The sequence below is a fragment of the Centruroides vittatus genome, unplaced genomic scaffold, assembly GCF_030686945.1.
Source record: "Centruroides vittatus isolate TY-2023 unplaced genomic scaffold, ASM3068694v2 contig_502, whole genome shotgun sequence".
Lineage (NCBI taxonomy): Eukaryota > Metazoa > Arthropoda > Arachnida > Scorpiones > Buthidae > Centruroides > Centruroides vittatus.
Genome location: NW_027122289.1, coordinates 197,183 through 471,006, shown reverse-complemented (window position 1 = coordinate 471,006; position 273,824 = coordinate 197,183). Strand labels below are relative to the sequence as shown.

Here is a 273,824-nt window from a genome sequence, read left to right as displayed (position 1 = left end):
GGTAATCTCAATTCCATCAATTAAACACAATTTCAGACATTCGCATCAATAATTGATTTGTAATTTTTCGTTTATGAGTAAGAATTATATTTAATCGCATAGTGTAAAATGTTACGATAAGTGTGCAAGCGACCGGATTGCCACGCGATTAAAGTTACGGTTTACCGCTCTGGGGACCCCAGCTCGAATCTAAACGAGTCGAGAAAGTTTAAGAATTTTCTACGGGAGGTCCGAGCTTGTCCGTTCCATTCTGGGCCTAGCTAAACTCATAAATGGATTTCCAAAAAGACCCTCTTAATGTCCACAAGATGGATCTTAGGGTCAAAAATACCTGTCCAAACCTCTATAAACGTTTTATAAATTCCTATTTATTTTCGAGTCCTGGCATATATATATATATATATTGTGCGAGCATTTCTTTAAAGTTTTTTTATATAAATAATAAAAGTTTAAAAAACTATTCAATGGAGTCGGAAATTTTAATTTTAAAAAATAATCCGTTTCTTGTTATGTGTCCTTTGCATGTGTGAATCACCTCTAAAGCCCGAATAGGCTGAGTGTTTTCCTCGTATTTTTATATATTTTTTAAATTTTTTCTTATAATTTTTATTTTCTATTTTTTAGCTTTATATATGAAACAGTGAATTGACGAAATTCGTCGAGGTTTAGTATTTAATTGGGGAGTGGGTGAAAATTGAATTATACGGTTTTATCTATAAATAAAGCTAAAAAGGAGACATAGTGACATGTAGTGCCGTCTGTTATCAGATTTTATTTACAAAATTTAATTTTTCACTAATTGCTAAAATTGTTTGCGAACGGGAAATAAATATCGATCAAAATGGTTCCTCTTCGTAATCTCCATTATCAAAACAAAATTCGTCACAAAGTCGCTTCCCCGCGATCGCAGTATATTGTATAAGTGTATTGTCATCGCGAATATACATTTATGCAAAGTTTCGACTAGATCGGAAATAGGGAAATGGATGAAAATTGAGCTACTTTATCTGGACAGACAAACAGACAAAGCTAATTAAAAGCAGCATATATACAGTGTGTATATGTATGTATATATATTCTAGATAGATATAAATTATAGGGTCAAAAATAAACTTAAAAGCCTCCGTAAAGGGTTTTTTAAAATTCGCTTGGTTTACAAAGAAAATTGAAACCGTAGTGATAACTTCTCTGTTCTGTTACAAATAACTGATTTCAAAACCATTCATTTACAAAGGTAATGATTACCTACTGAGTAGATTGACTTTATTAGTTTTTATTCGTATGCAACACATGGGCAATCTGCCGAGGGAGAAACGTCTCCCGGAAGATCTTTTATGTGAAACTGCCCCTATTTAGGTATTACTAACGCCAAGAAAACCCGGTAAACTCCTCGTGGCCGAACCCACGACCAACTACAGTACCAGTGTTTGGTGGTTTTATCCACTCTGGCACTAGTGGGCCCAGCGATTCATCAAATCAAGTATGATATAACAATAGAATTCATATAATGCTAGGCCGTTGCAAACGTAAACCAATCTTATCTTTTATAAGTTTATATAATGCAACGAGAAATTATTTAATACCAGGCTGCAATTTTTAATCATAATTTTTAAATATATACTCGCCACCTCAAATTAGTATGTCTTGCCCCCATACATAATACTTTTCCATTAGAAACAAAGTCATGACGTCATCTATAAATTTTTGAATTAAAATGACGTAACTTCCGGTTTGCATCGGAAGTTCGTATAAAGTTAATTGGGACTTTCTGCCCCTAAGTTTTCCATACTGGATTTCATCTAATTCTGTTTGTTTGTTAAGTTATGGCAACGCAACATTTAGGCGATCTGCCTAGGGGGATGCCTTCCGGGAGGTCTTTTAAGGGAAACTGGCGTTACAGACGTGGAGAAAACCCGGAAAACTCCTGTGGCCAGCCTGTCCGAGCGAGGCGCGAACCCACGACCGAACTCCCAGCGTTCAGGGTACGAAGACTGCCTGGCCACTGGTGGGCTTTCATCTAATTCTCTTGAGATTAAAGAAAGACAGATATAAATTCCCGCTGTCGTCCGTCTATGTCTACAATTTTTTTAAATTGCAGCCCGAAAACCATGTTACACGATAATGTTGTACAAGGGCTAGGCTATAGTAAGCCTATTGCTGTCTTTAAGTGATGTATATCAAATATGTTTGTGGGCCGGATAAGGCCTCGAAGGCCTTAGTTTGGGCATCACTGCTATAGATTATGCTACATAGACTTTTATGGTAATTCTGGAAATTTTATTTAAATAATTATTATCAATTAATTCGCGATTTAAAAAAAATTAGTACGGATTCCTTCACTTCCTTCCTTGATAAAATACACTTGAATACAAAAATGAACTTTATTTTTATCTGATATACAAGTAATATAAAAAAAAAATTTTTAAAGTCAATTCCTACTTAGGTCAACAAAGAAAATTTTTATTTTAGTTCACACTCTCTAAATATCTTATATAAGAGAAATTTTTTTCTCCCATATAAAACTAATATTAATTACAGTAGAGCATCGAATATTCGACCCTCGATTAACCGACTTATCGGTTAACCGACCGCGTTCTAGTCGGCAAATTCAATTGTCTGCTAGTGATGTGGCGCTACAATATTTGGCTATGTCTTGGCTACTTTAATATTATTTTTGTTAAAATTTTGCGTGTTTTAGCTGGCAGCACTGGCTTGACCATGAAAGGGAGGCTAGTATTTAAACCAAGCCTAATACACTATACTAATAATGTATTTTTTCATACTTTTCGGTTATCCGACTTTTCAGTTACCCGACCAACCCCAGTCCCCAATTAAGTCGGATAACCGATGCTCTACTGTAATTAATATTTGAAAAAACTGTATTAACATCAAGTGTCATCCACTACAAGTTTAAAAAAAATGTATTTGAACTTGAGTGGATGAATAAAAAGTACTTTATTAACGATTGAAAATTTGAACAAGATATATATATATATATATATATATATATATATAGGGAGAGTGTGAACTAATAGTAGGAATTTAAAAAATAGTTGTAAAGCTCCGAACATAGTTTATACACACGTATATAAATTGTAATTAGAGAAAATTATTTGTCGTGCCCGTTTCTCACCAGCCAGTCTCCCTATTAGGGGCAGACCCTTTTAGTAATCTGCTTTTATGACCTGCTACAGCATCAGGCTTTCAGAAGCCTCAGATAGGAACAGATACATACACTTTGTCCTGTTGGCATACGAAGGTCTTTTTTCGAATTTATCATCGATTTTTAAAAGAATAAGATGAAAAAAATATAGAAAATCATTATAAGATCGTTATCATCATAAGTTATATATAGACATCTTTTTTTTATAAACTGTTATCTATTATTATCTATAATATATATAATTCAGGTGATAAAATGTTCATATTTATAGATGTTTAAATTCATAAATAAAGGTTGAATATTTCAGATATATTTTAAATTTAAATATTAAATTCATTTCCATATTAATATATTCATTTTAGTAGTAGAGACAGGATAGGCGGAAAAAGCTACAACAGTTCCTTCCTTCACAGGAAAGTTATGCAATTATTTCGAACTGATAACGTTATGGCATTTGTTCTCCAACTACTTTTATGTAATTAATTGCTAGTGAAAGGTTGTTTCCTGCTTGTATTGTAATTCAGGAATGGCTACGACGGAACTAGAAGGCTTAATGGTGTCGAACATCTCTAAAAACCTCACCGAAAAGGTAACGTTGTTCCAGACGTATCCGTCGTCTTTGTTACATTTTGCTGCAACTTGTTGCATCACTTATACTGTATTCGGTGTGACTGGTAACTTACTCACTATACTCGCTCTACTGAAATCACCTCGACTTAGAAATGCCACGTCGGTTTTCATCATAAATCTGTGCATTGTGGATGGATTTTACTGTTCTTTCACCTTCCCTCTTGCAGCTTCGACTTTTATACACAAGTCATGGCCGTACAGTGATATATTATGCAAGATTTATCCCATGTTTCGATACTCTAACGTTGGCCTTTCTCTCTTCACAGTCATCGCCATTACTATAAACAGATACGTCATTATTGTACACCCGAATCGATACGATAAGATATACACAAAATACAACATTGCCATCATCATCCTCAGCATCTGGGTAGGTTCTTTTTTACTTTTAACACCCACAGCTTTTGGCGCTTGGGGTAGTTTTGGTTTCAGTTATAAAGTAAGTACGTGCACCATTCTAGAAAGGGGCGGGAAGTCTCCGAAAAACTTCTTGTACGCTATGGCATTCACACTACCCAGCGCCGTGTTTATATACTGTTACACTAGAATATATTTAACTGTTAGAAGGTCGGAAAGGAAATTAAGAAGAAAATACGGCCTGGAACAGGAAAAAAGCAAAAGTTATTGGTCAAAGTTATGCTGTTTCGGAGAAAAGGAGGAAGAAATTCAAATGACAAGCGAAGAGAAAAGGCAAAAGAAGAAAATTACAAAGGATCTTAAGTTATTGAGAATTATTTTAACTATTTTTATTGTTTTTATCATCTGCTATTTTCCGGTTGTTTTCGTGAAAATATTCAAGAAAGAGAAGAGTTTACCCGTTTTAAATATATTTGGTTATCTTTGCATTTACTTCACCGCCATCATCAATCCTGTCATTTATGTTGTAATGAGTAAAGAATACAGGAAAGCTTACAAGGTCTTATTCAATTGTCTGAATAGGAAGAGTGTTAACACTGAAACTAATAGTTCTGAGTTAACTTCAGGTATTTCAAAGTAGATATAAATTGAAGGACTGTTTAGAATAAAAGAAAACGATTTGTCTAAGGTAAAGCTTGTTTTTCAATATAATTTGTAATCAGATTGCTAATTTTGTAATGTTTAATCTTACTGAAATGAAAATTTTGCTTGTTATTTTCCTATGAATATTGAAGTAATAATAAAATATTTAACCATAATTATATAATATCAGGCGAGTACTCTGGAATTTTTATACATTTCATCGTAATTTCGATTTAATGTTGGATGTAAAGTAATCGATAATTTGAAAGTACCAAGAAGGAGCGAGTGAATCATTCTAATTTCCTTCCTCTTGGTTTCCTTTTTTTAACATTAAAACAAAGAAATAAATCGGCAGAAAATTGCAATAATTTTTGTCTACAATGGTAATTTCGTATCAAAAATTACTTTTGCCTCTTAAATATTTATTATCGTCTACAAAGGAAGATTTTATCCCGGTTGAGGTGCAAAACTGAGAAAACGCAACACAAAAGCGATTTTTAACGAGGTGTGTCCCAGGAGGATATAGAAAACTGTCTCTAGATTTTAGACACGTGGAAAAAAATCCGAGATACTTTCACAAGGCTAGCGTGGTGGTCAGGCGTGAATAAGCTATCAACTACCACTGTTCAGTGATTTTATCTATTCGGTTTGTTTGGTTTTATTCCATTACGGCAACGCGACGCATGGGCGATCTGCCGAAAGGTTCTTGTATAGGAAACTGATCCCTATTTAGGTGTTACAAACGTGAAGAAAATCCGGAAAACACGTGGCCAGGCGTGAACCCACGACCAGTGTTCAGTGTTTTTATCCACTCAGCCACTGTGTACGGCATTCGGAACGTTGTTACGAGAGTGTCATAGATACTGGCAACGTCAACCGAATCCCAATGCAAGCATTCTTCTGAAGTTTCGGAGTGAGACAGTCTTTGAAGATATAGGCCTTTTAATTAAGCGTCTTCTGTTACGCTCGGTGTTACGGGTCCCGTACACACTAGTGAGCATGTTATGGGACTCGGCTGGCAGCGCCGTTACATAACAAATGCTCTAGTCTGTACAATGCCTTAAAATAAAAACATTTCGACAATTTAATATTAAAAGAATTTATTTGTTAAGTTACATCAACACAACACTTGGACGATCTAGTGGAATGCCTTCCGGGAAGTCTTTTAAGGGTAACTGGCCCCTATTCAGGCGTTACAGACTTGGAGAAAACCCGAAAAACTTTACGTGGCCAGCCCGTCCTGACCAGGCGTGAACCCATGACCGAACTTCCAATGTTCAGGGAAGGGAATCGCTTGGTGAGTCCGTAAAATTCATACAAGCAAAACATATGAAAATACAATAGAAAACATTATAATTGTATATTTTGGTATTTTTGAATACAGAAAAATATATTTCATACGTATATTTGAAAACATTTAAATAGAATTACGGAAAATAAACAGTAAAAAAAAAAAAAAAAAACCCAACGTGTTGCTTAACTTTTTCGGCAATATTTGGGAGCTCCATCTGTTACGATATTTTATTAAAAATATATTTTTATATTTTTAATTATTATAAAGTAGTAAAAAGGTTAAGTTTGAAAGTATTGTAAGAAATTGTAAATACAGTGGGTGATCGGTTAACGAACATAATCCGTTCCAAAACTTTGTTAGCTATCCGAATTGTTCGTTAACCGATCATCGATTTACCATAGATTTTTATGGGAATTTGATTAAATCGTTCAGGAGACCCTCAAAAATAAAAAAATACATATATACACAGTCTCGCATTTTTATTAGTCATGTTTTTTCCGTTTGTGTGGGTTAAAGAACCTGTCTAATGTCGATTGCTTTTCTCTCTTCTTCAGGATTTTCAGAAGTAATTAATAGCATTGTAATTGTCGAGATCCCCAACCCTGGTTTGGATGCCATTCTAAGACCATCGTTTTGACATCATCCCACTTCTTAAAAAAAAAAATGTTGAATAGCAGATATCAACATTAATTCCTCTTTTTCAGAAGAAAACGTATCTCGCCGAGTTTCTTGGCGTTCTTCTGTCGTCAGATCAGTTTCAGCTTTCATTATGAGCTCTTCAACGTTCTTTACTTCTCAGATGTGATTTTTCTTACTCCTTAAGCTGCTTGAATCTTCTTGATAATACTTCTTTCTTAGGTAAGATTGAACTGCGGCCTACTGTAGACCTGTTCAAGCCATACTGCTCAAACATCAGACATCTTCTGCCTATTCTCTACCTTTGCTATTATACTCTCACCTTTCGAAAATAAAAACCGATGCAAAACTTAACGAGTGCCCGCCCGACAGTCTCACGAATACTATAAAAAATTGTTTCTGTCAGAAAAATAAAAGGCTGGAATTACAAGGGAGAGTTTCAAAGTTTGGATGAATACTATCCGATCAGTATATACCGGGTTGAGCGTCGATGTCGACGTCTTCCGCGCTCCGAAAAGTTTCAAATTGTTGCCTGAAGACCAATTGGTATTCATTATTTTACGTCGTTTCTTCTTGTGTTTGTTCTGTGGGGTGTTCGTTGTCCAATTTGTTCGTTAACTGATCACCCCTGTAATACAAACATTCCTATACGTCATGAATATTCAAATTCTGAATAAAAGTATTTTGTTTCTTTTCTTATTTTTGAAATGTGGTTCTTACCAAAAGCTAAAAAATTAATATTAAATAAAATAGGTACCTCTGGAAAATACTTTTAAAACTCCTTCAAAGCGAGTTTTGTGTTGCATTTGCACAAGATAGAGCCAAATATGAAAGCCACGCATCGTTGATTGGTTTTGTGCGTCAGTTTAATTGTTTCTAAAATTTCCTTCTCATTCTTTGCTATGGTATTTTCTTCTGATCCTTCCTTTGCTAGAAAAGCGTTCGACAGTGAATTAACTCTTCCAGTATAAATCATTTCTCCTTCCCCACAGCATCTGATTATTCCAACAGTGACGTTGGTCGGTGGCACTTCCAAAAGTGACGACTCTGGCTCCGGATCACCGGGTACAAACCGTAACAAGCATTTTATTTTTTCTAGAGGTTTATTCAGAATAATTATCCAGTTTCCCACTCTATTTTTCCTGTTCTTGCGAATTTACCTCGAACAAAACTCGAAACGATGAGCATTAATTCTAGCAAAAATAGAATTACGGCAATGTGTCACTAATGACGAAAGATAATTTTCACTTTTTTGTTCAAAATCTCGAGCTAAAAAACAAAGTTTTTAACAAAGCTTCCAACAGAGAAAAATATATAAAATAGTTGTTACACACTGCGTAATGACATTTTAAATGAAATTGTATATTAGCGAGGTTGAGGCCGAAGTTTTCAACGCGAAAACGTGTACGTCGGACGTTCGGCGCCGCTTTCCTGTAAGCCTAGAAGTTTGACAATGGCGTTTGGAAAGTCAATGGAATTATGCTCGACATTCCAAAGGCCATTGCCAAACTTTTAGGCTTACAGGAAAGCGGCGCCGAACGTCCGATGTACACGTTTTCGCGTTGAAAACTTCGGCCTCAACTTCGCTATTATTGCATGTTTTACATCTTGCGGTTATCAATTCTACTATTTCTGGTATACTGCGCTCCACATTTTTTTTTCATGTGAGGACTCTCTGATGGTCATTAAACATAATCGTACGGCAAATACGATGGAAGTTTCTAATATTGGAAAATTTTCAGATTAAATGTTTACTACTGAAACGGATAATTAAAAAATGTACCTTAATTACTATTATTACTATCTATTCCTGAAGATTTCTACCGCATAGTACTATAAAACATATACAATTTTGCATGTTTTAATATTTGTTAGGTAAACATTTAAGAACATTCTTAACTATGTGATGAACATTCTGAAACACAAAATCCGATTGAAGGTGAAGTAATGATATCGCGCGAGACTCGTCTTAGAATTATTTTTCTTTGCCTTTTCCTTAATGATGACACCAGAAAATTCAATAAATATACTTCATATTCTTAAGAATCCTAAATATAAGTTCGTTTATTGAAAGAATAAAGAATTTTTTTCTTGCTTTACGTTGTCGAGCAATTTCTTATAGTAGAGAAAAACGTTTACTTTCTTTTTGTGTAACAAACATTTTATGTATGACATACTACAGCTCTGTCTATTAAACACATAAAAACGACAATTTCACATATTTATTACATATTTTACAATATAAAATATTACAGCATATTAAAGATTTTGTTGACACTGATGGGCAGGAGAGTTTCTCATTTCCTGGCGTTTTGCTTGTCCCGGTATTCTGGGATAAAAGTAAACTGTTTCCCGGGATCCTGGATATCCCGAGATAGAATTAATTATTTTTAAAATATAAAAAATATCTTAGAATCAAATGATATAATTATTTTTCATTTTTAAAGTAATTTAATACGTTCTGCAACCGCCAGAATCATATTAATAATGCCGTGTAAGATATTTATTAAAAATTACCTTTGAATTACGTAGAAATTTTCACAAATAGAAAAAATTTATTAAAGTTTGCTGGAAACTACATACAACAACAACAACAACAACAAAATTGCTTTGCATTGAGTTAAAAATTAAAAATAAAAAAAAGTGAACTTAGATCAAACTTCTAACTTAGAAGGTGATTTTCGTTTTTTAAATAAAACATATTATAAAAATTTACAATAATAATTTGTAGTAAGATTTTAAAAAGCAAAGATGATCAATACTCCAATCACTCGATCCGGTTCTTATTTTAATAATGAAAAGTCTTGCTACCGAGAATGCCCTATCCGATTCAATTGATGTGATTGAAATCGTCTTTAATGCATTTAAGAGAAGACAGATGTTATGTGTTTTTTCACCCATAGTCTGGAAGATTTCTAGTTCGTTTTCGAGATTGTAGTACAGTACTTCTTTTGCTCTCTAGTATTCTTGATTATACCTCGGTTGCTTTAATAGAAACATCAAGCTTATAGCCCAATAATTCGGCAGTTCGTTTGTCTTTAATAATCAGGTTTATGAAGAAAAACTTCATACTTGCAGAGTTCGTACTCGTTTGTATCCTTGCCCAATTTGCACAACTTGGCGTTACGCAGTTATTGAAGCTACTAGGCATGGTTGAAAATTAAAACAGCGTAAACACAATTATTCCAGATATTACAGGTTCTGAAAAGTAAAGAATTTTGAGAGTCCTGCCACAAATAAGCTACGTATTGATTATTTCCCATTTGTGACATGCCATAACGAGCAAAAATTAAAAAAAAAAAACTAATAAGTAGGTTTAAAATTAATAAATACAAATGTATTCTGAGTTTATGAGTTAATTATGCTTTCTATTTGCAAAATTTTCTCAACTTTAACACAAAATAAGAAATTTGCGGGATTTCCCGGGTTAAAAAAATAACCGGGATCACGGAATCCCGTTTGAGAACCCCTAGGCAGGACCTATCATTCATAACGCTTTATTCATATGATTTATAACTACGCCTATCGATTAAAAAAAAATTGTGAATAGAATTCTTCTGAAAAGTCTCAAAATGGATATAGGGCTACATAATGCCGTCTATTGCCTACCGTACCAGTGGATAAAACCACTAAACACTGGTACAATAGTTGGTCGTGGGTCCGTGCCTGGCCAACGATCCAGGGGTTTCTTCACGTTTGTAACATATAAATAGGAGCCAGTTTCCCATAAAAGACCTCCCAGAAGGTATCTCCCCTCCGCAGATCGCCCACATGTCGCGTTGCCGTATACAAATACAGTAGAGCATCGATTATCCGACCCCCGATTAACCGACCGCGTTCTAGTCGGCAAATTCAAATGTTCGCTAGTGATGTGAAGCTACAATATTTGGTTATGTCTTGGCTACTTTAATATTATTTTTGTTAAATTTTTGCACGTTTTAGCTGGCAGCACTGGCTCGACCATGAAAGGGAGGCTAGTATTTAAACCAGGTCTAATACACTATACTAATAATGTATTTTTTTGTACTTTTCGGTTATCCGACCAACCCCAGTCCCCAATTAAATCGGATAATCGATGCTCTACTGTATTCCACTTTTGTGTTGTTTTAATTTCTAGTAAAGGAAGAAGAAAAAGAATCGACAAGATTAATGCATAGTTGTTATTGACAAGACTATGTCTTGTTTATAAAATCGTTCTGCCTGCTGTCTTATCAGCTTAGAGGTATGAAAGAGTACTGTACATGTCAGGAGTTGAAATTTGGCACAGAGTATTAGGTGCCCAAATCATGCGCGCATAAAAAAAACGGACTTGCAGGTAGTCAGGGGACCGAGAACCGAAACACAATAAAATACAAAAGTGGCGACACTCTCTACAAACAGGCAGTAGTGTGAGATTTGCGCATGCGTTGCTGGTTGGTAAGTTGGCAATACGAATATTGTGAAATCGACTTTTGACTAACACGTGCGTTGGGAAGTTCGAAAAGCGAATGTTGCTATATCGAATTTTGACAAACGAATCTTTGAAAAAAAGCTATTTACCTGTCCCGTGTTATTCCCCACATATCTCCGGTCGCCACGTGCTAACCTCGACCGATTGACCTGAGATATCTCGTTCATCATCGGAACTTTTTGAAACTAGATGGCGCGTCGTTATAATTTTATATTAAAACTAACTTTCGAAATAGAATTATTTTTTCTTTTTACATTTATTAATTAATATATATATATATATATATATTATTAATAAATGTAAAAACGAAATAATATATATATATATATATATATATATATATATTTCGTTTGTGCAAAATATAAAAATAATTGCGAACGATACAATAGCCAACATTATTTTTTTCAAAAACGGAAAATTTTCGCATTGACTAAAATTCAACCCAGGGCGTCACGCAACGGAAAGAAATCTCAACATTCGATAGGTTAATTTCAATGAAAATGCGTTGTGGAAGACCTCGTTGTCGTGGCTGTGGGTGGCGAAGTTTGAATGATCGCGTTCGAAACCAGTGATACCAAAGATGATTGGAGAATGAGAACGATCCCGCTTAGTAGTGAGTCTCGAGACAGTCTTGTCCGAAATAAGGCCTTGTTTTACTTGTTTATGCAAAAAATTTTGACTCATTTATTCAGGTTATAATAATTATCTTGCAAAAATAGACATGTTCTGATAGAGATTGGCCAGATTTACGTTGAACTTTTCTGCATTTTAGGAGTGATCTTGTAACATGAAGAAAAATCGAATGAAAACGACGACTGAAACTTTTCGGAAAATAATTTTCAATGTTACATTGCGTATCTCTCAGTTCATTCTTTTGCATTTTCGTTGTATTGTTCTCTATCTCTCTCGTGTAATTCGGCAATGTAAAGTTCTAATGGATCTTCGGTATTCGGATCACATAGAAGCGAACATATAGAAAGTAGAAAGTAGAAATTTACAAATGGTCGGCGCTGGAGACTATTTGTTTCTTAAGATATCTAAACAGATGCGACCAACTCTACCGATATCTGGATGATAAATTCTGGTTTGAAATTCTATTTCAGGAGGTTTAAATGGGTAATCGTTGGAAAAACGAATCTCGAGGAAGAAGACACCTTCTTCGTAGGGACTATCGGGTGGAGCCATTATGGTAGCTTGTCATCTAAACATGTCGTTGATAGGTCCTGCCGAACATTGATTCTGGTCGATCCTAGTGATGTGAATCAGTTTCTTTTTTGCTTCAAAGCTGTTGTACTCGACATTTTCAAACTTTTGTTACTTGTAATCTGAATAGATGTTAAAACAATGAACAATTATTTAATTGTCGGAACGTAGTGACGACTAATACTTGACTTCGTGCATTCCTTGTCAACAAAATAACTCTGGAATGAGTTGTCCGAAATTTTCTTGGAGGACTCATCATCACTCAAGGATGAACTGATTAAAATTTCAACTTTCAAAAATGATCCGTTTTTGTAGAACTGGAGATAGGGGTTTTTCTTCAGTATGAATCATTTTTGAAAGTTGAAATTTTAACCAGTTCATCCTTGAGTGATGATGAGTCGTCGTAGAAAATTTCATCAAGATCGGACAACTCACTCTAGAGTTATAATGTTGATAAGGAATGCATGAAGTCAAGTGTTAGTCCCTTCCTGCACTCACGTGTAGAAGCGTCATCTAGTGGTCAGAAAATATGACAAGCATTAAAGCGGTAATTTTGAAAGGTAAATGTTATCGCTAACTAGATACACAACAAATATAAAGAATCTTTATAGAATAATAAGTTTAAACAAGTCTTCTTTTTAAAACGTGGAGCAGCAGCGATCAATATTGATGGCTTTACGATCCATTCTCCCCTTCGTCTTCCTATCGTTAGTACGAAATTTCGATCTCTAAATGAAGCTGCACAGAAATTCCAGATTGAGATGAAGTCGCTCAAATTCATCATCATCATGAAATGTCAATGATTGGTGCAAGAATGCTTTGCTTGGTGCTTTACATGATCGATAGAAGATTGAGGGAGATAAACCCCGAGAAAGATGAGCCGTTTGGTAGATTCTTTATCTATTTGTTTGGTGATTTTCGTCAGCTTCCTCCTGTTAAAGATACTCCTCTCTCCTCGAGTGTTTTTTACAATGTAATGTCCCAACAAGGTAGGGACCTGGTTGGGTCATTACATTACATTCGCATTTGATTTTTTTGTGAAGTTCATTGTACTTAGTAATTCTCATAGACAAAATAGCGCAGATAGTTCCTTCACAGACGTCTTACAACATCTAGCCTCGGGTGATTTCTCTGATACAGATCTGAACACCGACGACAAGAAATGGAGCCTATTTATCCAGAGATGAACTTGATCAGTTCCAAACGGCTATATCCAACAAACGAGCAAGTTAAACAAAGCAACGAAGACTACTCGCAGTCAACTAGGTACCCTATTGCTTATATAGCATCCGAAAACACTCCAGATGACTCAGTTCCTGCCTTCGTCCAAAGATGACTCAGCTCTTGGTCTCTGCAAGTATTTGAATCTCTCAGTTAATGCCAGAATCATGCCGAGAGTCAACTTATGAAGTGCAAGGAGGTCTCGTCAGTGGTTCAATAGGAACTATACGCTACATTATATATGCTCTTAATGCTTGCCCTCCAGCTCTTCCTATGTTTATTTTAGTGGAATTCATCTATGGTAATCTGTTTCCAATAATCCCCATAACACGCTCTTTGAACGATGGCAGTATATTGCGATCTCGTAGACAGTTTCCCCTTACCTTAGCATACTCGATGACTATACATAAATCACAGGGATTAACTTTTCCAAAAATCAAAATAGATATAGGGAAAAAGAGACAGCTATCGGTCTTACCTATGTTACATTGAGTCGAGTGAAAAATAACTGACTCAGTATTTTTAAAGCGTTACAATAAAGATCGCTACGAGTCAATCTGTAAGTCCAAGGCCCGTAGTGATAGCCAGAATTTCGTGAAATGTTGGCATAAGAATTAATTAATGGCTTATTCCGACCTTATATTTGTACCTTTAAATGATTTATATAAATCAAATATATTATTGAGAACGAATGATTCTTTGTTTCTTTTTCCCTCATAATCTAGAAAATAAAGGTGCGAGCAGCTTCGTTCCGACTACACGCTGATGCAGCGTTACTTAACTAGTTATTAAACAATCAGTGAATTGTTTCTGTTATTAAAGCAATACTGTAGAAGACCATAAAATGGCGTCATAATATTTAAAATTTCACGCACAGCTCATTTAAATCGTTTTAAAATTTAAAATTTTAATGAAAAAATATTTTAATAAGAATTATTAAAATAAGAGAATGCAATAAACTTAATTTTGTATGCAATTAAACATTATGAATTAAAAAGAAATCGCGACTACTTTTCGTACGTTCCACGATTTAAATTTTTAAACTTTAAATCATCAAATTTCGAACATAAAAAGCCTAAATTGGCTTTAAAATGTGGATAAAAATGAAAGTAAACAAGACCAAAAGTGACAAGATTACGAAGATAGAATGATGTGTTTATTTTCTACACTATTTAATGATAAAAAAAAACAAACAAAAAAAAATTCTAACTCTCCGCCCTGTGGGCACTAAGAGAGCCTCTTTTAGTAGGCACATTATGGGTTCGGCCAAGCCCACAGTGGGGCGACCGGGTGGTAAGGGACAGGGCCCGACATATCCGAACGGACCACCCCCCGAAAAATTCCTGGGGATTTCTCGACCCGTTCGGATTCGGATCCCGGGTCCCCCAGAGCGGTAGGCTGCCGCCTTGACCGCTCGGCTATCCGGCCTAACGATAGAATTAAGTAAGCTAACGACTGGATAATCAACTCAAATAAAAAGTCTCGGACAGTTTATTAAGGTTACAGATTTTGTGGAATTCTAATGTATAAAATTAATTATTTTTTGTATAAAGATACGAATATTCGCTAAATCTGGCGATATTTTGGTAAAATAAGTAACAACATTTATTTCCTTGCATCTCAATTTTATGCAATAGAGAGATAATAAATTCTGGTTGATTTTAAAAAAAATCAAAATACGTTCTTTATCCGTCCAACCTGCGAAATATCGCATATTATAAGGCTAAAATAAAACAATAAATTAGTTTTCTCTGTCCAAAACGGGAAATAAAGCCTAAATTTTAAGTTTTAGCTGTACCGTATTTTACGGCATATAAGACGCATCCCTATTTCGGCACAGAATACACTAGAGTCTCTGTAATCCTACATATATAGGAGCGCGGATGGGAATTATCGCAGATTGTCGGATTACTGGATTTTGTTTGTATCTACGTACTGTAGTGTAAAAACGCACTTGATTCGCAGGTTAGTTTATCGCATTAAACCACGATCGTTCCTGTTTTGCTGTAAGCTAGCGACTGACGATATACACGTATTGTACTGTACAGTACTGTACGCCAGTCACTCTCAGTCACATATATCAAGTGGTAACAAGAAAATTTGACGTGAGCCACTCTACAGCGGACTGTCGGATTACTCCTAATTTTGCATTTGCATGACCTTGGAAATAAGGATCCAGCTCCACAGGAAACTGGTGCTGACCTTGTGTTTCTAGACCAGGCCTGGCCAATCCAAATTTTTCGCGGGCCACTTTGATCACGCGTAACATTACGGTGAGCCACAATTTAGGCAAACATGCTTTTAAAAAGTAAAACAAATGATATAACAATAAAATCTTATTCATTTTGTAAGAGTTCGTACTCGCACTTGCGCATTATAACAATGACACATGCAAATTTTCATTTATTTAATTGTTTTGGTATACACATAACAGGAAACAAAAGTTTTAATAGATATGTAATATCGCTTAGCGGGCCACACAATTTAACGTGACGGGCCGCGAATTGGCCAGGTATGTTCCAGACCGTGAAAATCGAATAATGGATCACGTCATGTATGGAGACAGAGAACAGTTACGTAGTATTAATTATATATATGAAAAAAATTAATACGAAATTAGAAAAAAAAAAGCAGAACTAGGTCCAACTGTATTGGAAGGGTACCGACACGCCGCCTATTCACAGACGCTATCCCACTACTGCACGACGCGAGAGCTTTTGCCTGCTGCGTTTCCGCCCTGGGCCGATTCGCTCCTCCTTAGACAACCTGGTTACCCCCGACTCCCCGAGGGCCACCATATCGACGTCGCTCTTAGTGCGGACATCCGATCGACATAGAACAACGTGAAGGTCTTCTCCCATCCTCAAGCCGTTCTCTAGTTCTGGCCTCCGAGTAGCTGGATTACAGGAACACGCCACCGCTCCCGGCCGACAGTATCGCTTGGAAACTTCTATAAGTACCTAGCTTCCACTTTTTTCTTTCTCCCCTTCCGTTTTCTAGTTGAAAATTAATTTATTCAATTTTCTGGAACGGATGGATCGACGATGCTTCTTGTTTTCTCGTATCCGATTTTTTTAATTAATCGAATTTAGTTACTGCTAGCGATGAGAGATGGCGCTGCGTACTATCTTGTCACGCGCTAACTTTACTTGTTTTCCTCAGATCGATAGATTCCTGTGTCTACAAAGCTTATGACACGAATTTAGCCATTTTTTCTGTATTCTGCCCCATAGCGACGAAATCAAACTTACTTCATACAAAATCAAGTATTTTAAATTTTAGCTCATAGAAAAATTAATAACTTTTAAAGTTTTGTATTTATGTTTTACGTTTGTTTATAAGTTAGCCAATAAATCACGAAAAAATTTGAAATTAATTTATTCAATTAAAGAAATATAATCAAGGTGTCAATGGTAACATCTCATAGCTAATAAACTTTATGATTCAATTTAGATAATTATTATCACTTTAATTTACGCAATCATTTCGCTTTGGTGCTGAAAATAATAAAAATAACATTTAAAAAATTACATAAATGATTCTTATATAGAATTTACGCTAATTTTAGCTGACCTTGTGGTGAGTTTTCGTGAATTCTTTTGACAAAATTCGCCGATTTCGATCAAACTTGCTGTCAAATGTTGGGCAAAACTTTGCAAATCTGTTTTTTCGAATGTATTAAATGATGTCAGAGTGAATATTATTTGATGTTCTTGAAGATTAAAACAGCAACTATAGCCGTCTCTCGTCATAGGTCCGTATCCCACGATTATATTACATTTGGAATTAATCTAAATATAACGAAATTTTAACTTAAAAAAAATAAGCAAATCGCGACTTCTATCATTCATAAATTCACATGCTTAATGCAGAGATGTCTCCTATATATATTTTAACTCTTTCTCCTTCTAAGAGAACCTTTCTAGTAGCAAGCCCTTTATGGATTTTACCACGCCCACGACAAGGTGGACAACAAGGAACAGGACCCAACATATCCAGACAAATTACCCACGAAAAACTCTTGGGATTTTTAGACCAGTTACGATTTGATCGCAGATTCCAGAGTGGCAGGCTGTCACCTTAACCAATTGGCCATCCAACCACGATATTATGGTTAGAAATTGTAAATTTTTAAATGAAATCTTATTGAAAAGTTGAGTTCTTATATTCATTTTCTGGCAAAGAATTCAAATTTTTTGTTTATTTTTTTAAATTGTGTAAGTTTTAAATTCGGTTCCATTAAAAAACACGATATTATAAGATCTTTAGCAGAAAATAAGTATGATTTTAACTTATTTTCAGTTTGAAATATATATATAACAGGGGTGGGCAAGCAAGAGTTCAGTGGGAGCCGAAATGTAGGTTTTGCAAAATGCATGGGAGCCGCAGTTCTGTACTGTCCTGGCGGATAGTATGGTAAGGCGCGCGATTTTATTATATATAATATAAAAACAAATATTGAATTTTTTAATAAACATATTTTCACAAAATTATAAAAATAAAATTGTAAAAATAATAATAAACAGAAATTAACACTTTCAGCAAGAGCCGCATTTGCATGCTCATGCCTGATATATATATTATATGTATTATATTTGTATATTTATGTAAGTAAAATATCTGTTCATAAGATATATTAATTAACAGTCTATTTAAAAATGTATATATATTTTATGTACAGTACATGTGATATATATATACAGTATATAATATATATATATTACAAACTTTAGAAAATAAACACTAAGTATAATTATTCTTCATTAAATTTTGGTTATGTAGCACAAAACAGACCTACAAAAATCTTCCAAAGATGCTGTTTATAATTATTTACCTGTTTTATTTGCAAACAAAAGTTTAGATATTCTTGATATGATTTATCTCTAAATAGTGCCGGATCATACTGTCTTTTGTTGTGAGAAAATTCTTTCAAACAAAAGATGATTATCAGGACCTTCTCCATTAATGCTCTTCACATATACATAAAATATATATACATATTTAAATAGACTGTTAATTAATATATCTTCTGAACAGATATTTTACTTACATAAATATACATTTCAATTTGTTTCTCAATGACTTTAAGGAAAAGTTTTACTTTTTTCTTCCTATAATAAAATATTTCTTAGATTTTTTCTGTTTTTGTTAAAAATGCTATATTTAACATGATATTTGTGTATCGAAATTTAGTTTGATTTCATATGTTTTTCAATACTCTGTTTAAAACCTTACGAATATGTGGTCTAGCTATAACCAGTGACGATTTTAGGATGTGCGAGGCCCTCAACAAGGCCGTAGTTAACTATACCTAGTGAGCGCGGATTGGAGTTGTTTTTGCGGATTTTTTTTTTTACTTTCCGAGTACTTACTGCATATAAAAAAGTGCAGTATATATCTACACGTGTCTGAGGCCATAAAGCTTCAGATCCCCGGCAACATCATTCAAGAAAGAAAATTAATTATGCTTTTTACCTTTTTGACAGTTTCACCATAAAAAATCTTGAAAAAAATTATTAAATCTTCGCTGGAAACACGATTATTAAATCTTCCATATTTAAATTTGCGTAACGAAGCGGCTTGATATGTTGATGTTAACTCAATTTTGGTTAAGACGTAATGTTATATATATTCATATAAATGATGTTTTTCATAAAAATCTATATAATTTAATACAATTATTGTCGTTAACGAGACGTTTTATCATCAGAAAAAAATCCAGCAACGAGTTGCTTAACTTATCCGGCTTTAAAAACTGCTTATGTGAGGTCATCTGTTATAAAAAAGTCTTTATTATTAAAGACTTTTTTATATTTTTAATTACTATAAAATGGCAATAAAGTTAATTTCGAAGGAAGGGGTGGCTTTTATAAAACATTGCAAATGCTAATAACGAGTAAAATCCTCATTAAGTCCGACCCTACTCGAGATACGACACACAACCTCCTCTATCTCTCGAAAACCCTCGACTTAACCACCAAAATTTAATAGCATCATCCTCTAAGGCCAAGAACACACATGCGTAAAACTGTGTGGCAGAAAACTGAATCAGAAATCAGCTTTCGGTTCAGTTTCTGTTTTACGCTAGAACACACATACATAAAAATTCTGACCGAATAGGAAACGGAAATGTAACAACATCGTATGTAGTTTAGTAAAATGGCGCCGTCCGTATCTGATGTTATTTGTTGTTGGTTGCATAATACTCAGCCATCGATGATTTTAAGGAATGATTTTATTAAAAACGCGAAAAGAGACACTAGTGTGTTAGGAAGCTATTTCGAGAGCGTGATTTACGTGGATTTAATAATTTGTTGATTCCGGAACTACAATTTAACGATCGAGAATACCACTGCCAATAAGTACGTTTTATTAACTTTTTTCTCTAATGTAAGGCCGCCGACTTCCAGGGGAAAGCAGTTAATCACGCATCAGGAAAACCTAGGGTCGAAATCGTATGTGGGTGGCGGCGGTAGGAGACAAAGATGACAAGTGTCTTACACAAAACCGTTTATTCTAACTACTAAGTTAACTTACATATTATTGAGGTACAACACAATCTAGATCGTTAGAGTAGTGTTGGTGAGGTGACGTTGGGAATGTTCCGGGCTTCCTAGGTCGATTTCGGAGAGACAGTCTTGTGGCGCTGATGAATGCTGAGATGATGGTCTCGTTGTAGATGAGGAGGAGTTTCGTCGGCCTCTGTAGATGGCAAACTTTGTTTCTCGGGATCTCCGGACCGTTTTGACCCGTGCAGAGTCGACTGGGGAGGAACCGCCTGTCTGGAGGAGAACCGCCGCACTTCTTTTCCGAATGGCCGAAGGAGGATCGAACTGCCTGACCTCGCGACTCGGGAGTTTTATATTTTCCCCTTTGAATCTCACCCTCTTGATTGGTTCTGTTCCTCCTCTCCCTTACCCCGATTGGTCATTTCTTTTGTTTCTATGCAAAACCGGAGACCGATCTGGGTCGGGAGAGTTCCGAGAGGTGTTGACGGAGTCTTTGAAGTTCGTGCTTGTATATTCCGCCGTTATGGCCCTCTCTTTGACGTTTTTGACCTCAAGCGGTCCGCCAGATGCTTCGGTGGCCATTTACCCCCCTTTGTTTCCCGTTTCTGACACTTGTACACGAGCACCTGGACAAAGCTCCCTCTCTCTCAGTTGACATCCCCTCGGTCGTTCATTATCGTGTCGCGTTTGTTCTAAGATAAATTTTGGGAAAGTTTCTTTCGTGTATAGTTTACATCACCAACACTTGCTCCTGACACGATTTGACTCTCAAAATTTCCCGACTTCGGAACTTTATAATTATTCACCATTTTTACGCGTTTTTGCGATCCCTACACGGCTCCCCGCCATTTAAAAATGTCGTTCCAAGGTTAGCGACATTTTACCTGGCGACTTGGGTTGCCAGTCCGATCCCCGCGTTTGCAGAATCGGCGATCCCGTTTTCTGTCTCCTCGGCGAACCGCGCGGGGTTTCCGCTTTGATTCATGACCGATCGGCTATCACATTGACCGTCAAACAAACTAATTAATATAAAAAGTTTAATATGGGTTATACATATGTAAAATTCAAATTGTTACATCTACTATATTTTTGGTACATTATGATTAATATTGATGATTATAAAGCGAAGGGGTATAACTATTATTATAGAGATACAAAGGCCTTGAACAGGGAGTGTCCGTCATTGTGATGGAGTTTCCGCATTCTTCCTCTTCCCCTTTATGATGAAGTTTAAGTTTTTTTTTTTGTTTTTATCATTGGGGGCGCCAACTTCTGGCTCTCCCCGCCGCCAGGAACATTTCTTCTCTTTCTCGTAAAGCCTGTCTTACCCGATCTTGACGCTGAATGATATTTCTTTGCTCCAATATCGCTTGGCCTCTTCCCACCCCGTCGGGGCCGAGAGGGAAAGGTGTCATGGATTCCCGTCTGCGGAGATCCGTCTCTCTTTGGGATGCAATTGGCCTTACTTATGGCAGCAGACACCGCCTTTTCAACTTCCCTCCGCAGGTCGGGATCTATTTCGGCCCGTTGCGGCAAGAGGATAATTTCTGGATTTTCCGGTCGGGGGTTTTGAGTCGCCCGCCGAAGGGCGCCTCTCACGGTGTCGGGGTCACTGTAAATTTGTTCTCTGGCTATACTGAGTGGCCCGTTGCTCCATCGACGCTGCCTTCGTTCACATTCCAGGCTGTATCTGTCATGATTGTCTTTTCTGTTAAATATAAAAGGAAAAAATGGTTAAATGATGAAAGCGCGTTTAGCTTTAATATGTATGCTGGTCTCCTCTTTTCCTACGGAAGAGCGATTTTCGTACGCGATCTCTCCCGAATATGTATGCATATATGTATCGTTATAAGCCCTTTCAGTCCTCGCTATCCGGTTCGGGTTCGCATGCGAGTGGTAGCATTTAAAGCATATCTATATATATAACTTATTGAACGCGTGTCCGTCCGTCCGTGTAACGTTATGCCAAAAACGGCCACTAGAGGCCTCCCTGTCGTGTGTCGTATTTCGCACATTTAAATTCATAATACAAATTATTATTTACATTAACAGTATAAATTGTTATTATTCATTTGGCCAATAGCAAATAACAATATAAATAATTCAGTATATTTGTAATAGGAATTTATTATTGTCACGGAATGCCTGTAACGCGCACTAGGGGACGTCCTTCAACACAGTTGGTCGGCAATCGGCAAAGCAGTTAAGCTACGATGTGGTTCTCTGGTACTATTAGTATCTTGTTTACATGACAATTTGGCTCTTCTCACTTGACATACTGCTGACCCCTGATCTAGGGGATGGAAAGATAAAGATTGCCGTGTGTGTCTCCAGTACGATCGGATTTAATGACGATTTTACGAATTGTTATCAGCATTTACAATTTTTTTATAAAACTCATCCCTACCCACAAAATTAAGCTTTTTATATTTTTAAACTATTATAAAATGGCAATAAGTTTTAAAATAAAATATGATAACAGATGGCGCCGTCAAATGTTGCCGGGTAAGTTAAACAATTCGTTGCTTGATGTTTTAGGCTTTGTATCATATCCTCAAATCTTTCAACTCGAATTTTATCCACTTATAATTAAGACGGAAGACTGTACCTAACCGAAGGAACACATTTTAAGAACCCCGATTAACACCAAAATAGGGAAGTTTTCCATAGAAAGCCATGCAAACTTTTTTGGGCATTACGCAATGGAGTTATGCTTGTATAGACTACTACTTTCAGGCCCATGCATTTAGAGACTCTGAGGTATTATAAAATATTTTATGTAATATTTTATTGTAGCAGGATAAGTTCGGTTTGGTTTATTTGGTTACGGCAATGCGACACATGAGCAATCTGCCGAGGAGGATGCCTCCCAGGAATACTTTTATGGGAAACTGGCCTCTGTTTAGGTGTTACAAACTTTAAGAAAACTCAGAAAATCCCCGCGCCCAGCTCGTTGGCGATGCACGAACCCACGACAAACTACCAATGTTCAGTGGTAATTAGTCGGTTAAGCCCTTGTCACTTGACAGTGACAAGACTGTAACACAGGATTATTGCTGCATTACTGAAAAAAAGTAATCGATTTTAAGAATTGATCTTTTGAATAAGAGAAATTTACCTTAAAGAGAAGATTGCATAATTTCCCAACTTTCAACGCAACATTTTCCTTTTTTTTACCAACCTTTACATAAATGTAAACATCATATTTCCGGTGATAGCAACATTTCATTCAGCAACTTTATTCTGTGTAAACACATCAAACAAACAACATGTCAGTAGTATAGAAATGACAGACTCTGGGATTTGTTAAAAGTTTAATATAAACACAAAAATTGTGTAGTTAATTACTGTATTACAGAACTCACCCCTCGTTGTCTCATAATAATATTTAATATTGGTAAGTAGCACTTATTAAAAATGTTTTCCGATAAATGCTGATTGCTTAAAAACAGAGGCATTTCATTATTTCTTTCCCTTTGTCAAAATCTACACGTCGGTACGTTCTAAACCAGTAAGGTTTTATATTGGGCACGCGGTCTCGATTTTTTAAAAATTTATATTTCTAACATCTTGCGGGGACTAAAACAGAAAAATTCAAATGTCTAAGTGTTTACGTAAGTCGTAAAGGCCCTGCAACTAAAGAACCTTTGTTAGAGCCTATTTTTAAATTACAACAAATTTTCGTTAACGGAATAATATCGAAAACAGCCCGCATCCAATTTACATCTATGTGACTGGCCCATCGCTGAGTTTGAGTTCGATACCCTTGATCTAGGCTAACTGAATTTTCGTTTTTCTTCCGTTTGGTTTATCCGATTACGGCAACAAGACGGGTGAGCGATCCGCCGAGGGAAACGTCTCCTGGGAGAACTTTCTATGGAAAACCGCTCTCCGTTTAGGTGTTACAAACGCCAGAATAACCCTAAAAACTTCCCGTGGCCGGGTGCCAACCCGCCACCGACTACCGGCGTTAGGCAGACGGCCAGATGACCGAGTAGTCAAAGTGGCAGCCTACTGCTCTGGAGGACCCGGGATCGAATCTGGGCGTTGGAAAAATCCCCAGGAATTTTTGTGCAGAGTGGTCCGTCTGGATACGTTGGGCCTCGTCCCTCACCAACCGGCCGCCTTTTTTTGTCGGTTAATGTTACCCGTGGTATTGAAGATGGCGACGGGGAAATTTTTCCCCCTAGATACTAGACGCCGACGGGGAAATTTTTCCCCCTAGATACTAGACGCCGACGGGGAAATTTTTTCCCCCTACGTTCGAGATGGCCGCGTTTCCGGTCGCCGTCTTGTCTGCACGCAAGCTAACGTGCAAACAAGATGGCGACCGTCGACAACAATAAATTATACTTAACTAGATGTTAAAAGATATTTTAAACTATTTTAAACATATATATATATATATATATATAGATGGTATAAATAAACTTACATTAGCGTTGGTCCTTCGCGGTCCTTTGACGCTTTGTTGAAATCGATGTTGAAGACTTGGAAATACTTGATGTCGTCGTCGTTCTTTTCTGTTTCTTTTTAGTAGTACTTTTCTCTGCAATCTTCTTACTTGCCCCCCCGCATTCCTTTTTTTTCCGAACGTTTTTCCACTATAGGGGCTGCTGGGACTGTCGCGGGTTCCTTCCATATTGGTTCCTTTCCACATCCGGAATATATATTCCGTAAATGTCGAACGAAGGTAAAAAAACGATCTCCTAGTTTTTTTGAAGGCCAATTCAGGTATTTTCTATACATAAATGCGTACATGTAAGAATCGGAAAGGTCTTCTGTATAGTGTTTTGGAAGGTTTTTTTTATTTTTCAAATATCCCCACAGTCTTTCGATATTTTGGGTGTGGACTCCCGTTTTTGGATCGACGAAATTTTCAGAGTGATTAATCGTCCTGTGTGATATTTCGATTCCTTCCAATTTGTCGATATTGTAGTAGCCTTTCCATTCGTCAGTCAATACAGTAGTGCCCGAATTAATAAATTTCGATATAATCCAATTGAGAGTATTTTCCGACCTGTCGTTTACTTGGCAAACGAAACAGCTTTTATCTTCTCGGCAAATGCCTCCGACGACCCATTTTGTGCTTTTAAGCTTTCTACCTTTTTCGTATTTTCTTTTACAAATAACGGTCTCGTCTATTTCGACAGTTTTATTTGGTCCTCCTATTTTGAACGATAGAATATTATGTAGTGCTACTAGCATTACAAATCTGATATGGTTCGACCAATCGACTGCAGCTTTGTTAGATATTCCGGCGGCATTAGCAGAAATATTTGTAGAGCAATCGAGCGCGAGGTGATGCCATATAAACGACAAAATCGAATTCCACGGTAAGTTTCCACATTTACCTTTAAACGTACCGTCGAAGGCAGAGCTGAAGTTCCAACATTTGTGGCATCTCATCGCACACGATTTTCTGTCGTTGCGATATACTACTTTGCACGGTTTGGAACATTTCGAACAAATGTCTACAGTGTGCTGTAACCCCAATTTGACAGCTAATTTAAACCCTCTGTCTATTCGCGAGTCAAGTCCAAGTTCAGTATAATCGTGTTCCAACAATTGGAAAAAAGTCTGGGAAGTACATCCCGCCCAAAATTCTTCGGAATTAATATCTATATCACTCATATCTTGAGTTAAAAAAAAAACTACAAATTAAATAACAAAGCTATCGTTAATAATATTAACGCACAAAATGCGAATTATCTCGAAATATACAAACCTAAATCACAAAAAAAAAACTTCCCTTACGAATAAATGTTCGGGTTTCGATAGATGTACTGCACGTCGAAAGTTTCCTCTCGTCGAAAAATTAGTATTAATTTGCATAATGCGACAGATAGTACAAGTACGCCCCCAGTAGAGATTATCACTCGAGAATCTGATTCGAGATTACCGGAAACGCGGCCATCTCGAAAGTAGAGAGGGGAGAAATTTCCCCGTCGCCGACGAGTCGCTAGAAAAAAAAATTTCCCCGTCTCCATCTTCGATACCATAGGTAACATTAACCTTTTTTCTTTTGTAGGCCTGGCCGAACCCATAATGGGCTTTCTAAAATAGGCTTTGTTAGTGCCCACAGGGCAAAAAAAGTTAAAGAAAACTGGTGTTTGGTTTCGTTTCGTTTGCTCGGCCACCAATAGCAATTATTTTCGTCACCTGGATTTACTTTTCGTTTTTTGTAAATAATATCGAATGGAATAAAATCCACTTCCAAATTACGCCGATATTTTTGATGCATGGCAAGTAATATTTTAATTTAATTTAATTCGGGGCATTATTTTTTGTCGTTTCTAAAATGGTCTTGTTAACGTAGAAATTCTGTTTATTTTAGTGTTTTTCGAGACCGTATCCCTTCTTTATTTTGAAGAAACAGAGATGGCAACACTGGCCACGAAATGGAAACAGCGTTCCCGCCACTTGTTTTGGTTTTTAAAACGAGAATGTTCACGTGTCGGCGGCAGCCACAGGCAGACGGTTCAAAGGTGAGTATTGAGTGGAATTTTATCTTTAATCTCCGGCAGCGGTAACCAAGCTGGCGCGACATAGTATCGGTCGACTAACGAACGGACCGTAATGTTTCGAACAGTCGATTCGGTTTTAGTCGGCGGCATTTTCGTAGGTGGAAAAGTCTGGAAGGTTGGAGAAGTGAAAAGGACTGAAGTGTTTTGGTACAGTGTTGCCAGGTAGATCGATCACTTGATACGCCAAAACGCCCTGTTACCAAAGGCGTTTCAGGGGGACTGGTCCGATTTGCACCTTAATAGGGGTGAGGAAATTGAGGTGGAGGGACTAATTGTGCAGTCAAGTGTGCTGCAGGTTGACAAGACTAATCGCTTATCGCTTGCCTAGCACTGGGATCGTGGCATCGGTCGTTAGTTGTTTTTTAATTGTAAATTTCCGTCACTGATCATCAGAAATATGATTTTATCTGTTGTTTTCATACTTTTCTTTCTTTATAACGTTTCATTTACGTTTATTTTTTGTAATTAGAGACGATACAGCTTTAAAATAAACAGATCAGGTCTCACTTGCCAATAGACTATCTCAACTTTCACCGATTGTCGTCGGTTCCTTTGTAATCAGAGAGGACAGACAGACAGACAAAATAAACTTTATTTCTCCCGACACCGCTAGGCACAGTTGGGGTAGAAAGACATGGAATACAGTAGTGTTACATTCTGAGCAATAGAACTGACAATGTAAATGATAATGAAATAAAAATAAAAAAAAACAAAAAAAAACAAAAACGCGAAAATATACATTAACTAAAAAACATATCAGTAAATGAGTCAATGTTTTTGACAATTATAATGACCGTAAAACAGCCTAAACAGAATCCGCGTATAAACAGAGGACCAGGTGACAAACACTGAACAGATCTTATGCAGCAACTTACTCACAGTAAGTATATAGGAGCTCCTGAGCTCAGATAAAACAGATGGAATCGCCCGTAGAACGTAGGCCAGAATGAGGGCACAGCGCAGATTTGTGCAGCAACCAACACAAAAGAACATAGTAGGCTAGTAGAAGATCATGAAAGGTCTTTGGCGATACAATAAAGCTAAAACAGTAAAACAATAATTAGTGTATTAATGTTCTGATGAAGTAAAGTTTAACCATTCTTTGAAAAAGAAAAAAGTACTTTTTGCTTGACACAAGATGTTCTGGCTTACATGGCCAACTCAGGTTGTCTTCTTCTATGTAGATCTTGAGTTCGCGTCTTATATCTTCCAATATCGGGCACGATAACAGATAATGTTTAACCCCGTCACGCACCCCACAGATAGGACAACAGTCAGTGTCACTATGCCGAAACCTATACAGGTAGACGTTAAATTTTCCGTGCTCTGTAAGCAGTTGAGAACTGCGGTGTTCAGGGTGAAGCCACTTCCACTTGAGCCGTCTTTCGACGTCTGGGAAAAATTGTCGAGTGATGTGCGATTCCGGAGTTCGCTCCCATTCTTCTTGCCATCTGGCAACAGTCTGATGCCACAGGAGTTCTTTTAGTCTTGAAACCGGGAGTTGATTGTATGCCGGAATGATGTCCGTGAGCATGGTTGTTGTACGAGCAAGCATGTCTGCACGTTCGTTGCCCGGAGTGCCACAGTGCCCTTTAATCCATTTGATGTAAAATTTGTTACTAGACTGGTTGGCAGAAGACAAAGTCTCTCTTGCAATGGGATGAGTGGTATCCTTATTAGTTAGAACTTGGACAGTAGCCTTGCTATCCGAAAGAATAGAGATATTACAATTATTAAACTTTGTGTTACAGAATTCGATGGCTTTGTAAACAGCAAACACTTCGGCTTGGAACACTGAGCACTCTGGGTGTAAGAGGAAGGTGTCATGGTGAATTTCATTGTTACATACATAAACCACAAATGCACAAGCGGTACCCTGATTGGTCTTAGACCCGTCAGTATAGACTTCAATTGTAGTCGAACAGTCCCGGGATCCAAGGCCTCTTCTGAGAGCAGGATGGGGCAAGTCCGCAAAAGAACTGTTTGTCTCATAGCAGGACGCATCAAATGTGGTATCTGAAATGTTAATGCACTTACCACGGGAGAGAAGAAACCTTCCCATGCAGTATTGGATTTGTTGAAGGATAGGTGGCTTTCCGGCAAGAATAGGTAAGGCGACATTGGAGACTGTACGGTAACACCGTGTCAAGCGCAAGAGCGCAAGGCGCTGAGCTGATCTGAGTCGGCGGTGGTTGTGTGAATGAAAGGCCGCCTCGCCCCAGACAGCCGAAGCATAGCAGATAATAGGAACGAATACACAGTCATAAATTGCATTGACAGCCTCGTATCCCAGTCCCCAACTGTTTCTGGCGACACGAAGAAGATTGTTGAAGATAAGGTTTGTCCGCTTAGTAATATACGCAATGTGCTGTTTCCATGTGAGCTTGTTATCGAAGACCACTCCAAGAAAAGCAAGATGATCCACTATCTTAATCGAGGTGTTTCCAAAGTGAACACAGGGAACCCGCCGGTATAAACTCGTTGATCTAAGGGCTGAAAAAACAATACCCTTCGTTTTGGCAGTGTTAAAGATTAGTTTGTTGTTAACTCCCCACTCATTTACTTTTATAAGAATGTCATTGGCGATAGTCTCAATCATGCGCCTGGATCTGGCCGGAAAAATGAGAAAAGCATCGTCGGCATAAGCAAAAACTCGACACTGATGCCCAAAGTCCAAACGGAGAAAAGTGTCAAAAAGAATTATCCAAAACAGGGGGCCACAGACAGAGCCCTGAGGGCACCCTCGTTGTAGATCTTTGGAAAAGAGGTGTTGACCCACTGTGATCGTGGCCTGCCTGTCTTTGAGGTAATCTTTCACTATGTAAAACAGATTTCTGGGACAGCCATTATCGCTGAGTCTGCGTAAGATCTGTGGCCACCATGCTGAATTAAAAGCATTCTTCAGATCTAAACTTATCCCAAACACATAAGCATTCTCTGCAAGTAGTTGTTTAATGTGGTTCTTTAAATCCATGATGGCATCGATGGTTCCTCTCTGCCGTCTGAACCCGTATTGGGCACAGTGAAAGAGCCTTCTTGACTCCCAGAACCAGTAAATTCTGTTAGATAAGAGCTTATCAAGAACTTTGCCCAAAGAGGACAACAAAGAAATGTTGCGCATGTTATTCAGTGTCAATGGTTCCCCGCGTTTTTTGGGAATGATGATAACTCGTGCGCACTTCCACGGACGAGGAAAGATGCCCTTTTGCAAGCAGATATTGAAGATCTCCAAGAGCAGATCTGGTCGTACTTTCCAGATCTCTTGAACAATATCAGCGCTTAACTGATCTATACCAACAGCCTTCTTCTTTGGCATCTTGGCAATGATGTCATCTACTTCTAGAAATGAAAAAGGTGGATCATCACCTGAGAGGTTCTTGGCATGGTTGTAATCCCTAATATTGGATTGTTCTGGAGTGTCTTCTTCACAGGAATCGCTGGGGCAGAAGGCTTCAAAGAGCCTGCCAACAGTGGCCTGGAGATCATCAGCGGCAGACCCAGAGTCTTCACTGCTAATTGGATTCAATGTCTTAAGTTTGTTTGATGGTTGGTTGGTTGGTTAGTTCTAGTTTTTTGGCACAAGAGCCATACAGGCTATACTGCGCCATGACAAATGGTAAAATTAAACAAAGCTAAATATATATATCACAAAACGTCAATACAACACAAAAACACAAACAAGTGCAAACAAACAGTACAACACAAATATAAATATATACTAAATAAATAAATAAATAAATAGATAGATTAGTTAAATCTCTTTATTAATATTTATAACTTTCAAAAAGTTCAGTATTTTATCAAGATTTGGCCTCTGGCCCAAAATCTCTCTCAAATTTGCATTTCCGAAATACTGTCTGCGACTCTGGTCAAAAGCAACACAGTTGCAAAGTATGTGTTTGACACTTAAAATACAAATGCAATACTGGCATACTGGCTAATCATCACCCTTAAAAGGTATTGATGAGTAAGCCGAGTATGTCCAATCCTCAGACGAGTAAGAATGACTTCAGATCTCCTATCATACTGTTTGTTGTGTGTCCAATTTTCTATTATAGGTTTGATCTCGTAAAGTTTAGTGTGGACTTGTTCGTTCCACACATTTTGCCATCTCTCTGCTACTCGTTTTTTAACGACCAGCTTCAAGTCACCTCCTTCAATAAACATTCTATGCTGAGAAGGACTTGCTGACTTTGCAGCTGCGTCAGCTTCTTCATCCCTCTTATACCTACATGGCCTGGGACCCAACAAAATTTTACAAGAATATTACTCGCAATAAGATGGCAAAACAGTTTGCGAATTTTAATCACTATAGAGTGAGAACTAGGTTCATGTGAGATCAAAGCCTGAAGTGCACTAACTGAGTCAGTGTAAATAACACAGCGACGATGACCTTTACTAATTATATATTTTAAGGCTAGGTAAATAGCCTGCAACTCTGCAGTAAAGATGGAAGAATTCGATGCAATTTGTTCTGCCACGATCTCATCCTGGCAGACAAAGGCTGAGCCAACGTAATCAACCGATTTCGATCCATCAGTATAAATAGGAATTAAATTCCTGTCGTGGTGTTGAATTTCTGCAAAGTGCTGCCTATAGATGTAGTCCAGGGTGGATTCCTTAGGAAACTGCTTTAAGCTAAAGTCAACATTAATCACAGGAGTTGACCAAGGTGATATATTATCGACCTCGACCTGTGAAATGTTGCTTGTGTCCAGGTCAATCGTGCTGCTTACATTCTCCATTCTAATGTCAAATGTAGGGACACAACTTGGGCGAGCTGTAAATAATCTTTTCAGCTGAGTATCTGATACTCTACAATAAACTGAAGGTTTAGCCAGAGATTTCTGTTTAATGTAATAGAACAAAGACAACTGCTCTCTCCTGAGAGATAGTGGAGGCTCATAAGCATCCACGTACAAACTTTGAATAGGAGAAGTTCGAAATGCACCAGTGCACAAACGCAATGCTTGATGGTGGATTGGATCCAGCATCCGAAGAGTAGATTCTCGCGCAGAGCCATAAACAACACATCCATAATCCAGCTTAGAGCAAACAAGGGCTCTATATATCCTGAGCATCGAACATTTGTCTGCTCCCCAGGATGAGCAGCATAATACCTTTAAAAGGTTCAGAGATTTTAAACATCTACTCTTCAAATTGTGCAAGTGTGGTAAGAACGTCAATTTATGGTCAAACACGACACCCAAAAATTTTGCTTCATTGACCATTGGGATTTTAACCCCATTTAGGTGAATTTCAGGGTCCAGGTGCAAACCACGCCTTCGGCAAAAGTGGATGCACGAGGTCTTCTCTGCATTAAAAGTAAAACCATTGATCTTGGACCAATTGTCTATGCGATTTAGGGAGGTTTGCAGTTGTCTTTCAATAAAACTCATGTTAGTAGACTGACAGGAGATCTGAAAGTCATCCACATACAAGGAGTGTTTCACACTGGGAGGAAGACACTTAGCTATGCTATTAATTTTGATTAGGAACAGAGTCACACTCAGAATAGAACCTTGAGGAACACCCTCTTCTTGTGTGAAAGGCCTAGACAAAGTGTTGCCCATCCTGACTTGGAATCTTCGATTCTGCAAGAAGTTTTTTATAAAAATTGGCAGATTACCCCGCAGTCCAAATTCATGAAGATCACGGAGTATTCCATATCGCCAGCAGCGATCATAAGCCTTCTCTATATCGAAAAACACAGACACTAAGTGCTGTCGTCTTACAAACGCTTCGCGTATAGATGTTTCAAGGTTTACTAGATTGTCTGTGGTACTTCTGTTCCTACGAAATCCACTCTGATGTGGTGAAAAGTAGTTCTTTTCCTCTAGGAGGAACATCAGGCGTCTGTTTACCATTCTCTCGAAAAGTTTGCAGAGACAACTAGTCAGAGAAATTGGTCTATAATTAGAGGGATTCTTGCAGTCTTTACCTGGCTTGGGAATGGGAATTATGATAGATAGCCTCCAAGAGTCAGGAAAAGTATGTTCTGTCCATATTCTGTTGAACAGATTTAGAAGGTTACTAAGGGAATTGTCTGACAGATTTTTAATCATGCTGTAATGGATTTTATCCGGACCTACAGCAGTATTCCCCGAGCGAGAGATTGCTGTACATAGTTCTATTCTGCTGAATGGCACATTATATTCCTCATTAGATGGGGAGTGGAAGTTTAGATATTGTTTTTCACTTTGGACTTTATAAGCCTGGAAATTTGTTGTGTACATAATATTGCTGGATGAAGACGAAAATGTTTCACCCAACAAATCAGCAATACCTTTTATGTCACTGATTATTGTGCCATTATTTTCCAGCATGGACAGAGAGTGAGAAGCATATTTCCCATTAATTTTATGGATTTTATCCCAGACTGCTTTTGAGCTGGTGGAAGATGTTATGCTAGAAACATACTTCCTCCAGGAATCCCTTTGGCTTTGCCTCCTTATTTTTCTGGCATTTGCCTTTGCTTTTTTAAAAGCTATCAAATTCTCAGCAGTGGGGTATCTTCTGAAAATCCCCCATGCTTTCTTTTGTTTTTTAAATGCTGCCTCACAATTCTGATCCCACCATGGTTTCGGATGTTTTGGATATCTGGTTGATGTTATCCCCATTGTTTTTTCGGCTGCCTCAATAATACTAGAAGTGACAAATTCAACTGCATCATTGATATCAGCAGCATTGACCATTTCCTCAGTGATGTTAGCCAGAGAGGAAAATGCAGGCCAATCTGCCGTTTCAAATTTCCAGCGTGGTGGACGGGCTGTTTCACAGCTTTCTCTGCCTCGATATTTTAAAAATATTGGGAAGTGGTCACTAGAGAGTGGATTAGATCCAACCTCCCATGTAAACGCTGAAAACAGATTCGGGGTTGCTAATGATAGGTCAATGGCAGTGAATGTTCTTGTTGGGGCATGGAAGTATGTCACTTCTCCAGTATTAAATAAATACAGTTGGTGATTGCCTATAAACCTCTCAATGGCCCTGCCTCGACGGTTTATGTCAAGACTGCCCCACATTGGATTGTGGCCATTGAAATCACCGAGTAAAAGGAATGGAGTCGGCAGTTGTTCAACCAAGGCATCCAATTCATCTTCATCGACTCTGACATCTGGTGGCAAGTATATGGAACAAACTGTGACAGTTACTCCAATAGATATTCTGACTGCCACAGCTTGCAGCTCTGTTGTTATTTGTACCGGTAAGGACGGTATGCAGTTTGAAACCAGTATAGCCACACCTCCACTGGCGCGGTTGTGGCTATCATCATCCTTGCGGTAGAGTCCAAACCCTTTTAAAGATATTTTTTCTCCAGGTTTTAAATGTGTTTCCTGGAGTGCCACGCAGAGAGATGTGGTAGGTGATGTCAAGTGTTTAACGTCAGAGAAGTTGTTGCGGAAACCACGACAGTTCCACTGAATTATTTTATAATCCATTATGTGTTTGATACAGCATTCTTTGCAAAGGTGTCCCTCTTCAATTTAACTGATGATTTTCCTTTTAAAGGCGATGTTGTTTGGGTCACCTCCAGTTTATTCTCTTCGTCAGAGATATCAGAGAACTCACTCATCGACTGAGCCTCCGATTTTTTGGATTTGGAGAGTGCTGCTTTCACTCTCTGTTTGTTTAGTGGGTTCTTACTCGCTTTTTTGGAACCCACATTCCTAGTTGTTATCCCAGTTTTTGGTAGAGGTGTTTTTGCTTTTGTACTTTCCTGTTCTGGTGTTTTCATAGATGAGAGTATTAAACATTTCGCATGGCGTGTAAAAGATTCACTTGGGGATACAGAAATCTCTGTTTGAACCCCACATGTGTTAGTAGATTTCACCACGGCAGCAAATGTCTTTTGTTGCATAGGTGCACTTGGAGTGACCATACGACGAGCCTCTGGATATGAGATGTTTTTCATAGTTTTTACCCGTTGGATCTCTTTTTCTCTTTGCCATGCGGTACACTTTCGTGAGTAGGAAGGATGGGCATCTTTGCAGTTCACACAGTGTGGCGTACTTTTACATTCAGTACTGTTGTGACCTTCAGTTCCACACTGTGCGCACAAGTTTTTGCCTCGACAAGAGGTCTGGGAATGTCCAAATCGCTGGCATTTAAAGCAACGCAGCGGATTTGGAATATACGGACGAACTGCGCAGCGCAGATATCCTGCTGTAACGAAAGATGGCAGTGTCGGGTTGTTGAATGTTATAATTAAATGTTTAGTGGGTATCAACTTGCCGTCTCGACGGATCGAAATGCGTCGGACAGAAGTGACACCTTGGTCCGAGAGGCCGATCTGAATGTCTGATTCGTCTTCAGACATCAAGTCAAACTCAGATATCACACCACGTGATGAGTTCAAACTTCCGTGTGGTGTGACCGATATTCCCATGTCTCCAAGAGTTGTAATTGACAAAAGCTTTGTTGTTTGTTGAGGAGAGGCTGTTTCTACAAGTAAGTCCCCTGACCTCAATTTTTGAATTTTTTTCAAATGCCCAATGGTTGATTCAAACAGCTTTTGAATCAAAAAGGGGGAACACTTAGCAAGGGGTTTTTCTCCAGTTGCATGCACTATTAAGTAAGCAGGTTGGCTGGAGGTCTTTCTTTTGTCTGTGCTTGTTTTTGGTTTTTGGTATCCATATTTAAGAATTTATATTCAGCTCCTAGTGACCCCACCCACCATGGGGCCCAACAGGGGGATGCCGTCACATGGGAGACTCCCATAGACCGTCGCACCAGGGTTTCCCAGGAGCTATACCCTCACAATGCAGTCGAGAAGAGCACACCTTGTCTGACATGTCTGCCCGGTCTGCATCGATCGGTTGACTCCAGGCCGAGGTCAAGAATGACTCAACGACCAGCCGATTGACTCAAACGGAGCCTGATTTGAGCCTCCCGTTTATCCGAAGCAGGGGCCAAAGCAGTGTGTTGGGGACGGTATGTTGCCCCTCAACTACCAGGATCCCCCTTTCCGGCATACGGGTCACCACGCACGGCAAACACGTGGGTGGGCGTTCAGATCCCAGGGATGGTAAAGAAGAGTTACTAAACCATCTCTGGGAGGTCCCCTCACCACGGACAGGAACCCAGCATCAAGGGGTTAAGTTTGTTGACACTGAGCTTGTATACAAAGCTCCAGGGGTTGCCACATGCCCCAGAACAGAAAGCACGCCAGGACTCTATTTTTGCTTTCTTAATCTCTTCCTTGTATTCCTGCTGGAATTGAAGATATCGCCTGCGGAGTTCCTCCCTTTGTATGTCATGACAACGCTGGTATTTCTTTCTCAGTTGGTTGTTGGTCCTGCGCATTGTGGCCAGTTTTACATTCCACCAGGGATTGGCTCTTGCCCTGGTTTTCTTTCTGGGAATGGCAATATTGCATGCATAAGCAATGTTTTCAATAATGGTTTCGATGTACTGCTCTGCCCGTTCCTTTGTGTAGTCATGATTGGAAGAGAGATGACATTCCTCGAGGATATCTCTAAACAGACTCCAATCCGCAGACCTTATGTTAAATGGGCGGGAAGTGGTCAGCTCCTGTACTGAGCGAGGGTCAGTATAAAAGAGATCAAATGTTACATATTCGTGATCCGAGAGACTATCTATGGTGCCAACCTTCCAGTCCTTTATGAAAGGATGAAGTCCTCCTGAGCAGATAGTAATGTCAATCCAGGAAACTCCATTCTCACTTGTAAAGGTAGGCTGCGAGCTAGGATCATTAAGGATTAGTAAATCATGCACTGCCACAAAGTTTTCCAAAGCCTCTCCTCTTCTGTCACTACGCTCACCACCCCATGTAGGGGAGTGCGCGTTGAAGTCCCCAGCTATTAAGAATTGTGCATTTCTGAAGCGTCCCATTGCCTCTGAGAGAGGATGAAGGACATCGGTGATACTGGTATCGCTTGAAGAGTACACGTTAAAGATAATAACTTGAAGCTGTGGCAGAGCAATCTCCATGCAAATCAAGTTGTTGGAGGAGTATCTTGGATGTGGTATAAAGGCAAGATGCTGATTTGTCACAATGTTTGCTGCCCAAGGCTGCCCCTCATTATGTTGCATGATATTGTCCCTAGTTTGAAAGCAGGCCACCCTATTGTTAACACAATAGGGCTCCTGCATTAGGCCTATATCAAAGTTTTTAAGTTCATAGCAGAGCTGTGAATTGGCAGCAATCATTCTCCTTAAGTTTACCTGCACGAATTTTACTTTTGAGATCCGGTAACTAGCATAACAAGGACTATCACAGTCCATAGTCTGTCTTGAAGATTGCTTGCGTTTCTGAGAGCCTGCAGAGATCGCTCGTTCCAGATTACCCTGTACAGTGCATAGTTGAGAGTTTCTATGGCAAAAATCCGTATCTCTGTTAGACGCCATAGTCTATTCTGGCAAGGAGCTGTGTTCTTGATTGAATAAAGGCAGGACAGACTTTATCGAGCGCATTATGGTTTATTTTCTTCTTATTCTCTCTAATGCAGTTCATTCATTTTGGAGTTTCTGTTTTCCTGTTGCAATCTTTGAAGGCATGATTGCCTCCACACTGACTGCATGTACGTTCTTCTGCATCGCAATTCTTGGCAAAATGCCCAAATCTAAGGCATTTGAAACATTGATTCGATGGAAGAAAGTCTACGACACTACACCTAGTCCACTGCAAGTTCACCTTCTCCTCTTTTAGGAGGAAACACCTGAGGTCCGGTGAGACCTCTGCAACCCAAGAAACGAGAGTGGTACTATGCTGTCCAATTGGGAAACGCACCCTAATTTTCTCCAGAAATGTTTCTTTGGAATATAACACGGCAACCCGGCTGTTCTGCTCATAAATGGCATCTAAGAGCTGGTCCCTCTCAATAGATTTAGGTACCGAGATAATCTTGATCATTGGGCGTCTCTTTTTCGGAATAACTGAACGTAAACCGGAAACCTCAGAAACAGCATTACATAAAATTCCCACATCTGCTCTACATCCCAAATCAACAGCAATCCCGCCTTTTTGAATACGGCGTATTCTCTGAACACTTATTTTTAAGCTATGCGGATTGATTCCAGAAGTTAGGACCTTTCTGGTAAGCTCAGAGTCGTTAGACTCGGGGTTACTGTACACCAGTACAGTGTGACAAGATTTGGAAGGCACCGAAACTGAATCTAAGGGTAGAGCAGGAAGCTTAACAGCGTCACTATAAAGCCCGGGTGCACTGGATACCACCGGCCCTGAAGCCGGCACAACCTGCTGCACTCCCCGAACGGTCTCCAGCACCTCAGAGATAACTGCGTCCGTTCTCTCTGCATGTGCAGCAAATGCATCAGTGAGACCACCAACCGCCGACTCCGACGCTGGAACAATCCGCTGCAATCCACGAAGGCCTCTAAGACCTCAGAGAAAACCGCCCCAGTCCTCTCAGCATGTGCAGCAAACGCGCCATCGAGATCACCCTTGGTGATAAGCGAATCCAACCGAGTGTCAATGGAATCAAGAACAGAACAAGTTGACACTGTGGAACTCGCAAGATCAATCAATCGCTGAAACTGAACAGTTATAAACCGCGAATGGGCTCCTGAGCCCAACTTCCTATTTCTATTTCTAGCAAGATAACCCTTAAGCTCATCGAGGAGCTTGAGCGCCTCGTCAAGAAATTTCGATGAGCTGCCCGTCGCCATCAAACACTCACAAAAGTACTAAGCAACGCAAGCTACCCTGATTCCGAACCGAACTGTAGTCTTGCGACGAAAACACGACAACACAAATGAAAACTTAACTAATAAATTACAAAATGAACCCTCAAGTGCAAAACTAGCTTAACATAACTATATAAATAAAAGAAAAAAAAGAAAAGAAAGAAAAATCGGACAAAAGATAAATACGGCAATGCGAATAAAAACGTTAGAAAATCGTTAAGATTTAAAGCGGACCGTTAGAAAGAACGTTAAACGGCTCTAACGATCGTTTTAGATTTGAAAATTTCCCATAAAAGCTTATATAAAAATCTAAAAATCGCTGTAATTCGATATATAATTAATCTATCCTAATCCAACCTTAGGGGATACTAAAGGAAGCACAGCCGAGAAAAACCCCCCGGTGCCACCTCCCAAAAAAAAAAAAAAAAAAAAAAAAAAAAAAAAGTTTCCACAACTTAGAAACGATCGAAAACCAAGGACTTAGAAATTAATCTACTCCCCTTAATTAAGATATTGAGACAAAAAGTATATTGAACGAACCGGGTTGACGTACTGGACGCGATGGTAGTCCACAAGTCCGTGGTAATCCAAAATAATCTGGCAGAACTAACGGTTAAAACGAGAGTTTGCACAGACACAACCTTACTTCCAGGAAGCCATCGAAAAGCTGGCTGCCTACCGATAACAATATGTATTTTATTACCTATCTTTTGTTGAAGTTGATTTTTCTGCTGGATGAGTTTTCTCTGGTGACTTCCTTTTCTACTACCGCTATCTTTGCCGTTGCTGCCTCCGGGGTTGGGTGACTGACTGCTGGTGGCGCCCTGTTGAGGCCTGGCTGTTTTCTTCTTGTTGTTTTCCGGGCTGATTGATTCTGGATTGTTGGTGTCCGGTCTCATTGCTCTTTTGATTTTTTGTTGGTTTTGCTCTGTGTGCTGACTTGTTTGTGCTAGTGGATGTTATTGACTCTGTTGCCTTGTTTTATTCTGCCCATCTGATTTCTGTTTTAAGCCTGGTTGCGTTTTTCCTTCTTCTTGCTCGACTGTTGTGCTATGCTGTTATGCTCTCTGGATTGACTTATCTGCCTTCTTCTTTGTTCTATTTAATTCCCTGAATTGTTATTATTTGCTGTGACTGTTTATTATGCGCACTTGGTGTGGGTGTGGTGTGTGGTCTGTTTGTCTTGTTTTGTTTGTTTGATTGTTTGGCGCTGTCAAAATAGTTTTGTTTTGTTGACTTGCTTTTGTTGTTTTGTGGCTTGCTCTTATGTCTGTTTGTTTGTTGACTTGCTTGTTTGTTGGCTTGTTTGTTTGTCTGTTTGTTTTGGTGTCTGTGTGTCTTTTGTTGCCTTGTGTGATGGTGTTTTGTTCTGTTCGCCCGGTTTGTTGTTCTTTGTTTCGCTGGCTTATGTGTTGGGGTGATGTTTCGTTTTGTTTCGTTGCTTCTGTTTCGGTTGTTAATCTTAGATTTGGATTATGAGCTGCTTTCCTGCTTTTTGTTTTTGTTTTTTTGTTTTTGTTTTGTTTTTTTGTTTTACTGTTTTGTTCTGTTTGAATTTTGTTGTGTTCTATTTATATAACTCTGTTTGGTTTATTTTTCATTTAGTCCTATTCTGTTTTGTCTGATTTCATTTGTTTTGTTCTGTTTAATTGTCCTATTCGTTGGTTGTTTGACTTTGTATGGTTGTATTGGTATCGACTTTTGTTTTCCCTTTCTTTTATTCACTACTGGTCTATTTATGAATGGGATGTCAGAGCTATTAGTTAACTGTACTAGAATTAGAATCTCAAATCTTGAGTATTGAAACTGCTTTAATTTAAAGCTTTTTATTTATTTATTTTTATACATTCAATTCAATTCAAATTGAACTTTAATTCAAACTTAAATTAAAACTACAAACATTAAAACATTAAAATTATAAAATTATAGAGTTATAAAATTATAAATTATAAAATTGTAAACACTAAACTCAATTTAAAATTAAATAAAATAATAGATCTTAAGATTGTAAATTATGATGATTAACTCTTGAAACACAAGCAGTTTTTGGTTCACAGTAGGTGGGTTTTTGCAGAAATATACTTAATCCACCTCACCACCCTCACCCTGATTATCATCCCCCTCAAGTGCTGGCATGTCATTAAAATTCTCAGGTTGGGGATCTGCTGCATGTTCTCTCCTTCTTTGTGCGCCTGGTCTTTCCATGTGTCCGCGTCCATAAATTTCTACTTGCAGCGCGTTGCCCACGATGCCAGCTGCGTATTCATAGGGCGACTTTTTGGTGAGTAGAAGTTGATGCAGCAGGTGGCAACTTCTAAAGATGTTGTTGCCTTCTCCCAGGTTTGCGATCTCTTCCACCATAAAAAGATCAGTCACAATCCGGAGCGTTTCTTCCACCTCCAACCGCATGTTGATGCTATTCCTCCAGCTCGCTGATTGTCTGGTTACTGTGTTCTCATAATTAGTAACACACACACTGCCCAACACTGGCACCATATCATCGAACCTTGAATAGGTGCAAATGAATGTAGTAGTATAGATGTTCGTAACGATGGTTGTAAATTCTGTGAAGCGGCGGATCAATTCACTTCTACTTCTTCTAACAAGCTCTGCTCTCTTCTCAGTGCCGATTGGAGCGAGGCCAAGTTGGTATAAGAATTTGTTTACAACTTTGAATCCGTTGCGGCTGTTTACGCCCAATTTTTTAATCCAATAATATGAGTTAAAGATGATATCAGCAGCCGCTATTTGCTGTTGAAAAAGACTTGCCTCTTGCCCTTCTAAACCGGCAATTAACAGTCTCGCTTCTTCTACTGCGGTCCTTACAATGGGGTCTGGAATATTGGCGGCAACGTCCCCGAAACCTGGGTTTACTTTCTGGGACTGATAGGCAATGGCTGTTGACATTAGTAAAAAGCCCTTATTGTTGAAGTTATCGTCTTCCTCCCCAGGATAACGAATTGCCTGTTGGTAATGAGTAGCCTGTCTCCTGTCAAAAGGCACTCTACCCAAATAGTCCTGGGTGGGATCTTCTATCCATTCGACAAAATCATCGATATAGGCTGGTTTCGGCCTGCGCACATTACCTCCAACAGCGAGACGTTCCGCATGCTGCTCTCTCATCACTGTTAGCATCCTCACTAATGTAGTCAATACAGCTTGCCCAACCCTACTAAGTTAAAATAAATTAAAACAAGTATATTAAATTGGTATAAAATGTTTTAGATATCGAGTTGCGCACTACGCCCCCTGCCTCTATCTATTATTTTCATTAAGCAATTAATTTAAATATAAAAATTATCTAATTTTAACTCTCTTAGTGGCAACTAAGTTGTTTGCGACATTTGGCTGGTGAATAAAATTATTATTGATTAAATTTAAGTTAATTCACGCAAGACAAATTCAGAAATAATTATAACATTCTGCTGTGTTGCACATATAAGTCTTATGATAGGGATTAGAAATAAATTACCGATCTAAAATTATATACAGTGGAAGAAACGAATTAATACACATATATATAAAATTAAACTACCTAGTTAAAATAAATTAAAATAAGTATATTAAATTGGTATAAAATAGTTTTAGATATCGAGTTGCGCACTACGCCCCCTGCCTCTATTATTATTTTCATTAAGCAACTAATTTAAATATAAAACTTATCTAACTTTAACTCTTTTAGTAGCAACTAAAAGAATTATAACATTTGGCTCGTAAATAAAATTCATTATGATAAATTAAGTTAATTCACGCAAGACAAACTCAGAAATAATTATAGAATTCTGCTGGGTTGCGCATACTAGTCTTCATGATAGGGATTAAAAATAAACTACCGATGTAAAATTATACACAGTGGAAAGAAACGAAATAATACACATATATATAAAATTAAACTATCTACGATAAAATAAACTAAAACAAGTATATTAAATTGAGTATAATTAATGTTTCAGATATCGAGTTGCGCACTACGCCCCCTGCCTCTATTTATTATTTTCATTAAGCGATTAATCTTAAATATAAAACTTATCTAACTTTAACTCTTTTAGTGGCAGCTAAAATAGTTATAACATTTGGCTAGTAAATAAAGTTATTACTGATTAAATTTAGGTTAATTCACGCAAGACAAATTCAGAAATAAATAAAACATTCTGCTGTAATGCGCATATTAGTCTTATGATAGGGATGATAAATAAATCACCTATGTAAAATTATATACAGTGTAATGAATCGAAGTAATACACATATTTATAAAAATTAAACTACCTACGTTAAAATAAACTAAAACAAGTATATTAAATTGGTATAATTAATGTTTTAGATATCGAGTTGCGCACTACGCCCCCTGCCTCTATTTATTATTTTCATTAAGCGATTAATTTAAATATAAAACTTATCTAACTTTAACTCTTTTAGTAGCAACTAAAATAATTATAACATTTGGCTGGTAAATAAAATTATTATTGATTAAATTAAGTTAATTCACGCAAGACAAATCCAGAAATAAATTATAGCACAGCCTGTGTTACGCATATAGGTCTTTATGGGAGAGCTTGGGAACACTGTACCGATGTAAAATTTATACAATAAAAGAATCGATTTTAATCACATATATACATATATGGGTGAATATTTAAACAATCTACGTTAAAATAAACTAAAATAAGTATATTAAATTGGTATAATTAATGTTTATATATCGAGTTGCGCACTACGCCCCCTGCCTCTGTGTGTAATTTTCATTAAGCGATTAATTTAAATATAAAACTTATCTAACTTTAACTCTTTTAGTAGCAACTAAAATAATGATAACATTTGGCTGGTAAATAAAATTATTATTGACTAAATTAGGTTAATTCACGTAAGACAAATACAGAAATAATTATAGCACAGCTCGTGAAACGCATATACGTATTTATGGAATAGATTGGGAACAAAATACTGATGTAAAATTTATACAATAAAAGAATTGATTTTGTGCACACATATATACATGCATATGTAAATAATTAAACTATCTACGTTAAAATAAACTAAAATAGGTATATTAATTGGTAAAACTAATGTTTTAGATTCGAGTTGCGTTCCACGCCCCCTTCCTCTATTAACTATTTTCATTGGGCGATTAATTTAAAAACAATTTAAATATAAAACTTATCTAACTTAAACTTTATTAATAGCAACTAAAATAATTAAAACATTTAGTTTGTAAATAAAATTATTACTGATTAAATTTTGGTTAATTCACGCAAGACAAAGACAGATATAATCATAGCATTCTACTGATGCACATATTAATCTTCATGATAGGAATTAGAAATAAACTATCAACGTAAAATTATATACATTGGAATGAAACAAATTAATACACATATATTTAAAATTAAACTATCTACGATAAAATAAATTAAAACAAGTATATAAATTGGTAAAATTAATGTTTTTAGATATCGAGTTGCGCTCTACGCCTCCTGCCTATAATTGTTATTTCCATTAAATGCCTAATTTAAATATGCTTATCTAACTGAACCCTTTTATTGGTAAATAAAAGAATAATAACATCTGGCTTGTAAATAAAATTACCATAGATTAAATTCGAGTAAATCATGTAAGACGAATACAGAAATAAATATAGCACAGCCTATGTTACGCATATAGGTCTTTATGGGTTAGTTTGGGAACAATGTACTGTTGTAAAATTTATACAATAAAAGAATCGATTTTAATCACATATATACATATATGGGTGAATAATTAAACAATCTACGTTAAAATAAACTAAAATAAGTATATTAAATTGGTATAATTAATATTTTACACTTCAGGTTGCGGTCCTCGCCCCCTGCCTCTATATATTTCATTAAGCGACTAATTTAAATATAAAACTTATCTACTTTAACTCTTTTAGCAGCAACTAAAATAATTATAACATTTGGCTTGTAAATAAATTCATTAATGACTAAACTTAAGTAATTTACGCAGAGCAAACCCAAAAATAATTATAACATTTTGCTGTGAAGCGCATATTAGTCTTTATGACGCCCCCTGCCTCTTTTATTATTTTCACTAAACGACTAATTTAAATATAAAACTTAACTAACTGAACTCCTCTATTAGTAACTAAAAGAATTATAACATTTGGCTCGTAAATAAAATTACTACTTGAGATAAATTATATAAGACAAATAGAGCAATAGTTATACCACAGCCTGGGTTACGCATATAGGCCCTTATGAGAAAGATTGGGAACAATTTACCGATATAAACTTTATACAATAAAATGAATCGGTTTGCTATGCATATGTAGGTGTATATGTGTGTAATTGAACGACCTACGTTAACAAACTAAAATAAACATATTAAACTAGTAAAATTAATGTTTGAGAATTCGAGTATGCGAACCACGCCTCCTGCATCTATTTATTATTTTCATTAAGCGACTAACTCAAATATAAAACTTATCCAACTTTAACTCTCTATTAGCAACTAAAATAATTATAACACTTGGCTCATAAACAAAATTATTATTGATTAAATTAAATAATTCACACAGGACAAAATCAGAAATAATTATAGCATTATGCTGTGATGTGCATATTAGTCTTTATGATATCGATTAGAAATAAAGTACCGATGTAAAATTATATACATTGTAATGTAATGAATTAATACACATATATATAAAATTATACTATCTACGTTAAAATAATCTATAACAAATATATCAAATTGGTAAAATTAGTGTTTTGGATATCGAGTTGCGCACTACGCCCTCTGCCCATATTTATTATTTTCATTGAGCGACTATTTTAGATATAAAACTTATCTAACTGTACTATTATATCAGTAACTAATAGAATTATAACATTTGGCTCGTGAATAAAATTATATGCTGATTAATTTTGAGCTAATTCATGTAAGACAAATACAGAAATAATTATACCACAGTTTGTGCTGCACATATAGGTCTTTCTGAGGTAGTTTGGGAACAAATAAACGATATAAAAATCTACACACTATAATGATGCGATTTGATATACATATATATATAATTAAACTACCTACGTTAAAACAAACTAAAATAAGCTTATTAAATCGGTAAAATTACGCTTTAGATTTCGGACTAACCCCACGCCCCTGCCTACATCTATTAATCTCATAACGCGATTATTTTAACTGTGTAACTTATCAAAATAACCCTCTTACTAGTAACTAAAAGAATTATAACATTTGGTTTGTAAATAAAATTATTACTAATTAAACTTAAATGGTTCCAGGTATGTCAAATTCAGAAAGAAATATAACACATTCCTGTGTTACGCATTTGATCTCTCTGAGGTCTCTCGTAAAACAAAACTAATTAACCTAATATTAGCATAACTCCAAAACAGTATCAAATCAAATTACCAAACACCAATGTACTTAAAATCAAAATGGACTAAAACTTAATGAATTTGAACTGCCTGTCCCCTGTCTGGACCTAAATGAACTGTAGAAAATAACATAATAAAAATACCTAATAAATACGTATAATTCCGATCTTTCAACCAAACGAAACAAAAAATAACTTATTAAACAAAACTAAATCAAATCAAACGCCAAATTAATGATTGTGTTGTGCACTACGCCCGCTGCTTATATTGTAACTCATCTAAAATTATCATTAATTGAAACTCAATAAAACTAAAGTCTCTTCTCTACCTACACTGGACTGTAATGTAACTAAAATTGACATCAATAAGATGGCACAATCACAAAACACTATATACTAACGCTCTCTTGTGCCCCCATGCTTGCGGTCGCGCTCCGTCGTCGGTCGGGTGTCCCCGGCCGCCTCTGCTGGCCTTCCGGGTCCGGGTCGTCGGGGGCGGTTGTGATCATTCTTGGTCACGTTCGCCTTCGGCTGTGGCGGTTCCTGGTGGTTGTGGTGGCGGCCGGGGGCGCTCGGGTGGCGGTGGGTCTGCTCTGCGTGGGGGTACTGATTCCGTTTATTTGGCCCTTACAGCTTTGGTAGCTTTGTATAAGTGCAATTTTTTCTCCAGTCTGTCACATCTTCTCTTCGTTGCCACTCTCAAACACACGTCTCCTGCAGGACTACTTCTTCAAATAAAATACCCCTTTTCCTCTTGCCCCTGTATCCTAAAATCCAACAACACTACACTTTTTCTCACTAAAGTTAAAGTCATACATGAACCTTATTCGTATAAACTTCTCTTATTCTTCTCTTTGTCCCTTCTAATAGAAATTAGTGCTATTGTCCTCAATACTATATCAATACCCTTTCTCTTCACGGTGGTCATACCGAACCCTGCTTCAGATTTACTTAATTCTCCATTTTGTCCTCTCGCCCCTTGTGGGCCTTGCTTGATATGTGAAGTTTACTGGGTTTCTTCACATTTTTGCCCAAATGGGGTCAAGCAACCCTTGTCAAGTCCTCCCAGTAGGCACTCCCCTGGCTTCCAGCTCGTGCTCAAGCCAGGCTCCCCTACAAATTTATTTATTCCAAATTGTTCGGTTTGACCATCTGTGGCTTAGCCATTGTCACTTTCTTTTCCTCCGTGGCTCTGGAAAAGTCAAAAATTTTGGTTAGGTTACGTTACGTTATAAAACTTTCCTATCTACCTATTTTTAAATCTTCTTCGTCTGCTCCCTCTCTGCACTGGCCGGTCGGCTCCTCATTAAACCCTTAATAAATATATACTCACTAGCCAGACAAACTGCTTATTTTTTTAAAAAATTAAATTGAGTAAAATCTGATTCCTTCCAAAACAAATAACTAGAATTAAACTTAAATTCCCTTATCAAATTAAATTCAGCAATCTTCTCTCGCCCGGCCAGTGCAGTTTCTGGGAGTGTGGTGCACTATAGCACCTGCAGCCTATCCTGCCTACTAACCATTACTAACAATACTAACATTAATTGCTAATTCCTTACAGACTACAAAAAATACGTACTATTTATGAGCCCTTCCAAGGGACTAGTTCAAAACATTATGAGCCCTTCTGGGACAATTACACCATACATCTTCCTCTGGGTCCTTTAGTGCTCTCTGAGCGGGAAAGGAGACTCCGCATGCATGCTATCCCAACACTGTTAGCATCCTCACTAATGTAGTCAATACAGCTTGCCCAACCCGTAGTTCTGCTGTAGTATGACCAGCGATTGCAAAAAATTCCGCATGATGTAATTCAGGTTGTAGATTGTTCCTAAACATATTGACAGCATTTCTATATATTCGCAATGACTCCTCAGTCCCTGGTTGTCCATGTGTGAAATTTTCATAGACTCTGTTTAGTGGCTCCATAATTTCATTCGTCATTGCACGCAGTGCAGCGTTAAAAAACTCCCTGCTGTGGAGCCACAGCATCCCCGCCATTGGTGCCGCATTTCCAGAGGCATCATTGAAAAATTGGCCCAGGATTGCGGATTTTTCCCTGTAGGTCCGACCCTGCATCCTCTGGACAAAGGGCCCACCTCTAGGAACTGTCATCAATAGCGAAGGGTAGAACGTGATTACATCTGCGGCACCGTTTCTTCGTGCTTCTCTTACGGCCTCCTCATAACTATGGACTGGAATGTTGCGATCTACCATTCTAAAGCTATTAGTGATATACTCGTATAACTTGTAAAATATAATGGTTAGGGTGAGGATTTTGAAAGTCTTGGATTGATTCTAAGATTGATTCTAATGAAATAGGAAATTTGTTAGGAAATTTAGAACTTTTGTTTATCAAAGGTGGCAGCCTGTGTTTCTTCGAGTTTCTTCGAGAATCTCCGTAATCAGAGAGTAAGAGATCGTGTGTCAATGTCCAGTGTTAAGTGTTTATTGCTTTTGCCGTAATCTGAGTAGAGCGGGAAAGGTCACTTAATAAACCGCCAAGTGTTTTATTATCCTTTAAAGAACTCCTCCCCACTTGTTATTCTTAGTAATCACAGAGGGGTAGATCATGTGTCAAGGTCGGTTAAAGTTTATTGCTTTAGCAACAGGGTGTCATATGAGCTACCACCCACTCCCCACCCTTAATGACAACAATGCGCTAAGTGTTTTATTATTATGTAAACAAAAGCTCCCTCCCCTATCAGAAATGGGTCAGATGTCAAGGTTACTGTTTGATTGTGTGAAAAACAATGTTGTTCTTGATATTAAGAATCAGTTTTGTCAGAACTGTTCACTTTTAATATCTTTTTTATAATTTATTTCTGCCTCGGTTATAAAATTGTTTTTATCATGTTTTAAATCCGATGCGTTTTATAATACACTTGTATAAAGTTACGAATTAAAATTGCAATGCACATTTTGTTGTTTCATAAAATATTTATTGATTATGCAGAGTTAAGTTTACCAACCAACCAATCAACGAAACATTTTTGCAAAGGTTTTTTGGCACAAGGGCCACACAGGCCAAGCTGCACCACAACATATTGTATTTATGTATTTATTTACACCATAACAATAATAAATAGAATAAAATAAAAAAACAGAAAGGAACAAAAAACAAAGAACCGATAACGAAAATATATAACAATTAAAATGTATATAGCAACAAGGTGTATATAGATAATAAATAAATAAACAATTAAATTTGTTTATAAATATTTGTGACTTTTAGAAAGTTCAATAATTTATCAACATTTGGCCTCTGGCCCAAAATCTCTTTAAAACTTGCATTTCCAAAATGCTGCCTACGAATCCGTTCAGAGGCGATGCAATTGCTCAGTATGTGCTTAACACTTACATTACAGTTGCAATACTGACATACAGGCTGGTCATCACCCTTCAAAAGGTATTGATGAGTCAGTCGAGTATGTCCAATTCTCAAACGAGTAAGAATGACCTCAGATCTCCTGTCATAAGGTTTCTTCTGTGTCCAATTTTCTATCACAGGTTTGATCTCGTGTAGTTTATTGTGGACTTGTGCGTTCCACACATTTTGCCATCTCTCCTCTAGTCGTTTTTTAACAACTAGCTTCAAGTCACCTCCTTCAATATGCATTGTATGCTGAGAAGGACTTGCTGACTTTGCAGCTGCGTCAGCTTCTTCATTCCCTCTTATACCTACATGGCCTGGGACCCAACAAAATTTTATAGAGAAATTCCTCGCAAAAAGATGGCAAATCAGCTTACGAATTTTAATCACTATGGAGTGAAAACTAGGTTCATACGAGATCAAAGCCTGAAGTGCACTAACTGAGTCAGTGTAAATCACGCAGCAACGATGACCTTTCCTATTTATATACTTTAGGGCTAAATAAATAGCCTGCAACTCCGCAGTAAAAATGGAAGAATTCGGTGCTATTTGTTCTGCCACGATTTCATCCTGGCAAACAAAGGCTAAGCCAACATAGTCATCCGATTTAGATCCATCGGTGTATATAGGAATTAAATTCCTGTCACGATGTTGAATTTCTGCGAAGTGCTGTCTATAAACGTAGTCTGGGGTGGTTTCTTTTAGAAACTGCTTTAAGCTTAAATCAACGTTTATCACAGGAATTGACCAAGGTGATATATTATCGACCTCGACCTGCGAAATGTTGCTTGTGTCCAGGTCAATCGTGCTGCTTACATTCTCCATTCTTATGTCAAATGTAGGGACACTACTTGGGCGAGCTGCAAATAATCTCCTCAGCTGACTATCTGAACAATCAGCTAAAAGTTTATTTTGAGATCTCTGTTTAATGTAATAAAAAAGAGACAACTGTTCTCTCCTAAGAGATAGTGGAGGCTCATGAGCATCCACATACAAACTTTGTACAGGAGAAGTTCGAAATGCACCAGTGCACAAACGCAATGCTTGATGGTGGATTGGATCCAGCATCCGAAGAGTAGATTCACGTGTAGAGCCATACACAACGCATCCATAGTCCAGCTTAGAGCGAACAAGGGCCCTATAAATCCTGAGCATAGAACATTTGTCTGCTCCCCAGGATGAGCAGCACAATACCTTTAACAGGTTTAAAGCTTTTAAACATCTACTCTTCAAATTGCGCAAGTGTGGTAAGAACGTCAATTTATGGTCAAACACGACACCCAAAAATTTTGCTTCGTTGACCATTGGGATTTTAACCCCATTTAGGTGAATTTCAGGATCCAGGTGCAAACCACGCCTTCGGCAAAAGTGGATGCACGAGGTCTTCTCTACGTTAAAACTGAAACCATTGGTCTTGGACCAATTGTCTATTCGATTTAAGGAGGTTTGCAGTTGTCTCTCAATAAAACCCATGTTACTAGACTGACAGGAAATCTGAAAGTCATCCACATACAGAGAGTGTTTCACACTGGGAGGGAGACAGTTAGTTATACTGTTAATTTTTATTAGGAACAGAGTTACACTCAAAATAGAACCTTGAGGGACACCCTCTTCTTGTGTGAAAGGCCTAGACAAAGTGTTGCCCATCCTGACTTGAAATCTTCGATTCTGTAGAAAGTTTTTTATAAAAATTGGCAAATTACCCCGCAATCCGAATTTGTGCAGATCACGGAGTATCCCGTATCGCCAGCAGCGATCATAGGCCTTCTCTATATCAAAAAACACAGACACTAAGTGCTGTCGTCTAACAAACGCTTCGCGAATGGATGTTTCAAGATTTAGTAAATTATCTGTTGTACTTCTGTTCCTACGAAATCCACTCTGATGTAGTGAAAAGTAGTTCTTTTCCTCTAAGAGGAACATCAGGCGTCTGTTTACCATTCTCTCGAAAAGTTTGCACAGACAACTAGTCAAAGAAATTGGTCTGTAATTAGAGGGATTCTTGCGGTCTTTACCTGGTTTGGGTATGGGAATAATAATTGATAGCCTCCAAGAGTCAGGAAAAATATGTTCTGTCCATATTCTGTTAAACAGATTCAGAAGGTTACTAAGGGAATTGTTTGACAGATTTTTAATCATGCTGTAGTGGATTTTATCCGGGCCTACAGCAGTATTCCCCGAGCGAGAGATTGCTGTACATAGTTCTATTCTGCTGAATGGCACATTATATTCCTCATTAGATGGGGAGTGGAAGTTTAGATATTGTTTTTCAGTTTGGACTTTATAAGCCTGAAAATCCCTTGTATACATAATATTGCTGGATGAAGACGAAAATGTTTCACCCAACAAATCAGCAATACCTTTTATGTCACTGATTATTGTGCCATTACTTTCCAGCATGGACAGAGAGTGAGAAGCATATTTTCCATTGATTTTATGGATTTTATCCCAGACTGCTTTTGAGCTGGTGGAAGATGTTATGCTAGAAACATACTTCCTCCAAGAATCCCTTTGGCTTTGCCTTCTTATTTTTCTGGCATTAGCCTTTGCTTTCTTAAAAGCAACCAAATTGTTAGCAGTGGGGTATCTTCTGAAAATCCCCCATGCTTTCTTTTGCTTTTTAAATGCTGCCTCGCAATTCTGATCCCACCATGGTTTCGGATGTTTTGGATATCTGGTTGACGTTTTCCCCATTGTTTTTTCGGCTGCCTGAATAATACTGGAAGTGACAACTTCGACTGCATCATTGATATCAGCAGTATTGACCATTTCCTCAGTGACGTTAGCCAAAGAGGAAAAAGCAGGCCAATCTGCCGTTTCAAGTTTCCAGCGTGGTGGACGGGCTGTTTCACAGCTTTCTCTGCCTTGGTATTTTAGAAATATTGGGAAGTGGTCACTGGAAAGTGGATTAGATCCAACCTCCCATATAAACGCTGAAAACAGATTTGGGGTTGCTAATGATAGATCAATGGCAGTGAATGTTCTTGTTGGGGCGTGGAAGTATGTCACTTCTCCAGTATTAAATAAATATAGTTGGTGATTACCTATGAATCTTTCAATGGCTCTGCCTCGACGGTTGATATCGTGACTGCCCCACATTGGATTGTGGCCATTGAAATCACCAAGTAAAAGGAAAGGAGTTGGCAGCTGTTCAACCAATGCATCCAATTCATCCTCATTGACTCTGACATCTGGTGGCAAGTATATGGAACAAACTGTGACAGTGACGCCCATAGATATTCTGACTGCCACAGCTTGCAGCTCTGTTGTTATTTGTACCGGAAAAGACGGGATGCGGTTTGAAACCAGTACAGCCACACCTCCACTGGCGCGGGTGTGGCTGTCGTCATCTTTACGGTAAAGATCGAATCCTTTTAAAGAAATTCTTTCTCCAGGTTTTAGATGTGTTTCCTGGAGTGCCACGCAGAGAGATGAGGTAGAGTATGTCAGGTGTTTAACGTCAGAGAAGTTGTTGCGGAAACCACGACAGTTCCATTGGATTATTTTATAATCCATTATGTGTTTGAGGTAGCATTCTTTGCGAGGGTATCCCTCTTTAATTTAACAGGGGGTCTCTCTTTTGGAGGTGACTTTGGTTTTGTAACCTCCGAATTAGTCTCTTCATCAGAAAAGTCAGAGAACTCACTCATAGACTGAGTCTCTGATTTTTAGCTGATTTAGAGAGGGCAACTTTTACTTTTTGCTTGTTAAGTGGGTTTTTATTGGCCTTTTTTGAACCCACATTTCTTGTTATTACCCCTGTTTTAGGTAGGGGTGTCTTGGTCTTCTTGCTCTCTTTTTCTGGTGTTTGGGTAGATGGCAGTATTAAACATTTCGCATGGCGAGTAAAGGATTCACTTGGAGAGACAGAGATATCTGTTTGAACTGCACAAGTGTTTGTGGATTTCAAGACAGCAGCATAGGTCTTCTGCTTCAGTGGTGCACTTGAAGTGACCATGCGGCGAGCCTCTGGGTAAGGTACGTTGTTGACTGTTTTCACTCGCTGGATCTCTTTCTCTCTCTGCCATGCAGGGCATTTTCGGGAGTAGGCAGGATGGGCATCCTTGCAGTTCACACAGCATGGGGTAGTTTTACATTCGGTACTCTCGTGACCTTCCGTCCCACACTGTGCGCATACGCTTTTCCCTCGGCAAGATGTTTGTGAATGTCCAAATCGCTGGCATTTAAAGCAACGCAGCGGATTTGGAACATATGGGCGAACTGGGCAGCGTAGATAACCGGCTGTAATAACAGATGGCAAAGTCGGTTTATTAAATGTCAGAATAAGATGTTTTGTAGGAATCAACTTGCCATCCCGACGAATGGAGATGCGTCGGACAGCAGTGACGCCTTGGTCTGAAAGACCGATCTGGATATCTGATTCATCTTCAGACATCAGATCGATCTCAGATATCACACCACGTGATGAATTCAAACTTCCATGTGGTGTGACTGTCACTTCAATTTCTCCTAAATTCTTTGTAGCTAAAAGTTTTGCCGATTGTTGAGGTGAGGCAGTTTCTACAAGTAGGTCCCCTGACCTCAATTTCTGTGTTTTCTTCAGGTGCCCAATGGTTGATTCGAATAACTTCTGGATCAAGAAAGGGGAGCATTTTGACAGAGGTTTTTCTCCAGTAGCATGCACTATCAAGTAGCATGGCTGGCTGGAAATGTTTTCATTTGTATTTTTTGGCATGTCTGGATTTTTTGGGGTTTTAGAATCCATATTTAAGAGTAGATATTCAGCTCCTAGTGACCCCACCCACCATGGGGCCCAACAAGGGGATGCCGTCACATGAGAGGATCCCATAGACCGTCACACCAGGGTTTCCCAGGAGCTATACCCTCACAATGCAGTCGAGAAGAGCACACCTTGTCTGACGTGTCCGCCCGGTCTGCATCGATCGGTTGACTCCAGGCCGAGGTCAAGAATGACTCAACGACCAGCCGATTGACTCAAACGGAGCCTGATTTGAGCCTCCCGTTTATCCGAAGCAGGGGCCAAAGCAGTGTGTTGGGGACGTTATGTTGCCCCTCAACTACCAGGATCCCCTTTTCCGGCATACGGGTCACCACGCACGGCAAACACGTGGGTGGGCGTTCAGATCCCAGGGATGGTAAAGAAAAGTTACTAAACCATCTCTGGGAGGTCCCCTCACCACGGACAGGAACCCACATCGAGGGAAATAGAAGATGTCAGATGTCGGTTCCTAGAATTTCTGACCCTTTGTTCTTCTTTCGAACAATTCTGTACTTTTTCACTCATAGTTCTGCTCTTGAGTTGTGCTGTGGATTACTTTTGTGCTCTTCAGTTTGTGATATTTCTGTGCTCTTGCTTTTGTGTTGCTACTAGTAATCAAGTAATTTACTTATATTATAATAGTTTCGGAGAATAGGTTTCTCGCACGTAATATAAAATAACGGATTTCAGATAATTTATTTTGTTGGCAGAATGTCTTCTGATTCTGATTATGCCCCTGTATCGTCAAGGGGGTCTGAGGAGAGTAGCTGGTCGAGTGGGCCGGGAGATTTGGACGCAAGTGTCCAGGATATGCTGACTACATCAACAAGGAACTGGTCCCCACTAAATGTAGACGATCTGCCTTTGGTTCCTCCGAGTTGTGGGAAACCCTGGCGTGAAGGTGAACGTAGGGAACATGACAGACCCGTTAGAATACTTCCAGTTATTTTTTGATAGATGTTTCGTCCACAATTAAATTTACGAGACTAACAGATTTCAATCCCAATGGCCACAAACTTCAAGGAGTCGGTGGAAACCACTGACTGTAGATGAATTTTTTCTATTTTTATCAATATGCATGTTACAAAATATAATTAGAAAACCCAAGCAGAGGATGTATTGGACGCAAGACACCAAATTACATACCCCATTTTTTGGCAGAGTGCTTTCAAAAAAATAGATTTGCAGACATAAAAAAAATTTACATTTCACGAACAATGACACTTACAACCCAGACACATACCCCAATCCTAAATTACACAAAATTTGGCCGATAATGATATAAAATCATGAAAATTTTGAATTTAGATCTATGCCGGAAAGAGACAGCCATTCATGAGAGTTTGATGTTATACAAGGGTTGTCTCGTGTGGAAACAATACATTCCTCAAAAACGGGCTTGTTTCAAATGTGAAATTTTATAATTTATGAGAGTCCTCATCAGGATACCTTTACAAATTTTTGATTTATACCGGCAAGTCGACTGTGTTATATGAAAAATACAAAAATATGCCAATCAGTTTGCAAATTGTGCTAACTTTAGCCCTTGTCTAACAACGAATCAGCTATTGTCAAACAACAGATAGATTTTACTCTTCCCCACAGTTAGCGGATCACCTCATTATGTGCAATACAGATTTTTACGGAACCGTATGCACGAATAGATGGGAGATTCCGCCAGCAATTCATAGGCAGAAATTGAAAAAAGGGGAGACAATGGCTTATCAGAGAGGTAAACTTATCGTAATGAAATGGCAGTACAAGCGAAGTGTAGCTTTACTGTCTACAGTGCACAATCCTGCCATGGTCACTACAGTAACACATGCTGGTAAGTCTGTTGTAAAGCCACAGGTCATTGTCAACTACAATGACACAATGGGGGTGTTGACCTTTTAGATCAGTGTTCCCAAGCCTTTCTATGTGCTGATGCCCAACCTGAAGCCTTTCTAAAAATTTTTATGCTCCCAACATATATGTTGAACTCTTTTGGAAGGTCTCTCGTTGCCGTGTTCGTTGAAGTTTTTTCTTGGCACTTAATTGTCACACTGTTTTATTGTAACCACGATAAAACACAATCCTTTCATCAAAGTCTCTTGCACTTTCCAGTCATTGCCAAACACGACCTAGAACACCACAAATCACGTCTGCCCACCTCGAGGTCTGGGCAAAGAATGTTTTTTCTCCTCTTTCACCGGCCTCAGGGCCTTGTTCATCTCTTTGTTCTCAGTGGTTCCCAGAATTGTTAATCCCACCCCAAGGGAAAAGGGTTATAAAAGGAAAGTTCTAGAAGGAAAGGGAAACGAAAGAAAATTAAAACTAACTTAAATCAATATTTACAATAAATATGGCGTACAGCAGCTATACAGTTAACTTAAACTCTGGACGAGTTTCGAATTGCCCCCCTTAACAATCAAATTGCCCCCTTGTGGGGCGTGGGCCCACGTTGGGAAACACTGTTTTTAGATCAATATCTCAATGACTATCCAGTGGTGAGAAAAGGTGGAAAGAAGTACAGTCAAACCTGTTTTTTATGCGGGGGATAGGGACCGCATTAAAAAAAAACGCATTAAAAAAAATCTCACGAAACTTCACGAATGGCTGTAAATAATAGTTTTCGCAACACAATTAAAAAAATAATTTTTTTATGCGGTCAACAGGGACCGCATAAAAAAAGTCTCACATAGAAAATAACTCAAAACCGTACGAAATAGAATTTATTGACAACAGATGTCAGCACTTGACTGCATCGTCTGGTCTATCGTCTGTTTTACATATTTTTGTCCAGGTGGTGTTTTGTTGACTTAAAAAGTAAATTATTTCATTTTTCGCATATTCATGCAATAATATTACTATAATAAGTGCATTTATGCTATAATAAGTTTATTTAGCTATAATAAGTCAACGTAAGACATGACGAATCGCACGAGACTAGTCGCCAACTATACCGCACAAATTAAAAATTCGCATTAAAAAAATCGCACAAATAAAAATCGCACATAAAAAGAGCGCATAAAAACAGGTTTGACTGTATTATAAAAAAAATATTTTTTCATTTAGTTGATTTTTGTCTGATAAATGCTTTTGTAATTTATAAAACAAATGGTGGCCAAAAAAGAAACTTATCTTTTAGATTGACTCTTATTGACCGACTGGTAGTACAAGCGTATCACAAGGTAGTACAAGAACATATCACACCAAAACGAAAGTAGCACATCAAGGTCAGCCGAGAACAATAGGTCCGCTAAGACTAATGGAAAGACATTTCCCGGACTTCGTTCCACCGGAGCTGAGAAAAAAGCAGCTCCCACTAGGTACTGCGCTGTATGTTGTAAAAAATGTGATAGTACAGGGCAAAAAAAAGAAAAGAAACAAGGGTTTTCTGCAAGGAATGCAATGTTGCATTATGCGCAGTGCCTTGTTTTAAAATATATCACACACAGCCAAATTTTTATTTTTTATATAATAGTTTTTTCTCTAAGTCTTACATATGAAATTATATATTGCATTTTATTCCATTTATTTTTGATTTATTCATGTATATAGATATAAAAATGTATTGCATTTTATTCAATTTATTTCTCATTTATTCTGATATATACAAAACATTAGGCAAATGAGCCTTTGAATTCACACGAAGGAAACACGAACACTAATAACACACAATAACAACGAGGGAAAAATTTCCGATGAAATAGTGGAAATGTTCAACATATCAGCCTGCTCTGTGCAAAGAATTGTGAAATTGTACCGAGACACTAGTTCCGTGTCCCAGGGTAAGGCGAGAGGCCGAGAAAGACACACTACCGAAGAAGAGGACGCTCAGCTGCAGGCTTGCAGCCAAGCGAACCCATTCAAGTCGGCAGAAACTCTTTTCACAGAGTTGAATTTAGATGTATCTACAACTACAGAAAAAAGAACGTATGTAACATTTGTAGTATAATACTCAAACGTCCTTCAAAATATATTTCTATCGATATAATGAACCGCCAGGAATACAATTTTATTAACTAGTTCTTGCGTATACAGAAATGTAAGAAACAGGATAATATATATATTTCATTAATAGGTTGCAACAATTCAACTTGTTTGGGAGGAGGGCAGCCCAAAAACAATCATTAATGGTAGCCAATCAGTTCGATCGTCTGGGGTTCGCCCAGCAATACAAAAATTGGACAAGAAGGGACTGGTCATCCGTAGTGTTTTCTGATGAAAAAGTGTTCTTGTCAGATTCCTGCGGAAGCAAGTACGCTGACCACAAGGTACACGGCACAACACAGAATACGTGTGGCGAACCCAAAAAAAGTGGTCGCTTCTCGTTAAATGAGTTTTTAAATTTAGTGTTTTTGTGTATTTATGTCATTAACTCTTTGAACATGACAACACATCGGCATGTTCATTTCATAAATCACAACTTTATTCACGTTTTCTGTTTACAGCTGTTTGGGGATGGATGACTGCCGCAGGTCCCGGGGAAGTTGGTTCGTATAGACGGTAACCTCACCGCCGTGCAATATATGGAGATACTTGAAGAGGTATTGTTGCTGATGGTGAGGGCAGTCTATAGAGAACTTCCATTCTATTTCGTCCACAACCACTCCACGGTACACACCACCGGAGTTGTAAAGGACTGGATCCAGGAACATCCAGAAATTATTGACATGGGATGGCCAGGGAAAGGGGCAGATCTAAACCCCATCAAGCATGTTTGGGCTCGGCTCTCTGATGGCCTCATTCAGGCAACAACTCCCAGCGCACTCTGGGAAATTGTCAGAGGTCGCCGAGAGGACCTTTGTGGGGACAAACTATGTGACGAACTTGTGGCAAGTATGCCCTCAAGACAATGAGGTCGTGGACAGAGTCGGCATGTGGACGAGTTACTGACCCTCTCCCCACCATCTGCTATGTTCATTTATTGCAAATGTCAAGAAGACACCCATTTACAATAAATAAAAACTGGTAAGACAGTTTTTATTTTTGTTATTAAAGTTTAGAAATGACTATTTACATTTATTAATCTGTGTTTTTTTCTAAGAAGTCATAAAAACATTGCACAATTAAACGTTATAGTTATTATAACTGTACTTGACATTAATGTACATTGCTGGCAGATTGGTTGCTGAGATATATTTGTTATCTATGATTCACGATTCTGATATAGTTCAGTGATGATTCACAGCCAATAGTTGTATGCAGGGTGTGACCAACAAGAATGCCCAATCAAGCAAGTAGAACAAGGTGTGGCTAACACCTTTTAACAAATCATATTCAAGGAAATTTTCGATTGTTTTATTGGATAATAACAAACCAATATATGTCTTGTTTTGTCTCTGAACTTGCAAAACTTAATCAGTAAGCAATAAAGTGGTGAGATTGCAAAAAGGGGAGGAGAAATCAAATTCAGATGCAATGTATCGCTCTTGGTGATACATTGCATCTCAATTACATGGCAATAATGCGATGTATCATGTTTAATTATACCATGTAAAATATTTATATTTATTTTATTTCAAAACACCATCAGGTTGTTTACAATAGTTTAACCCCTTCATTAGAAGGCTTCTTTTGAAATCATGCCCAGAAAAATGTATAGCTTTTGATTATTGAAATAAATATTCATTAAAAATTTAAAAAAAGTGTGTATATTTATTTTGTTTTAATATGTTGAAAATGGTTCCTGAATGACATCTTTCCCGAATAAACAACTTTACAGAGGCAACGTTATGCCTGCAATGATGGCTTTTCTGTATAAATTCTACATAATGCTAGGAAAGCTGCCATTCGTAGATTAGGTCGCATTAGCTTAAAAAACTAATTAAAAACATATAAAAAGGAAATTAAATGATATAAAAATAGTTTTTACATAAGTAGTATAGAATTAAACAAATAAAGTATAATGTGATATGTGCATATTTATAAATTATAAAAAGGCAAATTCGAATATAATATGAATATAAATACAATACAAAGTTAGAAAATGTCGAGTACAACAGCTTTGAAGCAAAAAAGGAACCGATTCACATCACTAGGATCCACCAGATCAATGTTCGGCAGGACCTATCAACGACGACATGTTTTGATGGCAAGCTACCATAATGGGTCCACCCAATAGTCCCTACGAAGAAGGTGTCTTCTTTCTCGAGATTCGTTTTTCCAACGATTACCCATTTAAACCTCCTGAAATAGAATTTCAAACCAGAATTTATCATCCAAGTATCGGCAGAGTAGGTCGCATCTGTTTGGATATCTTAAGAAACAAATAGTCTCCAGCGCTGACCATTTGTAAATTTCTACTTTCTATATGTTCGCTTCTATGTGATCCGAATACCGAAGATCCATTAGAACTTTACATTGCCGAATTATACGAGAGAGAGATAGAGAACAATACAACGAAAATGCAAAAGAATGGACTGAGATACGCAATATAACATTGAATATTATTTTCCGAAAAGTTTCAGTCGTCGTTTTCATTCGATTTTTCTTCATGTTACAAGATCACTCCTAAAATGCAGAAAAATTCAACGTAAATCTGGCCAATCTCTATCAGAACATGTCTATTTTTGCAAGATAATTATTATAACCTGAATAAATGAGTCAAAATTTTTTGCATAAACAAGTAAAACAGCAAGGCCGTATTTCGGACAAGACTGTGTCTCGAGACTCACTACTAAGCAAGACCATTTCGACGCTCACGGCAGGTTTCGTTCTCATTCTCCAATCATGTTTGGTATCACTGGTTTCGAACGCGATCATTCCAACTTCGCTGGCCACAGCCACGACAACGAGGTCTTCCACGACGCATTTTCATTGAAATTAACCTATCGAATGTTGAGATTTCTTTCCGTCGCGTGACGCCCTGAATTGAATTTTAGTCAATGCGAAAATTTTCCATTTTTGAAAAAAAATAATGTTGGCTATTGTATCGTTCACAATTATTTTTTTATTTTGCACAAACAAAATTTATTAATATATATATATATAAATAAATGTAAAAAGAAAAAATAATTCTATTTCGAAAGTTAGTTTTAATATAAAATTATAACGACGCGCCATCTAGTTTCAAAAAGTTCCAATGATGAAACGAGATATCTCCGGTCAATCGGTCGAGGTTAGCACGTGGCGACCAGAGATATGTGGGGAATAACACGGGACAGGTAAATGGTTTTTTTTTCAAAGATTCGTTTGTCAAAATTCGATTTAGTAACATTTGCTTTTCGAACTTCCCAACGCACGTGTTTGTCAAAAATTAATTTCACAATATTCGTATTGCCAACTTACCAACCAGCTACGCCTGCACAAATCTCACATTATTATTTAATTTCGCATTAAATTTTGTCTTTGCATTAAATTTGCTTAAGAATGCAGACAAAATTTATCTATTTTAACCCTTAATTACAAAATCTTATAATTATTGCAAATCATATCACAAACCATCTTTCTCACTTTTATAGCAAATTTTAATAAATGAACTAATGTTTTCAGCAATCTTAAATAGCCTTCCTCAGGTTTAACATAATTTCAAACGTCAATTAGAACATAAGATTTGAAACTTCGCGTTCCGCTTGTGAGATATGACGACTCTTTTCCTTTGGGAAAATAAAGGGGATAAAGTTAATTCTCCCAACGTCAGGAAAGTCCAGGGACTAATAAATATGTGCAGAACATGGTATAGACGGACAAAAACACCTCTTTACCATTTAACCCATTTATTGTAAAAATATGCTTACAATATAGCTAAAGTTGTCTTTGTTTCTCGTCTTAAGTTCATAGTGGCTGTAGTAAAATCTGGAGCAATGTTCAGTGAACGATCCGGAAAGGAAAGTTCATTTGATTTCTGTTTGATGTCTAGCACTAATGTAAATCACCTGTGTTTTTCCTGAGTTAGAAAAGTCCTCCTTTTGAAAGGCAACTGTTAATTTGTGGAAGGAAAAGGTAGCAGCAGCAGCGAAATAGTGGAGATAAAGTGGGGAGAAAAGGCAAATGACTGGAGGTGATTGGTGGCGATGGCTATGGAAGAGATGACTCTCAACAGCCTCGTGTCTTTGAGACACCAGCTTTTATCACCATCCTGTCCCTCGATTGTTCCCTGGATTGGTTTCGGACCGTCACCCACGTTTTATGATGGGGATCTAATGTGTGAAAGCCCGAATATAATAATAACGAGATTCGATTTAAATTCTTTATTTTTTGCCAACCGATTTTCGAAAGTTAGGGTTAAATCAAACACAGAAACAAAAAACGGAAAAACACCCGACAAATTTTCTCATAAAATTTAATCATAAACCTTCGTTCCCATGGTAATACTTCCTTGTAGAAGATGAGTTAACTGTTGAAAAATAATTATATCATGTAATTCACTATTGGTCAAAAAGGACTTCCACCCTTGACGTGCATCGTGAAATCTCGAACCCAAGATCCCGAAATAAAAGAAAAACGAACGATGACGCAAAGGAGAGAAAAAGTTTCGACAACTGTCAAGTGAGTGTGTGTGTGTGTGCCGTGGATTATCGTCTCCCACCATTGAAGCCGTCCATCCCATCCATCCAAATCCTTCGATTTGAACTTCAGTCAATTTGACTCTTATGTTCAAACGAACTCTCATTTTTTTGGACTTTGTCAACAAATCTCAGGATTACTAAGGTATTTATCCTACTCGCAATGTTTTGTAAACTTTCTCTCTCCAATCAATCGAGACGCGGTTTAATAATTTGATTCAATGACATAAATAATACTTCCAATTATGTTAATTGATGTATTTCATATCGATCCCAAAATAAACGGGTACTTTTATTTAACTATAGAAGAGTGTGCGTTTCTTCCTCCATTATCATCATCCGGCATTCCACGATTCTGAAAATAACGCGTATCTATCCGCGAGAAATTTGATAGATTGGTGTCAGTTCCTGACGTAAACAGGATCCTACGATCCTCATCCGTAAATAAACATTGACCGCTCGATCCCTAGTCATCCTTACAACAAACGAGGTCGGACCTCAAGGTCTTGTACTGTTAAGAGGTAGAGAAGATAAAAATCATCTTCCATCTCCTACCCTCGGTTAACCTCACATAATGGATTCTCCAATTTACTTACGTCAATCAAATAATCGGAGTCACAGAAGTATTCATTGTCTTTTCATTTTCAAACAATGGAAAATCCAACTCCAATCCAAATGATCGATCTTGAGAGCTGAACTGTCTTGACTATTTCTCAAGTTTCTATAAAAAGAATTTTGTTCATTCCTTTTTTCATCTAATAATTTAATTATTTTACGTTTTTCTATTTTAGTGAGACTTGTATTCCTATGACATCGTAGTATTACGAAAATTAAAATTCTTAAAATGTATAGAATTTAAATAAAATAAATACACTCAAACCTGTTTTTGTGCAGTGGATAGGGACCGCATAAAAGAAAACGCATAAAAAAATGCACGAAATAAAAAACAGTTTTCACAACACAAAAAGTTTTTTTTATGCGGTGAATAGAGACTGCATAAAAAAAGTCTCACGTAGAAAATAACTCTGAATTGCTTTTTTAACTCCTTGGGCCTTTTTCTGCAATCCCTAATGGGAAAAAATCCTGTAAGAATTTTATTTTTTATATTAATTAATTATTTCCACTTAAATACAAATCTAACATTTAAAAAATTTGCCGGGAAATAATTCCCGCGAAATAAACACCCTCCCAAAAAGTGGTTTTACAGAAAATCTATATAAAAAGTTAAAAGTAACCCTTAAAAAGATTTTATTTTATAAACATAGCTGCAGGAAGAATTATTCTTTCATTCAACAAGGCATGAAATTTCACACCTACAGTCTACATTTAACACAATATTTCTGATTTTTATGATATTAAAATATGAGGGGACCAAAAAAAGGTAAGAGAAAAAAATTTTACTGAATAAAAAATAAAAAAAACTTGCTGATGTCATAGAAAACATCTAATAGAGTTTTAAAAAATTTTACAGAAGTCAATTATGTTCCAATTTGATTGAAATTTTCATATACCGCACAAAAACAGGTTTGAGTGTACAGAAATAATCATCAAACGAAATTACAATTATATGTTAATAAAATATAGAGGTTCAGGGGATAGAATCGTAACTACAAATCTCTTTCTTTTGCAACATAACTATAAAAACTGTTTTGTTGTTTCGCACAAAAGATAATCAAATCTATTTTAATTTTTTAGTAATTTAATTAATTTTTTAAAAATTTACCAGCTTTTTAAATTTATAATTAATTATAAGCAAGTTAACATTGGTTAAACTATCGGATTACCTAGTTGATTTTCAAAACGATAACTACAGTATATCTATTACAAGTATGACGACTAAATTTGCCAAAATCAGTGGATATTTGTTACCCAACATCATTTCTGTTAAACTAATTATTAAACTATGTATCAAAGTTGCAGAAATTAACGGGAGAGGGGGGAAAAATACGCTTGCAGTACAGTTTTTTCAAGGAAAGTTGTAACAACAACATATGTAAAAAACTACTAGTCGGCACCAGCGTTTTACTGTAAATGTCAGATAGCTATTTATAATTTTTTACGTTGTATAGTAATGTTTTAAACGTAAAAAACAATTAAATTACGAATTTTTACTGATCTATTTAACTATTTTGAAGTGAACAATCTAATAAATTACGATTTCAAGTTTCAAAAGTTTGTAAACTAATTTTTAATTAGTTATTTTTTATTCTAATTAACAAATTCATTTTTTTTTATAAATCGCTGAATAATTAAAATTTAAACTTAATTAAACACTATTACATAATAGTAGTTTATCCTGTTATTAATCCACAACTGTAAAATTATATGGCTTCAGAATGGTGAAAAGAGCCATTTCAGATTCAAAACGGATTCTGGTCTATTTTCTTATTAAAGATTGCAGCATTACTTCTTGCCGCCCGCAGATGGCTATGCTTAGTCAGCCATTTTCAGCAAATGAAATCAACAAGGCAGTTAAGGAGACAAATTCCCTGACGTTTTGACAGTTTTCGACAAATTCCCTGACTTTCCATGACTTTTTCCAAAACTAATGAAAACCCCTGACTTTCCAGGTGCGTAGGAACCCTGTAAATATGGCTCATAGACATAATGAAGAGGATATTTGTCAATTTATTAACAAAGAATTAGACAAATATAGTGATGATGATACGGATATAATTGATGAGAGTGATAGCAATTACCTTTTAGGCTCATCTGGAAGTGGAAAAGTACAGGTAAGCCATATAATTTTATTTTCTTTGTAGATATATAGTTTATAAAGTATGTGATATTATATTTTCATATTATTAGATCAAGAGTCAGATTTGTGTATGTATAGCAGTCTAAGTTTGATCCCCTCTACATCTCCTTTACCATCACATCCACAAAAAAATAGAATGCCAGCAATTGCTGGCATTCTATTTTTATGTTCTATTTCATTTTAAAGAGCCTTAACTGAAGAGGACTATTGAAAATAGTCGAAAACGTTCTTATTTTATTAAATTAGTTTGTTGCTGGAAATACTAAGGTGTTTGATTTCATTTTTACGTTTATATTCAGTCTATGCAAATGAGGAAAAAAAGTTTACATAATAGGATAAAGTCATTATCTGACATTCACATACGTCTGAGGTGAGAGTTGAGAATTCTTGGGGACGCACAGAAGTTAAAGAACAGGAAGAGTGATTATTAAAACATTGTGCTCAGCAGGGCACCAATACAAGAATAATGGCTAAAGCCTTGATCACAAGGTGAGTGTGTCAAAACAAGAACAAGACTAGAGCAAATAAAAAGGTCACCTTTTACACTAAACTAACATCCAATAGAATTACTGGAATGTCACGCTATACTTGTAACATGAAAAAGTAGTCAGGCAATTTTACAGATAATTCAAGTGCAGTAACTTTTTACTGTTTGTCATTTTACTGGGTGTCCTCATTCGGCAAACAGAAGGAAGTTTCCTTTTACAAAATTTATAGATAAAATCTCTATCAAAATTACAACATTTTATAGTACATTTGTTAAATAAAATAATCTCCCAACTCTAGATTCTCACATTAACAAAAAACTGCTCATATTTTTGCAGACATCTGTAACCTACTGAATTCTAACAAATACAGGGTTTTCCATTAAGGGCACTCAAACTTCAAATTTAAATAAAACAAGTTGTATATGAGATATCATTAATTTTATTTTTTTACTTGAAAGGGTATTCGATTGCATTATGTATGGAATATAGTATTGGCCAAATGGCCGCTGCAAGTTTACTGGGTGGCACGTATCTGAAGGTCCAATTTTCGATTACTCAACTGAATAAATCGGGCTTGATACTATTGATGACATTGGCTATGTTGACTTTTAAGGCATCAATCAGTCTGTGGAATATTTGCATAGACCCATGATTAATACAGCCCCACAAGAAAAAGTCTAATGGCATTAAATCACACGATCTAGGTGGCCAGTTGACATTGCTGAAATGCAAGATAACCATGCCATCAAATTTGTTGTGCAGAAGATCCATTGTTGCATGCGCTGTGTGGTAGGTAGCACCATCTTGTTGGAACCACATGTCATTGAGAACCATATCTTCCAATTTAGGCCACAAAAAAATTGGTTATCACCGACCTGTACCGGTACCAGTACCCGTACCCTCACCGGTGACAGTTATGGCAATGCCAGCTTCATTTTAGTAGTAGTATGGGCCAATGATACTGCTGAACCAAAATCCACACCAAACTGACTTTTTCTGGATGCATTTCTAACTGATGGGTCTCATGTGGATTGTTATCTCCCCAAATGTGACGATTTTGCCTGTGACATAGACATCCAAAAATGGGCCTCGTTGCTGAAGATGATTTTCTGTCCGAAATCGGGGTCCACTTCCAACTGCACCAGAGTCCAGAATACTTGATGGTGGTCATTTACCTTCAGTTCCTGGGTCAATTGAATTTTGTAGGGTGAAAGCGCAAGTCCTGATGCAAAATTCGCCAAGTTGAAATCTGTGAAAGGCAAAGTTCTTGGGCGCGATGAGGAATTGACTGCCGCAGGTTATCCTGCACACACTCATTCACTGCAGGAATGTTTTCTGCAGACCTCACGTTTCAACGATATATGGGTGTTGTTAGATTGGTTACTGAACCTTGATTCGAATTTGTCCACCAAACAACGAATAGTCAACTAAACAGGATGATTGTGTGCACCATAAAAATCACATGGCCAGGGCCGGATTTACCAATCCAGGGGCCCTGGGCACAAATTCGGTGGGGGTTCCCCTTAAAGAGTAGGCAAATTTGATGATTTAGAAAATTTACACAAAATACTGTACTTTCAACTAGATTTCAACTAAAAGTTGTAAATTTCATTTAAAAATAAGATTATTGTAAACATACATATATTTTATTGTGTAAAACTAATTATTTTAATTTAATTGAAAAATACCTATGTAAAATTTTAACCGAAATTTTCCGATGTTTCATAAGTTTTTCCCGGGTTTGGTTTTCTTTGCCTGTGGCCCTCACGATCAGGCCACACTAGGCTGTCGCAGTAATAGGAAAAAAATTATGTTTAAACATAGTTTTGTGGGGGCCCTGGGCACTGGCCCAAAATATCCCTATGTAAATCCGGCCCTGCACATGGCACACAGAATGTAGCTTGAACTGAACACTCATTTTGATAGTAAAGTTTAATGATTTGCACGCATTGCTCAACACTAATTTTCCATGATGATTTGCCCAACATTAATTACTATAACCTCCAAATTTGAAAACTGTAGCTTCACTAACATGGTAGCTACAGTTTGTATTAGCAAATATGCATCACATAGTTAAGAACGTTCTTGAATTACGTCAATTATATGAACATATAAATATAATCACACTAACAGAAAGAATAAACAACAATAACGGAAGGAAAATCCACCAATCCTGGAGAAGCCATATAGAAGGGGGAGGGAAGTAAAAGCATAAAAGGAGAGATTTAAAACGAATTTGTAAATAAAGTTTAAGTAAGAAAGAATAATTCAGAATGTAAGTAGTTAATGTGATGAAATTTCAATCATGATTAATTTATAATGTATAAAAATAGGTATCCGTTTCAAATTATTATATGGTTAATATGGTTTACAAGTATATTTGAATATTTAAAGAAGTACAGAAATACAGAAAATGTAAGAATTTTATTATTTTATTGTCAGTGTAATAATGTGTATATTTTTAATTTTATAATTGTAACAAAAAAAATTTTAATTGTTGATTTGTAGAAAGTGCTATTTGAATGCCTGCTGAGGAGGGACAAACAAGTCCGAAACACAAGCTTAAAGTGTATGTGTACAGGTGAAATAAATAAAAAATATTGTTTCTGACCAGTAAGACTAGTTGTCTGCATCCATAATTTTCCAGTATAATAAAGTCCTGTTAATTGATAAATGTACTTAGTATACAAAGATAAATTTAAACGTTCTTGAATGTTTACCTAACAAAGATTTAAACAGATGCAAAAATGTATGGTAGCTATATACTGTCAAAGTCCAAGCGCTGCTAGTGGAAAATCCTTTACAATTGAAAGAGGACAGACACTTGTCCAAAATGCATAACGTCATCATAATAAATCTGTCTTTACCCACTTCTGTGCAATTACTCTGAAAACATCAATAATGTGTGATAAGTCCTCCACAGAGCCAAAATTTTAGCATTCATAGATTCATTCACATTAAAAAATAGTTTTAATACATTTTCTTATTTTATTTTAAGTAATTTATCATTCCTTTCAAAGAGAATTTATTTTATCCTATATTCCAACTATAATTAACTATATTCCAGAATTTCCCTAAATCTGACACAAGTCATTTCTTGAAATCCTGAACATAAGCAAAACCATTTATCAATATCACACCTTCCTTGCACCTTCCAGCAATACTTCATTAAAAACATAAAAAGTGTGATATTGATGAATGTTAAGGTAAGTTCCAGCTTTAAAAGATACATTGAATAAGCAAAAAACTGAGATATGAAAAACTAATGAGAAATAATAATATGCTGGAAATACTTCCATCTATGTAAAATAAATGCAGATTTAATTTATAAGAATAATGATTAAAACAATAAATTTCAAAATGCAATAAAACGTAAGCAATTATTATACAATGCATCTATTCAAGAAACAACTGAACTTATCATGCAGTTTTCTCCATAATTTTTACTATATTAGCAATAATTCTTACACAAAAATTATAGTAAATTGAAAAACTACAATACTAAAAAAAATATCAAAAACAGAAAAAAAAGCAACAAACTTCTAAAAGCTAAATAGACTTAATAAAACAATCCTGAACATTTAAACACTAAAAAGTACATATCGTATTTTACGGACTATAAGACGCACTTTTTTCTTCGAAAAATTGCCTCCAAAATTCAGGTGAGTCTTATAGTCCGTAAAATACGGTAAATATTTTACTGTCCGACAAGATCAACTTGTCATTGGGCATCGCCAACTAAAAGTCAAAACATGTTGTCCCTGGAAATTAACTTTTGTCTAAATCTAGAAACTATTGAATCTTTTTTCCAGTTCTGTTTCTTCTATTATCTCATGCAATTTTCTCAAATTCGGCAATTTGTGAACCAGTCCAAATGAATGGTAAACCTTCGGGCACTTCCAGAAATTTACTTTTTGCTAATAAATTGTCGACCAATTCTAATCTTGGTTAAATTTCTCGCAATTGCTTATTACCTCAGAAAGGTTAGAAAGCAGAAAAATTACTTGAATTCTCTGACTTTGCAGAATATCAGAATTCAATTCTGTTTTTATTTTATTTTTTGCAACTAATTTATTAACTCATAGAAAAAATAGATAATCTCTCTTCATCAACTATACCATTTTTAAATTCTAGGCAGAGCATTGGTCTAGTTTCTACATTTCAAACATTTTACATTCGTATTTTTTGTGTAAGAGACTAGGAATCCAAGCATTATCTGTGGTTAATCTAAAACGTTAGGTAATTGTTATGTATTTGTCAAGCACAATGAGCTTTATATCTGTCTGTGTGGTATTACACCAAAAATCAATTTTTGAAGAGGCAATAAGCTCTGTATTACAAAAATGTGTACTTAATTAAACTAAAAAGAAAAGATGCCCAATGGTGAATTACATGATGATTTTTTACAACAAAATTACTTACCTTTTTGATCCTGGAAGAAACTGCATTCAGAAGATAATTCTTGCCAAGTTCCCATTAACTGAGAGAAACTGTTAATGGGAAGTACACGCTTTGATGACAAATCTCTCAAATCCAATTTGCCAAATTAATCAAGCTATTTTTAAACTAAGTAAATGATTGGTTTCTGATTAATTTGACTACAAGTAAGCTAATACATCACCATATCATATTAATTTAAATATTAATTTATTATGATCATTAAACTTAGAAATTTCTGGGGGAAAAAAAAATGAATTGGCACCGAGTGAAACTTGATTTAGTAATCAATAAGTTATTAAATTGGGTTCCAAGTTCATGTTTTTATACAAACATCTCTTTTGTAAGAAAGATTAATATTTCAAACAGTATGTCATTTTCTCTGACTAGGAGGTACTATGGTACTACAAACTGTACAATGGTAATAAACCAATCAGGGATCCTGTTGATGGTCACTAGCATGCAACTCACAGTCCCAACTAAAACATCATCTCAGTCACATTACCATCTGAAATACATTTCAAAACAAATTCAGAACATATGGCATTACAACAGTAATTCCGTGACTAAAATTGGTCACGCAGTCCCAGTAACAAATTGCTAACTATCGAAAAATCTGATTGCAGGTATCAGATTTCAAAGTATATTAGAACTAGAAACTCTGATGCAACCCTATGTACTTTGAAAAACCACACTAAATCTATCCAGATCTTTCAAGTAAATTTGAACGTATCTGAAAATTAACCCATCAGAATAAAAGTAGAATGAGAATATTAAATGAAATCTAAAACTTACCACTTAGTCTACTATAAATAAGGAGCCTGATAAATTAGTCCAATTCTCAAAATATGTATTTCAGTGGCTTGTTCTCACTGAGTGAAAAATATGTCATTCACAGATACAGCTAGAAAGAAAAAAAGATAAAACTCTTGATATACACAGCTATTTTGCCATTTCACAGCATCTTCAGAATATATTCAGGAAATTTATTACAAACATGTACTGTACTATAATACTGAAAAAGCATGTATCTTGTCTTCTTCATTTGTGTAAATGTGATAGACAAGGAGGAAGAATTCTGGAGGAAGAATTCATCCTTCTTGTCTATCCAAAATGAGTAAAAATTATCTCAGATAAGAGAATCTCTTTGTGAAATTATAAAGTATGGAATATAAATTTAAATGCTATACAATATATTACAAATTTCTTTTAAATTTTCCTATTTAAAACTTAATACTTGCAAAAATAATAATAAATCAGTCAATAAACTTTATTGTATAAGGATTAATATCATATTACATGGGGGAAAATATACGTGATACTGGTTATAACAGCATTAGTTAAAAAGTTCATACGTTAATAAAGAGAGAAAAATAAGACTATCTAAAAAGTTTTGAAAATTATACAAATTGTCTTAAAATTACTACTAGATATGGTCTTATTACAATAAAATCCCTACTTAATCTTAATAAATTTCTCACACAGTCAACTTTAACAGTCGTATGCAAATGAGGGGGGATCACCTTGTGACCCCAGCTCATATTTTTGTTTATATTTTACACAAATATTAATTTTGAAATTTGAAGTTTTTTTTACTTTTATCCCCTCTGGTTTGTGAATACTTTGGAGTATATTTGACAAAAATTCAGTAATTATAGTGGTTCCTATAAAAAATATCTGGTGCTTTGCAATGGATTGTTGCTCCTGTATGAATATTATATTATTTTGATTTGAGGAATTGTAATCCTGACTATAGTAGTAACTATAAAGTGTATTTAGTGTATTTATTAAGTGAGAAACTGGAGATTATTCATTATTATAATTCAACAAAGCAGGTGTTGATACACTTGACAAATGTATTACAAATATAGCTGTCTTCGCAAGACAAGAAGATGGCTAATGGCAGTGTTTTTTAATTTGATTGATATAGTCGCTTATAATTCATATGTGCTTTATTGCCAGGCAAATGAAACCTGGCCAAGAAATATCTAAAATGGGAATTGGGTCAAAAAGTTTTTTGAGAGTCTAGGCAAATTATTATGCCAGATCAACATGAAATACAGAACTGAACATTTCCAAGGTTTACATATCAGTTCAGTATCATAAAGTATTTGGCTTTAAATGCAATCAAGTGGGAGCAATTTCAAGAGGGACAGTTCAAATGGAACCAAAAGGAAGAGCAACAAGGAATGCTACTAAAAGTATTTCTAAAAAGGGAGATGCTTACTATGTCCAAGATCAGAAGACAGAAAATATGTGAAATCTTGTACAAAGGGCATGAAATACATTTGCCCTAGACATACCTTGAAAGAGGAACACTGTATTGTTAGAATGTGCACCGAATGCAATTAATTTAAATTTATAATAATTATTTTCAACAATAAAAACTGTCTTGAGTTCTAAAAGTTGAGTTATTTTAAAAATCCAAAGTTACAGAAAGAAACATATAAATAAAGAAATATCAGTTTGATGTCAACTTTAACCCCCCCTCATCCATAATGCATACTTATTTAGAGTTGGGGTTAATGACCCCTCTCATCTGGGTTTTCACAGTACACTTTTAGCATCCAGATGAGACTATATTTGTTAACTATTTATTTCTTAATTTACCATTTAACGATGTGTAGATAATCTAAAATAATAATGTACCATTCATAGTTTTAACTTCATTTATATCTTGTGCCAAGTATATCCAACATGTACCGTATAGTTTTTGTTCAGTAGATGTTGATAATTATCATTTTTCAATAGCAATATAAAAGAATCAAATTCAACATCAAACAAATTATTATACACAACCTTAATATCATTAATGCCCTATTGTCCTTGGTGATTATTTTGAAAGGCAATGCCTGGATTATACATTCACACAAATAAAACTTTTTGGCCTGTATGTTTCACACTTATTTTTGGTACAAATGCAACTTACTTTTTAGTTCACCCTCATATAAATTTAAAAGTAGTATTAGTTAAAATTTCTGAAACAAATTAAATAACAAAGTATAATTATAACTAAAACAATCAGAATGATCATGAAAAAACACTTTCCTCAAAAGGATAACTATCCTAAAAAAAAAAAATGTATCTGAAGTTGCCATAAACTACTCAATTAAATGGCTATGATCTTGAAATCCATGAGATCTGGATTAATTGGTAGCTCATATTTTCACCAAATTCAAACAGCTCTGTAGAAAATCCATATCCAAACTATAAAAAACTTGGCCAACTCAATGCTTAATAGAATTAGTTTGCAATTTCTGATATAACATTTTAAACAAATCTGATGATAACAGATCAATCTCTTTTTTTAAAAAAGTTAAACATTCGTATAAAATGAACATGATCTAAATCTATTTAAAAGATTTATATCTATTCCATTTTATAAGATTTATATCATGTCCATTTTATAAGAATGTTTAACTTTTTTTTATAGTTTTTACAGTATAGATTTAGGTAACCGGTAAATAGCTCCCTGCTGGATGACCAGATTATAATGATCAAATGAAAAATGTATACATCATAAAAATTTAATGAAGGCCTCGATATATACAGCTATCTTGCCATTCCACAGTACCTTCGATAGATAAATATTGGGCAAGTTTGTTGCATAGCACTTTTGCATCACTGCTGTAAGCGTTAGATTCTTGCCTACAACATTTATGTAAATGTTTCGGCTCGTCACACCTGTGTCCCGGATTGACTAAATGAGCCGAATCTTCTATGTCGACAAAATCCGTCGGACAGTATGTAGTGCTGCTTTCGATTAATAAAAAATTACATAGTACAACGGAAGCAGGAACAATCTTCGGCAAGATTACAATTTCATGTAAATTCAGAGATCGTAAAAATATTCTAAAATGTGATGCTAAAATACCAAATGCATTTTTAACATGACGTCGAGTTCGACTCAAACGATATTTAAAAATACACTCTGCGTGACAGAAATTAGATTTACGAGGGTACGGTCTCGTTATATTTCTTCATAAGGGTAATGCTTCGTCTGCCACAATGTAATAGGGAAAAGTTATGTCAGAGTTTGGCAAATTTGCATCTTTGGGAAGTCTTTGGCATCATAAATTGTCCGATTTATTATTTTTTTACCAAATGTACACTTCTGAAAAACTCCTCCATTACTCTTACTTCCATTATGTCCAAAATAAACATATATGAATTTGTAATGACCAAATTTCAGAAAATCCATAGCAGTACAAGATGTGTAGAAAAATACAAATGTCTCATCATTCCATCAAATATTTTACCTAAAATGACCTGTAAAACAAAAGAATAATTCCAAAAAATTTCTTTTTTGGACAATTTGGAAACTTACATTTAAATCGTACAATAATTTTATTGCAACATTTATTTATTTTGTAATTGTAATTATTCTCTCGTAATGTTTAAAATGTATAGGAAAACCTCTAATCCAAAAATCAGTCTATGTCAAACTGGATTACCAATCCTGGCAAACATCTCATAAAATATAACATATTTTTCCACTTCTAGAGTTGAACGTCGTTTCGCAGAACTTGCCGTCGTCTCTCCCGAGGCATCGACCCATCTGTCCGGTTCTGCAATTCCTCTCAGGGCATCGCCCAACAAACTATCTTTAGCGTAACCAAATGAGCGAACCAAAACCAACCATTTTCATTCAAAACGAGTTGCCTTCGGTCCACCTGGCTGGCCACGCCAAAGCTTCCTTAACAAGAACATATGCGGGGCCGCAATTTTTCAAACAAACCTGCCGGACCTGGCAGGAACATCCGTGCCTCAAAGAGTGGAAACAACTCTACAACTCTGAGTGGATGGGACCGGCGCGGCACAAAGCATCTCAAAACCTCAGAATTGAGACCACGATTTTGACGCAGGGCGGGCCAACAAATGCCATTCACACTCGTACACAGTCGAAACGTGACAGAGGAATGTAACGCACCTCGTAGATTTTGACTGGAAAAGCCAAATTATCGGATCAAACTGTTGGCAAAATTTTATGCTTAAACAAATCAAAGAGAGTAAACTGCGAACTCCGACCAGGCATCTTTTGCTCTCCGTAAACGTAAGACTCCCCCATACAAAACCACACTTTTATATGCGACCCTTTGCGAGATGTTCTCCACCAAAGATGGGTTTTTACCACGCATCGGTGCACATGAAAAGCGAAAAGCACGAAGATCCTCTCTGCGCGTACTCGCATGCTTCGGCGCTGGTGTAGTCGCAAGCTTCGGTGCTTCGATTCCGGCAATTCTAGAACTGAAGCACCCACGATAGGGAGGGCCATCCCCAAGACCCGTAAAACTATAACTGTGGAAAAATCCACAAACAGTCAAAGCCGCCGTAGTCGCACGGACTAAATAAGTAAATGCGATAGTCTTAGTAGAGAGATGCAACCGACATGGTGCGCCACCCGATTTTAGAGGTCGCATCTGGCGAAGGGTCAGCAGCGGAGATACAATTCCTTCAAGTTTTTTGCTCCCGCCAGTACAGTCTTCGGCTCCGATAAGAACCTAACCATCTCATTCGGAGACACAACTGTACCAATACGCTTCAGTGCTTTCCACTTCCCCGACCTTCCAGACTTTTCCACCTTCGAAAATGCTGCAGACTAAAAACCGAATCGACTGGTCGAAACATCACGGTCCGTTCGTTAGTCGACCGATACTATGTCGTGCCGGCTTGGTTACTGCTGCCAGAGGGTACATTCGTTAAGTCGAACGAGTGAAACGTGTTAGTAACGAGTCGTTCGAGTAGTAGTAGTCTCGCTCAGTGTGCATGCTCCGTGGTGATGATGTTTCGAACTTACGAAGGAAAGAGTTAGTTTACTTCGTTAACCCGTCATCACGCGCCTAGTGTCGATTTGGCACTAATTGATTTTTAATTAGTTCGTGTAAAAATTCTAATTGTCCGAAAAATCTGAAAAAATTATTATTACCTGTCTAATTTTTCTTTAATTTTACAATGCGCTATTCATTTTTTGCTTAAAGCGTTCCATTATTTTTAATTAATTATTGGTGTTAAATCGGCACTATGGCGCACGTTATCTCGGATTTCAATTTTCAAATTTCCCACCAGTCATTGTTACTAAAAATAGCCGCAGCGGCGGCGCGTGCACTTTTTTTGTTTATAATCACATTATTTCAAAGTGAATTACTTCTAATAAACTGGAATTTGACCGGAAATAATTTAATTTCTTAAATGGTATTTTTTAATTATTTTATAAAGTTTTATGACATCATCACAACATTTCCCTGAGTGGAAGAACACAATTAGAAAGTTAACACTATATGAACGTACTCATTTTTTATATCACCTATTTTTCTGTTTTTTTTTTATTTTCTGGGTTAGGCATAACGAGTTGCTTTCACAGACTTGCAAACAGGACCTTTTGGATAGAGTATCCAACAAATAAACGACATTTATTGATATATATATCAATAAAAGTTGTTCATTTGTTGAATACTGCATCCAAAAGGTCCTGTCTGCTAATTCAGTGAAAGCAACCTTTTATGCCTAACCTAGAAAATAAAAAGTTAACTTTTTTGCACATGCTAATTATAATTCATGCAATACAAGATGTACATAAAATTTTAGCATTGTATAATGTAAAATGTATAAACAAATAATAGAAATGAATAATATTTAAAATGTAGAAATAAATAATATAATTTTTTTTGTATTACCAATTTAATGCTGTTTATCTTAATTATTATTTATATAAATCTTGTATTAAAAGTAGAATAGATGTAAAAAACATTTTGGTATTGTATAAACATTTTTTTTCTACATATTTTTGTTCTGTTTTTTATTTTTTAAATACAGTCAGTAATTAATATATATTATTCCTATATAAATTTATTAATTATAATAAACATACACTATTTAATATTACATTAAAATAACACTCTCTAAGTAACATCTGAAATGAAGAAGTAATTGAATCGAGTTCCACCGCCATCTTAACTAACACGCGACAGTAATTAATTGATTCTGAGCGCGTTGTGTTGCATCAATTTAAATAATTTATAAAAGTTAAAATTATAAATATGTTTAGAAAATAATTGACTATATCTGTTCGCAATAGTATTGTAAAACATACTGTACTTATAGTTTAGCATTTCTGATAACTTTTAATAAATATGTGAATTTTCGTATATTTTATATGTAAAAATCTAAGAAAAAAACAAAAATGTGTAAAACAATAAAAAAAAAATATCTGCAACTTCATAACACACATAAATATGAGAATCCATCAAAAAAAAATTGTTAGTGATAATTAAAATCGAGGAAAAAAATAAAACTTTGAAGGTAAGGTAAATTCTGTGGTAAAATGCTGAGGTAAGCGATCACGTGACGCCCGCCTCCCCATCTTCTGTAACCAAAACGGACAAGGTTGAAATAATAGCCTAATCACCAGTAGAAGTAAAAACAAACATCGGCGCGTGCTAGACCAATAAACTTGAACGGGAGCGAAGATGAAACAGACACTTTGTAATTTATGCTAATTACCTTCTAATATTAAAAAATTAAAAATCAATAAATTATGATGAAATTAAAACTTTTTTCACTGAATTCGATTACAAACATATTAATAAACTGGATTAAAGTAAAAATACCCGGTTTTCGACGCTAAATTTTTATTAATTTCTTAAATTGGTGCCGAATTGACCGAGGGTGCGTGATTTCTATTTGACTGAGCACGCGCGTGACGACGGGTTAAAAAAATGGCGCCCGACGATATCGATGTTTCTAAATCTACTCGTGTTTAAATTGTGAATTAAAAGGTGAAATGATTGAAATAACTGCCCACCCGAAGCAATCTAAGGAAAATATTTCGGATAAGGCTGCACTAGCAACATTCATATCTTCAATTTTTAGAAACAGTCATTTAGTTACAAACGAATCGTTCGAAAAGTCTAACGAAACAAAAATAACGATCACGTCATTCTCGTTAAATTCATTTGAATTAACGAACGTACCCAGAGATTAAAGATAAAATTCAAGTCAATACTCACCTTCGAACCGTCCACCTGTGGCTACCACCGACACGCCAGCATTCTCGTTTTAAAAACCGAAAGCCAGTGGCGGGAACACTGTTTCCATTTCGTGGCCAGTGTTGCCATCTCTGTTTCTTCAAAAAAAAGAAGAAATACGGGCTCGAAAAACACTAAAATAAACAGAATTTTTACGTCGTCAAAACCGTTTTAAAAACGACAAAAAATAACGCCCCGAATTAAATTAAATTAAAATATTACTTGCCATGCATCAAAAATATCGGCCTAGTTTCGAAGTGGATTTTATTTCATTCAATATTATTTACAAAAAAACGAAAAGTAAATCGAGGTGACGAAAATAATTGTTATTGGTGGCCGAGCAAACGAAACGAAACCGAACGCCGGTTTTCTTTAACTCTTTTTGTCCTGTGGGCACTAACAAAGCCTGTTTTGGAAAGCCCATTATGGGTTCGGCCAGGCATACAAAAGAAAAAAAAAAAAAAAAAAAGGCGGCCGGGTGGTGAGGAACGAGGCCCGACGTATCCGGACGGACCACTCCGCGCAAAAATTCCTGGGGATTTTTCCACCGTCCGGATTCGATCCTGGGTCCTCCAGAGCAGTAGGCTACCACTTTGACAGCTCGGCAATCCGGCCGTCTGCCGAACGCCGGTAGTCGGTGGCGGGTTGGCGCCCGGCCACGAAAAGTTTTTAGGGTTTTCTTGGCGTTTGTAACACCTAAACGGAGAGCGGTTTTCCCATAGAAAGTCCTCCCGGGAGACGTTTTCCTCGGCGGATCGCTCACACCGTCTTGTTGCCGTAATTGGATAAACCAAACGGAAAAAAAAAACGAAAATTCGGTTAGCCTAGATCAGTGGTTCCCAACCAGTGGTCCGCAAGAGTTAAAATATGGTCCGCGAAAGATTTAAAACTTTTATTCATTTTAAATTATTCCCACATTGATACAAACTGAATTTGATTTTTACTAAAAATGTTATGTTTTCTATTATAATAGTACTGTTAAAGCATGTTACTCTTGAGTTTAACAATTACTTATGTTAAAAGTTTTGATTAAAGTTTATTTTTCTTAAACCTTTGGATGATTTTTTTTAAAATTTATATTTCTAACATCTTGCAGGAACTAAAACAAAAAAGTTCAAACGTCTAGGTGTTTACGTAAGTCGTAAAAATTGGATGCGGGCTGTATTCGATATTATTCCGTGAACGAAAATTTGTTGTAATTTAAAAATAGGCTCTAACAAAGGTTCTTTAGTTGCAGGGCCTTTACGACTTACGTAAACACTTAGACGTTTGAACTTTTCTGTTTTAGTCCCTGCAAGATGTTAGAAATATAAATTTTAAAAAAATCATCGAGACCGCGTGCCCAATATAAAACCTTACTGGTTTAGATCGTACCGACGCGTAGATTTTGACAAAGGGAAAGAAATAATGAAATGCCTCTGTTTTTAAGCATTCAGCACTTATCGGAAAACATTTTTAATAAGTGATACTTACCAATATTAAATATTATTATGAGACAGCCGGATGGCCGAGCGGTCAAGGTGGCAGCCTCCCGCTCTGGGGACCCGGGGTCGAATAATCCCCAGGTATTTTTCGGGGAGTGGTCCGTTCGGATATGTCGGGCCCCGTCCCTCACCACCCGGTCGCCCCATTGTGGGCCTGGCCGAACCCATGATGGGCTTCCAAAAGAGGCCCTCTTAGTGCCCACAGGGCGGACAGCAGTTTATCAAAATATTATTTAAAATATATTACTAATAATATATATATTATTATGAGACAACGAGGGGTGGATTCGTAATACAGTAATTAATATAAACACTAAAATAGTGTAGTTCAGATTACGAGCTAATCTAGATGCATTCGTTAAGCACTTACTATTCAGAGCTGTTTTTTAAAGTCTTTCCGTTCTGTGAGCACTATGAGGGCCTTTTTAAAATATAACTTTGCAAAGAAACGTACATAAAAATAACATTGAATACTCTTTACTTTTTAAATCTTAAACAATTCACTTAGATAGCTCTCTGCCAGTGGTTAAAGAAATAGAATTGTTGGAAGTGTTATACGTGTGTAGCATCCACCAGCTAAATCGGGTGAGGTTAGTGCTTCGTAAACCGCATGCGCCAATGCCCTCTGGCTGCTTTACACCATTCAGTTATTTTCGCTGCAGAGCTGTCTCGTAAGCGCTTCCATTCCGCCACTGATATTCGAATATACAATAGCAATCTTATCGTTTTTTTTCACATGTAGTATAGAAATTCGTAATAAGGTACATAATGCGGTTATAATAAAATATTAATTTTAATTAATTCAAACTACGTTAAAATATGAAAATTTCGTTTGTGAAAAATAAAAAAATAATTGCGAACGATACAATAACCACCATTATTTTTTTCAAAAACGGGAAATTTTCGTACGTATTGACAAAAATACAACCTGGACGTCATGCAACAGAGAGAAATTTCAACATTCGATAGGTTAATTTCAATGAAAATACATCGTGGAAGACCTCGTGGTCGTGGCTGTAGCCGGCGAAGTTTGAATGATCGCGCTCCAAACCAAAGATGATTGGAGAATGAGAACGAGAGCGGGTCTCGTGAGCGTCGAAGTGATCCCGCTTAGTAGTGAGTCTCCGAGTAATAGTCTTGTCCCAAATACAGCTTTGCCGTTTTACTTGTTTATGCAAAAAATTTTGACTCATTTATTCAGGTTATAATAATTATCTTGCAAAAATAGACGTGTTCTGATAGAGATTGGCCAGATTTACGTTGAATTTTTCTGCATTTTAGGAGTGATCTTGTAACAACAAGAAAAATCGAATGAAAACGACGAATGAAACTTTTCGAGAAATAATTTTCAATGTTATATTGCGTATCTCTCAGTCCATTCTTTTGCATTTTCGTTGTATTGTTCTCTATCTCTCTCTCGTATAATTCGGCAATGTAAAGTTCTAATGGATCTTCGGTATTCGGATCACATAGAAGCGAACGTATAGAAAGTAGTAATTTACAAATGGTCAGCGCTGGAGACCATTTGTTTCTTAAGATATCCAAACAGATGCGACCAACTCTACTGATATTTGGATGATAAATTCTGGTTTGAAATTTTATTTCAGGAGATTTAAATGGGTAATCGTTGGAAAAACGATTCTCGAGAAAGAAGACACCTTCTTCGTAGGGACTTCTTTGGATGGACCCATTATGGTAGTTTGTCATCTAAACATGTCGTTGATAGGTCCTGCCGAACATTGATCTGGTGGATCCCTAATGATGTGAATTAGTTCCTTCTTCGCTTCAAAGCTGTTGTACTCGACATTTTCAAACTCTTGTTACTTGTAATCTGAATAGATGTTAAAACAATGAACAATTATTTAATTATCAAACAATCAGCCAATTGTTTCTGTTAGTAACAATGTTTATTGTATAAATTTCTTTGAATAAACACTATACATAAAACAATTAAGTAATTTTTCGGCGTGGAAAGCATTATCGTATTTTACATTAATTTTTTAATTTCTATATAAATAAGTGTTTCGCTTAGCGAGTGTTTCGCATTACGAGTACGACACTGGAACGAATTATGCTTGTTAAGCGAGGTTCCACTGTATATATATATATATATATATATATTAATGTTTAAAAATATAAATATATTTGTCTTTTAAAAATTATTAATAAAAATATAGGTATAGTATTTTTTTTAAATCAAAAATGTTAAAAATTTAGCGATATAATTTATTGATATTTTATGCGAAATTTAATAGAAAATATCAAGTACTTATTAGTGATAATTTAGACGTTTTATTAAGTGAACCATCGATGAAAATGAGCTAGAAATAATCTATTTTTCCGACTGCACTTCGTCGGATAGTATAATATGTCATTAGAGGTTGCGGCCGAAGATATGAAAACTTCTTTCATATCTAAAACGTGAACATCGAAACCAAATGTAATATAATCGTTGGATATGGACCTATGATGAGAGACGGCTATAGTTGCTGTTTTAATCTTCATGAACATCGAATAATATTCACTCTGACATCATTTAATACATTCGAAAAAACAGATTTGCAAAGTTTTGCGCCATCTTGTAAGCCTAGAAGATTGACAATGGCGTTTGGAACGTCGTTGAAACCATGCTCGACGTACCAAACGCCATTGTCAAGCTTCTAGGCTTACAAGATGTCGGCGCTCAACGTTCGACATTCACGTTTTAGAGATGAAAATTTCGGCTTGAAACCTCTATTTTATAATCAATTTCTAAACAGATTAGTAGTATCAGAGTCGGTAGATTAACTGGTCTTTCGACTCATAGTTCAAACTTAGCTAGAGCCAATTTTTGCCGCTAGTTGGCGCCACTGTTGGCAGAAGAGCCTTGTTCTTGCTTTGGATATACAGAACTCAGTGATTTCGACCTATAATAATTGTTTTTTTTAGCTACATAAAAATGCCAACGTGCTTTGTGCCAGGATGCAAGGCAGGATATAAGTCATCGAACGAGAAGAGACATTTCTTCCGTGTTCCTAGCGATAAGATTGAGAAGTGGATGCGATGCATTTCACGAGACGACAAGAAGCTAACAAGTAAATGTTATGTTTGTGACGTACATTTTGCGAGTAGATTTATTTTAAAAACCTACTCCCATGTTATAAATGGAGAGAAAGTAGAAATTCCACGAGATCGCTGGGCATTAACGTCAGATGCATATCCATCAAACTTCCCTAATTGTCCTAAGTACATTAGTAAGTCTGTACCTCAAAAACGATCAACGCGATATCTCACAAGAAATGAAGAACCATCTACGAAGAGATACCGAAAAGTCAATACCAAATGTAAATATTTATATGTTTTTTATGTAATCTTAATCCTTAGTGAGCCATGTAACTTTTTGCCCTTGCCTGAGTTGCAGTGGGTCTCTCGGACCCTGTGTTTTAATATAAATTTTTCGATTGGAAGCTTAAGACATCTAGTCTAAGTAAAATCAAATAAAAAAACGTTCTAATCTCATGTTGATCGGGCCGAAAAGTTGGAAAAATATAAATTTTTTCAGTATTTTTAAGGAACATTTTATATTTAAAAAATGCTAACTAAAGATTGAGCTGGGTTTGTGAGACCCACTGTGATTCACTGAGGGCTATCTCTCTGTGGCCTAACTTTTCTTATAACTACTTTAAGATTAATTGTCTGATTTTTTTAATATTTTTTAATCAATCATTAGATTTGCATGATACACACTCTCAAGTAACAACTGTAGAAAATGAAATAGAAGAACCCTCCACATCTGAAGCAGCAACTACACAGCATCCTGAGCTGTTATATGTCAATAAAATCTCTGCTTTGCAGTCTGAATTGTTAAAAGTCAAAGAGGGTTTGTATCGGTGCAGAAAGCAAAAGATGATCTATAAGAAGAAACTGAAAACTCTTCAAACAGAAAATCTCAAGCTTCATCAAGAAAATGCTGAACTTAAAATAAAACAGTTGTCAGCTGATAAACTTGATTCCTTACCACCGAGACAGAAACTTGTAATAGAGCACATGCTGAAAGCATGCCATATAAAAAGCAAAAAGGGTATGAGATATGACATTAATTGGTTACTTGACTGTTTGCTTTTAAAAATTAGGTCACCATCTGTCTATGAATTTTTGAGAAATAATGATTACTTGCCTTTACCTTGTCAGTCTACACTGCATCAATATATCAGAGGCATTAATGCCAAATTTGGATTTGATGAAGATCTTTTTGTTATTTTAAAGTCAAAATTGGAGACTATTCCACAAACAGAATGCCAGGAAGTTTTAATTTTTGATGAAATTACACTTCAAAAACATATAGAACTTTCAAAAGCTACTGGTGAAATGATTGGACTTGTTGATTGTGGTGATAATTCTGTGTTGCCACAGAGTGAATTTACAGCAAGTGATCATGGCCTAGTGTTTATGTTCAGACCTCACTTTGCTAGTTGGGTACAATGTATTGGCACATTCTGTTCAAAAAGCTCTGTCCCAGGTTCTACTGTTGCAAAACTTATTTTGCAAGCAATTATTCATTTAGAGCAGTGTGGTATAATAGTCAATGCAATAGTTTGTGATGGTGCCAGCACAAACAAAGCAGCTTTAAAAGCTTTAGGAATTTGTGCAGACACAAATAATGTACAATGCTCATTTACAAATCCTGCTGCAGATAGACAAGTACTGGCAATTATTGATGTACCACATATTTTAAAATGTATGCGAAACAATCTTTTGAAAAGTAGATACTTTCAGGTAAAACTAAGAAAATAAAGTGTTTTCACCTAATTTATAATATAAGCCATTGCATTATTCTTCATTTTTACTTTTAGTTTCCTGAAGGAAGGGTTGAATTACAGCATTTTAAAGCAGTTGTTGATGAAGATTCCAAATTACCAAAGGGATTAAAGGCATGTCCCAAAGTAACTGAAATACATGTTAATCCCAATAACTTCCAGAGAATGAGTGTATTGCTGGCAGCTCAAGTAACACTTTTTTTTTTTTACTTATATAATCTGATTTGATAAGAATACTTTTATTTATCTCATTTCTTTATAGATATTTAGTAATACTTTTGCTGATGCTATGCTGTTTTATAAACAGTGTGAGGTTGCTAGCCTAAAGAATGCAGATGTTACAATAAGTTTCATACGTCGCATCAATGCTCTTTTTGATGCTTTAAATGCAGATTGCCACAGGATGGAATCAGACATGATTCAAATGATCTCAAGGTAATAGTAATGATTCACTAGGAAAAACTATAAATGTTTTAATAAACAACTTTTTTAAAATAGGTTATTGAAGAATCTCTAGAATGGTTAAATAGATGGGAAACATTCAGATTATAGATTGAAAGCAGTGATCAAAAGGGATTTTTGAGCCACCAGACAGCAGAAAATCTACGCTTGACGCTAACTAGTATCTCAGCACTCATTAAACAATTGCTTCCAAACTCATATTATATCTTGACAGCTCACTTTAATCAGGACCCATTAGAGGTAAAACTGATTTAGTGTAATGATTATATAATCTTGTATTAAACTCTTAACTTATGTTTTCTTTTCAATTAGCGTTTCTTTGGAATGATAAGACAAGGAAGTGGAAGCAATTCTCATCCCACAACAGTACAGTTCTTATACCTGTATAGACTGATGACTGTGTACAGTTTGGTTCGTCCTCCCAAACGAGCATCAGTTCAAACTGATCCTGGATCTTCCCTTGTTACTTTAAAAAATCTTCTTCAGAGTCATAAAAAACCATTTAAGGAAGTTCAAGAACAATTGGAAGAACATTTACAAAATTTGCTTTGTAATCCAAGCCTGCCCTGTGGAGATCCTACTGATAATGAATTATTAGATCACAATTATTGTGCACCAGAAACATTTAAGTTTATTTTACATTATTTAGGAGGTTACATTGTTCGTCATCTGCTGCCATCACTTGGTTGTGATGAATGCAAAAATATATTAACAGCAAAACCTGAAGATGCTGCACCAGAGAAGACATTTACATTCATCAAATCTCGAGGAGGTTTGTTATATCCAAGCTATAAGCTTTGCCAATTGATGTACTGGGCAGAAAGCAAAGTATGTGAACAATTAACAAACCCAAACATGAATGTTTATTTTTCAATAATGGATATTATATTAAATCAGTGTTCTGTTACATTGATGATAGGATGCCACAATGCTGGTCACAAGTCCTACTTGACCTCCAGATTTTTGCACTTTTTTGTTACCTGTCGATTGCATTTTTTCACGCGAACGATTAATCAATCATTTATTTCATCAATTGAAAGTAAAAAACAGAAAAATTTCTCACTTAAAGTAAATTTTAATAGCGCAAATAATAATAATTATTATTATAATTATAATTATGTGTAATATAATTTGTTTGTATGTATAATAAATTTTTAACGTATAATAAATTGGCATAATAGCACAATTTAATAATTGTACTATTATTTCAGTTTTGTTCCTTGTCATTTATTTAACTGAATATCAATCTTTATTAAATAAACATTTCTCAGCGATGGAAGGTGTTTAATGTTTTATAAGTGTCATTTATTTATCCATAAACCTGGTTTTGGGTTTAAATAAAAGCCTTTTCATTCTTATAATAAAATTCATAGAAAATTATGAAATCGAACTCGAAGGTTATATAACTTTCAATTAAAAAAAAATATTCGACCTCACTGCGAATCGATCTAGCGCTCTTGTAGTGATTGCAATGCCCCTGGTGGTAACATTTGTCTCTAGTTGATTTTAGCTACTAGCGAAGATAGGTAGTCGAAAGACCAGTTAATCTACCGACTCTGGTAGTATTAAGGAAAGTTTGATCTGATTTGATTTTGATTTAATGATTTAAATAATATAAGACAATATACTGTAATAACTTTAAAAACCTATAATAAAATTTATGTTTTTATTAATGTGCTCAAACAGTGTTTAAATTATTTTACAACCCCATTAATATATCATATCAAGAGTGTTTTTTTTACATGAGAAACGGATTAATCATTTTTACAATACTTCTTGTGGGAAAGGTTGGTTTGGTATATACGTCCTATTCGGTATAAGTCCAAACATCAGGAACGGATTAAAATCGTATACCGAGGTTCCACTGTATTTGAAATTATAAAAGGAATTCTGTGGCTCGAACTCGAAGAAACGCGCAGTTTACTGAACACACCGTTCGTACCTGTACATAACATGAAATCTATACCGTGACCTGGAACTAAGGAACCAGCTCCACAGGGAACTGGTGCTGACCTTGTGCTTCTAGACCTTAATAGGATCGAATAATCGAAGACGCCATCTATGGAGACAGAGAACAGTAGTATTAATTATATATATGAAAAAAATTAATACGAAATTAGAAAAAAAAAGAGCAGAACTAGGTCCAACTGTATTGGAAGGGTACCGACACGCCGCCTATTCACAGACGCTATCCCACTACTGCACGACGCGAGAGCTTTTGCCTGCTGCGTTTCCGCCCTGGGCCGATTCGCTCCTCCTTAGACAACCTGGTTACCCCCGACTCCCCGAGGGCCACCATATCGACGTCGCTCTTAGTGCGGACATCCGATCGACATAGAACAACGTGAAGGTCTTCTCCCATCCTCAAGCCGTCCTCTAGTTCTGGCCTCCGAGTAGCTGGATTACAGGAACACGCCACCGCTCCCGGCCGACAGTATCGCTTGGAAACTTCTATAAGTACCTAGCTTCCACTTTTTTCTTTCTCCCCTTTCGTTTTCTAGTTGAAAATTAATTTATTCAATTTTCTGGAACGGATGGATCGACGATGCTTCTTGTTTTCTCGTATCCGATTTTTTTAATTAATCGAATTTAGTTACTGCTAGCGATGAGAGATGGCGCTGCGTACTATCTTGTCACGCGCTAACTTTACTTGTTTTCCTCAGATCGATAGATTCCTGTGTCTACAAAGCTTGTGACACCAATTTAGCCATTTTTTCTGTATTCTGCCCCATAGCGACGAAATCAAACTTACTTCATACAAAATCAAGTATTTCAAATTTTAGTCATAGTTATCGCTTTTTTTATGTGCGATTTTTATTTGTGCGATTTTTTTAATGCGAATTTTTAATTTGTGCGGTATAGTTGGCGACTAGTCTCGTGCGATTCGTCATGTCTCACGTTGACTTATTATAGCTAAATAAACTTATTATAGCATAAATGCACTTATTATAGTAATATTATTGCATGAATATGCGAAAAATGAAATAATTTACTTTTTAAGTCAACAAAACACCACCTGGACAAAAATATGTAAAACAGACGATAGACCAGACGATGCAGTCAAGTGCTGACATCTGTTGTCAATAAATTCTATTTCGTACGGTTTTGAGTTATTTTCTATGTGAGACTTTTTTTTATGCGGTCCCTGTTGACCGCATAAAAAAATTATTTTTTTAATTGTGTTGCGAAAACTATTATTTACAGCCATTCGTGAAGTTTCGTGAGATTTTTTTTAATGCGTTTTTTTTAATGCGGTCCCTATCCCCCGCATAAAAACAGGTTTGACTGTATTTTAAATTTTAGCTCATAGAAAAATTAATAACTTTTAAAGTTTTGTATTTATGTTTTACGTTTGTTTATAAGTTGGCCAATAAATCACGAAAAAATTTGAAATTAATTTATTCAATTAAAGAACTATAATCAAGGTGTCAATGGTAACATCTTATAGCTAATAAACTTTATGATTCAATTTAGATAATTATTATCACTTTAATTTACGCAATCATTTGGCTTTGGTGCTGAAAATAATAAAAATAACATTTAAAAAATTACATAAATGATTCTTATATAGAATTTACGCTAATTTTAGCTGACCTTGTGGTGAGTTTTCGTGAATTCTTTTGACAAAATTCGCCGATTTCGATCAAACTTGCTGTCAAATGTTGGGCAAAACTTTGCAAATCTGTTTTTTCGAATGTATTAAATGATGTCAGAGTGAATATTATTTGATGTTCTTGAAGATTAAAACAGCAACTATAGCCGTCTCTCGTCATAGGTCCGTATCCCACGATTATATTACATTTGGAATTAATCTAAATATAACGAAATTTTAACTTAAAAAAAAATAAGCAAATCGCCACTTCTATCATTCATAAATTCACATGCTTAATGCAGAGATGTCTCCTATATATATTTTAACTCTTTCTCCTTCTAAGAGAACCTTTCTAGTAGCAAGCCCTTTATGGATTTTACCACGCCCACGACAAGGTGGACAACAAGGAATAGGACCCAACATATCCAGACAAATTACCCACGAAAAACTCTTGGGATTTTTAGACCAGTTACGATTTGATCGCAGATTCCAGAGTGGCAGGCTGTCACCTTAACCAATTGGCCATCCAACCACGATATTATGGTTAGAAATTGTAAATTTTTAAATGAAATCGTATTGAAAAGTTGAGTTCTTATATTCATTTTCTGGCAAAGAATTCAAATTTTTTGTTTATTTTTTTAAATTGTGTAAGTTTTAAATTCGGTTCCATTAAAAAACACGATATTATAAGATCTTTAGCAGAAAATAAGTATGATTTTAACTTATTTTCAGTTTGAAATATATATATAACAGGGGTGGGCAAGCAAGAGTTCAGTGGGAGCCGAAATGTAGGTTTTGCAAAATGCATGGGAGCCGCAGTTCTGTACTGTCCTGGCGGATAGTAATGGTAAGGCGCGCGATTTTATTATATAATATAAATATAATGTAAAACAAATATTGAATTTTTTTTAATAAACATATTTTCACAAAATTATAAAAATAAAATTGTAAAAATAATAATAAAAAACAGAAATTAACACTTTCAGCAAGAGCCGCATGTAACTCAAAAAGCCGCATTTGTCCATGCCTGATATACAGTAGAGCATCGATTATCCGACTCAATTGGGGATTGGGGTTGGTCGGATAACTGAAAAGTCGGATAACCGAAAAGTATGAAAAAATACATTATTAGTATAGTGTATTAGGCCTGGTTTAAATACTAGCCTCCCTTTCATGGTCGAGCCAGTGCTGCCAGCTAAAACATGCAAAAATTTAACAAAAATAATATTAAAGTAGCCAAAACATAACCAAATATTGTAGCGCCACATCACTAGCGGACATTTGAATTTGGCGACTAGAATGCGGTCGGTTAATCGGGGGTCGAATAATCGATGCTCTACTGTATATATTATATGTAATAATGATGCTCTACTGTATATATTATATGTATTATATTTGTATATATATATACAAATTGAAATGTATATTTATGTAAGTAAAATATCTGTTCATAAGATATATTAATTAACAGTCTATTTAAAAATGTAGATATATTCTATGTATATGTGATATATATATATATACAGTATATACCGTATTTTACGGACTATAAGACGCACTTTTTTCTTCGAAAAATTGCCTCCAAAATTCAGGTGCGTCTTATAGTCCGTAAAATACGGTAATATAATTATATATTTTACAAACTTTAGAAAATAAACACTAAGTATAATTATTCTTCATTAAATTTTGGTTATGTAGCACAAAACAGACCTACAAAAATCTTCTAAAGATACTGTTTATAATTATTTACCTGCTGTAGTGGATGGAATCGCCCAGGCGAGCGATTCCCGCTCTGTTTGTAACCTAACGGAAACTTTCGAAATTCAAAATCATAGCCGTTACGGAAGAACCGTTAGAAAAGATCCGTTGGGAAAGCCGTTGTGGTTTGAATCGACGATCGACGACGATTGGCTGTCGGAGAACGGCCGTTGGCCGGACTTTATGAAGACATCGAAGCTGATTGGCGGAGAATTCGAACGCCGGCTACTATATAAGAAGTAGTTTTCGGCGGGAAAAGTGGGATCGGTTCTATCTAGGGATCTCGCTATCTCTCTCTTTGGGACTTGCGGAAACCGGGTGTAAGTGAACTCCCGTTGGACTATCACGAACTTTTCCTAACTCAGAGGTGTTGCGAGTACTAAGTCTGTTAACGGAGGTCGTAAGGTGCCCTTCCGACGAACTTGTACGGAATATAGTCGGTTGTAACTTAGATTAGTGTATTGTGGATACATAGTTGTAAACGTTATTTTGTATTTATTTTGTATGTTTGTCTCATCAATATAAACGTTGTGTTTTGTCAATCCGACTGGTGTTATTTTGAACATCACTCCTGCTTTATTTGCAAACAAAAGTTTAGATATTCTTGATATGATTTATCTCTAAATAATGCCGGATCATACTGTCTTTTGTTGTGAGAAAATTCTTTCAAACAAAAGATGATTATCAGGACCTTCTCCATTAATGGTCTTCACATATATATAAAATATATATATGTTAGGCTCAAAGACCGAAATCGCGCATTGAGCGAAAAAAACGACCACAACGCGTTGTGGTCGTTTCAAAACGGCCACGAAGCGAAATTCGCGTCGTGGCAGTTGAAAAAACGGCCACAATGCGTTGTGGCTAATTCATAACGACCACGAAGCAAAATTTGTGTCCTGGCTTTCATGATATTTGACCACTACGCGTTCTGATTAGGTTAGGTTACTTGGTTACTTTCCAACAACATGTAATCATTTGTGAAAATCTGTTGCGGTGTGCTCGATATGTCAACGTTTTCTAACAACTAATTTACTAAAAATAATTACTTTGTCGAGAACTTTTATTAATAAATCAGTCTTTTTTATGTGAATCAAGAATGTTTCAGAGTTATTTATTTTTACAGTAACTATTACCGTGACATTTCGAGTTGCATTTTATGTTCTTTGAGCGACATTTGCATTTTTTATCAATACAGTATCTTTTACAGTGGCACATTACAAAGTCAGTTGTTAACGTGGATGCTGAGCGAAGTGTTAATGAAGTTGAGGGTACAGTACGTCCTGAATGTTAATAAAGTTATTCTTAGAAATAGTTTTTTCATTACGAGCGTAAAGTCGACCAAGAAGACCTTCCTTGTTTCCTAACTGATAGAGACCTGATGGATTAATTAAACGTTGCAAGTAACATTTGCACCAAATCTTTCATTCTCGTTGCTTTCTCTGCAGATAATGTGAACATATTCATGACACTCTGAACACTTGTGAGCTCCTGAGGTTTTATTTTCACAAATAACACAAATTTTTCTTAAATTTAAATTTTCAGCTATTTCTAAAATAATATCTTTGCCAATTCTTGTATGATTTCCTCATCTTTCTTCTCTAATACTTCTATGACTTCAATATTTTTTTCATTTTGTGCTTTCTCAACTTCGTTTAGCTATTTACCACCATCTATGTTGTTCTGGTTTTGTTGATCATCATTTTTGAAGGTAGAATGAAGTAGTTCTTGTAATCCTTCGTTTTACCCTAGATTAAATTGAGAAAACACTCCGAGCTCGAGCTCATGCTCGAATATTTATATAAAAGAAAAAAAAAATAAGACGAACGGTTCTATGATGCAGATTCATTGCTTTTAAAAATTTTAATAATTAAAATGTCTTAGGATTTTTAGGCTTTATCAGAGGTATTAATATGGAGAGTGCCAATGGCTCAATGGCATGAAGGTTAAGAAAAGCGAAATCCTACTCAGGATGATATACAGTAAGGCCAGGAACACACATGCTTTACGCATGTGTGTTCCTGGCCTTCGGCGTAAAATCTAGCATATCGGCGTAAAATCTAGCAAATCTAGCATATCGGCTATTCGGCGTAAAATCTAGCATAAAACAGAAAGCGTAAAAATTTTTTTGAAATTTTGACCGAAACAGAACTGAATAAAGAGTAGAGCATGTCTTTACTTTTTACGCCGTAAATCTTTTACGCCAAAATTACTCCAATAAAGAGAAGTCTTTTCGGTGACGTCAAAGTCGACACGTGGTTTTTATTCTAACAATGGCAGCAATGAGCGTTAACCTTATAATTGTGACAGTCTCGAAAAAAAAAAACGAAAAATAAATGAAATAGAGGAGTTTATTGAATCTGTTCGACCACATCAGTGTCATGTATAAAGACACTGTATTTAAACAACGTTTGCGGATGGCTATAGGTGCAAAATTTTAAATAACAGGTAGGTCTAGTAGATTCGATATATAGGCCTAGTGTTTAAATCACAGGTTCTTTATTTGAATTAGGAATACAAGTGTATTCAAGTGTATGAATTACAAGTGTATTAAATTTTTTATATTAGGAAGGTGCTTAAACGCGTATTTAGTTTCAGGGACGCATCTTTTTAAAAAAACCTGTTCCATTCAAGGTTAGAGTATTGAATACTTGTTTGTATTTATAAAAGTGACAAAGTTTATAATCAGATTTGACCAACGTTTATTAATATTATTATTATTATTTTAAGTAGCTGCCCCCACGCAAAACTTGTCTGTTGTGAGGAAAAATCCGTGAAAACACATCCTGTAGGGCCTTACAACAAAAAACAAAGTCGTACAATTAAAGATACGGCGCGATTAAGTTATCGTCTTTGATAATAAAATTCGTCTTAACTTTAATAAAGAGGAAGCGGAGAAAAAATGGAAGGTATAAAGGGATAGATATACGGAAGGAAAAAATTAATAAAATTAGCACTGTTAGTGGCAGTGATGTTTCCTATTCGGCCAGAATTTTTACGTATGTGCGTTCTGGCGTAAAAGCGTAAAACAGAAACTAAACTGAAAGCTGATTTCTGATTCAGTTTTTTGCCACACAATTTTACGCATGTGTGTTCCTGGCCTTAGGAAGCTATTTCGAAAGCGTGATTTACGTGGATTTAATAATTCGTTGATTCCGGAACTACAATTTAACGATCGAGAATACCACTGCCAATAAGTGCGTTTTATTAACTTTTTTCTCTATTATATCTACTTCCCTTTGTACATTCCATTTTTTCTCCGCTGCCTCTGCTATAATATAGAAAATTTAAATTAATAGACTTGTATTCCGAATTGAAATAAAGAACGTATGATCTAAATACTATATATCGATTTTACTAGACCTACCTGTTATTTGAAATTTAGCGCCTATGGTCTTTGGCCGGATGGCCGAGCGGTCAAGGTGGCCGCCTACCGCTCTGGGGGACCCGGAATCGAATCCGAACGGGTCGAGAAATCCCCAGGAATTTTTCGGGGGGTGGTCCGTTCGGATATGTCGGGCCCCGTCCCTCATCACCCGGTCGCCTCATTGTGGGCCTGGCCGAACCCATAATGGGCCTATTAAAAGAGGCCCTCTTAGTGCCCACAGGGCGGAAAGAGTTAAAAAAAACCCTTATTGCCGCCATTATTACAAATAAAAATTACGTGTCTACTTTGATGTCACAAAAAAGACTTCTCTTTATTGGAAGAATTTTGGCGTAAAAGTAGAGACATGCTCTACTCTTTTTTCAGTTACGTTTCAGCAAAATTTCAGAGAAATTTTTACGCTTTCTGTTTTATGCTAGATTTTACGCCGAATTTTACTCATGTGTGTTCCTGGCCTAATACACCAACCAGCCCGAAAAATTTCAGAAATTTCTCACAAAAGAAGCATAGACGATATTAACGCATTTCCCAAATGGGGTAATTTGTTCATATTTTGCAACTACGTATAATTGAGAATGTCTATTTTTAAATATGATGTATCTAAAAACAAAAGAACGATCAAAGCTCACAGATTCTAATTCAGATAGTTGTTCAAGAACACGTATTTAAGAAATTCTAATAATCGAATACACTAAAAGTAGATCAATTGAACGACCTCATGAGAATAAAGTTGCACAATGTACTGTACAAACTGTGGTATCCAGGATCAAATGAGGGCGGGTAACTTCCCGGGAATTTTTGGTGTCTATGTGTTCATGTTCACCGGTTTACGTCCTTTATCATGCAGTCGCTCCACTGCGGCGTAAGCGATCCCACGATGGGTTTAGAAGAAAAACCCTTTTTGTAGAAAGGTTTGATGTAATAAGACAACGCGACATGTGGGCAATCTTCCAAGGAAGACGCCTCCTGGGAAAACATTTTATGGGATACTGGCCTCTATTTAGATTTAGACAGGTGAAGAAAACCCAGAAAACTAAAAACCACGGCCAGTCCGTTGGAAATAGCATGCTACCAATGTTAATTTGGCCATTGGTTAGCCCGGAGCGGAAAGAGACAAAAATAGAAAAAATTTATTTTATTTCATCGATTTTGAATTACACAATTTCCAAGAGAAACTTTTCAATAGATGAACGTTCTCATTTCCACGAAGGATATTTTTATTGTAGATTTTTTATTTTTAATTGATAAAGTTCCGCTTTTCATGTTTCAAGAATGTGTTTCATTAAAATTTTGAAATCAAATACATATATTTAAGAGATATTATTTAGTGTCTTCTATATTTTAAATCGCTTCGTTACAACACGTCTGTAAGAAAGTGTCAATATTTTAACGTATTTATACAATAAAATTCGGAAAATTCTTTGACTTTTTACTTTCTTGGCTGTTATATATAAGAGGAATAGTATGACAATCGGTCAAAAAATGATCCCCCAAGATTTTTACATTTTTGGACTGAAGGGAATCTGAAACGTAGGAAAAACAAAAATATTCGAGATTTTTTATGTATGTATGAATGTTAGTATGGGTCTGGGTGGTACAATTTTGTTCACCCTCTTTGAAGCTTAACTCCTGTGTTTTTTGTCGAAAATTTTTGAAATTTTGCATTTTACAGCGAGGTTTGTTTATTAGGGGGACTGGTCTTGTAAATTTTGGTGGTTAAAGATCTAGGGCAGGGATGGGCAACCTTTTTCTATGTAAGGGCCACATTTGAAACTTCTGAATTAACGCGGGCCGCACATAAGAAAAAAATAAAAAATACGGGTAAATCACAAATATTTATTCATAAATTAACATAGGTATACTGTACTTAATGTGACTGCTGGAATTGATGCGAATGTAATATATCAGATATATTTGGCTGAATATTTGTCATTGCTAATTTTAAATTATTTTTTAGATGAGAGTCTGTTAGCCGTTTTACTTTTCACTAAATTCATTGCAGAAAAAAACTGTTCGCATACGTAAGTTGTACAAAATAAAAACAGAATTTTTGCCGCATACTTTCTTAAGTTAGGAAATTGATTTTCTTTGATAAAAGTTTTATAAAAATCTACCAAATTTTTTTCTTTAAAAGTATCTTTCAAATCTAAATTACTTTGCAAGTCTATTAACTCCAATTGAAGTTCATTTGGTACGTTTTCTATGTTTACTGAAAAAGGTGCCGTAATTATTCGTATTTCGTTTTCTCGGCTAAGAAATTTTTCGAATCTATTTTTAAATTCTTGTTCTAGTTCTTCGACTTTCTCTGCATATTTAAAATAATTTTTAGGTTCGGTGCGTTCTAATAAAGTGGGGAAAAAGTGACAAGTTTTGTTACGCAATTGCGTGCTCCATAATTTGAGCTTGGATATAAATGCTTTTATAAAGGTTATAAATTCAGATATGATAAGATTTTTTCCTTGCATTTTTATATTTAATTCTGACAAATGCATTGTAATATCGACAAAAAACGCAAGATCTGTCAGCCATTCGCAGTCTGAAAGTTCTTTAACAGGTTTTCCTTTCATTTCCATAAATAATTTTATTTCTGGTAAGAGATTGTAAAATCTTTGTAAAACTGAAGATTTGCTTAACCATCTGACGTCAGTAAAATAAACAACGTCATTATTTTCAGCATCAATATCAGACAAAAATTCTTTAAATTGACGATGGTTCAATGCACGACCTCTCAGAAAGTTCACTGTGGATACTACTATATCCATAACATGTTCCATATTAATTTTCTTAGCGCATAAATTCTCCACGTGCAAAACACAATGGCAAATAAATAAATCATTTGGATTTTCGTTTTGTGCTAATTTATTCGAGAGAATACCAATTAAACCGCGTCGCTCTCCTCTGAAAGACTGGGCGCCATCAGTTGTAATTCCACTCAGTTTTAATAGTGAGAGTTCATTTTTATCTAAGGTTTTTTCTAAAGCCCCGTACATAATTTCTCCTGTAGTATTTCCTTTTAGCCCAACTAAATCTAAAAATTCTTCAGTAATGTTTAATTCTGAATCAACGCCTCGAATGAAAATTGCAAGTTGAACCGTATCTGTTATGTCGGTGGATTCATCCAAACAAATGGAAAAATATTCAAAGGCTTTTACTCGTTTTTTTAATGATTCGTCAACATTATCTGCCATTTCATCGATTCTTCTCGCAACTGTTCGTCGAGATAAACTAATATTAGAAAAAATCTTCTTCTGATCAGGACATATAATTTCAACTGCTTTTTCAATACATTGCTTTATAAACATTCCATCAGAATAACAATGAAGAGTTTTTGCCAATAGATTACAAATTTCATAACTGGCTTTTGTAACGGATTCAGATTCATTATTTGTTTTCATTAAGAATGCTTGCTGGGAGGTTACGGCTTTCATCAGTTTTTCCACTTTCTGTTTTCTTAAGTCTCCAGTAAACTGGTCGTATTTATTGGAATGTTTAGTGGTGTAATGCCTTTTAACGTTATATTCCTTAAAAACTGCAATACTTTCCGAACAAATTAAACAAACAAGATTTTTTTCATAATGAATGAAAAAGTAATCATATTTCCACGACTCATTATAAATTCGATTTTCATCTTCAATTTTTCTTTTCTTTCTTGTTGACATCTATAAATTGAGGATAAATAAAATGAATAAAATACTGCACTAATAAATATAGTAAAAGCTCGATGTAACAAACTACTATGGAATTGAAGATATTGGTTCATCACAATGAAAGTCCATTTTATCGCGATAACTCATTACTACGGACTCGTCCGTTATATCGAACAGTATATTATTATATAGTAGAATCACGTTAGAACGGGATCTTGATTAAATTGATTTTCAACTTTAGACTAATTACCACCTGTATCAAAATTGTCTACATAAAAAAAAATATTGTTAGATTAAAGCAAAAAACGAAGAGTAAAAACGGCTACTACTGCTGTACTTTTCTTAATTTAAAATGTTACCCTATTACGCAGCCTAAATTATATCAGACAAAGTAAAAGACTTTTTAGTTTTAGTAGAACTGTCATATTTAAGAAAAGTCTGTTATTTTTCTCTCTCTATCGAAATGTCTGAAGTTGTCTATTTATTCCCAGACATTTCTTTACCAACTTCATCTCGATATTTTCCATCTTAAATCTAACGAAATATATCTATTTTTTGTATTAAATCTAAAGCTTATCGTCTTCTTTTATGATCCATATCTTCGCTTTACAAACAATTGAAATCCACGACGCATCACTCATGGCGAAATGAAACCAAAACTAAACAATGCTGGGCTGCAATTTTTAATCACATTTTTAATTAATCTAATTTTTAAGGTATATGTTCTCCGCCTCAAATTAGTAGTGCCAGTCATTTATCTAACTCCTTTCGGGGGAAATTTTTGAATTGAAATAACGTGACTTCGGTTTTGAACCGGAAGTTCGTAAATAGTTAATTGGGGCCTCCTGCCCCTAGTTTAAGGAAAGACAGACGGACGACAGTGGGAATTTATAGATTTGCAAATTTTTCAAGTTGCAGTCCAAAAACAAGTCGATCAGAAAACAAAACCAAAACTGCATGTAAGGTGAAAATCTACACCGAAAAAATAATTAAAATAAACTTTATATTAATTTTGCGTTTACTTTTGTCAAATAAAATGAATAAAACTACGACTATGGGGAAATAACTAGTCACTTCTCGACTTACGACGGGATTCGGTTCCGCAACTTCGGACGAGGTGATCGTAACTCGAGAAGTGACTGTAAAACAATGACTTGACTAAATGAAACGGCGACTAAAAAGTCCGTAAGAACCATGGTCTGCGAGGACTAAAAAATAATCCGAAGTAGCAGGAGTCCGTTACAAGGAATGAGTTTTTTTTTTTTTTTTAATAATTTTCTTTTACTTTTGGCCAGACCGACATCAGCAACCGTTTGTTATATCGAGCTTTTATTGTACAAAACCACGTGCGAACCTCAAGGACAGTTTTAGCATTGAAAATAATGCAAAGTTGAAACGTTTTCATATGTGGGTTTTGTATTTTATTACTGTCCAGTTCTAAGTCTAAATTGTTCTTAAAATATTAATAATTCTATAGTTCAAACATTTTTAATTTCAATTTTGGAAATTAATAGTAACATTTATTATTAAACAGAAATTCTAACTTGGATATTTAAAATTCGAAATTCCACATTAAAAATTCTATTTTCGTAAAATTTCAAATATTTAACATACCTTTTTCTATAATTCGGACAAACCACAGTAGATTAATAGTAAAAATGTAGAAAATACCAAAAAATTAAATGCAACGATACAAAGCGTTGGTAAAACTTTACAGCTCAATATGAAGTATCGTGTGAAGTCGGGTTAAATTACCAGATACCTTGCAATTAGAGTTGGCCCTCGGATTTGGTTTATTTTTGCGTCTTTAAGGGGCAATAGAATTGTTTACGAATGCATATTACTCCCTCGAGCTTCATTTAGTCTTGAAAAAGGGTCAAGCGCGTATGGATAGTCAACAAAAGTACACGTGCATTTGTAAACAATTGTAGCACCCCTTAAAAACGCAAAAATGAATCAACCCAAGGGCCGTCTCTAGCTGTGTCGAATATATATACGAAGCGGGTTCTTGGTATTTAGTACGATTACAGACGAGTAGATGTTAGTATTTTAAATTTTTATTTTATAGACCGTTATATTGTTTTGTAATATTTTGTGCGACGCGGGCCGCACAATATACTAACGCGGGCCGCATGCGGCCCGGGGGCCGCAGGTTGCCCATCCCTGATCTAGGGGATGGAAAGATAAAGATCGCCGTGTGTATCTCCAGTGGGATCGGATTTAATGACGATTTTACGAATTGTTATCAGCATTTAAAATTTTTTATAAAACTCATCTTTACCCTCAAAATTAAGCTTATTGCCATTTTATAATAGTTAAAAATATAAAAAGTTTTTAAAATAAAATATGATAACAGATGGCGCCGTCAAATGTTGCCGGGTAAGTTAAACAATTCGTTGCTTGATTTTTTAGGCTTTGTATCATGTCTTCAAATCTTTCAACTAGAATTTTATCCACTTATAATAAGACGGAAGACTGTACCTAACCGAAGGAACACATTTTAAGAACTCCGATTAACACCGAAATAGGGAAGTTTTCCATAGAAAGCCATGCAAACTTTTTTGGGCATTACGCAATGGAGTTATGCTTGTATAGACTACTACTTTCGGGCCCATGCATTTGAGACTCTGAGGTATTATAAAATATTTTATGTAATATTTTATTGTAGCAGGATAAGTTCGGTTTGGTTTATTTGGTTACGGCAATGCGACACATGAGCAATCTGCCGAGGAGGATGCCTCCCAGGAATACTTTTATGGGAAACTGGCCTCTGTTTAGGTGTTACAAACTTTAAGAAAACTCAGAAAATCCCCGCGCCCAGCTCGTTGGCGATGCACGAACCCACGACAAACTACCAATGTTCAGTGGTAATTTGTCGGTTACAGCCCTTGTCACTTGACAGTGACAAGGGATTATTGCTACATTACTGAAAAAAAGTAATCGATTTTAAGAATTGATCTTTTGAATAAGAGAAATTTACCTTAAAGAGAAGATTGCATAATTTCCCAACTTTCAATACGTAAATGTAAACATCATCATATTTCCGGCGATAGCGACATTTCATTCAGCAACTTTATTCTGTGTAAACACATCGAACAAATAACATGTCACCTGTAAAGTTAGAGAAAATGTTATTGAGTGAGCTAGGAGGAAATTCTTCTGCAAATTCTACAAATACGAAGATTTTGTTCCAGATATACCCTACACTCCTATTGCACTTTACTGCAACTTGCTGTATTGTATTTACCATTTTTGGAATATTAGGAAATTCGTTAACAATCCTCGCTCTATTGAAGTCTCCTTTATTGAAAAATGCTACCTCTGCCTTCATCATCAACTTATGTGTCGTCGATGGATTATATTGTTCGTTTAATTTCCCTCTTGCTGCTTTTACATTTATCCACAAGACTTGGCCTTTCGGTGATTTACTTTGTGCCTTGTTTCCTCTGATGGGATACGCCAACATAGCTGTTTCAACTAGCACAGTCATCGCCATTGCTGTCAACAGATACGTCATCATCGTTCATCCGAGAAGTTACAAGAAGATATATACTAAAACTACTATCATCGTTACGATTTTTTGTTTGTGGCTATGGTCTTTCCTTTCCTTAGTACCTACCTCTCTAGAAGTTTGGGGAAAATTTGGCTTTAATCCTGATATTAGTATGTGTACCATCCTGGAAACAAATGGCAAATCTCCCAAACGATTCTTTTACTTTTTGGCATTCGTCGTTCCAATTTTTGTCTTCATATATTGCTACACTAGAATATTTTTGACTGTAAGGAAATCGGGAAAGCTATCAAGATCCAAGAGGGATTCGGAACAAGAAACTGAGGTAAAATATTTGTGGAAGAAACTATTTTGCTTTCATACTGAAAAGAATTCAAACAATTCGATGAAAAATAATAAAGGAAAAAAGAAATTAACTAAAGATTTACGTTTACTGAGAATGATCCTCATAATTTTTATTATTTTCTTAATTTCTTACACTCCAATTGTTATTGTAAAACTCTTCAAGAAAGAAAAAGATCTTCCAGTATTGACCATGCTCGGGATTGTCGGGATTTATTCTACTGCAATTGTTAACCCAATCGTTTATGTAGTGATGAGTAAATCGTACCGAAAAGCGTACTTAAACTTATTTGTACGAAGTAAGAAAAGTACTAAAGAAAGTAATACACCTTCATAATCTCTTGAAACATACAACTGAGTTGATATCTTCATGAAATGGATATTAATAAATACTTCATTTATACACGTATGTGGAAGAATACAGCGAAGTCTTCTCTATCTCAGGAAAGTGAACAACACGGGAAGATAAAAATCATTCTTCCTATTATCGCTATCTAATTCGAGATCAATAGTGATCATGTATTAGGTAGAAATGATGGGAAGAATAGAGGGAAGAGAATGGTGAGAAGAGTCTTATTTAGGAAGGAGAATGGGGGAATAATCTTGTTTAGAGGGAAGAATAGAAAGGAAAGAGCTATTTATCAGAGATGAAAAAATGGAGAACAATCCTATTCTTTCCTGTTTAGAGATAACGTCTCCATTTTCCCCTCTAAGTAGGATTATCCTTTCTGCTCTCTAAATAGGACTCTTCTCCATTCTTCTCTCTAACTAAGACTGTCCTCACCAAGAAGAGAGGAAAGAATGGAGAAGAGTCCTATTTAAAGAAAAGACAGGAAAAATAAGCCTACTTACAGGGGAGAATAGAGATGTTTTTTCTAAACAAGAAAGAGTAGATAGAGAAATTGAAGGACATTTTTGGTCATAATACTCTCAGCAATGAAGAAACCGCCAGAAAATGCACTTCAACTTTTTCATGAGCTAAGAAGAATAACCTTAACAATAGAAGCATCACAATAATCTTTCAGACATTTTACTACGTTCGTTTCTTCACGAATGTATGTCAGTGAAATATGTAATTAAACAGGTACGTGTGCAGAAATTACATCATTGACTCATACTAGTTAGAAATTATTTATTTTACAAAAATTTTCAAAGCTTATCTTAACGATATTTATAATTTAAACCAAATCATATAACGTTTATTTATATTAAATTATATTGATCTGTTACAATAGAAAAGTATTACACTGTAAATAAAATAATTTTTCGATAAATGTATTCGTACCTAATTTATTCGCTTTGCGACTGTTAGCTTTACAAATCCCGCTTTTACGACCAAAATTATTTTATATCACATTTAATTTTTTGCCATATCTTATATTAAAACGACAGTTCCCGGAATAACATCTCATTTTTATGACACTGAACTTATAGGTAATAGGATGAATCGATTTATTACCGATTACCAAGAATCAATAGGTCTGCTGGGTATAAAATTAACCGTACTTTTCTTGTAAATAAATTGATATTTGTGGTTAACTCATTTGTATAGACCAGTTCGGGACATAAAAAAACAGAAGCGGAAGAGCGGAAATGACATATCTGATGATCCGCAGCATTTCCGTTTGAGCACGTGGAAACAACCATGCGGTTTCGTTTTATTAACGCGAAATGATGAGTAAGTACTTTAAACAGGAGCTTTAAAGCTGAAAGATGTTATTTGCAAGCTCCCGATCTTATTCACTTAGTAGGAGTCGTTCAAGCATTATAGCCAACCTTTACCCTTACTTGATTCGCTTTCCCTCATTACCATCACTCATCAGAAATCAAGGTATTCACTCCCTCTAATTACGTCACAGGCCAGAAAATATAATCATTCGCAAATACTCAGGCAATTTTGTGATAACATGGGAGAAAAAACAATGTGGGGTGAATATTACATCATAAAAGACTCACTTTCCCTCTCCATAGTCAGCAATCGTTAGATACAAACAAATCGATCATAAACCACTGACGTAATAGTTGTGTGGAAGCTGGAAATATGATCAGGGTTCCCGAGAAAATGGAGAGGTGTCGGCCCTTTTTCGGAAATCCTGTCTAGTAGCCTATAAATGTTAGCTCATCACCAATTATTTCATTATTTGGAAAAAAAATCAGAAAGCGGAAATTTTTTAATTTTTCCTTTCTAATGGGCCTCCCTAAAACTCGTGGGCCACACCGGGATCCATGAGCTTTAGGGAAACACTTCAGAAGAGAAAAATTTCCCTCTCGTAGGGCGTGAGCGTGACCTATCATTGCCTATTCTTTTGGTTAACATTAAAAAGTTGTATATGACGACAGGCAAGATTGAAATAAACAGAACAATAAATTTGTTCGATTACGTCAATTTGACATCGTTTTTTAAACTTGCCCATTACAAAATTGAAGATATGATGTCAAATTGACATTAAAGTAACTCATACACTTTCTGGACGAAACATGAATTGGCGTTTTATCCGAGTTTTAGGCTGCATTACACAGCTACACAGCACGATGAATACCTTTTAAACATTGATGTCATTGACTAACTTTCAAGCTCTTTTTCACTGCTAATATGAAAAATACAGTACAAATAAGAAACCAGAAGCCACGACGAATAGTTGCCGCCATATTTTTTCCAAACTACTCACTTAGTCGCAGGCACATACTGCACTTACAAGTTAGTTGGGAAAATGGAAATAAGAAAATAAATGTAGTTTTCGATTTTTAGAATTCATTGTTACTATTATTATTTATTTAATATACTATTTAATAAATTTTGGAATTTGTTTATAAGGGAACATTTACTACACGCGACGAGTGACGAACCAATTGTTTTATTTTCAATATCCTGAATGATGATAACGATTAAAAATTACAGTTGTTTTGTGTTATGTTCTAAAAATAGATTAAATAAACGTGACAAAATGATACGAAACGTCACAGAAACAAAAGTATCGCGGCGTTCCGCCTATTCACTAGGTAAACTAATTATAGAATTTATTATATAAGAACTAAAGAGATTATAGTTTTAATTTAATTCGTCACTTTATCTGTATTATAATTTTTATTTGTGTAGAAATAGAAATAATAAAGAGAGCAAATGTACCTGAAAATCAGATTAAGTGTATCATTTCAGATATTAAGACAGCACATTTTGATTTAAACAATTTACGCTATTACTTATTTAATTGCATGGAACTTATTTAATTAACATGCCATAACCAAAAACCATAACATAAGTAACATAATATAATATACTATTATATTATGTTAGTATAATATTAGTAATATATATACTGTAAGTTGTTACTAAGAAATAGATAGATATGATATCATATATTGTATACCTGTATAAATTATATATTTAATATAAATTGTTTGAAAGAATAATGGCGGCTAAAAGTCACGTGATCACAAACTGCGAATAGAAAAGCGTTACGTATATGGCCATTCTCTCATTATAGGCTCTCTGAAAGTTAGATGGCTATGCTGCCATCTTGTGTTAAATTTAATAATTAATTAATCGCGTATGCGACAGAGATCTCGATAGGAAACCAACGATTCAATCATCCTAAGTATTACAGCACCACATGTATTAGACGACCACCTGTCTAAAAAACCACTTTTTAGTAAGTGGTCGTTTAGACAGGTTTAACTGTATTAATAATAATAGACCAATATTAATGAGTAGTCGTTAACCATATTCTCTTTCGGGAGGAGGTCAACGACTACTCTTGGTCGAATTACTTCCACCTTCTTCCGCAGCAGTGTCCTTTCTTTCGGACAAGCGGTGTGATGGCATTCGAATAGGAAAATTGTATGATACAAGATTACTGGCGAGCATAAAATATGTTTTAAGTGTTTTTCGAGGGTACCGAATTTATATATATGATCCGTTTTTTCGCGAAATTAGTTGGGAGATTATCATTTGAAATTCGCCTGGGAATGATACAGTTTCTTAGAGTTAACATTAGGAAAAATATGATATCTTGAATTTTTTAAGATATATTTTCAACTGGTGTCTACTTGACCAATGAGATTGTGCCATTTCGTACCGTCTGAGTATCGCGATGCACGTCACAATGGTAGACTGAAATAACCAAACTCTTTATATAGTATTCGTTTTATTTATATTATATTATAGTGTTTGATTTATATAACTGCAAAAATTATTTTATGTAAGGATTCTTTATTTATCTACTGTACACTAAATAATTTTTAAAATGTGTTAGATTGGTTACTCGGTGCGATAAACCTTTGCAAATATAAATGAAATACTATAATATAATACTATAATAGAAGGATTAGAAGTACGAAATAATCTAATAATCTTAACTTTTGTTGTTGTTATTCTTTGCCTGGGCAACGCCGGATTCATCTGCTAGTTAAACAATATATTAATTATAATTAATTAATTAGTTAGGAATGTAATTTTTTCAAATTGTTTAGAAATTGCGAAAATTATTGATGTTTCAAGGAATGGAAAAACAACTTTAGTAGGCCTAGTAGAAGTAAATTGTTAAATATTAATTATTTAGAGTGGTCTATAACCGAGCTGAAGAGGTCTCTTGATATAGTGATCATCCGATATAGTGAATAGTTTTGTCGGGCCTTGCCAATCTTTATGTATATTAAACAATAAATACAATAAACTCGATTGATACATTCGAATGCACATCGTAACGTATCCAACTAAGTTCATAATTTATTATAAGTTGTGGCATCATGCCCATTTCTCAACCATCGCCTTTCCATAATGGGCATGCTCATTAGGTAATATCACCACATTATAGATTATATAATCTGTAGTGTTAATTCCTGTTAGTAAACGAAAGTATTTGCATAATTACGTAAATCTGAAGGCATTCTGTAGGATTTCCTATTGTAAAATTAAAGAAGTGACGTAAAAATGAGCAGTATCCGAAACAATCGAAGAAATTCTCAGTTACTTTATGTGTCGCCATCTGGAGGTAAAGTGTGCACATTTCAAGTGAAAGCGGTTCACACTTGATACAATTGAATTGTTGTTGTTAATGATGAATTGTAATTTAATTGCGAATAAATTAAAGACAGAGATAACAATGAGTTAATCTTTTTTTACACCCCCATTTGAACAGTTTTAATTCCATTCAAGGGCAATGATAAGAGTAAAGTCTTTTGACTTGCATCATTAGCCTACCTTTTTATACACTAAACAAGTGAAATTCACTGAGTTAACACGTTGCTAAAGAAGTAAATCAATTTCTGAGATATAAATCAAGACAAAATAATGCAAAACGTAACATAAACATGAAGTTCCTTTCGGAATTCTTGTTACTGGAAGAACAAATTAGTGTAAAACAAATGAATTTTATCCATAGTAGCACTTTTTTGAAAATTTAAAACAAGTTACTTGATTTAACACTAAATTAATGCAACTTTCAGGTGATAAGGACATCCTCAGTCGTAAACCTCCAAAAGAGGAAAGGTAAAAAGTAGAAAATTAGAGGCGAGGAACCTGCAGCTTTAGGGCCGCATGCGGTCTTTGATGCCTCCTAGCAATAAAATAAATTTAATCTGCGTCATGAATTTTAAATTATAAAAATTTGTTTTTTTGTTATTTTTTTCCTTCAATCCATTTTTACGCATTTAATCTGAATGGATTATGCGATCTGCAGACTGCAGTACCATTTGCGGCCTTATGAAATCTCTGAAATAGAACGTGACTTTTTAATTAAAAAAGGTCCTTCACCTCTGCATTAAACGAAGAAATTGTAAGGTAATGTTACAGGAAAAAGCTGTATTTAAATTTAAATAAAAAAAATCAGAAACTTTGAAGTCAATCCTAAAATTTGATCATAATCAAGATTGAAGTACTGTATATGTAGAAATTTCCAAGGATGTTTTTATCTTGAAAACCATTTGAACTTGTTCATTATGATAAGAATATCCTTTATTTATTTCTACGAAATGAAAGAAAAAATTATTTGAAGATTTTTAAATTTCTATTACAGTGGAAATTCGAAACTTGATGAAACCAGAGGACTTTCGGATAAACCAGAAACTCGATTTTTTGTGTTTTGGGTACACTGTGCATTTATAGGTCTTATAAACTATAAATACCGTAATGCAATTACTGTATTTGAAAGTAAATTAATTCACTCAAGATCTAACATAATATTACTTGTAGACCTAGATTCGCGGCGCTACAATCGACAGATGACGTAGTAATTTCTAGTTACATGGAATGTTTAGCCTATGTGTATTATTAAACTCTAGCGTTATGTACTGTACAGTACAATATTACACATTTTAGGTGTTTTTTAACCGTTTCGGATAATCGAGTTTCTCTGAAATGCAAAATGAGATTATGGAGGATCTTCTAATAACTAAATAATTTCTTGTGGTTCAAAACAATTTTTTAAGTACTAGAAGAGTTGTTTTGCATGGGGCTGAACATAGAGGCCCTAATATGATAGGGAAGTAATATAAAATAAAACTTTCTTTTAAAGAAAGAGGCTTTCAAAGAGAAGTGGATACCACATTTATAACTAGTCCAGGCCCCATTTCACCCTTTTAAAGTCTTTTATTTAACAATTAACCATAAAATAATTCCAAAATGATATAAAAAATAAGTCTTTAAAATTAATTTTTGAATGAAATCTTAAAGGAAGTACAAATGAATTTCGTAATCCTTTATAAAATGTATTGTGAAGATTCATGAGAATTTTGATTAAATTTACGTTGGAAATTATCTTTAATATTTATTTTGATTCCGTTCTACGAAATTTTTATTTATTTATATCCTGACCTAGAATTATTTATAATAAATTATTTCATGTTATTCAATTGCATATTATTTTAATTATCGAGTATAGTGTATACAATATTTCGTATATACATGATAGCCGAAAAGTCTATCCGAAAACTAACTTTTGGCCATCCTGTGTGTGTTTAAGGTTTGAGAGAAATAAAGTGAGGCCTTAGCCAGTCACAAATGTGGTCCTCATTCTGAAAGCTGTAAAAATATGTAAATACAGTTAATAAAAGGTTGGCTAGAAGACCACATCAAAGATGTTAGTTTTGGATTCATCCTTCATTTAGCCTGTATAGCCAGGCCCTCTGTAATAGGCCTAACTCTGGCCACTAAATACAGTAAATATGATAGTACCAGGGTCTTATTTACACACAAGCTAAACAAATGGCAATTTTGAGTCTGAAAATATGAGGCTACAGTCTATGCTCGCATTTGTAAATTCATTAACATTTGATGCAGAAGAAGAGTTTTTAAATTTTTGAGTTTAGTAAATTTAAGTCCGGACATGACTACTGCTGGAGTAATTAATCAATCACTAACTACAGATTTTTCCCTATTTATGAAAATATACAGTATACAGTACATAGGCTTATATAATGTAGGCCTACATAGATCCGTATACATGTAGACCTATTATAGTTTATTATAGTTTTTTAATTTTTATAATTTTCAAGCTATAATTTTTTTATTTAAAATACAAATATTATTTTTTACTATTTACATTTCCGATTTTCCGATCAAACCGACACTACTTTGTCGGTTAAGTTTCCTTTTTATTAATAATAAAATATCTGATTTTGACTCAGAAAATGTAGTAAATATACTAGATTTTATATGGAATAGTTAATTTGTAACACGAAACGATGGTGGACTTTCTACAAAAAAGGGAAAAGAATAGTGTCGAAAATTACACTACGATACAACGAGCTTCCTTTATAATACACGTGAATTTTTTTTACGCTCATATGTAACATACTGTGTACTGTAAGCCTCAAAGCACTTGGTTTTTATGTATTACAAGTCTCAAAAAAGAGATCCGTTGTGTGTTAAGTGTCTCAATTTTTTCTTTAAGCCCCAATTGCATCGTATTTTGTGAAAAAAGGGATAATGAATAATCTCGACTGAAATTACTCATAAAAAATCCGGATTAGAATCAAACCGGATTTTCATTGAAGTAGGAAAATCTGTTATCCGGCAGACAAATTACATAAAAGGATTTAGTTAGAATTACATTACAATTGATTTAAATAACGATTGAAATCGGATTTGTAACGAAAAATGTTTAAATTAATTTTTTAAGCGATACCACCAAATTATTATTGTACAGTCTGTTACAAAAGTATAGGTACACTTTCTAAAATTACTTAAAAATAATTTTTAAATATATTTTAAACATTTTTAATATTTGGTTTCACCCTCTTTGGCTACAATTACTTGAAAAATTCTGTTAGGCATGGAGTTTACTAATTTTTTTAATTGTTCATCCTTAATTTCATTCCACGCATCCATTATTGCAATTTTCAATTGATTCACAGATTCATATTGTTTCCTATTTTGATAAACAAGGGCTGCTAAATCTCCTATAAATTTTCAATGGGATTTAAATAAAGGCCAGTGAATTACATCAATATTTTTTTTTTAAACCAATTTTTAGTTGATATTGAGGGATAAATGAGAACATTATTTGTTGGAACTTCCATTTATGACTTCCAATTAATGCACCAAATATAATCATATTATTATACAATAATTCTTGATACTTTTCTGAGTTCATATTTTTGTCAACAAATACTAAATCAATTTTGCCTCCTCATCCAAAACCACCCCGAATCATTACAGACCCATCCCCTTCTTGCCGGCTCATTTTAACTCTGCTTTCTTTTCTTAAATCATGCCAATAATATGAAAACCCATCAGGGCAATCTAAATTAAACTTCTCATTACTAAACATTTTTTCTTGCCATTCTTCAGTCTATCCCATCTTGTCTGTAGCCCAGTTTAAATGCGCTGATTCGTTAAAGGTGGTTTCAACTTTATTTTTAAATATTTTACATTGAAAAATTTAAAAAAAAAACAATGACAAACAGACGCGTGAGATACATCTACTGGTAATTCAGCAGCAGTTTGCCTTGTTGACATGTTTTAGTTAGTTATAAGCTTCAAAACTTGTCTCTCATTCTTGAATGTTAAGCATTTAAGCCGTCCTCACTTCCTTTTTTTTTACCTGTAATTTTCCCCTTTTTGCAAAACATTTAGAACAGCATTCGTGCAAATATATGGGAGCCGAAATAAGGGTCTAGATGATCCACGTGCAGCCTCAGTTTAACTACCGTAAATATAAATTTTATGGTGATTCAATTTACAATTTTTACAATAATATGATTTAATATTTCAAAATGGCGGAATTAATTTTTCGGGAAATCCATAAATTTTGAAATGTAACGCCATTTTTCATTACATTCTTCAGGATTTAATGTTTCTAATCAGTTATCCGAGTGACTAAGTAAACGCGTGTTCCATTAGGATCCGGATTCGATTTCCGATGAAATAAAAACATCTTTGTTTATTTCTTCTTTCAATACATTTAATTAACATCATGTGTAATGTCAATAAATATAGATAGATTGTTCAGTTTCGTTTACAACATTTTTACAAGGATATTTCGAAACTCTATAACAGATGTAACATGATTTTTAATTTTTGTCGATGACACATAACTACAAAATCATCACCCGTTTCCGTTGATATTGTCATTTCCTCTGCTAACTTCATTCCGTATGGGTACGTTGTGTGATAATGTCAAGAGTATCAGATAATTCTCTATAAGGCTGAACAAAATGTCATCGATTACACTAATGGAAGAAGAAAGAAACTCTTCTGCAAATTCTACAGAACTCGTAACTTTGTTCCAGACATACCCTACATCTCTGCTGCATTTTACTGCAACTTGCTGTATTGCATTTACTATTTTTGGAATATTCGGAAATTCGTTAACAATCCTCGCTCTGTTGAAGTCCCCTCTGATGAAAAACGCTACCTCGGTCTTTATCATCAACTTATGTATCGTCGATGGATTATATTGTTCGTTTACGTTCCCTCTCGCTGCTGCTACGATCATTCACAAGTCTTGGCCCTTCAGTGATTCATTATGTAAATTCTACCCCATGGTACGATACTCTAACGTGGCTCTTTCACTGTTTACAGTCATCGCCATCACTATCAACAGGTACGTTATCATCGTTCATTCGAAAATTTACGATAAGATATATACCAAAACCACGATAGCCGCGATCATTATCTGTATTTGGATCGGATCCTTTCTACTCTTAACACCAACTGCTCTAGGAGTTTGGGGTGAATTCGGTTTCAGTTATGAAGTGGGCCTGTGTACCATCCTGGAAAAGAATGGCAAATCACCTAAGCGTTTCTTATACGGTTTCGCATTCTTTCTCCCGAGTTTGGTCTTCATATATTGTTACACTAGAATAATTTTAACTGTGAGAAAATCGGAAAGACAAGTAAGACCAAATTACGGTTCGGTACGCAAAGAAATGGAAAAACAGAGCTTCTGGAATAAATTCTGTTGCTTTCGCGACAATGAGGAAGAAACAGATTTGTCTGTCGAAGGTAGAAAGAAAAAGAAGAAGTTAACCAAAAATTTACGCCTATTGAGAATGATCCTCGCCATTTTTATTATATTCTTAATTTCTTATACTCCGATTGTTTTTGTAAAAATCTTCAGAAAAGAAAAAGATCTTCCAGTTTTGACCATGTTTGCATACCTCGGAATTTACTCCACTGCAATTGTTAATCCAATCATTTATGTAGTGATGAGTAAAGAGTACAGAAAAGCATATTTGAATGTATTTATAAAATCTGATAAGTCGAATTTCAGTAGTACAAGTAACACATAAATCATCTTCATATAATCTCTCAGGAGCAAAATGCTAAAGTATGTTTACTAGACTTACTTATGAATCTTCTGTCTTCTGTAATTACGTTTATATTTGTACTATATATTGGAACTTATAAATCAAAACAGAAGAATAGACTTAAGTAAAGTAACTCATAACAGGCCTCATATTTTGAAGGCCCGATGCAAAACAGAAATGCGAAGCCTTCGAAGACGCACAAGATCGAGCGGTAACCATGCGTTGGGCTCACCCATGAAGCTGGCTTTATGCATGGACCTCAACTTGGTTACTATTCGATCTTGTGGACCTTCTAATAAATGTTATTGCACTGTAAACGATTAGAAAAATGTGTAAAAGTATTTGTTTCTTGCGTTATCAATATCTGAATATATAATGAATCAAATTTGTTATCAAAATATTAATAAATATGCATTTAAAATTATTTTGGTGGTTTTTTTATTGTGAAAATATTTAATTTTGTTTAAAGATAAGTTTTTGAAATACATAGGCTAGCTTTTAAGTGTTTTCTACTACCATTTCATATAAATATGTAAATTCGGAAGCAAAATAGCTGAATCGAGAACTAAAAAGGCTGAATTGAGAGCTGAAATGACTGAATTGCAGCTCTACAGATACCGATTCGGAATATTTGAGATATAAATATGTAAATGAGAGCTTTATTTATCCAAACAAAAACATCTGAGAAGTAAAAAAATTGCTGCAAGTAAAAACTTTTGACAATTTAGACGAAAATCAAAGTTTTCCAGGAGTTTTTCTTAAGTAAAGATAAGCTTGACACTTGGAAGCGGTACCCAAAAGATTTTTACCTGTATTACTCTTTCCTATATTTGGCTTCAAATCGCCTTATAAGCATAAAATTAAGCCTTTAAACTAACATAGCACTATGGAAACCTCTCGTAAACTTTGTCCTATCAACTCGGAAGTTTCTCCGGCACTTTACTGATCACTAGAAGAGATTAAGTTTAAAATTTGGGTTTTTTACACCCAGCAGTTTTTTCTCTATAATCTGTACAATGCCGGATGAAGAAAAAGAGGAAGAAAATGCAGATATTTTTGGCGATTTTTGCACTTTTCAATTGCTTATATTTCGGTAACCGCTTTATAGAAAATCTTGAAATGTTGCACACTACCTAATAAAACAATTACCTTTCGAACGATATATTCAGAATTATTTCAAGCGTTTGGGACGGGGAAATCGAACACGAAAATCGGCAACTCCGATTCCTGTATCTAAAGTCAGTCAGAAACTATTTACTTGGCGGGGAGTCACTGCCGTGATTCATGATCTCATTCATGTACAGACGTAAAATTGTAATAAAAATTATAGTTCTCTAATAAATTTTGATCCGGAGGTCCTTAATAAAGACCCATATTAAAGCTTTCACTATGAATCCTTACTATACACCTCCTGGATTCATAAACACTTTCTTTAGGCTCTTGCTTTCTTTGTGGGCTATCTGGTATCATATAAATATACACACTTACACAGTTAAATGTCATTAAAACAACTTATTTCAATAATAATTATATAAAAGATTTTAACTCGTATATAAGTTATTTATTTTATAAGAAAAAATCGAATTTGGACCCTCAATTTTTTTACTTTTAATTTAATTTATTAGTCTTTTTTAAATCAATATTATTGACTACAGATTTTATATATAAATATTTTAATATTTTTAGCGTATGATTAAACCAAAATTTCTAAATATTTCAATTATTTTAAAATTATTTAAATATTCGTGATAACGTCGCCATCTGACGTGGAATGTTATAACTACATTTTATTTATACATTTTTTCCGCGTTTAAATCAAAATATACTTCCCAACTATTTCTATTAACTATATTAAATTTAAAATGTATAAGTATTAATGAATTCGCATACATACACCCATACACACGCATATATATATTTTATACATAATTGTTAGTACTGTATTTAATAAATAAAAAATGGCGTCGTTAGTGTGAGTTTTATGCATTCGTATACAATCTCACGCTTATAATTTATGTTGTAAATAAAAGTCAGTACCTTTAACCATTCTGTGTCTGTACACAAAATTGTTAACGGTACAAACGTCATGTGTGTTTGTTTGTGTGTTTATGTGCATGCGTGTGGGCACTCTCTTTCTCCTTGGTAAGGTATAATAAGATATATATATCTTAATAACCTTAAACTAAACATTATTTTAATATAATACAAATTTATAAAACTTTCGCTTTATAATTTTGACGTTGTTTCGTGTTACGTAACATCGAATGTACGTACAGTGTATACAGCTAAGACAGCTGTAGATGTGTGTAATAGTTGTAATCAATTGAATAAATAGTGAATAATAAAATAAGTAAATAATTTCGTTTAAATTTTTCGAAAATTCCACTTGGATTTTCCCCTGTGACTAACCATTTTTAGTTCCAGGAAACGTGTTAACATTCTGATCTTAACACAACTTCCGTTTGATGCATTTCCTTCGTTGTTTTTTTTTTTTTTTTTTTTAAATTCACTTCAGAACACGGAGGAATCGCTAGAGATGTCAAATTCTACTGAAAATGTAGATTTTATTAATTTCACATCATTTACAAACGATTTGAATGTAACGAACGATAGTTATGTCGGTAACGTAACGACGACTGTTACACTTTTCGAAACGTATTCAAAGGAGTTACTTTACTTCGCAGCAGTTGCTTGTATTGTGTTTGTCTTTATTGGAGTGCCTGGAAATTTCGTGACGATCGTCGCCCTACTTAAAAGCCCTCGTTTGAGAAATGCAACATCAGCATTCATCATTAATCTTTGTGTAGCTGATGGATTGTATTGCGCTTTCACTCTCCCACTCGCAGCATCCACTTTCATTCACAGGGCGTGGATCTACAGCGACTTTCTTTGTATGATTTTCCCTCTGTTTCGTTACTCAAATGCTGCTGTTTCTCTCTTCACGGTTATTGCCATTACGGTCAACAGATACGTTATCATCGTCCACCCCAAAAGCTACACGAAGATCTATACTAAGGTGAGCATTTCTGTCATCATCGCGCTTATCTGGTTGATATCCTTTGCAATGCTGGCACCCACTGCTTTTGGAGTTTGGGGAAAATTCGCTTTTAATCCCGAAGTGGGAACTTGCTCTATGATAAGCGTTAATGGAAAATCTTCGAAAACTTTTATTTACATTATGGCATTTTTTTTGCCTAGTTTGGTTTTCGTGTTCTGTTACTCCAGGATATTCTGGATCGTCAGAAAATCGGAAAGAAAATTAAAAGCCGGGCGTGGGTTAAAGAAAAAAGAGAAGGGCACGAACTTTAAATTAAATTGTTTTGGAAAGAAGACAGAAAAATCGGAAAGTGAAAGAAAGAAGAAGCAATCTAAAGACTTGAAGCTGTTAAAGGTGATTCTAGTGATATTTTTAGCTTTCGTCATCTGTTATTTTCCTGTTATATTTGTTAAAATCTTCAAAAAGGAGAAGAATTTCCCAGCATTGAACATCTTGGGATATCTTGGTGCATATTGCACCGCTTGTATCAATCCTATCATTTATGTCATCATGAGCAGAGAATATAGAAGAGCTTATAAAGAATTATTCATCTGTATCAATAAAGTTAATAGTGTTTCAGAGACACGCACTACACGTCCATAAATTACATTTTTAAATATTTTTAATGTAAAAATGTAGAATTTAACAAATGATATTAGTTACGTGTATTTTTATAAGTAGCTTAAGATGACTTATATATGATATTTCTATAGTGTAAATATATATATAAAATAAATAAATAAATAAATATATATATATATAGGCCTATATATTTTATAAATCTAATAAGTTGTGACTATATTTATTTAATAAACACAATAAATTATTTTAATATTAAATTTACTAATTAAAGTCTACCTTCATACATAAATAAAATTTTAAAAAACGCTTTTATTGATCACGTTTCTCGAGATTAAGATGGGACGACCCTACCGTATACGTCAGTACAGGGCATTTACACACAGCACGTAATTAAATTCTTCATTTGGTTAGGTTTATTGCGTTTCGGGGGGTGTATCGATGAAAAAAGCAACAGGTTTATTAAAATAACAATTCTCACGACACGTGTTTTAACGGCCAAAGTCCTCTAAAATGATGCCATTTTGTATATAGGAGATAATCACTAGCAAATTATCAGCTTTCAAGGTACAAATTCGAGTAGGAGTGTCCAATTATACAGGCCATCGAATATGCAGAAAATGAATAGAAGAATAATAAAGAGGAGGTAAGCGTATACCTGATTTTGGTGGTGGTTTAGGGAAAAATAACAAATCTGCTGTGCGCATTGGAATTTTTAAAGGCGCTTCCAATGGCTTTAGACAAAGGAAAAATTGTTCCGCGAGTTAATTTCAGCTTAAAATCGGCATAAAAACTCCATCTAATATCACTTACTCCCTTTCAAACACAGATAACCGCGTGTAGTCAGCACAAAAATACTGTAAATTTGTATCACATATGATGTACTAATGTAGTCTACTCTCCCAATATTTCCTATTATGCTGCCAAATTCTGGACCAAGACCAGACACTATTACTATTGTCTGAGATCTTAAGTGCACAAGGCTCTATTCGAGAGCCTATGTTGTTTATACTTAAAATTGGCTTATACAGTGAAACCTGTAAACTGACAGGAATATTAAAAATGGTCGGTTTTGGAGGCATTTAAAATATAAAGGTTCCCGAAAAAATGCCCGCCGTTTGAAGGTGGCCGTTACTGTAGGTTCGATTATATTTAGTTATTAAAGAACATAAAAACTTATCGTAATTTATGGAACCAACACTTCCAGAATAGTTTTTTTTTAATAGATAATATTAGAAAATTTACAATTGAAGAAGCGAATTTGCGGAATACTTCAAACAAAAATATAAAATAAAAATAACAGAATGTATATTGATTTTTTTCCTAATAAATTAAATTTTAAAAAATCCAATTTTTTATTTTAATGCATTCTAAAAAAATATTCGCGTCGTCATAAGGGGCCAGAGATGGGTATGACTTCCGCTAATAATTTTATTAAATTAAATTACCGTATTAAATAACAAAAAATGTATTAATTAACAAATCGTTTATATTTTACTAGCAGATAAGCCCGGCGTTGTTCGGGCAAAAAGTAACGATAGCGAAGATTAAGATTATTACATTATAGCCAATCTTACCCGTTTTCACAGAATGCAAGAATTAGGTCCCCTGTTTCCAGAATAATTAGAGAATTTTTAGACGGGTCTAAAAGTATGTTCGATTTCCCGCAAAAACGCGAAAAACCACATCTGCGCCTGTAAATCTTGCACGCGCTTTCTCTTAACACTTCCATTGTTACCTAACACTTCCATTCTTAACACTTTTATTGTTAACACTTCTATTGTTGACATTTCCATTCTTAACACTTCTATTGTTAACACTTCCATTGTTAACAACCTCTCGCGCGCGGGGGAATTTCGAAAAATTCCTTCTTAGTGTACGTTCTCGTGACGTACCCTAACTGTGTACCTAATTTCAACTTTTAACTCCTAACCGTTTGGGCTCTGCGCTTATTATTATTATCAACTAATGTCGATTACATATATAGATAACATAAATTATTGTTATAAAAATAACTTATTACAAAAAACATATTTGTTATCACATTCTATCATACTTAAGATAAATAGTACGAGTAGATATTAGACGGACTGCTATCTGTTCCTAGTCCGCACATAATATATTCTCTCAAAACTCTATCACACCCTCATTACACTCTCCAAATATTTCCTATTACGCTCCCAATGTATTCTCCTGATTATTTTCCCAATGTACTCCGCTTAACTGCATGCACTAGCATCCTAAATAACTTTTATTAAGCTAGTCTCACCAGCCAACCGAATGGACGAGGCAGTTAAGGGACCCGGGATGAGCAACACAACATGAATTTTTCGTAGGCAGTCCAATTCTATACCATTTGGCTGCCCAATGTGGCTTAGCCGAACCCCACGATGAGCTTTAAAAAAGGCCCTCTTAAGTACCCACAAGGCGGAAAGAGTAAAACAAAAGACCGAGCTCCGGTCCACCAGTTGTCATACAGTAAAACTTTTTAAAGATTTGCACTAGTCGTAAAACTAGCTTTACTGTATTTTTTTTTAAATATAAAGCCATATAATTAAATATATTATACGGTAATCTCTCATCTTTACTAAACAACGGAAACAAAGCTTAGATCTATTTTCCTGAGAAAACAAATTAAATTTTTTCGCATTCAATTTAGTGCCAGTGTCAAGGCGAACAGGTCCTAGAGAATAATCCTAATAAATTTGATCCGGATCGGTTTAAGAAATGTGTAGAAAACAGACAGGCAGTCAGATATTCTATTTTATATAAATTATATAGATATGTATTTGTGGTAAAAATCTGTGTAATTATTTTGTAACCTATTTTTTAAAAAAAATCCTAAGGAAATTCCATTTTTAAACGTCTCTCATTCCTGGTAGCGTGTTAATATTATGAGTAACTAAAGATATCAAACGGAAGTTTCATGTATTTCCTTCAATCTTGTTCTAACTCACTTTCCAGCATGAACGACTCGCTAGAGGTATCAAATTGGAATCAAGGTACAGATTTTATTAATGTTACTCTGTTTATAAATGACTCGGTTATAACAAACAACACTTCTGCCAGTAACGTAACAACTGTTCCGCTTTTCGAAACGTATCCAAAGGAGTTACTTTACTTCGCAGCAATTTCCTGTATCGTGTTCGTCTTCATTGGACTACCTGGGAACTTCGTGACCATCGTCGCCCTACTTAAAAGTCCTCGATTGAGAAATGTCACCTCGGCGTTTATCATCAATTTGTGCGTGGCCGATGGACTATTTTGCATTTTTAGTCTTCCGCTCGCAGCGTCCATGTTCATACACAAGACGTGGATCTACAGTGACTTTCTTTGTATGATTTTCCCTATGCTTCGTTACTCAAACGCTGCTGTTTCTCTCTTTACCATTATTGCCATTACGGTCAACAGATACGTCATCATCGTCCACCGCAAAAGCTACACGAAGATCTATACTAAGGTAAGCATTTCTGTCATCATCGCGCTTATCTGGTTGGTATCCTTTGCACTGCTGACACCCACTGCCTTCGGAATTTGGGGAAAATACGCTTTTAATCCCGAAGTAGGGACGTGTACAGTGGTGAAAGTTAACGGAAAGTCGTCGAAAACTTTTATTCACATCCTGGCATTTGTTATACCAAGTTTTACTTTCGTCTTTTGTTACTCCAGGATATTCTGGATCGTCAGAAAATCGGAAAGAAAATTAAAAGCCGGGCGTGGATTAAAGAAGGAAGAGAAGGGTGTGGACTTTAGAATAAAATGTTTCGGAAAGAAAGCGGAAAAATCGGAAAGCGAAGGAAAGCAGAAGCAATCCAAAGATTTAAAAGTGTTAAAGGTGACTCTGGTGATATTTTTAGCTTTCATCTTCTGTTATTCTCCCGTTACATTTGTTAAAATCTTTAAAAAGGAGAAGAGCATGCCTTTTTTTAATATCATAGGCTACCTTGGTGGTTATTGCACCGCTTGTATCAATCCTATCATTTATGTCATCATGAGCAGAGAATACAGAAGAGCTTATAAAGAATTATTCATCTGTAATAATACAGTTAATAGTGTTGCAGAGACACGCACTACAAGCTTATAAACTACATTTTTTTAGCATTTGTTCATATGCAGTATCTACTTTACATTTTTCATTGAACTGTACAATTAAATACATTACGTGTATGCATATATGCATCCTGTAATAAGTAGTATTATATTGTTATAATGCAAATATGTAAATAAATTAACTGATCTGTAAATAAATTTATTTAATAAAATACTTTATATAAAATTAATCTAATTTAATCGAACTCAGACAGTATTTAGTATTATTACTTATTGGCAGTGATAGCGAGGATTCGTAGCAGGGAGCCCGTACTTTGGGGCACGTGCCGCCTTTTTCATCTGGGTTGCTTTTTTCCTAATCACCAAGAGGCCTTAAATTTCATTATCAGGGGACAGCAGAAAATTTATTACTTATACGTAGCGTATTCTGCAAATATAAAAACTAATGAGCAGTATTTGTCCATTGTCTCATGGAACTTCGTATGTTGACCAAAACCACATTCCTTGTTTACAAGGACAAATTAACCCGAAGTGCAATCAGTGCCATCATCTTGTGGGAGCGCTGATCCGACGTTGAGCCATAGTTTGAAGCTTTTTGCACAATCTACAATGTCCTTTTTATAGCTTGTACTCTTCTTTTTACTCCCTCGTTCTTTAAAAGACGCATTACTTGGTATTTTAGTCATATGCAGTATATATATATATATAGGCCCATATATAAACAAGAAAATGTGTTAGTAGGCTATCAATAAATCTGCATTAATATTCTACTTGTATGGTGCAGAACGTCTTTAAACTACTAAAATATGTAGACTCAATGTGAATATCATAACAAATGTAATTTCAAGTCAAAGATTATCCCAAATACTCTCAACTCAACTAATACTGTTTTCACTGTACTGAATCAAGTAAAATTGCATACTTTAATATTATATCTGGGTTAAATTCTATGGCTGTTTAAATGCATTAGAGCAGCATAAGCTATGGTTTTCACAATTATATTGTTATAGATGAGGAATAAAATACAACAGAAAAATATAAATGCACCTATTTATTAAACAGATATACTATGTACTGTACATACATTGAACAATAGAAAAAACTTGAAAAACTACTTGAAAACAGCAAAAACCGTCTATTAGTCAAATGGATAAAACGGTTTCTTCCCGCCGCAAACTGACTTGAGTGCCATCTATTTGCTTTCTGATACATTAATTTTATTTTAAATACGGCTGAGTGACCAGCATAACTATCGACTCCGATGTTACCAATCGACTCTGCCGAAGGATTTATCGGGATATATTAAGACTAATTAATAATCAGATAGAAAGATTGGCTACAAGTAGAAGCTTAATTAATTGATTCGTTTAGATATAACCATAATGATAGTGTAACGAGCAACGCATCTGCACAGTAAAGCTGAATTTAAGTTCTTGAATGTAGTGTCCAGCGTGGCTAGACGCTACATGCGAGAACTTCCGAATGCCACTTTTAACATCCTAGAGATGTTTAATGGGATTCAAGTTAAGGTGCTTGGAAGGATTAGGGTGCATTCTAGCAACTTCAGTTCAATGACACTAAAGTTTCTCGAATGTTTCTCTAGCCATATTTGAACCCACCGTGTGTTGTGTGGAGGTTATTTGTCCTGTTGAAAGAAACAATTGCCATCCGAGTGTAGGGCCACATGATCTACAAGAATGTCCAGGTAGTTGTTTCCAGTAACTGTGATACTAAGACGCTAAAGAACCAGTATCCATTAAACTAAAGCCACTTCACACCGGAACACCATTCTCAGCAGTTTGCACAGTTTCCTTGTAGTATGACAGGTCCATGGCTTTAACTACCAGGATAGCCCAGGAAATGTGTCATTAGAATTCTAATAGCTCGTCACCGTGCTACAAGGTACGGCGACGAGCTGTTAGTAGAGGCACAGGAATAAGATAACTTCCAAATTCTAGCATCGTTATAGACATGAGCGTCCGCAGAAAATTTTTCAGGGGGAAAAGCTTGAAAAGAAATAATTACAGCAATAAATTTTTATTTTATGTTTTGGTTTATTTAAGACAGAAAAAGCATCTCGTGGTCGAGAATTCAAGGTTATAAATCTTAATCACTTTTACGATACGATTTTTTATGGAATTTTTTACTCGATCTCGGGGAGGATAAGTGCTTCGTTTGCCCCTCTGTGGACGCCCATGGCTACAGACCTTTGAGCAGTAAGCTGACTGATGACCACAGACGCACAGTATTAAAAATTGCTATGATGGTCTGATAGTTTTTAGAATCTGTGACAGCCGACGAAAGCCTCGAACGTCAAAGTATTGTATCCGAGACTTTTCGCCAGATATCAAATAATCACTGTATACTCTTGATGTAGTTGCACAGGAAAACCCAAATATAGCAGTCACCTCTGATTTGATATAGTAGCCCATCTGTTTTGCACTTAATGTAGAGTACGTCTTGCGATCAGTTACACTTTGTTCATACTTATCTTGATCTGAAACTTAAAGACGAATTACTTCAGCTTATATACTACATGTTATTAAATTAACATAAATAAATAGCTCAAAATTTTGCAGTAGTGGCAGCTGACTCATCTAAACAGCGGTGTTTCTATTTCTCTTGCATGACAACGTATATACGTAATTGTGATAAAACGCTGTATATTCATTTTACAGCATATTCCTTTTTAAAATGTGCTGATGCAGACATACTCAGCACATTTTAAAAAAGAATACGTTGACGAAACGAACGCACATTAGCAGCGGCTTTTTAACATTTTCGTTGTTAATAATAGTATAACATTTAAATTTCCGTCAAATTTTTAATAATTTACTAAATGTTAGAATCCAAAGTGTCCTTTGTTATTTCACGGTCTGAAAGTCATGCTTGTTCTTCTCTATCTAAATGTCTCCTGTTCCCAGTAATGTGTTAAACTTATGATAAAGTGCAAATATCAAACGGAAGTTTGATGTATTTCCTTCAACGTTTTTCTGATTCACTTTCCAGCATGAACGACTCGCTAGAGATGTCAAATTGGAATCAAGGTACAGATTTTTCCAATGTTACTCTGTTTATAAATGACTCGGTTATAACAAACAACACTTCTGTCAGTAACGTAACAACTGTTCCGCTTTTCGAAACGTATCCAAAGGAGTTACTTTACTTCGCAGCAGCTGCTTGTATTGTGTTCGTCTTCATTGGAGTGCCAGGAAACTTCGTGACAATCGTCGCCTTACTTAAAAGTCCTCGATTGCGAAATGTCACCTCGGCATTTATCATCAATTTGTGCGTGGCCGATGAACTGTTTTGCATTTTTAGCATTCCGCTAGCAGCATCCCTATTCATACACAAGACGTGGATCTACAGTGACTTTCTTTGCACGATTTTCCCTCTATTTCGTTCCACAAATGTTGCTGTTTCTCTCTTCACCATTATTGCCATTACGGTCAACAGATACGTCATCATCGTCCACCCCAAAAACTACACGAAGATCTATACTAAGGTGAGCATTTCTGTCATCATCGCGTTTATCTGGTTGGTATCCTTTGCACTGCTGACACCCACTGCCCTTGGAATTTGGGGAAAATTCGCTTTCGATCCCGAAGTGGGGACGTGTACTGTAGTGAAAGTTAACGGAAAGTCGTCGAAAACTTTTATTCACATCCTGGCATTTGTTATACCGTGCTTCACTTTTGTGTTTTGTTACTCCAGGATATTCTGGATCGTCAGAAAATCGGAAAAAAAATTTAAAATCGGGCATGGATTAAAGAAGGAAGAGAATGATAAGAAGTTTAAATTAAAATGTTGTGGAAAGAAAGCGGAAAAATCGGAAAGCGAAGGAAAACAGAAGCAATCTAAAGATTTAAAACTGTTAAAGGTGATTCTGGTGATATTTTTAGCTTTCGTGTTTTGTTATACTCCCATTATATTTGTGAAAATCTTTAAAAAGGAGAAGAGCCTCCCCGCATTAAACATCATAGGCTATCTTGGAGGTTATTGCACCGGTTGTATCAATCCTATTATTTACGTCATCATGAGCAGAGAATACAGACGAGCTTACGCGGAATTATTCAAATGTAAGAAGACAGTTCACAGTGTTACAGAGACACACACTACAAGTTTATAAATTACAGTTTTATGCTTTACATAGATTTCATTTAGGCCTAATATTTTCTATGTAAAAATAGGAGTTTGTTCAGCAAACCTTCGATAAATGTATAGAATAATTAATAATGTAAATATAGAAAATAATTAATAACTTTGTAATAAATCAGTTGATTTGTAAATAAATTTATTTAATAATTACTAAAAAACATTTTACATGAAAATTAATCTAATTTACTGATAAAAGGCTATCATATGTTACTGTTTCCTGTCCGTTTATCATTGAATAGTGAGAAACAGTCATTGCAATTAACTCAACGTTAAGTATTAATCATGATTATAAAATTATACAAAGTTTAAATATATTAAATATAATTATAAAACATTAAATTAATCGGAGTAAGACCGTTGCAATGTTTATTTAGTTATGGCAACGCAACACTTGGACGATCTGCCTAAGGAGATGCCTTCGGGAGGTTTTTTTAAGGGAAACTGGCCCCTATTTAGGCGTTACAGACGTGGAGAAAACCCGGAAAACTGCTCGGTGGCCAGCCCGTCCGAGCGAAGCGCGAACCCAGTGTTTAGGGCACGAAGACCGCTTGGCCACTGGTGAGTCCTGTTGCAATGACATGGTCTTTCAGAGTGCACCAGTAGCGGAGTTGATTAGAGTGACCATATTGTTTATTGCGCAAACCGGAAAAATGGGTCTAAAAGTGGGAAAATTTAGATTATTTTTTTTAAATTTATTTATTTATTAACCTGTAAATAGGTTATATTACATTAGAAGTCCAATAAAACGCTTCTATTTAAAATTTTATTCTATATTTGAGGGTTTAAAACGTGGAAAATGCGATACTGTCCCGGACAAACTGGGATGTATTGTCACCCCAAGTTTAAACCACCAAACATTGGTAGCTGGTCTCATGAGAAGTTTTTCGGATTTTTTTCCCACGTGTTTAACACGTAAACAGGGGTCAATTTTCCATGGAAAGGCCCTGTAGGCGCCAGATAATCCTATCAAGTTATGATCGATTGCCAAATGGTCGTTTCAGAGTAGTGTCTTCTTAAATTTCCGTGAGGATAACATTTACTGTACAGCACCGAAGGCTGGTACCGCAATGGTCGACTTTCCATTTTGTTTAGCTTAGTGTTAGAGAAGGCTAAGCACGCGGCGCAGCAAAACTATTCAACATTAAATTAAATCATTGAAATACAGATATAAAACAAAAGATGTGGCAGCCAAACAACACTTAGCAACATTATTTACTACAAGATTTAAAGAGTGACTCTTTCAGCCTATTAAAAAAAACCGTGGATTATTATCCAAAAATGTTTGCAATACACCACTGCTTGTACCCTTCAAGTTGATCATTATCATATCCTTATCCTCGTAAGTGTCCTATCGGATAGTGACATCTTTTTTAAGTTCCGAAGAAGTATTTTAGACTAGCACCAATGTCTCAGTAAGAGGAACAAATTCCAAAAATGATCTTTAACTACATATACTTTGTCGCTGATTATTGCTACACATCGAACGAAATGCTACGTTTTGTGGTCCGAGGGCTTGTACTAATGCAATCAATCTTTCCAAAATCCGAGACTCCACCACTTGCAGTGTGGATAAAACCACCCAAACACTGGTAGTTGGTCGTGGGTTCTCACCCCAACAACAAAATGACCAAGTGAAGTTTTCCGGGTTCTTTCATGTGCCTAACACATATGTAGAAACCAATTTCCCATTAAAAATTCTTCCGGGAGGCAGATCGAGCATGTATTGAGTTGCCTTAATTAAATCGTAATAATCTATAGTATATTCGTTTTCTACAGGAAGAATGTATGGAATTACATCGAAGGCTTTGACACGCACTGACCTCTATTGCTAGAACTATGAACCACATCAGGTAAAAAAAAAAAATATTCGCTAATAGGTGTTCAATTTGAAGGCTTAAGAAGGCATTTTATTTTCCAAACCTATATTTACGTACATATTAAATTTATAAATTAATTTCCAAGTAATGGCTCTCATTTTGTGAAAAACCTATTCAGATTTTAAATTCAAAAATTTAAAATAAAAACGTATTCAGTTCCGGTGATTCGTTGTAGAGAATTTTCTTAACTGTTAGTAAACCCATTATGGGTTCGACCAAGACCACAGTGGGGCGGCCGGGTGGTGAAAGATTGGGTCCGATATTGTTGTAGAGATTATACAAATCATCTTATAGTAGTATGCTAGTTAACAAATACGTCTGTTGTGGTGCCACCTCCGCATTCCTACGCCTTAGGAGGCCACCGAATTCGATTATATTGTCGTACCTGAGAGAAATACTTGTCCCTCAATCTCAATATTTCTGATTCTTAGTAATGTGTTAACGTTGTGATTAAGTAAAGGTATTAAACTTCCGTTTGATGTACTTCCTTTAATGCTTTCCTGGTTTATTTTTCAAGATGAACGACTCGATAGAGGTATCAAACTGGAATCAAGGCACAGATTTTACTAATGTTACTCTGTTTATAAATGACTCGATTATAACAAACAACACTTCTGCCAGTAACGTAACAACTGTTCCGCTTTTCGAAACGTATCCAAAGGAGTTACTTTACTTCGCAGCAGCTGCTTGTATTGTGTTCGTCTTCATTGGAGTGCCAGGAAACTTCGTGACAATCGTCGCCTTACTTAAAAGTCCTCGATTGAAAAATGTCACCTCGGCATTTATCATCAATTTGTGCGTGGCCGATGGGCTATTTTGTATTTTTAGTCTTCCGCTAGCAGCGTCCATGTTCATACACAAGACGTGGATCTACAGCGACTTTCTTTGTATGATTTTCCCTCTATTTCGTTCCGCAAACGCTGCTGTTTCTCTCTTCACCATTATTGCCATTACGATCAACAGATACGTCATCATCGTCCATCCCAAAAGCTACATGAAGATCTATACTAAGATGAGCATTTCTGTCATCATCGCTTTTATCTGGTTGGTATCCTTTGCACTGCTGACACCCACTGCCTTCGGAATTTGGGGAAAATACGCTTTTAATCCCGAAGTGGGGACGTGTACTGTGGTGAAAGTTAACGGAAAGTCGTCGAAAACTTTTATTCACATCCTGGCATTTGTTATACCGTGTTTCATTTTTGTGTTTTGTTACTCCAGGATATTCTGGATCGTCAGAAAATCGGAAAGAAAATTAAAAATCGGGCATGAATTAAAGATGAAAGAGAAGGGTGTGAACCTTAAATTAAAATGTGGAAAGAAAGCGGCAAAATCGGAAAGCGAAGGAAAGCAGAAGCAATCTAAAGATTTAAAAGTGTTAAAGGTGATTCTGGTGATATTTTTAGCTTTCGTGTTTTGTTATACTCCCATTATATTTGTGAAAATATTTAAAATGGAGAAAAGCCTCCCCACATTGAACATCTTAGCTTATCTTGGAGGTTATAGCACCGCTTGCATCAATCCTATTATTTACGTCATCACGAGCAGAGAATACAGAAGAGCTTATAAAGAATTATTCATCTGTAATAAAACAGTTCACAGCGTTACAGAGACGCGCACAAGTTTATAAATTAGCCTACATTTTTTAATGTTCTTTAATATTTTCAATGAAAAAACATTTTATTCAATTTTAAAAATGACATTAACCTTTTCGAGTAACTTGTAAATAAACTTGTTTAATAATCATTAAAATATTTACATAAAAGTTAATCTGATTACCGATAAAAGACAGTGTTAAGTTACTGTTTCCGTCCGTTGAATCATTCATTGATGATTAATGGTGGTCTCATTTGACTTAAAGTTAAGTATTAGTAATTATTATAAAATATACTTATTGAGAAAAAGAGTGTCCTCTTAGTGTCAGTCGGTCAGTCAGTTCGCACTAATAGTTTCATTCGATCATGGAATGAAACTTTATTAGTACGAACTGACCGACCGACCGACCACGACCAATACGATCGCGGTCAGTCGGTCTTAAGTGATTACAGTATCTCAGCAAAGCAACAATTTTGTACAGAGTAACGGTACAATTTTAAACAGTGGCGTACCGTCATTGGAAGCGGTGGGAGCGCCGCTTCCACCTTCCAATGACCTTCCCTCGTATTTTCTAAAATATAAATTTTCATATTTTAACGTACTTTGAATTAATTAAAATTAATATTTTATTATAACTGCATTATGTATCTTATTACAAATTTCTATACTACATGTGAAAAAAACGATAAGATTGCTATTGTATATTCGAATATCAGTGGCGGAACGGAAGCGCTTACGAGACAGCTTCCACGGCGAGAATAACTGAATGGTGTAAAGCAATCAGAGGGCATTGGGGCATGCGCTTTACAGAGCACCAACCTCACCCGGTTTAGCTGGTGGAAGCTACACAAGTGTAACGCTTCCAACGATTCTATCCCTTAGCCACTGGGTAGGGAGCTATATTTAATTTTAATTTTCTTTTAATTATACTGTAATTATATTGACAGATTTTCAGACATAAAATCTTTAGAATTTTTACACTTTTAGATGTTAATAATTTTACTATTATGAAAAACAACTTTTCCAAGCGTGTTTTAATTCTATAAATTAAGTAAATTTTATGGGAATTTTTTGATTTATCTAAATTACGTAGTGAACCGCAATATTTATATTGGTGTCCGGACTATATTGACAAGTAACTCTTAGACATGAAACATATTATAATTAATGTCGATCCGAACAAAGACGTACTAAAAAAATTATATGATTTAATATCATTAATTTTTACGGTACCATCTACCGGTGGGTCTGTTCAGCGCAGTTTTTCGACCACGGAACGAATTCATACATTGGCTAGGAACACGGTCGGAGGAAAAATTGTCGTCGCTAGAGAAAAAGAGCTTTTAAATACGTCGATGGAGTCGACGACCAGCGACTTTTACGATAAAGTAATTAACGACTTGGCGGAAAAAATCGCCGAATAGAATTAGTTTATAAAAAATTTTAAAAAGTTTTTCTATTATTGTTTGTATCATATCAATTTGTATTATTTGTATTACAGAACTAAAATACATAAATTTTTTATTTTTGTCATTTCCAGTATTTGTTTAAAACTTTTATGGAGATGTGAGGTTCCGGACAGGTCTGACCCGTCACGAATAACGCGAAAAAACAGTTAATTAGAGAAAAATTTATTAGTTTAAAAAAAAACATAGGTAAAAATCGTTTGTAGTCGGACACCCATTGTTTATATCAAACTGCGAGGCAGAAACCATAAATCGCGGATGGAAATCGTCCTATGATCGGTGGAAGATCGAATTCGTCTTCGATTTTGACTTTTCTCGCGCTCCAGGTAAGAGTCTCGTTACTCTTAGTAACCAGGGACCAACCACTCGGGAAGCGTGATTGAGTGAGAACGACCAATCAAAATCGACGAAAGAAAGAACGGAGATTGATATAATCCCCGACAATCGAGGACACCTGGCACTCGGTTAACGTTCCGAATAACCAAAACGCCCTGTGTCAACGCGCAAAAAACAACAAAAAAAAAAATTCTCGTCTATTGTGCCAACCTGTAACCTGTGCCACTTCGGACTTAGACCGTGTCCCCGACGCCAACAGAGGAAGTCTCCCCGTGCCCTACAGACTTATCGAAGCCACAGTCCCGGGGCCACCTTCGATCGACCATCGAAGAACCACATCGACGCCCAGATGTCCGAACGGCTGATTGTCCTAAAGCAAACTATTTTGTACATAGTATAAGTTTATTTTATGTTTCTTTTTTGTCGGTTTTTGTCAGATACGTCTCTTCCGCCACCACGCACGTACGAATGGACCCTAGGCCATCACTGACGCGCAATTAACTGATTGCCCCTGGAAGTCGGCTTCTTACAGAAACACAGCTTCCCTATCATCAAATGTCACGGCACACCACTGACAATTTAAAAAAAAAAAAAAAAAAAAAAAAAAAAAAGCCTTTCGTACCGCTTAGGACATTCTCTTTCCTGAATACAGGCGATGTCATAGTAGAATGTGGAGGTATATAGCACCATCCTGCTATAGATTTCCCACAGAAGTTGCAACTGCAACGCCAGATTCTTCACACTATTAGCCGAATTTGACGTTTTATTTGGTCTCATAAATGCTCAATGATAACAAAATGTAAACTGGACAGGCCAAAAAAGGTGTAACGAGTAGGGCACTTCTTGGAAAAATCTAGCTGTGTGCGAAAATTATCTTGCTGGAAAATTGCTGTATGAGTGACAATACACGAGGGCGCAGAATTTCCTGAATAACATCCTGTTAATATTCTTGTACTCGTAGTCGTACGAAATATAATAAAACCTCGAGTTTCGAATTTAATTTGTTCCTGAAAGTTGCTCGAAAAGGAATTTGTTACTAATGACAATACACTACCAGTCTGTAGTAATCCACACATTTATAAAACAGCATCACTGCAAAAAAGACGACAATGCTAATGACAGGACGCGCATAAATGCAAATTTTTTTCTGATAATCGCATGCCGAAAGGGTTCTGTAGCGAGATTTGTACCTGTCTCTAAATGGTGTGCAAAAAAGAACACTGTTGCAGCTGTTCATACCTGCCTCAAGAACTGATCAGCCAATCTCTCTTGATAGGCTGTCTGGGCGTCCAGCGCCTGCTCGCCTTTCATGTGTGCCCTAACATATCCAGAGTCAAGTCAGAACGATCAGACGATGATCAATTTGTCGAAAGTTCCATTCTGTTTTCTTCAGTACGATGATGAGACCTTTCCTAAGTTCCATCAGCTGTATGTAACGTTTTTTCTGTGTCGTATAGACATTCCAACGTTCGAGATCACTAAACAACATGTATACTGAAAATTCTGAACACAGGACTTCTGAGAAGCTTTCAATAAGATGCTTGGTTAGCGATTTTAGCAGATAGTTCCGTTTTACGATCTTACAATAGGAGCCTTGTGTTGTAGGCTATATGCATTTAGACTTGCTATGATCTTAAGGTACAACATATAAGTACTTTCTCTCCGTCAAATAACAATAAGCACATATTGTGTTTGAGAATCATTGAGGCCTCTCATAACTTAAAACCCTAAGCTTTAGCTCGTTTAACTTATATGTAAATCAGGCTTTGCTGTAAATTTTTATAAATATAGGCCTACTGTATTAAAAAAAAAAGAAAAAAGAAAAACGTACAACAGATCTCGCTTTAATCCTCAACCGTCGTAAAGCGAACCTTTTATATTTCCCTGTCCGATAAGTTCGATGTCAAACAGGGTGATTAATCAGATCATAATTAACCCTTTAAATCGCTTTTCATGAAAAATCGTTCCCTATTTACGTGTTACAAACGCGAAGAACTCCACTTGGCTAGCACGTCGGCGAGGTGCGAACCCGCGACCAACCACCGTTTTATCCTCTCGATCACTGATAAGTTCTTAATTTATTAACTAATAATTTAATATTATTAATTTGATCATTTACTTTTCAATATAATTAATTTATTTTATAAATCTTTTCGTTGTTTTGAAACTTCCTTCCTTATCAGAATTTCCACGTCTTTCACGTAACATCATTATTCAGCAAACGTTACTACATCCGTTAAACACAGTTCCTCTCATATATTTTCATTTTCATTTAAGTTTTTGACATGAACTACTCGCAAGATTCCTCGAGTAACAATTATAATTTGAGTAACAGTACTATCGTTAATCTCTTCGATAAATATCCTCCCGAGTTACTGTACTTTGCAGCAGCTTGTTGCATCTGCTTCGTTGTTATCGGAGTGCCTGGGAATATCATCACTATCATCGCTCTGCTCAAAACTCCTCGATTGAGGAATGCCACGTCAGCATTCATCATCAACCTATGCGCTGCCGATGGATTTTACTGTGCCTTCACTCTTCCACTTGCTACCTCCACATTTATACACATGACATGGATATATGACAACTATCTCTGCATGATTTATCCGTTGATACGTTACTCTAATGCTACAGTATGTGTTTTGACAATTATGGCCATTACCATTAACAGATACGTCATCATCGTCCATCCGAAAATTTACTCCAGGATCTATACTAAAACTAGCATTTCTATCAGCATTGTCTGCATCTGGTTGGTATCTTTTCTTTTTTTGGTGCCCACAGCTCTCGGTGTTTGGGGAAAATTCGCATTTAATCCCCAAGTGGGCACTTGTACTATGGTTAATGTTGATGGTAAATCTTCCAAAAACTTTCTTTTTTTCATGGCATTTTGTGCACCCACTTTGGTGTTCGCATTCTGCTATTCGAGGATATATTGGATCGTCAGAAAATCGGAAAAAAGCTTGCAGGCAAGAAGAAAAACAATAAAAGAAGAAAAAGGAAGCATCTGGAACAAATTAAATTGCTGTAAAACAAAGAAGGAAACTTCAAAAATTCAGAAAAACCGGAAAACTTCGAAAGATTTAAAATTGTTGAAGGTAATTCTGGTGATATTTTTGGCTTTTATCTTCTGTTACGTTCCTTTGATAATAGTTAAAATATTTAGAAAAGAAGAAAGTCTACCCGTTTTGAACATTATAGGATACATCGGATACTTTTTCACCGGTTGTATTAATCCTATTATTTATGTCATCATGAGCAGTGAATATAGAAAAGCATACAAGGAACTATTCATTTGTTCTGAAAAGACTAAAAGGAATGGAGCAGCACACATAAGTCACTTATAAAATAATCTATATTTTGTACAATATTCTATATATTTGATAAAAGTGGAGTGATAAATTCTTTCTAATAAGATTCATAAAGACGCAACGAGTAAACGAATGTAATTGTGTCAGATTATCGCGTTCCTCGCTTTCTAGTTTCTCGCTCTCGATAAAATTGTCATACAATAACCTGAATTCTTCCTTTTCTTTCAATGTGTATAATTAAAATGGTCAGAAGACGACGTTCAATACCTCTATATCGAATATTTTAAAATCGCTTGTTTTATATTTCGGATTACTCCGTAACGAACTCGTGAATTAATAAATCTCTCCCGAAAGAAACATTAATCGTTTTTCTTCTCGCTCCTAAACGCCGAAAAAGTTATTTTTGAACACTTTAAACACCGGGAACGAGGTAAGAAGCTTAATGCACAAGCTTAGTATAAAGCAAAAACCTCAAACCGCGATAAAAATCGGTGCCGGATATCTGCGAGAGCGAGATTTTTTTGTCCCGCGACTAAGCGATTCTATTTCGCGCGATGGTTTCGCTTTGCGAGAGCAATACCGCTACAAACTTAATACGTCGTAACAAAATTTTATTTATAAGAATGGTCATCTTATTGGTACCTACGAGACGGAAATTTAAAGGAAAATCGTAATTAAAGTAGCTCTATTTAACGCTGTCTTGAAGAAAATGCAGCAATCTTAACGTAACCAAATTTTTCATGCTGATGTTTCAGAACATGCAAACATGCACAATAGAAAAGTTTAGTTCAAAAACTCACCACCACTACCAGATATGTGGTGCTGAGAATGGCAAATAACTTCATAAATCGTCCCCAATTAAACATGCGTGCATCATGCATACGATAGTTTTTTGTCGCTCACACCGTCACATATTTCGTATTGGTGAGTTTAAAACTTAACTTCTCCCGCATGTCGTAGCATGACTAAAACCTATATTAGAGAGAAAACCAAATTAAAACGTGCGCAAACCTATATTTAACCTGTACTACTATGGATAAATTCACTAGACTGTGGATGAATAACAAACTCTTAGGTATTGTATTGTCTATACATGTGTATAAGTACGTTTGCCACATTCAAATCTTTCCCCTAAACTTTTTTTCTTAATTTATTTACAAAGCTAAGAAGCTCGGGGGACCGACTCTTCCCCGGTTACGCTAATGGTCCCGTGGAAATTACTTCCGCATGTCTTGAAATCACCCATATATTGCGTTACTGTACCCCATAAAACTATTAAAACCAAACTAAAAAAATTTTTGTTACATTGTTATTTTTTCAATTGTAATTAAATACTTTTAAAATCTAATACTGTGTCTATACATCACTGACTCCGCGCAAATCGCTTTTTATCAGTGGAATTTTTAAATTGAAATTTCTCTTAAAACAATCCGCCATTTTTGACGGGTTTATACGCTTGTTTTGATATAAAATTGTAATTTTGTAGAATTTTAGAGTTGAGATTCTTTTGGTGGGATGTATCTTTCCGAAATTTCCAAATCTGTGTATAGAAAATTTCCTCACAAGTAATTTCCGTTTAGTAACAACTGACGACTGGAAACAAACCTCCATATTTCACTACATTGTGTAATTATAACAAGTAAAATTCGTTTCTAAGCTCGAATTCGAGTAGACACACCGACGGACAAACAATATTTATTTTCTTTACTATTTGTAACTAATTTATCGTTTCTTTTTTAAAATGATTCTTCGAAGGATTCCGAATTCGAAACTTCCAATTAATCAGCATTAATGAATCATAAAGCGAAGGTTGTTACATCCGTTAAATACTTCCTTCTAAATTTTATAACATTCATTTGTTCTTCAACATGAGTTACAAACAAGTTTCCAATGATAATTATAATTTCACTAACCCCACTATCATCTCTCTTTTCGATACGCATCCTCCTGAGTTACTGTACTTTGCAGCAGCTTGTTGCATCTTCTTCGTTGTTATTGGAGTTTTAGGAAACATTATCACTATCATCGCTCTGCTCAAAAGTCGTCGGCTGAGGAATGCCACCTCAGCATTCATCATCAACCTATGCACTGCGGATGGATTATATTGTGTCTTCACCATTCCACTAGTTACCTCCATATTTATATACCGAACATGGACGTACCACGGGTTTTTATGCATGATCTATCCGTTGATACGTTACTCCAACTCTATAGTATCTGTTTTGACCATAATCGCCATTACCATTAACAGATATATCATCATCGTCTATCCTAAAAGTTACTCCAAGTTCTACTCTAAGATCAGTGTTTCCATCATAATCGCCTGCATCTGGTTGGTATCGTTTCTCGTTTGGATGCCCACGGGTCTCGGTGTTTGGAGAAAATTCGAATTTAATTCGGAAATTGGCACATGTACCACGATTGATGTGAATGGTAAATCTTTCAGAAATTTTCTTTTCATCATTACAATCGGTATACTTGCTTTTCCTACTTTGGTAATTGCATTCTGTTACTCGAAGATATTGTGGATCGTCAGAAAATTTCAGAAGAATTTGAGGTATGGTCAGCAACCGATGAGTAAAAAAGATAAAATATTATGTAATAACTTGAATTGTTTCCAAGTAAACAGAGAAACATTAGAAATTGAAGTAAAGCTGAAATCATCGAGTGATTTAAAACTGTTAAAGATGATTATTGTGATCTATTTAACTTTCCTCTTCTGTTACATTCCACTGCTGAGTGTTAATTTTTTTAAAGAACACAAAAATCCACCTGTTTTAAATATTATATATAGCATTGGTTACTTTCTCGCCGGTTATATTAACCCCATAATTTATGCTCTCATGGATACCGAATACAGGAAAGCATACAAAGATTTGTTTAGTTGTAATAAAACGACTAACACTAATTCCGAAACAATAGTCACTCGCTTGTAGATTGATTTAACAAGCTATATTTTAACCAGTTTGTATGTTAAATTTAAGCAATTTCGTGTTTCTTTATTGGAAAGTCATCGTCTTGTAAAAGTTATTTTTACTTTGCATAATTCAATAACACGTGTAATTTAGTATGAAACGACAATTAATAAAATCATTATTAATTTATTTGCATTGTCCATGATTTATTATTCCCAAATTATAAGAAAGATTGGATATGCCCTCGATTGATGCTAATTTTAATATTGAATATTGAACGATTACCTAAACCACACGAGAAACTTTCAACGATGATTTGAACCCAACTGAACAGTCAAATCTCGGTTTCACGAACAGAATTTTGAACGCCATATTTACTCCGGTTTCCGTACCATAACTCGATTTACGAACAAGCAGCTCGGCAGAGCAGGCCATAGGTCAACTTCCCATACTTCCTATGTTAAAGAAACTCGAAGGCCCGACCTATCAGCGACAGGACTGCCGATTCAGAAGTTAGTGCCGCTGAGATTCGCATGGTGTCATTAAACGTCACAACACATATCATCGATGATGACGTTATTATTTAAATTAATTTTCAATGCACATGACGGAAAGATGCTACTTCCCTTTTTCAGTATGCACCGCAGTTGAATTTAAATTAAATTAATAAAAAACAGCGTTAATTAACATTCACGTAATATAAATGGCAACATCACTGGAATCACGTTAAAAAGTTGTCTCTTTAGATGAGGGTTCCATCTATTGGGAGACAAATCTGCAGAGAAGTTTGCTAAACAATTTTTGCGTCTCGGTAATGGCAAATTCACTGAAGATCCGGATACTAATTTGATAACACTACATAAACCACAAATGAATATACCGGAGAGCAATATTCGCATCTAATAACAAATGCGTTGCGGAATGTACTGTACTGTACCTGGTAGAGTTTTTAAATTCCTTGGATCTAGGTCCATCCATTCTCGTTCCGTTATGCAACAGAACGAGAATGATCTTTTATCTTTGTCCTGAAAGACAGCAATTTTTTTCTCTTTTACAGTTCCATTATTATAAATACCTAGGTCAATAAATGCACATTTTAGTTACTAGGGGCATTGTTTTTATCACACTCTCTCAATTCCATACTCCCTCAAAAACCCGAACAACGTCGGGCACACGTTGCTAGTATGTAATTCATAATATATTATACTAGCAGGTAGGCCTGGCGTTGCTCGGGCAAAATTAAAGATAGTGAAGATTAAGATTATTACATTACAGTCAACCTTACCCGTTTTCACAGAATGCAAGAATTGGATCCACCTGTTTCCGGACTAATTAGAGAATTTTTACGTGGATCTAAAAATATGTTCGATTTCCCGCAAAAACGAAAAAAAACTGCATCTGCGTCTTGCACGTCGCTTTCTCTTAACAATTCCATTGTTACGTAACACTTCCATTGTTACGTAACGCTTCCATTGTTGACACTTCCATTGTTACTTGATACTTCCATTGTTACTTGACACTTCCATTGTTACTTAACGCTTCCATTGTTGATGGAAGTGTTAAGCCTTAATCTTGTCCCTCTCCCCCGTGGGGAGGTATTTCGAAAAATCCCTTCTTAGTGTGCGTTCTCGTGTTAACAAAAATATATTGCCTTTTATATGGTTATTGTGAATTCTAAAATCTAAAGAAAATGTGTTATGTTTCTTCTTGTGTGAGAAGGAAGGCTCTTTTATGAGAAACTGCTTCTGTTTAGGTGATATTAACATAAAGAAAACCCGGAAAACTCTACGTGGCCAGCTCGTTGAAGTGGCACAAACCGGCGACTAGCTACCAGTGTTTAGTGGTTTATCCACTCTACCATTAGTAGGAACCAATCCTCGAAAATTCCAATAAATCGCTATGCGAAAGTTGTTACATCCGTTAAACACGGTTTTTTCTCGATTTTACTACGTTTATTTATCCTTCTACATAGTGGTGCACTCAAACGGGGCCACTGTGTAGAAAGATTGTGCCAAAGATAGTCATTCCTAGGAGGGCCTCTCGGAAAGACTTTCTTCAGAAAATTGGCCCCTGTTTACGTGCTAAATATGCGAAGAAATCCTGGAAAATTCCGCATGGTTAGTCCATTAGTAAGGAGTAGACTCATTAGTATTCAGTGGTATTATCCCATCTGCAATTGGTAGGCTGAATATGCTGCACTACAGTGCAGCATATCATTCAATGGGATTCCTTAAGCTACAAGGAGCTTCAAATTGCAAAAATTCTGACAAATTATTTAAAATATAAAGATTTCTTATTTACGAACTTTGTATATCTTAATGGATCATGTGTAACCCATTTAAATAATTTTCATATGGTACCCCTGAAAAATTAATGTTGTATTTGTATAAGTTATATTTTTCCATTTATATTCTAATTTTTGTTTAATTCATAACATAAAATTTCCTATAATGTACATTTAAAAAAAAGGGAAATAATGTAAATGTAGCGGTAATTCTCGGGAAGGAAAGGTGGTTGTAAAATGCTTACTTCCTTATAATTACAAAAGAATGCGATTTTTCTTAACATTTAAATTTATTTCCTGTAATTAAACTTAGTAAATATTAAAAAATTTATACATTATCAATTTATAATTAATATTTACGATCATTTTTCTTGTGTTATATTTAACATATCTTAAGACTTAAAGGATTGCCTGTGTAAGTAATAACAAAATATATAAATGTTAACATTCTTAAGGCTATGGTTCAACTAAAGTAGACTTATATAAGTTAAAAAAGTACAAAATGTATCTTATATACAAGAATTTGTATTGTTACGTGAATAACTAGAGGCATTCATTAGCAATTTTCTTGCAAAACAAGAGCTGAATATACAAATTATTCAATAAATCAATCGCAATTATGCAAGAGAATTATGTTATTATCCGATGTCCAAAATTTCGCACATTCTTCACAGGTTTCATGCTTTGGCATTTTTTTCGTTGTTTTTGTTAACCAAATCGTCACTGTTAATTCCTGATTTTGAATTGAGAGTATGCATGACTGTCCCCATTTGAGTCGAACTATCTTGACTTGTATAAGAGGATATTTTGGTTCCGACGCTCAAAACTCCGTCTTTCATCCAGATTAATATACTTTTGTACGCTTTTCTGTAATGTTTGTTAGTCACACCATAGATGAGAGGATTGATGCAAGCGCTCATGTATAAGAAAATGTAACTCACAATGTGCAAAGCGGGATACTTCACTCTTTTATCGGCCACCTGTTATAATATTTTAGGGAACGAATTAGTAGATTCAATGCTAAATTATCTTAACAATTACTTAATTTTAAACTTACCTTAATAATTGTAATAGGCAAGTAACAGATGAGAAACGAAGAGAATATTATTAGAACCATTTTGGTGATTTTCCAATCTTGCTGCTTCTTGGGATCTTTTTTAACTTGTTCGTTGCTATCTGAAGTACTGTGCTTTCTGACTCTAGTTTTGCTTCTAACAATTACCCAGAAGATGCGGATGTAGCAGAATACTATGACGATACATGGCAAAAGAAAGCCGAAGATAAACAAAAAAGTTTTAGGGGATTTTCCTTTGACTTCTAAAATGGAACAGTTCATGATCTTCTCGTCGAAGCCGAATCGACCCCATTTTCCAAAGAGTGTGGGTAACATTAACGATATGGAAAACACCCAAAGTGACAGTACCATAGAGAAAATATACTTCTTCTGATAAATGCGATCATACCAAGATGGATGAACGATGAAGACGTAACGATTTACAGTGATGGCAGCTATGGATAACAGTGATAAGCCAACGTTAACGTAACGCAAAAAGGGGAAAACGATACACAAACTATCTCCATGAATCCAAGTATGGTGTATGAATCTTGAAGCACTAAATGGTAGATTAATGGAGCAGAATAAGAAATCTGCAATGGATAAGCTCATGATAAATGCGGATGTCGTATGTTTTCTCACTCGAGGATGCTTATAAAGCGCAATTATGGTCAGCAAATTCCCAATAATTCCAATTATTGTGATAATTATAGTGAAAACCGCTGTAGCATACAGCATAACAGACAGGTTACATATCTTCGGAATTGTAGCGTTAGAACTCGAGTTAGACATCATTTCAGCTCGTTGTTACGGTTTATCTGTGAACATTTAACTATTTTATTTTCTCTCGGACTACATGTAAACCAATGTTTTTCCGGAAAAAAGCTGTGATCTTCCGAAACATTGACTTGTTCGACTTCCTTTTACGAGGTTGCATCCTCCCAGATCTACACATTTTATCAACTGTCTAGCAATCTACACAGGATGGATGTTTCCTGTGCTTAGTTTCAGCAATTTATGACCTTTATGAATCATTTGTCCGAAAACTGACTAATTTATAAAACTTTCTTACAAATATTTAAAATATTTTTAAAATTTAAATATTTTATTACCTGAATTAATAAATGTATAAATGTTTTCCTCCGCGAGGGGGTGTTTGTTTGTTTTGAAAACGTGGTTAGAAAAGCACGTGTTTATGTTTTCTTGGAAGAAACTCGCCTTTTCTCTTAGTACAGCTGCAGCTGTTATAGGTTTGATTTATTATCGTTAAAATTAATAAATTTTTGCATATTTTACGCTCTATAAAAGTAATTTTCAGTCTATTTTCATGAAAATATACTTCTAACACGGCTGCTTTTCTTGCTAGCGACTCAATACTCGGTTAACATAATGCCTGTTTTGTGTTATTAAAACATAATTGTGGATTAGAAAATATAAAAATGTATACGACTTAATAACAAATTTAATTACAGGTGTTGTCTTGCTATATAAATTTTTTAGAAGGAAAAAGGTTTCGCATCATAAAATTTATATCTGTAGTTGCTTAGAAGATTGGGAAAAGATTGAAGATGAATTTACTTCAGCATGCATTAGACAAAAAGTGATTATATTTTTAAAATTTTATTCTAATGAATTTTTACATAAACTTAATTTTCAGAAATATAGTCTTGGTAGGGCAATTTACAGCTAGTTTTTATATATAAATGTTTTACAGGAAATAATTATAAAACTAATATCTAAATAAATTTATCACATTAAATTTTAGGATTATATTATTATTATTTATCTTAAAATCTTTGCTTCTTATATCTTACTAACAATTAAGATTACATGAATTTTATGTATAATTAATTTATAAAAATAAATGGTATATTATTGTAAGTTTATATTTACATAAAATATAATTTTTACATAATACAGATGAGTTATGTGTACAAGTTGTTTTATGGTGAGTCATACTCAGGAGATTTGTTTGTAATATTTGAGTATGAGTCATATATTATAGCTAAATTCACTAATGATTAGCTATAAAAATGATAAAGGCACTTCAAAGAAATACATTTATTATTACAGTAAAATCTTCATATTTTGATGTTATTAGTTATTAAAGTTATCAGAAAATAGAAAGTACCAAAATGTGTTAAAATACGTTTTTAAAATTTATTTATTGTATTCAAAATTTGACAGAGCTTTGGAGTCAGTAGACCAAGCCCCCAACTCCAACTTCAGTTCATAGAATTTTAGATGGTCTGACTTCAACTCTAAATATGACTCAGAATTTCAGAAGGTTTAACTTTGACTCCTGCTTTTAAATAATTTAACAAATACTTTGATTATATTAACTGATAATGGCATTTCGTTTGTATCAAGAGAATCATCATGCTACTTCTTAAGCATTTTATAAGTCAATCATCCAGCATTCCTATGGAAACTGAAAATACTTATCTTTTTTCATAGTTTTCATTATCGTTACCATCATCTTCATCTTCAACAACACATTGATACACAAAATGTTTTCCACCTGTGGTTATATGGAAGTATTCAAAAACACTAGATTTACCAAAATCTTCTTAACCATTTTGTATGGTTTTTTGACAATAAAAATATAGAATTAGCTAACATAGAATGTATTTGAGTATAAATCTCTGTAAAGAAAATTAACAGTAGTTAGTGATATCCAAAGAAAGATCTTGAAGTAGCAAAATCATCATAAGATCTTGCATTACAGAAGGTTTGTACTTCCATTTATAATGCAAGATAGGAGTTAATGCTCTTATTAGGAACTTAAGATAAATTAAGTAGTACAAAAAAACAGGAGTCAGTCCATTTTTACGGACTCCTACACCTTAGCAAGAAATTTACTCCAACTCCACATTTCTATAAAGTAAAATAACAACCTTTTTTTCATTCCAGCAGTATTTTAATTACATAAAAAGATTGTTATTTTACTTTATAGAATCAATTCCAGTAAGCATTGTTTATTTACTCCACATTTCTGGTTATGATTATCGTTATCTTCTCAAATAGTCATTTTTTTTTTTTTTATGAGCCTTAATATTGGTAAAATGCAATTCTTTTCAATCTCAACTGGTGCTTTAAACAGTAATTTTAATTATTTTAATCATTGTTTGCTCACAGTATGATAGTTTAAATAGTTGACATTTCTTTCTTTAGTTATACAATACTTGTTAAAGGCAGTATTGCAAAAAAAAAAAAAAAAGGCAAACACCACTGGATGAATTACTATTAATAATAATTATGATTAATATATCCTGAAGTTACACATTTTATAATTGTTCTAAAGATTCTTTAGTGTTAAAGTCAATAAAACCAGAATTTTCACTAATTTATATGATCTAATGTTATGATTTGGTTATTGTTATTGGTACAGGCAAATTCTATAGTGATTACTTTATGAGAATTCTATTATATTAATTGGTCTGCAATTTGAAAAAATTTTAGACCTGTAAATTCCCACTGTCATCTGTCTGTCTTTCCTTAATCTCGAGAATGGAGTTAGATAGATGAAATTCGAGTCCATATGCCTTGGGGCAAGAGACCCCAATTAACTATATACAAACTTTTGATGCAAACCAGAAGTCATGTTATTTAAATTCAAAATTTTTTTCCCAAAAGGTGTTAGATTGATAACCAGCATGACTTTATTGTTAAAGGAAAAGTATGATGTCCTGGCAAGTCACTACAGTACTAATTTGAAATGGAGAGCATACATTTTAAATTAAATAAATGGAAAATGTAATTAAAAATTTTAGCGTGGCATTGTGACGATGTCACAATAAATAATTGCTCGTTTTTAATTCTTTGTTTTTGTTTTATGAATTTACAATTAATACAATAGAATTTGCATACTACAATCATTCTGGGACTTGCCTATATCAATAATAATACCATGATAAATACTGAAGAGTTTTATGAAATTTTGCATTTTGACATCCACAATGCTGTTAGACACACTAATTGTTATCATCTTTCTTGTTCCAACTGATACCTATTGCTCTAGTATATTGTAATATTTTGTATAATGTAAGCTTTGTACTGATTGTTCTAAAAAGTGATGATTATCTCATCCTCGTGAAAACATTTATTTTGTATTATTGAATGACCATATTTTAATAAACATCACAAATGTTTTTTATAGCTTTTGTTGCATCACTACCTTTCCAAAACTTGAATAACATGCAATGTCAAATATGCAACTTTTCTGGTTTTGGCTTGACATTTTAAACAGGGATGTTAAAAAATGAAATTGATCTGTAAAACAAAAGAAAAGAAGTCACTTTCAACTTACAGAAATATCTTGCACAATTTTAGCATATGTAATTAACTTATTAGAATTAAATAAATGTTGATATGCACAGAAACAATATTACTTTCCAGCAGTGGCAGCCTTAGGGGGTGGCAAACAGGGCAATCGCCCGGGGCCTCGCTCTTGCAGAGGCCTTGCGCAACAACTCAAGTAGAAAAAAGTTGTTTTATTTTATCCTTAGCTATTGGTTATAAGCTGCAAACATCCTTAATAAATCCCTGCGTATATCTTTTAAGGCATTTGTGTACTTTAGTTTATCATCATTAATAATTTGTCATCTTTATGATTGTTAACTTTTATAAATCTTCTAATACGTATAATATTTTAAAACTCTAAATTTATTTATTTATAACTTTTTCATTTCTTATCAATCATCAGAAATATCTATTTTCAATTCACATACTTTGCACAAAAGACAAGGACCTTGCAAAGATCTGCCGCCCAAAGCCTCGCAATGATTAAGGCCACTGCTGCTTTCCAGTGCCCCTTATAAATGATTTTTAAAAAATAATAAATATGAACAAGAGAAAGATATGTCAGATTAGCAAGAGTCTACTGTATTTATTGATAGAAGGTTCTGGAAAAAAAGAATTGACCTGAAGAGGGATTCAAGCCTACAGCTCCCACTTACTGTGTGGTTGTGTTGCCAGACCTTCATTCAATCATTGCTTCCAGAACTTATTAATTTAGATGTAATCATACTCAGTTACTTACAGCACTATCTGGAGGAGACGACTCAGTGCCTTCGGCCTATAATTTCCACTATAATCCAGCAATTGTTTGGCTTTAATATATGACTATTGGGTTTGGATGTTTTTATTTGTATATGTATACCCTGCAGAAGAAAAAGTGACAGCTAGCTGCTATGACAGCATTTGTTTAACTTTTACAGGTGGTTGGTTTCGACTGCGAATGGACTTATCGAAAAGGCAACCGACAACCCATTGCACTAATGCAGATTGCCACAGCACATGATATTTGTGTGCTGTTTCGTTTGTGTAAATTTAAAAGTGCTCTTCCTTTTAGACTATTAAGACTTTTAGCAAATCATAGGTAAATATGAAAATTAATTATAATTGTTCATTTTAACAACGAAGTCTTATTTACACAATTGTTAATTTATTGTTCAGTATTTTGAAAGTAGGCATTGATATAGACGGAGATTATTCAAAGTTATTCAACGATTATGGTATATTAATTAAAGGTTGTTTAGATTTGAGATACATGATAGAACTCATTCCTGAAGCTCAACATATGTGAGTTTAATTTGGTAAAATAATCAGATTTTAAATGAATCAAATTAATAAATTTTTTCTAAATAACAATGAAATAAATTTAATATTATTTCAGTACAGGAAAGGGTCTTTCTGCAATTTCAGAAGCTGTTTTAGGAGAAAAATTGAACAAGAGTAGAGAAATTAGGTGTAGTAATTGGCAAAAAAACATATTGAGCATGCAACAGGTAAGTGTTAATTCTTAAAATAATAATAATGTTGTTGATGTGATGTTAACTTGTAAGTCAAATCTCGAAAAGCATAGTTCTCTACTCTAAGTAATCTCCATTACTAAATAAAAGAAGAGCTTCCTACAATATAACAGAAGACAGTCTTCATAGTTCATCATTATTCTTTATTATTCAGTTGTTCATCATTCTTTATTTAGAACAGTATACATCCTGAATACTATCAGATCTCGTATATTCTCAGACCATTCGCCACCAAAAGGTTATTCTCTTCTGCTCTTCTTTGTAGTGTTAGCTTTCCCCCCAAAAAAAAAAAAAATAATATATATTTACTTATCTAACCACCTAAAAGGGCATTTTTTGGACTAATAAACAAATTGTTATGTCCTTCTAATCCAACTTTTTACTGAAGTTCAAGAATTACTCAGAAACAATTTCATTTCCAGATTTTTATTTATATGCATTTCAGATCTAATGTTTCCACCGATCCATCCTCAGCCTACAGAGTATAAAAAATTGTTTTGTAAATTTACAATTAAAACATTTTTAAAACAAATATAAACAAATAAATAACTTACTTACTGTAAAATATTTGCATAAATATTGTATCGTCTATGACATACAATATTTATGCAGCAAAAATATACAGCAATTAAAAATAATAACAATTTAATGAATTTAAAAAGCGGGATGATAATTGGTGACGTGTGGAAATACGTCATACACAAGAATAAAAAAGTGTTACGTGATGCAGGACGATTGGTTTAGTGGAATTTTAGAGTGGTTTTAGATGATTATGAATTCTTGGCGTGGTCTTTGTCATAGATGATACAATATATATGCAAATATTTTACAGTAAGTAAGTTATTTATTTGTTTATATTTGTTTTAAAAATGTTTTAATTGTAAATTTACAAAACAATTTTTTATACTCTGTAGGCTGAGGATGGATCGGTGGAAACATTAGATCTGAAATGCATATAAATAAAAATCTGGAAATTAAATTGTTTCTGAGTAATTCTTGAACTCCAGTAAAAAGTCGGATTAGAAGGACATAACAATTCCTTTTTAATATAGTATGGTTGCTGTTTATTTAATTTCTATATATAGCATCCTTTTAATCCAAAAAATTCTTCTTGGTAGACAATCTCACAGCTTTCCAGTCAGAAAACTATGGCTTTATTTCAAAAATTGAACTACAAATGCGTTTTGGGTTGGTTTCAAGGACGACGCCAGCCAATGGGTAAGGGGGGGCAAGATGATGTAAATTGATAGAGGATATGAATTGTATTTAGGTAAAATAAAAGCGATTCATAAAGTTTTAATCATTACTATGTACCGGAAAAGAAATATCTCAAATAAAACATTTTCTTTAACTTATAAGAAGCCTAAGAAGATTATTTTAATTAAAACTTAGCATTTAAATAACTTTCTCGAATTTCTAGGTGAGGGCAGCTGCCCCTCTGCCCCTCCCCCTGGCGACGCCCTTGGTTGGTTTCCAACCCCTCTTCAGTGCTGTTCAAAAAAATTTATATACAAGTTGTAATTAAGGACACAACATTATTTAAATATTACGTAAAAAAAATTTCTACAATACAAAAACTTACATATTATATAAGGGCACATATTAAAACTTCTATTTCTATATTTTTATCTCTATCTTCCATAGGTATATATAACAATCCATAGCAATCTAAATATATAACTAGATTAGATTGATATTATACCTATGGAAGATAGAGATAAAAATATAGAAATAGAAGTTCTAATATGTGCCCTTATATAATATGTAAGTTTTTGTATTGTAGAAATTTTTTTTACGTGATATTTAAATAATGTTGTGTCCTTAATTACAACTTGTATATAAATTTTTTTGAACAGCACTGAAGAGGGGTTGGAAACTTAAACCAACCCGAAATGCATTTGTAGTTCAATTTTTAAAATAAAGCCATAGTTTTCTGACCGGAAAGCTGTGAGATTGTCTACCAAGAAAAATTTTTGGATTAAAAGGATGCTATACATAGAAAAAGACATAACAATTTGTTAATTCATCCAAAAAAAGCCCCATTTAGGTGGTTAGATAAGTAACTAATTAAGCCAGCTAATATTGCTAACATATATTTACTATAAATTGAATTTAAACAGTGAGATTGACTAAATTATGTTTGAACAGAACTCCAACAAATGTTAAAATTAAAAATGAACAAGTGTTTTGGCTGCATTTATCAGACATGTTCTAGTTTGAATATAGAACAAAAAAGAAAACAAAGTAGATTATGTTGTAGAATTTCATGCACATAAATCAATTTAACATACAGGCATAGCTTGCTTTACAGTACTTTGCTAATATGATGCTCTTCAATTATATTTATAACATATTTTAAACTTTGTATATATTTTTGTATATTTTTTTTTGTAATTTACTTTGTTAATCTCGTCCCTTTTGGAATGAGGTTAACAACACCAATAAAGAATAAAGGAGAGTTCAAGTGAGGACTCGAAAGTGAGCTTTCTATTGGTTTCTGCTTTGTGCTTATGGTAGTTTTCAGGGTTTTTTTTTTTTTATTTATTGAGTGGTACTCTGAATAGGGTAAGGTTGCCCAAGTCGTACCCCTTAAAAAAACATTCTCAGAAATTAGAGAATATATTAGTAAACACATACTTATGAGTATCATTGGAAACCTTAGTAAACCCTGCTTTTATTTATTGCAAAAAAATTAAATAGTCTGCACACATTTTCTTTAAACTCATAAAATTAAAAAAATTGAAATCGGTATGACTAAGGAAACCGGTACCTTAAGTCGTACTATCTACTACCTAAGTCGTACCTCAAACTAAAATTAATTAAATATATGGTTTAAACGAGTATATTTTATTAACACAACTACGCAACTATATCTTCATTCACAGTCAATACAAACATATGTTTTTGTTTGTTTTGTAACTCCGCCACATACATCATGAATCCAAGACTTGCATTTTAAACATTGAATCGTGTTTTCTTCACGGATATTATTGCATATTTTACAGAACCAACCATTGTTTTTACTATTCTTCACCTTTTTTGTTTTACATTCTTCTTTTCGTAATTTACGTTTAACAGAATTTTGCTTAATATCTTTTTTAAGGGGGTACGACATAAGACACAGCGTGCATGTCAGTTCGTAAAGCCCCAAAACTACTTTGAAAAATCTTTCACAAAACTGCAAGAGGCAAACAAATCACTAATAGATATATAACTTATACTAAAAAAGCAAAATGCATTTAACTAGTGTTTTCTTACTTTAGGAGCTTCCTCACACCAGATGAAAATTACACTCAAACGACTATAAATGAATTTGTTTACCAAAAACAGTCTTAATTCCTTGAAATGCAGATGAGCATTGCCTATGCGCATAAGTACAACCGAGCCATATAACTATACACTATTGCCATTTGTATGGCGGATAAAGTACTTTTGAAATCATTTAAATTATTCATGATTTAAGCACCGGTACGACTTAGGCAACTTTCCCCTAAGTAAGAAAGTGATTGAAGTTTAAAGCAACTGCATGACCATTGAACATGGTTTTTTGCAAATATGTACAATTTGGCAAGAACAATATTGTGATAAAGCCAGAATTTTGAAATTCAATCTATGGGATGAGATATTTGAGGTCACATAAAGTCTATAGGCTGATTGCCAGTTGTAAGCTGGTTATGTGCTACATGTCAATTGAGTTTCCATTTGCTGTCAATTTACATTAATCTCAATGACAATTTTATTATTTTAGATTTAGATCAGTTTTAAATACCACAGAAATGTTTCATTTTCCTAGAAAATATCCAGTTACTTTTATTTTTCCATTCTTTTTTTAGACCTAGCATTATTGAATACTTAATAAATGATAGTATACATATGTTTTAGGCTTTTATAAGCAATGGCAAATGATAAAAGACTGTATTTTACTTTAAGATGATATTCACTAATTCATTACTCTAACCCATTGTATTAGCAAGACATGCATATGCTTATACATCGAAATCTAAAGTTAAACAAAATATTTATACCTGTTAAAGGTACCTACATTGCTTAATTCAGTAAGCATATAATTATTTTTGTTTACAAAAATTTTATCCAAATAAAATTAGTTTAACATTAACATTTAACTCTGTTTTAATATTATAATCTCATATATTTTAAGATTTTGTAAAGATCGGATGAAACAAATTGTATTAATAAAATAACCAATTCAATTTTTGAGTCTTAAGTATTAGAACGTTAAAAATAATAAAATACTGTTTCTTATATTGTTGATTATAATATAACTAAAAGATTTAATGTAGTATATATAATTATATATTTATAAATTAGGTAAAATATGCCGCACAAGATGCTATAGTTTCTGCACGAATATTTGAAGAGATAATGAGATGGAAGTTGTCAAAAAACCTACCACAACATTCAAGTTCAAAGACAGAAGCAGATATGTTATACGCAGAGGCTCTCTTTGTTTGTTCTGACATTATTGATCTACCATATAAAAATAAAAGTAAACCTTCTCCAATGGTTAGTCATTATTTAATTTTAACTTTGTTAAAAATCTGTTTATGTTAATATTTGTTTGGATAAAATAAATTAATTCTGAATTTCACTATTGATTTGTTTGCACCAATACATTGTAGCTAAACACCAATACAGTCAGCTCGCATTAATACGAATCACTAAGGGAACAGTAGTTAGTTTGCTGTAATAAAAGTTCATATTAACAATTTTCAGAGTCAAAATCAAGGTTAGGTAATTCAGAGCCAAACATGGTATCACCGTATGCACCCCCCCTGATAAGCAAACTAGTATGTGTTTGCATGGGACCACATCCATATAAAGCAATGTTTTTCAACCCTTTTTTATCTCACGGCACACTCGAACATCTAATTAAATTTCCATGGAAAAAATCACATGATTTAAAGGTGTGTTTGTAAACATTCTATTGCCATATTACTTGCCACTTAACCTAATTCTTTTTGTCTATATTTTTTGTGAATTAAATAAAACAGTATTGTTGTTTCTTAAAATAGCAGCAGGTTACAACAATAGTTATTTAAATTAATAATTTTCATTTACATAAGAAAAGCAATTAACATTAAGTCTTGATTTGCATTTAAAAGTGACTTGATAATTGTCTTTAGAAACCTGCCCAATGTTCCACTATTTCAATTAAAATAATTTGAACTAAATATGGACAATAGATACATTTTTGATTTAAAGAAAAGTTCATTTTAAATGAAATAACCTGGTGTTGTGCATATATAATTTTGCTTATGAACATATATATTTTTTACTACATTGTGCATACGTTTGTTTATTATAACAATGAAAAACTCATTTTAATTCTGACAAGTACACTTGTTGTTTTTTGGGCTCCTTTTGAAAATAACTTATCTAATAACATTCAGAAATTTTTGCAGCATACCAGTGTGCTGCAAAATCACTGATATAAAGGAATGGGCATCCTTAAACTTTGACCTTTATTTTCTGAGTACAGTAGAATAGCCTGCTAAAACCAGACGTTTGAATTACTCTACAATCGGGTCGAACTCTCCTTTGCTTACTAGGAGAAGAAAATTGTTCTACTCAAAATAAAGCATTTATTACCATACTACTTTGCTTTTTACATTTTTCGAAAAGGATAATAAAATCATTATTGGAAATAGGGTTGTGAAGGTAATTTACAGTTCAGTTTAATGAATTCTGGCAACGCTTTATCGCACAAAATTAACATTGTGACAATGGCATTTTCCCAAGGCAATGGTAAAATTTGCTTTACCGGTGTTTGTTTTAAGGCGAGTTGACTGTATTAGTCGCATATAAGACAAAGTTTTTTATCCATTTTTCACTGCTTCAAAAACCTAGGTCGTCCTGTACGCGCGAGCAAAGGATTCTTTTCGTTTTTGTATAATTTTTGTAAACTGTGTGTTCGCATTTTTTACCGGATTCTCACCTTCTGATGCTTAAAAACAATAGTATTTTATCTGGGTCGTTTGAATCGTTCTTGTGTATTGTCAGGAGTAAAGATGAATGGCAATAGGAAAGCAAAGCTTTTGAATTGAATTCCAAAATTACATGTGAGCCCAATATAAGTTTTAATTCATTCCCACGTGAAAACAGATGATTATTTGGAAATCAGAATTCGAAGAAACTCATAAGTGTAATTGACGAAGAGTGGATTCAACTGTTAAGAAGAATTGACATAAAAGGTTCCCAGTTGTGCAGCTTTACGTGAACAAATTATGCTGTTGATTTTACCAGATTTTTCCTTGAAGTTTAAAATGCCAGTAGTTTTTGTGGGACAATGTGTGCATTTACCTGCATTTGATATTTTATTTGTTATTAAACAAAATAAAATTAAATTGTATTAATAAATTTAATGTTTTTTTATTTTGATCTTTAAAGTCACACCTTGTCCTATATGCAAGATCGTCTTAATTCGAGTAAATATGGTACTTTGTTCTATACTATCGGGTGTATTGAAGACTTTGAAGATATTATTTACTGACACAGTTAAAAAATGAGGAATGAAGCATCAATCTAAATGACCTACAATAATTCACAAAGTAAAGAGTGTTCTCACATTAAAAATGCCAGCACTATGCATGAGCAGAGATAGAACCTTTACCTTGGGGACATGACATAACAGTTCTTATTCCTTTAATTTTTATCACTGATCCTAGAAGCTTTTCAATAAAAGTTACTCTTAAGAACAAAGGATGACCACAACTAATTATTTATTATTAATGTATCCTGCATTTCTCAAACTATGACCTTACATATAACGAACTTGAAGAAAGAAATCAATTTCATACACACATTCTATAATCTTTATCGTCGTCATTTAGTAATAAAATTATTATAAGAAAAAAGTTGTTTAAAAACTTTCAGTACTTAACAGATGCGTCTATTGTTTCTAGTTTCTTAGAGAATATTTCATTAGTACAAGTGTTACAAGTATATCTGTAGAAGATAGTATCATTTTAATGCAACCCGATATTGAGTTGCGACCCACAGTTGGAGAAATGTCGAATATATCTATAATAAAGTATGTACGAAAATTAATTGCATCTTATGCCCAAATAATGAGCTAGTGTAATGTTAAGATGTAAAGCACTCTGTCTTACTGCATTAAAACCAGCATTTTATTCAAAATTGCGAGTACTTTTGATAGCTTTTAACTATCTAATTCGATTCAAATCAAATCAAAGAAGATTTTTCATATTTAAACAAAATAAGAACATTAAGAGGCAAGTTTTTAATGATTGAATATTAATAGTTTAAAATTCAGTTTTTCTAATAAATATACTATATTTTGAAAACAAAAGATAAGACCCACATCTATTGTAACTATATATAAAATTAGTTACACAAAAAATGTAAAAATAATAACTCTATCTGTAAATCCTTAATATAATTGTTAATTGATTTGGCTTGTGAATGGCTCAAATATCTTTTGTTATTAGTATTTGGCATCTGTTGTTGTTTGTATATTTTGTATATTATATTTTGAAAATGTTATATTCAGTGCTGTATTCTTTATTCTTTTCTTTAAATATTTTAATTTCAGACATCTCAAAGTAAGGATGGATTAGTGAGAAAATTTGATGAGAGTAAAGGCTATTCCACACGCAACAAACCATTTTATCATAATTGTCAATTGCAAGCACCCGACGGTGAGCCTCTTTGCGTATGTAATACCAAAAAAATCAATTGGTACTTGAGTAAAAATTTGGCAAGTACGTTCCTTTCCATTTAGATTATTACAGAAAACAGTAAACAATTTTATACTAAATCATACTTTGTTTAAAAGGTAAAATACAGGACGACCCTTTAATTGTCCGTCTCAACTTTGAACCTGCCGGAAGACCTATATTGGATAATGTTTATTACACTCACGAAAAAGAAAATTGTTGTGTAGTTTGTGGAAAATCAAATTCTTTTATTAAAAAGAATATAGTGCCTCATGAATACAGAAAGTAAGATGTAACTTTCGTACAGAATGATTCGTACAAAACAAAACCCAAATATTTAGCCATAAATCAAGAAATGATGGAACGGAAGTAAAAACTTTGAATTCACTTCTATCTTATTATGTACCGAAAGTGCCGAAACAGATCTTGTATGCAATGGAAGTGTCCTCCATTTTGCATCGGACATATTGTTGCATGTTTTTAGGAGAATGTCTTAGCATCTACGTCTCAGTTTATCTAATTCTACTTGTGATGTTTTCTTTCAATGCATTAAGTGTGCAGGCTTGTTAGAATGTACTCATTTCTAAAGAAAAACTTCACAAAAGAAATCGGCAGACTATTTTCTTTTTGTTGACTGTGGACCTTCTAAAAATTGCTTATCCCCTTAACACATGCTTTTCTTGAAATGCTAATTGTGAAGTCAGTAAACCATGCTTCTCCAGCTGCTAATGAGCCCATCAGTGGCTGAATGGATAAATCCATTGAACACTGGTCATAGGTTTGCACTTGACCAGCAAGCTACGTAATAAATTATGCTCTATATATTTAGAAAGATTGGACTAAAATGCTGTTCGTTATAGTTGATAGTTATATAGTTATCTGGGTAATCACTGGAACATAAATTTATAAGGAATTTTATTTTATGCACGTACAAACCCACATAAAACAAGACCATATTGTATTTTGCTGGACATAATCTCTAGTCAGTTCCACATCATCCAACTGTTCCACAAACATGTAGAATTTGTAATTCTGTCAGAAAAATGAACACATCAAATGCCACTCCATATACAAGTATTCATCATGAATCAAATGATTCCTGAAATAAGAACCTTGGTCCATCACTCTTGCTTATATCAAATATTTGGGCTTTATTCTTTATAAATCACCCCATAGCTCTATTATGATCATAAAATTTTATGAAATAATGTTTTCTTTCTAGATATTTTCCAAATCTAATGAAAGACCACTTGTCCCACGACATCTTGTTACTATGTGTTAGTTGCCATAAAAGAAGTAACGCTTACGATCTAGAGTTACGTAGACAACTTGTAAAAGAATGTGAAGCTCCCCTTGGTTCTCAAGATAACATCAGACTCCAAACGGATCCCATTCGTTTAAAGGTTCACTCTGCTGCAAAGTGAGTTCTGTTTATCAATGGTTTAATTTTTTGGTTAATGTTACCCTTGGTGCCAAGATGGTGGCTCGTCTCTGATTCCAGCAAAGAAACAGTGGGACGCACGTTCTAACCTAACCTAACCTATTCTAATAATTTGGTGGCTAATAATTATGGTAATTTATTAGAATAGGTTAGGTTAGAACGTGCGTCCCACTGTTTCCTTGCTGGAATCAGAGACGAGCCGCCATCTTGGCACCAAGAGTAACATTAACCAATTTTTTTTTAAATTGAATCAGTAAGATTATACGTATTTTTGATAGAGCATTGGTCAGGAGTGGAGCTAATCTCCCGAACAATCGAAAAATAGAGCTAGAGAACTTGGTCAAAACTTTTTATGAGTTGGAAGAAATCACTCCCGAAATTTTAGAAGAAGCAGCTAATATGAATACTAAGTAAATTTCATTTTCATTTGATATATAATTTTGCGATAAAATGTGGATTTTTCTCTTCGAATATTAAAAATTTAAATACAGTAAGACCCCGCTTAACGCGAGGGAATGCGTTCCTAGACGACAAAGCGTTAAACGAGGTCATTTTAACAAAATAAGGAACACGCGACCAAAAATAAACTGATTTTACTTTATTTTTAAGTTAGTTTTATACTAATTTGCATTATAATATTTGTTAAATAACACATAAACATACCCACGCAGAAGTGTAAAGTTCATTTTTTGTGACGAAGGCCCTGGTTCTTCTGAAATTCTTGTTTTTTTGCGACAAAGTCGTGGAGTTTCATTTGTCTTTTTTTTTCCTTCTTTCGTTAAGCAAATGTCGGTAGCAGAAGATCGCCTTCAAAACGCTCGTTTTGCTTTTGCACTCCTTTCAAAATCTGGATCATTCGCTACAATTTGATCAACGATATTGGTTATCGTTACCAAACCTTTACTAAGGAAATCTGTAGAGAAATTCTTTGGGTTCTCCGTTTTCAGAATCACTGTTTTCCAGTTCTACATGAATTCTGTTCTGCCAGTTCGTGAAGATTGTCGTTGGTAAGGCTCTCACCAGAAACCTGCGGTAACTATCGATATTCTGCTCGTCTACATCTATTCCTGCTGTATCGATAGCAATAGGCTCTTCTCGTTGAGAATTCTCGGATACCTTCGGCCATAACTTCTTCACACTCCGTTCGTGCATTCATCAGTTAATTCTTGCCAAGCGAAGTCGATATTGCCTATGGCATCCACGATGTTATATTTTTCCAAAATTCCACAAAACAAATGTAGATTTAAGGAAAGTACAGCGCTACGACGAATTGTCACTTTTTGCTGATTGGGTGTTCGTGAATAATCGTATTATATATATGAATCGATGAAATGCCGCGATAATTTGAATTGGCATAAATTTTGAGCTTTTTTTAGGCTTCGAGTAGACCGCGTTATAGTAGAATCAGCGTTAAACGGGGTCTTACTGTATTAAGTTTTAAGTATAAACAGACTTCTATAATTTAAATTATTTCTCACTAACTCTGGTTGGCTAGATAAATGGTTTTCTTAACTCTAATTGGTTGAAGATATGGTTTTCTTTACAGCAGTTCGTTGTCTTTTTTTTATGGCGATTTATTATTGCTTTCTTGTTTACGGAATTATTTAAATTTATTTGCATAAAAATTTAAATAATCAATCACTATTTTTTCCCTCCAAGGGCACTAAGAGGGCTTTTTCAGATCCAATAAAGTGGCTGGGTGGAGAGGAACGGGTCCCGATATATCGGACGGATTATCCACAAAAATTTTTTGTGGATAATTCCATTGAGAAGGTAAAACCTGATGCTTTTACCTTCTCAATCACCATTAAAAATGTCGTTATTATATTATATCTTGTTTACATTGACGAGAACTGTTTGTTTGCGAGGATATTTCTCGCTTCTGATATTTTATCTTTTATTACTCTCATTTTACTATTTTTCATTAATGGATAGACTTTTTCTAATATTTTAAGAGGTATTTACAATATATTTTTTTAATCGATTTTAGGATTGAGAATCAGAATTATATACCGCATGGTCAAAAAGTGGTTGAACACGTGTCGAAGAACGGGGGTTTAATAGCTTTCGAAAGTAGGTGGAGAAAACACTTTTTGGACACAATGAAACCTGAATATCTTCCACAAATGTGGTCTGTGGATCACAATCATCAACGACTTTTACTTCAAGTTAAGAAAGGAAATGTTGACTTTGACTTATCCGTTCTTGGTATATCGCAAGATGACATCGATGGCATCCAAGATGATGATGAATGACTGTTTATCCTCGTCAAAGAACTATAATATTTTAAGTTATACAAATATTGTTTTTTTTTACATATAATTTTTTTGTATTAAAACGAGCCGGCGTTAAAATAAAATCATTTAAATATATATTAGTCGTGTTTTTTGATTTAAAGAAATCAGGTGGCGCTACCGTTCTTAACCACGTGGTCGGCGGAAATGGCGAGCAGTTTGATCGTTTAAATCGATAATTCCCTTTTTCTAGCTTTGCTGAAATTTAAGCGGTGCAGTTTATATAAATTAAAAGATAATAATAATAATGCGCGCTATTGTGCAACGAGTAACCGGAGCTGCCGTTAAAGGTAAGCTCTTGAATTTAACACAAAGTTGGTTTATAGAAACTTAATATTTTTTTCTTTACTGTTACAGTAAATGGAGAAATTATAAGCTCAATCGGAAAAGGGATATGCGTGCTCGTTGGTATAACACGCGTCGATACGAGAGATGACCTGGAATACATGTAAGCATTTTTGATGGTAAGCACTGCTATACGCGGTGAGAATTAAATGCACTACACATTATTTGCATTACTTCAATTATTTCCTAATGAAATCTGTGTATTGTTATAAAGTTGGCTTAGTAGCTTGCCAGACAACGTTGCCAAGCTATTAGGGTATTAGGCCCTAGTTCTCTCTTGATGGACCTGAACAGTATACAGTTCCAGAATGATTGAGTATTTGGTAGATGTTTTTCCTTTGATATCTTTAACTGGTCATAGATGACTGCATACAACAGTGAAGTAAATTTTAAAATATAAAAATGTGCATTATGATAATAATGCACTTACAAACCTGCAACTGTTACTGTAAATGCTAACTTTGTTATCCTAAAACGATTTAATTCAAATACAAGCAGAATCTGTAGTATTTGCTAATCACTTGCTTCAACTCTATCTGCTCAACTGCTCAACTGCTAGCAATCCATTATTTGGATGCTGAATCTATTGAATGCAACCAATGAACAATTTCTGCGTCAGCAATTTTAAACTTCCACATCATTCGGCAATACAAGAAATAGATTTTGGAGAGTATATCTTTATAAAAATCATTCAGATGACCATCATATAGATTTTGTTGTATTGAGATGTGTGATATCTTCATTAAGATTGTGGTGGTGATAATCATCACCACAATCTTAATGAAGATATTTTATAAGCATCATCTTAAGACATTGTTTACGATAACTAATTTGAAAGAAACAAGATAGCTTACGGTTGATTGAAATGTTATAATTTCCGAGAAATCTGTCAAATAGGTAGAGTAAATACAGCATTTATTATTTATAACTGCAGATATGTTTACATACAAAATTAAATTTCTTGACAAAGAAATCGTCATTATTAACTGATTACTCTAATTTTTAAAAAACAAACTAAAATAATTGTCTTTATCGCATTTAATTTTCAATTTTTTATTGTGTTTTATTATCATAATATGTTTAAAAAATTTATAAGTTTCTAAAAATATTTCAGGGTGAGAAAATTGCTAAATTTAAGGATATTTGAAGACGATAATGGAAAACGTTGGAGCCACAGTGTAAAGGACAAGCATTATGAAATCCTTTGTGTCAGTCAGGTAATTTTAATTACATTATAAGAAATTGCATGACAAAAATTATAAAATCAAAATAAATCCGTCATTTCTTCATATATTTGATTTTATTGACAAATTACATTTCACATTATATTAATTATATAAATTGCAATATAATTAACAGTACAGACCAAGGAAGTTACAAATGGCTCATTGTGAAATAATTATTGAAATGGTCTAAACAAAATTCTTGTTACTATGTGGGTCAAAAGTCAATTAATTAAGGAATATACATGAATGCCTGAACCTAAGGACTACCTCAGGCATTCATCTTTTAGACAATTTACACTTTTAATTTACCAACTGTGCACTTTTATACATTTTTCAGCTGTTGCAATGGCACTATTGGCTAGTTTTGGTTTTGATAACATCAAAATCATCTATAAAAATAAATTTTTATTGTATGCTTTATTTGTGATTTTAATACTTAAATAGTGTTTCATAATTTGATTCATATTTTATGTGAGAAAAATAATACTTTCTTAGATTAATAAGAGATTTAAAATTTTTCTGTTGAGCTCTCTGCGATCAGGGACCCTTTCATAACATGCAGCTCTGTTGCTCAATTTTTGTACATATTTTCTTTTTTAACACATTATTCCCAAAGATTAAAGATTACCCTTAGGTTTTAATCTTTAGAGCATTATGTTCTAATGGTTACAAACTCCCAAAATAATTATTCTTTGAATACAATCATTAATTATTATGTATTTATTCTGTACATAATTTAATGTGAAAGTTTATTGCTATTCATGGAAAAGTAATGCATAACTTTTATGCCTTATGGTTGTCTGAGGTTGATAAAGGTTCATAAGACTTGGAAAAAGTTAATTTTATATGATATGAAGTTAAACATGTAAGTTCTTAAACATTCCAAATAGTGTGTTTCAGACTTAGGATATATATAAAATATGATATAACGTACAGGTTGTCCTATTTAAAATCAGCCCAACTGAGATAACTGATGTAAATTTTATAAGGAAATTTAAACTGATGAAGCGTTAGTGATGAGAACTTTATAGGGGATATTTAAAAAGGAAAAGTGTATAAGACCAATCTGGAATTGTGTGCCAACTGAAGGAAAACATTCACATAAGCATTGACACTGTCAACATCAATAGACTGTTTTATGTAAGATCAGTAAGAACAGTTCAATAGCCAGAAATAATTCATTGGGGGCTAGAGAGGCAAATTGAAAAAAATTGTGACTGGTATTTTTCTTTTTCCAGCCAACACTAGGCTGTAAAAAGAGTAGTCTAAGTTTACATGATGAAAACAGAAGCATATATTATACATACTGCATATGGGCTCTACTGACTAAGCTGAGTGGCTTAGCTGTCTTATTGCCCCCAGAGCTATGGATCTGGTCAAACATTATTACTAGTAGATGCACAAGGACATCACTTTTATCATTACCATCACCATCATCATTTGTAAGTTTCTGTACATTTAAGTAATGTTAAAGTAAAGTTTCTAATCAGTATCCTTTGCTTAAATTCATCTGTATTATTTCCAATGGGAGTCAATTTACACGAGACACCTGTATTTATCTATTAAGAATTATAGCCTCTTGGAATTTGCACTTTCTAATTATAGCCTGTCCTACAATATCAGTTTGATGTCTTTCTTTTATATTTTGCATCTTTCTCAAGCCCTTTTAGAATAAGATAAATGAAGAAATTAGTTTTCAAATAAAATTTCTTAAACTTTCTCATGTATATACAGTGAAACCTGCTGTGTCCACCTGTGTAAGATGATCACTTTGAGCTGGTCCTTTCGGTGCTCACAGTAGCAGATTTTACTGTAATTATTAATTAAAGGTTTGTGTGTTTCATAAGAAGCTGAATATTGGTGCTATTGATTTAAACTCTTATAATTTTGTAACTGAAATTTGTAAAAGACAGTTTTATCAATAAAATAATTTGAAGAGTTCTGGATTTTTATCCCAGTTTGAGAAATTATTTGGTATTTCACATCAGGAGTAATTTCATTTAAATTTTATATTTATATTTACAGTTTACTTTATACTGCACGTTAAAAGGTAACAAACCTGATTTCCATCTATCAATGGCACCAGACAGATCCCAGCCATTTTATGAAGAATTCGTGGAACGGCTAAAGAATTCTTATAAACCCGAACTTGTCAAAGGTGCGTTGTTCCGAATATCCAAATCATTTTTGTATTTGAGGCATTAAAATGCAAATCATTGAAGAACAAAGTTAAAATTTAAAATTTTGTTTATTTTAAATATGTAAGTTATATAATCAAGAATCATTACTATAAATATTTGAATTTATATATTGCGTATATTTTAAAAAGTATTTGAAAATTAATTAGTCATTAGATTGCCAGAACATCGAAGGGATATTTATAACAAGAATCAAGATTTCCCTCTTGCTTGTAATTTATTGTGTTCTGATGATTGTGAATGGACATACCAAATGCTTCAAAATATGTTTTTGTATTTAACCTTCAACATTGTAAACTGTTGTCTTACTTATTTATTTGGTTTTTAACTTTCCATTCTATGGACATGACTCCTTTTTGTAGCAAGTCCATCACAGGTTTGGCCAGACTTACAATGGAGTAGATGAGGGATGAGACCCAACATATTTAGGACTACCCCAAAAAAATTGCTGGGGTTTTTTTACCTATCCAGATTTATTTTCAAGTCTCCAGAGTGTTAGGCTGACACCTTATCCTCTTGACCATTTGCCTGTCTAAATCAGATTTTAATAATACGCCGTGTTGTTAGTTCTTTGACCACTGAGGATGTTCACATAGTAAATTCTTGTTTATATTTGACAAATCTAATATAATTTAATAGCATTTTTACAAACTGTACTCATATTCTGTTAAGTTCAAAATATTTAGGAAAGATAATTCTTGATATTTTTTAATGATTTGCAATGGTGATATTTATGAAAAATAAATCTGAATATAATTTTCATTTCAGTGCTGATAATTCATAAATGATGCTTTTACTTTCTCTACATTATGGCTCAACAACTATATATTTTGTCTGAATTGTAATCTGTCAAATTTATTTTCATTTACCAGATGGAAAATTTGGGGCTTTCATGAATGTCGAACTAAAGAACGAAGGACCCGTGACAATACAGATTGAATCTCCATCTAATCAGCCCAAGGTAAATTTATAAAATGACATGTTTGTTTAGTAAAAAAAAAAATTACCACAGTCTCTGAAGGATAAGGAACAAAGCTACTTATTTACAGATATTTCTTCTCCCATCAGCTAATTCACAGCATGATGATCTCGATTATATTATGGATACATTTTTACATCCCATTATATGCTGTTTGAATCAAATTGTAAAAGACCAAATTGGCAGAAAGCTCATTACAATCTTCCTTCCAATAGATCTTTAATTATTTCTGCATAAATTTTAAATTATGACAATGAATAAAATCTTGCTTAAATAAAAATGCAGGAAAGTTGGTAACAATTTGCAAACGTGTATTTTGTTGCAAATGTATAATCACACTCAACGGTGATACATTGACTTTGTTCTTTTTTCCAGTTAAGAGACTACGAAAAAATCAAATTTTATAGTTTATCGAGTACTGTTTGAATGCTTATAAATCTTCAATTGCAAAATTATGGAAGCAATACACATTTTCAGTGATTATTATTATCAATAAACTATATATAATTAATGTCAAAAAAACAATAAATTAATTTTTGAAAATGCCACAAATTCTTGGTTATGTATCGTATTTTATGCGAAAAACTTCATTGCTTTTAAGATAGACAGTTAAACAAATTTTTAATAAGAATTACAAATGCTAACGGAATTCATTTTTTTCTTATTTTAATATGCCGAAAGAAATGCTGCGATGTAAAATATGCCACATCCGCAGGCTGTCTGCTAGGAGTTTTCCAGGTCTTCACGTGTCTGGCATCTAAATAGGGGTTGGTTTCCCATAGAAAGTACTCCTCGGGGCACTTCCCTTTTGCAGATTACCCTTATGCTGCATTGTCTTATTTTCATCAATTGCTCCAATCCACATCAAATATCTCGATTTTGTTTCATTTTAATAGTGCTTTCCTAGTTTTCTTGCAAGATACTTTATTGTTCAAAGATCATTGTTCAAAACTTTATTAATTCATTAAAATAATTTGAAATACAGTCGACACCCGGATAACTCGACACTTGTCGGTTACATAGTCAGTTTTTTGTGGTCCCGGCCAACTTACATAGGCATTAATGTTATTAACCTTAAAAAACTCGGTTTACTCGACATTGTTTAACTCGTCACCACTGGATAAATCAACATACTTTTTCTGTTTTACACTTTTTAGAATTCTGGTAAGTCAACTCCCCCCTGAAAAATGAGTTCACTCCATACAGCTTATTGTACGGTGTGAACTCATTTTTTCAGGAGGAAAGTTAACTTATCAGAATTCTAAAAAGTGTGAAACAGAAAAAGTGTGTTGATTTATCCAGTGGTGACGAGTTAAACAATGTCGAGTAAACCGAGTTTTTTAAGGTTAATAACATTATTGCCTACGTAAGTTGGCCGAGACCACAGAAAACTGACTAATTAACCTAAGGTGTCGAGTTATCCGGGTGTCGACTTATGAGGAGTCAATTGTATTTTCCATCATTATTTTATAAATATTACTGCATTACAGTTAGGTAAATGAGATTTTACTTTTTTGGTGCCAAAATGAAACTTAAACAATATAAGAATGTGTCTTGAATGGGAGTTCTCAGTTGCAGCCACCAAGAAAACTTTTCATGACTACTGTATGATTTTCCAATCCAGAAAGCCAATTTTGTAATTACCAAGGAAAAACTATTAATAATCTAACAAATAAAAAACAATCAGATGGAAAGAGTTGTCTTTCAGTTAAAAATGATTATTTCAAACAGTGTACGACTGAACTTCATCTTGAATAGTAAAATCCTTAACATATTTAAGATCTGATGATAAATATTTGGCATGGCTACACCTGGCCACAGAAAAATATTTTCTAAGAATTCCTAGACTAGAAAATATCCAAAAAAAAGAATAAATAATAATTGTCTGATTACAAGTTTATATATCAACTTGATATTTGGTCAAATGAAGACAAATATGGAAACTGATATAGGTAAATTTCACAAAATACAATAGTACAATCACAGTTGTAACAGTTGTCAGCTTTTTAATGCAAATAAGTCAGAATTTAAAATAAAATTCTGTGAATAAGTACTGAAAATTTTGATTTTTTCGTATTTGTGACATTAACGGGTGTTTTGTCGATTCGTCGATTACCGCTCTTTTACTTTCATTGTAATGAATCTTTGTAGGTTTACAAACTACAAAAGTTTGCTTAGTTGAGTTTGGCATCAACATTAAGAGTGAATGAATTTTAATGTAAATTATTCTTACTTTCAATAATTTCAAATTCAGTCATTTGAATTTTTTCTGTAAATGTTGTTTGAACATTCCTTTACACATTTTATTTAAAAAAAAAAAAATATATATATATATATATCATTGTATTTGGTGAGAAATTCTTAAAATTCATTTTGTTCCTAAATTTACCAGACAGTGCATTACGACTACATCTCATCATCCGCTCCCCACCCACCATCTATATTTACGGTCCATTTGATCCCCTCCTACTCTGTTACAAATGAGTATAAACTTGACAGACAACAGAAAAGGGACTGTCAGTTGTGGCACATTTTGTTACTTTGACTTTCAAACTCTTGTCCTTTTAAATTGAAGTCATTTTGTTTTCATTCCAGTACAGAATGAGTAATTATATATGCAAGTAATACTATCTTTTTTCTTGATTTAAATAAAATAATTTAAAAATTACTACACAAAATTAATTTGCTAACTTGAAAACGTTTTGTCAGGATACAACAATCAATCTAATCATTTAATTATTAAAAATATTCATATGTAAAACAATTAGCCGAAATTAATAAATTGGTAATTGGTAGTTCTACTGCTTGCCTCGTACTTGTGTCGAGTGCTTCGTAACGTCGCATAAATTTTTAATTAAATTATTATGTAATGTACAAATATAATCAAAATATTGTTAATCAAATCTTTAAAATACTCGATTCTCTAAAACTATATTTTGATTAAACTAATAATTAATGATATCAAGTAATATGGTTGTACAGCTATAGAGGTGAGAGCCATGGAAGGTTATGGGCCTCAATTGAGTTCCTTATTGTTATTTTTTTCCCACGACAGGAGTGGGTAATTTGCATGGCTGCTGCCTTTCCTGGATGTGGTAGCCAGGCTCCCTCTCTAGAATTGAATTATGATTTCCCATTACCCATAATGACCAAGGTAAGCATTAAAGTGCTAATGTTTTTATGTTCCAGTACCATAAAAATGCATAGACACGTTACTACGTTTCACCACATAAATGCCATATATTATATTAATTTATCTACAGTACTTCTAATAAAGTATTATACCAAAAAGTGAGAAAACATATATTTAAAAATTATTTTGTATAAACTATTCTTTACTTTGTTAGATAATGTTTAGTTGTTTACTGCAATGTGACACGGCAATCTGCTGAGGGGTATCTCATGGGTGGACTTTCTACGGAAAACTGGCACCTATTTAGATGTTATGAATGTGATGAAAACACAGAAAACACCATGTGGCCAGCAGGCTGTTGAGGCAAGAATCCCTGAGCAATCACCAGTGTTTAGTGGTTTTATTTACATGGCCACTGTGGACTCTGTTAAATAATAATGAAACAACAATATGCAAATACAAATTATACAGGGTATAACTAAACTCTGTGCCAGTATTTTAGGGATAGATTCTAAGGCTAAAAATAAGACAAATCCTCTAAAAAGGATCAACTCGAAAATGGGGAATTGATATGGGGTTGATATCAACTCTATATCAACTATAGAATGGGGAATTTAAAAAAGTAACATTTTTGGCAGGCCATATCTCAAAAACAAAGCAGATTTTGAAAAACCTTTATAAAGGATTTTAGGGGGGTTTTTATCCTAGAATCAATCTCTAAAATATTAGCACCAAGTTCTGTTACACACTGCACAGTCTCCTAGCCAGGAATAAATCATTGACAGGCTAGAGGAGCAAACCAAACAAATTGTGACCAGCATTTTTTTTTTTCTTCAGCCATCACTAGGCCTATTAGCTATTGTTTAAGTGTAAAAATAAGTAACAGTGGCCTAAGTTTACATATTGAAAGTGAAAGCATGTTATATATGTTGCACATGGGCACCATCGACTAAGCCAAGGGGGATTAGCCACCTCGTAGCCGATACACATCTGATCCTATATACAACATACTATCAGCACATATTATGTTACATTTAGTTGATTGTATATCAACTAAATGTAACATAATATGTGCTGATAGTATGTTGTATATAGGATCGGACCTGTATCGGCTAAGTAAAACAGTAAAAGACTGCTACTTGCTGAGTGTTATCTGCTTCCAGTAAAAAGTTTGAAAAATATATATAACAAATTTAATTACAACAAGAAAAAAAAACAAGTTTTCTTCAATCCAATCAACCATTAACCAACACACGAAGATGATATGCTAGTGTTTATACAGTCGAGAATAAACTAAACTAATCAGTTTTAAGTGGGAGTTATTTATATATAAAATAAACTTTGGAGTTCTTTAACTTGTGTACAGATGTATCATTAGCATCGGTGGAAGTGGAAGTAATTAATTTGTTAAGGCAATAAACAACGTGCAGTCATTTACATTTTCAACAGAGTGTGTGGTGAAGTGTTATTTTACTGTTATTATTTAATTTCGAGTGTATAATTATGGTAGAATCAAAATCATAAGATAAAAGTCTTCTTTTTAAGCCATTTTGGAGCATCTTTAGAATGTGTATTGAATGCCAGAAACTTTACTTGACATTAAAGGTATCTTATTACTGTAAATTTTCTGTTTTAATTGCAAATTTTGAAGGGAATGAAGCATAAATGTACATCTTATAATAAATTATTTTTGTTTCGGGAGATTTTTATACGTTCTTATTTTCTTTTATCAGAAATTGGAAGTTGTAGAGACGGCATCAAACACCGAAATAGAAGAAAAATGAATCTGTAAAAATTTAGTGTATACGACAACGTATTTATTTCAGAACTCGTGTAAGAGACATTCTTAATTAAATAAATTTAATTGAATTTTAATTACATTATTTTTATTTTATTATTATTTTTTTTAAGTAAATAATAAACTTTCTGCTTATCAAATTTTGTACTATTTTAAGTAATTATAAGTTCCGCACTCTCACTCGAGTAATTGAAATAAAAATAAGATCGTCATTGGATTATGAAGGAGGAAGATTTGTTTAAGCTACATGTAAGTTTAACTAAAAGTTCATTCGTCTAAACAATTTCTATATTTAGATTATTTTCATTTAAAAATTAAAAACAAAACGCAGTTTTTTAAATATAAAAACCACATTATACGTCCAAAAGTCATTTTAAATTTTCACAGTGAAAACATCATCTGGGAGTGGTGATTTTTTTAAGAACATTTTGAACATTTTACAAGCGATTACGAAGCGTATAAAGAAAGGTCGAGGCTATTTTAGCATTAGTTCTAGTAATTAACTGGATGTTAATTTTTAACATTTAAAGGATTCTCTCTCTTGCTCTCTCTAATTTAAATAAAACATCATTGTTTGCATGTATTCTCATATCATTTCACTATACACAGTGAAACAATACAGCAATTACATGACTGAAAATAAATATTAATTCCATTTTTTTAATTAAAACTACATATTATACATTTTTCCTAATTGATTCAATCCTGAAAGATTTTCTTTAAGTATTATTAAAGTATATCAATAATAAGATCTAAATGTGTTTTTGTACACTGCATTTGATAAATAAGTAAATAATGATTTAAAGAGAATAGAATGCTGATTAGACAGAACTGATAAAATCTGAGCTAATCTTGTAATTCTAGAAACTAATAACATGAGAATTATTTGTGTCACTTCTTTTATTTCCTTTTTATTTGAGTCCACATATTTCTAGGATTACCGTGAGATAAAATTGTACGTTATTGCTTTGATGTCGTAAATTTTTTGTTTAACCTTTTCAAAGTAATTCTCGGATGTTTTTATCAGTAGTCTTACTTCCGAGATGGAAAATAAGGCAAGATCTGAAAAGTAAAATGAAAAAAGGATTAAATTTTTGAGTTTTTAGTAGTATTCTTCTGCTATAAAGCTGAAAACATTTATTATAATTTACGGTAAGATATAAATTAAGAATCTACTAAATTGTATTGTACAACTTTGCAATGTATTTCGTGTAAAATGCAAAGGAGTGCCGATGTTTACGTCTTCGGAGAACTCAAAACTAATTTATAAACTTGGCGCAAATTCAGGATGCATTTGTATCTGTGATGTGTCAAGATGCCTGTCTCGACTCGGGATATCTTTTTGTAAATAAATAAATTGTTTAGTAAGAGTATCCACATGACGTATTTTTCTGATATTTGATAGTTATGAGCCAGCTAGATTTTTGTTACCAGTTTATTTGCCCTTTCTCATCTCTCTGCCATACTATATGCTATACTTTGAATATTTACTCAACACAAAATCTTCTATTAAGTAACCAGACCCAATAGTTTAGCCAGAAATTTTAGAGCAAGGGATTGCAACTAAAAAAATAAGAAATATCAATTATTGTTTGAATAAAACTGCAATGCAAAAATATACAAATTATGCATTTACATTATATGTTATTGTATATGATTGGTTTATAGCAGTGGAATCCTGGTATATTAATAATAATTACATAGAATCCCTGAACAAATTGCTTACACACAGATTTGAGTCATTAGTTTCATACAACTAGGATGGGCCCTAGCAAAACTTTCAGGTCTTTGGCGCCTCTAACCCGATTTCCCCATCTGACCCGCCAATCTTTTTATTTGGGGGGATTTTCCATAGTCCCTCCTTGCAAAAAAACAAAGAAATTTACTTTAAAAACTAGTTCTTGGGCCCATTGCTATAGCAACATTGTCCCTCTTGTCAGGGCTGATTTGGTATGAATCTCATCTCCCGGAATGTGAAAGGGGAAAATATAATTTTCTCCTTTCACATTCCGGGAGGAGGTCAACGACTGCTAATTAATACTGATCTATTAATATTTGAATAGTGATCCGTGTTATACAGGTTATGATAGCCGCGTGTGATCGAAGTTGCTAACCTTAACGTCTGAAAGACTTGTTTAAATAAAAAAAAATCTTGTAAAAATGATAGAATAATTGCTTTTATGTGATAAGAAAGTGTTTATATTGTTGCAACAGATTGTATCAACTACGTGGGCAGTATGTTCTCGTAAATATCGCGTTTATAGAAAAATTATTGGGCTACAATTTTAAAAAATTAGACCTATAAATTTCCACTGTCTTTCCTTAATCTCGAGAAAAGAGTTAGATAGACGAAAATCGAAACCAAATATGGAAAACTTAGCGTAGGAAGTCCAGATTAACTATATATGAACTTTCGGTTTGGACCGGAACTCACGTTACTTCGATTCAAAAGTTCTCACCGAACAGAGTTAGATAGATGATCGGCACTACTCTATTGCTAACGTGAAAAGTATGATGAGCATGGGCAAGATGCCACTAAAAGAATTGAGAACATTGTGACAAAAAATCTCAGCCCTGCGTTGTGACGATGTCACAATAAATAATCGCTGGTTAGAATTAGTTTGGTTTATTTGATTACTGCAACGCTACACTTCAGCGCTCTGCCGAGGAGAATGCATCCCGGGAACAATTTTATGTAAAACTGGTCCATATTTAGGTGTTAATAACACGAAGAAAACCCGAAAAACTACAGGTGGCCAGCCCGTTCACCATGCCCGAACCCATGACAAACTAGCGAGGTTGCGGCCGAAGTTTTCATCTCTTAAACGTGAACGTCGAATGTCGAGCGGCGCTCGATGTTCACGTTTTAGAGATGAAAACTTCGATAGCAACCTCGCTACTATCGGCGTTCGGTGGTTTTATCCATTCGATACTGGAGGACACTTATCAATATTAGCGAGGTTGAGGCCGAAGTTTTAAACGCGAAAACGTGTACGTCGGACGTTCAGCGCCGCTTTCCTGTAAGTCTAGAAGTTTGACAATGGCGTTTGGAATGTCGAGCATGATTCCACTGACTTTCCAAACACCATTGTCAAACTTGTAGGCTTACAGAAAAGCGGCGCTGAACGTCCGACGTACACGTTTTCGCGTTTAAAACTTCGGCCTCAACCTCTCTATTAAGAAAGTATCATTCAGAAATTAAAAAGTCTGAGTGGCAAATGCTACCTGTGTGCTACTGTCGCAGTAATTAAGTGAATGTAATATATACTGTATATATATATTAAATTATATCCATTTTTGTAAGAATTATATTTAGTTTATGATTTTGTTGAATTTTTTTCCAATAGATGGCAATACGTGTAAATCAGAAAATTAAATGTAGATAGAAATTAATTGATTTACAGAAATTCAATAGATATTTTGGAGTGAGATGTACGACATTTTCCAAGTTAGACGTACGAAAAAACGTAACTGCCGAGTTCCGTTGCAATTGGTTGAACGGCCTAGGAATGTATAGCGAACAAACATCCTCATTTATATATATATAGATAGTGACTTATACTAGGTTACTTTTACACTTAACATATAAACAAATTTCAATTGTTGAAGAAATGGATATTACTAGCAGGGGATGCAATTGCTTCCTTGTATCTCCTAGGTGTGCCACTGATATAACCTAACCGTTACTTCTCATTAGCAACAGCTGTGATAATCCTGCCAAATATGTTTAAAATTTGTCTACTCAAATTTAAACACAAAATAAACTTTTTAGAAAATTTTAGACTTTTTTTTTGTCATAAAGTAAAGAATACTAGTTGAAATTTCACACTGTGTATCTAGAATAGTTTCGTCAGAACCAGGATGACAGAATTAAAGGTGTCATTAAATGCTTAGATATTGTTTAATTTTAATAAGTAAACAATGATCACTAACAAAAACTAATTGTAAACTGCTTATTGTTTGAAGGATAACAACAAATAGGATCAGTGCCAAAGGGTTGGAAATTCTGTCAACACACATTACAAAACTGATGAATGAAACAGTTAAAATAATAAATATCAGCAAAGAAAACTGAATGGAGATTAAAGAATAATTTCTAGTTTAAATTAATGTTACATATCCTGCTAGACATTCAATACTTCTTTTATTCTATTACAATTATATAACAAACTCAACTACTGGCCATCTGCCAATTTAAATATTGTTAAAAATCTAATAAAGCTATTAACTAGTTTAGTAAGGGTGGAGAAGAACACTTTAATGGCATTCTTGTGTCTAAAATACAATTAAATCAGAATTAAAATGACGTATAAATGTTCATTTCTGTCCACAGGATGGCAGTTTGAATTGCATTTGGGAAGAGATATTTTTATATTTGCTATCCTCTGATGAAGTTTGCCAATGGGTTAAGCAATTTATTTCAATAATAGTGAGTCACTTATATCAAAATTAAATGTGTTTTTCTGCAGATAAGAATGAAAAAACAGTTACAAAATATTGATTTGGTGTGTGGTAGAAGTCCTGAAAACCAATTATTTACGCCATGATTTATCAAATGAATAATTCTGAAAACATGAAAAAATGTAAACACATTTATTTACAAGTTGAGGTGGAGAGAATTAATATAAAAACAAGTAGAAATCTACCAAAATATATATATATTTATACTTGATAAATCTGAATCAATAAATTTATAAAATATAAGGAACATGTCATGTGTTTTTAATGAAAAGGAAAACAATTATAACTTCCTAAAGCTATAAATTTTAAAAAAAAGGAGGTGATAACTATGTTTTATTCCCTTTAAATTACATTATTCTTGTCAAGATTGATAAAAATATAAAGAAATGTCCCCATTAATCATTGAATCAAAGAAGGATTTTTAGAATTGTTTAATGACTAATCGAGTTAATTTTCGATTTTTATTGCTCAAAAGAATGTTTTCCAAGTTTATTTTCTTTAAAGGTCGTGTTTATAAACGAGGAAGAGAATCTACAAAGAGTATTGTCATATGCTAACGTCCTTAACGTTACTTGGCAGCTTATCTCTCTCTTCTATAATTAAAACACTTGCCGTAAATAAAGCTTAATGTGTCAGTAACGGATGGGCCTTAACAGATTACGGAACGTTTATTGTTTAATTTATGAAGTTTCTCTACTAAATTCAAAATGGCTTCAAAGTTTTTGCGTCGTTTAATTATAATTTACATCACGTCTCGTTGTAATTGTTACGTAATAAATAAAGCGAGAGAATTTAAAATTCAAACTTTCGTGATAACCAATAGCATTTACGACGGTGCGAATTTTTTAATCGCTTACGACTGTAATTGGTTCCGAATCTTCTACGTCATTTTAATTTTGTATACGTCACGTAATTTTAATTATTACGTGAAATAAAAACGCGAGAAAATGAAATTTAAATATTCGTAATAGACAATTGATTTTTTTAAAATTTTTTAAGTGTGATTAGATATTATTATTTCGTTTAAATGGTAATGTTTTTACGAGTTTATACTTTAAGGCGATGTAATAAAGTTTACGTGGTGCGTGCAATTATTTATACAGATCAGTAATGGCTGAGTCAGTATTTAGTCATTAATAACTTGTTTACGCGACTGGATGGCGATGTTGGCGGGGTTTCACCTGTCACCCAGTAACTCTATACGAAACATCTCTGTTTGTTCACCAGTTTGGTTCGATAAACATCATTTGCGGGGTTGAATTTACGTCGTAACGTACAATAAAACGCATTAACAACATCCGCTTGTGTACGAACTAAACGAACATTTAACGATTTAAATCGAACACAAGAAGGAAAAAACATCGCCCCGACCTTCGCGCAGTAACTATTTTAAATCGTAGAGTATAAATTTAATTTTGCCAAAATTTCTTTTTTTTAAAACCCTATCATTCAAGGTTATGACACTTTTTAACCGCTTAAATTTTTGCCAAAATGTCTTCCTTTTTTTAAATTTTGATTTATTTAATTAAAGTGGAAAGTAATACGCGCAATTAATGCTTGGAAGTTTGTCAATAAGTAAATTAATTAGTCGGTCCGTCGGTTGGTACATAAAGGTGTCAATGCTTCGATTATCATCATCGTGGAGTGCGTGCCAAGTAGAGTAGTAGTGAGTTGAAGTGGAGTAGTGTATTATTTTGGTGGTTCTCCAACTCTAAAATCTTGTTTTTCGCTTTATCTAGGAATGTCTTTGACGCAATTACTTAACACAAAGAGCTATGAGAACCCGCAAGTGCGTTTGTACTTAAGTTCCACATCCCTTAATTGCCGTAGACTACCTCGCTCTTCGTTATTACATCGATGATGATCTTTAAAGTGTGTTTTGTTCTCGTTTATATTTGTTTAGTGCGTGAAGGACTTTCCGAGATTTTTAAAATAAGTTTTATAGAAATACTCAAAAATTCTAAATTCTATAAAGAATCTTTTGTTATCGCGCTATTTCGAGATTTTTTTTACATCGCTACGAATTTTAATTGTTACGTTGAGTGAGAATTAAGAAATTAACCAATCACGTTTCGAAAATTTAAAAATAATTGCGAAACACCAATCGGCGTGAAGATAAACTATTGATTGCTGATTGGCTACTAAAAAAAACTGAAAAAATAGTGACAGATTTTTGCTGAGTTTGGATGAGAATTGGAAAATATGCTAATTTTAATATTGCAAATTATGTTTTCTCGGTAACGTTTTGAAATGTAAAAGAAAAAAAAATAAATCCAATCATATTTACATATTTTTTAAATTTATGTAAATTGTATATTGTTATCTTTGTTCCTATTGGATAATTTAAAATTTTGAATGGATTTTTTTTTTTTTAAATGACACACATTCGACTTGACGTGATTCGTGTTCAGGGTCTCTATCACAGTACTAATTTTGGAATCATGTCTTATCGTAATCGTCATCCGTAACGTCCCCCGTTATAAGAACAATATAAATTTAAACTATACAAACAATAAAAACGACTATAATTAGAAAGTGAGGACGAAATTTCGTAGAAAGAATCGTTTCTTTCATTTATGTACCGAGAAAACCGTGATTAATTTTGGTTAAAAAAAAAGGAAAAAAAAAGAGGGAAAGTTCTCGTGTTACAAGCTGCCCTCTGTCCCTTTAAATGCCAAATATAGTTAAAGAGGCAAGGCACGTGCCATTTTTCTCCCCATCAGCCAGACAACGATAGAGACGGATTTTACAACGCCTCCTACTAAAACGACTTTTTTAATTTTTTTCATAATTAAAATATTTACGGTTTTAAAATGGAGGATGTTTATTGCAAAATCCGAACGAAGTGAGGAAAGAATGCAAACAAGGAAGTTAAAAACAAGGATGAAAACGTAAACGATCTTAAATATTTTTCCTGTATATTGATAACTGTAATCGTTATTTTCGTAATTACTTTCGACCGACAGGATGTAAACAATATCTTGTTTCGTTCCTCAGTCTCGTGCTGCGTTGTTTACGTTATTTTTTTTTTTATAGGCCAAAAAAATACTAAACCCGATTCTCCCTCGATATTACGCCGTTCGTGTTTAATGTCGAATTAAGAAGAGACGTTAAAAAACAAAAATTTGATTTTTGGACGCCGATTCAATGTCACGTTCTAACTATATCGCTAATCTGGCGAGCGATGTTTACTTTGTAGCGATTTTCGACTTAATTAGTGTCAGAGTACAAACGGCTTGTTTGACTCCAGAAAATCGGAATTGACTCGTTAAGGAATTTCGGATTTTTGGACTTTCGATTTTCGGGACTTTGACCCTCGTTGGCACTAAATTTATACGCTAGAAACGTGTTGATGACTCTGTACAATGGAGTAAACGTTTCGACTTTTGGCAACCGTCCAGTTTAACGGAATGACCGTGTTTAATGCTAACGTCGCGTTCATTTTTTTGCGATCGCTAAGGCGTTCGATCATATGATCATTCAGGTTTCGGTATAATATATTCAATACTTTATATCGTGTAACGTAAATGTTAACGTGCAAACCCCATCGCGTAACGTTTGCGTTTTTTTGAAATGACCAATCACGTATTAAGTACTGTAATATACTGTTATTATACTAAAAGTACAGATTATTTGGGAGTAAATCTTTACTCTATTAACTCGTCATCGATGCAAATTTAAATCTGGTTTAATTTCTCATTTAATTACATTAAATGGCGCCAGAAAATCAGTAAAAAAAAAATCCGTTCCTTCTCCCTGCCGTACCCCATTTTAGTGATTTTTTTCTTGTCGTCCGTTCACAGATGTGGAGCGTTCGGAAACGGAGCCTAAACATTTGGGATTTCGTCGCGTCGCGTCGTTTCGAAAGCGAACTAACATTAATTACGCTACATTAACGTTAAACACATAAATTATCCTTTTATCTGTCAACGCAATTCATTAGATAACACTAAAAGATTAAGTGAGATTATCTGAGAAGGCCACTGTGACATCACGCGGCATTTAGGAACTGCTCGAAGTTCACTTTTATAAACACGTGATTAAATTACACTTAACGCATCCGCTTTACAGTTGCAAATAACACGAAACTCCGAGTTCGAATACGATCCGAAAGACAATGGTGGAGTAAGGGGAGACACTGAAGATATAACAATAGACAGCGTCACGTAATCGAGAATCGCGTTGCAGAAGGGTTAGAGTTGCGATGAGGATGAGAGGAAAAAAATTATTTTCGATCGCAATCGATCGCTTTCGAGCTATAATTTTGGAAGAAACGCCATTTACTATGGCGAACCTATAAATACCCGCTCGGAGTGTAGGTCAGCGTCTCTCTTATCGATTAAGCCGGGAAGTGGGAAAAGGTGTCACGATCAACCCATCGACCGCGTTCACGAACACAAGAATCGTAAACGCAACTATACCGCGATCGGAAACGCATTCGCGACGCGTTTTGCGGTCCCGTTAACGTCTAACGGGGTCGTTAATTAATCGCAAACAATAATAAAATCGCATTGAAGGCAAACAAAAGCGGACGAACGAATCGATAAACGGTTGGCAACTCCAAGAGGACATTGACGCTTGTGTGATGTCACTCTTGCAATATAATACACTTAAACACAGAATAAAAATTTAAAAAATAATAATAATAATTCGGCCTTTTTTTGTCTTTGACACATCGCGAAACATTTAAATTTTTTTACGAATTTTTAAATATTTTTACATTTATTTTTTTCCGAATTCGTACGGGGTGCTCGAGTCTACGATTTCGGGACGGGTAGGTAACAATCGTTTGCACGTATGTAAAAGAGGGTTGCTGGTTGCTATGGTAACACCCTAGACTGGCCGCCACCACTGTCTAGACGGGGGTGTTCATCGGACGGATTGGGAGGGGAGCGCGGGAAAAAGCTGGTTTTCTGGTGGAGGTCACTGCTTCGCACACGGCTTTTCGTTCCCCTCACGGATAGTATTAAGTGACGTTTCTATCCTTCGTCCGGTGTTGTGTGTTGTATGTGTTTTATTAATTTTTTTTTGGTTGGTGTGGTTCTCGCTAGGAGTGTGAAAAGCGGTCGGTGTGTTACGTGCTGTGTTCGTTACGCGTAACGAAAGGTAAGTCCTAGTGTCCGACATTCTCTTGTCTCTTCCATCGATTTTTCTCCGGCTCTTTGTCTCATTCACGTAATTTTTTTCCCTTTCTCTCCATCTCTTCGCCGGTTAACAAAGGGTGAGATCTGGCTTAACCTGTCTCCCATAAACCAAAGAAACGGGTACTTCGACTCTTATTTTAGGGGCTTTATCCCTTCTCTAACATAGACGAAATCGATTAAATATCGTATATTTGCAGATAATAGACTTTCGGCAATATGGTTGTCACTTTTATGGCTCATATTTAATTGGCTGGTGGGTTTTTTTACTCTCCTTTCCCTTTTGGCATGAGTCCCTTTGAGTCATCCATTACACTCTTACCCTAGGAGTGAGTCGCGTGATCATCGATCGAGCGCTTTTGCTCGCGGCGATTTTCGGCTCGAACCTTATATTATTTTTATGCGAGCCCGCGTGTTACGTCATTCGATTGCGTTAAATCGAGTGTTATGAGTCATTAACTATAGTCGCGCTATCGATTACCCTGCCGCTACTAGAAGTGACGCGTAACGCCACGCTCACTTTGACATCCGAACGCAAACGCGCCGAGTTCTTCGAATAACGTGACCTTGACTGTACGAAGAGAGGTGTTGACCCCGAGTTATACCGACTGCTTATAACAGAATGGAATGTAAACGTTCGACATACTCCGCCTGAAATCCGTCGCTCTCTTGTTGGTAAGTTTGCTAAAACGGGAGAATTCGGCATGGCGTGCCCTCGAACGTTCTCCGAAATCATGAAGTAACGTAATGCTAAGAACACGCGAATCCCGGGAACAACGCATCCAAATCTGCGTTCGAAAACCCGGCAATCGCACTGCTCTAGAAGCCGTTTTCGAACACTTTATGTAAATTTAACGGACAGGAATATTGACGGAAACCGTTTACTTCCCCGTTTTTAAGTTCTTTTTTCCGTTTTACTGAATGGTTGGTCGACATAGCGGAACGAGGTGTGTTAGCTATAAACGGTTCAAAACAAACTGCGGTGGCAGCAAAGAGTAAGAAGTATTCCTTTCCACTACTTTCCGAGCAAGTAAGCACGTTAAAAGAACCTCATTAGGCGAAAACCGGTACGTTTAATGGCAAAAAACCTCGTTTGTACTACAAAGAAAAAAAAACACTACCCCGTATTTCGTTGTGTAGTTCTTTTTTTAGAGGCGCCTCTAGCGGCTAATTGCAACACTGAATTTGAATTTTTTTTCCACTAAAACCGATATCTTTCGGCGGAAATTAAAAGCGAAATAGAAGATAGACTTGGAAAATTATCCGTTTTGGCTGCTCTGAGGTAATTTATAGACTTGTCAGCCAAGAATCTCGAGTAAATTAAAAGCGGAAATTCTTGACTTAATTATAGTAATTGGGGATTGTTTAAAGTTGTTTTGTCATCTCTGCCTTGTTTGACTTGAATATAAGTCAAGTTAATTCATCTCTTCTGATTAACGAACTACTTACGACTTTCATTGAAAAGTTCGAATAAAAAAAAACGCTAAATGTCGTTAATAACATATTTGAAGTTTGGAAACCAAACGCCTGTAGGGTAATTACGTAAACCTTCGGGGAATGTTAGGGAAATTTTCTTTAATTGAAAGTTTTTGCGATTATTGATTCTCACTATTTTTTTTCTCTCTCTTTCTCGTTGTTATTGCTAAACTGAAATGTCATTAAACTTCCGTCCGTAATCAGAAATGTCTAATGTTCGGTAAAAAAAAGGAAATTGGTAAAATTTCCTTCATTAAAAACGTTCCTCTTTTATGATGACACTAACGTAAAAAAGGGTTATTCCAAGACGAGAACAATTCCTTGAGCATCCCTAACTATCCTAATCTTTAATTATAGCTTTATTTAATAATTTCATACGAAAAATTCGAGCGTTGTAAATTGCAGTGGAGCTTATCGGAAACTGCATTTGGCATACACCCGGCCTTTGTCCTTGATGACTGAAACCAGGCCATCTGCCGATCACGTGACCGGGCCTCGCGCACGTGCTGGCTTCGGGAGGGGAGTCGAACGTTGACCCGTTTCGTCTACCGAAAGGAAGGTTCCCCCCTCTTTCTACATTTCTGTTACGGAGGAGTTTGGAATCTCGAGAATTCTCGTCCTTCGACGCGAACGGCGCCGGGAAATTTTTTGGAAAAATTCCCGCTGCCGGGAAGCCGACGTTAAAGGGTTTTGTTTTTAAAGACCAACTACCCAAAAGGACCCCCTCAGTAGCGTCTGGTCGTCTGTACTTGGAAGAGGTGACTTGGACCGGTTGTAAGGAGACCCTTTAAATTCCCCGAGAAAAATTCAAGAGTTCATACAACCCTCCCCCGATTCGGGAATTAAATCGTAGGCGATTCGGGATTTTCTTTCCTTTTTTAGGGCGACGAATACCAGAAATTTCCCCAGAATTGCCGTGTAATTAAGGGATTAAAAATTCCGTGGCCGTGTAGGCCGTCGGAAACGTCATAAAATTCCGAGACTTTTTCGAAATTATTTGTTCAGTTAACTTGTCTCTTTCCCTCTCGACGCGGGTTAAGTATGGTGCAAGGCCAAATAACTTTCCCTCTTCGCCTCCCGGTTCACAACACAACCAACCCCCCTATCGTCTTTTTCCTTCTCGTCCCGATATATCTGGATTTCGTCCAAAATATTTCCCTCGTAAATATTTTTCCAAGCGGGTCTCTTTCGCTTCTCTAAAAGCGCATTTTGACATCGCAAAAAAGGGGCGCAGCTGCTGCGTGCTCAAATTTTTACCCTCCGCTCTTGAAAGTCTCCTAAATTGCGTTCGTGGGGAGCTTCTCGGCATTACCTGGTCGGATCACGTGACAGCTCGGACAAAGGGGGGAGAGACCCGGGGCTAGGGCGGGGGTGTGTGTTAGATGGATCTTGATGATTCGACCAGCTGCACCCCCTCGGCGTTGAGTCATCCGCTGACGGACAGGAAATAACAAAATGGTTTTCGATCGACGACGACGACCAGAGAGAGGGAGGGAAAAGTTTAGAAAATTAGTAATGCTATATTCCAATTACGCCTCACTCCACTGACGCGAGTATTAACTTGGCATGGGCCATGCGAGACCTTGAAACTTCAAAAAATGTACATTTAGTAAATATATATAGATCGGGGTGGGCGAGAGAAACCGAGTTTTCTGTTCCAATTTCGGTTCAGTTGAAAAGGGGGTTCGTTGTTTTTACCAGTTTCTGCTAACTAGAATGGAAAGCTGCACCATCAGGTGCTTTACCAGATAGTCACATGAGTTTGGATATTCTTAGAGTTGTTTACGACATACACTGCATCTTTATTCCTTTTTTTTTTTTCTTTCATGAGTTATTACAATTTTTTTTTTTTTTTTTTTTTAGTTTATCTAAAATATGGGAGTTCGAGCAAGTAGACAAAAGGCGGACATCACTGCGCCCCCCACCAAAGAGAGCAAGAAGCTCAAACGAAGAAAGAGCAAAAAGGAAAGCATAACTGCAAATGGAGATTCCGGAATCGAAGAAGTCTCTATTCAGGTTTGTATCTCGTGCCTCCTGAGAACTTTCTGGCTGTATTTTGTTGATGCCACAATAATTTTGGATATTTCTCCCTATCTCAGGGGAAGTGGATCAGTTTGGGTGTTTGTCATAAACAGTAGCTAATTCCATCAATTATGAGTTTAAGGAATATCCTGTGTGCTTCCCATTTTGGGCAGTGATGGTCTTCTTTCCTAAAAGGGAAACAACCGTGACTCATTCTTTGAGATCTACTTTGGTTTCCTAGCTTCTGGTTGGTGGAGTGTCTTGATTGGAGGGTAGTATATCTTGTCAGAATTTTGGGTGGAACTTACTCCTCACTTCTCGTGGGAAAAGTTTGTTAAACTTGGCATTTTATCACAAGATTTGGAAGAGGGGAAAGCTTACAGAATTCGCTTCTGTTGTTTTATCTGAAGTTCTTGTTCAAAGTCCAGAATGGTAGGCTGTAATGTTGAGAATATTTATCTAAATAACCAACTAGAAATTATTTTATGCTTTTAACTATTCTTTTAATAATTTGTTTGGGAGACAGTTTTGTTGAACTGTTTCCACTGCATAACTTAAATTCTGTTTTTTTTTTTTAATTTTATTTTCATTTTAATTTCTAAATATTTTATTAAATTACTTTAAGTAAAAAATGAGAAAGTTGTTGGTACAATGTTTAAAATATTTCTTCCCCTATCTAAGGGTATGAAGCAGTGTTTAAACTGGTTAAGTGCATTATTAAAAACTAATTTCCTTCCTGTAGGTCTGATATTTAATGAGGAAAGCTGGATAAATACTTTTCCTATTTTTAGTGCATGTGTGCTCTTCAAACTAACTTTATTACCTTGCTGTCTATAAATTCTTCCAAATATTTATCTGCTGGCGTGTGCCAAATTCGGAATCTGTGTCAGAAATGAACTGCGTATTAATTTTTTTTAGATGGTTTGATTCTTCTAATTAAGTTTTAACTTTAGAGAATTTTTTAAAAATAATTTTAACTGATTTTAAAAGACCATTTTTTAGTATGTGACAGTACCTTATAATTTTTTAGAATTTTAAGTATATGTGGGAGTTATTTATGTCTGTGCTTTGTGGACTGTGTACCTTCATAAGGAAACTTCTTGCTCAAAAGGTAGCATTTCAGTTATCTAGTAAAGTTTTTTTTTTCTTTATTTGGAATGTAATGATTTTATTGTCATAGAAATAACTTTTTAAAGGAGGTTTGTTTTGATATCCAGTCCCTCTCTGACTCCAATCTAGAATTATTTTTTAATATGCTGCTTTGCTTTTGTAACAAATTAATATTTCTGACACTATTAGTCAAGCCAGTTTTTGCTTTCTCGTTTTAAGATTTAACTGGATTAGCTTTTTGGCTGCTAATTAAATTTATTTAAATAATTGTATCAATACAATTAAAAGTTTTGTTTTTAAATTTTTCCTGTATAGAACACTGAAACGGATTCTATAGTTAAACCAGATGAGATAAAACCTGAAGAGGCTAACGAAGCTAAGAAAATAGAAGTGGCACCCCCACCAGATGCTCCTGTTGAGCAAAAGTCTGATACAAGCAATAAAGAAAATGCTTCTCCCAATTTAACAGAACAAAATCAAACGCAGACAAAACCACAAGAAATTTCAGCTGAAGTACAAAAGGAAGTGGTTACCAATGAAGAGCCAAAAGCTGCTCAACCTGCAGTTGCAGAGAATGCTCCTTCTCAAGAACCACCACTTGAACCTAGTGTTGCTTCACCAAAAGAACAACCTGCACCTGTTCCAGAAACACCAAAAGAGGAAGCAAAAGCAGCACCAGAAGCACCAAAACAAGAAGAACCAACTGTTCCAGCTGAAGCTCCAAAAGCAGAAGAGCCACCATCTGTTCCTCTTTCATCTCCAGAGACTCCAAAATTAACAGAACAACAACCTTCATCACCTGAAGCAACTAAAGTAGAAGAGCAAACTCCAGCTCCACCATCAGAACAGCCAAAGCCCGAACCTGTACAAGTGCCTGAAGTATCCAAAGAACAAGTTACTGAAGCACCTAAATTAGAGGAACCAGCACCTGCTGAACCACCTAAAACAGAAGTAAACACTCAAGAACTAGCAAAAGAAGAAAAAGTGGCAGAACCAGTGGTACAACAATCGCAAGAGAAGCCCGTGGAAGTACAGGAACAACCTTCTGTTCCTGCTCCAGTGATAGAAGAACCAAAGAAAGAGCAAGATGCAATTCCAGAATCTCCAAAAGAACCAGAGAAAGTAATTCCACAAATTAAAGAACAGCCACCAACTCCCATTCTAGAGTCACCCAAATCTCCAGAAACTGCGCCACCCACTGAGGTGCCAAAAGAAGAAAATGTAGCTCCACCAGTTTCTGAAGCTCCAAAAGAACAAGAACCAGCACCAGCAAGTGAAACGGCACCAAAAGAGGAACAACCTACTGTAGAATCTCCTAAGGAACAACCTACTGTAGAATCTCCTAAAGAACAACTTGTCAATGGTGTTCCCGAACAGACAGTTTCACCATCTGAAGCGAGTTCTCCCCAGGATGTTTCCGAACAGGTTAAATCAGAATGTGTTAAAGCAGAAAGCACGATAGAACCTGCAAAAACTGTTGCCGAAGAAACTAAAACGGACAATGTAGCAAATAGTGAACATGTTAATGCAATTCCAGTGGTCCCCGCAGAAAGCAAACCCAATAGTGAAGTTGTAGAGAAAAGCCCTAGTGAACCCATAGCTGAATCTCAACCTGTAAGTATCACTGTTATACAAATTTAAGATTATGCAGAGTTTTAAATTTAATAGCTTTACTTGAATTTTGTTGGTATTAAATGTGTAGAGCCAATTTGTAACGGAAATGCTCTGTTTATTCATATGTATTCTAACTGTTTAACTTTTCTGAATTTAAAGTTTAGAATTAAGTCAGTGTTTCAAAATAGTTTATTTTTCTACAGGTGTATTTTTAGAGTTGGAATACTCATGACAAAATTTTTAGTATGCAAAAACAAATAGTGTCTTTTTGATATTAGAGATTATTAGGAATGTATTACTAAGAAATAAGTTGAAAAGGTAAATTTTTGAATTCTGCACGAAAATAGATGTTGTTTAACTTGTTAAGAATCCAAGAATTTATTCATGTCACTTCTCAAAGATCTGGTGTTATAGATTTGGAAAGTGACAATTTATATTTTAAAAGTTAGAAATTTATGAATCTTAAACTTTAACAGGATTACTATTGTATATGTATTTTATATGCACGTGCTTTCTTTATTCTCTATTTTTAACATTGTTGAAAGATCGTCACTAAATTCTGTTAATAAACTATTGAAATCAAATTTGATGCTAGATTTTTCTGGTTCCAATAGTATTTTTTCTAATCTATTTTTAATTAGAATGATCTGAATAGACAATTTTGGACAAAGAAACCAGTTACTATCAATATCCAGCTATTAAGATTTATGTACTTACTGATGAATTAATATACAGTATTTTAGAAAGTTTGTTTTTATGATCGTATTATTTTGAGATTAAATATGAAAAAAGTTCAGATTCAAGGTTTATTTTCCGGATATAGTGGCTTAATTCCAATCTGTGTCTGGCTTTATGCCAAACGGTTTGTTCACTGTCTCAAAGTTTTAACTATTTAAATACATTTTGACAAAATTAAGCTTATATTTTAATGTAAATATTTAGTTGGTTAGTTTTAAAATTCTTTTCATAATAGATATGAATGTGTTGATGTAAAATATGATCATGTTTTTTGATATTATTTAAGTGCTAATAGGACTATTTTAAAATTGGTGCATTATTCCTAATTGGAATTTTGAATTATATGAAATTTTACATTATATTAAAGACCCTAAGTTTTTGACATTTTATGGATGAAATTTAATAATGTAAGATAACTTTTCATTGAACTTTTAAAGATAACACTAGAAGTAAATGTTTTCTTTTAAATCTGAAAATATCTGATTTAATATATTTAAATATTTTATACTCTATTAATGTTTATATAATAATAAAGTTTACATATGTATAATCTTTTCTGTACGTATATACTATGTCTGAGATATAAATTGTTGTAGAAATCAGCAGCTGCAAAGATTCTAACAACTTTCACTTGGGAACATGGAGGAAAGGAAGTTACTTTATGTGGAACTTTTACTAATTGGACAGAACAGTTAACTCTAACAGAAAAGTAAGTTGTTTTTTATATTGTTATATTTTTGAATTATCAATTTAAATATTAGCCTGACAAGAACCACAAAACTATCTTCAAATAAAACTATTAATTTATCCTTTCTATAAATTGTATTTTTCAAAATTATGTATTGTCTCAATTTGTCATAGTCATTCTTTTTGAAAAAAATTTCTGGCTACATTACTAGAATTTTTCTAAGAAATTTCTTTATTTCTATTGGAAATATAAATTTGATCCTGTCAGATTCAGAATACAATGCCGTGCCATATACAAAAGAATGTCTGATTAGAATGAACAACTGTGTAATTAATGTCATGTTTTTGCAGTAACAAATCCTTTTGTTTTTCAAATTATCCATTTCCTGCATTTTTTTCATAACTTAAATTCTTATTTAAGATTGCAGAAATTTAAATTACTTATAAATTAATCACAAATTACTGGTTTATTCATTTTGAATGAGTAATTTTTTAATGATTAAACAAATTTGTCACAGGCATGCCAGCCTCTAATAGCCATTTATTACTAATAATACTCATAAGGACATTACATTCAATATAATAACTCATTTTTATTCTATACACTGTTTTTGGAAACAACAATTTTAGTGTCAAAGGTTATTCCAAAACTGTATGTTATTAACACTGAAGGCCTAATTACAGCATTTAGCAACATTGTTAAATCTATTATACATTACATTAATGTTTGTGATTTGCTATTTTTCACAAGTTTGAAGTCATTAACTACTGTTCCAGTCTGAGCAGTCTGACTCTGCCTCTTAATCAGATCTTAATGCTTTAGACTATTTATTAGTTTTGAGTCTATGCTGCAGTTGATATTTTTTGAACAGAGAATTAATAACAGCTTATTAAGTACTTCTTGCTTTTTCTTTTATTCAAGCAGTTACTGTTGGAGCACCACTTTTTGGCTGATTTCTTCTGGAAGAGTCTGACACATTTACATAAACAAAATTTAAACACAGTATATAGTCTTCCTCCTTCATTTTTATTTATTTGTCTCATTTTTTTTCTACTGTATGCTCATAAAATCTCATGAATTACTGAGACAATAAGTCATATTTCATCTTGATGATGATCATTTAGTGTTTTTATGACTTGTAAAACATGCAAAACAAATTATTTCCATTGCTTTTTTCAAGGCATTATCAAATTAAATAAACCTGAAGTCTAGATATTGTTTGTAAAAAGGATAGTCACCTGTTTGCATATTAAATTCTATATAGATAAAATATTTTGAGAGAAACTTTGACGTAACTTTGTAAATATAAAACATTTAATATTAAGTGGATTTTGAATATAAAAACATCTAGAATATAGTGTTTCACAATGATATTTGGAATATTCAAATATGTGATATAATCTTATATTGCATGTTTGAATTTATTAAAAATTGAGTTTCTAAAGAAATTAAGATTGAATTCAAGCAACATTTTGGAAAGATGAAGAGTGAAAAAATTTGATTTATACAAATGTTAGTCTTAGGAAAAATAAATGTCTTCCATTTTGTTTTCATTGTCTTGACAATAAAAAAATTTTTCAATAAAAACTGAAATGTGATGTACTGGTATGTCTGTTAACGATAATTCTTAAGTTATTATATATAAGCATACATAAATTTGAAGTGTATGTCAGTGAATATATCAGACAATATAATAAAATTTGTTTTTCCAGCTATGAGTTTTGCACTTTAAGCAAACAGCAGAACTAACATATAAAGTTTTCAATGCTAAAACTCCTCCCTGTTGGAAGATAATTGCAAATTATAATTAAAATTTTTTCTTGATATAACCTAATTACAACAAAGAAATGAAGTGATAGTTTTTTCCCCTGGTGAAATTTTTGTAATTATGTTAATTTTCTGCTTGAATAATTCAAGAATAGTTTTAACTAAATCATTTTAACAAATTTAATGCTTTACCCATTTTTAAATTTAATTTTATTAATATGAATAATAAATATCAATATAGCAGATCTACACTTGTCAGGTTTCAGTCGTCTTTGTATGGAAATCATCTATCTTAAATATGACTTTATTTCATCAATTATACTTGTCATGGTAAATAGTTCATATTAAAGAGCATATTTAATAGGAGAAAATAAATAAATAAATTTTAAATTTGATTTATCATTATCATCTGTTCCTTTTTTAAGTATGAAGCAGTGTTTCTTACATTGTATAAATTTATCTTGTTGTTTATCATTTTATTTCAAATAGTGTATATTAAAATACCTACTTCAGTCAATATTTTCTGTTAGCTAACTCAACTTTATTATTATTGATACTAATTTATCTGTTAGTTTATTGACTTTAGTAGGTCATGTGATACACTGATGTACTCTGTTCATAATTCTAGATATAATATGTTTACTGAAAGCATAATCTTTCAGTAATACATCTAATCCAATAATGAACTGAATTTTCTTGTTTGTGCTCATAAATGTTCATATTCTGATATTTATTCAAATATTATTTCAATTATAGTTAATGTTTTTTACATTATATACAAAATTAATAAAGAGGAGGTATATAATGTGAGGGTTTTTCACATTATATATCAGAGTAAATAAGATCTTTCTTCATGGGAGACAAAGAAAAGCATTGTGTTAGATTACCTTAATTAATGGAAACATGATATTTCACTACTGATACATAATAGCATGCATAGAATTTTAATAAAATTCAATATGTTGTCCTTTAAGATCAAATATTTTCAGTTTTTTTGCAAATTGTATTGAAGCAATTACTTCTATTTAGATAGATAAACTTATTCTAAAAGTTAGGATTTCTGCTAGCTCAGTGTTTTTCAACCTGGGGTCACGGGTGATATTAAAGGGGGATCACAAAACAATAATGAAATCATTTTGAGAAAAAATCATTTATTATAAACTTATAAACATTTTATTTACAATGAATACACATGTAAAGAAAAGAAATTAATGCGATGGTTGCATTTGTTTTTCATTTAAAATTTTCTCCCTATGTGGATCCACATATGGAGAAAAACACAAAAGCAAATTGTTTTAGAGTGATAAAAGACGATTCCTTTATTTAGTTTTTGGTGCAACCATAGACAAAAAACCCTTTTCACAGAGATAAGACATGGCGAAAGGGATTAATATTTTCAATGCTTCTGTGACTAAATTTCCATATTCATGTCGATGAGCAAGCGAAAATGTATTTAAATCTTCAGATGTAAATTGCAGTTGTAGTGTTTTGTCAGCAGACATTTCGATGAGCTGGTCTTGAATCTTAACTGGTAACTTAGTAGTGGTAACATTTTCACTAAATGGATTAAAATTTACATTTATAATTACAGTCAAAATTCAATTAGTAATAGTAAGGCTTACTGTTGTTATTCCTTTGGTGGGGGTCGCAAAATATTAATTTTATTTATATTTACTATTTTGGGGGGGGGGGTTTGCGAAACTAAGAAGGTTGAGAATCACTGTGCTAGTTGAAACTGATAATGACTTGATCTAACACTATTTAATTTATTTTCTAAAGATAATTATCAATACCATAGTCAAATAGTTGCTGCTGTTTGTTGTTGTTGCTGATCTTTGGACATGGTCAAAGATTAATTGGGCCAAAACCAAATTTTTATTTGTTAATATTAAAACACTATAAATTTTATTAATCCAATTCTTCTGTTTACTTATTAACATATCATTTCCAGAACACCAATTAAGTGTAATTTTTTAATGCACAATCTTGGAAAATTTTTACATTAATTCTTTTGAATAATAACTTTCAAATTGTTAACTCCTTCATTGATGATGATTTTTCTCTTTATACTCCAGAGAAACATGCTTGTAACCAGGGTTGTGGCATTAGTACACAAAACTGCTTGCTGATTCTAACTTCTTTTTGATTCCTATTCCTTCTAAAAGCTATATGTATATATAATGAGGGTAATCATCACCTCTGTGTGAATCATCAGGCTATTTTTAGGATTATACTTAAACATATTGAATTCAAGCTACAAGTTTGTATCAAAGTCAGAGTAAGTAAACTTTTTATTGACTGACTCCTCCAAAATTGCTTCAGATGTGGACTCCACAATTCTAGGGCTGGGGCTGCTTTCAGATGGTTGACTGTCACACCACTGAGTGGCACCACTCAGTTGTCTGTGTGAAAGGGATGTTCTGCAGGAACTCTCCACTTTTCTACTACAGTGCTATAACTTTCTATATATGATATTTATATTACGCTTCTTAAATAGTATACTTAGATTTTTTAAAATAGTTTTCAATGAAAAAATGTTATCAATTAAATAGTATTTAAATTTTATATTTCCTCATAATATAAAATAATTTAAAAAATTTTTTTTCAGATATCCTTGTGTGATTTTAATAAAGAATTTATAAATTTTGTTACAGAAATTAAAATTGAAATGAATTATTTTAGTATTGTTTATTTTGAAATGAAAATGTGAATTATAAAATTGCAAAGTTGCTTCCTTGTGAGGACTTAAAAATGAACTGACTTTTTTATTATTTGGTAGTCACTTAAGTGCTTGTCTCTATATATGAGCAAGCATACAAGCATTGCTAACTTCTTTTGTGTTAGTCTACTGTGATTTTCTACTTTAATTTTCTGCAAGCTTCAATTTATGTATTTAGAAAATTATGTTAAAGATCTGTAAAAAAGCAAAATTGAGTGTTTAAATATAAAGATGAAACTGTTTTATTTTAGTCATATTGCATAAAAAAACCACAAAATAGTCTTCTTAAGACTTATTATTTTTGTTGCATCTATTGTTAATTTATTGATACAGAATCAGAATGTTCAATAGAAACTTAAAGCCATGTTCAATGCTCTTTCTAATTTTCAAACATGTTTCCTGAATTAAAACTTCAGGGTAAATGTCAAGTATACATATCCATAATATAGCAGATATTAAAATCTATGCTTAACTGTTTGTCAAAACTATTCCAGTTTGGCTGCTGTGAGAAATTACAGCAATCAGGGCAGATCTACATACTGATGAAATAGTACATTTCATTAAATACTAATGGATACTCAATTTAATATTTTGCCATTACATTAAGATTTACTAAACCTCAAATATTGAACATTCTGGTTTATGTAATATATTTTTCTTTCAGAGATAATGTCTTCTGTACTACATATGATGTTCCAGAAGGGGAACACTATTTCCAGTATTGTGTAGATGGTGTTAAAACTATTAATAATTCACTGGTAAGAATCTTCAATTGAAAATTCTTAAAGTTCCTTTATCTTGCTTTTTTTAATTTTTAAAAATTTTATTGTATTTTAATTTCCACAGCAAAAGACTGAAATCCAGGATCACGGAGAAGTCAATGTCATTGCCATCAAAGCAAGTGCAGAATGAAGAATGCAATCAGATATGCAACTTGCATTTTCCTTTGAGGATTACTTGATTAAATATCCAAATAAAAACAATTGGAATATTTAATCAAACCACAGACTGAATTTTTGTACATTGGCACACAATTCTTCATGTTAAAAAGTAGTTGTGTGTAAATTAGTGTAGTGTTATTTGATCAATATCATGTTCGGACTTTTCCAGGGCAGTTATTACACAGTACGAGAGAGACTTTTCCGTTTTTGGTGGTTTAGAATAAAGACTAGTGAAAATGTGAGTTCCTGTTCTTCGGAAGACGGATGTCATAGTAGATATATGGAATCCGTCTTTGTGTCTATGAAGACTTTTGGTTTTTTCTTCCATTTGACGTAAAAAATCTTAAGATTTTATTTGCTCACAATGATTTTGTAATGAGTGGGTGCCTTAATTTACTGTTTCCCCACTGATTTTTATAATCAAGTGTTATGAACTCTTTTATATTTTGATAATTCTGCTAACAATGGGTGAGAAATGTATTGGCTTCTGTTTCAAATTTAGATTTATAAATGAGCTTTAAATCATAGATAAATGTAACTTTTGTCTTTGAAATAATCAGATTTATATAATTTTAGGGTTTTTCCATTTTGAATTTTTACTTTTAGGACTAAAATAAAATCATGTTAAGCAAAATGTACAATACTGTGTCTTTTGTTTTTGTTTTTTTGTAATTTCATGCAGTTTTGATGTTTACCTTTTTAAACTACTTAAATTACAAAAAGCAGGAAGATTTCCAATTTGTAATCTAAAATCTCAACTAATTTTGGACATGTGACCTACTGAGAGTGACACACACTCCTATCAAAATATATTCATAGAATCGAATTCAAATCCTAGCAGTTTGACCTATTAATAAAATGTTTAACTTGCCTTTAAAATAATTTAAATCTTAAATTCCTGTCAAAATTATGCACTATAGTAATGCAATCCTGTCTTCCAATTTGAAAAGAATAAATTTTATCCAATTTCACTAATTATTATTAACTCAATTATTTTAAAATTATTAAAGATTGAATACCTTCATATGCTTTTGTATGAAGTATTCTACATACGGGGTTGTATTAGAATATATTCAATAAAATTCATGAATTTTTAAGGTCAATATTTAACAGATGTTGATACCTAGAATGTATCATTTTGAGACTGAGATATATATTTCAATCTAGTATGGCATATTTGAAGCTCTAAAATAATATATACAATAGAAAGATTTACAAATTATTAAAACAACCAAAAGGATATTTGAATATCCAATATCTAGACCTGGTACTTTTTGATCTACCTAAACCTTTACAAAACACCCCAATACCAATTATAATGTGAAATTCTATAAACCTCTTGATAGAAATGACATTTTTCAAAATTACCAAGCAAATCTGTAAAGATTATGCTAAGTTTTTAAGATCTTTATACATAAAACATATTACTTCTACACTTCTGTAAGTGCTTATTTAATGGTTTCATATATTCTACAAATGTAACAGAATAATTTTCTTTTAAAAGATTTCTCAAATGATGGTTCGATAAAAGCCAAAAACACTTTCAATAAAAGAGCTGTAATTTCCTTAAGTGGTTTAAAAGCTGATTCTAAGTATTTGAATCTTGACTTGTTTACATTCATTTATAATAAAATGAAGAAATTAAATATGCATGTGTAGGGAATTAAACTCCTGAATAATTTGGAATCACAAAATGTCATTTGTAAAAGTATTTTTAAATAAATGCCTACCTAGGAGTAGGTGTTTATATGGGTTCAAAGCTAATCTGTCAAGCTTAAAGCCATTTTATTAGGTAACACTCATTAAATACAGCTGGATAAGCAAGCCAATCACAAAGCCCGTTTCAAATTAGACTGACTTTCCATTGCTGTATTAAAGGTACTGTACTTTACTAGGTAAAGCGCCTATTTTTGGAAGCAGGCTGTGTACTTAGCTTGTATTTTACATTTACTGTTGGAGAAAGTGAAAAAATGTCTACTAGAATTTATGTGGTATAAATTTTACTTAAAAGTTATCGCCTGTTATAATAAAATGGACGAATGAGAAGTTAGAAATCGTTTCGAAATGACGCAACAAGTTAAGGTTTCATTGACGTATTGTGTCATTACGCAATTAGCCTATTAATCTAATATGCGTAACAGTGTTATCTGGTGTGGATTAAATAATTTCTTTGTTAAATTGGGTGTGTATTTTTCGGCTAATTTTAATATATAATAGCAAATTTAAGAACTGACCTTTTTAATGACATTGGAGAAAACCAGACGAACTTTGTAAGAAAGCGCCCCCTTAAGAAATTTTTGATACTCTTATCGAATCTAATTCGTGTGTTTTCTATTTCGTTTTTAAAAATTTGGTTGTTAAATATTATTAGTATAGCTGTTTAATGAAATATTGATGGATAAACTTGTTTTAGATATTTGATGATTGGATTCGAGCAAAACATCGTGAATTCGAAAATCGGTGCGTAAGAGTGGAGTAGTGTCTTACACTCACCGAAAATCGGTGCGTGTAAGACACTACTCCAGTTAATTAAAATATACGTAGAATAAAATTTCGTGTTCTTTTATGAATGAATCTACCCGCTAGTGATTGATTGGATAAAATCACAACACTGATAATGGGGGGACTCACCAGTGGCCAAGCAGTTCCGTCCGTTCCCTGAACACTGGGAGTTCGGTCGTGGGTTCGCGCCTCGCCAGGACGAGCTGGCCACGTGGAGTTTTCATGGTTTTCTCCACGTCTGAATAGGAGTCATTTATCTTTGAAAAAGACCTCCCGGAAAGCATTCCCTCTAGGCAGATCGCCCAATTAGTTGCGTTGCCGTAACTTAATTGAACAAACAGATAGTTGGTCGCGGTTTCGTACCCGATCAGTAATCTAGCCACGTGGAATTTTCCGGGTTTTCTTCGAGTGCCTAACATCTAAATAGAGTCAGTTTTACATCGAGTTTCTTCCTTTGCAGATCGTCCTTGTGCTACGTTATAGTATACCACAGCATCAAGTCCAAAACCTTCACCATCTGTCTGCTATTGTTGTAGATTTGGCAGAATTAAGAGGATATTCTTATCATTAATGCCTGCAGGAGTGGCCGGATGGCCGAGCGGTCAAGGTGGCAGCCTACCGCTCTGGGGACCCGGGGTCGAATAATCCCCAGGAATTTTTCGGGGGATGGTCCGTTCGGATATGTCGGGCCCCGTCCCTCACCACCCGGTCGCCCTATTGTAGGCCTGGCCGAACCCATAATGGGCCTTCTAAAAAGGCCCTCTTAGTGCCCAGGGGGTTAGGCCGGATGGCCGAGCGGTTAAGGTGGCAGCCTACCGCTCTGGGGGACCCGGGATCGAATCCGAACGGGTCGAAAAATCCCCAGGAATTTTTCGGGGGGTGGTCCGTTCGGGTATGTCGGGCCCCGTCCCTCACCACCCGGTCGCCCCATTGTGGGCCTGGCCGAACCCATAATGGGCCTACTAAAAAGAGGCCCTCTTAGTGCCCGCAGGGCGGAAAGAGTTTAAAAAAAAAGTGCCCAGAGGGCGGAAAAAGTTAAAATTAAAAAGAAATGGCGACTATCTGTTATGATAATTCGAAACTATCCGAAGTTTTGCTTGGCGTCTATTCGTAATTGTAATTCGTGACGCTCTTATCGCATTTGATGTCTATCCGGAATCATGTTTTGTGGCACCGTTATCGTGAGTGGCGATTATCCTTAACTGCAATTTTCGACTTTTAGTAATTGCTGCAGACTTTCCGATAATCTTATTCCAACAATTTCTAGTTTTTACTGTAATGGCGATTCTGCCTGGTCATTGCAGTGTTTCTGGATAAACAAAAATCCCACGGAGAAGGGTGAAGCCGTGATGATGGTTCCGTGGCTTCAAATAGAATTCATTTTTTATGACCGACATCACCCGGTAGAATAATTCCATAATACATTCGAGCTGTTTTTTTTTAGATTTATTTTTTAGCATCCGTCTTCAAGACTACTATAACAGTTTGTTATTGCACAACCCACAGAATAAACCTTACTTGTATTCTTTAATTCTAATAAATACACAAATGAAGCCATACACATCAAGTTTCATTTACGTAAATTTTTGTACCGAAAACTCTTACCGAAGTATGATCAGTCGCTATCAAGATGGCTACTTTCATTGTTTTACTCCAACTTTACCGGGATTGTGTATCTGGACATCCTCCATCAATTCCTCGTTCCTCAATTCACGAAGATGACCAGGGGTACTTCAACAACTCATTGTCAGGATGGTGGATTGGTTGGAGTGACCGATGTCATGCCACCTCGTTAATTTTCTCTTGTGAGGATTTGTTAAGGAACCTGTAAATTTGGCAGGACTTCGAAATCAAATTACCGTTGCAGTTTCTCGAGTAACACCAGAGACTCTACACCGCATAGGGGAAGAAATTGACTACAACGGGACGCCTGCTGCATAAAAATTGGAAGTCATATTGAACCATAAAATACCGATGAACATAAAACTTGAAGTGTTTGATATTTCAATGTTCTAAATTTATATGTTTCTTGATCAGTATCTCGTCTTCAAGTTGCAAAGCTATTTTTGAAACACCGTGTATCTGATATCAAAGAAATTTATAACTTTTATTCCGAATGTACTGTTTTTACCTTTACTAAATTATAACTTAGTATAGATATTATTGTTAGTTGCTCCGAGCTAAATCTTTGCATATTAATTAACCTCTTATTCAGAAGAAGTAGCCGTGTTACAACAATTAAATTGCAAACACTCTACATCAATCCTTAAAATATTTTAAAATAAAAAGTAGACTTTATAATGCTTTTTAAAATATTAATTAGAATTAAATCATGTAATATTAACTTATCAACAAATTTTATTTAATAATAATAAATAATTATATTTTAACATTTTTATGCAAAAATGTGTTCATTCCGTTATCTTTATTTTTATTTTTAAACTCTTTCTAGCAGTGAGCACTAACTGGGTCTTTTTTCCATACATATTGTGGGCTCAGCCAGGCTCAAAAGCGGCAGCTGGGTGATAAGATCAAGCTAAATCGTCCTTCAAAAATTCCTGAGATCAGTGAATCAAATCTGGAACTCTTAGAGCGTCAAGTAATCCCTTTGTCGCATCTACTATTCGACGACCAAAAAGATTGGTAATTAATCAAATCCGAAAAGATATCAGAAAATTATAAATTCTGTAAGAAATTATTTGCCTTCAAATAATCAGCAAAGTCTACCATCATTGAAGATTGTGAACATTACATTGTATTTATATACACGGAAGGCATTTTACCTTAGCTCGATCGAAATTCCAGTTATGCATTCCAACTATTGAAAATCGATTATTATAAATTAGCAGCAAATAGTCTCTGGAAGTGCCAAATTCTTGATCAAATTTTTAGTATCACATGACAAAACATTTGAAGTTTATATATATATATGTATGTTATGGACGAAGTGATTAATCGGGCATTATTCATAATGACCGGGCATTATTCATAATGACCGGGCATTATGAATAATGACGAAAAAGGGCGGGCAGTGTAATAAATATTGATTAATTTATCAAATTGACCGGTCAATATGAATACTGCTATCACCTAGTCGGGCAAAGTGATAATAATAAGGTGAGGAATGATCATCCGACATACGCTAACTAATCGGCACCCAGTTGCGTGTGCGTATCGTGTTTAGTACCGAATTTAAAATTTGATTAAAAAACCTCCACTTATTTCATTTAGAAATATTTATTTTTTGTGAATTATTTCAAAGTATTTTAAAAAGAACATGTAATCTTTTAAAACTAAGTACTATTAACTATATTAATCAAATGGTAAATTTTTACCTATGTGCACCATGGTCGTGACTGTTTGTGCTCTCGACAGATTTCTCCCGAAAGGGAGCCGCCGGCAGGCCGCCGATTATTTAACGTTACTAGATATTGATACATACTAGTTATCGATACGTGTGTTCAAGAACTACTGTGAATAAATAACTAGTGACGTTAAACAATCGGCTCCCCTCCGGAAGGAATCTGTCGAGAGCACAAACAGTCGTGACTGCTGCCAAATTCAGTACTAAACGCAATACGCACGCGCAACTGAGTGCCGATTGGCTAGCGTATGTCGTATGATCACTCCTCAACTTATAATTATCACTTTGCCCGACTAAGTGATAGCAGTATACATAATGACCGGTCAATTTGATAAATTATTGAAATTTATTACAATGCCAAATTTTGTTGGTCATTATTCATAATGCCCGTATTAATCGCTTTGTCCATAACATATACACAGTACACCGATGACTGAAACAGCGATCTCAGTCTGCTGTTCTAAGGATCAAGTCCGATTCAAATCGGAATCTCAGAAATTTTCTTGAGCAACGTCTATCTGTAAGATTCCCGTATATCAGGGGTGACCAACAAGTCGATCGCGATCGACCGGTCGATCGCCAAGCCAATTTTGGTCGATCGCTAGCGATGTCTTGACTTAATGTATTATATTTGTAACCGAACGCAACTGTATGCATGCAGTTATGACTCGACTCATAAGCAGTGAGTTCACTTCGTACTGAAACAGTGTATAAACATAGTATGTATTTCGCAATTCCCCCTCCCCACTTAGACTATGCCTATGACAACAAGTCGATCGCGACACATTTTTACGATAAAAAGTAGATCTTATGTACACAAAAGTTGGCCACCCCTGCCGTATATCTTACTGATCTAGGTCTGAGGAAGTAAATAGATACAAGTCGTTAATTAACATATTACATGTTTATTCGCTATATGTTATTACAGGACCGAAAAGAAAAAAAGGACCGCAGTTTCTGAGCTTATATATCGGGTAGCACAGTCCTCGGTTGCTGCGCTTGTGGCGTCCTTTACTAGCCGTGGTGAAACATGACATGACATTATTTATAAGCACGAAAAGTAATTTCAGTGTCTACAAGGTGCGGGCCACCCGGACGGCATCTTTAGATGATAAGGGCTAACTTCTTTACCATCTCAGTCTACCGCTTTGATGAATCCGGAATCAAATGGAGGGGCGAACCCAGGAATTTTTCATGGCAATTTATTTTTTTTAACTCTTTTTGCCCTGTGGGCACTAAGAGGGCCTGTTTTAGCAAGCCCATTATTAGTTCGGCCAGGTCCACTATGGAGCGGCCGGGTGGTGAGGGACGGGGCCCGGCATATCCGGTCAGATCATCCCCGAAAAATTCCTGGAGATTTTTTAACCCGTTCGGATTCGATTCCGGATCCCCCAGAGCGGTAGGCTGCCACCTTGACCGCTCGGCCATTCTGCCGTCTTTTATGGCAGTCTGTTCCACATATGTCTGGTTTCGATTCTTCACCACCTGGACATTCTATTGTGAGCCTGCCGGAGCCATAATGAGCTTGTATAAAGGCCCTCTTAGCGTTCGCATGGAGGAGAGAATTTAAAAAACGTGTCCATAAGGCAAAATAATTTTTTAAAAAACAAAATTTTAATAAAACATATATTTTAAGAAATCAAATTAAATAATATTAATATTATTATTACAAATAAAATTAATTAGTTAAAATTAAATTATATTACTAATTATTTTAGATGAACTTTAAAAAATGAAAAAATGATAATAATTATAAACTTTCGAAATTTAATCTCTACGCCGTAGATCGTCTGCTAATGATTTTATTCGTTTTTGGTGTGGAGGTTATAGTTACCTTAGAAACTTATAAACAAGGTTCATCTTTTTAAAGTTATAGGATTTATAACGTTACACACATAAATAATTAGTAAGTATTTGTTTATAAATAAAGAATGTACACAGTAATAACCCAGAAGTTTATTATAAATGGTTTAATAAGTCCATTTAATTCGTAACAATATTATTAGGCCTAATAGTAGACATAAGTAGAAGGTAAATTATTCTTCGTATTAAACTAAATATGTTGTTAATAAAGATAAATATAATGCTTAATAATACATAATTCGATAAGAAATTATTAAAATGAATGTATTTAGATTAAATAGATTCAATACCAATGTTAAGGATTCAAGGTCAAGTGTAAATAAGGACCTATTTAATCCTATTTCTATATTAACATATAACCAATCACAAGAATTGTTTTGAATTGAATAAAATAAATCTTATTTAAAATTAGTATTTTCGTTTATGGTGATAATTTTAAAATATTTAGATATATACATACAAAGTTTAATATTTTAAACACATCCATATATAGGGTATACAGTTTATATTTTATATACACACACACACACACACACACACACACACGGCCATCAAAAGCTTGATTTAGGCCTGGTGCACCAAGAGGGGAAACCGAGAAGCCCTTGCACCCTCTAAAGAAAAGGAAAGAAAAACTAAAAAATATTCCAAAAATCCTTTCCTAATTAATATCTTTTTATATTTATTTATATTGTATCATGTCTTCTATTTGTATACTACTAATGAATTAGTAGTCACATAATGTGCAAATTTTATTGAATTTACATTAAAAAGTTTTTTATCTGTTTAACTTGGCTCCCTCAAGATTAAATTCTGAGTGTGCCACTGGATGAGGCTCTCTTGTTTTTATTTAAATAGCAGTCTTAAAGATTTTTTTTTTGTTAGTAAAAATAACATTAATTTATAGTAGTAGAAGATCACTATGGGCCTGAGGAAAAATTCCAGAATCTCTGGCTCCCTCTCTTGATGGTTCTGTGTATGTTTTGACTTTCCTCCAGACTGGGTATGTATAAACGATAATTACACACTTTTGTAATACATTATTGTACTTTATTACATTCCAAAATTGGAACATTAAAGAGACTTGGGAAGTGATATGAATGTAACTGTTGTCGTGAAAAGGTTTCAGCTTCAGGTTTGAGCAATTAACATCAATGATCATTTCTAATGAACATATGGCCTAGAGTAATACTCAACTACATCTTTACCATTCTTGTTAGGTTTGTACACAGTTGTTCACATTGAGATGAACACGCAAATTGAAATGTTATATGTGCATCACCAACTAATTGGCAATGTGGATCATTTTTTCCTGTTTCAATCACGTGATATTAGCACCACGTGGAGTCACAGTGGGTAACCTTAAGTAGAGTTTCATCTATTGTTTTCATAAATATAAATTTCTTAACACAGAGAATAAAAATCAAAAAGTCCTTCAGCCCAATACCAATTAATTATAGATTTTATCATGAGTGCACATAAGAAAATTTTTAGAGATAAGCAGTCATTATATTTGCTATAAATGATATTCAACAATATAGTTTTAAAACAAAAGTAATAATCTTACCTACATTTCAATAAAATAGGAATTTACGTATATATTTGACAGTCATTTAGACTCAGGTACTGTAGCTCACACTAACCTTTCGGTAAACAAGAGTTATCAACGAAAGTGTCAGTCATAATTAGAATGCCATGAGGTTCATTATCACATTTCTTGCTGATTGTTAAGTGATGACACAATGCACTTGATTTGTTTATTGATGCTACTCAGTATCACCCCCTGAAGATGATCTTAGTAACAGATCAAAAATGTTAGTCTATCAAAGATATTTACTGGGATTTGAAGTTTTTAAAGGTATATATAAGAATCAAAATTTCAAAAAGTAGATTTAGGAAGAGTATCAATAAGTATTTCTCTCTTATATTTTGTTAATTTGATTTATTTTGTGTGATTTTATTAAAAAGTAAAGTTCTATATGTTCAAAAATTAGTAAATGCTATACTGAATTATATATATTTAAACATATATTAAATGCCACTTTACTAGAACTAATTGATGTAAAACTCTTAAATTCCTGAGGTTAGTTCTATGAGCTAAAACTTAAACAATTTTTTGATTTTTGGTGTATAGATCTATAGAGTGTTTCCTTGAAGGTAAGCATGAAAATATTGGGACTTCTATATCAGTTAACTTTGATAAAGCAATATTTTATAGTTAAGTGTCAAAAGGAGCAATTTTTTGTTAAATGTTTGAATTAATAGCATGAGTGCTTTGAAGTTTTTATTAATGTTTTATATAATTAAGACAGTTTGGTTAGAAATTTAAATTATTTATATTTTTATCTTCATAATAATAATAATAAAAATAATAATAATAATAATGAAAAATGAAATTATCTTCTAGCAATTAACAAATAATTTGAGCAAATTTTGCTTACATTTTAATAATTTTAAAATTAGCACTACAAAAAGCACAAATTATTAGAATGAATGTTTTCAATCTATTTATAGATCACCATCAGGATACATTCAAATTTGAAAATGGAAAAATTCCAAAATAATATAGGTGCTCCCCTACTTACAAACACATTAGGGTTCCCCGAGGTTTTGTCATAAGTTGAAAACTAACCTAGAGAGTACATTTGAATGCAGAATAACCATTTACTTTTACTGTTTGATCTTCTAATGTACTTAATAGAATACATTATATTCATTTACCTGCTTACTACTACTTAGTAGCAATTGTTTCTGCATTTATCAAAAAGATTGAGATATATAGGCAGAAACTAAACAACAATGTAAAGGATGTCAAGTTGCTACCAATGGTATGGAAATTCATTATATCTAACTCCCTGAAATTAGGGAGTTAAGATATTTAAGATATTCAAACTTTACTTATCCTGTATATTAAATTTAAGTAATAAATGCACTAAATACTAGATAATATTCAATACATTTACACAACCAAAAATCCACCTTTTGAAACACAATGGTGGAGAAAACAAACATTTTCAATTGCTTTTAGCAATCATCTTCAAGTAAAAGAACTTACTTGGAAATATATAACAGAATAGAACATATGATGTAATATAGTAATTTGAAATATAAAACAAACATCTGATTGGCTGTCAGGTGTCACATGTTTGTATTGGGATGTAAATAGTAGTGATGCCACGAATATTTGGCTACTATTCGGTATTCGGCCTATTCAGCTACTTTTTTTAATATTCGGTATTCGGCCAAATACCGAATACCAAATCATGGAAAAAAAACGCACATGTTACTCAAAAATGTATTTATTTTAATTACAAATTATTACATTTAATACTTAAAATCTATCAGTGGTGAGTGATGATGAACGAAAACAATTTTTTCAGCATTTGTTGATAGCAAACAATTGTGCTTTTCCTCATAAACTATACCTGCTTCTGAAAATAGTCTCTCACTATATACACTACTGCCGGGAGATGATAGATAAATCTTAGCGAATTCTGTCAGGCTTGGATACTGTTTTGTGTTTGCAGACCTCCACTTGTAAAGGTCTGCCGTCCGATCTAGATGAACAGTTTTCATATAAAAATCAATGTCATTTGCAATAGCACTTTTCTTCTCCACATCCTCATCATTTTGCGTATTTTCTGTAGCAACTTCCTCAAAACAGTTCCAGAAACTGTCGTGTATTTCAATGGTTTTATCATTTTCATTGATATTTCTTTTCTTACAAAGTGGAGAAGAATCATCATTAGTACTAGTAGACTCATCACAACTAATTTTCAGAGCTTCTAAAAGAACTTTTTGTTTTGCTCTTTGCATTTGAACTAATCCCAGGAAATTGGTTTTGAAATGCAGGTCAAGAAAAGTGGCAACCAGATATTTATCATTCTCATCAAAGTTGAACCATGTTTCAAGCTCAATTTGTGTTACTAATAATCATAAGGACTATTAGTAACACAATTTGAGCTTGAAACAAGGTAACACGATGAATTTAATGCATGTCATGACACGATCTACTTGCAAATAAAACAAATGTGCCCATGGCATCGCTACTGTACCCACCGCAATGAGACAGGTTGTAACCTGTCACCCACAAAATGTACACATGTTTTGCTGAACATTAGGCCGCCGAATATTTGGCGCTTTGGCCGAGAGCATAGCCGAATATTCGGTATTCGGTAAAGTCACTATTTGTGGCATCACTAGCAAATAGCTTAGTTGCTTTTTATTTTAAATTACTACATTCCATCATATGTTTTGTTATACATTTCCTAATAAATTCTCTAACTTGAGGATGATTGCTAAAAGCAATTAAAAACATTTGTTTTCTCCACTATTATGTTTCAAGAGATGGATTATTTTGGTTTTATAATTATTTAATTTATTTTTTATGATGTTTTGTGTGGTTATTTGTTTTTGTTTTAAATATTATTTTGAAATGTTTTCATTTTTGGCTTTGAGTGTATCCCAATGGTGGTCTATAAATAAACTGAAAATGATTTTTTTGTAATCTAGCACTTCTTGAGATATTGTGTTTTAAGTGTATCAAATAATAGTTTAAAAATAAGTTTTAATAATCATTTAATATGGTATCTGCTTTAAGTTTAATCTTTAGAGGTTTCACTATGGTATCTATCAGTTCAAAAAATCATAATGTAATCATGGTTTTTGAATTGATAATAAACATACTCTTATAATAAAGTATCATTTTATTTAGTTATCTGGTTAAATTCTATTTAGGTAGTCCCAAGGCTGTGCTTCCAGTTGCCATCTTGTTTGTGACCTGTGACTGTGCAGAAACAAAATGGCAAATATCAAAGTTTGTTTAAATAGAAAAAAAATTTCTAACACATACAACAAACTGTTTACATGAAAAAATTTTTACTCACAATTACATTGATTTCATTCTATTTCTGTTTCCCCACTTTTCACACCCAGGCTTGATATGGCTTCTGGTTCAGATGTATACTTTGTTTTATGCGACATTTTGACCTTTCTGTTATTGGTAGCATTTTTTTTCCTTTCCTTTTGTTTCTGTGAGATTCTGGGGCATTGGGCACACTTTCCACTTCCTTCCATTTGGGCGTCTTACCAGAACCAGATAAATCCAACTTAAATGTTTTACAAACAATTGAAAACATTCTCCTGATGACTTCGAGTGCCATTTTACCAACTTTTTATACATGAATGAATACAAATAAGAATCTGATAAGTCCTCTGTGTATTGTATTGATAGATTTTTCCTATTTTTCAAAACTTCCCATAATCGTTCTATTTTCTAAGCATGCCCATAATTGGATTTAGAAAATTTTCAGAATGATTCACCATCATATGATCTATTTCAATACCTTCTAAGTCATTTATATGGTTGTAATCCCTCCACTTGTCAGTTATTACAATACTTCCAGAATTAACGAACTTCGATATTACCCAATTAAGTGTATATTCGCTCCTATCATTAACCTGACAAACAAAGCATGAATCATCCTCTTTACATACTTTTCCTACCACCCATCTAGTACCTTAAGTTTGCATCCCTTTTTGTACTTTCTTTTAGCTATTACGGTTTTGTCTATTTCTGCTGTTTTATTTGGTCCCCCCTATTTTAAATGACGACGTATTATGTACAGCTATTATTACCGACCTTATAAAGTTTGCCCAATCAATGGAAGTTTGTTTATTGATACCCACAGCCGAAGCTGCATTACTTAATGTGCACTCTAAACACAGCAAATGCTGAGTGAATGATAATAAACAGCCCCGAGATATATGCTCACACTTTCCTTTAAATGTACCCTCAAATGCAGCTTTTACAATGAGTACACCTTAACACAACAGAATTTCTATCATGTCTGTATACTAATTTACGATGGTTTGGACAATTATTACAAAAGTCTTCAACATGATGTAAACCCAATTGAACATCCAAATTTTACATCCAAACTTATCCTTTTATCTAAACTTAGTTTGTCAAAGTCAGATTCCATCATGCGAAAAAAAGTTCTTGAACTACTCTTGGTCCAAAACTTGTCAGAAAAAATTTCTTCAACCAACATTATGTTGTTGATAAAAATGAAAAAAACAAGAAAATTACTTGAAATATTACCATAAAACTAGAAATAAACAGTAATTTTACAGTTGACTTTACACTTTTTCGGAAAAATTTCAGAAAAAACTAATGGCAGGTCAGATTAACTTTGACACAAATTCATTCTTCGACAGTGCAGTAGAATAAGATTTGTATTATTCCACATTTGCAAATATTATGAACAAATAAGATAATTTTACATAAAAATCATAGATTTTTATTGGTGCCCTCTATATTCAATTTCATATCACCTCCGTCATTGAGATTACAGAAGTGCAGCCATTGGGGCTACCTAGGTAGAATTTAACCATTTTAATGGACTGTTTAAGATATTTTTTTCCTGTTGTTATCATCAAGTTGCCTAAACTAGATCTGAAATCAGAATAATTTAAAACTGGATATTTTAGAAATATAGTGAATTGTTAAATTCAAACAACACAAAATATAAAATACATTTCAGGAATCATCCTTTTATTTATTGAAATTAAAAAAAAAAAAAAAAAACTGGAAGAAAAAAGGTGGCTTCTGTAATGTATTCAGCATTTTGTGTTGTTTGAATTTAATTGTTAATGAATGGAATCAGTTTTCATTGTTGTTTTAATTGTACAAAATTAATGATGATAAAAATTTAGGCTCAACATAAATTTGATGCAAATTCTAAATAGAAATTGCCCATATTTATAACCCAAAATATATAAAACACCTTAATGTCTTTTATTGAAAAGATCTAACTTGTTTCTGCATAAAAATATATAAAAATAATTAATTCTGTTCTGTATAAAAGTATGTAAAAGTCATTAAAATCAACATTTTATCATTTAATTGTTATAAAAATTCTCAATAGGTTTCCTAATTAGCTTCAAGTTCTTAGAAATACTTTATCCTTTATTACTTATATAGTATTTTCCTTGCACATTTTTGACAAACAATTTATCTCAAATAAGTCATGATAAATCCATCTAACTAATAAAAAGAAATTATCAAATTATTTATTTATTATCTAAATTTATTCATTTGTATTACATTGTATAACTTGTCAATGTAGCTAAAGAATAAAGTAAAAATTGTTGGTATAAACAAATGGATTGTGAAGTCATAAATCTATTATTTAACAAAATAGTAAATCTTTACTTAGGTTTTCCTGTAATGTATGTTTTTGTCTAAGTGCCAAATCTACTTAAGAGAGGACTTTTCTAAAATAAGAAACAAAAGCAAGAGTTGTTGCTCTGAATTTGTTTGTAAAACATTTCCTATAACATAAGTTACAATGAAAAATAGCATCATATGAAACTTTATAACAAACAGTTTTATGTGCAGAACCTTTTATCCTGGTGAATTTTTATGAACACCATAACTCAAGTGCTTTCAACAATAACATATAATAAAATAAACATGTTAAAAATTAATAAATTTTTATATGCTAAATATTATATTTTTAGATAAAAATTGATGAGATATTTCAATGTAACTCTCCTATAATCTAAAAACAAAAAATTTAAAGATAAAAATTAATATGTTATCATAGTATATGACGAAACAATCAAAATTTTCTAAGCTAGATATTAACTATAATGTAAACACTTGAATAATTCCACTCTGGGTCTCTTTTTTTAAATTTATTTGGGATGTGGGTTTATTTAATCCCATGGGGACACCTGACTTGAGTTTATATATATATATATATATAAACTCAAGTCAACACTGGTATGAGAGGCTAGAGACTGTTAAATGAAAACCAAAAGATAATTCTAGAAAAGTAACACAGATAACAAGAAATGTAGCACAATAATTTATGCAATTACAGTTTTGAATAGGTTATTTACAGTAATCTGTAGCATAGAAAATGCAATTTAAATAAATGTACAGATGGGTATTTTCAAATATCATGGATTTATTTTTTTAAATGCAACTGGAAATGTGGATTAATTTTAGCCATGGAGTAATTTAAACCTCTAGGTCTAATTGTATGCATTTTCTTAGTTAAATTAACTGTTATATAAAAAATATTAAGCTATATATATGTACAGTACATTATAAATTTAAGTAAATATTGAATGAGATAAAATAAATTATAACATTATTATGATAAATACATAACATACTGAACTATAACATAATCCACATTAACATAGTCTATAGATTCTTTGTTCAACAGAGTGCCAATTATCTGAATTATCAATTTAATGAATGACCAAAGTCAAAGGATACAGGCTTGATTTTTGACATTTTCTGAGTCATTCTAAATGATTGTTATTCTGTGTCCATTCTAGTCTGTTTCTAACTGTTGTTGTCATCGCATGTTAATGTTCAGTTGTATCCTGTTTCATTTTTCAAATCCATTCTAATTTTTATAGGAATTAAAATATTTACATGTCATATAAACAAAAATGTGTTCTCTGACAATTGCAAATAACAGATAATTAATTTATAGAAGAAAGAACAGACAGATCAAAAAATTTCTGAAAATAGTTTTTAATTATTATGATGGTTCTTTATAGCTGTATTATAATTATTTTTGAGGATAAGAGTATTTTTTACTTTAATCTGATTATCTGAATTTCTGATTATCCAAATCACTTTTATCACAAATTAGTTTGGATGATCAGAATTCTATGTATTTTTTAATAATAAAAAAATCTGCATATTTTAAAATATATTTATTTTTTTAAAAGTTCTCTTATGTAAAGTGTTCTCTAAGATATATGTTTTGGAATTTTTTTATTTTATTTAAAACATAACAGTTGAGTTTATTTTATACTATCTTATTCAATTTTTTTGTAATATTAGAATTTAAGTTTCTTATTTAGTAGTTTAAACATGGTAAATAATGATATCCATATTCTGTTGCACTACAAAATGATATAAACAAAATGTTTTGAAGACTTTTGTATCAGGTTGTTAAGGTGAAATTTAGACATTATGATTTTTTTAAAATTGACTGGAAAAGAAATGCTCTAGAACATTTGATATGGTTATATAAGTACAGTAAAAGGGCATTTCATCACATATTTAATTCGAAATAGGTGCATAAACAATGTCTGACAATATAAAAGTTTTGAAAGAACACATTTGCATGTTGTTACTCTCTCACTTCAAAAGTGGTCACATGCAATGAAGGCTCATGATCTCATATGCAAGAGTGGCATAGCTACATATTCGGCACCCTGGAGCAAGTAGAATTGATGCACCCACTAGTTCCTCGGAAGAGGTCTCACAAAATTTATTTTGAACATTTAATTTAAAAACATATCAATTTAAAACCTTACTTAATAACAATTTATTTGAGATTTGAGGCATTTCAACAGTAAGATATTCAATTTAATAAATATAAAAATAATAATAATAAAAATTGTAATTTTTAAGTACGGAGTACCTTTTTTTAAACTCTTTCCACCCTATGGACACTACAAAGGCATCATTTTAGCAAGCCCATTGTGTTTGACCAGGCCCATAATGGGGCGGCCGGGTGGAAAGGGACAGGGCCAACATATCTGGATGGACCAACCCTCCTCTGGCAAGACCGCTGGACTCAAAGTATGGTAGGTAGGTCAACCTTCGTGCCTAAAGTTGGCCGAACTCCAGTGAGTAGTAATTGGTACAGTACTTAATGCAAATACTGACCAGTCATGGGAGGTTTCCCCACTTCAAGTCCAAATTCAGACAATGAGATGGTAGCTGCTCCTGTGGGTGCCCTCGCGGAGACACGAGGTACTATGTACTGTACTTGACTGTCCTCTAACAGAGGACTTTTGACGAGGGCTGATTAGGTTGATTGGTCTAAGCATTCTGAACAAGTACTTTGAATGCTTGCAGCAAGTAAAGGAAACCTATTGAAACTAAAGGAATTGATGGAAATAGTAATAGGTCTTTTTGACCTATAAGCTCAGTGGACATACTGGGCAGGGTCCTCTGACCCCACTGACTGTTTATAAGAGCTGGTCTCTCTTTGGTAGAGAACTCTATGTGCAGTACAGGCTGCACCAAAACATTTGTCCATGTAAGAGGGTTGGGACTTGAGGGACTCAAGAGCGAGGAAGGCGAGGATAGATGGTCCCCATTGGGTAGTACTACCAGAGCCCGAGCACTTAACTTGGGTTCGACCTATAAGTCCAGACACCTCAGTGATTACTGGTGCCAGACCAGGCCTATGATAAAGACAGTCTTTTTGTACTCTGTAGTGCCATTTGGCAGAGCAGAAACATTTACTCAGAGTTTGTTATATGAGGACCAACCCCTGAGAAATTCCTGGGAATTTTTTGACCCGTTCGAATTCGATCCCAAGTCCTCCAGAGTGGTAGGTTGCCACTTTATCCGCTTGGCCATCCGGCCTGACTAATATTATTTACTACATATTATATAAACTATATTGACAAAAATGTATGCATGTTTAGTTTCATAACAAATACATAATAATAGATTTTAAAAACTTCAAAATTGTTTTCTTGTTTGCCAGTCAGTCAATCATTTTCTCCTGATTAAATTGACAAGCTATTGTTTTTTCAATTGATACAGTAGCCAGAGCTAAGACGGTGTTGTGATATGCTGCTTCTTAAATAAGTTTTGATTAATTTTAGTTTTGAAAAACTTTGTTCTGCTGTTGCTTTCATCGCCAGTGAAGTTAAAAAAAAATGCAATAATGTCGGAGTCTGTGGTGTGAATTAAAAGTAGTTTGGCAACTTGGTGTATAGAAGTAATTTCTTTTAAGTAAGTATTAAAACACATTTTAAATCGAAGCAATTGAGGTCCAAAACTAAGCAAAATGTCAGTGTGTGAGGACCTTAACGGGGGGTCAACTGGGAGGTTTGAAAGGGGGATATCAATCAAGAATTTAAAGAGCTCCTTTCCCGAGATGAACAGGAGAGATTAGATGTCTCAATCTAACAATAGATTTTTGTGTAAATTATTCTGAACAATAGAAAGGAATAAAGTTGAGGAAAACGTGGCTGGAGAGGCATCATATTCAGTCGCGACGTTGACCTCTCCCGCGCCTTCCATCGAGTTTCGAATTGTCACCAGGTGACAAGGAGAGACCAATGGAGAGGCGATTTTTGATGCAAAACCGCGCGTTCAAGGACATTCGGGTTCTTGGTTGTTACTAATTCTTGGTTCTCAGTTCGTGCTTGTCGATTATTTTGTTGTTGATGTTACTCATCTGAATTCGCTACCGTGTTGAATAACCACCACCATCTAGTCTGCGCCCGGATTTTATCTTTGCAGCCCAGAGACATCGGGTTCCTACCCGATCCATCCTTCTCTCCAATTTTCAATTCGAGACTGTGCCACACGCCCCGGGGCTTCCACCAAAACATATGTCGACATGGGATCGAGTGAGCCTTCAACTGAACGTGGGACATTCCAACAAAAAGAAGGAAAAGAGACTTTTTATTCTCTCCTTGAATTGGTTTGTGTCCAAGCTTTGAGGAGAAATGTAAGAACCTTATATTTTTATTAAATGGTTTTTTAGATGGTAACCTGTCTTAGTGAATCTTTCCACTCCCACACAACTGTTTGACCGCTCGACCGCCGTGACATTCTTTCCACCCAATCCGCTAACCTCACAAGAGGGATATGCTGATTGTAACAATTCTGATCCTTCCAGAATATTTTTATCAGATGACGTAACAAGATATGCAGGCGATAAGCACTTAAAAAGTATTAAATTGTTGAACAGAATCAAATCTAATAGTTAATTGATTAATAATTAAATTCAAAAAAAATTTTTACAAATGTTTTTATTTTGCCCTTTCTAACTTGGCGCCCTTGTGATTCGTGTGCCTGGAGCAATTTGTTCCAACTGCTCCACAGTAGCTATGCCTCTGTCTGCAAGGAATTTGGCAAGAACACAGTCAACAGGCAGACCTGCTACAAAATTGGTTCCAGAAATTCAAGGACAGAGATCTTGTGCTTCAAGATGAATCCCATTCAGGCAGTGATTCCACTATTGATGACAATGATCTTCAACTGATGGATGATAATTCACAGTTGACCATCAGAGATTCAGAGCAATGTTTCCATACACTCAAAAAATTGACAGAGTCTGATATCAGCACAACATGCCAGCATATAGAACAAAGATGACCTTAGAGAAGATAGCCAGTCTGAACTGGGAGGTTTTCCTTCCTCCACCCTATAGCCCAGACTTGTGACAACTGACTATCACCTTGCAGAATCATATTGCCAAATATATAGTTCAATGACAGTATCCATGTGAGAACAATGCTTGAGACTTTCTTCAAACTAACATCCCAGTCATTCTATGCTCATGGGATTGAAAGTTTGCAACAAAGATGGTGAGATGGGATTGATATTGATGGTGATTACTTACAAGATTGAATTGTAGTTATTGTTGAGTTAATTGTCAATAAAATTTTTTCAAAATGTTTAAATTTTACCTTTGCAACCTGATTAAATCAGAACAATTTACTTTGATTGCTGTTTGAAGTTATTTCTGTGACAAGAACATAAAATCTGTTATTTATTTACTCAAGGTACTATGTATGTAGAGTACCTTGAATAAATAAAGTTATATACTGGGTGGTTATAAAATAAATATCTGTATTTGGAGCTGTCAGTAACTTGAAAGAATAACCCAAATGAAACAAAATTAGTACAAAATTATTCTCAAGTACTCGGCAAATCACCAAACACATAAATAACACGTTATTCTTGCCGAGAAATGTAATTTATTATAATAACAAACATAAAATAACATCTTCAGGTTGAGAACGAAATGGAACTAAAGCATTCCTTTAATAGAATACAAAATTCAAATTAAAATTAAATAACCAATGGAATAATGTAAAAACAAAAAATTAAAAATCAAAATTAAAATAATCAAAGGAATAACCCAAAAACAGAACAAAAATATGTACATAGAATTATGAAATTGAAATTAACATAACTCTTCTATTAAAATCATTAATTTAACTGGTTAGAGTTCTTAGTGAGTTCTTTAACCATAAATTTTCATACAGATGGAAGACTTTCTGCATCTCTTGCATTTAAACATCTCTCCTGTAGTTTACTCCTATATATCTGAATCTTTTCAGCAGTCATCGCCAAAGATGGGGAATATAGAGGTTTGATCATGGCTGCGTCATTCCATTTGACTATAGAACCTTGTGTTTGCGCCATTTGGGACAAAATTGTAGTATTAGACTCTTTTCTGATATTATAATTATGCTCCTTGAGTCTAAGTCCCAAGCTCCTAGTGGTTACTCCAATGTAATCTTTTTTAATGCCCAACTGCATGTTCTCATAAGGAATTCTATAAACCCCTGTTCTCTCTTCTGGTTTTATACTATCTTTATCATTTCTCAGGATTTTGTATAAATTTGGTGCCCTCTTTACGAGCATTCTTGAACTTTTTTGTCCACCACTTTTCAATAAACCTCAGAGTGCTATCATTGAAAGTAATGAGGACATCAAGGAAATGGATATGGCAGTCACTTTGCTGTTCAAGGCACAACATTAAACTATGAGGTGGTTGTTGATCATATCAAGGAAGCTTTGGATGGAAGGTTTACAATTCCATATACAGTGGAACCTCACTTAACGAGCATAATTCGTTCCAGAACCTTACTTGAATGTGAAATACTCAAGCGAAACAATTTTTCCCATAGAAATTAATGTAAAATATGATAATGCATTCCATGCCAAAAAAATACTCAAATACTGTAATTACTTGCATATCAGATGAGATTTTTATTCATTTTTCACTGCTTCAAAAACCTAGTTTGTCCTATACATGCAAGCAAAGGATCCTTTGCATTTTTGCAATAATTTTTGTGAACTGTGTATGCCATTATAGCAGAGTGCTGTCGAGGTCAAGGTGAATGTAACTTTTAAAGAGAGGATTCGAAAATAGCTGGTCACTTAGCAATGCTATAAATGTAGTTATGTCATATTTGTTAAATTGGTATTTTTAACAAATATTTGTACATTCTGAATCACTAAAAATAAACTTTTTCCTGTCACATGCATTATAATCTTCTGGTTTTGCTACATGGGTATCAGGTGCATTGAAAAGCATTCTCAAAAGCTGATAGCAGTCATTCAGGAAATACTGCATTTGAAATTTACTCAACGGATCAGAGGATGATGCTTTGTGAAGTAAGAGTGAAAAATAGGAGAATTGTAACGAAGCTTCGGAGGGCGAGTCCGAGTAGACTGTAGGTGATAGCGTCAAGAAAACATGGTTGTTTGCCTTAATACAGGCATTTGATGATAATTTATTTGTGATAAAAATAAATAAATTAGAATTGTATTAATAAATCTAATTTTCTGTATTTTGATCTTTAATGTCACCTTGTCCTATATGCAAGATCGTCTTGTTCGCAAGTAAATACGGTATTTGACGTATAATGTTTATTCAAAGAAAATTATACAATATACATTGTTAAGAAGCATGAATCATCATCATCATTTCTTCTAGCACAGAATGATACAACCTAAAATGCAAATTTGATTTGCAGAAAACAAAAAAATTCACAGATAATAGCATGATGGAGCATGTGCACAATCCAGGACTTTCCTCTCCTCATCACTCATTATGCGAAACTTCGCTCGTTAAGCGAGTCATTTTTTAAAATTTTGATTTTCTCGTTATGCGAAACACTCGTTATGCAAGGTGCTCATTAAGCAAGGTTCCGCTGTAATCAGGATATCATCCATGTATCTGGAATAAAGGAGGATATGATCTTTTGTTTTAAGAGTTTCGTGTTTTTTCAGTCAAGTGGTATACCACGAATAGTCCAATTTTGGGTACCATTTGTGAACTTGATGATTGGAGCTGAATGTGCTTCAGGCCTTTGAAGATCACATCCTCCTTTATTCCAGATATGTGGTATCCTGATTTAATTTTGGGATAATCAGATGGCAAGGGATAGGCTGACATAGATCGAACCACCTATGAATATTTGAGGATCTCAGTCACACATTAACTCAGATGTAAGTTAGCATAAATTTGCTATTTAGATTTGAAAATATTGACTTGATTTAATGTGATCTGTGCTGCAATGTGTGTAAAATGTTAACATTGTAATCAGATATTTAATATACAATTATCCATTTATTATTTAAATAGATAGATGTATATGTTTTAAATCATTTAATAAATCTTATAAATTAAGACTTGTTAATAAAGCTTTTTAATTATAAATTTTTCAAATTGATTTTCTTTAGGCAAAAAATTAAAAAAACTCTAGTGCTTTTGGACAGTACACTTATCTTCACATTGACTTCTGATAGCCTGAAAACACTAGATTTTATTATAAGATTTTTGCCCCTAAGAAAGCAATTTGAGTTACATATAAAAAAAGTGTGTGTGGAAAGCTGTAGTATTTTCAGGCAATATACTCATCCTTTAATTGATTTCTAATGATGAGTGTATTACTTGAAAATGCTAATTTTCTTAGAAGACTGTTGGCCTAAAACAGCAAGTTTTAATCGGATCTGACAAATTCTCTTTCTTGAAAAGGAATTTATCAGATTTGAACTTTTATCTAAATGCATGAATTTCAATCTTATACAATATGTTAATTGAAACAAACAGAATTTTATTTTAATAAAACTGTTTTTTATATGTATGTTGAATTAATAGTAATCATATTTAAATTTTTTTAAGGTTTAAGATGGCTGAATGAAGTGATTTTTTTGTATTTCTTCTTTGGTGTTTTGATCATTTACAGGTATGCAGAAATTTTTTCATTTTAATATCATAGTTTTTAATTCTAATTAATTCTTTCTGATTGTTATGATAATTAAAAATTATGTTGGTTTATAAATGTGAATGAATTAAAAATGTAATGATAAATGGGTAATTTAATTTCATTATAAAATAATATAAGTTACATTTATTATAAAGGCATGTAATTTTTAAATAAAAAGCATTAAGTGTTCTGAGTCATTTAAAACTACAGATCAGAATCAGAGCTTGTAAAATTATCATTATAAAATTGTAAGAATATTAAACATTATTTAAAAATTACATCATAATGAATTGATTAAAAGATTTTTAATTTTAAAAGTTGTTTAGTTATTGTGACATTGTTGGGCTGCAGTTTATATCATATTTTAATTTAAAAATCATGTAACTTCCAGTCTAGACCAGAAGTTTTAAATATAGATAATCAGGGTCTGTAGTCCTTAGGCTTTCTATATCTGTTTTTGATTTTCATCTAACTTTATTCTTGAGATTAAGAAAGGTCAGATGGACAACAGTGGGAATCAATAGAACTGCAATTTTCAAATTGCAGCTCAAGTAGGGATGTACTGTACAGTTGTTTTACAAGGGGAGCTAAATAAAATATCTAAGATAAATTGTTTTTAGTTTTTCACAATATTTTTAAAATGACCATGGACTGGTATACATGGTCAACCATTATCTTGCTGGAAAATGGCTGTTTGCAGCCCTGTCATGAAAGGCAGCAAATGAGAGTGCAGAATTTCCTGAATGTACTGATATGCCGTCAATGTCTCTTGTGAGACTACTGCAGATGACCAACTGTTTTAAGAGATGATTTTCCAGACCAGCATGCCTGTAGTCATGTAATGTGTAGCTCAACAGGAAAGATGGGATTGAAGCATTCATCAATAGTTCTCCAAACTCTAATATGATGGTCATCTGTTTCCAAACGGAACTAAGATTTTTTGTAAAAGTGTCAAAATCACATCAAAATGACCCAGAAAACAGAAAATTTGGCTTCCTTCAACTCAGTGTTGTGGCTGAATTAATTTTTGTATGAACCTTTGTTAATCTTGAGTGTAAATGTAATTTAGAACACAAGTTTAAGTATGTGTTTTTTATCTTGACAAGTTATAAATGCAACTTTAACAAATAAATTTTAAATAAGTAATCTAATATCATTTTTAAAAAATTAGTTGACTTTTTGCTTATTATAAATAAATCTAAGAGTATGAAATTAATTTCATTGTTTTCTTAATTTTAGTACATAGAATGGGTAATACCAGCTCAGGTAAACGTGAAAGGGGCTATTCACTTGATCCAGATGGGGCTCCATCTTCACCTGGGAGAGACGAGAAAGCATTTGAATTTGGAGCAAATACAAACAAGAAAAAATTCTTATATCAGTCATCTCTTGATGATAGTGATGATTTTGGTTCATTTAAAGTAAGTTAAATTTATTCATTTTTATGATTATTTAAAAGATATTAAAATATTACTGACATAACATTTTAATGATTTCTTTTAATTTTAAAGCCTGATTTCAAGCTATATCAAATATTTTTTAATAATTTTTAATGCAACATACTACAAAAATATAAATTTTTAATCTTAGGAAAAAATCTATATGGCTTATAAACTTGAAGATCTTCTTAAATAGAACAGAAATCCCATCTTTGGAGAATTCTACATAGAGTAGTAAATATATTTTAAAATAAAATTTTCAAAGATAAAAATTCAAAAACAAATTAAAAATTTACTGTACAGTCACTATCAATATTTCTTTATCTTTAAAAATATTCTAAATATTCAGAACCAAAGTAACAATATTGAATATTTAGGTGCCTATCTGGAAATTGGTTTCATGAAATTTAAGTTTAGCATTTGTCCAAAATATTTGTTTGTCAAAACAGTAAATGATTATAGTTAAAAAAGAAAACAAAAAGAATGAGTGAGTTGGAGAATTAGCTGTCAATATTGAGTAGTAAGACCAAAAAAAAAAAATATTCACAGTATATCAAGATAAGGAAAAAAAAGTTTAATTAGTTAAGAAAAATGGGATTTAATTTTTTCTTTAATACTACAGCCTTCATTCCAATACAATTTTCCAAAATTTATTAAAAATGTTAATTAAACATAGAGTAATTTAAAATTATATTGCTAATATACTTTTTGTTATTATGTTGTGTTCTGTAGATAAGCAAAATTTAAATTTAAAATATAGTAATTGAAGTCAGTGTATTTACACACATTACAAAAAACATGTAAATACACACATTATAAAACATGTTAAAACAGGGACAATAGAGACTTTTAAAGAATGAATAATAATAATACTCTGTTTGCTTGCTGTCATCAAAAATGCATTACATTCTCTAATAATATGGAGTTTAAATTTAAAATGCCCTTTATATTTTGCTCCTTATAACAAAATCACTCTCAACAATGATAATACAGTTAGCCATTATGTTTTTTTTTTTTTTTCAATTAAATCTTTTATTATTATTAATAATTCTATTTTTATTTTTTAATTTAATTTTAATAATTGTTTAATTAAATCTCTGCGTTTTTAAACATATTTTAAAAATTCAAGAATTATTCATTTATTTAATTAAACAATTCTTTAATTTTTTTAGATAAATTATAATAAAGGAAGAATATAAAATAAACACTGTTTAAACAATGCTTAGTTCTTTTAACACACATTGCTCTCTCATTACAGTTTAGTGCACTATGTAGATTATGTAATCAAAAGTTATATGAACTGTAAATTTTTTAATCTTATTATTTATTTCAAATTTTATCTTTAAAATTAAAATGATATGCAAAAGCAAATTAAAAATTCATAGAATATCATATGTGATGATTATATTTTTGTTATTTGTCTTGACAAAAAACAATATAAATGATTCAGAATTACTAATACTAATAAACATAAATTACAGTAAAATACAGTATTGTAGCATAAATGACATCATTTAATAATTTTCTCAGGTTAATTTGAACAAGGCTATAATATAGATTTTATGATAATATTTTTCATGTTTAAGAACCAGAAATATATTATTATAAAATCATCATCAGAATATTATGAAGTGTTATTGTATACACTAAATATAAAAATTTTAATATATTTAAAATAATAATATATTAAAAACAAATAATTTAGTAGTAACTAGTTAAATCTAGTTAAATTAGTATTTTTAAATATTGCCATAAAACAGTAAATTGTTAGTGCTGAAAGCAAACACAGTTGATGATAAACTACTAAAAATGCAATTAATAAACGAATTATATTTAATTAAATTCAATAATGAATTTAATTAAAATAATCCTGGGCTAAGATGTACAATTATGCAAACAAATTATAATTTTAAGCTTTATAATTATAAAGCATAGGATATTCAAAAAAAAAAAAAATAATAATAATAATAATAATAACCAATCAGAAGAATTGCATTTTAGACAAAATATGTCGAACCCTGTCCTTCAGTAATTTGCTGATTGTTCTGACCGTTAAGTTATTTTGCCATTTTTATTCTGTTCTGTAATGGCATTCTTACTGTTATCTAGGAATTGTCATGTTCCTATACTAAGTAACTATTTATAACTAAATTTGTTAACAAATTCGTATATTTGATTAGTATGTGAACAAAATTATATGTTAAAGTTCTCTGTTTGTAAATAATGGTTATTGTTTTAATGTTCAGTTTTATACAACAAAATAATTTTTGAATGGATGTAAGTATTTGAATAATTTTTTTCCTGTATTCTTTAACATTTTGGACTGAGTCAAATGTGACAAAATTAACGAAATATGAAAATAAGCAAAAAATTAAACATGTTTTGTTACTTAACATTTAAAAATTGTTATAATTAAAGTATTAGGTAATTTTGTGTTCACAAATAATCATTCTTTCATGAACATTTTTAGGATTTACAGAGTTTCATTTTTCAAATTTTAAGAATCTTGTCTTTGCATATTACTTTTTATATATATAAATATTGATACATAACAATTTAATGGAAAAACTGCATTTTGAGTTTTATTTTGAATACATTAATATTTTTATTCTGAACTTTCAGAACGAAAGTATTTATGGAGTATGTTAATAATTAAATGTTTTCATTTGAGCTTTTGTACTGAAACTAATTTTGAATAATAAAAGCAAAAGTACTCATTGTTTTTGAGAAATAAGAAATAAAGATTTGTTTTGGTTTCTGAATTTAGCATTTTTTCCTAATAGTATTAAAGTACTCATAAAGAATACAACATATGAGGTTTGTTCAAAAAGTTTCCGAACTTTATTTATTACAAAAATACTTCACGTACAATTTATTTGTTAGGGTCCCCTTCAAAGTAGTCTCCTCCCTAATGAATACACTTACCCCAACAGTGTTTCCACTTTTTGAAACAGTCCTGGAATCCTTTTTCCTGAATGCTTATAAGCTTCTCTGTCTTTTTTTTTTTTTTTTTTTTTTTTTATCTCTAGAATGGCAGCAAATCTTTTTTCTTTGAGTGTGTTTTTTAGTTTGGGGAACAGGAAAAAGTCTCATGGGGCCAGGTCAGGTGAGTAGGGTGGGTGGGGGGAACAGTGGTCTTGTTTTTGGCCAAAAACTCACGAGTTCTGAGGAACAAATGAACTGGCACTTTGTTGTCGTGGAAAAAAAAACTCGCCACTCCTCCAAAGTTCGAGCTGTTTTTGCCTGATTCTGTTTCTTAGGCGTTTCACACCCCCCAGATAGTACTCTGTGTTGACTGTCTGGCCTGTAGATAGATATTTGTGATGCACAACCTCCTTTGCATTGAAAAAACAGTCAACATCACCTTAACATTTGAATGAACTTGTCGAGCTTTTTTGGGGTGGGAGATGTTTCACCCACCCTCACCATAACACTGGGATATTCAATTATATCCCAGTGTTATGGTGCAAATAAAACCACTGGAAATAGTTGCTGACTTCACGGAAACTAAGATAGTGTCCGTGAAGGATTTCCCGAGTTTTACACAGCATTTCACAGAACAACACTGCTTCTTCAAGGAGCTCATTTCCGCAGTTCCGATTTTTTGCCGAACCCTTCAAACATCCCTTCACATAAACAGCCGTAACTAATCACCAAAACCAGATATCAACAAATGGATTGAAGGAGGTTACTCAAGAGGTTTCTGCGGACACAATGCCTCCAAGCAGGTGGATTAAAAAAAATAACCAACTGGAGGCGTTCTATTCAAAAAGTTTGGGAACTTTTTGAACAACCCACGTATTACATAAGATATAATGTAGATCTTTACATGAAATTGTTTTCAAATCCAAAAATATCTTTTTTATCATATAGCTTATCTTGAAAATTCATTCAAATGATTAAAATTTGGGAAAAATTTATAAAAATTGTAAAATTGAAATATTTTTTGAACTTACTGTCCAGTTCTTATCAATATATATTTTATTCAAATAGTCCATACAATGCAACTTATAAAATAATAATTTTATAAATTAGATGTCCAGAAACGTTTGATATTATTATGAAGAAATTTATGAGCAAGAGAAAAACAAATCTTTATTGACACACAAACACCTACCAATTGGGTATCATGGCCTTACTTTTAGAAAAATTTTTTCAAATATCTTAAAATAAGAAAAAGAAAAGCACAGACACATGTGTTAGATTAAATTAATATTTTTAGTTTAGTATTGTAAAAGATTAAGTGATTAAATCATTCAAAGAGAAAATCTTTTGTTTAGAATTCCTTTGATGGCTTTATAATTAACCGATTTATCTCCCTTATTTGGTTAGAATGTGAATTACAAATTTGTACTAAATATTTATAAGTTCATCAAAAATATTTTTTTAACATTACTTAAATATACTAAAAATAATGAGTATTTTTGCTTTTATTTGTCCATGTTCCTGTCCTCTGAGACTGAACATGATTCCAATAAGCAGAAAAACAGAATGCAAAACATTTAAATTTAAAGTACAAATAGTATGTATACATTATTGATAATTGTAATTCACATTTAACAATTACTTTCAAATATTTATTCAGCAGATTATTTTATCATAAAATGAAATTTTATGCTTTAGATAAATTCAGTATTGATGTATTGCATGAAATTGCTGAGTTTTCATTAGGTTTAATTAGATTAGATTATTCCATTTACTTAATTAGAAAGTATACTTTCCTTCACAATAATCATTGATTTTAATACATGCATACCTCAGTTTCGAGTGCTTCACTAATATGACACTTTTACTTATATTTGTGTTTATTATTTTCATCACCTACTTTTGCTCTTGAGATTTTTGGGAGTTTTTATTTATTATTTTTACTTATTCTTTGTTTCTCTAGATACAGTAATATTCTTCTGTAATAAAAGGTAACAACATAAATAAATATGTTTTTTGACTTTTATAGGCAGTGACAAGTGAGAAAAAGACTGTGATTCATTTTAAGATGATATTTGCTTTATGCCTGTATATAAAACAAAAATTGTTAAGAAAGTTTCTCTGTAGTTAAAGATAAATCTGCCTAAGAAATTAGAATATTATAATTATCTATTGATGTGTTAGTGTATGTACAAAACATTCAGTTTGGTAGAATTTTGTACAGATTTAATATATAAAATTTCATTAAAATATTGTATGAAATTTTTTAATTTTAATTACATAAAGGCAAAAATATAAACAGATTGCTGTATTTTCATACAGAAAATCTGTGATGGCATACAAGCTGCAAGATTAAAAAATTGCTAGAAACACTTTATAAATGATTCTTCATCTACATTTCTAATTTTATATGTTGTTGTTGTGTTATTTTTTTAAAATGTTTTCATTATTAATACTAAAGTCTCATAGATTGTTTATTTTTCATAAGACCATTTTCTACTCAGAAATAATAAAAGAGAAGCATTTATGTGTTTATAGTATTTTCAGTTTTAATACACAACCACTCCTTACTTAATGACTTAGTTCTGTTCCTATGACCAGTTCTGTTTGTTAAGCAAATTGGTTATTAAATGATGAGCTTAATTGCTTTTATTTATTTTAGATAAATAAAAGATTTTAATTAAAGAAACTCCAACTTCATAACTTCGTATTAATTTGCATCTCTTACATATTACAGAATGTAAAAATACAATAAGCAAACATTATAAAAATGATGTAAATTAAATTCTAGTAACACAGCATCAGATAAGCTGGCATGTCCAACTTGTCTTTGGGGGGGAGTTATTGATGCACTGAGCATTCATCTGCATTTATACACAATTAGGTATCCAGTTAATTAAATTTAAAAGTAATAAAATAATCATTAAAACTGTGGCCTTTACACCAAAACTAAAAGTAAAAATAATAGTTAATTAATTATAATTAATCATTTAAATCAATCAAATCAATTGAAACAATATTTAAGAAAGTGTGGATAAAATACTTGTCTGTCTTGAGTGATTTAGTTATATTTCATCCAGGCAGTCAGATTTGTGTGTGTATTTACAGCACTTCTTTGTAAAGTGTTAGTTTTGGTTTCAGTTGGAGGTGATGGAGCATTTTGCTTTTAATAATAATAATAAATATAAATACTTAATATATACAATAGATATATAATATAAAATAGATATAGATAAAAATGCACAAAGCACACAGTGAGATTAGTGTGTTCTTGTTTTAAACCAACCAAGAGTAGGAATAGTCTGGAAAAATTGAAATGGCATGTAAACAATCATAGAAGGCAAATTTGTATGTAAAAAGGCAAGTTTTACATGCAAAGATGTGTAAAATTGTGTCCATGGAATTGAAAAAAACCAGAAAAAGTTTCATTGTTTAAGTCAACATATTTGATAACCCAGCACCATGTTGGTCCTGACAATGCTGGGTTAATGGTTCACTGTACCAGAAAAATTAAAGTTCATTCATAAAAAAAAAGACTTTCAAATGAATATTTTAGTCATCGAAACCTTCAAATGGGATGAACAATAAAGTACAAAGATTGAAATGTTTTTTGTTGTGAACACTGACCAACTGCACAAACTAAGATTAAGAAAAAGGAATTCCTTATGCTGGAGAGTTGGTTGTAAGTCTGAGTAGTCATTAAACTACTATGTCATTAAATGAGGAGTGGCTGTATATAGCAGCTTCAACTGCTTTAAACCACTCATTGAAGCCATGTCCTACTTTCAAAATGTTTCAAAAAAAAAAAAAAGAAAGAAAAAATTATTTTCTTTTAATGAATTAGAGAAAAAAAGGAAAAAAAGAATGTAACAAATCGATAAAGGAAATTAGGCAATACATTTTCAATACGTTATGCAAATTTTAAATTTTTATTTATTTAAATTTTGAATCTCTCTATTTGGTTAATTTATTAACTAAATGACATGGTTAATGTGTGAAAGTTTCATAAAATTTTCGTTTTATCAATCTAATTGATAAATTATGTGAAGAATTATGGGATGTGAACCAGAAACGATAGAATTACTTCTATTTTCACATAAACCAAAAGAGAATGGAATTAAGTGATCAGTAATGTGCAAAGTATTGTGCATTAAATCAGTTTAGTGTTATTTTCTCTTCTCTTTTCAACTTTATAAAATAAAAATTTGTGTAGTTGATGATTCTTTACTCTATTTTGTTTATTTCATTGAAAAGCTTTTTAGTATAGGTACTTGTAACCATAAAGGTAAAACACATAGAACCAACTTCCAGTGTGTATAATACAAAAAACGAATACTGCACAAATGTTTTCCAACTTCTTTCAAGTCTTTCTTCAGATGTCACTGAACAGTCATCTGATGGAATGTTATCGGAACTAACACCTAATTGTAAAAATTTTTAAAACAATGTTATTTGAACAATCATTTGAAATAAATATAAATTTAATGCTGCATAAGTGTTGTCATGTGCATAATGATCATTCAACTAACAACTATAATGTTGTGTCAAACAGGCCATTGACAACACCATTTCCTCCTTAAAATTTATACAGGCTGACTCAAAGGATTCACCAGATGTGATAGGGACTTTCTGCACATCAGATTCACTAAATGTTCTGTGAGAATACAAGAGCATATCTGAGATGAGCAACATGCCAGAATATCCAGAGCCCTCTCTATGTATGCAGCAGACCTGGAAATAGTTGCTGACTTCACATGGGCCAAACTCTTCAATATTGCACACAAAGCATCTCAGATGGTTGGAGGCCATAGAAATTTTTAAAGATAACTTTGAGTCATCCTGTGAATTTTAAGGAGGAAATTGTGTTGTTTATGGCCTGGCATGCTCTTTTTGACACAACATTTTAGTCATTAGTTGAATGATCATTATGCACATGACAATGCTTACACAGCATTAAGTTTATATTTATATTTTTGAATGGTCATTTGAATTACATTGTTTTAAAAATTTTTACAAGTAGGCGTTAGTTCTGATAACATTCCATTGGGTAACTGTTCAGTCGCACCACAAGAAGAACTAGGAAGAAGTTGAATAACATTCGTGCAATGTTTGATTTTTGTATTATATGCACTGGAAGTTGGTTCTGTGTCTGTTGTACTGTACATACATGTATATCCCAGTGTGGTGGTGTGTATATTGAGAAAGGTAGTTTGATTCATAAAAAGTACTTGTGGTTTTTGTTTAATTTTCATTATATTTTTATTATTTTAGTTAAATTGAACATTGATGATTACCTTTATTTTATAAAGTAATAATTATATTATTTTTGTTGTATCTAGCTATAAATTGGTTTATGAAATGATATACAGTGAATCTCTATGTAATGCTTTCTCAAGGATCAGCAGATTTCAGCCTGAAATTGAGACAAATGTGGAATTGAGTTTTGAGAAAATTATGATTAAAATCAGTTGTGGTGAATGAAATTAATATTTACACACAGTAATTTTTTTCTATAACTTTTCTAATATAAAAATTTTATGGTAATATCTTTAATTTAATATTATACTGGATGATGAAAGTAAATGGAATGATGATAAATAATGTTAATTGCATTCAAAACACAATCATATTTTTATATTTTGAATAAGTTATACACATTAATATAACAATGTAACATCAATTATTGATTATCAGTTGGGATTATCATCTTTGAACATTTTAGACTGTTTAACATTTGTGCAGAGTAGTAGCCTACAAAGAAAGGTCATCTCTGCAGTGAAGAATAGTTGTTCCTGGTGATTGGACATGGCAAGCAATGAAGATATGTTTAGTATCTGTAATGTAATTTTTACTTTATTAAATCAATTATTGATATTCAATGAACTCTATTTTGGAATTGAAATATATAATGTAAATCAGTTTTTAATCTGGCCTCTTTTTTGCTCATATGAGTGAGCAGTAAAAAATTGGGACTTGAAAACTTCCCAATACCCTTTCCAATTTAATGTTAAAACCAAAATTACATTTGGGTTAAAAATATAGCTCCTTAAAATCAAAGTTTAGTACAAAATCAAGAGAGGTGCTAAATTGAAGTATAGATTCTATTATAGAGTGATAGAAAGGCAAAATGAATGTAAAAGTGGGGTAATTGTTAAATCAAGAAATGTTAACACAAATATACTGGTAGCAGTGTATTGTTAAGTAATGCTATTTTATAATGTTTGTTTTTTTAAAAATTTAATCTGATTATTATGACTACTCTTCAAATGATTTGAGTTAGTTTAAGAGAACTGAGATCAGAATGCAGACATTTTTACTTGATCCATTATTTTAACCATTTGTTTGATCTTCAGAAAAACTATAATGAATTATAGATTTGTATATTTATTATAGTCAGAATATATTCCTCTCATTTTCTTACTAAATACAGTCAAATCCTGATTATCTGAAATAATGTGTCCCAACAGTACCTTGGAAAATATGAACAGTCATAACCATTTTGAATTAAAAATTACAAATATAAAAGATTTATATGGTAGCACTTTCAAGCCTCTATTTATACCTTGGTGAATTTAATCATATATAAGAACAATTTTAACATCGTTTATTATACTGTGAATGCTTATAATTATTTTAAGAATAAAAATATATATTATTATAGTTGTTTTAATATGAATGATTTGTCTCACATTGAAGTTAAATGATAAAAGCTAACAGAAACAAATCATTTTGTAATACATGTTATCATTTAAACTTTATTTTTTGAATTACAATATAAGGAAAGCAGTGTACTCACAGGTTTGCCTTGGTTAATGCAGAATCTTCGTTAATTGAGGTTAATGATTTGACGGAAGATACCTTAATTGTAAAATTATAAATATACGAGTCTGTAATTGTGCGATTCTATGAAAAAAATCAAATAAATCATCAAAGTTTTCCGAAATAATAATTATTATTTACTGATTTCTGTTGACGTAAATTAACAATTACCTTATTTGTCATACAGTATATAAATTTTTATCACAGTTTTATTACATATGCTTCATTAACATAATAATTGAAATCATGATTGTTTATCTAACCACTGCTATACTGTTTTATTAACTTGATTTATTATTTTCCTGTTTGAAAACAAAGTATGAATATGTATTTTGATGAGTAATAATTCATAATGGAAAGATATTTATAATGAAATAACAGCATTTTTTAATGAATTATGAGGTGGTGCAAAAGTAAGTATACACTTTACACTTTATTTATTCGTTATCAATTGTCACTTATCGTAAAGAGTATTTACATTAGAGCATTCATAAATAAAATATTGTTAATTCCTTAGATGATAAAAAATATTAATATATACAAAAATAAAACATACATATTAGTAATGTGTATATTTATTCTCATATCACTCCATATTTACTGTACAGTATATTAGAATAAAGTAACATACTTTGTTGAAATACTGTTCAAGTAGAGAAATGCGATACTAAATACCCAGAAGAGAGAAAATTGAAAGGGTTACTTAGTTTCGTGACCACTGGATAGTTTGTTTTATGACTTGCATCAATGACAGGTCTGTTTATCACTTCACTTTCTTTTTGGATACCATTGCCCTCTTTCCTGGCCTTACTTTGCCAATTTATCTAATCATTGCTATGATTGTAAAATTACCATATACTTTAGTTAGAAATTAGCCCTTACATGAGAAAGATGTCTATGAAGTAAAGAAAATGTCTCTTGATTTCAAAAAAATAGAAATTATGTGCAAGTTAGAACGTGATGCTAAAAACATTGAAGTGTGTATGTAGAAAGCTTTCTTTTTCATCTTCAATAGTATCAACATTATCAAAAAATAAAGTAATCATCAATTTTAAGATTTGTAGATAAAAAGACTAACTGAAATCAGGCATATTATTAATTAGTATCTTTAATTACAAAAAAGTAAATTGTTTAATATTAATTATGTTATAGTTTATATAACTATTAATAAAAATACAGTATAATGTAATTACATATTTTTTAAAGTCAACTTACTTAGAATTAAAAATTAAAAGATAGATCTCACTAATTAACCGTGGTGTAGCTACAAATTTTGCTGCTAATGGAGTCTCCCTACCTGTTTGCATCTGAAATAGCTGCCCATTCCTCCCTAGTTAAGTCACTGCTCTTTATGGGTATAACAAGTAACAGTTATAACGAGGAAAATGATCCTCTAATGCTTATTATAACTGATTTTGACTGATTCTTCATTTATTTGTTGTTAAAAAGCAATTATTATTAATAGTATGGAACAGTCTGTGCACATGGACTGTTTTGGAGGTTTAACACCCATTTGGCAACTCATACAAAAAGAAATTACTACATTAATGAAACAGTTTATTGTACATATACAACTTACATTTATTTTGTTCCTGTCCAATTTATTTTTAGTTTGTTGTATTGTGTTAGTCAATATTGTAAAAATTAATAAACTATGTTTTGCTCAACCTAACAATGTAAACATTAAAGTAAGTTCACAGTCATTTGAGTGAATGGAATGAATAGTAAATAATCAAAGCAAAATGTCTGTTTCATACTACATGACACAAACTGAGTTAGAACATGACTGGTCAGATTTCAGACATACATTGTGAAAAGTTGAACTTCTGTTCGCTCGTTGTGGTCAAACGAACAGAAGTTCAGTGAAAGTTGAAATATTTTCAACTCCTAATGAACAGGTGAATGGTCGTCGAAAGGGAATGAACTGGCAGTTTGCATCTACTTCATAGCAGCTCATATGCCAATATGAACCTAGCTTTAGATGCTAAAAAACAAAAATTAATATATAAAAATGGAAAAAATGTAAATAAAATGTGTATCACAACCAACAATGTGTACTCTTTCATCACTCCATATTTACAGTAAAAGTATCATACTTATATGAAGTATGATAGTAGTGCAAAAATAAGTACTCTCTTCATTTATTTTTTTATTATAAATCAATTATTACTCATAGTACAGACAGGAGAACAGTACATAATTCACAAATAAAGTAATGTTAATCTCTTAGGTAATAAAAATATTAAAAATAATACATAAAAATAAAAGTGTTTATACATTAATAATGTGTGTGTGTACTTTTACACCGCCTTATTTATTTTCAATAAGATAAAGTAATCAAGAAAATTCCTTATCTTTTATCTGATATGAATAAATATTTGATTTAAACACCTATTCAAATATATGATTTTGAAATGCTATCTTAGATACATTCATTTTTTGTTTTCCTTTTAAGTAAATTATACAAGTATTGTGTGGGTACGTAAAAATAAGGAAAATTTAACACATGACAACAATACGTCTGACAACCTGACAATTTATTGCAAACACCATTCAAAATTATAGCCATCAAATGAAAGAATATCCATGAATTATTAATTATAAATCAATTATTATGTTATAAATGACAAGTGCTATGTGACAGAGTAATTCCATAATATATTTTTAGATTATTTTATAATACATTCTAAGGTTCTTAGAATTAAATTGATTGTTGCAACACAAAGAAATATATATTCGATTTATATAATAATGATATTGTGAACATTTTATGATGCTTTGAAAGATCTATGCGATTAAATGTTTTTTGGTTATTAGTACATTGTTGGCTGTTAAAAATGATTATAAATGCATTATAATTCTTGAAAATTCATTTATTGAGAGTAGAAAGAAGGAACCTAAAGATTAAGAAGAAATATATTGTTATATATTTTTAATTTTCATCAAGGTAATAATTTTATTTTTAGTTTGAGTTGTTTTTGTCATTTAAGTATGATAGTAGTGCAAAGTATACACATATATAATAGTAATGGATTTAGTATATTCTGTGTATACTTTGTATAATAAAAATTTCAAAGGATGTTCATGCTGTGTCTAATTTATACAAATAAAACCACAGAAAGGGTCTGGAATAAGGCAAATCATAGAATGGGCAATTGCCTCTTATGGGATTTGCTTTATTTTTTCATTTTCTTTTTCTTTATTTTTTCAAATAACCATTTTAAAAAGTAATGTTATTTATGTAAGAATAAATTTATTTGATAGTTGGTACACTAGACTATATTTTATATGCAATGAAATCTGCTCTTCAGTTTGTTAAGCTGTATGCAGGTGTACACTATTTGGAAAACTACATGCTTTATAAGATAACTTATGTCTTCTCTTGTTTTTTTTGCATGTATTTATTATTTACTCTTAAAGATATTAAAAATAGAAACAAACTTGTTTAGGAAATTATGATTTTAGTGAAATAATTGTATGGTTATTTGATCTAACTTGAACATGTTTTGCTCTTGAGACAAAATCCTGTAAATGTTCTTAGTTATATAAGTTTGAAAGGACTTTCCAAAGCTTTGGAGATAAAATGAAGACAAAATATGACAATATTTGGATTCTTTTCTATTTGAAACAAAAATAACTACTAAACAATTGATTTTTTAATGTAATAAAACTCTCTACAGGATCATTTGAATAGAACAGTTGCTTTCAATTTTATTGTGAAACATCCATGCTCAAGCAGCTATTCTATTCAATTGTAAAACAGTTAAACATTTGGATCTGTTGATGGGATGGAATGGTCCTGAAAAGCACTGAATTGCATTAAAAGATTTGATGCCTTTAAATGATTTCATAGTTATATTTCAGAAAGGATCACTTTGTAATTAAAGATTTAAAAGTATTCATCTTAATTACTTAGTTTAAAAGAAATTTTTTTCCTTGTATACTTGTACACTTCTTAAACAATTTTTTAGTGTCATTATTACAATCACATTTTTAATATTACTGCAATTAAGTGTGCTTAAATTATTTAATTATATCATTACAGAGCAGTGACTTGTTTTTTTAAATTATTATTTTGTAATATGTAATATGATTATAGCATTTAACATACATTTATATATTTTGTATGTATATTTATGTAATATAGAGAAAAAATAAAAAATGCAGTGTCAAAAGTTGATGATAAATTACAGATATTTATTATTTCTTATTTGGATACAGTTTTCCTGTTCAAAAATAGTACAGAATAAGTGTTTTTATAATTTTTATGCAGTTTTCTTTCCTTTTTATTATATTTAATTTAGTCACAGCATATATACTTGAATATCATGTATATAAGTACGATATATAACACTGTTACACATATATAATGACTTACTTTAACCAAATAACTGGAGTGTTTGAGGCCTCTTCTGGACTCTTCCTCAGGCTTATACATATATTCATTACATGCTGGCCGTTAAATTTTGGACTTAGTTTGAAAGGTATTTGATTTGGGACACCAAATGCGCATGCGTTCCAAGTCATTCAAGTATCCAAAAGTACAATGAGTTTCGAAATGCGCATAGGTTCCAATTTAAATCCGATAGTAAAATTAAATGATATTGTCCAGTAGGATCTGCCATGCCATAGAAAGGAACATCTCTTCTTTAAAATTAATGCAGGTGGTCCTGCATCCAGCCTTAAATATTTCCATCACCTCCAACCATTTGAGGTGTTCTGGATGCGGCGTAGTGAGGATAATACGAGCTTCGTTAAAGTCTTCTGTGATATCAACTTTGTTAGCTATTTGCCACTGTTACACATGTGGCAGAAAACTACACAGTTCCTACAGACTCACAACAGTCTTTGTTAGAAATAAAAGAAAATGTTAAGTTTTTTTTCAATTTACAAATAAACTTATAAGCAGCTCAATTAAAATGAAAACAGAATTCTGCAAATGACATTTTTCTCCATTATTTAATTTGGGTGATCTTGTTGTTAATTTTGGGAGACTTATTTTGCCAAAATGGTATTGTCTGAAATAACACAAAATCACCAAGAAACTAGTAAAAATATTTAATACTACAAACATTTTGTTGTGTTTACAACAAATATCAGTTCAGTATGTTCTGTCAGGTATTCAAGAATACCTGATGATGATTGTTGTAGATGAAAGAAAACATTTTTAGCATTAAATACTTTTGATTTTTACTGGTTTCTTGATGTTTTTGTATTATTTGTTACATATTTGACTAATTTGAGTCATGGTTAATACTTTCAGTGCCATTGCCTTTCTATATTTTGAAAAGAAATAAATAAATTTTATTTATTTCTTTTCTTTTCTTGCATGCAGTGAGAGTTAATTAAAAGAACCACTTACATAGTACAGAAAACTGGATGTACTGTACATATCAAAAATAACAAAAATATCTCCAAAATTGAAGTGTCATTGAATTAAAGACTCCACATTTATTTTTAGATTTTTGGTGATATTTTTGTTAATTTTAACAGTTAGTTAATTTATTGGCAGAATTTTGGAGTTTTTATGTAAAACTGTTGAATAAATGAAGTTTTCTTTGTTGTTTTGGCATTTAAATTAATGTAACTTGTTTTAATTTATTATATATTCAATATGTCATAGCATATCATTTAATCTTAAAATAGCTATTATTTTTGCTTCATAATGATAAAGGCTTATGAAAGTCTGCTTTCTATAGGTAATATTTAAAAAGAAAAATGTCACTAGAAATATTTCCAGTTTTCCTTGTTAAAAACGAGTCTTTAAGATTTCAGTCAAAAATTGAAATGTTGGGAGGAGAAAATGGCTATTTCAAGAAACTATAGTTCAGTCAACAGAAATATTTCTGGTCCTTTGTTCAGACCGACTTTAAGTTACAAACTGTAAACTGAAGTTGGTCTGAAATTAAAGATTAAATCTCTGACTTGTAATTTTTGTGGTTTATTTGAGATTAAACAATTTTGGGACCAAACTGTCCCATCTACATGCTGAAAAGTAAAGCATTTGAAAATCTTACAAGTGTGTAGAATACCAGAATTACAAACCTTAAAAATTCAAACAGGTAAGAAAATTGAACATAATCAGTAAACAAAATATATTGGGTTGATCAAAAAGTTTGTAAAAGTAACTTTATTAAATTATGTATGCATCTTTGTTTTTGTCACTTTTGCTCTTCTGTTGGGTGGATCCATGCAAAAAATTTTGGGAATTTTTTTATTAGAAAGTGTGTCTAAGTGGTTTTTTTTTTTATATTGGTTATGTTACTGAATTTCCTTCCCAGCAAACTATTCTGAAGAGATCAAAGAGAGAAATGGTAATCTGAAGGTGTAGGATTGGGAGAAAATGGGTATAGCACAAAATATTTCATCTAAATTCCAATAATTTTTCGCAAGCTGTCAAAGGTGTGTGGTCTAGCATTGTCAAGCTGGAAAGCCACACCTTTTCTTCCTAATATTGGCCATTTTTATTTGATAGCTGCCTTCAGATTATCAAATTGGAAGTAGAACTTTTCTGAATAAATGGTCAAATTTTGAGATGGCAGTTCATAAAAAATAATCCCCTTCTAGTCCTATCAAATGCTTAGCATAGCCATTTTTTGATGTGAACTGGCTTTGACTGCATTGCTGAGTGGTCAGTTGACCTTCCCCACAATCAACACAGTAATGTAAACAATCCATTTTTCATTACCAGTTTCAAAAAGGAATCCATCTGGTTATGTTTCAGCAGCAAATCACAGATATTCTATCAGATTTCTCTCACTCTATGTGGAGGTCAAACATCACAGCATGATATGTATCCTAAGTTGCGTAAATGGCCAACAACTAATATCCTGAGCAATAGATAATACTTTTGCAATTTTCCTGGTGCTGTAATGTGGATTCACTTAATGTAATTGCATTGTCATCAATAACAGGTCTTTCAGATCATGGTGCATCTTCTAAAGAAAAATTCTCTACACAGAACCTCTTAAACCATTTTTGACACATATGAACAATTGACACCAGCTTCACCAACAACCAGTGGTGATATTCGAAATATTTAACAAAGGGTTTGCTAGCAGAAAATTTTTCCCTGACAATCACCGACAAACAAAATGGAAGTTTTGGGTAGAAATAAATACAATACCTTTTCTTGCGATATATCTAATAATCAGTGGCGTATTTGGAACGTAATGAGGGCGAAGACCAGGTAACAATAGTATATTAATGCTGTCGACTGTTTTTTTTTTTTTTTTTTTTTTTAAGGCAGAGAAATTTTTCACCCTGAATGGCACTACTCATAGTAAACAGATGTCATCATCTCTCATAATACAATATCTTTTTTATTTCACTGTCCATAGCCCAACACATGTTCCATGGCCATCCATCTTGTATTATCTCGCACACGTGGGATTGTGGGATCTCTCTTATGACTGGATCTAGTTTCAAGAACTCTCTTGAATCGATCGCGATTAAACCTCGTTTCAGTCGAGATTGAAACGGTCGAGAGAGATCGCACCAAGACATAGTCCCCGACCTTGCTCACAATCTAGATTGAAATGCTCGGTGCGAACAGGGTATAAGGCTCTAGTTTAGTAGTATTACAGAGTATAATACGTATATTTTAATATATTTTTTTAAAAAAACAAAATCACTGAGAAATGTTGTGTGTGTTTAACAAGGTTCAGAAAAACTGAAAATTTTAACAACGGGTTCGGCCGAACCTGTGCAAACCCGCTGAATATCACCACTGCCAACAACACAGATCTTTTTTTTCTTGCAGTTGTAGCATTTTTATTTTTATAGAAGTAGAAAAGCATGCAAGTTAGTATCCTCTATTTTTAAACCAAAAAATTTGAAAATAACAATAACAGAAATTAATAATTTTTATTTGTAACCTATGTTATGAACATTACAATGTGACTGACAAAAATCATGGAATATAAATTTCCATTAATTAATGACTATTAATTGCTACTAGTGGTATCTTATGTAAAAAAAACCAAATGAACTACTTGATCAACCCAATATAAACACATATGATTAAATAAAATAAGGCCCACCATTGACCAAGTGGATTAAACCACTGGATATTGGTAATTGTTACAAGTTTGCACCTGACCAATGGGCTAGCCATATACGTTTTTGGTTTTTCTTACACATCTAACACCTAACTAGGAGCCAATTTCCCATTGAAAATCCTCCTGGGAAGCACTTTCCCTTGGAAAATTGCTCATGTGTTGCATTGCACATCCTATCAAACCAGTCAACTAAATAAAGTGAATGAATTAACATAACCAAAATAACATTTAAACCACATAAATCTGTGAGACACTCAGCATATTAAATGGAATTCTTCATTCCTTTGATTTATTATTTTCTTTTTAAAAGGATCATTTCAAAAGTAAAGTAACTAGTTAGCCAGATTGCTACTTAAGTGTTTTCCTATTATTCTGGGAATTCAAGATTATATTTGATGAAATATTTATGCATACATAAATATACTTAGACCGGCATGAGCAACCATCTTACAAATGCATAAACTGACAGTAATCATGTTGCTAAGTGAAGGAAATTATTCTGACTGAACTTTTAGAAATTTTTGCAGTGATAGAAGTCACAAATTTGTTAGAAACGAGCTCAGGATTATAGCATAACTAGATTTAGCAAGTATTCTGTAATGCTGAATACAATCTGGTCTTAAGTCTGATCCATAATTTATCTTGGTTAATATACTTGCAGATGAGGGCATTATTCTACATCTTGTAAAGGTAGACCTGATTTACAATGAGGTGGAAATTGCAACCAGTCAGAGTTTTAATGTGCTGGTTCATTAACTGATCTACATAGCTTCACTTTTAATAAATCAATTAATCAATCATAGTTTACCATCGTTAATGGTTGTTACCAAGAATAACAAATTTGAATTTGTTATTTGTGGTATGACCATTGTAATGGATTTCCATGTAACAAAGAATAAAAGTGAAGTTATAGCAAGTTTATTTTATAATTAAATATTTATTATTTACGAAGTTATTAAAATAAATGCAAGAAAGAATTTTTATTTACTTAGAATTATAATTAATTGTGAACAAAAATATTAATTTAAAACTATTTTGAAAGTAGTTTTAATTAATGTTTTACGACAATTTATTCCTAATATATTTAAATTATCTTATTTGAAGCTTATGAAGAATATAAGTTTAAAAGAAAGAATTAAAATTATCTTGTTTCTATATGTTGTATGTTTGAAGTATTCAAAATATATTAAATAATTTGAACTTTACTTCTAGACTCTGAACTATATTTATCTTTATAAATATAGACAAAAGAATATATTTATAGAATAGTTTATGATCATATATAAATTTTTTCTATCATTTATAAACCATATCTCTGAGTATTAAAGTAAAATTTCTATGGTAAGTTTTCTCAAATGTCATATATATTTCTTTTGTTGTGATCAATTTAAAGTTTATTAGCCAGAGCATGACTAAATAAGTTAAGGTAAAAGAACCACGTAATAAACTGGGTATACATATATAAATAAATGAGCTAACACCAAAATCCAGCAAATAACAGGCAATTTAAAGAATATTTTGTTAAATTACCCATTATTTGTTGAATTTTGGTGTTTGCTGGTTTATTTAAATAATATAAACTGAAATGTGTTAAAACAGTTTCAGAAACAACATATTATTAAGAGAAAAATAAAAAAAATTATTATAATTAAATGCAAATAAACCTTTAATGTCTCACAAATAATTTTACAATAAACAAATATGTTTAGCTACTTTTAGTAACCATCTTCCAATTATATATTATATTGTACAATTGTAGAACAGTGTTTCTCAATGAGGGGGGCAATAATGCTCCCTGAGGAATGAAAATACATTTCTTGGGGGGACAAAAATTAATTTTTAAATGTGAAAAACTTTCAGAACTATATGCTAGGCAGCGTGCAATTAATCTTATAAGAAAAAATAAGTTAATGGGATTTATTTATTGTTTGTTGTATTGGGGATGGTAGCTATTATCCTAGCAATAATGCCTGCAATAAATAAATAAATTAATTAATTAATGTTAAATATAATGAGTATTTTGTTAGTGGAAAATCAGAAAAAATATTCAGTAAATAAAAGCTCTTTAAAAGGATTTTATTTACTTTATTTCTAAGGAAAGGTCTAGAATTGTAGTTTCCTACAATGAAAAAAAAAGATTTTGTCTAATAAAAGTTGCTGAAAATACAGTAGACCCCCTATAACACGGGTTCATATAACATGGATTTGTATAACATGGTGAAAAAATTGCGATTGTATTCATATAACACGCTAAAAGATACTCGTATAACACAGTAAAACGTCATCACCGACTTGTGTTGCGACAGGATTGGTCGAATCTGGACCAATAGCAGATATTGTACAAACCATTGAGTTTAAACGAGCACTGGACCTACATTTATTATTCAACAGCCATAAAAATTATATTTTTATTAATGCTATCTGCAAAGTTAAGTCATTTTTCTGCGAAAAATTTGCTGATCAGGAAACACGCGTCCGCCATTCGATGAGTCGCTCCATGACAAAAACAAGCTTAAGCAATGGCGTCGTTGATTGGTGCACATTCAGTAAGTAATCCTACAATTTTTTGTTTGTAGCATAGTTTATATGGATTATTCCCAAAAATTTTACGTGATTTGGTAATGTTGAGTCAAATTAGTCTAGAATGGATTAATTTTATGGAAGAAAACCTTTCAAGCAGCCATAGTCCCCTAAACTGCACATGTGCCAGGCTGTGATTGGCTCATGTATTTAAGTGACTCGTACAACACGGATTTATATAACACGAAACGTATCGTGTTATAGGAGGGTCTAATATATATATTTATCTAAGAAAATGCTTAATTGTGAAATCTCTGAATATTTTTGCAATTCAAACTTTCAGGTCTTGCTGGCTCATCTTAAAATGTGTAAATTATTTAAAAAATAAAAATATGAATTACTGACATTTAATAATTTTTGGAATAATTTATGCCTCAAAGATGCTCAAAAAAACTTGAAAGCAGTAGGGTTATGAAAGTTTAATCATATAAATTTAAATTTTAATTAAAGATATCTGAAAATTTATATATTTAAAAATAAGATGATAAGATCACTGAACTATTAGATTGTAATTAAGTAAATTAGGATAATTTGTAGCTATAAAAATTAATATTCTGTAATTAAATGTTTAAAGGTTATTTGGAATGAGATCATCTGCTTGGAATGTTTAGTTAGTTTATTTTTATTTTTTTCATTTTAAAAAAAGATTCAAATTTTTCAAAGGTGTTTTATTTTGTTTATTCTGTTAAAAAGGTTGATGTTCAAATGTTCCAAGAAACAGAATGTTTAAAAATGGTCTTTTTAGAAAGTAATGAACCCTGAGGATGAAGTGAAGGAATCTGTCCAGTGTATGTTAGACCATGGCTCTCATCACATGACTAAATCCACGGTGGAAATTTCTGTAACTTTAAAATGCTTAACTTTTTTCAGTAGCTATCCATGTGTTTTTTTATTTTTTATTTTCCAAATACTTTTGATAGATTTTTTGTTGTTATTCTTTGTGATTGTACAACATATAAAAATATAAATAAAAAATAATGATAAAAATGACCACTTCATGTTTCAAGTTATGGTAGCTGATGATCTATTGATAAAAGTTGATCAGGAACCAAGATAACAAGTTTCCAAATGAGAAAGGTTCAAACATTGTAGAAATATGAGAATCGATAAGACACTCTGCTACTATTACTAAGCTGTATGAAGACAAAAGAGTCTGATGCATTCTTACATTCGAGTTGAACAATTCAAATGTTCCAACCATGCGATGCAAATCAAGCTGGCAATCAATTAAATTTAATTGTACAATTAAAAATTTCGATTGTCAAAAGAATTAATGCATTTTAGTACTTTAATGTTAAGTATTTTGAAAAATTTATTTTTTTAAAGCAACATGAAAATATATAGTGTGTTTTTATTTTTTTAGGATAAAGTGGAAGGTGATATGCGGCCTCGTACTTCTACTGTAACACCCGGTACTTCCATTGATGAGACAGCACTACCCACCGTGTTTAAGTGGGAAGGAGGAGGCAAGGATGTCTTTATCAGTGGTACTTTCACCGATTGGAAACCTATACCTATGGTTCGCAGGTAAGATACATTTGTGTGTAATAAATAAACATATGTACTTTTACTGTTTGTTTATTTGTTAAATCTTTACTTCCATAAATCATTGTGATTGTTTATAACAGCAAAAATAGTTTAAAATTATAATTACAATTAATTGTTAATTACTGACTTTAATGTAATAATTATTATTTGACAGTCAGTTGGCCAAGTAGTTAAGGTCTGCTGCAGTCTAATGCAGGCTACTGCTCTAGGGACCTGGAATCAAATCTGGATGGGTCAAAAATGTCAGGAATTTTTTGGAGATACACCATCCAGATATGTTAGCCCTCATCCCTCACAATCTGGCCAACTCATTACAGGCTGAACCCATAATAAGCTTGCTAAAAAGGCCTTCTTAGTGTCTACAGGGAGAATGAAAAAAATAATTGTCTGTTTTTAGTATATTTGTTTATAATATCTAGTTAATGATAATTATTAGTGTATAAAGATATCTGTGAATCTATTTGATTATGAAATAGAAGCCTTTTCTGCTGTTATAAAAAGTTCTGTTTTAATCTAAACTTTCATTGTTAATAAATATAAAGATTTCATTACCATTCCTATCACTTTGCTAGGTGTCTAATGTTGAGTTTGTGAATTATAATATGAATATGATGAGAGTATAATTTAGCACAAACACATTCAATGAATACTCTCATTGAATGAATTTGTATCATGTTTACTCAGCATGTTTAGTTTAGCTCATATAAGTTGATATTTGGTACTATTCTTTAGCTATAACTGAACTAGGTTATTCAACTGTCAAAATTGATTCTGTTTTAACTTGTAACCCATGCTTGTCATGGGTTTGGTCAAGTTCACAAAGACGTGATTGGGTGAAGAGAGATAAGTTCTAACTTATCTAATCAAACCATTAATGAAAATTTAATCAGATTTCAACTTGAATCCATCAAACAATGTGGCAAAAATGGCCAAGCTAGTAAAGCCTACTGAAAGTGTCAGCTTATCCCTTGCCACCTGGCTATCCTGACCTATGTATACCTGACAAAACCTATGATAGACATGAGAGCATGATGGATTGTTATAGATTATAAGCTGTAACTTAACTAGATTACTAAACTCTTTAGGAAAAATTGATAAACTGCAGCATTAAATTAAACAACAGTTTAAAGTACTTCTCAGCTCTTTACTGACACCGGGTATTATAACTTCAAAACGAACCTGTTACCGGTGTAAATCTTCTTATGAGCGTCTGACTAACATTTTCGAACTTAAAACAGTTCTTCTTCAGGCGAAGATGGAATAATTTGAAAGATAGAATAGAATGTTTCAAATCGAACCGCTTCGTCTAATTCCGTCATGGCTGACATGCGCTGTAGTGTCCGGGTGTTGGTTATCGTCTATGCGTGTCTAAAAGGATTTGCCAGGCCGATGAAATGTCGATCTCTTCTTTTTGGTTGATGCAGATATTATTACAGCTTGTTTTATATCTAGCGACCGCTTCTAACCATTTTATATGTTCCGGGTGGGGCGTCGTTATGCCCACCCGGAACATATAAAATGGTTAGAAGCGGTCGCTAGATATAAAACAAGCTGTAATAATATCTGCATCAACCAAAAAGAAGAGATCGACATTTCATCGGCCTGGCAAATCCTTTTAGACACGCATAGACGATAACCAACACCCGGACACTACAGCGCATGTCAGCCATGACGGAATTAGACGAAGCGGTTCGATTTGAAACATTCTATTCTATCTTTCAAATTATTCCATCTTCGCCTGAAGAAGAACTGTTTTAAGTTCGAAAACGTTAGTCAGACGCTCATAAGAAGATTTACACCGGTAACAGGTTCGTTTTGAAGTTATAGTAAACAACAGTTATTAATGTATAGAGAGAAATGGTCAGATGACTGACAATAAGAATTTATCTTTACTATCTTGACCATTAGATTAATCTAATTTTATTAATAATTGAACAATTTGACAAGTTTTTTTTATGGAATGACACCTATTTTGTTTATATCATGTTTAAGGAGTGTCGGTAATGTTACATTTAATATAAAACACAAAAACTTTAACATCTTTATTATATTTATATTGTTCTGAAATGATTAAGCTAGATTTTTAACTCTTAATCATGACTTTTAGTTTAATTTTTTGCCATTTGAAATTGATTTATTGTTTTTAAATCTTATAATGGAATCAACTCAAAATTCTGTATTTATTTTTGAATATATTCATAGGTTTTAGTGTTGTTTTATTATAAGGAGTATTACCATGTTTTTGTTGTATTGAGGGAGCTATCATTTGTTCATTGCAACATTGCTATAAATATTAGAAATAAATAAATGTAGGCAATTTTTAATTTTAGGATAAAATGTATTCCTAAAAGTATGGGAATTCTATACTTATAAAGAAAATTCTACTCCTAGAGAACTAAATACATAATTATATTATGAAATTTTAAATTGTATCTTTTCTTGTTTTGTTTGGTGTCATGACTTGGTGAATTTATAGACACTTGGCAAATTCATCTATTTAATCCATAATCTTACAGAGACGCGTTTCGGGCTTTTGCCCCTCTTCAGTCTGTTACGTAATGTACCTGTGTTGAATCTGGTGGGCACCTTCCGCACTATGTTTTCCCACTTACTGTATCTTTTCTGTTAGAGCTTTAAGAGTGAGTAACAATGAATTTCAGCAAACTTTTTCTTATAGTCATGGTGACTTTGTTTTAATTTTGGAGATACCAGAAGGAGATCATGAATACAAATTCTTAGTGGATGGACAGTGGAAACATGATCCCACTGAGGTATTTTTTAATCATTTTTTGATTGAGAAACTGCTTTTTAATAATTATGATATCATCTATTTTCTTTCCTTTCAGCCAACAGCAGATAATGAGATGGGTACCAAAAACAATTACATAACCATAAAGAAATCTGATTTTGAAGTTTTTGAAGCTCTGGCCATGGACAGTGTCAAGACTGGATCACAAGGTGCTCTTTTGTTTTAAGTGGTTATGTCTTGGATTTTCAAAAAGAATTTTCTAAAAATAGATTTTTTTTACATTTTATAAACTTGTGTCTGTTTTGAAATTTAAATATTAAATTTTTATTTTAAATGTTTTTGAATTTTTTAGGGGTTTGTGGATCACCTCCTGGAGAATATTCACAGGAGATACCACACCAGAAGCCTTATGAGAAGACGGCAGGACCACCGATTTTACCTCCTCATTTATTGCAAGTGATTTTAAACAAGGATGTTCCCATTTCAGTAAGTAGATATTCCTTTACAATTAACTTAAAATTGTCTTTCCAATTTTATACTTACAAGTTGCATGAAAAATGTTTTTTTTTATTTCAGTGTGAGCCCACTTTGCTTCCAGAGCCTAATCACGTGATGTTGAATCATCTATATGCTTTGTCAATTAAGGTAATAAAAAGTTAATGTATAAATTTGTAAATGTTTTTTATAAAATTTAAACTATTCAAAGAATATCAATTAAAATTTAGAATTTAATTTAGAAAATGGTTTATCTAAATTAAAATTCAAAACATTCTATTTATTAACCCTTGCCAACTTACATGAATTTTTGGTACACAGTAAAATCCATGATAGGCTTGGACTGGATTTTATCAGACCCATATTTGAAACTGCTGACTGGTTAGAGATTTTTCTGGCTCAACTTTGGTTTTTGTTAAAGTGTTATAAAAATGGACTCATCCCCACGTGCATCGCTTTTAAATACGATTCATTTCCAATAGATGTTTGAACTCTATTGCCTCGAATGGAACAAAATCTCCTAGCAAAACTAATTAAAATATTTTTCTGATATATCTGTGTCAGTCTTTTTGTGAAAATTTCTAAACTGATCCAGACTTGAATTCCAGTCCCCAGAATGTAGCCTGTCTTTAACATTTTGACTGTCTAGTCCATTGTTTTAACCTTTCTCCTAATACTGGCACTTCAACTTGGTAACTTTTTTCTTGTGCCATCCTTACTGCTTTATCAATGTATAGCTATTCTGCTTTTTTTATACTTTTAGTAAGGCACACAAGAAGTTATATGCACTGCTCAGCACTATATTTTGTGTTACTCCTGGAGTGTTGTTGCAGCATCCTAGTGTTCTGTGGTGCCCCAGTCAAAAACCACTGATCTAATCATTGCACTTAGCATAAGTTAACAGTTGCTTATTGTTATATTGTTCCTCATAATATTACTCATTTGGATATATTGCACTTTTTGTCTTTTAAACATAAAAATACTAGCCAATAATTTTTTAAAAATCAATTGCCATTGAATTTCTATGGCAAATAAATATTACATTATTCCAATCATTGACATTGAAACAATCATTAGCTTGAAGCAAGTTATCATGGAGATCAAAAATAGACAAAACAGGTGGATAGATACTTCAGTTGTATTCCATCATCTGATATATTACTTATTTGGTTTGTCTCCCTACATGTACGATATAATGAGGCACTACTATAATTATGACATACTGAATTGTATACACTTATTTGTTGATAGATAAACTTATAATTACAAATTTGTCTTCTAAAATTCAGTGTATGTTCAAAGTAGTGCATAGCATTTCCAGAATTATTGTACAGCCACACAGGTATTTAGAGGAACCTAATCACAGATAAATATATTTTCTGTAATATATTCAAGAAGTTATTGCCTATCTTTAGACTATTTTACTGTAATAAATTTTTTAAGTATACTAGTAAATATAACTATGCTTTCAAAAGTTTTTGCTTTAGGAATAGGCTTTTGCAGGTTGTACTTTATTAATTGTATACATTATATCACATACAGTAATTATAATTTGTATATACAGTACATTGATTGTATATATATAATATATTAATATATAGCTGCATTTGTATATACAGTCAAACCTGTTTTTATGCGGTGGATAGGGACCGCATTAAAAAAAACACATAAAAGAAATCACACGAAACTTCACGAGTGGCTATAAAAAACAGTTTTCGCAACACAATTAAAAAAATATTTTTTTTTATGCGGTGAACAGGGACCGCATAAAAAAAGTCTCACATAGAAAATAACTCAAAACCATACGAAATAGAATTTATTGACAACAGATGTCAGCACTTGACTGCATCGTCTCGTCTATCGTCTGTTTTACATATTTTTGTCCAGGTGGTGTTTTGTTGACTTAAAAAATAAATTATTTCATTTTTCGCATATTCATGCAATAATATTACTATAATAAGTTCATTTATGCTATGATAAGTTTATTTAGCTATAATAAGTCAACATGAGACATGACAAATCGCACGAGACTAGTCGCCAACTATACCGCACAAAAAAAATCGCACAAAAAAGACCGCATAAAAACAGGTTTGACTGTATATACAAAATACAATAAAACTTGTTTAAAACAAAATAGAAAATAGATGGTATCAGCCAGAATTTTCCATTTTTGACAGGTTTCTGTTTTGTTGAGGATCTGCTTTATGACCTTTATGAAAAAGTGGTCTCTATACGTTAAATATGTGAAGAAAACCTGAAAAACTATATGGCAGCCCATTGCTTGGGTATAAACCAACTACCAGTGTTTAGTAGTATTATAAAAGTGAATGATTATATCTGGCAAATATTGCTAGTTTTAGCTTTGTACTATATATTTTTAATAATGAATGGCAACTTTTTTAAGATACAGTATATTAAATTCCAGTAAAGAAAATTAATATTTATACATCAGGAACACTATTGTAAATGCAAAATGTATTTTGGTACTTGGAAAGTTTTTATTATTCTATGTAAATTTTAACTATATAGTATCACTATACATACACGAGGAGAATAACTCAACATAAATTTATGTTGAGTTATTCTCCTCGTATATGTACATTTGTCGGCATGACATCCAATGTTCCCTCTAAGCTGCGTGACTGCGCACTGCTCAAATTGTTGCCGTGCACAAGAATTTATGTGCTGTGCATGCATACTGATTTGAATTGTTGTTTACTTAATTCTCACTCTGTCTGCAACATGATTATTGCTATGTATATTTCGATTAAATACATTAAATCATTGACAAAAAATAATTTGTATGGAAGTATGTTTTAAAATGAATTTTAATCTCTACTTTATAATTAATTATTTTAATTTTTATAGAAAAAAATGAAGATTTTATATATACAGGTAGGCCTCCTACAATGTGGTAGATACGTTCCTTGAAAATACTGCGTTGTGGGAAATTGCGTTATAGGAGACACCAACTTAATACAAAAACTGGAATTCAGTTCTAAAAAGAGAAAAATTGCCTTTTATGGTGTAACATTTTCATCATTTTTTAAATTTATGTACATAAAAAGCTTAAATAAAATTCAACATCATATAAAAACTAAAAAGATTATGATTTCAAGTCAAAATCAAAAAGAAACATAATGTTATGCTCAAATTCAGTCTTCATCGTCACTTATTATAATTGTTTGAGAATGTTTGACTGGCCTTATTTCAAGATCTGAGCTTGTTTCATCAAGTTCCACTGCACTTATGTTATCCATTGCGATTGTTCTGTTATGTGAAAGATAATTAGTTTCTAAATACCCTAAGCTGCGTTGTAAGAAAATTTCCGCATTTTTCCAACCGCGTTGGAGCGAAACCGTGTTGTAGGAGGCCTACCTGTATATGCTCAGAAAAATTTTTTGCTCAGAATCTGCTCAGCAAAAATTTTTTTTGCTCAGAGAAATATATGTTCCACTCATATACAAAAAAAGTTAGAGGGAACATTGGTGACATCCACCCTACGTATTTACATTACCTCACTATATAGTATATTTAAGCTGTATGTAAAAGCATTACTGTTTTGACAGATCTAGATTTGAGTAAATTGAATCATGAGTAGTTTGAGAGACTGATGTGTTGGGTCATGTTTTACTGACCGTCCATCCATTTTGTTGGTTTACTGAATTTATGATGATGCTAACTTACCTGTACTAAGAGAACCCTTTTCAGGCTCTTAGTGCCTAGTGTTTTTTTATTTGATGTTCTTATAGTTTATTCAGATTGTCCAATTTCATTGATATATATTTATTGAACAATTAACAGTTTATTCACTTTGCATTTTGTGCTTTTTGGATGGCAGAATATTTCCTGTTGCCCAAACACTGTCTATATGAGAAAAGTTTCCATTTTGAACAAAAGAAAATACTTTTGTTTTTTTTTAACTCTTTGTCCTGTGGGCATTAAGAGAGGGTCTTTTTTTAGAAAACTCATTATAGTTTGGCTGGGGTAGTGAGGGACTGGGTCCAACATATCCAAATGGACCACCACCCCAAAAAATTTCTGGTGTTTTTCTACCTATTCAGATTCAGTCCTAGGTCCCCAGAGTAGTAGGATGCTATCTTAGCCACTTGGCCATCTGGCCTTCAACAAAGTATTGAATGTAAGTGTTTTCTGGATTTCAATACATATGATGAAAACTTTTCTGTAAAGAGGTTTAGATCCTCTGTACAAATTTGGTGCATAACTTCTGTATATTAATTGTAAATATGCATATTGTTACATTTGTGAATAACTAACAGTTTTTTTCCTTCATTTCAGGACGGTGTAATGGTTTTAAGTGCAACACACAGATACAGGAAAAAATACGTAACCACCCTCTTGTATAAGCCCATTTGAAGAGCTTGGCACAACATGAAATCTTCAATCCTTGTATATTTTAAATTGCTATTAGAAGAATACAGAAGAAAATAAATTAATATGTAATCCGGAAAGACCGAGAGATAGAGGAGGAGAGATTGACGAGAGAGAAAGATCTTTTTCGGAAGTTGTTCACGTTGTACACAATCCTTAACACTACATGTAAAGCTTTAAGGGTCATTTGGAACTAAGCATTCATGATTTGAAAAAAAAAAAAAACAAAAAATAAGTTTTTCCCTTTCAACAGTTAGAACGTATCGTGCTCGTAATGGGATAATTAATTTTAACGTTTTACAATTAGGGGAGAAAGAAAATGAAAAAAAAAAAAAAAACTATTTTGTATAAGGATTCGGTAGTTTATAGTTTACGAAATTTTAATTGCTGTCTGTGTTATGTAAAGATAGAAAATTTGGATTATTTTCTCTCTCTCTCTCCGAATTTTATCACAAGAGGGCGTTCCAAAATTTTCGAACAAGTTTAAACTTGTCTGCCGAAGCGTTGCACTTGCTCCGGAATACCGTGCGATTTAATTAACTTTTGTGCACGTCCTTTCGAACGCTCTCGTGTTAAACGTTTAATCGTTTCCCGTTCGAAATCACTCAAATTTAACGTAATATTCAAAATTTCGAACGGACGATGTACGAAATTCTAGCTAAACCTAGCGTAAAGTGCGTTTTTTAATGGTTTGTGTGTAAAATTTTAAGATGTTGCTCGATTTCGAATGATTCTGGAACGTTCGGGTTTTAAAAACAAAAAGGTGCTAAGCTTCCGAGTTTATGATATTCTGTTGTGTAAAATTGTAGTAAATATGGCGATACAAAAAACGATGTTTTAAGCGATTGCGAACGTTACTGTGGAAATTAATGAACTGTTTTTTCATTGTTCGACGCAGTTTGTTATCGAATCGCAGTCGCTATCGCGAAACTTTCGTATCGCATTTAGATACTGATTTAACGAATCAACGCTTAAACCTCTTAGTGTTCTCGGAGCGAAAAGAGGTTTTATGGGTCCTTCAGAAAAAGAAAAAAATGGCGGCGTAGGGCTATCGTGTAACAAACGAATTTGAATTTCAGAAGCGGTGATTGGTTAAATTGACGCTTTCAATTTCAAATTTCGGAAGCGTTGATTTGACCAATAAACGCATCTGGAATCCATATAAAATGACGAGGGTCTTCAGAATAACGAATTAAACGATCGATTAGAATTTTTTCCCTCTTACCTCTCTGTTGAAATGCTGATTAAGGAAAGTCGCGAGGACATAAATTACGAAAGAGTACCTGATGTTAAAACATTTAGAATGTAAATAAGAATTTAAACGTATAGGAACTTTAAAAAGAACAAGATGGCATCCGGATAAAAGAGGACACTTCGCATCGACCAAGACCATTTACGTATAAGCAATAAGAGTTACGTAACAAAGAAAAGCTGTGCAAAATGATATATCTTTTCCCTTCAGAAAGAACAATTATGCCGAGAAGTTAACTAAATTTTTTTTTTCTTTTTGGAAATAAAATGTTCTTGTTTAAATTTTTCTTTTCCATTCTATTTTTATTCCGTTATCGCGAAATTTGTGTCAAAACGATAAAAATCGTTTAAATTACGCGACAAGCGAGATAACGTAACGCGTTCGAAATTTCGGCGTTAAATAATGCTCGGTGCACTCTTACGTCTGTTTGGCGTCATCTTATGCATTGTGGCGATGATGTATTGCGTTCACTATATGAACCAATTGAGCGGTTGCGTTCGTAAATTCTACGTCGTACTTAATGACATACTAAGAGCTAATTAATTGATGTCACTAACGACGAAATCGAATTTATTTTTAAAATTCGATATTCTTAAAGTAATAAGGCGTTAGTTTTGTAAAAGATGAAATTTACCGATTTCTACAGAACGAGGATGGCGTTCGGAAAGCGCCACAACGTGGGGTAATCGTGTTATAAGGCATTCGGCCATTTATCCGTGTAAAATAGTTCATTTTGATAAATAAATTAGAACAAAAAAGGTAACAGATAATATTCCAATTATCGGTTGACCTACTTAAAAAATATCTTGTAAACAAGCGAAGGATTCGTAGATAAATAAAGAAAAAAAAGATACAACTCCGATTGGTGGCGGAAATCGGAACTATCAAAACCCGTTTGTTGGAGGACGATATTTTCGCTTTCGAAAAATCAACGATTCCATTAAATTAAACTCAATATTAATATTACACACTTAAAATGAAATACGGGAATAAATATAAAATCAAAAGTAAATATCAATATCTCCTTTGTTTACGAAATAGAAAATGCAACTACGTCATTTCGTGTCGTCATTGCCATCGATAAACATGGCGTGCTTGTTGTTTACAATGAACTCCGTCGTCGAAATCGACAGATTCGAATAGGAGAGAACGAAAGTGGTTAGATTTGCCGTTAGAATATCGATGAGAGAAAATGCCCTGGTATTTTCCCTGGTCGGAGGGGGTGAAGAAGAGAGCGTGTCGCTATTTATTGCAACGTTACATGGGAAAATATTTACAAGAGAAATTGTCTTTGGATCAGTTATCGGTCGATTTGTATTCGGGAAAGGGTAACATCAGAGATGTCTACCTGGACGTTGCCGTAAGTAATTCTTTAATGTCATTACGCGGCTCGAATCCTTCTCCGTTGCTTTACCCGATCCATTTAAACCTCGTGAACTTTTTTCCTTTGTTTAGTATCCTTTTGTTCTAAATGACGTTTCCAGTCCGTCGCCCGTCGTCCTCCTTTACGTAATTTTCTTGTTTGGGTAATTGAAGCGGAGTTCACTTTCATGGCGATTTGATTCGAATTTTTTACCATTTTTCTTCATCCGAAACTAGTCGAGAATTATTTATAGCCTGTGACCTTGTACCTTTTTTCGAGGACGTTTAGTAATGATGGGGTTTAATGTAAACAATTGATTTTAGATAGGAGAGGGAAAGAAAGACACTTGGTGATTCCTATTAAGGTGAATTGGTTAAGTTTTGCAGATTGGACCTCGTCGGTGATTCTGGGGTTTGTGGATGTCGGATGCTGTGCCTCGACTTTACAAATTCTACTTGCTGTGGTTTATCTAGTGGCTGAAGTGTTTTGAGAAATGTTATGTTCCTTATGCATATGAAAGGAATTTAACAATACCGACAGGCTCATTTTTTCTCTTTGGTTTTGAGTTGGAGAGAGAGATAAAGCAATCTGCAACACCTAAAGATTCTCATTAACCTTCAGGGCCAAGTGGTTCTGTTTCCTGAACACTGGGAGTTCAGTCATGGGTTCGCACTGCACCAGGACGGACTGGCCATATGGAGTTTTCTCCATGTCTGTAACACTTGAATAGGGGCCGTTTACTCTTAAAAGACCTCCCAGAAGACATCCCCAGGCAGATTGCCCAAGTGTTGCATTGCTGTAACTTAACTAAATAAACAAACAAACATTAAGCTTTAGAAGTGTAGCTTTTAGTGTTGCATTTTGGTTCACATTAGTGGGGGTAGTGTTTATGGTAGGCAGATGTCCTGCTATAAAGCTTTGATTCTACTTGCATGTTCCCAGTGGCGGCGATGAGTGATGGTGGCAAACGTTTGGCAACAAAAATATAGAAGTTTATTACATTGAAAATGGTAGTGTTGTTAGCAATGCAAAAAAGTCAATTGGAGGTGCTACTATATCAGCCAGTTATATGCACTGTCATACTGCTGGGTATTTAGTAGATTCTATTATTCTGATTTCTGATGTCAGGTATGTACAGTACTGTCACTTTATTGGCTACTGAAAGTGGTGACTTTTAGCGGTAGTGGGAAATATTCAATTCGGTGAAATTTTCCTTGTGTGGTGAGCTGCAATTGTTTCTATAGTAACATCTGCTATTGCCATTGGAAACATGCAAGTAGAATTAACTTCCTTACGAAGTTTACTTTACCTGAGAGAGGAAGTGCCGTGAGAAAAACTAAAATCCTATGTTGCTTTCAATTATGATTCAAAAAGTAAGATGACATAAAAGTGTAATCTTGTAAATTACATACTCGCCAACCTTTAGAATGGGGAATAGCTGGGATGTTGGTAGAAAAATACTGATTTTTGAATAAAAATATTGACAGCATAAAAGACAAAAAAAATTATTTATTAACACTGATATTGAATAATGCTTTTATTAAAATACCTTTAATAAACAAAATTAATTATATATCTGCATATGATATCTTATAAAGCTATTGCCATAAATTCTGTCAAGAGAATGGCAATAGCTTTATACTTTTTAACATCACAATTTAAAATGATCAGGTATTTTATGGGACACATCATAAATCTAGGTGTGCATCTTGATACGTCATGAGTCTTGTTATTGCCTGATGAGTGCCTCTTGTTTATCTTTGTGTACTATTTTGCTTTCTTAATAATCTCTTTTGTTACACTGTACTTATGACAGTTGCTATCAGTCAGTTTATTGACTTTCACTGCAATTATTAAGGACAATGTTTGCTGGTTTAATTTATTTCCTATCTCTGTCTTATCATACTGAATATCTTTTCCTTTTGCTACAGATCAATGCATGGGAGGCCCTGCAATGCTGTATGGGAAAATCGTCATCAGATTTTCTATTTTACAAAGATTACAAATTTTTGTAAAATTCCACAAATCTCAAAGAACTATCTTGTTTTTTTTCTTGAGAAAGCCTGTATATGGCCTGTATATTCTTAAGTGATGAATCAGATGTTTAGATGTTTCTTCTTTTTGGGCAGAGAAACTAGCGCTGCTCAATAATTTGGTCTAACTGTAAAAATAAACTAAACTCATTTCCTTCTGTTGATGAATCGGTCATAACTGACTTATCTCACATTTAAAGTTACCATATTTAAGCTCAAATTTTTACACATAAAAATATCAATCTTGGTTCTTTCTCAATTGAACGAATCTGAGAATGTTCTTGTGGTTCACTTTAGTCCTTCATAATAAAATGCATACAATGTCTTCAGCATATACGTGGTATGATCCTAAAGTTCGGGGACTGCAGTAATCTATGACAACAAAAGCATGTATTTGAAGTTACAGCGTATGAAATGGATTCTACCAAACCACCCCTATGTGTTCAGGTTGGTTTCACCCATGCCATGTGATTAAACCGCGAGCGTTGCTGTTTTTTTCCAGAGATAGTTACCTTTGTTCTGCGATGTAATAAAAATGAAGTTTCAAGAACAGTGCTGCAACATTAAATCTTGTCAGTGTTTAGATAAAACACCTATGGAGACTTTAATTGCTAAGAAAGGTGTACGGTGATTCTACCATGGCAAAATTGAAGGTGCATCGGCATTTTAAAGAGGGCTAAGAATCCATTGCAGACGATGAATGCTCTGGCTGACCTTTGACTTCACGGAATAAGGAAAATGTTGAGTTGGTCTCTCAATGTATTTGCAAAGATCGTCACCAAACCCTTGAAAAATCGCTGTGGTTACTCACTTATCAAAGACTAGTTGACAGTGTATTTCAACAGAATATCTTAACATGCACTGAATGTCTCAGCACGTTGTCCCTCTGCTTTTGACTTCTGAACAAAAGGAAGAACGAATGAGAATATCGGGTGACAAAGCCTTTTTTGAATCACGTCATAACAGACGATGAAACGTGGTGTTATTTATTTCATATCCAATCAAAATGTGCTTCTTCAACATGGAAATCACTTTCCTCACTGTAATCGAAGAAATTCCAGGAGGATCAGAGCAAACGGAAAGACATGATGCAGGTATTTTTTGATTCTCAAGGAATTGTTCATTCAGAATTTATTCCCGAAGGCAGGACAGTAACAAGGAGCATTATCTAGACATTTTGAATCTAAACACAGATCTGGCGAAGTGGAGACTGGTACTGTACCTTCTGCATGACAATGCACCTGCACATTGATCCCAAATGGTCACACGGTTTCTCGCCAAAACTCAAATTAATGTGCTTCCACACCCTGCCTATTCACTGGACTTAGCCCCGTGTGATTTTTATTTGTTTCCATCAATGAAAAAGCATTTGCAGGGATGCAGTTTTGTGTCATCAGATGAGGTGAGAGCAGCATCGTAGGAGGCCTTACAAGAGGTTTCAAAAAATGGCTTCCAGCAGTGCTTCCAAAAGTTATACGAGTGCTGGCAAAAGTATATCGTCGCTCAAGGTGATTACTTTGAAGGTGGTTGTGCATCGGCAATATAAACTTTTTAAGGTAAGGAATTTTATGCCAAGTCCCCGAACTTTTGGATTGTACTATGTATATTGATATTAGATTCATTAAATAAAGCGTTTATGTGATAATATCAAATTATGTAAAAAATACTGAAAAAACGAAAAAGCAGCTTGTGCATTGACGAAGCATACAAAACACTATTAGTCAGCACCAAGCACTGATGGTTAGCAACTATGAAATTATGAGGGTTTGGATATGGCTTTAGTAAATTGAATGGTGTTCTGGAAATTCTAGCATAAGTTAAAGCTAGACAGACAACTATTGGATGATGGATACAAACTGTCAACCCTCAGAAGTTGATATAATAGTTGTAATTTATATCAATTACTTAAAATTTTGATTTATGTTAATAGGTCTTTGTGTTTTGATTTGCATAGACTTATAATCTAATAACAGAATTCAAATTTTTTTAATATTAATACAATGCTAATGTCAATAAAGTTTATTCATTATGTTTATTCTCTCAAAATAACAATCAAAGCACATTTAAGTTGTAGAACCCGACATTATGTCAAGTATTAAGTTGTGCATTAATGTAAATCAGTAGTCAGCTATTGGACAAGTAAAATAAAATGAGGGTACAGTGTAAAAATCTCATGCAATAATACACTTATCACTGAAGTTCAGTCACTTAACATTGGAAAATTCCATTTCTTATTATAACGGCTCTATACATATTTCAGAGTGGATGACATCAGACTTGTGAAAGATTTAAGCAGTACTGATGCAAGAAAATTGTCAGTGCTGCAGTAAAATATGGGTAAAGATGACAAGCTTACTGATCAGTGGGTAAGTAAATTGGTCATTCAGAAACATGATGATGACTCTTTCCAGTGTTATATTGTTTGAGACTTGAACATGATCTATTCTACAGTTCAAGGTATAAAATACTACAAGGAAACTGGAGACCATTGTCCCAGAAAGAATTCTGAACAACTTTACCTGTTTCATCGATATATTGCCAAGAACAGATCTTACAATATGTGCTGGAGAAAGGTTTAGGAAAGATATGTCTGAAATAATGATTTGCCACTATATCCTGAGTTTCAGATATGGATTCTTTAAAGCAAGGAGAGAACCTTTTCTAAGTCAAATGAATAAATGACAATGTAGTAGCATGGGCCAGAGCTTGTTTAAACTGGACATCTCAGTGGAAACATGTTTTGTGATCTGATGAATTAATCTTTGAGATACAATATAGTGATATTGGATGAAAAGTCATTTGAAGAAAAGAGAAAGCCAACAAACTTTCCTGTTACAAATGAATGATGGAAAAATCAACTTCTATGACGATGTAGGGCTGCTGCTATGCAACCCCATACCATCACAGAGGAGTTGGCAGCCTACATTTTAGTATCAAACAATAAAGGCAGACAACTACATACATATTCTGTTCCAGCATCTAAGTATATCCCAATGAAAATGTTTAGCAGGAGATCAAATATTTTCCAACAATTTGATAATACAAGACAGATAATGCAAGATTTTGTTATTTTGACAGTATGTGTACTGTCAAAATAACAAAATCTTTGCTACAGAATAAGTGTGTTTACATTCTCCCATTGCTGGGCTTGCTGTAGGCAAGGAGGATGCCTACAGAAAGCCCAGATTTCTCACCCATCAAGAATAGTTGGTAAATTCTCAAATGTAAGATTGCTCAGAATTGTCTTTAGCAAACAGCATAAATATTTGAAGTAGAAGTGGGAGAAAATCCCTGTGGAAACACTAGACCGTCTGATTTCTTCAGTACCAAAACAACTTTTAACTGTTATCAGACAAAAAGTTGATGTTATCTCTTGGTAATATGCTGTGAATGAACCTTTTTGACACTTATTGTGCTATGTGAGTTACTTGTGATAATTTTTTCCTTCTGTGTTGAGTTGTGCAGTAGTAAGACACTACTTCATTATCTTCATTGATATTATTAATTACAATAAACTGAAATTCTGACATCTACATCTGCCCTGACTTTTCTTTCATGGAGGTTATACTACAAAAGAAAAGTCATTGACATTTGTGAAACCTGGTGAATGAACTTAATTAACATTACCATCGTATTTGATATTTTGTGTTATTATTAAGAAAAACATATTGCGTTCCTTATGAAAAATAGTTCCATTAGACATGTCATCACACTAGATAAAGAAAGTGTAGAACTTTTTATTTACACTTTATCTGGGTTGATTTTTATACATGCCTTCAAATTCTTGTCTATAAAATGTATGTATAAAACTAGTGATTGCCTCTCTTATTTTTTTCATAAAGTGATTAATGGGAGAATAATTTTCAAAAAACTTCAATGCTAGTATTCATTTTGTGAGGTATTCTAGATATGGTTTCCTTTGTTTCAAAGTGATGTCTATGTATCCGTAGAGTGTTACTAGGTCATTACTATAATTACTGTCATTTTTTTTTATAATTCTTTCATGTGAATTAAAGAGATATCTCTGAGACTAAAGTGCATGTACAGTACAAAAGTCCTATTTGTGGCTTACTGGCACATAATTGTCTCTCTTAGTGGGTGTGAGCTCATTTCTATTATTATGCAAGATACAGTGGAACCTTGCTTAACGAGCATAATGAGTTACAGAGTCTTACTCGTAATGAGAAACACTCGTTAAGCGAAACAATTTTCCCCATAGAAATTAATGTAAAATACGATAATGCGTTCCATGCCAAAAAAATACTCAAATGTTCTATGTATAACGTTTATAAAAAAAATTGTACAATATACACTGTTAAGGAGCGTCAATCATAATCATCTTTTCTTTTAGTGCAGAATGAACCATCCTGGAATGAGAATTCGATTTGCAGAACCAAAAAAAAAATCACAGCTAATATGTTTGATAAGCACTCCAAACGATATGCCAAATTCTTAGGTTATGTAAAGACTATAATTAAATATTAATTAATAGAAATTAATTAATTTGACTAGAGATAGGCAGTTATGTTTCCATCTCGTATTAAATTTAATAATTATAAATAGTTAATTTTTAATTCAGACATTTCTAAAATTTAATTTGGAATTGGTCATTAAATTTAATGACCCAAGGATTTGGCATATCATTTGGCGTGTTTATTATATAACAGGCTATGGTTATTGATGTTTATAAGTAATATGTGTAAACACAAGTTTGGAAAAATATGTGATCACAAGCGACACTAAGATGCTAGCAGAACGAGTGCTAAACACACTGGTAGAGCATGCTGCGTGCGCACGATTCGGGACTTCCCCTCTCCTCATCGCTCGTTAAGCGAGGCAAATTTTTACAATTTGTTTTGCTCGTTATGTATAATACTCGTTGTGCGAGGTGCTTGTTAAGCAAAGTTCCACTGTATATAACAGTTAAACAGTCATAAGATTAGTTAGTAAACATTTGCAAAAGGATTTCTTAATTTCTTATATTTCATCTCTGAAATTATTAGCATTTGTTTCATAAGGAAAAAAGTGAAATTTATCTTCTATAATAAATATTAAGTATAAATTTCCTTGTATTTTATGTAGCTTACTTATTAGCAGGAAACTAATGATATGATAAAGATTGATAAATATCCTCTTAATAAACATTCATAGAAGGAAATGGTAAGTCAAAATTCAGAGTAGACTTATTTTGAAATAAATCTATTTTGAAGTTTTACTTACCGCTTTCCAATCGGTCACGTTTATTCCTTAAATATTTGAAATTTTGATATTGTTTCTAAAAAAATAAATGAACAAAAATTACTGTTTATTTTGCTAAGTTACACTTCTAATAAATGAAATGGTTTTAGCTAAATACTGATTTGTTCTCAGCTTTAAATTCGACAGGTTAGAATGCTGTAGAACACATTTAAAATTAAGAATAAAACATATCTACTACAAGAAAAACTACTTTGTTAAGAGTCAACAATGCTTTTATTTATTTTTTCTTTCTGTTACAAGTATTAGTCAGCATTTTATGCTTCTTGTGTTTGAAATTTTTGAAGGAGGAATATGGTAAGTCCTCGGTTAATGTCATCAATAGGTTCTTGGAAACTCTGACTTTAAGCAAAATGATCTGTAATGTAACCAGTTTTAACACACTCTAAATGATGTAAACAAGATATAATTCAGTCATTATTATTCTAATTATAGATCATGTTTGCTTCCTTTACCATTTATTTTTCTTCTCATAGAATTTATAGTTTGTAAAGAAAAGGCAACAACAATGATTGTAAATGATTAAAAATGTACAGTACTGTACTTTATCTTTCCTTGACGATGTGAAGTGACGATTTGCTGTATTCTATTACATAACATGCACATTAAAAGGAAAGGCAATAGGTGTGTATATAATGTTTAGTCTGGAAGAGGGAGAGAGAATGAGACAATAGCAAAACTTATGAGAGAAATAATAATAGACAGAACTGATCTTCCTTTTTGGGTTGCATAATTGGTTGCATTGTCTAGGCCAGGGGTAAGCAGCATATGACATACCAAGTGCAGCACACACAACAGTTTTTCATAGATGCAGCAGGTTCTAGGCTCATAACAAAAAGAAAAATTGAACAGTGAAAAGTAAATCAGTAAATCCCAGTTATGTGATCACCTTGTCTCTGTATGCTACAAGATGGATCCCTCCATATTAATCATCTCATTGTAGAAGTGGCAGTAGTGTAATAATCAAAATGTAAACATCTGTTAACAATTGTCTTCAGATCTAAATTTATAATAATTAAGAAAGAGTACTGTTTTTGTGAACTATTTCTTGTGGAAGCACTCCTGAAGTTATAGTGAATGGACCAATGTGGAAGTATTTCAAACTCATCATCTATAAGCTGAATCATTAACTGATTTAATCAGCTAAGAATAGTCATTCCAAAAGAATGAAGAGACTTAAATAAACATTGTGGCAACCATTTAGAGATAGAAACTATATAATAATTTATCATTTTGTTTTTATCAATCATTATATAATATAAAAAAATCACTTTAGTTATTAGTGATATAATAAATTTGTTTAAAAACATAATATTTTATGAATTAGAAGTTATCACAGATTCTATCTAAAATTATCAGCAGCGCCTGTTAAGATTCACATACATCTTATAAGTTAAATGAATTAAATATTCATTCAACATATTGATAGAAGGTCAACTTAAAACAAGAAGTGTTTGAATCTTAGGAATTTTTTTTGTTTTATCTATCAGTATCTGTTTGTTTATTCAAAATTTAAAGAAAATCCTATAGATATCATATGTAATAAAGATGTATTGGATTTGGTGTTGATTTTCTTCATCTTAGTACAGTAGACCTTTGAGATTTGGATGGGTGAGGCAGTTGACATTAGCCCACCCTTCTGAGGGACCGTGGATGAGTTTTGTAGGTGATCTGTCCTGGATATGTAAGATCCTGCTTTTTCCACTGGGCCGAACACTCTCTTAGTGCCAACAGGGTAGAAATATTAAAAATGAAAAAATAAAAATATAGTAAATCTTTTCTAAACTGAGATTACATTTTAGTTATAGAATGTAATCTTAGCTTATGACGTTGAGCTTATAGTAAATTTGACAGCTTAATAATGAGAATTAGTTAGATCTGTGAATCTCAAAGCATGGTCTGCAGATTGATCCAGTTGTTTTTGTAAAATTCAATTTTATGCCATTTAGTCAGAGGAAAGAATATTTTTATGCATCACTTATTTTTTATATTAGATCACCAGATAGGTAAATATATAGCATATATCTATTGATAAGATGATTTTCACAGAATATGTAGTAGTCTGTGTAGATATATGTGATTTGTCTGTGATGCTGTTTAAGTAACTTCAAGAAACTTTGAATTAGGTCATGTCAAATGGAGTATGTTTGTATTTTTATTATAGTTATAAAATTGAAGTAATGGTTTAGATATGTCATTTCTCCAGTTTGGAGGAAAAATAGATAAATTTTAGCTTTTTTTATTTTCTTGGGAGTGGTGCCAAACTCTTATTATTCTTCCTATTATTCTGATAATGATTAATGCACGTGGTTAATGTAGTTAATATGTATAATTTGTAAAAAGAATATAAATGTTATCATGTCTACGGATTTAAATGCAGTTAACACAAAGGCTACTTAGGCAGAATAATTGTGATAAGTGTAACATCTTTTAGTTATTTCAGAGCTTATGTATTTTTTCATACTTTTAAATGATTTCACAAAGATATGATTTGAGATATTCAAATTTTTATTAATGATTAATTAGAGGAAAGTAATCAACAAAGTGGCCAATATTTGTTATTTTCGACAGCATTGTTTAATATGTTGTTTCTTCTTGATCTTACTTCACTAATGAATTATAGGTATTAGTAAGAAAACATAGAGAAGTATCGTGGATAATTTTTTTTTGAGAGGGCTTAATTTGTGGTTTTCCTGTTAAAGAGGCTTTTTTAGCCTAGAATTTCTGTGTGTATGTGATGAAGTAGATCTGAAGTGGTCTTGGAAAATAGAACCATAAACAATTTGCAGTTCTATTTTCTAATCTACTTCATCACATCTGCGAGTTTTATGCACTTATTCATTACTTTGACTTTGGTGTTAGTCTGCTTTGTGACCAGAGAAGAATCACTCCTGCATTCTACATTAACCTAACTCTATAAAGTCAGTTCAGATACAAATCCTGTAAAATATACCATCTGCTCTCTAGATTTAGTGGTGTATGTCAGTGATGATGATCTATAAATCAACAAATTCTAGGTTTGTTTATTTCTTGACCACCAACACTTTACAGATGGCTGCCCACATGTCAGTGGCTATTATAAATTTCTATCTCAGCAATATGCTAGACACTCTCAGCACTTTCAACTTATATTGCAATCTGATGCTTGTATGTGATGTTATCTACACCTGTAATACAATGAAAACTGAATGAAAGTGTATCGCCTTAATATGAGTTCAAAGAATATAGAATAAACTTATAATATTACAGTTTTTTCTGTTGAGATTAATTAAAGTTCTATTATTGTTTTTAAATTGAATTTAGATTGTTCCTTATTATCACTATTCAGAATATTTTAGATAAATTTTGACTACCTTTAAGAGTTTATATAAAATAACATACTTAATTCAAGGAATCTCCTCACAGAAATCTAAAATCTAGAAATTACAAAACGAATTATTGAAATTTGATGAACATATAAAAATTATTCATTAAAAATTGGTTCTAAATATTAAGCCATGTATGTGGTGATGATATCATCATTATTCAGACAAGTTATGTGGTTAATTAACCAAGCCTGTAATGTAAATGAAGGGGAAAACATTCACTGGCTTGGATAAACAGAACTAGACACCTTAGCAATGAATAATTACATTTAAACAAACATTTATGTCTCTTAACAAGTTGTCAACTTACAAATCCAAGTCATTCCAACATTAGAATGATAAGACGTTACAATAAAATGTTTGAGAGAGATGGGCTTGTAACCTGGTGGTGATGACCCAGTAAGAACCAAAAACATTTGTTCAAATATTCTAGGCAAATGCATGTAATTTTGCTTATTAGTAATGTTACACTTGCTTAATGTTGAATAGAATATCGTGTTTATTGAAATATGAAACAGGCAAAATTACAGAAATTCTCTCATTCTTCCAAATCAAAAGGCAGAAATAGTTTTGTACTTTTCGACTAATTCTGCTTTGTTACAAAAATATACAAAATTATTTTCTTTACTGAATTTTAATTTAATTTAATTTAATTTAAAAATTTCTAAAAAGAGAAATGTGAGAAGTATTGAAAGAGAATATTTAAACTATTTAATACTTAAATTATTGAATTTGTCTAAAGGTGAAAGCAGATCATTTACAATTTTTTCTTTCATTTTAATAATCAGTTTTCTTAAAATTTCTCCTGTAGATTAGACATTAATTTCAAAGCAGGTCTATTTTGTATATTAATTAGTATCAGAAGCTGATTGCATTAAGTATTAAAAAATGAAAGGTAGATTTTTGTTTTCTAAGTATGACAATGAAAAATCATGAATGTTGAATTAAATAATATAAATATTGATAGTTTAAATCCATTTTACAAGTGTACTTCAATCCAAAAATACATTTAATAAGTCAAAATCTCTCATACAAATGAAGTTTTGTATTATTTCTTACAGTCAACATTTGTACCTTGTTAGTCTAGTGCCCACCAGTGGCCAAGTGGATAAAGCCACTGGTCACTGATAGATGGTCACGGGTTTGCACCTTCCAATATGCTGGCCTTGTGGAAGTTTCTTGGTTTTCTCCGTACGTCTAACACCTAAGTAAGGGCAAGTTTCACATAGAAAGTGTAACTGGGAGGCACCCCTTTGTCAGATTGCCTAAGTATTGCATTGCCTTCTTCCATCAGTCTAGTTCAATCCATTCTAGTGTAACCCAGTCACCCTATTCATGTTTGCCTTATAACATTAAAGTGCTACAAAACAAATATGTATTTATCTAGTAATGATTCTAAATAAAATGATATAAAATTATTGAATAGTTTATTCATTAATATAAATATGCTATCAATTTTTACTCTCCCAACTCTGTTATACATAACAGAGGAAAAGTATTGTGATTGGTCAAAAGATGACCCCCAAGATTTTTACATTTTTGGACTTGGGACATTGAAATGTTGAGAAATCAAAAAAAATATTTCAGGGGTTTTTCTGTACGTACGGATGTTAGTGTGTGTGTATGGGTGTCGATGGCATGATTTTGTTTATCCTTTTGAAGCTTAATAACTCCTGTGCTTTTTGTTGAAAATTTCTGAAATTTCACAGGGAGGTTTGTATATTAGGGGGATTGATGCTATTAAATTGTGGTGGTATTAGGGGGTGGGGAGATAAAGGGAGTTGTGTCATATCTTGAGTAGTGTTGGACTTAATGGCATTTTTACTTGTTATTAACATTTAAAACTTTTTATAAAACCCATCCCTACCCTCAGAATTAAGCTTTTTGACATTTTATAATAGTTAAAAGGTAAAAATTATAAAAGTTTTTTAAAAGTAGAATATCGTGACATATGGTGCCATCAAATGCTGCTGGGAAATTTAAGCAACTCATTGCTGGATTTTTTTTATTTATTTAATGATAAGAAACTTAAATTTAATTAAGAAAATGAGCAAAATAGAGTAAAATAATTACTGATATCACTGATAAAGGATCTGCAACGTAGAGATGAAGTCGGCATACTCTGAAACTAGAACTTTATCATCAGATCTAGAAATCTGAAGATGGGATGGAGAAGTCCCAAAAGCATCTAATCCAATAAAATTTTGGCTCCATTTATCAGTTTAGAGATAAAATTTGCTAAACTATTCAATGTAATAGAACAAATGACACTTCTACTAATGGACAAATGAAAGAAACAAAAAACATGGAGACTAGAACCTACAAGCTATTTAATCAGTCTTGTGATTAGAATATTTTGTTCTTGTAAATATATTTTGTGCTTGTTGTATTGAATCATGTCTCTCCAAAAGTCTTAAAAATACTATATTAAAGTACAGGTTTTTCACTTCTTACCAAAAGAAACATTTATATTACATTTGTATCATATTTCTAATGTAAAGATTAAATTTGGAGAGCCTGTCTCTGTCTGGAGTCTAGTCTGAATGATCCTACTGGTCTATATATAGATCTGGATATTTAATTATATAAGAATTGTTTTTGATTTATCTTATTAAAAAGCATTCCTCTATTGATTCATTTTGCTTAAACTGAATTTTGACATAAATTTTCAATTATTTATTTCAAAATCCAGAATGTGAAGATTTGTAATTTATAGTTTCCACACATCATAATTAAATCCAAATACTTTGCAATTTTTTTAAGAAAAAATGAATGATAAAATGAAAATAATAAAATTAGACGTTATCTTAAACTCTACTCGTGAGAAACACATTGAATGATAGTAATATCAACCTGTTGTTTGAATCTACTCAGCCATTTATAATATACAAAATAATAGAAACTTACAGTACCAATTCTAAAGTACAAAAGTTATACAAAACAATAAAATTGTGAACAATGCAGTCAAAAGCCATAAAATGAAACTGGTAGATTGATGGCAGTTAGCATAATTTACTTTAAATTGCTATATATGGGATGATCAAATAAAAATTGTCCTTGCAAGCTTGCAAGGAGTAGACTTAATAATATCATCATCCTACACACCGGGGTGTATAAAATATAAATCGAACTCACTTGTGCCTATTGACCGGTGTGAAATAAATAACTTCAATTCAACGAACGTTTTCTGGACGCCTTCCGTGTCCTTCTTCAGGTTAACTGCTGGATTCTATTATTTTTAAAAAACTGCGTTCCGATCTTTTAAGAACAAATTCAAATGAAGATAGTTCGAAAGCGCGATGACCATCGCGCATGCGCTATATCTGTCGTGCTCCTTGTCGTACTGTATCATATTCTTTTTAATCTTTTTATTCTTTTTTATCTTTGGGTCACATGATTTCATGTGTTATCGGACCCAAATAAATCTTTATGCATCCTCTTGTAATAAAGTTTGCCAAGCAAGCGAAAGAGTTATCTCGTCGCGTGAATTAATGCATGTTGTTTTAGTTTGCGCTTTATGTATCTCTATCGCTTCCAGCCATTTGAGATGTTCCATCCGAGTCGTTTTAGTTATTAGCGTGGCCCCCGCGAAGTCCACATTAATGCCCGGTTCAGAAGCGTACACTGCAAGCGACGTGGTAGCTCTGTTGTATCTTATATCCGCCTCATGTTCTTTAACCCTGACTTCCATAGAGCGTTTCGTTGATCCTATGTAGATCAGATCCCTATTAAATCTCTCGTCCTTTATCGGGATTCGGTATACGCCTGCCATTCTATTCGGGTCCGATGGGTCCTTTCCGTTACGTAACAAAGTGTAAATGGTTGGGCCTCTCCTATAAGCAACGGTGACCTTACGTCTCCTTGCGATAGACGCGTATACGGATTTCAAGGTCGGGTTATATGTGATGGGTATTCTCTCCACCTCCGTATTTTGGTTGTTAGTTTGTGCCACTGCAGGTGCGTTTTGGCTCATTCGTGCTCTTTGGCGTTCCGCCATTCTTGGAATAATGTTGCGGTAGCCGTGTATATCCGCAATCTTCTCAATATGTTTCAACTCTTTCTTAAGCGCTTGTTGAGTGGAAGAGTGCGTGTATGCCCGTCTGACCAATGATCTAAATGCTGCTATTTTGTATTGGATCGGGTCGCATGAGTCACTCGGGATGTATGTGGGGCTTGCACATTGTTTGCGATACACAGAGGTATGGATGTTGTGCGAGTCAATCCTGATATCCACATCCAAAAAATGCACATTGGTATCACTATGTTGCTCAACTTCGATTGACAGACCATACGTGTTATCATTCATCTTTTCTACGAATTGCGCCAAGTTCGGTGTTGTCTTCCATACGATGATGACGTCATCTATATAACGTCTGTATAGTAGGATATCGTTGGTGAATCCCGGGAGTGTTTTGGATTCGAGTTGTCTCACCACCAACTCACACAAGTCCCCTGACAGTGGACTTCCCATCGGGACACCCCGCGATTGTGTGTATGTTACATTTTTTAAATTGAAACACCGACCCGTAACACATGAGGTGCGCTAATTCCAACACAGCCCTCCACCAGAATGTGTTGGAATTAGCGCACCTCATGTGTTACGGGTCGGTGTTTCAATTTAAAAAATGTAACATACACACAATCGCGGGGTGTCCCGATGGGAAGTCCACTGTCAGGGGACTTGTGTGAGTTGGTGGTGAGACAACTCGAATCCAAAACACTCCCGGGATTCACCAACGATATCCTACTATACAGACGTTATATAGATGACGTCATCATCGTATGGAAGACAACACCGAACTTGGCGCAATTCGTAGAAAAGATGAATGATAACACGTATGGTCTGTCAATCGAAGTTGAGCAACATAGTGATACCAATGTGCATTTTTTGGATGTGGATATCAGGATTGACTCGCACAACATCCATACCTCTGTGTATCGCAAACAATGTGCAAGCCCCACATACATCCCGAGTGACTCATGCGACCCGATCCAATACAAAATAGCAGCATTTAGATCATTGGTCAGACGGGCATACACGCACTCTTCCACTCAACAAGCGCTTAAGAAAGAGTTGAAACATATTGAGAAGATTGCGGATATACACGGCTACCGCAACATTATTCCAAGAATGGCGGAACGCCAAAGAGCACGAATGAGCCAAAACGCACCTGCAGTGGCACAAACTAACAACCAAAATACGGAGGTGGAGAGAATACCCATCACATATAACCCGACCTTGAAATCCGTATACGCGTCTATCGCAAGGAGACGTAAGGTCACCGTTGCTTATAGGAGAGGCCCAACCATTTACACTTTGTTACGTAACGGAAAGGACCCATCGGACCCGAATAGAATGGCAGGCGTATACCGAATCCCGATAAAGGACGAGAGATTTAATAGGGATCTGATCTACATAGGATCAACGAAACGCTCTATGGAAGTCAGGGTTAAAGAACATGAGGCGGATATAAGATACAACAGAGCTACCACGTCGCTTGCAGTGTACGCTTCTGAACCGGGCATTAATGTGGACTTCGCGGGGGCCACGCTAATAACTAAAACGACTCGGATGGAACATCTCAAATGGCTGGAAGCGATAGAGATACATAAAGCGCAAACTAAAACAACATGCATTAATTCACGCGACGAGATAACTCTTTCGCTTGCTTGGCAAACTTTATTACAAGAGGATGCATAAAGATTTATTTGGGTCCGATAACACATGAAATCATGTGACCCAAAGATAAAAAAGAATAAAAAGATTAAAAAGAATATGATACAGTACGACAAGGAGCACGACAGATATAGCGCATGCGCGATGGTCATCGCGCTTTCGAACTATCTTCATTTGAATTTGTTCTTAAAAGATCGGAACGCAGTTTTTTAAAAATAATAGAATCCAGCAGTTAACCTGAAGAAGGACACGGAAGGCGTCCAGAAAACGTTCGTTGAATTGAAGTTATTTATTTCACACCGGTCAATAGGCACAAGTGAGTTCGATTTATATTTTAGACTTAATAATACTTTGACCTAGCTGTAATTGTTACTACCCTGTTATCTATATATATAACCCATTGAACGTGTGTCCGTCTGTTCATCCGTGTAACATTATGCCAAAAACGGGCACTAGAGATGCCCCTATCGTGTGTCAAATTTCAAACATTTAAATTAACAATATAAATTATTATTATTCATTTGGCCAATAACAATATTAATAATTCAGTATATTTGTAATAGGAATTTATTATTGTCACGGAATGCCTGTAACGTACACTAGGGGGCGAATAATGAAAAATGGATAGTTTTGAAAATTATATAGTGGACTCCCGGAAGGTAATATTTTAATAATAGAATTCTCGGAAGGTGATATTTCAATAATAGAAACTCTCATCAAACTTTTAAAAATTAAGTGCATAAAACTTTCATATATTAAGTGCATTAAATGTTTCTCATAGGAATTTGTAATGCTGCTAGAATGCCCACTAGGGGGCGACCCGGGCTACTACTTTGTCACAAGGTCTACAAGGGAAACTTCTTGACAGACGTCAGAGATTGCATTATCACAGACCAATTTACAACAACTAACATTATCCTCCTCAACGATGGCCAATTCACATATTACAACCCGAAACGTAATAACACAGCCATAGACCTCACTCTCGTAACGAATGACATTGCAACACATGCAAACTGGAACCCCTTGTCCATTTTCTGCGGCAGCCACCATTGGTTGAAACCAACATTTCCAACATCAGGACAGGCAAACATAAAGTGAATAACCAAACACACACTAGCACCTGCATTAACATAACACAAACTTTTATCTCCTGGGCCACCCACATGGACTGGACCTATGACAATTTTGTGAGATAAGCAGAGGGTCGGGTTAATCTCTTCTGACCACTTAATCTGCACAGACTGGTAAAGCCTGATTTCTGCGTCTGTTGGATGGTTTTAGGAGGGCAAGAAGTGAGTGGGGAGTGCATCTGTAAGTTGACAAGTGTCCTTCCAGAAAAAGAGATTGACAGGTTGCCAGGTTAACAAATAAAACATTTATTGGTTAGCTAGGATTAACATACAAGATCGTCTACAAGGCTACTCGATTAAATGCGGTTAAATGCAAGTTATACAAAGGGAAGCTGTTAGCTATGCTTAATCCCATTTCTGGGGAGAGAGAATTCACAGATCACTGACAAACAATACCTGTATGCGGGAATGGACGGTATACGTCGAAGTATGGCGGATGCCGATGGTATGGAAGAGTCTGTAGCCGTTGAAATGTTTTCTCAGACGGGATCTAAGTTGTTGCGTAGAGATTGATTGGCACAAGTACAGAAATAACTTCCAAGTGTGGATGTGCGCTGAGCCTTCGGTACCTCACGCTTTTATAGCATTAGTGTGGGAAAACGCTCCATTGTTGACAATGACTTTTGATTCTTGACAACTAAGTGTCAACTTTCCCACCTAACTGTTGATAGTTGGAGGAGACCTCTGCTCCGATACTCTGTGAGGAGTTTTTCCTAAGGGGGGTGTTTACAACAGTTCCGAACAATGAAAAAAAAAGAAGGTTTCCTTTCATTAAAAATTCCCCCTTAAAAATCCACAGTCTCACAATTTCATCAACAAATACAAAGAACTCACATACTACACCCTTATCAATAGCAATCCACGTCAACAGAGACCCAACCCTCCGTGGTGGAATAAAGAATGCCAATGAAAATTAGTAAAAAAAAGGCAAGCATTTCACCACTTCCACAGACACACTAACCGTGAAAACTGTTATCTAAAATGCTGTTATCAATGCAAAATCTTCTGCAACAAAAACACAGGCTGTCACCCTACTGACCTCCTCTGCATTGCTGACAGTACAATTGGTAGTATCATTACATACACCATCCCCAGTATCTCTACCCTTACCAAGAACAGTTCCACACCTTAGAGGCTATTCAAACCCAATACATCAAACTCAGCCTTGGGCTCCCCATCTCTACCAACAACATTGTTACATTCCCCGTCGCAAATAAAACCTCCCTCGATTGCCGCTTCCACAAATGCATCATTAAACAATACTGCACTTACATCAAGAAAGCTACTTTTGACCCCCTCTTCCAATCCATTATTCAGAACATACACAACAATTCAGGCGCCTCCCTTGTTAAGATTCCGTTTATCCACTTCACCCGCTCCTGGCTTCTCCTACACAGCATTCAACCTTCCAATGTTTTGTCAAAGTTGTTCAACATTACCAATGCCTCCCAACCACAACATTCATCTTGACAACCTTGCCTTCCAAAATTCAAATCTCCCTGACCAATGTTTCCTCTAAGCTGTGCGGCCGCACACTGCTCAAATTGTTGCCGCAAACGAGAATTTATGTGCCGCACAGGCGAACATGCACACTGATTTGAATTGATGTTTACTTATTTCTCACTTTGTCTGCAACATGGTTATTGCTACGTATATTTCGATTAAATACATTAAATCATTGACAAAAGATAATATTTTATGCAGAAGTATGTTTTAAAATGAATTTTAATCTATATATATATATATATAAAATCTTACTTTTTCTATAAAAATTAAAATAATTAATTATAAAGTAGAGATTAAAATTTTTTGCTCAGAATCTGCTCAGCAAAAATTTTTTTACTCAGAGAAGTATATTTTCTGCTCATCTACCAAAAAAATTAGAGGAAACGTACCTGACACATTCATCCAACAGTCCTTTAAGGAATGGGAAGCCCACCAAAGCATCAACATCATAGTTGCCACTGGTGGGTTGTAAACCACCAACACCATGACAGCAGCTTTTGTTGACTCTAAAAACAACATCACGGCCCACTTCTCTCTCCACCCTGAGGCCACGATTTTCACTGTGGAAGGATATGCAATCCTTCAAACAATCCATCATGTTACCTTCAAAAAGTCAGATGCCATCATTTGTTCAGACTTGAAATCGGTTCTTGAGGCTCTCCATGCTCAACATGATAAGTCCCCTACCTTAATCCAAATCATTAACACCATCCTCAACCAAAGGCATATCTTCAATCTTCAGACCAAACTAATCTGGATCCCGGCTCACAAAGGCAATCCCATCACCGAAAACTCAAGCTGACAAACTCACCAAAACCAACCCCCTCAACTCTAACATCACCCACTACATAACTCCTGAAAACCTCAAAACTCTCATCAAGTTTGACAACGAGAAACACATGAACAACAGACGGAACACCTACCCCAAAAACTATCTCTACCCTTGGTTTTCTAAAACATCAGATATTTCTATTTCTGACATCACTGATTGCCGCATCAACGTCCTCATCAACCGCGCAAGAACCAACTCTTTGCTTACAAACCACTTTCTTTATACAGTAGAGCATCAATTATCCGACTCAATTGGGGACTAGGGTTGGTCGGATAACCAAAAAGTATGAAAAATGCATTATTAGTATATCCCATGTAATTAGTATATTAGTATATCGCTATTAACCTACTTCGTGTTGAATTTTCATCAATTTTAAGTCTAACAAAAATTTTTTTAAAATAATAATCATTGCTATTGTATTGTTAAAAATTATTTCTTCATTGTGCACAAAATAAATACAGTACTGTACTGTATATTGAAAAATATAAAACAAAAAACAAATATTCTGGTTACATATTTTACATAAAGTAGGCTTATACATTATAAAAAGAAGTCCAAAATTTTCTTTTGCTTCACAACTGACACTCGTTTTTTCGCCGCTAAATCTCGCACATGTTTTAAAAACAGCAATTCGATAGTGTTGTTAAATAAAATTAAGCCTCATTTAAATACTGACCTCCCTTTCATGGTCAAGTCAGTGTTGCCAGCTAAAGCACGTAAAAATTTAGCAAAAATAATATTAAAGTAGCCAAGACATTTAAATTTGCCGACTAGAACGCGGTCAGTTAACCGATGTGACAGTTGATCGGGGGTCGGATAATCAATGCTCTACTGTACTTGCAACATCTGCACCACCAACCAGTGCAAATGTTCAAAATTCAACATCAGAAGTATACTCTCCAATAAGTCTTACAAAAAATCATCTACTCAATATCAGCAGTTGCCTTCAATTAAACCTGAAAGATGTTTGCCTTCAATCCTTATTGATCTTTTTTAACGAATACAAAGATACCTACAACTACTAAATCAATCTAACTTTTTCTCGCCTCATTTTGACTGCCAACGGACAACAAACATCGTTTCATCCCTTTTTTTTTTCTTTGACATTGCTCACTCAGTGTCCTGAACCACCAATGACTCCACACACCCCTTGTGCATTCTCCTTCAATCCCTCCACATTAGTACTGATTTTCTCAAACGTTTCTTCTAGACCTTTCAAGTACATCTTCTTGAGATCACTATCTGTTTCTCCAACTAACTCCACTCACATACCTGGAAAAACAACTACATGGGGCAAAATAGCCAACATAGCTAATGCCTAACTTCACTGCCAGAAGGCGGCAAGCAAGCAAGCACAAGGTCTATATAAGAAGGTCGGGACACGCGTACTGGAGCCGCCATTTTGGGACTTTTTGAGTCGCATGTTTAAAACAAACTTGTGTGTTTTTGCGAATGCAAATAACCGCGGTATCTCTGGAGCATCAACTATTATATTCCCCAATTTATTATATTCCCAAAACGTTTTGCGAACACAAGCCTGGCCAAGAGAATGAAAATGGGAAATATAATAGTTAAAACAAACTTGTACGAGCAGTCAGTTTTATATGACATTAATTAAACTAATTTATGCAATTTTAGTTAAATTAATGTTGTATAAAACTGACTGCTTGTACAAGTTTGTTTTAAACATGCGACTCAAAAAGTCCCAAAATGGCAGTTCCAGTACGCGTGTCCCGACCTTCTTATATAGTCCTTGGTTCGTCATAAGAAACTAAGCTGTGTGGGGCAGTAATTTTGTCTGCCACAATCAAATATGCACTTTTGAGTAGTTTATTAAACTTTCAAAGTTATGCAACAAAACAAACACACACACACACACTCACACACTTACAGTATATATATTCTATTTATTCCTTCCTTATGGAAAATCAGTTGAATGAATGAAAGTGTGCCACCCTTGTATATATCCATTCTGTAGCTGCCCTCTAGCGATTTACAATATATAAAAAAATTAATTAATTACATAAATAAACGTGTACTTAAATCTTAAACATTTATTTACTATAGACTCAAGGAATAATAATAAACGAAATTGTGTGTTGATGTATATTGTTACTGGTGCTGATACTAAAAAGGTTCTGTTAATATCAGCACTTTTAACTCTCAGGCCCTTATTAAGCACTTATTGAGGCTCCTGGCTCAATTTATTTAGAAGCTTAGAATAGAAATGTTAGTAATGAGAAGTGAAGTGAAGCCCTAAGAAGACAAAATTCATTCATATGCTTGTGTATTGATACAGTTCAACACTGATACTGCATAATGACAAAGGGAATGTTTTAACTGAAGACCAAATGAAATAAAATATTACTGATTTATTATCATCTGTCTGATGTTAGCACTCACTACTTTTACACTGTTTTTGCATTATACTTTTCTAAAATAAATATTTTTCTATATATTTTTGAGTTTGATATTTGCTTTATGGATTATAAAAGGATTTTCTGTCATCTGAAGAACCAATTTTTTTTTTAAAGGTAATCACAAATTTGCTGTACAGTGAGCACTGTTTGATATTGTTTTATACATAGATGTATGGCTTCAATATTAAATAATTATATGGCAATAGGAATATTATAGTACAGAAATAAATTTTAAATTTCTGATTTCTTAGGATAAACTTTAAAATTTTGATGTCATTTCATTATTTAGACCAGTGATTCTCAAAGTGGGGGTCGCTGAAAAATATTTTATAAATTTACTATGGATTCATGTTTAGAAATAATAGAAATAAAAAGTAATTTTTACTTAAATAAATTGCACATATAAATAATAAAAACAATATAAATATTTTAATACGAGCCTAATCTTCATAAATTTGTGTGCTATTGGGGAATCCCCCGAGTTCCACTCTCAGCCTAAACTATGATAGAACAACATTGTCATTTGGAACGGTGTTTGCCAGCAGCATTGTGTCTGTAGGCAAGTCAAGTTAGAAATACAGTAGAGAGTCAATTATCCAAAAACTGATCAACCGAAAGCTTTTCAGTCGGCAAATTTAAATTTCCGCTAGTGCTGTGGCGCTGCAATATTTGGCTATGTCTTGGGCTACTCCAATATTATTTTAGTTGGTATGCATTTTTAGCTGGCAGCACTGGAGCGATCATAAGAGGGTACTTAACTCCCTCCCTCGAGATGTTTTCCTACACCTAGTCATTCTTCGGGGGTCCTTTGAAATTTTTAAGTGCAACCAAAAAGTTTGAGAAACACTGGTTTAGTCCACCTGAATCCTATATATCCTTACATTGTCTAACCATTTAGATGATTATAAAAGAACTTTGTCTAATGCATAGGGAAGTTAATTTAAAATTTTGTTTTAGGCTTTAAATGAAATTGGAGAGACACATAACTTCCCCATAGAGTTTGTGGATGGCTACATCAGTTCAATTTCAATAATGATACCGTGGTCCTCTCTACTGAGTGAGAGCAGCTTGGTCGAAGTACAGGGCCTCATGATGACCATTCAACCTAAACAGCGATCACAAGATGGTAACACATTTAGTTTAATTGATACTCTATACAGCTTTATAAAATAATAATTTGAAAATACTATTTTCAGCCTCGATGTTTGATTCCACCTGGGGGAGTATGACGACGAGTATGCAACTAGCAGAAGAATGTCTCCGTCAGGAGGTTTTTGAGGTAGAAAAAGATGTTGAATCAGTGCAGCCGTTAGAAGGATTGGAATTGTTTGCACAGACGATCGAAACTGGTGATTTAAAATATTTTCTTTTGAATATTTTGACTGTCATTGTTAAAAATGTATTGTTAATAGAAAAATTTGTTTCCTAGTTCTCTGCAGGATCAAAGTTCGATTCATAGATACTGTAATAAGAATGGAATATATACCAAAAGAAAGTAAATCTGGAGTTGCATTGGAAATACGTGTCAAGAAGTAAGTTTAATGAATTTGTGTCATAAAAATTTTCATTTTAATTTAAAGAAAACAAGTTCTTTCTGCAGAACCACATTATAGTTAATGCTTACTGTTATGTTGTGGAAATCAAATTCAGGGTTTTCCAAGAAAGCATATTACTTTAAATTATTGTAATTATACTAATTATTATCCAAGAAGTCATAACATATATTGAAACATTGGAAAACTGTTCAAGTTTTACATTTGCCCATTACAATTTCTTAATGCATCTTGTGTCATATATCACATGTCCAACCAAGGTCTTCCTATACTAACTACAATATATCCATTGTCATTCCTCCCATGGAAGCCGCAATTCTATGGCTTTTACAGATTACTTGTGTTGCACAATTACAAGTGATTCTGACTTTGCAAACTGCAGAATGCAAAGCATCTCAGTTATCTCATCACCATTTTCATTTAAGGTGCTTCCTAGATGTAGTAAATGACAAGACACTTGAGTGCAGATGAGAGACGAAACTCGGATAGTTAGTTTGTTAGTGTACATTGCCGACTTCTCTTATAATAATTAATATAAGTGCAGTAATTTAAGATGACAGCATTCATTTTGGGAGACCTATATTTATTCCATGCTTAAATAGGTGTACTAGTCTTAAATTGCCTACTGAAATTCAGAATGAGTATTGAGTTTCACTGACAAAATAAAGCAAACAATAATTAACTGTGCTATGTACTTCTATTGATCAAATTCTATATTTTTAATTTCAAGTGTACCATTGTTTATTATAGAATTGATTATTTCGACGAGGCTGGAAATGAAAATACAGAATACAGTGATCATACATCAAAGCGCAACATATACGAACCAGTAACATTTTCCACGAAGAAGTTTACTCTGGAGGGAGTAAATTTATATTCCGACGAATTTCCGCAGCATTATCGAACTGTCATCCGTTCCACATCCACTCCGAAGGTGTGAAGAAGATTATTAAATTTGCAGTCCAGTTACTAGAGTATTGGAAAAATTTAACATTTCTATTTTTATGAATTAACAATGCTTTTAACTTTTATTCACTTTAGTTAATTGATAACCTACAAATAGCTCCGGGCTCACCTGAATTGCCTCCACCCCATTCTTCCCTTCATTGTAATCAAAACATGATAGATTCATCTGAAGATATTGTTCAAGATCCCGTTTTGATTTCGCTTCTACACGGGCAGCAAGAGTTACGATTAAAGCTAAAGCACAATGAATCTGCAGTTGGAGCAAAGGTAAGAGTTTGCTTTTTTTATATAATTTGTTCATAATTAATGTATGCAATTATTTTAGGTGGATCTTGAATTTAATTTTGGTCCTGTAGTTATGTTTCTTTCACCAAGACAAGTTCACATCTTGTTAGAGTTAGCAAGAGGTTTGACTGAACCTGGTAAGTACTTAAATTTGGAAATAAAAATCTGTTTTCTGTTATGAAATTTTAGATTAATTTGATTACTTAACATACAGATTTAGAAGATAATAAAAGTGCTTTAAAAAACAATTATAAACCAATGGGTGCAGCTGATTATGCTCTTGTGGAACAAGAACTACAAAAGCAAATCAACCAACCTCAACTTATGACTAAGGGATTCCAGCATCATCAAGGATGGTCTTCCCATTCTCTAGGTATGAAAGAATTCTTATAAAAGTTAATGAGACAAATTGTAGAATGAGTAACTTTAGAGTTAATGATTTTTTATTTTTTTTTTAGACGATTCTGATGATGAATTTTTACCAGTTATTGGAAACAAATCCGGAAAAGAGAACCTCAATGATATGGATTCTTCTATGTCCAGTAGCAGTAGCAGCGTCTCAAAGCCTTCGGGTTATTTTAAACTTGTATATTCTGTAATTTAAACAAAATAATTACTTGTAATCTTTTCTTTTCAAATAGAAACCTAATGCTAATTTATAACAACTTGTTTTTCTGTACTTAAAATGAATTTTTTTGTTATAGGTTATCACAGTTCCAATAGTAGCTATCGAAGGAGTAGTTTAAAATCAAAAGGTAAGCAATATATTGCTCTCTAAACTTGTAATTTTATAGATTATAATTGAAGTAAAAATAATTATTTTGATTATTTTCTAATAAATAAGGAAACGTCCAAGGCCTTTTACAAGACCCATTAACAGAACTAACACAGTTTTCTGCCAAATTTAGCTGTGTCTACCTTTTAATTCTTCACGATGACATCTTGTTGCCTTCTTCCACGTTAACAAATTCCAGGACAGTGCTTCCTACGCTTGCTTCTGTTACCAAAATGAAAAATACATCCGAAAAATTTTTTGAAGATTTGATGAAAATTTTATTAGATGGAGTAAACATCAAAGATTTTTCTGAAATGAGAGAACATCTGTCCAATATATGTCAATTGAATCATTTAAGGTTAGTGTAGCTTTAAAATTAAAATTTATAATTTGCATTAGATATTGCCTCAATAAATCAGAATATGTTTTATGAAAGCAGTATGTATTGGTTCAAAATATAATATCATCGAGATAAAACACTAAAGATCAGTAATTAAGAAAATTAAAAGTACTGATGATAAAAATAAAACTAATATACAATTTTTTAATTGTTGGTTGAAGAAATTTATAGCAAAGAGTACAATTAAATTAAAAACAGTTGCCCACGAAACATTTTTTTCTGTAAGCACCATTGTTATCTTCAGTCAAAAATTCATATACAACTGTAAGAAATATGTACAAAATTTTTTCAGAAGTAATTTTAATGAGGAATTTTTTCAAAAACATTAAAATGGAAAATTATGAGACTAGTTTTATTTGGTAGAACATCAGAAACTGTGCTTAAATGTTAAAAATTAACTACAAATGTCTTGTTTCTAAGTTAAGATTGTTTAAAGATTGAAAGGAATTCATTTAAAAAGTGTATAGATAGAGGAAGTGCTTTCAGTACAAGCACAAATGACTAGCTGTGAATTTGAATGCGAAGCAAATATTTATTGTTCCTAATTTTCAATAGGATTTTATGACTTTTGAACAATCCTGGCTTGTAAATAAGACATTTATGGCACCTAAATGTTTGATTTTAAGATTTCAGAAATGTTTTTAACATTATTTGTTAAATCATTTTTGACATTTTCTTTCTCTTTGCTGATATAAAAATATTATTACCATATAATATAGAGTAAAATAAGAGTTCTATTTATTGAATACTTTGTTTTCTTCTGTTTAAAAATAATAATAATTCTCATTTCTAGGATAATGGCATCTCCAATAATTATTGAAGGTAATGAGAAATCATCATCTTTACAATGGTTACTATCTAGCGTAATAACAATAGCAGATGCTGAAATAGTAGAGTGTCTGTTCAATGATAAGACAGAGAGTAAAGATAATGTTTCTTCTCAGCCACAATATAGTGAAGTGAGTAAATGTGAAATGTTGAAATATAAAGAATATTCCGAAGATAAATCTAATGTTTTTAAACTTTTTAGATCCTTTGTTTTTCTGCCAATTCTCTAAGATCTGCTGGTAGTAACGTGCCAAATTGGAATGAACCAAGCATAAGGATAAAGTATCACGGAACTGAAAGGACTTCACAGGTATTTATTTATTTAATAAGTCCAGTTTAATCTGAATATTAAACTAATTTTATTTATGTAAATTTATCTTTAGATGCGCAATCTCAAACAGCCCAACAATAGTATTAACTTACAATTAGGTCCATTCTATTCAGAAGTGGATATTTCAATCTTGGATCGCATTCATACGTTACTGAGGCTACAGTCATTCTCTACGTTACATGAAAAGTATGATGCTAGTCCAAACGCACAATCCTGGGTAAGCATGATGCTAGATACAGGTTTTATGATTTTATTAACATTTATAAAATAATACATTTATGCAATATTTCTGTAGACTGATAAAGAACAAACTACAACTGGAAAAACTGATATAGTATTGAATAGTCCTTTTATTCTTCTATGTTTCCGGTAAACATACATCTAATAATTAAGCTGTTTTAAAAATTTCATTAATTAATTGAAACTGAATAATGCAGATTTCCTATTCCTGATTTGCGGCCATTACATAATATGGATCGTGTGCCATGGTGGCAGCGTAATCTACGAAAAGACTTGTTACTGTTGGAATTGACGGGGGCCACTCTAACTTCTACTCTAGACATTGATGAAACTAGTTACAAATGTGAAATACAGTGTCGCGATGCACATGGTAATATAAGATTTATGAACTCCAAAGTATTTTTATTTTAAAAGTTACAAATATAAAAAAAAATTATGTTAATATTTTTAGGACTTTTCCAGTCTGGACTGGATGAAACTCCTGTTTCTTTCCTCAGAACTTGTGCCGATTCTAACAGTGATGGTTGCACCAAAGATGATGGATTTGATTGGCCAAGGTATATATAATTAAAGTACTCATTCGAGTTCTCCAGAAACATTGAGAACATTTTGAAGAATTGATTATTATGAAAATTATTTTTCTACACTCTTTAGACTTGTTTTTAAAGCAAATCCAATTAGTCAGCACTCAGTTCTTGAAACAGAAATCTTGCCAGAAAATGATGAATCGCTTCAAACGAATTCTATTATGTGCCATATGGATTTAGGTGAATCTTTGCCATTTGTTTCCCGGAGAGTATTTTACGAAACTGATTTACATAGTAATCTGAATGGTAGGGATAAACAGGAAAACAGTTCTAGTTGCGAAGCTGATCAGGTTGCATATTATTTAATGTCCTTTTAATAAAATAATAGTCTTTAAGATTTATATAAAATTTAAATATTTAATAATACAGGTTATCATGCCTGCTGATAAGTATCAAGTTCAAGAATTTGTTGAGAAAGCAATGAACAATACAAGATATTCCTTAGAATTTTTGCTTCCTAACCTCAACATATTTCTTCCAAGCAAACATTTTTATGAAGAGCTGTATAATAGGT

At 33.6% G+C, this 273,824-nt stretch overlaps 17 protein-coding genes, 2 long non-coding RNA genes and 1 pseudogene across 22 annotated transcripts in view; 14 read left to right on the top strand and 6 right to left on the bottom strand.

Moving 5' to 3' along the window:
• The first annotated feature begins 3,601 nt into the window (after positions 1-3,601).
• LOC136978261 (G-protein coupled receptor moody-like) lies at positions 3,602-4,957 on the top strand. The gene has a single exon (XM_067273945.1). It carries the CDS (start codon positions 3,690-3,692, stop codon positions 4,788-4,790), a length of 1,101 nt encoding a protein of 366 aa, XP_067130046.1. The 5' UTR covers positions 3,602-3,689; the 3' UTR covers positions 4,791-4,957.
• Positions 4,958-16,961: 12,004 nt separating this feature from the next.
• LOC136978260 (choline O-acetyltransferase-like) lies at positions 16,962-18,690 on the bottom strand. Its single transcript, XM_067273944.1, has 4 exons — positions 18,647-18,690; positions 18,431-18,566; positions 17,170-17,387; positions 16,962-17,093 (listed from the first exon to the last, which is right to left on the bottom strand). Exons 2-4 carry the CDS (start codon positions 18,557-18,559, stop codon positions 17,078-17,080), a joined length of 363 nt encoding a protein of 120 aa, XP_067130045.1. The 5' UTR covers positions 18,560-18,566; positions 18,647-18,690; the 3' UTR covers positions 16,962-17,077.
• Positions 18,691-52,696: 34,006 nt separating this feature from the next.
• On the bottom strand, positions 52,697-53,776 carry LOC136978269 (uncharacterized). The gene has a single exon (XM_067273954.1). The coding sequence runs from the start codon at positions 53,774-53,776 to the stop codon at positions 52,697-52,699; it is 1,080 nt and encodes a 359-aa protein (XP_067130055.1).
• A 41,637-nt stretch (positions 53,777-95,413) lies between these two features.
• Positions 95,414-97,126, bottom strand: LOC136978268 (general transcription factor II-I repeat domain-containing protein 2B pseudogene; annotated as a pseudogene).
• A 3,065-nt stretch (positions 97,127-100,191) lies between these two features.
• Positions 100,192-101,304, top strand: LOC136978267 (protein trapped in endoderm-1-like). Its single transcript, XM_067273953.1, has one exon. The coding sequence runs from the start codon at positions 100,219-100,221 to the stop codon at positions 101,302-101,304; it is 1,086 nt and encodes a 361-aa protein (XP_067130054.1). The 5' UTR covers positions 100,192-100,218.
• Positions 101,305-110,556: 9,252 nt separating this feature from the next.
• Positions 110,557-112,140, top strand: LOC136978259 (protein trapped in endoderm-1-like). The gene has a single exon (XM_067273943.1). It carries the CDS (start codon positions 110,622-110,624, stop codon positions 111,696-111,698), a length of 1,077 nt encoding a protein of 358 aa, XP_067130044.1. The 5' UTR covers positions 110,557-110,621; the 3' UTR covers positions 111,699-112,140.
• Positions 112,141-114,221: 2,081 nt separating this feature from the next.
• LOC136978290 (G-protein coupled receptor moody-like) lies at positions 114,222-115,484 on the top strand. The gene has a single exon (XM_067273992.1). It carries the CDS (start codon positions 114,253-114,255, stop codon positions 115,354-115,356), a length of 1,104 nt encoding a protein of 367 aa, XP_067130093.1. The 5' UTR covers positions 114,222-114,252; the 3' UTR covers positions 115,357-115,484.
• Positions 115,485-116,854: 1,370 nt separating this feature from the next.
• Positions 116,855-136,512, bottom strand: LOC136978300 (uncharacterized). Its single transcript, XR_010881197.1, has 2 exons — positions 136,359-136,512; positions 116,855-116,940 (listed from the first exon to the last, which is right to left on the bottom strand). It is a non-coding gene; the product is annotated as an uncharacterized lncRNA (long non-coding RNA).
• On the top strand, positions 118,075-119,550 carry LOC136978286 (G-protein coupled receptor moody-like). Its single transcript, XM_067273987.1, has one exon. The coding sequence runs from the start codon at positions 118,259-118,261 to the stop codon at positions 119,414-119,416; it is 1,158 nt and encodes a 385-aa protein (XP_067130088.1). The 5' UTR covers positions 118,075-118,258; the 3' UTR covers positions 119,417-119,550.
• LOC136978285 (G-protein coupled receptor moody-like) lies at positions 121,992-123,516 on the top strand. Its single transcript, XM_067273986.1, has one exon. It carries the CDS (start codon positions 122,354-122,356, stop codon positions 123,509-123,511), a length of 1,158 nt encoding a protein of 385 aa, XP_067130087.1. The 5' UTR covers positions 121,992-122,353; the 3' UTR covers positions 123,512-123,516.
• On the top strand, positions 125,773-127,082 carry LOC136978289 (G-protein coupled receptor moody-like). The gene has a single exon (XM_067273990.1). The coding sequence runs from the start codon at positions 125,935-125,937 to the stop codon at positions 127,045-127,047; it is 1,113 nt and encodes a 370-aa protein (XP_067130091.1). The 5' UTR covers positions 125,773-125,934; the 3' UTR covers positions 127,048-127,082.
• LOC136978257 (G-protein coupled receptor moody-like) lies at positions 130,996-132,669 on the top strand. Its single transcript, XM_067273942.1, has one exon. The coding sequence runs from the start codon at positions 131,101-131,103 to the stop codon at positions 132,160-132,162; it is 1,062 nt and encodes a 353-aa protein (XP_067130043.1). The 5' UTR covers positions 130,996-131,100; the 3' UTR covers positions 132,163-132,669.
• On the top strand, positions 133,889-135,647 carry LOC136978256 (G-protein coupled receptor moody-like). The gene has a single exon (XM_067273941.1). The coding sequence runs from the start codon at positions 133,995-133,997 to the stop codon at positions 135,060-135,062; it is 1,068 nt and encodes a 355-aa protein (XP_067130042.1). The 5' UTR covers positions 133,889-133,994; the 3' UTR covers positions 135,063-135,647.
• A 1,094-nt stretch (positions 136,513-137,606) lies between the features above and the next one.
• Positions 137,607-139,328, bottom strand: LOC136978272 (G-protein coupled receptor moody-like). Its single transcript, XM_067273957.1, has 2 exons — positions 138,383-139,328; positions 137,607-138,305 (listed from the first exon to the last, which is right to left on the bottom strand). Exons 1-2 carry the CDS (start codon positions 139,172-139,174, stop codon positions 138,003-138,005), a joined length of 1,095 nt encoding a protein of 364 aa, XP_067130058.1. The 5' UTR covers positions 139,175-139,328; the 3' UTR covers positions 137,607-138,002.
• A 199-nt stretch (positions 139,329-139,527) lies between these two features.
• Exd2 (Exonuclease 3'-5' domain-containing 2) lies at positions 139,528-155,702 on the top strand. The gene is made up of 11 exons (XM_067273956.1): positions 139,528-139,629; positions 139,852-139,979; positions 143,599-143,759; positions 143,837-143,962; positions 144,057-144,168; positions 148,522-148,716; positions 151,766-151,934; positions 152,009-152,174; positions 153,112-153,309; positions 153,609-153,740; positions 155,321-155,702. Exons 1-11 carry the CDS (start codon positions 139,575-139,577, stop codon positions 155,583-155,585), a joined length of 1,707 nt encoding a protein of 568 aa, XP_067130057.1. The 5' UTR covers positions 139,528-139,574; the 3' UTR covers positions 155,586-155,702.
• Positions 155,703-155,743: 41 nt separating this feature from the next.
• On the top strand, positions 155,744-165,380 carry Dtd (D-aminoacyl-tRNA deacylase). Its single transcript, XM_067274003.1, has 6 exons — positions 155,744-155,914; positions 155,982-156,072; positions 157,084-157,186; positions 159,221-159,353; positions 160,266-160,354; positions 165,239-165,380. Exons 1-6 carry the CDS (start codon positions 155,872-155,874, stop codon positions 165,287-165,289), a joined length of 510 nt encoding a protein of 169 aa, XP_067130104.1. The 5' UTR covers positions 155,744-155,871; the 3' UTR covers positions 165,290-165,380.
• Positions 165,381-166,185: 805 nt separating this feature from the next.
• On the bottom strand, positions 166,186-190,244 carry LOC136978301 (uncharacterized). The gene is made up of 2 exons (XR_010881198.1): positions 190,215-190,244; positions 166,186-166,365 (listed from the first exon to the last, which is right to left on the bottom strand). It is a non-coding gene; the product is annotated as an uncharacterized lncRNA (long non-coding RNA).
• On the top strand, positions 174,651-188,621 carry LOC136978284 (uncharacterized). Of its 4 annotated transcripts, none has more exons than XM_067273982.1 (6): positions 174,651-174,870; positions 178,245-178,397; positions 179,829-181,127; positions 182,462-182,574; positions 187,704-187,797; positions 187,886-188,621. In XM_067273982.1, exons 2-6 carry the CDS (start codon positions 178,257-178,259, stop codon positions 187,949-187,951), a joined length of 1,713 nt encoding a protein of 570 aa, XP_067130083.1. In that variant the 5' UTR covers positions 174,651-174,870; positions 178,245-178,256; the 3' UTR covers positions 187,952-188,621. The 4 variants fall into 4 exon arrangements, with proteins under 4 accessions (XP_067130083.1, XP_067130084.1, XP_067130086.1 ...); XM_067273983.1 differs by lacking the exon at positions 174,651-174,870 and adding an exon at positions 175,383-175,580; XM_067273984.1 differs by lacking the exons at positions 174,651-174,870; positions 178,245-178,397 and adding exons at positions 178,687-178,835; positions 179,434-179,514.
• A 5,372-nt stretch (positions 190,245-195,616) lies between the features above and the next one.
• On the top strand, positions 195,617-244,041 carry alc (5'-AMP-activated protein kinase subunit beta-1). The gene is made up of 9 exons (XM_067273955.1): positions 195,617-195,752; positions 211,417-211,480; positions 212,741-212,922; positions 234,688-234,851; positions 237,550-237,643; positions 237,719-237,830; positions 237,974-238,107; positions 238,198-238,266; positions 242,416-244,041. The coding sequence occupies exons 3-9, from the start codon at positions 212,749-212,751 to the stop codon at positions 242,491-242,493; spliced, it is 825 nt and encodes a 274-aa protein (XP_067130056.1). The 5' UTR covers positions 195,617-195,752; positions 211,417-211,480; positions 212,741-212,748; the 3' UTR covers positions 242,494-244,041.
• Positions 244,042-244,812: 771 nt separating this feature from the next.
• The window catches only part of Atg2 (Autophagy-related 2), a 43,063-nt gene continuing 14,051 nt past the window's right edge, over positions 244,813-273,824 (top strand). The window contains 19 exon segments of the mRNA XM_067273963.1: positions 244,813-245,120; positions 268,303-268,471; positions 268,542-268,694; positions 268,775-268,877; positions 269,649-269,832; positions 269,940-270,131; positions 270,190-270,286; positions 270,364-270,522; positions 270,608-270,721; positions 270,854-270,904; positions 270,994-271,282; positions 272,118-272,283; positions 272,355-272,462; positions 272,536-272,700; positions 272,779-272,852; positions 272,921-273,093; positions 273,175-273,280; positions 273,378-273,600; positions 273,680-273,822. Of these exon segments, the coding sequence (XP_067130064.1) occupies positions 244,953-245,120; positions 268,303-268,471; positions 268,542-268,694; positions 268,775-268,877; positions 269,649-269,832; positions 269,940-270,131; positions 270,190-270,286; positions 270,364-270,522; positions 270,608-270,721; positions 270,854-270,904; positions 270,994-271,282; positions 272,118-272,283; positions 272,355-272,462; positions 272,536-272,700; positions 272,779-272,852; positions 272,921-273,093; positions 273,175-273,280; positions 273,378-273,600; positions 273,680-273,822 (2,837 nt within the window). The 5' untranslated portion in view covers positions 244,813-244,952.

What these genes read in the sequence shown, in the direction of transcription:
- Exd2 (XM_067273956.1), top strand. Translation starts at nt 139,575, where the DNA reads ATGTTTTCTTGGAAGAAACTCGCCTTTTCTCTTAGTACAGCTGCAGCT. An exon ending in CTTGAGTAAAAATTTGGCAA is followed by an intron (nt 151,935 to 152,008) that starts GTACGTTCCTTT and finishes TTTGTTTAAAAG; the next exon opens with GTAAAATACAGGACGACCCT. An exon ending in GTGCCTCATGAATACAGAAA is followed by an intron (nt 152,175 to 153,111) that starts GTAAGATGTAAC and finishes TTTTCTTTCTAG; the next exon opens with ATATTTTCCAAATCTAATGA.
- alc (XM_067273955.1), top strand. Translation starts at nt 212,749, where the DNA reads ATGGGTAATACCAGCTCAGGTAAACGTGAAAGGGGCTATTCACTTGAT. An exon ending in GGAAACATGATCCCACTGAG is followed by an intron (nt 237,644 to 237,718) that starts GTATTTTTTAAT and finishes CTTTCCTTTCAG; the next exon opens with CCAACAGCAGATAATGAGAT. An exon ending in ACAAGGATGTTCCCATTTCA is followed by an intron (nt 238,108 to 238,197) that starts GTAAGTAGATAT and finishes TTTTTATTTCAG; the next exon opens with TGTGAGCCCACTTTGCTTCC.
- Dtd (XM_067274003.1), top strand. Translation starts at nt 155,872, where the DNA reads ATGCGCGCTATTGTGCAACGAGTAACCGGAGCTGCCGTTAAAG. An exon ending in AACCGGAGCTGCCGTTAAAG is followed by an intron (nt 155,915 to 155,981) that starts GTAAGCTCTTGA and finishes TTACTGTTACAG; the next exon opens with TAAATGGAGAAATTATAAGC. An exon ending in TAAACCCGAACTTGTCAAAG is followed by an intron (nt 159,354 to 160,265) that starts GTGCGTTGTTCC and finishes TTCATTTACCAG; the next exon opens with ATGGAAAATTTGGGGCTTTC.
- LOC136978269 (XM_067273954.1), bottom strand. Translation starts at nt 53,776, where the DNA reads ATGGATTCTAAAACCCCAAAAAATCCAGACATGCCAAAAAATACAAAT.
- LOC136978257 (XM_067273942.1), top strand. Translation starts at nt 131,101, where the DNA reads ATGAACTACTCGCAAGATTCCTCGAGTAACAATTATAATTTGAGTAAC.
- LOC136978259 (XM_067273943.1), top strand. Translation starts at nt 110,622, where the DNA reads ATGTCATCGATTACACTAATGGAAGAAGAAAGAAACTCTTCTGCAAAT.
- LOC136978260 (XM_067273944.1), bottom strand. Translation starts at nt 18,559, where the DNA reads ATGGAGAAGGTCCTGATAATCATCTTTTGTTTGAAAGAATTTTCTCAC. An exon ending in TTTGTTTGCAAATAAAACAG is followed by an intron (nt 17,388 to 18,430) that starts GTAAATAATTAT and finishes CGTTATATTTAG; the next exon opens with ATTAATTCCAAATGTAATAT.
- LOC136978261 (XM_067273945.1), top strand. Translation starts at nt 3,690, where the DNA reads ATGGCTACGACGGAACTAGAAGGCTTAATGGTGTCGAACATCTCTAAA.
- LOC136978286 (XM_067273987.1), top strand. Translation starts at nt 118,259, where the DNA reads ATGTATTTCCTTCAATCTTGTTCTAACTCACTTTCCAGCATGAACGAC.
- LOC136978285 (XM_067273986.1), top strand. Translation starts at nt 122,354, where the DNA reads ATGTATTTCCTTCAACGTTTTTCTGATTCACTTTCCAGCATGAACGAC.
- LOC136978289 (XM_067273990.1), top strand. Translation starts at nt 125,935, where the DNA reads ATGAACGACTCGATAGAGGTATCAAACTGGAATCAAGGCACAGATTTT.
- LOC136978284 (XM_067273982.1), top strand. Translation starts at nt 178,257, where the DNA reads ATGGGAGTTCGAGCAAGTAGACAAAAGGCGGACATCACTGCGCCCCCC. An exon ending in CCATAGCTGAATCTCAACCT is followed by an intron (nt 181,128 to 182,461) that starts GTAAGTATCACT and finishes AAATTGTTGTAG; the next exon opens with AAATCAGCAGCTGCAAAGAT. An exon ending in AAACTATTAATAATTCACTG is followed by an intron (nt 187,798 to 187,885) that starts GTAAGAATCTTC and finishes TAATTTCCACAG; the next exon opens with CAAAAGACTGAAATCCAGGA.
- LOC136978272 (XM_067273957.1), bottom strand. Translation starts at nt 139,174, where the DNA reads ATGATGTCTAACTCGAGTTCTAACGCTACAATTCCGAAGATATGTAAC. An exon ending in TGCCTATTACAATTATTAAG is followed by an intron (nt 138,306 to 138,382) that starts GTAAGTTTAAAA and finishes ATATTATAACAG; the next exon opens with GTGGCCGATAAAAGAGTGAA.
- LOC136978290 (XM_067273992.1), top strand. Translation starts at nt 114,253, where the DNA reads ATGTCAAATTCTACTGAAAATGTAGATTTTATTAATTTCACATCATTT.
- LOC136978267 (XM_067273953.1), top strand. Translation starts at nt 100,219, where the DNA reads ATGTCACCTGTAAAGTTAGAGAAAATGTTATTGAGTGAGCTAGGAGGA.
- LOC136978256 (XM_067273941.1), top strand. Translation starts at nt 133,995, where the DNA reads ATGAGTTACAAACAAGTTTCCAATGATAATTATAATTTCACTAACCCC.